Source organism: Sorex fumeus, unplaced genomic scaffold, assembly GCF_029834395.1.
Source record: "Sorex fumeus unplaced genomic scaffold, SorFum_2.1 ptg000007l, whole genome shotgun sequence".
NCBI lineage: Eukaryota > Metazoa > Chordata > Mammalia > Eulipotyphla > Soricidae > Sorex > Sorex fumeus.
In genome coordinates this window covers 50,176,387-50,464,744 of record NW_026606064.1, presented here as the reverse complement: position 1 = coordinate 50,464,744, position 288,358 = coordinate 50,176,387, and the positions used below count along the sequence as shown (strand labels likewise).

General features: G+C 43.5%; 1 protein-coding gene across 1 annotated transcript; it reads left to right on the top strand.

Moving 5' to 3' along the window:
• The first annotated feature begins 89,738 nt into the window (after positions 1-89,738).
• CNIH3 (cornichon family AMPA receptor auxiliary protein 3) lies at positions 89,739-212,889 on the top strand. Its single transcript, XM_056107254.1, has 6 exons — positions 89,739-90,168; positions 150,454-150,522; positions 155,437-155,484; positions 199,650-199,762; positions 208,180-208,323; positions 212,756-212,889. The coding sequence occupies exons 1-6, from the start codon at positions 90,088-90,090 to the stop codon at positions 212,781-212,783; spliced, it is 483 nt and encodes a 160-aa protein (XP_055963229.1). The 5' UTR covers positions 89,739-90,087; the 3' UTR covers positions 212,784-212,889.
• The last annotated feature ends 75,469 nt before the right edge of the window (positions 212,890-288,358 follow it).

The window sequence follows — 288,358 nt, the reverse complement described above, 5'->3', positions numbered from 1 at the left end:
AAATAAACTTGACAAAAATTGGGCCCTGCTTGATAGCAAGTATGAAAAATCTTGACTAGCCATAAGGTTAGAAAGAATTGTGTGCTTGTGTGCTAAGGAAAAGGAGGCCAGGTGGATTCCCATTAGTGGTATAAAAGAGAGTGACACAGACAGACAGACAGACAGACACACACACACACTCACACAGAGGAGAGTGGAGAGTACAGAGTGAGAGCAAAATAGCACCTTCCTTACAGAGTGGTGGTGGGAAGCAAATGAATCACTGCAGGGGAAATGCTAATTAGCAACAAAGCATTATATACATATGTAATACACACCACAACCTATGACAGTAACTCTAATAACCATCAGCCATTCAGGGAGATCTACTAACATATTTTGTCTCACCTACTGATAGTGTTTGACCCTTTTTTGTCAGTATAATCCATAATAAACAAAAGGACTCCATTTTCCCAACTAATGGCAGTGCACCTGGGGTGTGAAATGGGCACATCTAAGAATAGAAATCAGGTCGGTTAATTGAGGAGGGGAGGAAGTTTGCAACGTATGCTTTGCACAGTTCCTGGATGCTTTTTCCTCCTGCTAAATTCATCCCACAAGACTCTCATGAACAATGCAGTTTTCTGCTCAGGGACTGATTGACTGATTCGCCAAGAAGAGATGCTTTTGAGTCTCTTATGAGAAGCTGTATGGTGGAGATATGGGCCCATAAATTCATAATGAGAGATGCTGTCTACTATTATTAGTAGTAGTATTTGTGTAGCTATAGTAAGAAAAAATTGTATCTATAAATACTTTCATTTGGGGAGTTTTTAAACCTATGTCCCGCTTTCCCACCCCTTCCTTCTGTTCTTTACTGCATTTTGAACAACGCCTTCCTTGTGATGCTTCCTGCTCCATCTCTACTTGATCTTTGAATGTAGCTTTCCACTAAGTCTGATCTTCCATGTGGTTCTTGTATTTCTCACGTTGGTTCAAACTCACCTCTCCATGTACATAACTTGAAGGCGGTTTTTGGAATTATTTCCTTCTTTGTTCTTTTGCAGTCTTTTTATCTTCTCTGCCATTGTAATATTTCTGTCTCCCCTACTCCCTTGGCTTATATTGTAATGAGTTGCCTTTCTTCTAGGCCATGGGCTCCTTAAGGGCAGCCACATTTATTTCATCCACTTCTGTATCTCAGTGGCTTCACTACCCAGAACTTTTCACATAGTTGGCTCTTGATTGGTGTTTATGAATGATGACTACTCAGATCCTTCAATGAGGCTAATTGGGTGACTGGTCTTGAAGTATATGTTATTGTTTCAGCAGTTCTGATTTTTCTTCATGATAGTTAAAAAGCTCAATTGAAAATGGAGGGGGGGGGTGCAGAGGATAGTACAGTAGGTAAGCTGTTTGCCTTGCTCACAGTCAACATGGGTTTGATCCCAGAACCCTTTATAGTCCCCTGAACCCTGCCAAGAGTCAACCCTGAGCACCACCGGGTATGGCCGAAAATAAAAGAAAAATGTTCTAGTAACTAGAGAAGTAGTGCAAAGTCTGGAGTAGAAATACAGCTATTGGCATTCCATCTTGCTCCTATGGTGTTTTTGTCTTCTGGCGTTGACTTGAAATTTCACTTGGAAACTTGAAATGCATACAAAATAGTTTCTTCTGTGTTCACCCAATAATAATACTTTCTAAACCCCTCATTTTCACTCAAATATTTCTCTTGAAAAATCATCTTGGGTACAGAGTGGGCTAATTCAACTGCAACCCATACAAATGTAGTTGTGAGAATATTTTTAGACTCTTCAATATGTCAACAAGTTAAGAGTTTCATTCATTTAAAAAATGTAAATAAATGAAGCTGCATCTGGCTATACGGACAATAGAAGGGAGATCGTGGTGTTAAATCAAGTGAGAAGAGTGTTCTAAATGAATATAAAGACATGGGCTGTGAGGATAATTTAAGGAGTATTAATAAATATATTTAGAAAATTCACACGGCACAGCTCATACCTTTAGCTTGTCTTTTTTTTTTTTAATTCTGTGAGCTAGCAGAATTCATAATGACAGCTTATGAACAACAGATAAAAAACTGGCTGCTTACCAAAGCCAATTAAATGGTGATAAAAGATAGTCACATGCATTAAACATGTATGTTGAAATTCTCTTTTACTATATTGCAATAATTACACAATGCCATATTTCTCATTAGAATATTTTTAATGGTTATGCAGTGCTCAACTTTAAAAAATTTCCAGAAATAAGCCTGAAAATTTATTGTTGAGACTTTGATTTATGAATGCTGACTTGGAGACTCTTTCAGGGTCAGGGGAATGAGACCTGTTGTCGTTACTGTATTTGGCATATCAAATACGCCATGGGGAGCTTGCCAGGCTCTGCCTGTGTGGGCGGGATACTCTCGGTAGCTTGCCAGGCTCTCTGAGGGGCATATATTTATTTTTCTCTGTGATTTGTTGCCTACTGTCTGAACCCCATCAGATATGGTATAGTAATAGTGGAAACTAGGTAGGAAGTGTCTTATAATGTGTCTGGAAAGTGTCCAGAAAGCGGCCTGGAGCGTGGCGGTGGTTGGGTAGTGGAGGTCAGCAGCTGGGGCTGGGTCCCTTGAGGCAGGGAGGGCTCTCACCCACCCCACAGTCTGGCGCGGAGTCTGGTGGCATGGTTCTGGGAGCCTCATTTTATACTACTGTCTGGGAGGAGCATCCTGAGTTCTGGAGGGTGGCTGGTGAGGAAATTATCTGGTTTCGGCAGGGTGTGGCTTATGGGTGTGATCCCTGAGTCACCAGAGACTGGGGGAAGCAGGCAGAGGATCTTTGTTCCTGGATCCTGTTGAGTCCAGAGTCCAAGGTCACGAAGTTCTGCGTTATCTGGCTTCTGTGGGACTTCATTCATGCAAAATGAAAAAATTAGTAAAAAGAAAACATTTCCACTGCAAGATTAACATTTATGTAAGCAATTTAATCTCTCACTCCTGAAAGGTTTCCTTTCTTTTATTTTATTTTTCATTAAGTGATGACACCTGTGGAACAACAGATTTAATTAAAGGATGAAAATATAAAGCAATGCTGGAGTGGAGAATCTGAAGAAAAATTCAGGCCTTTCCCAGGATTTTGCATCTGATTTTTTTCTTTATGAACTGAGCCTCATTAAATGGATAGTATTTCTGTTTTTCAACTGTGGTTGAATCACTGATACTGTTTTTAATTGGCCTGTTTGTTTGGGTGGTGCATTGGGGACCTGGTTGTGCTCTGAGGACCATGCAGTGCTGGGCATCAAACCCAGGACTCTGGATGCAGTGCATGCACTCTAGCCCATAGAATGATCTCCACAACTTGTGGAAGCTACTTGAAAATTATTCCTGATCAGGGGCATTTTTAATGGTTTCTCAAATGGCTGCAAAGGGAGGGCTAATTTCATGAGGTCACTGAGTAAAAGTTACATGAAAGTGGGAGTGGCATGTGAGCCTACAAAAAAGAAAGTTCCAGGGCTGGAGTGATGCTAGCCTTTCCTACCCCTCACATGCACAATAGCAGCTCCATTTCAAAGCCTTGATCATATGTTCCTTCTGCTTGGAATGCCTGTCTTGCAGATCTTTCGGACGTTCCTGAAGCAGGAGTGCATTTGGCCTTGCTCACCTCTGTACTCAAAACCTAGAAGAATAACTTGATTGATTCATCAATAATAGACTGATGGATCACATAAGAAACCTACTTAGTCTATTCATTATAATTCTGCAACCTACACAATCAAATTCTAGCTCTTTGTCTCTAGATTGGCTTAGTGTGTACGAGAGTTTTTCTTTCTTTGGTCTAGAAACTTTATGGTTTTCTGACCTTGACATTACCGAGGTAGTAAAGCCCTGAGTTTGCCTCTTTATTATCTTCTTGTGAACTCAGCAGTGCTTTGAGAAGTCGCTAGCCCATCCTTTCTATTCAGCCTTTATGTTCATTATTACCAGGAAAATGGTCAATGGCAGCTCCCACTGGGTCTCCTTAAGCCTTGCCTTCCACAAACGTTTCCATAGGCCAGGGTGATGATTGATGTAACCTATTTCCCATTGGCATTGACAGAATCTCTGTCTCCAAGCCAAGTAAGCGCTAATAACCAATCCAGGCTTCCAGCTTTGAGTCAGTTTCTGGGGGCTGTTTTAGGAGCTAAATCTTGGTTTAATCTGGAAACAAACACTGATCCATGGTTTTTGAAAGGAGGAAACTTTATATAGGAAATGGTAATGAAGGTCTTGGAATAGTAGTAGAGCAAAAAGGGGGAAAAGGCAGTTACTCAAAGCTTGGTAATTTAAAAAATATTGAATATACTTGACAATAATATTGTGCACCTTCAAGTTGTTGAGAATGTTTGAAGATTTGATATAGTATAATACAATCACTCTTGTTGCTATCATTAGTATATCTATTATGCAGTCATTTTTAGTGGCTATAAGTTCTTTTCTCTTATTAAGTTGTATGATTATGGTCCAGTACTATTGTCTATAAAAACTTTAATCATAGAAATGTAATGAAGAGGGAATGTCTAGATCATCCTTGACCCCAGAGTGTATGGAGTAGGACAGAGAAGGAAATAAACAGAGGGAGTAAAGAAGACAATGAGAAAGGGAAGTAATGGGGGAATAGGGGTCAGAGGCGTCGGTTATATGGGTGATGTGGGAGAATGGTTTAGTTATATATCCAAAGCACAGATTCAATAGCACTAAAAAATGAGATCTATAAACATATAACTTTGATATATGCCTATTAAGCTTTTGGGGGTGGGAGTTGGGGACTGGGGAAAGGGGAGGGAGCATGGGAGCACTGGTGGAAGTGGATACTGGTGTTGGAATATTATATGACTAAGACTTTTATTAATAGCTCTGCAAATAAATGATTTTTAATTTAATTAAAATTAAATTAAAAGAAAATCAAAACTTTAGAATTTTTTAATTCAGTGATACATAAAATGTGAAGACATGTTAATAATTATTTTATGAATAATTACTTTTATGTATTAGCAAATATTTTTCAACTTGTGAACTCCATATTATATTATGTGGCATACAAACCCAGTGTATAATTTTTATTACAAGATGCATACGGTAAAATGATGGTGTCATAGAAATTACTTTTATTGCAGTTTTTTTAATAATTTTATTTATTGAATCACTGTGATAGCAATTACAAAGCTTTTGGGTTTAAGTATCAGTAGTACAATAAAACACCCGTACCTTCACCAGTGCCCATTCTCCACCCCCCAAAACCCCTGTGTACTCTCATCCCACACCCTCCCCCTACCTGTGGAGCAGATGATGTCCACATTACTCTTTCTCTACTTTGATTACATTCAACATTTTGACACCGGACCCACCATTATTATTTGGGATTTTACCCCAACACTCAGATCTGCTGAAAAGGCAACAGCAGACAATTTGTTTTCTATTGCTGGTTATGAATAACATATGATGTCGCATGGCTGCAGTAGTGGCCACGCGATTTTGAAATTCTGAAAATTTAACAATTAGATCTGAAGGGATTTCTGCCAAAACCTGCTGGGTTCCAAGATTTGTTACTGAGTCTCTTGGATCATGGCCATTAAGCAGCTTGATCAGGAGCCAGAAAGGCCATTCGTGGGCGGCAACTTGGGGTCTCATTGGGATGGGGAGGAAAAGGCCGGCTCCATCCCCATCCCGTGAGGCCCCGCGTGTCTCATCACTGAGGGCCCAAGCCTGACTGTCCAATGGCCTCTGGAGGGTGGCAGCCACCGAGCCGCCTAGGGGGAGCAGGTGGAGGGACAGCACCCTTTCCCCCCTAAGGTGGCCCGGTGACAGTAACCTACTGCAGAATCCAGACGCATTTCTGCCAAAAGCCACTGGGTTCCGAGATTTGTTTCTGAGTCTCTTGGATCATGGCCATTAAGTAGCTTGATCAGGAGCCAGAGAGGCCATTTGTGGGCAATGACTTGGGGTCTCATTGGGACGGGGAGGAAAGGGCCAGCTCCACCGCCATCCTGTGAGGCCCCGAGTGTCTATCACTGTGGGCCCAAACCTGACTGTCCAGTGGCCTCTGGAGGATGGTGACCACTGAGCCACTAGGGGGAACAGGCCAAGGCACGAAACCTATTCCCACCTGGGGTGGCCCAGTGCTAGTAACCTACTGCAGGGACTGGACGCATTTCTGCAAAAAGCTGCTGGGTTCTGCAACTTGTTTCTGAGTCTCTGGGATCATGACCATTAAACAGCTTGATCAGGAGCCAGTGTCACATGGTTCATCAGATTTATAATTACAGATCTCTGTTCTAAGAAGTGATGCAGATTCCTCATTTAAGTTAATGTTGCAGAAGGCACTTAATCTCCATGTCCTCTAGGAGATTGTCACAGGGATGGTGACTACTGAACAATGTGGGTATTAGGGGCACCAATTCCTCTGCCTACAGTCAAAAATCTTAACCAAAACATAGCCTGTCGTGGGACCAATAATATAAAGAGTGAATTAAGAAAACTTTATATTGTATTAGATTCTTTATTCTTAGGTAAGCTAGAGGAAAGTGCTAGGAGAATCATAAGGGAAATAGATTTTCATATACTTGTTGGAAAAAGTTTGTGTAGAAGTGGACCCATACAGTACAGATTCCTACTGTGTAAGGGTCAGCTGTATATCTTCTAATTTTCAAGAAACTCTAAGAGCAACAGAAACCTGAACTCCGACAAATAAAGTTGTTTCAGTCTATAACACTGTGTCATTATTCTCTGGTGATCCTCATGGAGCATCTCCCCTGAAATGATGGTGATAGAGTATATTTGACATAGGACACAGCAGGGCTCTGGATGGAGAGTATATTTTTAGCTGCAAAGCCTGTAATAATCACAGGCTAAAAATATGACATTCATCCACTGCTTTGGACTTCTAGAGTAGTAACTGATAGTTTGAGATGGGTGAGGGCTGGGCTCGGGAAATAGCTCAAAGGGGTGGAGTACATGCCTTACATACTTGAAGCTTTGTGTAGAACCCCCAAGCACCTCTGGGTATCACTCTGGTGAGCCCCATCACCTATGGGTGTGGGCATCAAATTGTCCAGTTCAGTTAGGTTGACTAAGTATCACTTGTGCGTGGTTCTTGTGGCCTCTTAGATTTTCTTGAGGCCATCCTGCCTCCATCCCCCAAAACTGGCTGAATATCTAATGGGGCTCTCTGTGTTCATACCTGTAAGGTTGTCTTCATGTTGGAAGCTGAATGAATAAAAAGTCTCTGGGATTGCAAGTTTTCCTAATAACTGTATGTATTCTACGGTCTCTTAGAATTTGACAAATGATTGGGAAGAGTAGAAAGGACTCTGGAACCCTGAGTTGATCTTAAAACAATGTCAAATATTTTTGATGCTAAGAAATTATACCTTTTTCTTTCTCTTACCTAGCCTTTGGCTGGTCATTGTAGCAAAACTCATCCCTCAATATTTCCTAAAGAAAGTTGTGTTTAGAGTGACAACAGTTCCTATTGTCCACTGGGTTCCAGTGAGGAATCTGGGTAAGGTAGACCTCAGATCTGAGGAAAAAGGGTCTCCTTTTACCCCTCAGACTGGATGTGAACTTTATTAGAACTTAGATTCATGTTTCATATCTGGTTAGTGATTGGTATCTCAGTTGTGATTTAATGGAGATATTTTTGATGACTAAGAATGCAGTAGTGGTTAAGAATTGATTTTTCTATCACAGTTGATGCATCATGCTAATTAAAGAAAAATCTTTGAATAAGGATTGATCAGGAAATGCTAGTGTTTTTTGACTATTTTTTAGGCTTACTTTGAGGGGTTCAATTGAACTCCATCTGTTCACTCATTTATTCATTTGTACAAACTACCATATATCATGTGAACCATCAAGTCACAAACCTACATGGATCAAAGTCCAGCCAATGTTTACATCACTGAGTGGTGAAGAAGGGCACAAACTTCCCTTGATGTGCTGTGATAGTATAATCATCAAAACTTTGGGGGTGAACTGGAATGAATTATCAGTGGAAGTGAATGCATTTGCCAGGGCATTATGTCGGACATTTGCTATGTCAAAGGGATGTAGTAATTTAAAAAACGAACATTGAATTGGATGATTGTAGATAGGGGCAATCAATGCACTGAAGAAAAACAATGAAGGCTAATAGTGATTAATCACTAATTAAAGGTTAAGTGTGACAGCTACAGCCAGAAGACAGGGAAAAAAACCTGGGAATCAGGCCCAGAGTTTAATTATAATAGTATCAATGTTGCAGAGGTAGCTGAATTCCCAATTTTGTCATGACTAATCCAAGGTCAGGCTTTGAGTGAGATGGAGTGGAATCCTGAGACATGCATTGGGGACACCTGGATCAATAAAATATAAATCTCAAGATACATCAGAACTATTTAGACCTATGTAAGTAATACATTCTTGTTAAAATCTCATGTTCCCTCTTACATGAGACAGTTTGAAATCCAAAATTGACTGAAGAATACACTAAAGCTTTCAAGATCTCTGCCATAGAAGGACCCTGGAAGAGTATATGGTAATTAGCTTTCCTAATCCTTGCCCGAAATGTATTTTTCAATGAAATTTTTTTAGTTGAATCACTATGAGACCCAAATATTCTTTATGTACAAGGATAACTGTTGGGAAACATTTAGGGGAATAGTGAGGGGAACACCATTTTAATGAATGCTCTATATAGGGACAGAGTTAAAATGAATTATTTAGAACTCAGCGCTAGCTAGTTTGTTTTGTTAGGATTAGGGAGCAAATAGAAACTAGGAAATCAGTGTAGTTCTGGTTCAGTCTGCTTCAGACATCTACAATAGACGAGGTACTAATTATCATTTTGAATGATTTGACCAGTTGCCGTCAGCTAGCTTTTAATAGTGCAATGCCAGCCCGAATGAGTGTAACCTGGCAAGTAGAATGTAGACTACATCATGTATTGTAAGTTCACATAGAGTGGGGGTCCACTACATGTACATTTGGTGGTTGAGAGTTGCCTCCCTCTCCTCCCCAGGCCTCCCCAGCAGAGGAACAAAGAGACGAGGGACCACGGACTGATGGTAAAAGTGAAAAAATGACCCGTTTAATGCAGAGCTGCTAGCATATTTATAGGACATCTGAGGGGGTTTGAGGCAGAGGATGGCACAGAGCTGCAATTGATCATTTACAGAGGTAAAACATATTGGTGGAGGCAATTCTCTGCGGGGGGGTGAGGTGGGGGTGGGGTTAACTCAAGGAAATGCTTTGTCTCCCAGGATATCTATATTGCTTTTCTCTTTCCCAATAGTTGCGCATATTAAACAATTAAGTTTACTTATTAATACTTGCAGGATAAACACAGTAAAAGATATAGATTCCAAAACTTATTTTTCTGGGTTCCAAGCAAAGGCAAACAAGACTTTTACTATAAATCCCAGACTAAGTCCTCAGGCTGCTTCAGCTTGTCCTTCCCCATGGGGATCCTGTCTCTTACTTCAACAGCTTGCATCAAGACTGTGCTTTTATGCTTTCTAGACTGTCCCATTTCAATGCCAGGGAACCCAGGGTATTCACCCTGGGTCCATCCCAGTCCCATGGTGGGACGTTCCTTTTGGGGTATTAGGAACTACAGCAACTAAAGCCTGAGTTGAGAAATTATGACAGATGCCCAGCAATAGATATATCTCAGAGTCAATCAACTCCCAAATATTAGGAGTACAGCACTAATGGTCTTTCTGTGTTTGAGTAAAGAACATTGCTCTATAGTAAAATATAAAAATACTATAGAGGAAATAGGAAAGCAGGTAATTCACTACAAATACAAAATCCATGGTCACGGTCACGGTCCTCCCTTTGTTCATCGATTTTCTCGAGTGGGCCCAGTAACGTCTCCATTGTGAGACTTGTTACTGTGTTTGGCATATCGAATACATCACGGGTAGCTTGCCAGGCTTTGCTGTGCGGGCGAGATACTCTCAGTAGCTTGCTAGGCTCTCTGAGAGGGGTGGAGAAATCCAACCGGGTTCGCCATGTTGGCCGCGTGCAAGGCAAACGCCCTACCCGCTGTGCTATCGCTCCATCCCACAAAATCCATAGTTACCAGAAAATTTTGGCCTATAAGTAACCAAGATTACTTGGGAAATTGTGACATTGAGAGGTAAAACACAAATGGAAGATTAAAGATAAACTCATGAGATTAGGGGCACTCACAAGAGTATGTAAATTTCTCTGGGAGGAGGAAAAGGGGCAATTGACGAATGAATCCTAAGATATCAACAACCTATGAACACATCAATCATGGACTTTTACTCACGAAGACTGAAAAAGATGCTGAAGTCCTACAGGAATAGAGATCAATAATATTCTCCTGATATGTAGAAAAGCACAGCCAGCTCCTTGGTTTAAAGTTGATTATATTAGACACCTTCAATATTAGAATGAGAGCAATTCTTATCTACCTTGTCACAATTCAGGCCTAGGTAGGTCTTAGCCTACTATCCAAAGGGCTTAGTGTTTGATTCACCAGCACGTGATCCCACATAATATACCAATGAACCAAGCACCCAAACAATAGCAAAGTGGAGATGCCATAGTGAGTACGAGACTGTGGAATATACTGGTGCCACACATAACACATTATTCAGAACCTGCCAGTTAGCAAGAGTAGTGAAATCATCTTTTGAAAGTGCAATTGAGGCATCAAATTGTAGATGGCACACCCTACTTCAGAAAGCAGAATATATTCTAAATGAATGACTTTTGTATGATGTGTATCTCCAAAAGATAGAAGATGGAGTTCTGAAAACCAAGAAGTGAAAGAGGGATGGACCTATTTCTATCGATTTCTAGAATGATCTTTTTAATTTTTTTCATATGTACTCTTAATACCTTTTGCTTTTAGTAGTAACAGTAAGCCTAAAAAATGGAGGTGTTACTGGGCCTACTTGAGCAAATTGATGAACAACAGGACAGTGACAGTTACAGTTGCTTTTAATAAGACTAGAGGAATGGTTGGGCTTAAATCTGTCTTCTTGCAGTTTTCTTTAGGTTGCACATGTCTTTTTGTTCCCCCATGCTATTTTTCTGCATTTTGGGGTGAATCAATTGCATATTTCTTTTGCGATGCCTTTCTAGTTTATGTTTGTTGTTGTTGTTGGATTATTAACTGTAACTCTAAGTTCTTTCAGTGTTTCCTTTAAGGTTTATAGCAAAATCCAAAAAGAAACAGGCATTTCAATTTTATTACCTTGATTTAAATTTGATGATACCATGAATAAAGGATTCATAAAACCTGTATCTAGACTCCTGACCTCTCGGAATTGTGAGATAATAAACGGATTTTTCTTTAAGTCACTAAATTTGTGGTAAATTGTTATGCAGTAATAGAAAAAAGAGTTCACTTACCTGAATAGTTACCATCTGGATGATTTTCATACTGTTGTAAAGATCTAGATCTCCATCTGTTACAATTTTCTTTCTGCCTGAAGGGCTTCCTTTAGCACGTGTTATCAGACAGAATTGGTAGTGATGAATCCCTGAAACAAAATTGAAGGGTCCAACTGTGGACTCTGGAGAGTCCTGTAGATAAATGACTTTGTTCAAATTCAAATATCTGCAAAATACCTTATTTTTCTTTCTTTTTTTTTTTTTTTGGCTTTTTGGGTCACACCCGGCAATACACAGGGGTTACTCCTGGCTAATGCACTCAAGAATTACTCCTAGCAGTGCTCGGGGTGCCATATGGGATGCTGGGAATCAAACCCGGGTGGCTATGTGCAAGGTAAATGCCCCACCTGCTGTGCTATCACTCCAGCCCCCCAAAATGCCTTCTTTAATTTTATTTAAATAATTTTTTTTGGGTATCAAAGTCAGTATCAATTTTTTTCAGTGCATAATTTTTTTTTTGTTTCACTGTTTTCTTTCCTCTGGTGTCTCTGAGAAATTGACAATTTCTAATCCAGTAAAAATTTTCTTTAGTGTGTTTTAAACCTTGGACACTGTAGTTTTCTTTTAAGCACATTCATTCAGTTTGAATCTTTAAATGTTTACCATGTCTGTACTTAATATGTCCAGTATTTACTCTTATTTTTTATCTTATGAAATACAGTTATAATAAGTGTTTTGGTATCCTTGTCTACAAGTGATTTTAGTCATGTCTAGATGTTTCATTTTATTAATTTTATCCTTGTTATGTATTTTTTTCTGCCTAGTAATCTTTTATTGGATACCAGTCACTGAATTTTGCCTTGGTAGGTCCTGCATTTCAGTTAGTCATTTGTGAGCTGTGTTCCAAGGTTAATCCACCCACCCACACACTCCACCCCAACAGCCTGATGCAAACTTCTTTTGTATTATAAAGTTTTTCACTTTTATTGGTAAGAAGATAAACTCTTTCTGTCATTTTGTGACTCCAGAGATTATTATTTATTTATTTATTTATTTGCTTTTTGGGTCACACCCAAGACTATAAAACCCAGCTCCTGGAAGAGAACAGCACAGAGTCTCCTGCCCCCACGCCTGGCTGCCCTCGCCGGGGCCCTTGGAGGGGAGCGGGTTGAGTTTCCCTCCCTGCCCTGACCAGGGCTCCAGCAGCCGAAGACCTCCAGAACCAGCCACCACCATGCTGAGACCACTCTTCACACTCATGAAGGTACCAGCAGAGGAACAAAGGCATGCGGGTCCCGGGACTGAGATCTCCAAGCCTACTCGGATCGTGGCTGAGCATCCTCCACCCAGATCCTCCAAATTCCAGTGATCCTCCAAATTCCAGTAGGCGGGGGTCACACCCACCAACTGGCCCCCTGGCGCCGTGTAATCCCATCAACCGCCAAGACTCAGAGACTATAAAACCCAGCTGCCGGAAGCGCGCGTGGCCGCGTGACATCTTATTATCTCATTCCTACTTTGGACAAACTGGAAGGCTACCGAATGTAAATTGCCCACACGGCAGAGTCTGGCAAACTCCCCGTGGCGTACCCAATATGCCAAATACCAGTAACAATGATAGGTCTCATTCTTCTAACCCTGAAAGAGCCTTGAATATGGCACTTTTTTAAAAATCTCAGGGCTAGGACGAAGGAGACGTTACTGGGGCCTGCTCGAGGCAATCGACGAATAACAGGATGGTCGTGATGGTGATCGTGGGTCACACCCGGTGATGCACAGGGATTACTCCTGGCCCATGCACTCAGAAATTACTCCTGGCAGTGCTCGGAGGACCGTATGGGGTGCTGGGAATTGAACTTGGGTCAGCCGCGTGCAAGGCAAACACCCTACCCGCTGTGCTATTGCTCCAGCCCCTATTTTTCTTTCTTTAATATTAAAGATTTTATTTTTTTAAAGTTGTTCATGATGATTCATTACATTCAGTATTCCAACACCCATTCCACCACCATTGCACCTTCCCACCACCATTATTTAAAATTTTCCCAACCAACCACCCAAGCCTGCCCAAATAGCAGGCCCTAAATAATTATTTTATATTGCTTGTTATAAATAATTTGCTAAAAGTGATCAAAAATATTTCCTTAAAAGGAAGTATGTGAAGATTGTTGTCTCTCACCTTGGAGCTATTAAGCCCTTTTAGAAGAGATTACTAACATGTTATTACAGGCTAAGCCTTGTGTATTTATATTTTCTTACTCGAGATTGGTTGCCTTCTACTTTATATCCTATCCAGTGTGGTGTGCAACTCCTGGTATATCAGTGTTATAGAGTTTGAAATGTTGGAATGCTTCAGGAATTCTAAAATTTTGAATGAGGGGTGATAGAGCTGGAGTTAAATTTTTGACTGAATGGTGACTGAGGTCTGGAAGCATCCAGAGATTATTCTTTTTTTTTTTTTTTTTTTGCTTTTTGGGTCACACCTGGTTATACATAGGGATTACTCCTGGCTCTGCACTAAGGAGTTAATCCTGTTGGTGCTCAGGGGACCACATGGGATCCTGGGGATCGAACCCAGTTTGGCTGCATGCAAGGCAAATGCCCTACCCACTGTGCTATTGCTCTGGCCCCCAGAGATTATTCTTGATAAGATTTTCTCGCCATTCTTTTCTCAGCCTTAGTTTTCTACACACACAGCTGATAAGTACTCTGCTTAAAACTGGAGGAGGTGCCTATATCTTGGACCTGTAAGCTACAACATAAGGACCTGTAAGACATCTCAACATAAGGAGGTATCAGATATCTCTCTATAAGATCTCTTGAGCTTGTGTATGTGTGTGTGTGTGTGTGTGTGTGTGTGACTGTCTCACCTTTGTACTGTATCTTGTGAAAAATACCCATATTAAAAAAAAAGAAAAATACCCACATTGACCTTTTTGTACTCTCATCTTTGTTTACTCAGTTTTGTGTACTCAGTTCCATGGTAAACCATGGAACTCAGTCTGGCTTTCCCTTCCTTCTTCTCTGTAGTAGCCTAGATTCTGTCATAACAGAGCAGGTGGCCAGGTGTAGGACTCATATTTGTTTTCTGTTTCTGATCTTAGTTGCTTTACTTCTAGGGTCTTGAAGATCATTTAAAAATATATTTAGTCTGTTTTCTAGTTGTTTCAAGCAGGAGGTAAAATCTTGTCCCTGTTTCTCCTTCTTTGCCTGAAGCAGACGTTAAATAACTTATAATTTCCATCTATCTTCAAATAACATTTGAATTTATATTTTCTAATCTGCCAAATTCATAAATGAAACAGTGTCTTAACTGTCCCTATGAAATACGAAAAAATTTGCACTTCTGTATTACCTCTCTTTCAAGTTCCAGTTTTGGACACACTCTGATATTTCCCCCTAATATATTACCATCACATTTTATTATTATTATTTTTAAATTATGTAATTATTATTTTGACATTTATAATCATCAAGAATTATAATATTCATCACAATTATTAAGATTTAGTTCTATTTCTGACTGAATTTAGATCATCTACCTCTAGTTTTTAAATTTTTTGACTTCTCTATGCATGAAGTCATTATTATGATTATTCTTTTGGTTGCATCATTCACTGGGCTGGAGCAATATCCCAGCAGCTAGGGCATTTGCTTTGCACAACCTGACCAACCTGGGTTTGATTCCTCCACCTCTCTCAGAGAGCCTGGCAAGCTACCAAGAGTATCTTGCCTGCACGGCAAAGCCTGGCAAGCTACCTGTGATGTATTCAATATGCCAAACACAACAAGTTACTACAACAAGTCTCACAATGGAGACATTACTGGTGCCTGCTCGAGCAAATTGATGAACAACAGGCGGACAGTGCTACAGTGCATCATTCGCTGTTGAAGGTGGAGTGCTTGTGTCATTTACCCTACTTTCACTGCCTTATATTCTTTTTCTCAGCCTAGCACACCAAGAATGGATCAGATTCATACTGTTCAATTTTATATGATGTTTATAAAGAAATAATATGTTATTTTGTTATTGTTAATTTATAATAAAAACAGTCCTTTTCAGATCAAGATACTTACATTCTCTGGTCAGCATATTGTGTCTCAAGAGAAAATGCACACAGCAAGCAAAACTTTAATTCAAAGCTTCTAGTTTGTGCAATCACAGCAAGATAGTTAAGGTATTTAATGCATTGGGTATTAAGATACTTCCTACATCGGATTCAGAGTATCCATTTTTGTGGTAGACATAGTCGTACAGAGTGTTCCCAGGGTTTGTATGCTGAGGCTTCTCTGGGCATCTTCGTCACTTTTGTTTGGTCTAATTCACTTGCTCACTTGATCTCTTCTATATTTATTTTGTCTGCTTCAACTTTGGACATGTAACAATGCAGCAAGAATTGGCTTATTTATCCAGTTATTTGTTTGTTCCCAGAATCTAGCAATATGTTATCATTTTATTTGTCTACATCCAGTGATACTATGGAACTATTCCTAAGTATGTTTGTTCCTGGTGATGCTCAGGGGATTATATATTTCCATGCATTGAAACTGGGCCTCCTGCATGCAAAGTGTGTGCTCAACTGATAGGGCTATCTTTCTGGCCCCTATAAATATGTAAATCTCATCAATTAAAAATTGAGTCTTTTAAATTAACAAAAATTTAGTTAGCTCATCCACAAATGCAGTGAGGAGATGAATACACATTTTCCCAAAGGAGACAGACAGATGGACGATAGATTTATAAAAAAAGAGCTGATCATCACTCATGATTGGGAAAATGCAAATTAAAGCAATGAGGTCTCATCTCACTCCCATGAGAATGGCATATATCAAAAAGTTTGCTAACAGTGTTGGCAGGGTTTTGGTGAGAAAGAAGTCCACATGCACAGTTGATGGGAATGTCATCTAGTTCTGCCTCTAAAAAGCGTGCAAAGAGATCTCTCTCTCAAAAAAAAAGGAAAAATACAACCAAACTAAGAATGCTATTTTAAAAGGAATATGCACAATTATGTTCATCACCACACTTAATACAATAACTGAGGTGTGGAAACAAGTCAAATGCCCAACTGCAGATGAATGGATCAAGAATGTTGTGGTATAGAAGACAGAGCAATAGTACAGCAGTCAGGGCTCTTGTCTTGTACACGGCCAACTCGGGTTCTGTCCCCAGTACCACATATGGTCCTCGAACACCTTCAGAAGTGATCCCTGAACCCAGAGCCGGGAAGTGGTTCCTGAGCATTATAGGATGTGGCCCTCAAACAACAACAACAACAACAACAACAACAACAACAACAATTTATGGTATTTATACATAATAGAATACTATGTACTTCTAAGAAAGAACAGAATCATGGCAGGAATTAGAGGATATCAAATGGGGTGAAGTCAGTCAGAAAGAAAGGAACAGATACAGAATGATCTTTCTCATCTGAGGAACTTAAAGATATACAGCATGGTAGCAAAAAAGGTCCAAAGAAACACAACAGGAGAACTGATCTGATCAGTTGAGTTGGGAGAGAGATGACTGAATTTGTGATATAGATACTCAATGAAACACCATTCTGTCATTAAAGAGGGGTCAAATTAGGGTCTGAAGTGATAGTACAGAGGTTAAGGTGCTTGCCTTGTTTATGGCCGATTGTAGTTGGATCCCTGGCACTTCCAGGAGTGTTCACTGAGCACATAGCCAGGAAGAAGGCTCGAAAATTTCTGTGGCTGGGTGTGATCTAATCCCTTGCCTCCAAATAAAAGGCAAGGTGGATTCATCTTGAAGTGATAATGCAAAGTGAAATAAGAAAGTGAAAGATAGTTACTGGATAGTTTTATTTATATGTGAAATATGAATTAATAAAGTAAATGAAGTGACAAGAAGCCACAATACTAATTCTTAGACATGGTGAAATTGGTGGTGGTTTCAGGAGGGAGGGGGAATGGGTGGAGGAATGAGGAGATAGATTTTTTTGGGTGATGAGATGATACTGGAACTTTTGTTTTTTTGCTGGGTGGGAAGACACTGAAACTTTGATGTTGTGGTGAGTCATACTCATAGAGAAGTATGAAACTAATTCCATGCTATTAGAAACTGCTGATAAATCAATGGGCTGGAGCGATATCACATCAGGTAAGGTGTTTGCCCTGCACGCAGCCAACATGGCCAACCCGAGTTCGAGAGAGCCCGGCAAGCTACCAAGAGTATCTTGCCCGCACGGCAAAGCCTGGCAAGCTACCCGTGACGTACTCAATATGCCAAACACAGTAACAAGTCTCACAATGTTCCTGGGCCTGCTCGAGCAAATCGATGAACAACGGGAGGACAGTGACAGTGATAAATCAATTAAAAATGGAGACTAAAGGGATTCTTAGTTTCATTTATTGTAGAAACTTACTTTTAGTATGGAAGCTTCACGCATAGCTAAAAGACTAAATATGATAATTTCCCAGAGAGTAAATAAGCATTATTACATTGCTTGCCTATTGTAAATTAAGTCTCTTTGACCATAGAACTAATGGCCTGAGTTGCAATTTCATGGCAAAGTAGACTTACAGACTTCTAATAGGGACTCATTTCTACTCACAGTCCAGTATGTGTCCAGATGAAACTCTAAAAATTTTGGTACCAAGAAACAGTGAGAGAAGGCCTAGTATTGTGAGTGAAAAAGTGAGTGTAGTCTCACTGGTGGTAAGGCAGGTATGGAGAATACTTTCAGTGGGGGGCAGGGTGGTGTAAATATTCATGCCTATTCATCCAGATCATTATTGGCCGCTCTCCTTATTTAATCTTTTTCAAGGCTTAATCTAAGGGTAATTACATTCTGACTTGCCTCTTCCACACTAGGCTAGGCCACTTGTCCTTGCTGTTCATTCCCACATGACCCCTTTCTTCCCAGAGTTGTAACCCTGAACCCACAGAACCATATCATCTATTCATTTCTTTGCTTCTCCCTGGTTGATTCCATTTTATTCATCTTTGAGGATAGTACTTAGGACACAGAGGTACTGAGTGAATGTTAAAGCATGTCTCTAAGAAATTCAAGAGGGTTAGTGGAGGAGCAGATGATTTTGAGACACTGGTTCACTTTACTGTACAGGAGGGATATCCTTGATGACTTTTTATTTTATTTTATTTTATTTTAATTTTTTTTTGGGGGGGCTTCACACTTCTGGGTCTGTGCTCAGGGATCACTCTTGGTGGTGCTCAGAACCATATATGGTGCCAGGGATTGAACCAGGTTGGCTGTGCAAGGCTAGCACCTTACCCCCTGATACCTCTCCAGCCCCTTGATAGCTATTAACCAGAAATTCAGGAGACAGTCCAAAGAAAAGTACATTTACTTGGGATATAAAAAAATTGCAATTTAATGAGCACAAATTCATCCTGGTAGAAAAATAAATAACATTCTGAGAAGTGTCACAGTTAGGTTTTTATTTTTGAAAGAAAAAGAATGAGAAAAAAAGGCAGGTTAAGGTGTCACAAGGTAAAAGTAGATAAAAGTTCACTTTTATCAGTTCTCTCAAATAGGATAGTCTCCTTCTCCTTTTGGCTGGATTCTCAAGCAATTGTTCTTGAGACAATTGGCATTTTGTCTGGTCTGGAGGTCTGGCCCAGTTTAAATGAGACAGCAAAGCAGTTTTCTGCAGCGACTGTTCTGGCCCCTTTGAAAAATGGCTCCACTAATGTCAACTTTTCACGACAAAGATGCTGACATTTTCTGTAGTGTACAAGTATTAAAACATCTGCAGTTCTGGGCACAGGTAACTTGTGTACTGCGAGTTAAATGTCCTAAGACTCAGTTGGAGAGTGATGTGAAGATGTGTTTGCTTTTCAGGGCACTCAAGGGAAGTCTATTTGATCTAGCCAGGTGGGCCTTGCCATCTTTGCCTGATACCACTACTTAGCATGGGAGGTGCATATTGAGGTACTTCTCCAACCCCAATAAGGATTCTTTGTTGTCCCTTTTTTAGGTCTGGTAGGGAGACTGCCCCTGGGTATGGCCATATTGTGAATGTAGCTGGACCTTTGGGAACCTAAATGTGACTATTTGAAGATTGAAAGCATCTCTCCAGACTGATGGTACCCTCTGTTCCCTATTGTCCTCCCAGCATAGCCCCCATGGAAACTCTGCTCTTTGTTAGAGGTGGCACTGTGAGCAAGTCGATGCATGCCCTCTCCGACTTTTTTTGTGTGTGTTTATACATGAGAAGAGTACAAAAGCCAAGTTTGTATTTCTTTCCCTTCTTACAAATGAGCTCACACTACAGATCCTTTGATTATGTGTTCTATTTACACGTCCCCCCCTCCTTCTCGTTTCCTCTTCCTCTGTCCCCAGCACTGTGGATGTTTATAAAGAATTTTCTTGATCATGGAAGGACCTGGAAAATGCTGAATTTGCTTTCAAACAATTGATACCTTTGTAGGAAGCATCTGTTTGCTGCAGATAAAAAGATGTTCAAGATTAATCATGTAGCTTTGGAAAAATTCTTCCTATTCTGTCCTCCCAAAGGCAAAAATAATCTACCACAAGGGATTTGGAAAAAATTTCAGAGCCAACATTGTGAGTATCATGTTTACTTCCTGGAATTCTAGGTCTCTGTTCAACTTTGTCCATCCCTGCGCCTTGAACCAGTGTTGTCCCCAAACATTGCATGCTGATCTTTTAGGGAAAAAAAAAAAAGTCTGCTTGTCTTTGTACATGCTCACTTTGGAAAGACATAAAAAATGATTAAACAATAAGATTGACGGAATTCTCTAAACAGATCCAAATTTCCACAAGCAACATTAATTTAATATTATGTGCTAGGTACAATTGAAGAACCCTTACTTTTATTTACCCAGTTAATTAACTCATTCCCCTATCCCCACCCCCTGCCCCAGTGCTAGGACTCAAAGAAGAGCTCTACACATAGGAAGCATGTGCTCTCCCACTGAGCCATATCCCTGGCCCAACTCCTAATTTTTGGGGTTGGTTTTTATTTTTTGAGGGGGCCACATCCCTTTAGTGTTTAGAGCTTACTCCTGGCAGTGCTCAGGGATCTTATGTGGTGCTAGGGATCAAATCCATCTCAGCTGTGTGCAAGGCAAGCATCTTACCACCTCTCTGGCCCCAAATTCTCCCAATTCTTTTGGAGTGGATTCTAGATGAGGCTCAAAAGTTTCTCATTTCTCATTTGAAAGACCAGGAAAATAAGACCCAGAAAAGTTGAGGGTCTGGCGATATAGTACATGGGTTAAGGCACTTATTTTGTATGAAACCCACCAGCCACCTCCTGCCTCCACTCTCTTCCCCTGACTCCCCTACCTAATATGTTTCACACTATTGTGCCCAAACTGCCCTCAAACCTTCCCTCCCCACCCCCAAAAGAAAGCTAGAACCACTTGCACTTGCCTCAGGACACACAGTGAAGTATGGAGAGATTTGAATGGGGCAGTCTGACTCTAAATCCTGTGCTGATTATCATAGGAAGTATTGTCTCCGAATGAAGGTAAGATTTAAGCAAGACCCCAGTTATCTCCCTTTGAGGGAGATAACCCAGATGGGAAATCACATGACTGGCAGGGGTGAGGCCCTGAGTTTAATCCTTATTACCATATGGTCCCCTGAAAACCACTGGGTAGAGGCTTAGTGACACCCAAGCACCACCTAATTTAGTCCTATGGTCCTGGGTACTTGCTGGGTCAAAAAAAGGACTTAATGAAGACTAACTACATTTCAGCCATTGTATAAGAATATATGACTTCAGTGACATTTCTTTGCAGATTCCTTCTGGTGAAGGTTGCTAACAGTTATAGACTCTTACTTTCAGATGTCTCATACTACATGGTCAAAAAATAAAATGCTATCTGTCACTGTCCACTGTCCTCCCGTTGTTTATCAAGTTGCTTGAGAGGACACCAGTAATGTCTCCATTGTGAGACTTGTTGTTACTGTTTTTGGCATATCCAATACATCATGGATTGGATATGTGGGCGTGTGGGCGGAATACTCTCGGTAGCTTGCTGGGCTCTCCAAGAGGGGCGGAGGAATCAAACTCGGGTCAGCTGGGTGCAAGGCAAATGCCCTACCCGCTATGCTATTGCTCCAGCCCAAAATGCTATTTAAAATTGTTATTTAGTATAAAATGTTTGATACTAACATGTTATTGTAAATATTTGGAAGACCTTTATTTGGAGGTGTTGGGGGCCATATCCAGTGATGCTCCAGAGTAACTCCTGGCTTTGCACTCAGGAAACACTCCTGGTGGTTCTTGAGGGACCATATGGAATGTTGGGGATCAAACCATGGTCAGCCATTGCAAAGCAAGTGCCCTACCCACTATATGATCTCTCCAGTCCCAGAAGACCTTTTTAATAATACTATTTTTGCCTTTGGAACTATCTGATCATGAACTTGAATGAATTCACAATTGGCTATATTTTCACGTTTTGAATTCTTGTGAGGTAGGAAAGTCTCATTTATAGGTTGTTATCAAATATAATTAAATTCTTATGAATATTAATTTAGCAAATGAAATTAAAATAGTATTATATTTTGTATTCGTTTAATTATAGACTTTTCAATTTTGTACTTTTCATGGTTGTAGATATGTTGGCTCAATCTTGGATTGAAATTATTTTCAGTTTTAGATTGAATTTTAATCTTTGATTGAAGTTCTTTTGCCATCAAATGAATTTGTAGGCCCAGCCCTGTGACCTTGCTGTCTCATGGATTAGTGGCCATGTTCCTTCCATACTTTATGTCTTCTTTATTCTTGCAGTCCACTCTAAGTAGACCTTATGGCCCAACACCCTTCTGCCACCACCAACACCCAACTGTCCCCTCTCCCCAAACTAGTCAACTAAAAACAACCCCAAACCAAGAATTGTCCTCAGGAGTCAGATTTTGTAGAGTTTTCCCATACCATATGACCTTGGGAAGGCCATTTAATTTTTCTGACAGCCTGTTTCTAATTTGTGGAATGACAGGATTATCTATTAGTGCATACTTCTTAGGCACTCTTCTGAACTGGCTGGCTTTCCAGTGCACTCAATGCTATTTAAACCTGACTTTTTCCTCATGAATTTCCTCAAACACTTCTACTGGACTCCTTGGTCAGCATTTTCCCCATGTGAAATTGCCCTCTTGATCTCTAGCTGCCTGTGCCCCCTCAGGTCCTTCTTCATCAGCATTTGTTTGACATACTCACTCCAAGTAGTCCTTCCAACTTTGGAGGGATCGTCCTGCTTGGAAATAAAAAAGACTTAAGGCAGTTGCCTTGCACTCTCCTTTCCCCTTTCAGTCTTCATATCCTTTTCACTGTGGTCAGCCTCATGTCCCAGATGCAGCCTTCCGTGTTGCCAGTTTTGCTTTTGCAGGCTTGAGTCGGAAGTGTTCCTTGGAGCACATTCAAGTTCCTTGAATAGCCTTGTTGAAGGCTCCGCCTCCAAAAAAGCTTGACAAGAACCCTCTAGATCTCTCCTCTCAAAGAACTCTTACAACATTACTTTCCCTAAACGAAGCCTCTTTACCAAATTGTCTGTTCAGCCTCTGGAGTGAAATTGAGGGGCCCAGAGTCCTAAATCTGTACTATTCTGTCTAGTTCGGGCATTCTTCTACAGGTTGTGTTCATACTCATTTTGGTCTCCTCTACCTCTGACATCTTTTTTGAAAAAAAAATTTGTTAGAGGTTGTTGCTCTTGCCAGATTTTGCTGTGTGGGTGAGATACTCTCAGTAGCTTGCTGGGCTCTCGGAGAGGGGCGGAGGAATTAAACTTGGGTCAACCATGTTGGCTGTGTGCAAGGCAAACGCCCTACCTGCTGTGCTATTCGATATGCCAAACACAGTAACAACAAAGTCTCACAATGGAGACGTTACTGGGCCCACTTGAGAAAATCGATGAACAATGAGAGGGCAGTGGCAGTTGTTGCTCTAAAGTTATTTATTTTTGTTTGGTTTTGTTTTTAAAGTAAAAAAAATAGAATTTTATTCACGTTATAATAAGCATTATTTTCAGTCACTATAGAAATAAACCAAAGCTATTTTTCATTTTAAATATGATTACATTATGTCACCTATTTTTAGAGCTAGTAATTGGGGCTATTTCAGACTTAATATTCTGGGGTGATTCCTGGTAGTAATCAAGAGATGATTTACTACCAGGAATTAGATCTGGGACTCTTACAGAAAAATATGTATTACAGTCCTTTGAGTTATCTTTCCAGCCAAGATCTTTTTTTGGTGGGGAAGGCAGGTTGGAGCTTAGTAACACTTGGCAGTGCTCAGGGGCTTAGAGATCACATTGATAGTCCTCCAGGGACCTTAAATACAAGATCATGCTATTTAATGACATCTTAGTATCGTCATCCTGGTACATAGACATAATTTTAGTCAGCATTTGCCACAATCATCTGTGGAAGATATTATCATCATTAGTTTATTGAGAAGGAAAATGACTTAGAGAAGGTTGGGGCTGGAGTGATAATACAGCAGGTAGGACATTTGCCTTGCACCCAGGTTAAAGCCTCAGCATCCCTTACAGTCCTCTGAATCCTGCCAAGAGTGACCTTGAGCACAGATCCAGAGTAATCCTGATCACAGAGCCATTAGTAAGCCCTGAATACAGACTAAACAAGTAAACCATGAATAAGTCTTGAGCACAGAGCCAAGAACATCCAAGGCTTACCTTAGGATGTGGCCTAAAAAACAAAACAAAACAAAACAAAGCAAAAAAGACTCATGACTGAACAGACCCAAGTAAATTGGAGGGGGCGGGTTGGCCTGTGCCCACCCAAGCAGAGTCCCCGGCAGCCACTTGCTTCCACATCCCAAAATCGCTGCCATACCCCCAGCCTGACTCCACCATCTCTAGGATGGATCTCGCCAAGATATAATCTGCTGACAATTTTGTAATGTGGATCTTATCACACCAAAATCCCTGACTCAGAGACACAGAGGCAAGTCTCAGAAGACACCACAGTGCTCCGGGCCCCATACGGAGTCATCTGGGGCACTCCAGATGGAGCAGGTGCAGTCTCCCCGCCTACTCCAGATGGAATTCCGGTGACCAAGAGCTTCCACAAGCAAGGCCCAGGTATGCGGGTTCAGGAATAAATCTCCAGGCCACATGGTGGCATAGGACCTGGGCTATGGGTCCCCACTCGCCCAGAAGACTGGCTGCCATGCCTACAATTTGCCTTCTGGTGCCATCTAAGCACTCCAACAGCCATGGGCCAGAGACACAGCAGCAAGTCCCGGAAGACACCACAGCACTGAAGATCTCTCCAGACCCCATACTGGGTCAATATCACTGGAGCACCTCGTATGGAGCAGGTGCAGTCTCCCTGCCTACTCCAGATGGAATCCCGGTGACCAAGAGCTTCCACAAGCAAGGTCCTCCGGTATGCGCGGTATATGGGTTCTAGGACTAAATCTCCAGGCCACATGGTGGCAGAGGACCTGGATTGTCCCTCCCCGCGTTCCTGCCCACCCAGAAGACTGGCTGTCACACCCACAACTTGCTTCTGGGCACCATCTTAGTGCACCAACAGCCCTGGCCCAGAGACTCCCAGTTGAATTCCCAAAATGGATTAGTGCCATACAGAGATATCTCTGGAATACAACCATTTACAATTTAGAAATTTACATTTACAATCACGGCTGCACGAGTTCTCATGATATTAAAAATGAGCAGTGGAAAATAAATTATCTAGGGTCTGCCCCTGGCAGGTAGGCTTGAACGGTGGTGGGAAAATTTGAGCAAAACATAATGCCCCAAATTAGAGAGAGAGTATTGGGGAGATTATCTGCCACAGAAGCAGGGTGAGATGTGTGTGTGTGAGGGGAGAGATACTGGGGACATTGGTGGTCAAGAGGGTGCACTGGTGGAGGGATGGGTGTTCCATCATTGTATGGCTGAATCTCAAACATGAAAGCTTTGTAACTCTATCTCACAGTGATACAATAAAATAAAAAAGTAATGTGGAGTTCATGCCTAATTCAATCAGCTTAAAATGGCTGAACAATTAGCAGTACTCCTACATTATTTAAAGAAAAAAAAGAAAAGAAAAAGGTAAGTGACTTGGCCTTGGACATATCATAAAGAGGTGGAGCTAAGACAGGAATTCAATGTAGTTTCTTTAACCATCCATTTGAAATCCATGAGTCCACCACTGGGGCTGCTCTTCATCTAGTCTCACCTGGGCTCGCTCACGTGGCTGCAGCTACCAGAGGGCTAACCTGAGTTCCCATGCCTGTTCAGCACCAGGTTTACCTCTTCTTCATTCTTCAAGGAGGCCAGATGAGGCTTCCCAACATGGGAGCCTCAGGGTTCCAGGGGAACCAGGACAAACTCTGCGAAGCCTCATGGAGTCTAGGCTTGGAGATCTGAAAAGATGATTTCTACCACATCCTGTTGGTTAAAATAAGTCACAAGGTGCACAAGCGTTTAAGGAGTAAAGGACAATGGCATCCGATGCTCATGGGAGCACATTTCTCTGTTCCAATTAGAACAATGCAGCAGTTTCTAGAAAGTATTGAAAACCAATAAAAAATGAAATAAAAACTGGTTTCTCTTGTATTATTACTGTGTGCTGACATTTCTAAACAAGGCAATTAAATGCTTTCTTACTTCTGGAGCAAATTGCTCCCACCTCTCTTTCCTCATTGCAAGCCCCTAATTGGGAGGGAGAGCCCTCTTTCCTGGCTCCTCTTGATAAGAATAGTGATGGAGTCACAGCACAAAGGAACATGGGCATAGCGTTGGAAAGAGCACAGGGGGAGACCTGGCAAGCAAGGCTGCAAAAGGAGGCTCGGGAGGGCCCAGGAGCAACCTTCCCTACTTCACATTCTCCACTCAACCAGTGCTATGATCTCCGGAAGATGGCAATCTCATTTTCAGCTCTTAAAGTCAGTTAATTATACTGCTGTGAGCTAGTAAAATAATTAATAAATGTTAACATTTGCATGTCGTTTTAATTAAGAAACAAATGTCTCTGAATGAAAAAGTGCCTGCCAGCTTACCCGTTAATTATCAGAGTACTGAAAGCACTGTCTGCAAGGTGGCACCCAAAGTACCTTGGTAAAATTAGCCATCAATTATCTTTTGCCTGTATGAGTCACAGCGCCATCTTTTCTTGCCATTCAAAGTGCCATCAGGTGAAGACCCAGGAGTCCTTGCCTGCTTGGAGTGGGGGAAAAGCCATCCTACTCTCTCCATACACTTGGGTGCTGGGCAGACACTTGGGATTCGACGCAGTTTTGCGTCAAAGGATGTTTCTATTAATATCACCTTATATTTTCTGCTAGTTTTGTTTAAAAAAGGCGATGAAACTGCTTTTTCACGCAATGAACTTATTTGTAATTGGCCCTCTGCTTCCTGCATTTTTGCTAGGGTTTTCACAAGTTCTTCATTAAAGATCTAAACTCTCAGGGATAGGATCTAGGTATATCTGTGTAGCTGGTCATTTAAAAATATTATTAGAAATAAGTGTATGTATATATATATATTTAAAGTTGTGAACGTTTAGATTCTGCCTTCTGGAACTGTGAGTTACCATGAATGGTCTTGGTCGACATGATGAACTCAGACAGTCTCTCACCCTGTTCGTTCCATTCTAGGCCATGGGTTCCGATGTGAAGTTCTTCAGCTGATCTTCTCGGTCCTATCTTGGCATTAAAATCACCCACAATGATCTTGTAGAAGGTGTGGTCTTCTTTATAGAACTTCTCTAGCTCCATGTAGAACTTCTCGATTTCTCTTTCATCATAATGAGATGTTGGTGCGTAGACAACGAAGATAGAAACTGCAGGCAGTGAGCCACATCTATTCAAATGTAAACGTCCGATTCGGGTTGTTAGGCATTCGAATGAATCAATGCTCTTGGCCAAGTTTGTGTTGACAAGGACACCGACGCCTCCAACACCTCTTTTATCGCATGTTCCGAGGAACAATTCTTCTCCGGTGTCGAAAACGGCATGGTGAGATTCGTGCCTTCTTGTCTCGGTCAGACCAATGATGTCGTACTTGATCATTCGAGCTTGTACCATCAGGTCCTCGATGGATGCATCTGATGCTAGCGTACGTGCATTGAAAGTACAGACGATCATTTTTGTCTTCCTTCGTTGTGGCAGCCTAGGTCGGCCTTGAGATTTTGTCGGCCTCTCCTTTCTCTAAACGATGGACATGGGAGTCTCCCGGTGGACGATTCCACAACGAAATAGACCACATCATATTCAATCGACGGTTTTGCCTGACTGATGTCGCTGTTGTCCCAAAATTTCGAACGGGATCGGACCACCGTCTCCTTCGTGCAAAATTCTACTTCACAGAGCGGGGAGAAAGGGCTGCAAAGTTCAAAAAGAGAACTCCCAGAACGACCACCAACTGGGAACTCTTTGGTACTATTGCGGCAACATGGGAAGATGCCATTGTTGACAACATTGACGAGGAATACGATCGACTGGTTCAGCACCTCCATGAATGTGCGAGGAATGCCAAGAGAGAGGTAGCCACAAAAAGTCGCCTATCTTCGAAAACTCTTGAGCTAATTCGCCAGCGTGGTTTGGCGCATGCCTCAGGCAACCGCAAGCTAACGTCCGAGCTTGCAAAGCAGTGCAGAGATGCGATCAAGGAAGACCTCAAAGAGAGAAGAGCAGAAGTACTGGTAGATGCGGCAGAAGCCGGGAAAAGTATTCGTAACGCCCGCCTGTCCTTCGCCAACTATAAGACCAAGATGACTGCCCTCCGACGTCCTGATGGATCCATCACATCCTCCAGAACGGCAATGGAGAAGATTATCCATGACTTCTACTCAAATCTCTTCGATAGCCATGTCCACTTGCCGACATACCAAATTCCACAGGATGGGTATGTCGTTCCCAACGTTCTCCCTTCCGAAATCCGACACGCCATTTCGTCAGTAAAGAAGCAAACAGCACCCGGCCCAGACAAGGTCAGACCTGAACACCTGAAGAACCTGCCGTCAGTACTCATCAATACACTGGCTCGGCTCTTCACTCGCTACCTGTCTGAATGCAAGGTTCCATCTCAATGGAAAACCAGCAGGACCGTACTACTGTTCAAGAAGGGAGACATCCATGACATTGGCAACTATCGCCCGATCTGCCTATTGTCTGTCATCTACAAGTTGTTCACTCGAGTCATCCTGAATAGGATTGGCAGAACACTAGATGAAGGACAACCATGTGAGCAAGCAGGGTTCCGCAAAGGATTCAGCACCATCGACCATATCCACACGATAACCAAGCTCATTGAGGTTTCTCGGGAGTTCAAGATGCCGCTCTGCTTAACGTTCATTGATTTAAAGAAGGCCTTTGATTCTGTTGAGACGGAAGCGGTCATTGAAGCCCTAGCCAATCAGGGCATTCAAGCCCAATACATCAGGATCCTCCGTGAGCTGTATTGCGGATTCACTACCAGGATCTCACCATTCTACAAAGAAGTGATCGTTGATGTCAAGAGAGGGGTGCGGCAGGGTGATACCATTTCACCAAAACTCTTCAGTGCCACCCTCGAGAACATCATGCGACGACTGGAATGGGAAGGAATGGGAGTGAAGATAGATGGTCGGCAACTACACCACCTCCGCTTTGCTGATGACATTGTTTTAATAACACCAAACATCAGCCAAGCGGCACAAATGCTGGCCGACTTTGACCGTGAGTGTGGAAAGGTAGGACTACAGCTGAATCTTACGAAGACAATGTTTATGAGAAACAGCCTTGTTCCTGACGCCCCATTCGCTCTCAATGGAACGACCATCTCCGAATGCAACAGCTATGTGTACCTAGGTCGAGAGGTCAACATGACAAATGACCTGGCACCCGAGCTGCGCAGGAGGAAGAGAGCGGCTTGGAACGCCTTCAAGAACGTCGAAGAAATAGCTAAGAGGACAAAGAACCTCCGGCTCCGGGCACATCTCTTTGATTCCACTGTTCTTCCTGCATTAACATATGCCTCAGAGACCTGGGCCCTACGCAAACAAGATGAGAACGCCATTCAGGTCTCCCAAAGAAGAATAGAAAGAGCTATGCTTGGAATATCACGTTTCACTCAAATGAGAGAACGAATCCGGAGTTCTGACATCCGTCGACGATCAAGGATCAGGGACGCTGTCTCATTTGCCAAGGTGTCGAAAATCAGATGGGCTGGTCACGTAATGAGATTTAAAGACGACCGTTGGACTAGAGCTGTTACTGATTGGATTCCACGGGATGTCAAGAGACCGCGTGGCCGCCCACCTACCAGATGGTCAGACTTCTTTGTCAAGGTCATGAACGATCGGTTTGAGGCCCTCCATGTTCCCGGAGCGAAGAGATGCCATTGGGCTACACTAGCACGCGACAGGGACAAATGGAGACGTTACTGGCGCCCGCTCGAGCAAATCGACGACTAACGGGAAGTTAAGTGATTAAGTGAAAGTTGTGAACCATAGAATAGCACAATTAAGGAAATTGCATAGAAGATAATGGTAAGGATTTTCAAATGTCTCTCATGCAAAAAGACGGAAAGGAGATTTTTATCAGCATTCTAGAAGCTGATGCCCTTCCTTTCCTGGCTCTACCTTTCCATTCTCCCCCAAACTATCTCTGGGTTTTATGGTTATTGTGTCTTTCCTCTCCCAATAGTTTTGCCACTGATGTATCAATCCCTAAAGATCTTGTTTTACTTTTTTTAGTTTTATTTTAGTTTTCCTTGTTTTTGAAACTTCTAAAATCATAGGGTATATCTCAGCACTGCACTTATGAAGTCATCCATATCATTAGGTGTAGAATTGATGCCTAATATTCACCATGGTGTGCCTTGAAGTGAATATACCAAAACTTAACTTACCCACTTTACTCTTGGTGGAAAATTGCCTCATACTAACGATGCTGTGATAAATGATCTTGTATGTTGCTTCTGTTGTGTAAATTTTATTTTATTTTTGGTTTTTGGGTCACATCTGGAAATGCTCAGGAGTTGGTTCTGGTTTATGGAGTTGCTTATGATGATTGTTATTTGACAGACATTCAATATTCTAGCACCAATCCCACCACTGTCACCTTCCCTCCACCATTGTCTCCATTTTCCCAACCACCCCTCGGGCTTGTCTCTGTAGCAAGCCTACAATAATTTTTTTATATTGCTTGTTACCACTAAGGGCTGGAGCGACAGCACAGCGGGTAGGGCATTTGCCTTGCACGCAGCCAACATGGCCGACCCGAGTTCGATTCCTCCGCCCCTCTCGGAGAGCCCGGCAAGCTACCGAGAGTATCTCGCTCACACAGCAAAGCCTGGCAAGTTACCCGTGATGTATTCAATATGCCAAACACAGTAACAACAAAGTCTCACGATGGAGATGTTACTGGCCCGCTCGAGAAAATTGATGAACAACGGGAGGACAGTAACAGTGACAGTTACCACTAAATGGCTAACAGAATGATCAAAAAATATTTCAGTAGAAGAAAATTTACAAAAATTCTTGTATCTTACCATGGGAACATTAAGTCCTCATCTGAGGGTTTAGTAAGCTTTTTTTTTCTTTTTCTTTTTGGGTCACATACAGCAATGCTTAGGGGTTACTCCTGGATCTGCACTCAGGAATTATTTCTGGTGGTGCTCAGGGGACCATATGAGATGCTAGGGATGCCAGGGATCAAACCTGGGTTGGCTGTGTACAAGGCAAATGCCCTACCTACTATCTCTCTGGCCCCAAGGGTTTACTAAGCTTTTAACAGGATTTTTGAAGGCGAACAGAAAGAGAACAGTTCCTAGGGTCCTATTTCTCTTTCCTTTCCTGTAGTCTTTGCTATCCATTATCCATCACTCCAGACGTTCTCCTTGCAATGATTGAAGATTCAAGTGGAAATATGAGTCAGATCAAGTCACCTCTAGTCAAGATAAAAGGCTTTGGTAGTATTAGCACATGGTGAGCCCATCGTGGTAATGTTAGGCTATACGATGACTGAAAAGGGTGGTTTATGTGAGGAAGTTTTGGGATATATGTTGATTTGGCTGGTTAGCAGCATGTTTCATACACATCAGGATGCTAACTTCCTTTAGAGGGTAAAATGTTGATTTTTAGGGGTAGCATATCACTCACAGAGAAAGGAAGCAAGAGATAGAAAGTTGAGAGGTGTATGTCAGTGGAAAGGCAAGACCATTATGAATTTCAGGAAGGAAATACATAAAATTTTTTTGTTAGGAGGATCTCTCTCTCTCTCTCTCTCTCTCGCTCGCTCTCTCTCTCCAGGTTTATATGTGCAAGTGTGTATGGTCTACTCTCAGCTAGGGTAACAACAAAGAAATATGGTCAAGAGTAAAAGATGTGTTGAAATCATGAAGAGTTCAAACAATTTTAACATCCTAAGACTGACAGTCATTAATACAGATTGAGTCAGCCAGTCCCTGTTAAATCTCTCCATGACTAGTAAGCTCTATTCATAGTACAGATGTGGCTGGGAAGGGAGTTAGACTTTGAGGTTGTTTTCCATTTTAGAATTGGACATTTAGGTATTGATTTGAAAGAACCAGATGGAAAGAGTGTCTAACTTTACCAGGTTTCCATCTAAATTTGAGTTCTGATCTCCAGTTCTCCTATTTGGTTTGAATTGAGAATAGCCTCTCATTTACCAACCATCTGGTACCTCTGATTCTCTTCTGCTGAGTGGCATCCCCAAATATCTTCCCACAAAGAACACAGAATCTTAAAATCTGTAGAGTGAATATATGTTTTCCATCAGGGCCTCTCCAGGTACACTCCTGGAGATAAATATGTTTTCATACTGAAAGGGGTTTTGTAAATGTGAGTCATAATTGTGTTTGATTTGATAGAGTAGGATTCCCAAAGTAACCACATATTGGGGTGTCTTATATGGGATAGTTCATGCCTATGATTCTAGATCACTGTTTTCTTAAAAGTTCCTCTGCTAAACAGGTTGCCTAAGAAGCTGATTATCTGTCATCATATATCACAAAGTATTAATGAATGTGTGCTATATGCAACACACTGTTAGTATGAAGTGACAGAGGAAAAAGTAATAGTGTGGAATGTATCTTCTTTGTCACTTTTTCTAAGAGGAGAGAGATCAGAAGTTGGGCAGAGGGACAGTAAAACATACACAGAGATTTAGGCCTACTATTACTTAGTTCTGAGGAAAATTTCATTATTATTTTCATTAAGACTATTTCTATCACCAGAGTTTGTGGCACCCAAGCATCCTCATCTCAAATCACAATGCAAACTTTCATTCCCTGGTTCCTGCTCTCATCCCGTGCTTCTAACAACCAGTATTTTCATCCTGGGAGATCAGGTCATAATGAATATCAAGGGAAAAGGGGAGAAGTCACAAAATGGACCAATGTGATCAGAGCACCTGAAAATAATGGAATGGAGGATTTACTATTATATGGTGTGCTTTGGGAATTGAGAGTTACTGGACTGGGGGTGGATATGTGGCCTAGGCCTAAGCACCAGATGGCAGAACCATTTCCTTGCACCCTGCCTAGTCCGTGCGTGTGGGTAGGATTGCCTTGTTCTGCTTTCAGCCAGGAGACCTCTGTCTAGCAGGAGGAATGATTATAGTTGAAATAAATGCATGATGATATCTGGATGGTTATAGTTCAATAGGCTCCTGACAGGTCTCTTGCTAGGCACGCCTGCCACAGCCATGCTGGATGGGCAGTGTGGGGTGATTTCGAACTAAAGCAGTTAGACAGGCATTATTTCTCACATCCTACTCCTTTGAGTCTCACCTGGAAATTCCTCGAAGGTATATGTGAACAGATTTGGAAATGAAAAGTCCGGTTGATACAATTTGTGAGCGGTTTTTCAATAACAGGTAGGGTGTAAATTGGTAGCCATTCCCAAATAGAGTTCCCAGTATCTGGAGGCTGCTTTTAATATATAATAGGTACATTTCTAGGAGTAGTAGGTGTGTGTGTGTGTGTGTGTGTGTGTGTGTGTGTGTGTGTGTGTGTGTGTGTTACTGCAGACTTTTTTTGGGAGGAAGTTGTAAAAAAGTCTTGTAAAGAGTATGCCTTTCTAAAACGTCTAGAACAGACTCTTTCCAATATATGTCTTCTCGTTAAGTGTAACTAAGTGTAGGTGCGGGGTCTTCAAGAGAAACTTACCATTAAGGAATGAAGCCGGGGGTGGGGGGGCAAAGAGATAGCACAGGCATTAAGGTGCTTGCTATGCATGCACCCAACCTAAGTTTGACCCCAGCACCACATATGGTCTCCGGAATACTACTAGGACTGATCCCTGAGCTACAGGGTGTGGGCCCCAAACCAACCCAACTGAACAAAGCTATTGGGTTTAGGGTCATCTTCAGAAGTGACCATTTTCATGGAGAAGTCTAGTTTGTGGCATTGCAAACAGTTGTAGCAGAGACATTCTCAAATTTACTTGACCTACTTTTCCCCTTTCGGGAAAAAAAAATGACTCAGTCCCCCACCCTCACTTCCTGGAAATCAGCTTTCTTTAAGTAAACAAATAGAAAGAGCTCCTCACCCCTAGTGGACACCCCCATCCCCACCACTCCCAGTGATGCTGTATCACCCACTTTGGGAAACACTGACACCTGGTTTTATTCTAAGTCACCCACCCTTTTCTTCACACTCCAGGCCTCTATCCCGTTGATTCAAATCAATCAATCAAATCATGGTCCTCCTGTTGTTCATCGATTTGCTCGAGCGGGCCCAGTAACATCTCCATCATGAGACTTGTTACTGTGTTTGGCATATCTAGTATGTCACGGGTAGTTTGCCAGGCTCTGCGGTGCGGGCGAGATTATTCCTCAGGAATTAAACCTCTCGGTCTCATTTACTCTGGAACTTAGAGCCAGGTAAATGCTGAATACTTAAATTACTGATGTAATTCTTGTTCTCCTATTAATATAAGATGTTAATTTGTTTGGCTAGCTTCAGAAGAAGAATCCCAACAAGGTAAAAGTCCCCCTGCATCCCTACCCTTATTGAAGGTTTTATTGTTCAACCTCCTCCATCGCTATCACATCCCAGCATATCTCCCAGTCTGTATCACACCTGGAACCAGGCCTCTTAACTATTACAAGAGTTCAGTGCACAGAGGAAAATGTCAGCCAGGTGCTTGAATCAGGAAACTCTGCTCTGAAGAGATAAGGTGGTCTGCATTCTGGGCCTGTGCAGTGGGCCTTCAATACTGAGCCCTGTCCACACTCTTGGCTCCAGGCTTCTGCCATTCTTCAGTTCCCTGTGCTTCCTTCAAGGCTTCCTCCTTGCCCTACCCAGCTATGCAGGCTGCTACCTTTCTCAGTGACCTTTGCAGAGCTGTTGCTTCCTGAGGCTGGTGCTTTGTGTTTCTGGCATAGCCCCTGCCTCTTCCTGTCAGAGTCACAGTTGTTTCTCTCTCTGTCCCTCTACTAAGCAGCATTCTGCCTGAGGCAGTTGCTATTTTGTTTTTCCTGCCCAGGGCCTCGCATACAGTAGTTCAGGGAACAAAGGAAGGGGACTGGATTGCCTTGCTGTTGGAGTCTCTCTTCACCCTGACGACTGACCAGCCTCTTTCTTTTCTTCTCTCCCTCCTCCAGAGAGTCCTGTGGCACATAGCCCTGACCTGGCCTGTTGCTTTTCCTCCCCCTCATTTTAATTAACTCAGAGATTCCATCGTTTGTCTCTCTAATATACCGGGATACCGCTTCTCTGGAGTCTGTTTGATGAAATAATAAAACCTGTATGTGGTTGTTTGTTCAGTGTTTTTTTTTTTTTCCTTCTCCAAGCTGCTGCATTCGGGTTATGGAAGGAATAAAGCCACACAGCAGAGAGAAGCAAAAAACCATCCACAGTCCCTGAAACTTGTTGTGCTGTGGGGTTATTTTGTGTGACAGATATTTCTAACATTTGGGCCAGAAAGCGATGTGGCCGACAGGCTCTGAGGAAGCTCTGCTATTTCCCTGTGTCCTGCCTCTTGGAGCTTTTGGGATCAAGACATGAGCCAGCTGGGGAGCATGCCTCCTGGGCCCTGAGTTTTATTTCTTTCTTCCACTGTGGAACTGTGACTTTTCTTATCATAGTTTTATGAATGGACATTGTTTAGATAGAGAGAACCCACCAAAGGTAAGTCACAGTCAGGGAATGGGTGAAATGCTTTGGGTGCTTGTTTTATTTTTTAAACTTTTAAAAATTTTTAGTAGTGATACACCATGAAGTAAAATTGTAGACTTACAAACTTTCATGCTTACTTTTCAGTTATGCAATGATCTGGTAACCATTCTTCCACCAGTGCCCATTCTCCACCACCAATGATCCCAATATCTCTCCCCAACCACCTCCACCCCATCTCCCCACCTCACCCCACCTCTGTGGCAGGGCATTCCCTTTTTTTTTTCTCTCTCTCTCTCTCTCGTTTTGGGTGTTGTGGTTTGCAATAGAGGTATTGAGTGATCATCGTGTTTGGTCTGTAGTCTACTTTCAGCACGCATCTCCCATCCCGAGCGGATCTTCCAAACTCCCTTTACTTGGTGTTCCCTTCTCTATCTGAGCTGCCTTTCCCCCCAGCATACGAGGCCAGTTTCCAAGCCATGGAGCAGACCTCCTGGTCCTTATCTCTACTACTCTTGGGTATTAGTCTCCCATTCTGTTACTTTATATTTCACAGATGAGTGCAATCTTTCTATGCCTGTCCCTCTCTTTCTGACTCATTTCACTTAATATGGTACTTTCTATGTTGATCCACTTATATGCAAATTTTATGACTTCATCTTTTCTAACAGCTGCATAGTGTTCCATAGGGTAGATGTACCAAAGTTTCTTCAACCAGTCATCTGTTCTTGGACATTTGGGTTTTTTTTCCAGATTTTGGCTTTTGTAAATAGTGCAACAATGAACATACAAGTGCAGATGTCATTTCGACTATACTTTTTTGCCTCTCCAGGATATATTCAAATGGGAGCTCAATTTCTAATTTTTTGAGAATCGTCCATACTGTTTTCCAAAAGGGTTGAACCAGTCGACATTCTCACCAGCAATGAAGGAGAGTTCCTTTCTCTCCGCATCCACGCCAACACTGGTTGCTTTTGTTCTTTTGGATATGGGCCAGTCTCTATGGTGTGAGATGATATCTCATTGTTGTTTTGGTCTGCATCTCCCTGATGATTAGTGATGTAGAGCATTTTCTCATGTGCCTTTTAGCCATTGGATTTCTTCTTTGAGAAAGTTTGTGTTCTTTTCATCACCTCATTTTTTGATGGGATTGGATGTTTTCTTCTTGTGGAGTGCTTGTTTTGAGAAAAATAAAAGGACATAGATGAGCAGGCTGGGATGCTGGCAGCCAAAGAACAGAAAGTGAGGTCTTGTTTGCCCTTGACTCTGAATAGTTCTGAAATCCAGTCCTGTGACATTCTTCCATCTACCACAAGAGGCAAAGACGTCAAAAGCCACTGTTTATTTATTTATTTATTTTGAGCCGTGGCCGGCACGATGGGCTCCTGGTGAGGTGCTTGGGTGCTGCTCCCAAGGATGTTCAGGGGAACCATTTGGTGACAAGGATTAAACCTGGGCCTCCAACATGCACAGCACATGCCCCAGCCATCTGAGTCACCTACCTGGTTCCTATGGCTCAGATTTTGCTCGAATTTGTTCTAAAATGTGGTGAAACAGGAATTAGAAGAGAGGGCGCCCAGCTTTATGCCAGCCATAGTGCTATGTGTATGTGTTTCTTAGTCATCATTTTTCATTAAATATTGAGCAGCTTCAAGAGACTCCCTAAAATACACGTGATGGTAAAGAACACTAAGGAAACACACACCTGTGCATCTGTGTTCAGTTTCATCTTGGAAAATGTCTGTGTGCGCCCCTGGAGAAACCTGCTTCCTCCTTCTAAACATGTTACCTTTCTCTCTGTTTTGTCTGCGTGTGTGTGTGTGTGTGTGTGTGTGTGTGTGTGTATGGGGAGCAGGAAGCGGAGTTTGAACATGGAGAGACTAAAAAGGAAAAAGCTGTGCTCAGGACTTTTTTCTGATTCTGAGCTCAAAGATCACTCCTGGTGCTGCTTAGGGACCCGTGTATAGTGCTGGAAATCGAACTGATGTTAGCTGCCCAGAAAGTGCCTTAATCCCTGTACCATGTCTCTGACCTTCCTCCAATTCTTTATAAAATATCATTTTCACTTTTTTTTTTTATATCTCTCATGTGTTTCGTAGCCTTGTGTCTCTTTTGGACTTTATAGAAAGAGAATCACATTGTCTATGTTTTCCGCACTCTTTATTTTTTATTGGTTTTGGGGCCACACCTGGAAAAGCTCAGGGTTTACTCCTAGGTCTGCACTCAGCAATTATTCCTGGTGGTGCTTGGGAGACCACATGAGAGGCCGGGGATCGAATCTGGTCAGCTGCATGAAAGGCAAATGCCCTGCCCACTGTACTATTATTCCAACTCCATCATAGTCTATGTTTTCTGTAATCAGTATATATTTACTTATAGGGGCCATACCTTATAGAATTCAGAGTCCATCAGGGTCATGCCTGATGGTGTCAAGAGGACCATGTAGTGCCAGAGATTGAACTCTGGATGTTGTGCATGTTGTACCACATGAGCTAGCTATCTTTCCAGCCCCTGTAACTCTTTTTTTTGGTGGGGGGTCACACCCAGCATTGCAGAGAGTTTACTCCTGGCTCATGCACTCAGGAATTACTCCTGGAAGTGCTCGGGGGACCATATGGGGTGTTGGGAATCAAATCCGGGTCAGCCACGTGCAAGGCAAACGCTCTACCTGCTGTGCTATAGCTCCAGCCCCTGTAACTATTTTTTTTAACTCAGGAATTGGTGGAATTTATCTATGGTGTTGGGTGTCACTATAATTGACACATTTTTTTTCTGTTTTGTCGTAGCACATTATATGAATATGCTGCAAAGTTGTTGTCTGTTCTGATGTGTATGGGCTTCCTTTTCTTTAATCATTCTGGTGTGTGTTCCCTGGTACATTCGTAGGAGTTCTGGGTATCATCTGTGTTGTAGATTACTATGTGTCAGAACATGTTCACCTTCACTCCCACTAGAGAAATCTGAGTGGTTCTCCAGGTGTCTGCACCAATTTAAACTTCCACCGGAAGTGTTCCAGGCTTACATAGCCAACACTTGTTTTTGTCAGACTTTTTTATTTGGCTGCAAAACTTAATGCTAATTTCAGGCCTCTCATGGGCAGAGCATATGCTCCAATGTTTTGAGTCCTCTTCTTTGCTATTTGTCAGACTTTCTAACCATTACAAATGGGTATGTGGGAAATAGTGTCTATAATATGTTTTTAATTTTGCTTTTCTTTTTAACAAATGGTGCTGGCAAAACTGGACAGCTACATGCAAAAAATGGGCTCAGATCTCTGCCTAACACCATCTACAAAAGTAAGATCAAAATGGATTAATGACCTCAACATCAGACCGGAATCCATGAGGTACATTGAAGACAAAGTCGGCAAAACCCTCCATGACATTGAAGCTAATGGTGTCTTCAAAGATGTCACGCCACTGGCTAAGCAAGTGAAAACAGAGATAGATAAATGGGACTATCTTAAACTAAGAAGCTTCTGCACCTCAAAAGAAACAGTGACCAAAATACAAAGACAATCCACAGAATGGGAAAGGATATTCACCAGATACACATCTGACAAGAGGTTGATATCAAGGATATACAAAGTACTGGTTCAACTCCACAAGAAGAAAACATCCAACCCTATCAGAAAATGGGGCGACGGAATGAACAGAAACTTCATCAAAGATGAAATCTGAATGGCTAAAAGACACATGAGAAAATGCTCTACATCATTAATCATCAGGGAGATGCAAATCAAAACAACAATGAGATATCATTTTTTATACCACAGAGACTGGCCCACTCCAAAAGAACAAAAGCAATCTGCTGGCACGGATGTGGCGAGAAAGGGACCCTCCTTCACTGCTGGTGGGAATGTGGACTGGTTCAGCCCTTCTGGAAAACAGTATGGACGATTCTCAAAAAGCTAGAAATTGAGCTCCCATTTGACCCAGCAATACCACTCCTGGGAATATACCCCAGAGAGGCAAAAAAGTATAGTCGAAGCGACATCTGCAATTGTCTGTTCATTGCAGCACTGTTTACAATAGCCAGAATCTGGAAAAAACCTGAGTGCCCAAGAACAGATGACTGGTTAAAGAAGTTTGGAACATCTACACAATGGAATACTATGTAGCGGTCAGAAAGGATGAATTCATGGAATTTACATACAAGTGGTACTACATGAAAAGTATCATGCTAAGTGAAATGAGTCAGAAAGAGAGGGATAGGCATAGAAAGATTGCATTCATCTGGGGAACATAAAGTAACAAAATAGGAGACTAACACCCAAGAATAGCCGAGATAAATACCAGGAGGATTACTCCATGGCCCTGAGGACAGCCACACACACTAGGGGAAAAGGAAGCTCAGATAGAGAAGGGAGCACCAAATAAAGGGTGTTGGGAGGTTCCTCTCAGGATGGGAAATGCGTAATGAGAGTAGACTATAGTCCAAACAAGATTGCCACTCAATGTCTTTTTTGCAAACCACAGCACTCAAAAGGAGAGAGATAATGGAGATAACCCTGCCACAGTGGTAGGGTGGGATGGGGGGATGGGGGTGGGAGGGATACTGGGACTGGTGGTGGTGGAGAATGGGCACTGGTGGAGGGATGGGTATTCGATCATTGTATAACTGAAACCCAAGTACAAAAATTTGTAAGTCTACAACTGTACCTCATGATGTTTCACTAATAAAAAAAATAAATAAAAATTTTGCTTTTCTCAGTGCAACCGGGCTGGAGCGATAGCACAGCGGGTAGGGCGTTTGTCTTGCACGCAGCCAACATGGCCGACCCAAGTTCGATTCCTCCACCCCTCTCAGAGAGCCCGGCAAGCTACCGAGAGTATCTCACCTGCACGGCAAAGCCTGGCAATCTACCCGTGACGTATTCAATATGCCAAACACAGTAACAACAAAGTCTCACGATGGAGATGTCACTGGGCCCACTCAAGCAAATCGATGAACAATGGGAGGACAGTGATTGCAGTGCAACTGAGCATATTTTCATATGCATATGAACTACAGTTCTGCAAAGACGTATTTTAAGCTTTCTGTTGACCCCTTTTCTATTGGGATTTATGTCTTTTTCTTATTCATTTATAGTAATTCTTTGTAATTTCAGTTCCTACACTTCAGGATGCCTATGTTAAAACCCAGCTCCCAAGGTTATAGGGATGCGAGGTGGAGAGGTGGGCGGCGATTAGGCCAGAAGGGTGGTACCATCATGCCAGGATTAATCATCTTTGGAAGAGGATCTGGTGAGTTTCCAAGTCCTTTCAAGGACTCAGGGAGAAGGATGTTTATGAATTGCAAGTAGACAACCTTTTCGTTCCTTGATTTGAACTTCCCAGTCACAATAATCTGGGCTATAAACTTTTTAAAATTTAATTTAGCTCTTCCTCTTTGTCCCCCAAGCTGTGCTGGTCATGGAGAGATGGGTATTTGATCATTGTATAATTGAAATCCAAGCACAAAAATTTGTAAGTCTACAATTGTACCTCATGGTGTTTCACTAATAAAAATTTTTAAAAAATAATTTTTATTAAGTTGTTCATAATAATTCATTAAATTTAATACCCCAACACCAATCCCACGACCATTACACCTTCCAACCACCATATTTCAAATGTTTCCATCCTGTCCCCCTAAAGCCTACCCCCAAAACAGACCCTAAATAATTTATTTTGTATTGCTTGTTATGAATAATTGACTAAAAATTATCCAAAAAAGTTTCCTTAGAGGAAAGTGTGTAAAGATTGTTGTATTTTACCCTGGAGCCATTAAGCCCTTCTATAAGAGATTAGTAACAGTTAGTAAAGGTTGAACCTTGTGTGCTTGATTCTGCTCTCAGGAATTACTCCCAGCGGTGCTTGGGGGACCATATGGGATGCCAGAGATCAGACCTGGGTCTGCAGTGCACAAGACAAATTTTGCTATAGCAGCCCACAGAACTGACCCCAGATATGTGTTGCAACAAATAATTTTTCTCTGATTCTAAGTGCCCCTTTCTTCTTTTTTGATGGTGTTTTTGGTTAACGAACATTTGAATTTTTTTGTAGGGGGAAGGAGGAACTCCCAAGAGGTGTTCTGGAGGCCTGGCACCCCTTCCAGGGATTATCAGCCAAAGACAATGAAAAGAGAAGGGCATGGGATGTGGTGCTACTGGAGCCCTGCTGACCTGGTGTCAGGGGTTACTTCGGGGGCCTCCAGGGTCACACCCAGCAGTATTTGGGCCTCCAGTACTGTACCCCAGTATGCTTGTGTGACCATGCGGTAATAGAGATTGAACTGGAGTTGACTACATGCAAGGCAAGCACCTTAACCCTTTTACTATTTATCTAGCTCTAAATATTTATTATTTATGTATTTATTTTATATTGGGAGTCACACTCAACTCAGGAGCTATATCTGGCACTGCTCAGGAGTGACCCCTTGCAGTACTCTGTGGACTATGTGTTGCCAGGGAATTGAACTATGGCCAGGGGGGTGGTAAGGCAAGCACTTTAATCCATGTACTTCTTGTCCAGCTCAGCCTATTTTTAGGTTAGGATTCAGGTGAATGGCACTGTAGTCCAAGCTCTGTATATATTGCATTGTGATGTCAGTGAATAATTAATTCCCTTTACTCAGTTCACCGCTGTGGTCCCCCTTTTTTCTCTTGTAATCACCATTCTTAATTTTAACTTAGTCCATTTTAGCAATCTGTTTCTTAAATTTGTGTGTAAGAGAGAGATTTTTTGCAATTGTTTGCAATTTTTCTTATGTAAAATTGTTTACATAAGATATGTTTCTACATAATTCCAACATTATCTTCTGAAAGTTTCATAATTTTCCCTTTCACATTTTGGGCTCCAGTCTACCTGGGATTGATTTTGTGTTTAGTGAGACATAAAACCTCTTTGTTTTTCTCCCCTGTGTGGCCACTCAGTAGTCCTAACAGCTTTCATTTCCTCACTGTTAGGCAACAGCTTAGTCATAAACTTCCATCAATGCATGGTTCTGTTTCCAGAAGGCCTGTTCTGTTTCATTGTTCAGTTCACATGCTCCAATCTGCCTCCCCTTTCTCATTCCTAGAGCTTTATAATCATTCTTGATACTTGATAGCTTTATAATCATTCTTGTCTTATTCTTTTTTTACAGTGCATCAAGGCTATTCCTGGTTCTTTGCACTTCTCTGGAAACTTTGGGATTAGCCTGTCAAGGCCACAAAAACCCTGGTCTAATTTTATCTTGATAACAACTCTGTGAGGGAAATATCTCTACTTTACAGAAAGGGATGCTGAAGATTTGGGAGGTTAAGCAGCTTGTCCAAGATCACTCAATAAGATACTAAAGAGAGATTGAAATCTTTTCTTGTTGGATATTCACTTACTCTTTTTTTTCATATAGAAACAAAAGTTTAACTCTTCCAAGTGTACTAACAGTCAATTTTCCATCTTAAACTGATCAATGTAAATTGACTTTATACAAACATTAATGGTATAGAGAAATAGGATTGCTAGGAGAATTTTTACTTTTTTTTAAATTGAATCACTGTGAGATAGACCCTTACAAAGCTATTCATGATTAGGTTTCCATCGTACAATGTTCCAACACCCATCCCTCCACCACTGTACATTTCCCAGCACCAGTGTCCCCAGGTTGCTTTCCATCACCACCCCTCTCCCCTGACTGCCTCTATGGCAGGCACTTTTCTTCCCTTTCCCCTTCTCTCTCTCTCTGCTTCTTTTTCCCTTTCTCTCTCTCCCTCCCTCCCTCCCTCCTTCTCTCTCTCTCTCTCTCTCTCTCTCTCTCTCTCTCTCACACTCCTCCCCTCTCTCTGTCTCTGCTGTCTCTAGGGGAAATTTTAATTTTAAAAAGGGCAACAACAAGAATAATCAGATTGACAATATTATTTCCTTTCCTCTCTCCATGCCTCTGCCTTCCCCTCCCTCCCTCCCTCTCTCCTCCTCTCTTATTGTGGGAAATTATTCAAACAGCAAAATATTACCATTTTAAACCTATCAAGTTATGCAATTTGGTAGCATAAAATATTTTTATAATGCTGTGCAACAAGCACCATAAGCTACATATAAAACCTTTTTTATGGTTCCAAATAGAATCTCTGTAGCTATTAAAAGTGACTGTTCACTCCCCACTGCCTTCCTCGCCCATATCCTCAGGCCCTGGAAGCATTATCCCATTTTCAGTCTCTATAAATTTTCCCATGTGAAGTACTGTGGACAAGTAGACTCCTACACCATTTGTACTGTTGCATCAGGCTTATTTCTCTTAGCATCGTGTTTTCAAGTTCACGCATGTAGCGCATATGAGAACTTCTGCAGTACAAATATATCACCTTTGTATATCATTCTATTGGTGGACATATGGGTTGTTTCCATCTTTTTGGGGGGGGTATTTAAGCCACATCAGGAAGGGCTCAGGACTTCTTCCTGGCTCCATGCTCAGAAATCACTTCAGGCTATGCTGGTGGGGGCAGAGCGGGGAGAGAAATTCTGTGCAATGCTGTGGATCAGATCAGGGTTCATATTGTGTGAAGGCAAGTGCCTAAACTCCTGTGTATCTCTCCTGCCCTATATTGGGGTTCCCGTTTTCAGTTCTTTGTGAGTATATTCTCAGAATTGGAATTGCTGGTTCATACGATAACTTTTCATTTACTCTTTTCATTTCAAAATTTTTACTGTATTAAAGCCCCGTGAATTACAAAGTTATTTATAGTTGGGTTTGGGCATAATGTTTACTCTTATGAGGAACTTCCAAACTGTTTCCTTCAGCAATTGCACCATTTTTCATTTTCATCAACTGTGCCTGAGGGTTTCTGTTCACATTCTAACCAGGATTTACTCATTTTTTATTTTTTGGGAGTACTGGTTATCCTGAAGGGTCTAAAGTGTTACCTTCTAATTTTGGTTTGCATTTTCCTAATGACTAGTGACAATGGGGTTGTTGATCATTTGTGTATTGTCTTTAGAGAAAATCCCGCTTAATCTTGAGCCAAGTTTTTATGTTGGTTTTATTTTTTCGTGGTGGGGATGGGGCAGCTGGACCACACCTGGCTATACTCAAGGGTTGCTTGTAGCTCTGTGCTCAGGGATTGCTCTTGGTGCTGAACAACTATTTGTGGTGCCAGGGATTGAACAGGAGTTGACTGTGTGCAAGGCAAAGTAAGCCTCTTGGTCTCTGTAATTAACTCTAAATGCTTTATTCTTGTGTTATTTTGTGGAGGGTATATTTAATTGGGCCAGGACAAAACTTTTGCACTGATAAGAACGTTGGCCCCAGACCAACAAATATAGTCAGTGAAAATTTTTTCAACCTCTACTAATCGCCTTCCATTTCATTACCACACTTTGTTTTCTCGTACATGCCATATAGGCCCAGTGTATGTTCCTCAGTTGCACATGCTCACTGTTTTCCCTCATAAATGTGTATGAGTTTCCTGAAAAACTAGTAGACTATGCTCTGCGGGGTATCAAACCAGACCCTCTCTTCCATCTCTCTGAAGCTTATCTCCAGCCTATGCTGATGGGCAACCCCCCAAGTTTAAATTGTTTTCATGCCTTTACCTCTTTTCTATGCAGTAGTTACTACACTTTTTTTGGCTGACAGTTCTTAAGTTTAGCTTCTCGATCACTTTAAGTTTGCTCTCATATATAATAGAAGGTAAGGGCCAAACTTCACGCTTTTGCATGTGGACAACCAGATTTTCCTATATCATTTGTTGAGAAATCTGTTCTTTCTGTATTCAGTGTTTTTGCTCAAAAGTCCAGCCACTTATAAATTTATTTCTGGACTTTTTATTCCTTTGGTTCCCATGTCATGTGTTGATATTACACTGTTTTGATTACTATAGCTTTGAAATGAGTTCTGAAGTATGAGTTTTCCAGTTGTGTTCTTCTTTCACAGGACTGATTTTACTATTTGGGATTCCTTGACATTTCATATACATTTTAAATCAGGTTTTTCTATTTCTTCCAGAAAAAAATTCCCATTGGAATTTTTATAAAAAGTTCGTTGAATCTATAGATTGCTTTGGGTACCAGTACAATCCTGACAGTATTAAATCTTCTGTTCTTGGGAGCAGGATATTTTTCTATTTGTTTATGCCTTCCAGAAATATTTATGTAGTTTTCAGAATATAAAGTCTGCCTATGTGTTAGTTTTATTCCTCTAGTTTTTTTGTAGGTTAACAGAACTTTTTTTGTTGTTGTTGAATTGTTTCTTTGTTAATGTATACAAGCCTGCAGCTTAATTTAACCCCTTTCATATCCTTTGGTTATTGTGCACCAGGGCTCACACATTTGTGGTTGTGTTGCAGAGGGGGCTCAGACCTGGTTTCAGTGTTGAGGCTGTAGTGATAGCCAGGGACTGCATTCAGCAGCAGTGTGTACGGTATCAAGTATCTAACCTGTGGACTTATATGAAAGGCAAGCTTCCTACCATATATGGGAGGCAATATGGGAGGCAAGCTTCCTACCACTGAGCCACCTTCCGAGCTCTACAAATGATTTTCTATCCCGTGTATAGATTTTATATCCTACAGCTTCGCTAAGTTCATTGTTTACACTAGCAGTTTTAACTAGAGCTGATTTAGTTACTCTATAGAATATATGTCCTCTATGAACAGAGACAATTGTATTTTTTCTTTTTCAATTTGGATTTCAAATTTGTCTTTATTTTCCCTGTCTAATTTTTCTGGCTTGAGTTTCTAGTACTATGTTCAAAGGAAGTGGTGAAAGTGAGCATCTTTACCTCATTCTTGATCTTGGGGGGAAAGCTTGAGGATAATATTAACTGTGGGTGTTTCATATATGATCATTCAAACCTTGAGGAAGTTTCCTTCTACACCTATTTTTAAGTGATTTATGGTGAAACGATGTTAAATTTTGTCAATTTTTTTTGCACTGAGATTGTTTTCACTCTCTTCATTTTGATAGTGTGTTATATTACACTGATAGATTTTCATGTGCTGAATGATCCTTGCTTTATGGGAATAATTCATCTTTGGTCATAATGATAATATTTTTTATATGCTTATAAATACAGTTTGACAATATTTTATTGAGAGGTTTGAACTGATATTCACAAGAGATATTGTTCTGTCATTTTCTTTAATTGTAATGTCTTTCTTGGGCTTTGGTGTTAAAATAATTTACAGAATGAGTTAGAAACCATTCCTTCTTCCTCAACGTTTTTGCAAAATTTGAGAGACATTAGTGTATTTATTTATATTTTTAAGTATCTGATAGAAATTACCAGTGACATGATCTAGTTTTGGGCCTTTCTTTGTTGAGAGGACTTTTTGGGTGGGGGGGGGGGGTCACACCTGGCAATGCTAAAGGGTTACTTCTGGCTCTGCACTCAGAATTTCTCCTGGCAGTGCTTGGGCAACCATATAAGATGCTGGGGATTGTTACCTGGTTTGGCTGCTTGCAGAGCAAATGCCCAACCTGTACTATCGTTCAGGCCCCCAGAAGATTTTTATTATTGATTCAGCTTATACTTTTTAAGTCTACTCAGTCTTTCTATTTCTTCATTAGTCATTTTTCATAAATTGTGTATTTTTAGAAATGTGTCATTTTCCGCTGGGTTATACAATATGTGTTGGTATACAATTGCATATAATGGTTTCATATAATTTTTTAAAAATAATTTGAATCTCCTTTATTCTCAGTCATTCTAGTTGAATCATTAATTTGTTGGTCTTTTTAAAGAACTAGTTTTTGGTTTTGTTGATTTTTTTAAAATGTTTTTTATCTCCATTTTATTTCTACTGAGATTTAATTTTAATTTTTTATTTTAAGACCAACTAGTTCCAGTGATGCCCATCCCAGCATCAAAGTCACTTACTAGGTAGGCATGAGGTCCACCTCTTAGTCTATTTCCCCTGCCCCTAGTCTTTCTTTCTTTTTTTTTTAAATACTGTTAACCACAAGGAAAATAATATTCAGGGCTTAAAGCAAACTGGAATGTGCAGTTTTGGAAGATTCACTTAATTGCAAAGACTGAAAGGTCTAAGCAGGAAGTTAAAGAGAGTTGCACACAATGTGTTGGAAAATTCTCTCTCTCTCTCTCTTTCTCTCTCTCTTTCTCTTTTTATGTAGGAGTACTGCTATTTATTCACTGATTAAGCTGACTGAAGCAGGCATGAATTCCACACTACTATTTTTTAAACTTAAAAAAAATTTAAATTTTTCATTAAGTTGCTCAACATGAATCCCACCACCATTACTTTGAATCTCCCCACCACCACCCCAGCTTGCCCTTTAGGCAGATGCTGAATAATTTATTTTGTATTGCTTGCCATGAATATTATGAGGTGTCACAAAAGTGGACGAGCTTCTGGAATTCTAAAATTTTTAAATATTTGGGGCCTGGAGGCATATCTGTGGTGTGCTGCTCTCTTCAGAGTTTCAGTTGTGAGTCTCTGAATCATGGGCATTAATGCACTTAAATGGCCTGCTTTTGATCTCTTTCGAGATTTATTTATGAGTCTCTGAAGCAAGGCTGAAAAAATGAGCTTGTTTAGCTGAGCCTGAGGGGGTTTGGGGGTGTGACTTCCACATACCTAACTTTGGCAGTTTAATTTCTCAGAAAACTTGGTCCCAAGTTGTTGGGCTCCAGCTAGATGCATAGCGGCAATTTTGGCATATCAGGAAGCCTGAAAGTAGCATCAGGCTGCTGATACACTCACCCCACAGGTAAAGGTTGACCTGCTGGGCGGCACAATACTCCAAGTTGGATAATTCTTCATAGGGCTGGAAGCTGTTGTCATTTGATTTATCAGTGTAAAAGAGCACATGTAAAATCCATTTCCTAGGACACAATAAAGAAAGCTAGAATGAGAATAAGTGGAAGTAGGTAATGGTTTAGCACTCTAATCCAGGATCGAGCAGTTCAGCAAGCCATTCTGTGTGAAAACATATATGATCATTTCAGATCAGAGCTCTTGCATGAGGTTCTAATTCTAGGGAAGATCATCATCATCATCATCATCTTCTTCTTCTTCTTCTTCTTCTTCTTCTTCTTCTTCTTCTTCTTCTTCTTCTTCTTCCTCTTCCTCTTCCTCTTCCTCTTCCTCTTCCTCTTCTTCTTCTTCTTCTTCTTCTTCTTCTTCTTCTTCTTCTTCTTCTTCTTCTTCCCCTTCCCCTTCCCCTTCCCCTCCCCCTCCCCTCTCCTCCCCCTCCCCCTCTCCCTCCCCCTCCTTCTCCTTCTCCTTCTCCTTCTCCTTCTCCTTCTCCTTCTCCTTCTCCTCAGTTTCCTTGTGGACTAAAATGGTCTCCTAGTCAATGAAAGAAATGTATGATGAAAACATAAAGGAAATGTAGCTAAGAGATCTTATACATTTATTAATTTTTTAATGGTAGTTCAGACAATATGTTTACAACAGTGTTAGAGTTTATGGTATTGATGTACAAAGTTACCACACACCACGAATACCAAATGGCTATGACTCTCTACCACTGTCCCCTGTCCCTATGTCAACTCTAGTTCAATCTTTATTCCTTCTTCCTCCCCATTCTTCATTTGTAAGTTTTGTATTCCAACACCAAGGGCTTGTTATTGTTCAGTACCACCTGGTTTCTTTTTTTGTCTTTCTCTATTCTTTTTTTTTCTTTTTGGGTCACATCTGGCAATGCACAGCGGTTATTCCTGGCTCTGCACTCAGGAATTACTCCTAACGGTGCTCAAGGGACCATATGGGATGCTGGGAATTGGACCCAGTTGGCCGCATGCAAGGCAAAAGCTTTACCTGCTGTTCTATCACTCCGGCCCCTATCTTTCACCATTCTACAAATGAGAGAGATTTTCTATTATTTGTTCTTTTCCCTCTAACTTATTTCACTTCATATTCCATTTGTGTTACAACAAACTGCATGATATCACATTTTATTATAACTGCATAATATTTCATTGTGTATGTATACCACAAATTCTATTTTCATTCACCTGTCATTGAATATTTGAATTGTTTTCATATCCTGACTATTTGATAAATGCTGGAATGAACATTGATATGCATATATCTTTTCAAATTAATGCTTTTGGGGTTAGGAGCCAAGAAGTGGAGTTGTTGGGTCAGATGGAAATTTTGTTTTTAATTTTTTTTCATAATTTTATTTATTTTTTTCTTCTTATATTTATTTATTGAATCACTGTGGGAAAAGTTACAAAGCTTTCAGGTTTAAGTCTCGGTCATACAATGAACAAACACCTTTCCCTTCACCAGTACTCATTTTTCACCACCAAGAACCCAAATATACCCCCCTCCTACCCATACCCCCCTCCTACCCCTCCCAATGCATGTGAGGCAGATGATTTCCACTTAACTCTTCTCTACATTGATTACGTTAATTATTTCAACAAAAGATGCACCATTATAGTTTAGAATTTCCCCCACAACAATCAGAATTGCTGAAAAGGCATTGTGAAATACTTTGTTTTCTATAACTGGTATGAGAATTATATAATGATTTTGGATTTCTGCAGAGCCAGATAATTACAAGATTGGTTTTTGTGTGTCTGTTATTATGGCTGTGCCAGAGAGCCGCCTGCGGGGGGCAACTTGTGACCTCGGTAGGGTGAGAAGGACGGGCCAGTACTGCCCCTCTTCCCATGAGACTGCAGTTGCCCCGTCACCACCGGCCCATACCTGGCTTTACCAATAAGTTCTGAGGTGGCGACCACCTTGCTGCTGTTGGGGGGGGGGGGAGAGGGAAGACAGAAGGGAGCAACACCCTTTTCCTTCCAGAAAGACATGGTGCCATAGTTTAACACATGGTCCATTCACATTTTTGCCAGAAGCTTCCGGGCTCTGGACTAAGTCCTTTTGCTTCTGGAGCCATGACTGAGCCGGAGAGCACTCGTGGGGGGCAACTCGTGACCTCGGTAGGGCATGAAGGATGAGCCGGTACTGCTCCCCCTTCCCATGAGACTGCAGTTGCCCGGTCACCACCGGCTTGTACCTGGATTTCCAATAAGCTCTGAGGCGGTGGCCACCGTGCTGCCAGGGTGGGGGGCAGGGAAAGGTGGAAGGGAGCAACACCCTTTCCCTCACGGGGAGGCATGGAGCCATAGTTTAATGCATGGTCCATTCACTTTTCTGCCACTAGCTGCTGGGCTCTGGATTAAGTCCTTTTGCCCCTGGAGCCATCGCCATGCTGGAAAGCCACTTGTGGGGGGCAACTCTGACCTCGGTAGGGTGTGAAGGACGAGCCAGTACCATCACCCTTCCCATAGATTACAGTTGCCCTGTCACCGCCAGCTCATACCTGGCTTTCCAATAAGCTCTGAGGCGGCAGCCACCTTGCTGCCATGGGGGAAAAAGGCAGAAGAGAGCAACACCTTTTCCCTCCCGGGGAGGCATGGAGCCATAGTTTAATGCATGATCCATTCACTTTTCTGCCACTAGCTTCCGGGCTCTGGATTAAGTCCTTTGCCTCTGGAGCCATGGCCTGCCAGAGAGCCACTCATAGGGGGCAACTCTCTGACCTCGGTAGGGCGTGAAGGACGAACCGGTACTGTCCTCCTTCCGATGAGACTGCAGTTGCCCCTTCACCGCTGGCTCATACCTGGATTTCCTATAAGCTCTGAGGTAGCAGCCACCTTGCTGCCCGGGGGTGTGGGGGGGGAGGCAGAAGGGAGCAACACCCTTTCCCTTCGGAGGAAACATGGCGCCATAGTTTAACGCATGGTCCATTCACTTTTCTGCCGCAAACTGCTGGGCTCTGGATTAAGTCCTTTTGCCTCTGGAGCCATGGCCGTGCCAGAGAGCCGCTTGTGGGGGGGCAATTCGCGACCTTGGTAGGGCGTGAAGGACGGGCCGGTACCCTCCCCCTCCCATGAGACTGCAGTTGCCCTGTCACCGCTGGCTCATACCTGGCTTTCTGATAAGCTCTGAGGCGGTGGCCACCTTATATGCAGTCCAGATACATTTCTGCCAAAAGCCACTGGGTTTCGAGACTTGTTTCTGATTCTCTGGGATCACAGCCGTTAATCAGCTTGATCAGGAGCCAGAGAGGCCATTTGTAGGCGGCAACTTGGGGTCTCATTGGGATGGGGAGGAAAGGGCTGGTTCCACCTCCATCTGGTGAGGCCCCCGGTTTGCAGGCCCAAATCTGATTGTCTAGTGACCTCTGGAGGATGGCAGTCACTGGGCCGCCAAGGGGAACAGGCCAAGGCATGAAACCTATTCCCACCTGAAGTGGCCCAGCCCCAGTAACCTACTGCAGGAACAGGACGCATTTCTGCCAACAGCCTTTGGGTTCCGAGATTCGTTTCTGAGTCTCTGGAATCTTGACCGTTAAGCAGTTCAATCAAGAACCAGAGAGGCCATGCCTCCAGTTATATAGCTGAGCTGGAGGTGGTTTGTTGGTGTGTCTCCCACATACCTAACTTTTGGCTATTTACTTTCTTGGTAAACTTTGCCACCAGTTTTTGGGGTCTGGCCAAAGGCACAGCAGCAATTTTGGGGTATCTGAAAGTCTGACGGTGCCATCAGGCTGCTGATGTACTTGCCTCACAGGTACAGATTGACCTACTGGCAGCACCATACCCCCATGTTTTTAATTTTTTTCAGGTATTTCCATACTGTTTTCCAGAAAGGTTGAATGAATGATATTCCAAATAACAGTAAATAAAGATTCTTTTATTTGTTTTATTTTTGAATCGCACCTGGCTGTGCTCCGGGTTTACTCCTGGTTATGTTCAGGGGTTTTCGTGGTTCTTGGGGGAGCATATGTGGAGTTAGGGATTAAACTAGGTTGGCTGCATACAGGGCAAGTACCTTACCCACAATATATGAAGTTTATAGCCCATGAAGTTTCCATTTTTACTACATCCCCACCACTCCATCTCCTGGAAATTTGATGTGTTCAGTCTTTTTAATATTTGGCATTCTTACTGGTGGAGATAATAGCTCAGTGTTATTTTGGTTTGCATTTCCCTAAAAATAAGTGACGATAAACGCTTTTCATATGTCTATTGGACATTTTATATCTTCTAAGAAATGTCATTCTATCATTTCCTAAACCCATTCAAATTATGCTCTAAAACTATAGTGATCAAAGCAGTGTGGTATTGAAATAAAGACAGAGTCTCAAACCAATGATCAACAGGACAAAATTGAGAGCCCAAATTTAAGCCCTTAGATTAAAGGACAATTGATCTATGACAAAAGAACTTGTATGAAGTGGACCAAGGAAAGGCTCTTACAATAAGAGAAGGTAGTGGTCTTGAAAGAATTGGATAGCAATATGAAAAAGGAAGAAAAAGAGAGAAAGAGAAAAAGGAATGAAGGAAGGAAGGGAGGAAGGAAGGAAGGAAGGGAGAAGGAAGGAAAAAAGGGAGGAAGGGAGGAAGAAAGAAAGAAACTGGAACCATATATCACATCATTCATAAAAGTTAATTCAAAGTGGATCGCAGACCTCCAATTTATTTTATTTACTTATTATTTTATTATTTTAATGAATTGTCATGAGATACATTTACATTTTAGACTTACAGGCTTTTATGATTGTGTTTCAGTCAAATAATGTTCAAATACCCATCCCTCCACCAGTGCCCATTCTCCACCACCAAGGTTCCCAGTATCCCTCCCCCAACCCCCACCCCTTCCTACCTCCTGCCTCTGTGGCAGGCACAGTCCCTCTTACTGTCTCCATCCTTTTGGGTGTTATGGTTTGCAATACAGGTAACAAGCAGCCATCATGTTTGGTCCATAGTCTACTTTCAATATACATTTACTATCCTGAGTGATCCCTGCAATCATCATTTATTTAGTGCTCCTCTCTCCATCCCAGCTACTTTTCCCCCCAGAACATGAGATCGGCTATCACGCTGTGGGGCAGTCCTCCTGATCCTTATTTCAACTGTCTTAGGTGTTAGTCTCCTATTATGTTACTTTATATTCCACAAATGAGTGCAATCCTTTTATGTCTGTTCCTCTCTTTCTGACTCATTTCACTTAGCATGATACTCTCCATGTTGATCCACTTATATGCAAATTTTATGACTTCATTTTTTTTCTAACAGCTGCATAGTATTCCATTACATAGATATACCAAAGTTTCTTTAACCAGTGGTCTGTTCTTGGGCACTTGGGTTTTTTCCAGACTTAGCTATTGCAAATAGTGTTGCAACAAACAAGTGCATATGTCATTGCAATATACAAGTGCATATGTCATTCCTATTGTACTTTTTTGCATCTCCTGGATATATACCCAGAAGTGGTATTGCTGGCAGACCTCCAATTTAGACCAGCATCCGTAAGTTACACTGAAGAAAACATAAGGATAACTCTGCAGGATATGACTGTAGAGGTATCTTCAATGATCTGATTCCACAGTAAAGATAGTAACAATAACAAAAAAAAAACCCAAAATGGTAGTACATCAAGTTTACATGTTTTATTGAATGCAAAAGAAACTTGAGCTAAAAAATAAGACATCCTACTGAATGGGGAAAGATATTTGTACACAATACTTCTAATAAAGGGCTGATATACAAGATATATAAAGCACTCACAAAACTTAAAAACAGGGATCTTACACAGTTTAAAATAATATCCTATCCACACAATTATTTTTTATGTAAAATTTTCGATTGGAAACAGTTTTTCTGAGTCCTTATCTCTAGTTTCCTGTGTTGAGGATTAGAAATCCATTGCCATTCTCATTTTCTACTTTTTTTTAAGAATACCCCTTCCCCTCTATTTTCCCTTTCCCTGAAAACTTACAGAATTTTCTCTTATCCACAGAGGTCTTATCTTCCACAGTGAATATCTCTATTATTCTTTTCATCTGTGATGGCGGGTACCCAGTGGGCACTTTCAGCCTGGAAACTCATGTACTTTTATCCTGGGAAATTTCACTTTTTTGTTTTTTAGCTATTTTTCTCTTTTCCCTGACAAGAAGAGAGCTCCGCAATTGGAATCTTTCATTCATATGGAGGACCTACTACACTGACCCTCTCTTTAGTTTCTAAGGTTTTTTTTTTTTCTTCTTCTCAAGTTTATCCTCTTTTTGCCATTGGATCTATTGCTGAAAGATTGCCACCATATGTTTTTGTTTGTTTTTGGTCTACACCCAGCAGTGCTTGGGGGATCATGTGGTGTCCGGGATAAGATCAGGATCTTCCACCTGCAAAGCACATTTGAGCTATCTCTTCAGCCCTTGTTATTTTTTTTTTATTAGTGAAACACCATGAGGTACAGTTATAGACTCACAAATTTCTGCGCTTGGGTGTCAGTTATACAATGATCAAGTACCCATCCCTCCACCAGTGCCCATCCTCCACCACCACGGGTCCCAGCATCCCTCCCACTCCCATCCTCCCCATCCCACCCTGCCTCTGTGGCAGGGCATTCCCCCTTGTTCTCTCTCTCTTCTTTTGGGTCCTGTGTTTTGCAAGAGAGGCATTGAGTGACAATCATGTTTGGTCTATAGTCTACTTTCAGCATGCTTCTCCCACCCTGGGAGGATCCTCACAACACCCTTTATTTGGTGCTCTCTTCTCTATCTGAGCATCCTTTTCCCCAGCACGTGTGGCTGGCCTCCAAGTCATGGAGCAAAATTCCTGGTACTAATCTCAGCCATTCCTGGGTGTTAGTCTCCTGTTTTGTTGCTTTATGTTCCCCAGATGAATGCAATCTTTCTGTGTCTATCCCGCTCTTTCTGACTCATTTCGCTTAACATGATACTTTCCATGTAGTACCACTTGTATGTAAATTTCATGACTTCATCTTTTCTAACAGCTACGTAGTACTCCATTGTGTAAATGTACCAAAGTTTCTTTAACCAGTCATCTGTTCTCGGACACTCAGGTTTTTTCCAGATTCTGGCTATTGTAAAGAGTGCTGCAATGAACAAACAATTGCAGATGTCACTTCGATTATACTTTTTGCATCTCTGGAATATATTCCCAGGAGTGCTATTGCTGGGTCAAAAGGGAGATCAAATTCTAATTTCAACAATGTTGACTTCTTTTTTTTTAAATTTTATTTTATTTTATTTTTTTTAATTAGTGAAACACCATGAGGTACAGTTGTAGATTTACTATTTTTTGTGCTTGGGTTTCGATTATACAATGATCAAATACCCATCCCTCCACCAGTGCCCATTTTCCACCACCATGGATAATATCCCCCCCACCCCCAACCCCCATCCCCCCCCTGCCTCTGTGGCAGGGCAATCCCCTGTGTTCTCTCTCTCGTTTTGGGTGTTGTGGTCTGCAAAAGAGGCATTGAGTGGCAAACATGTTCAGTCCATAGTCTACTTTCGACATGCATCTCCCCTCCTGGGAGGATCCTCCAAACACCCTTTATTTGGTGCTCCCTTCTCTACCTGAACTGCCCTTTCCCCTAGAATACCCGGCTGGCCTCTAAGTTATGGAGTAATCCTCCTGGTGCTGATCTAAGCTATTCTTGGGTATTAATCTCATATTTTGTTACTTTATATCCCCCAGATGAATGCAATCTTTCTATGTCTATCCCTCTTTTTCTGACTCATTTCGCTTAGCATGATACTTTCCATGTTGTACCACTTGCATGTAAATTTCATGACTTCATCTTTTCTAACAGCTACATAGTACTCCATTGTGTAGATGTACCAAAGTTTCTTTAACCAGTCATCTGTTCTTGTGAATGTTGACTTCTTATGCTTCTATGGAAACTTTAATCTTGGTTACATTTTTTATTTCTAAAAACTTGTGTGTGTGTTTTTTTAAACTTGCTTTTTCTCTTTTTTTATTACCTTAGTTTCTTCCATGTTGCTTCACACATACATGACCCACTTGCTTTTTTGGTCTCTCTTTCTTTTTTCTTTTTTCCTTTTTGAGTCACACCCGGCAATGCATAGGGGTTACTCCTGGCTCATGCACACAGGAATTACTTCTGGCAGTGCTTGGGGGACCATATGAGATCCTGGGAATCGAACCTGGGTCGGCCACATGCAAGGCAAATGCCCTACCCACTGTGCTATTGCTCCAGCCCTGGTCTCTCTTTCATCTTAAAGATTTTATTCCTTAAATATCCCCATAAGCCTAGGCCCTCTGTTTCTGTCAATGACTATGGCCTTCACAAAGCCCTTTGGAAACTATACATGTTGGTTGGGCCTGTCAAATGTAGGTTTTATTCAGATGATCGGGCGGCAGTACTTCTTTTCAATATCTTTAGGTCATATTTATTTTTATTAGGTCATTCTTTTTTTATGTAGGAGTACTCCTATTTATTCAGCCACTGATTAGGCTGATTGAATTGGACATGAACTCCACTTATTAGGTCATTCTTATTGTAAGTAGAGTCTAAGGGAAGATGCTGCCTGTCCCTTCAGAGTTAAAGTTTGGTGAACAGAATCTAAGAACTGTGTAGAAGTGGACCTGGGGATGGGGAAAAAGTGGGAGGATCTCAACGTCCAGTCAACTCCTCCTCCCTCCTGTGTTTAATATGCAGGCCTTATGCCCCACTGTGTCTTGTCCTTGCCTTTTTCTTCCTTCCAGAGTTGCCTTCTAGTCTTCAGCTGAGGCAATACTGAGACAGTGAGGGTTTGGGGTCTGACAGGATCTGAAACATACACCAGTCAGATATCTTTGAACCCCTCAACCCCCCAAACTACCTGGAGATGATTTTTCTAAGAGGAGTGTTCGTTTGGTTTTCTATGCCTATCACTGTTTCCCAGTTTTCATGGTTGTGCTTCTAGTGTCTTTATCCTCGTTTCTTTGGCTTGAGAGTTGAGCCTTAGCATAAGTCTCTTCACTGTTTTCAGAGTGTTGTAGTCTACCATCTTTAACCAGAAGCTTGCAATTTCTTGAAGTAAATGTAGGTGAGAAAATGTGCCATCTCACATTTTTTTTTTGGCATGAGGATGATTTTAGGTGGATTATTTTTAAGAATGGAAGACACATGAAGTATTTCTTCCTATGCTTCCTTTAACTGCCAACACGGATTTAGGCAGTGAGCTTGTAGTAGCTGGAACACTCTTCCAGGAAGCCCTACAAAGAATGTGAACAAGGACAGGAGTGAGGGGTAGGGGACAGTCCCAGAGCTCACAGCCTTTCTGCTCCCTTTTCCTCAGTACAGCAAGACAAATATTTATTTACCAAGAAGTGTCCCTTCCCATAATTCTGTGAATTGTCTTCTCTCCTTGAGTCTCCAGACCCTTTTCCCTAACTTAGTTTGGTATGCAGACCTCATTTGCTTGACTGTTGCTGTCTCGTGCCTTTATGGGATTCCTGTATATATAAAATTAAATTTGCTTATTTTTATCTGCAGGTTGGATCTTTATGTCTCTGCCAAGCACTGGGAAAGGTAGAAGAAATTTTTTCCCCTATCTGTGCCTCTGTCTAGATAGAAAAGGCAACATCAAAGGGGAAAGATGGTAAAAACATTGCTTCTATGTCTAACTTCCTTCTACTTGTGTTTCCAAGTCCTCAGTATAGTGCCCCACTTTTACAGATCTCTGTTGCCTGCTAGTGAAGCTGACCAGAAATTTTTATGAAGTGATGAAAATAATAATCAGACATGTAGCACAGAATACATTGGTTTTTGAGACTAGGCTATGAGGAGCCCAAAGCCTGGCTTCTGATTTGAAGCTTTAAGAGAAGCTACTTTTTTGTAAGCAGTGCCACTGAATATTATTGGCATCAACAGGGAGAAAAGGAACCTTATTTGGTTATTGGCTTTTTCCAGGGTGACAAGTATCATTTTTCTTTTCTTGGAAGTTGGTTTGTTAAGATCATATACAACTCATATGGTTTGCTGAGGATCTTTAGGGATATCATTTGAGTCACTAGTAAGCCTAGATGTTGAGAGACAGATTGTTCATATCCAAACTGCAATGGAATCAGGAGGACTCCTGGAAGCCCGGGGCAAGGTAGCTGGCACTGCAAGTCCTGGATGCCTTTTCATGTCTCTGATGCCAGACTTGATGAATGAGGCTATGACATTAGAGATCCCTATGGGTGATAGGGTGGAATTGCCTAAAATAGAAATGAAGATTGATAAAAGATATTGGCAGGAACATATGGGCAGGTGGGGAATCTGGTTCTTTTCCAGATGGTTTTTGCCTTTTCATTCATAAAGTTTGCATCTGTTTGGCTCTTAGGAATTGCAATGCTTAGGGTCTGGGGTTTTCTTTGCCCTATCTGTGCCTCTGTCTAGATATTTCTTCCTTCTTTCTTTCCTTTCTCTGCCATTTATAGTCTACCTATAGTTAGACAGCTAAAGATGACCAGCCTTAAAGTGTTTTTATGTATTCAAGTTTTTTTTTTAATATTTTCCTCTTGATGATATTTCAGACTATGGGGCTTTCAGGATCACCTCATAGCAAATGGCAACACTGACATTTGAACTCACACCCTGACACTTGTCAGGCAGATACTTTAAGCTATTCTGGGGCTGGAGAGATAGCACAGCAGGTAGGCGTTTGCCTTGCACGAGGCCAACCCGGGTTCAATTCCCAGCATCCCATATGGTTCCCTGAGCACCGTCAGGAGTAATTCCTGAGTTCAGAGGCAGGAGTAACCCGTATGCATCGCTAGATGTGGCCCAAAAAAGAAAAAAAAAAGCTATTCAACTATCTCTGGGACCTGAAATAAGGGGCAAATCTTTCTTATTATGGTTGAGCTATGTGATAGGCTTTCCTCCTATAGGACTTGGCTGTGGCAAACATGTTATATAAGGAACAGCCGTCATTTTACTTTCTCCCTGATGTAGCCACTGACTAGTTTTTCATCTAAAATAATGGGGCTGGAAATTGAAGGGCCTTGGGCAGCATCAGATGAATCACTGCAGAATTCTCTTATGTCTAAATGTAAGGAAATGAAAGAAACTTGATTCACCTAAATTCCTCTTGGAGAGAGGATTGTGTGTTTGGAGAAAATATTTTGAGAAGTTTGCTGAGGTTTGGGTAGGGTTCCAAAAGAAACACTTAGGAATCAGACTGTGCTGCTTTCTAAGGAGGGTGAATTCTACCTACCAGGAGATTTTATTTTTCTGAATATAGTCAGGCATAATTGAGCAATGTTTTAGTTAATAAACAGCTAGAAATTGTGGAACCACTAAGATATTTCATAGAGCCTTGGAGTGTAATAGGTAACACCACCTAGTTTGTGTAACTATACCCTATGAAGTTCGCACATGGGTGAAATCCACTAATAATACAATTCTCAAAGTATCCCTGTGGCTAAGTAACGATGGCCTATATTGAAGTGGTGAGGTCTAGAGACTAGGATCTGCTGTGAACCAAAGTTGCTCTTGCTGAGAGAGGGAAAAAGAATATGAGTTCTGGAACAAGCTGTGCCAAAGGGCTAGAACTCATGCCTAGTGTGTGGAAGCCCTGAGTTCAGTACCTACATCACCTGGTCCCCCAAACAAAGAGCTGAACAGCCTCTGAGTACTACCAGGTATGACCTAGAAACCAAAAAATCCAAAGAAACAAAGCAAAAAGAGAACTTGACTTTTTCCCCCATTATTTTAAACATTGTTCTTGAGTTCTTTTTTATGTTACTCAATCATGGGACTTCACTGATGCATTGCTTGGGTATACAGCCTGTGCCCAGTGTAACAAAAGCTTCAGAATAAATGTGGCACATCTTCCTTGGGGATAGCATTGGCGGTCTTCATAAATATATTATAGAGAATTCAAAACTTACAAAATGTTTAAAAAATGTTAAAATTTAAAGAAACTGATCTGGATCATCTAAGAATAGGTTCCCCTCAGTTGTGTTTTGTATTTTTCTTCCCCAGGTATACACAATACAAGAGAGGGATCTATCGGCTAGGATGGGTAACATGAGTCCCAGCTCAAGAGAGATGCCAACAAGAGAATGGACTAGTTTGGCCAGAGTGTGGGGGTGTGAGGGGAAATGTTTTAATTGAATATGGGATCAGTGGTAGGGAGCCTATGTGTCTACTATTCTTTTTTTTAAATACATTTCCCTTTACCAATACTTTTTTTTCACTACAAAGAACCCCAATAACCCCCCCCCCCTCCAACCCTCCCCAATGCCTGTGTGGCAGATGAATTCTAGTTAACACTCTATCTACTTTGATTAGATTCATTGTTTCGACAAAAGATGCACCATTATTATTTAGAGTTTACACCCCCAAACCAAACATGCTGAAAAGGCATTGTGAAATAATTTGTTTTCTACAGCTGATCACAAGAATCAAATGATGTCAAATGATTTTGGATTTCTGGTATTTTACTTATTAACCATGGAAGTATTTCTACTGAGAGTCAGATAATTATGAGATTGGTTTCTGTGCTCTGGAGCCATGGCCGTGCCGGAGAGCCACTCGTGGCGGGCAACCCGTAACCTCAGTAGGGCGTGAAGGATGAGCTGGGAATGCCCCCCTTCCCATGAGGTTTCAGTCGCCCCATCACGACCAGCTCATACCTGGCTTTCCATAAAGCTCCAAAGCGGCTGCCATCTTTCTTTCCAGAGGGAAAAAGCTGTGTCTACTATTCTGTTTCTTCTTGGGAATTTCACATGATTTTGGACATCATCAAAGAGATGCCTAAGGAAATGGTATGCAATGGTGAATGGTGAGCTGACAGATCAGATTAAACAGATGATTTCTATGTCGATCCCTTTCTTTTTGATTGCCACTCATTGCCTCTTTTGCAAACCACAACACCCAATAGGAGAGAGAACAAAAGGGAATGCCCTGTCACAGAGATAGGGTGGAATGGGGGGGATGGGGGATGGGAGGGATACTGGGATGCATGGTGGTGGGAAGTGGGCACTGGTGGAGGGATGGTATTTGATCATTGTATAACTGAAACCCAAGCACAAAAATTTGTAAGTCTACAACTGTACCTCATGGTGTCTCACTAATAAAAAATTTTAAAAAAAGATATAAATCTTAAAAGGTAAATAAAAAAGTAGTTTTAATAAAAAAACACAAAAGATTTCTAATCAGAGATGGATTTTAGAATCATTGTGTCTTCATGGACATCTGAGATGATCATGTCCTTTTCTTGCATCAAAGTAAAAAGCATCACATAGTCAACAAGGCCACAGAAAGGGAATAGTCCAAAGAAACCACAAAATGGTCATGAAATTGACCCCACCATTGGCGATTCTAATTCAGAAATTCTGGTGTAAAATGTTTGTATTTGTGAAAAATTCTTCAAAGAATTTTGTTGTATTCCTTACATCATCTATCTTGGCATGGGAGTAATTGCAATTGCTTACTTTTAGTGTGATGGAATTTGGATCTTGAGGGTGGAGATGGAAATGGAGAAGGCTTCAATTTGGAAAATTTTGTAAGTGAATGAGGAAAACTTAGATGACCATTAATATTATGATCTGTATCCTACTATCTCTGTATCTTACAGATCAACCCCTGCCAGGTACTCTAGTTCACTTGTGACTGTGTTAACCTCAGTTACAAGCCTTTCCTGAGATAATTTCACAGACACATAGTTCTTAGAGATTTTTCTGGACTATTTTTGTAATACTGTCATTATGCTGGCATTACTATCATTGTTGTTTTAAAAGCTATTTTATAATTTCCAAATTCATTTTGTCCAATTCTCTCCTTTTGAAGAGAACTATACAGAGAAAAGGTATTAGAATATAACCTTTTAAGATTCTGTAGCATCAAGGCATACAATCTCTTAAAATTCTACATGTCTAAATTTGTCCTTGAACATTCTCAGTGGAAGACTCAGAAACAATGTTATTCCTGGCAATATTTAATATAACAAGATACCTCTTGGTCTTGAGCAAACTGGAGTTAAGTCTTTGGGGACTAGAAAAAAATAACTGGTTCCATCATAAAAACTTCTTTTTTTTTTTGCCAGAGCAAACAATGTCTCATTAAAAGACACAGGAAAAGTGCTGATGGAGACTTTTTCTTTTTTGGGAAGCTGATACTTTTGTCATGAAACAAAGACTTGTAAAAATGTTCATCTTGCAGTCATCAGGATTGCCAATTTGATTCTGATGAGCAAATATAGTTGTCATTATCATTATTATATTATGTGCATGTTTTTGCTACACAATTCAGAATTTTCATTTGCCTTTGTTTTTTAAAAAAACCAACAAAGCATTTTGTGGTCATGAAATTGATTTCTTTGGACTATTTCCTTTCTGTGGACTAGTTGACTATGTGATGTTTTTTGCTTTGATGCAAGAAAAGGACATGGGCATCTGAGAAGTGTCAATGTGGATTGGCCAGAATCAAGTCTATGAGGAGGAGGATTAAAGAACATGTTTAGGGATGGGGGAAGATTCCTCTACATCTTCCGACATGAGTGTCAGAGGCTAGGGAAGAACTCTCATATATTTAAGTAGACTGCCCAGGAATCTTTCACAGACTACTCAGGTGTTAATTTGTACCAACAACCCTAGAAGCACTGCTTTGTCTCTCTCCATTTCCTTCCCATTAGATTTCTGACCCTGTGGTTTTTCACCAAGCCCTTCAGTGTTAGCTGAAATTTCCTTTCCTGCCTTACCACCCTCCTTCCACAATCAAGCTGGACTGCACCATTCTCTGAAAGCCCATGAGCATGTCTCCCTGCCTTGTTCTTTTGTCCTTTGTTTATAATGCCTTTCCTGCTCCTTTTTCTCCATCAAAATGCCACTCATGTATTTTCCTAGGTCTCATTCAGTGTCTACTCTTATAACAAAACTTTGCAGTTTCATGACCCTGGCAGGAGTGATCCCTGAACAGAGAGCCAGGAGTAGTCCCTGCTTGTCACTGGGGTAGCCAAACACACACACACACACAGTCACACCCCAAATTTTCTGTGTATAGAAGCCCCAAAGAATGAAACCTAAAGGCAATCAAGCAACTGTGGCTTCTCCTCAGCTATCTTGAGTTGTGGAGAAGGGGTGTAAAGAGATAGATCTATAAAGGTGAGAGACAATTCGCAGGAAAATGAGAAAAGCCAGTGTTTGGTAATAAATGTTTACTGCACCATGCTGATAAGTCATTCTGGAATAAAGTCATTTTTGACTTTATATAGCTCTCTCTGATATAAAACCCTGTATAAACTCTCTTGCTCAGTTTAAGGAAAGGTAAGAAGCTTTATCTGATCCTGTTGGTTCTTCACTGCCTTCAGCTCAACATAATTTACATCCCAAAGTGATAGCCTATTCTGAGACCTTGTGTTACAATATCATACAACCCGATTCCCCCACAGCACTGTGCCTGACTCATTGTACACCATTTGGTGTATATTTGGTGGGATGCAATATTTCCTCTGTCCCTCTCAGAGACCCTGCAAGCTACTGAGAGTATACCGCTCACATGGCAGAGCCTGGCAAGCTAACCGTGGCATATTCGATATGCCAAAAACAGTAACAATGATTGTCCTCATTCCCCTGACCCTGAAAGACCCTCCAATATGCCATCGGGCTACACTAGCACGTGACAGGGATGAATGGAGACATTACTGGTGCCCGCTCGAGCAAATTGATGAACAGCGGGATGACAGTGATGCAGTGTTATAGTGATACATTTGGTGATCAGAAGAGATAGCAGTACTGAGTTTTGTCTGTCGTATAAATGACACTGTTTTTTCTTGTCATAACCTTTTCAACTTTGCCCTTTCTTTCCTCCCATGAAAGTTTAGAAGGACTCTCTTGGGTTAGGGAAAACCAAAGTGCTACCTCTCTCTGGAAGACCCTGCCCTATTGTACTCTATTTGCTTTGGCTGGACCAAAGTGAAACCTTAACTCTCTTGCACTCATGAGGATTCTAGGCCCCTGGCCAAACAGGACTGGCCAGTGGAGACTGTGCAATGATCCTTTTATGGCCTCTAGCTAACTTGTTCTTCATTATCACACTGAAATACACCCCCACTGACATTTCTCTATAAATATTCATAGTATGTTACTCAATTGTGCATGGTTACCTGTCTCCCACATGAATATGAGCAAGTTTCCTCAAAACAATCAGAATATGTTTAAGTTATTAGGTCTACCTACCTACCTACCTTTCTACCTACCTACCTACCTACCTACCTACCTCTGCAGGGCTTTAAACAATACCTCCTAGACCCCTTCTGTGAATTGTATCTCCAGCCTGTGCAGCTGAACATCTTTCCCAACTGAAATTGTTCGATTGTCAGTAAAGACTCACTTTCCCTCCTTTTCTTTAAAAAAAAGAATTGAATCACTATGAATTACCAAGTTACAGAGATATTTTGACTGAGTTTCAGGAATGCAATGTTCCAGCACCAATCCTTTCACCAATGTCCACTTCCCTCCACCACTGTCCCCAGTTTTTCTCTTGCTCCCAGCCTGCCTCTGTGGAAGGTACATGGTAAGAGCTCTTTTCTCTATGCAATTGTTGCTATACTTTTTCTAGGATGACATACTTTGTGAATGAAGGATCTCTTTCTCCCATTAAGATAGGATACTTGGGATCAAAAATGATGACCTAGGGTTCAGCACCTTCTCAAAGGCCCAAGAACTTGAAGGCAAGCACTCTTGTTTTCTGAGAGACTGAACTCCTCTTTGAGGATGTCTGGACTTCGCATGACTCCTGGCACTACCTTGTGTGTGTAGGGGTTGAATATTAAGCTCCCTTTGACTCATGCTTACCTGAAACTGAAGAACATGGACTTCTTTGGTAAGAGGTCTTCGTAGAGGCCATTAGTCAAGATTCTGAGAAGACATCATCTTAGCTGTGGCTGGATCTCTCTCCAAAGACTGGTGACTTTTTAAGAAGATGAAAGGACTCAGAAACACAGGGAAGATACTGCAGGAAGATGGCGCAGAGAATGAAGACTTGCTTGTGCAAGCAAAGGGTCGCAGAAGCCACTCAAGATGGGAAGAGATGTGGAAGGATCCTCCTCAGAGACTTGAAATTAATTTTTAGTTTTGTTTGTTTGGGGTCACATCTGGTAGTGCATGGGGGCTCTCTAGCTCTGTGCTCAGGGAACCATCTGCAGTGCTGGGGATCAAACTGGGGTCAGTAGCATGTAAGGCAAATGGTTTTCTCTCCTGTTTATTTATCTCCTTGGCTCCTCTTCAGAGATTTTGGAGGAACCACCAGCCCTGCTGACACTTGGCTTTCAGATTTTTAGCTTCTAGAACTGTGAGAGAACAAATGTATCTTGTATCAGGTCCATGAGACTTTGAGGGTGCAGGGCTGGTGCTTTGGGTTGTGTCCTGGTTGATCCTGCCCTTGTGTACTGCTTGTGGGGATGGAAAGTGACATAAGCCAGAGTGGAGATGTGACCGTGCTTTAGGAGCTGGTGCTATAGGTCTCTGGAACCTGACAAGGGAGGCCAGGGAGGAGAGCCAGGCAAAGAACTTCAGTCCTGGGACAAACTCAGCACCCCAGAACATTGAGACAGGGCAACTCCACAGCAGTAGATACTTGAGTAGGACACCAGTTTCCAGATAAGCCCAGAAGCATCTCAGTAGATGCCAGGGGGACAGCATGTAACGTTGTTGGCTACCATCAGGAGAAGAAATGTTTGCCTGGACTTCAGCGCCATCTTGAGATGCGGGCAGAGTTCTTTGGGATGGGAGAAGCAGATTTGATAGAAAATTTCAACTTGGAAAATGAGTGAATGTTTGCCTGAAAGAATGTTTACCTGGAAGAAATATTTCTAAGCTAGAAAAATTCATTCTTTATGGAAAATTTAAGATTTATGTGTGTTGTCACTGAGGCTAGAATACAAGGTTGCACTAGTTATAGAGTCTAGTTTCTGTGTGAATGAGTTTTAGTAGTTAAATATTAACCTCAAACCCCTGTCTAAATGGTTACTGTTTCTGTGGTTTACCTTCTCTGAACCATGAACTCCTTGTGGATAGAGATGAAGACGTCTTTGACACAATGTCCTTAAGACCTAGTGGGATATTAAGCATTTGTTGAATGAATGAAAAATTCAAAATGTTTAATATTTCCTTTTATGTTCATATATATATGTATGTTTTTGGGCCACAGGGTCACACCTGATGGTACATAGGGCTTCTCCTGCCTCTGTCCTCAGGATTTACTCCTGACGGGGCTCAGGGGACCATAGGAGGTGCTGGGGGGATTAAATCTGGGTTGGCTGCATGCAAAGCTAGTGCCCTACATGTTGTATCATCACTCTGGCCCCTAAAAATAGTTTGCTTATCATTTTATTGAGTTAGAATTGACATATAATCTTATATTCAAGGGATACAAAATAATAATTTGTATATGCAGATATTGTCGATTGTTTATGTGCCAAAGGGTACCGGCGGCGAGGACAGTCAGGCGCAGGGGCAGGAGACTTGACGTATAATCTTATATTCAAGGGGTACAAAATAATAATTTGTATATGCAGATATTGTTGATTGTTTATGTGCCACACTATTATTTAACACCTGTCATCTCACCTCCTTAAACTATGTTTCTCTTGTCCTGAGAACTTTAAAAAAATTCATTGACTTTCCTTCTTTCCTTCCTTCCTTCCTTCCTTCCTTCCTTCCTTCCTTCCTTCCTTCCTCCTTATCCTCCTCCTCCTTCTTCTTCATCTTCTGCACGCCCAGCAGTGCTCGGGGATGTTACTCCTGGCACCAGGAATCACTCCTGGTGGTTCTTGGGGGATCATATGGGATGCCAGGGATTGTTCCTGGGTTGACCCCATTCAAAGTGAACTTCTTATCTGCTGTACGATCACTCTGGTCCTTGTTCTGAGAACTTTTAAGAACTTTCCAAGTGTATCCTATTGTTTTGTTAATTATAGTTACTATTTTATATTTTACATCTCAGGATTTGGTCTGAGTTCTACAGTTCACCAAGAAATCAGGTAGCAGGTATCATGTCCCTTGCCAAATAGAACAAGTGTGACTCAGTTGCAGTTTGATGACTGCTGTGTGGAGGTGGTGAGATGTGAGGTCTATATATACAGGTGCTTAAAGTAGATTTTCTTTAGCCGTAAGCTTCCTCAGCCACTTTCCGAGGTAGGTTGAGTGAAAATGGTAGATTTCCCACTCCAAACTGTTCCTTCTCCTCTACCTGAGTCATAAAGATCATCTGCAACATTGTCCTGACAACTTCTGGGGGAGGGTTTGGTCCACACAGGTAGTGCTCAGGGGCCATATACATTGCTGGGAATCAAACATGGATTGACATGGTTAAGGCCAAAGCTTTAACCCCTTCAGTATCTGTGTCTCTTGCACAAGAATTATATTCCTAACAACTTTTGAATATATATCTTATAGTCTTGTTGGCTATAGTCATCATGCTATATTCCACTTCTCCAGAATTTTCAAAACTTGTCATTTTTATTGATAACAGTCTTTTGACAATTTTCAGATTTTTTCAGTGTTAAGTGTCCAAATTTTGGACCACATGGCTGCATATGTGACCATATGACACTTCTAAATTCTACAGTATTGGCATTCCAGTGGGAGGACACCAAATTAGATGGGAAATAACATAGAAATTAACAAACAAAAATAGTAACATAGAAGGCTCAACTAGCAATGAAGAACTTAGTTAATCCTCTGGCAGAGACTGAACAACCTCATGGTGAGATACAACAATTTTTACAAATTTTCTTTACTGAAACATTTTCAATAATTTCCATAGCCATTTAATTGTATCAAGCAATGTAAAATAAGTTATTATTGGCTTCTAAGGGGACAGGATTGGAAGATGATTGGGAAAATGGGGACAATGGCGGAAGGAAGGCCACTTAGGTGGTGGAATTGGCACTGGAACATCAAAAGCATCAAATTGGCATGGGAACAACTATATTATGAACTTTGTAAATCACGGTGTTTAAATGAAGGGAAAAAATGAAGAACAAAAATGTAGAAAGTGTCTAGATCCTTTTAGGATGTCGACCTTGGACCTGCACATGTGAGATTGAGAAGTTTGACTTAGGGTGTGGGAGGAGTGGGGTGGCAGCATCTCTCTGTATAAAGCCTGAGGGAGCACTCCCTCCTAGGGTCACCCCAAATATAAACAACTATAAATCAATCTGTGAGGAAGAACAGGAATTTTTTTAAATTTTTAATTAGTGAATAACAGTGCAGAGTCTCCTGCCCCCGTGCCTGGCTGTCCTCACCGGGGCCCCTTGGAGGGGGGTGGGTTGAGTTTCCCTCTCCACCCTGAGCAGAGCCCCAGCAGCTGAAGACCTCTGGGACCCAGCCACAGCTATGCTGAGATCACTCTCCACATGCTAGGATGAGCCTCACACATGAAGGAACCGGCAAAGGAACTCAGGTGTGCGGGTCCCGGGGCTAAGATCCCCAAGCCTGGTTGGTTTGGTACTGGGCCTCTTCCACCCAGATCCCCCATCTTCCAGTAGCTAGACAGTTACACCCACCAACTGCTGTGTAATCCCATCAATGGCCAAGATCCAGAGACTATAAAACCAAGCTCCCAGAAGCACTTATTGTGTAGTTCTCACTCTCAGAGAATCCAGCAGTCTACTAAGAGTATCCTGCCTGCAAATATGCCTGACTGGGAACACCTGTAAAAGTGATTAGAGGCTGCCCCAAAAGCCTCTATCCCTCTTGAAGAGACCAGCAAGCTATCAATAGTATCCATCCTACACGGCAGAGCCTGGCAAGCTACCTGTGGCATACACGATATGTCAAAAACAGTAACAATGATTGTCCTCATTCCTCTGACCCTGAAAGACCCTCTAATATGTCATTGGGCTACACTAGCACGTGACAGGGATGAATGGAGATGTTACTGGTGCCCACTCGAGCAAATTGATGAACAACAGGGTGATTGTGATAGTGATCAGTGAATCACCATGCAGTACAGTTACAGACTTACAAACTTTCGTGCTTGCGTTTCAGTCATACAATAGTTGAGTACCCATCCCTTCATCAGTACCCATTATCCACCACCAATGGTCCCAGCATCCCTCCCACCATCCCCACCTCGGCTCTGGGGCAGGGCATTCCCTTTTAGAACAAGAATTTTTTTTTAAAAAAAAACAGTCTATCACTATTCGCAGACGATATGATACTATACCTAGAGAATCCTAAAACCTCTACCAAGAAACTTCTAGAAACAATAGGCTTGTATAGTAAAGTGGCAGGCTATAAAATCAATACCCAAAAGTCCATGGCTTTTCTATATGCAAATAGTGAAAGAGAAGAAAGTGACATGAAGAAAACAATCCCACTCACAATTGTGCCCCAGAAAATCAAGTACCTAGGAATCACCTTAACTAAGGAAGTAAAGGACCTATACAAAGAAAACCACAAAACGCTACTTCAGGAAATAAAAGAGGACACGAGGAAATGGAAAAATATCCCCTGTACATGGATCGGGAGAATTAACATTGTCAAAATGGCAATAATTCCCAAAGCACTGTGTAAATTCAACGCAATCCCTATTAGGATAACCATGACATTCTTCAAAGAAGTGGAGCAAACACTCCTGAAATTTATATGGAACAATAAGCCCCCACGAATACCTAAAGCAATTCTTGGGAAAAAGAAAATGGGAGGAATCAACCTCCCTAACTTCAAACTCTATTACAAGGCAGTAATAATTAAAACAGTGTGGTACTGGAACAAAGGCAGAGCTGTAGACCAATGGAACAGGGTTGAATATACTGATATCTCCCCCCAAGCATACGAGCATCTAATCTTCAATAAGGGGGCAAGAAAAGTGAAGTGGAGCAGGGAAAGCCTCTTTAACAGATTATACTGGCAAAACTGGATGGCTACATGCAAAAAAATGGGCTCAGATCTCTGCCTAACTCCATGTACAAAAGTAAGATCTAAGTGGATTAAAGACCTCAACATCAGACCGGAATCTATAAGGTACATTGAGGAAAAAGTTAGCAAAACCCTTCATGACATAGAAGCTAATGATGTCTTCAAAGATGTCACACCGCTGGCCAAGCAAGTGAAAACAGAGATAGACAAATGGGACTATCTTAAACTAAGAAGCTTCTGCACCTCAAAACAAACAGTGACCAAAATACAAAGACAGTCTACAGAATGGGAAAGGATATTCGCCAACTACACATCTTATAAGGGGTTAATTTCAAGGATATACAAAGTACTGGTTCAACTCCACAAAAAGAAAGCATTCAACCCCATCAAAAAATGGGGAGATGAAATGAATAGAAACTTTCACAAGGAAGAAATCCGAATGGCTAAAAGGCACATGAGAAAATGTTCCACATCATTAATCATTAGGGAGATAAAGATCAAAACCACAATGAGATATCACTTCACACCACAGAGACTGGCCCATATCCACAAGAACAAAAGCAACCGGTGCTGGCGAGGATGTGGTGAGAAAGGGACACTCCTTCACTGTTGGTGGGAATGCTGACTGGTTCAGCCCTTTTGGAAAACAGTATAGTTGATTCTCAAAAAATTAGAAATTGAGCTCCCATTTGATCCAGCAATACCACTCCTGGGAATATATCCCAGAGAGGCAAAAAGTATAGTCGAAGTGACATCTGCAATTGCCTGTTTATTGCAGCACTCTTTACAATAGCCAGAATCTGGAAAAAACCTGAGTGCCCGACAACAGATGACTGGTTAAAGAAACTTTGGTACATTTACACAATGGAGTACTATGTAGCTGTTAGAAAAGACGAAGTCACGAAATTCACATACAAGTGGTACTACATGGAAAATATCATGTTAAGCGAAATGAGTCAGAAAGAGCGGGATAGACACAGAAAGATTGCATTCATCTGGGGAACATAAAGTAACAAAATAGAAACAAACACCCAAGAATGGCTGAGATTAGTACCAGGAATTCTACTCCATGACTTGGAGGCCAACCACACATACAGGGAAAAGGGAGCTCAGATAAAGAGGGGAACACCAAATAAAGGTGTTGGGAGGACCCTCCCAGGATGGGAGAAGCATGCTGAAAGTAGACTATAGACTAAACATGATTGCCACTCAATGTTTCTTTTGCAAACCACAACACCCAAAAGGAGAGAGAGAATAGAGGGGAATGCCCTGCCACAGAGCCAGGGGGGGATGGGGGTAATGGGGGGTGGGAGGGATACTGGGATGCATGGTGGTGGGAAGTGGGCACTGGTGGAGGGATGGTATTTGATCATTATATAATTGAAACCCAAGCACAAAAATGTGTAAGTCTGCAACTGTACCTCATGATGTCTCACTATTAAAATTTTTTTTTTAATTAAAAAAAAAACAGTCTAGGGGCTGGAGAGATAGCACAGTGAATAGGGTGTTTGCCTTGCATGTGGCTGACCCAGGTTCGATTCCCAGAATCTCATATGGTCCCCTGAGCATCGCCAGGAGTAACTCCTGAGTGCAGAGCCAGGAGTGACCCCTGTGCATCTCTGGGTGTGACCCCAAAAGCTAAATAAATAAATAAATAAAAATTAAAAAAACAGTCTAGCTCCCAATAGGATTTTTGCTACTTAAGTGGGGGGAAGTATTTAAAAACTCCCACAGTGAAAATTAATTCAGATGTAAATAACCATTCAGACAACCAGGAATTTGACAAGCAGAGGTGTCTGCCAACATGTCCTAAGTAATTAACTAGATTTTTGCACTTTTTTTCTATGTTGCTGGCAGCACAAGGCAACACGCTTACTGAGTTCTTAGCTCTGATTTGATGGTGTTGAATCTAGTAGTTAAAAAAAGATTTTGGAGTTTGGTCGCTGGCTTTGGAACCTGCCGTGAGAAGTAAGGTTGGCCTTAAAAGTTTCTTCTCCCCTTTGGGAGTTGAGTCAGCATTAAACCTCAAAGTCAAGTAACTAGTGGCTCCTGCTCCTCCCCCCCGCTCCCCTCCAAATCTGTGTGTGGGGGGGAACTTTCTGGGCGAACACTAGTTATCAATTTTGAGATTTCAATGGACTCTGAAGATGAGAATCTAGTTCCTGTTGTTTAGTAAAATCCTCCAATGTCCTAATTCAAAATTCTTCCTCTAAGTTTGGATCTGTTTTTGCCTCCCCTTTGCCTGGTGCAAAGCCATGTGAGTAATCTCTAGCAGAAGCCTGGTACACACAGAGACTATTCAGTCCCCAGTCCACTGGGCACTCTCTTGGGAAAATGTGGGGCTTGAGGAGGGTTCGGAGTGGGGGGCAGAGGGCCCTTGCTGTTTTTCTTGGAAGTTTGAGAGCTACCCAAATATTAGGATATCATTTGGGGTTTTTATCATTTTATTTTATTATTACTTACAAATTCCCCTTCTCTCCCTATTGTTTGGGTTTGCGATGACCAGGATTAAGTGTGTGAGATGGTGCTCAAACACTTCATCACAGGGTACCAGAGATGCTACATGTTATCGTTGTGCTGGGAATCCCGAATAGCAGAGCTGCTGGAATTGACCCAGACATGGTGCTGGGACTCAGGGCCTCACCTGCTGGCAAGGCAGTTTCTGTGGGTAAGAGCTATCATTGGATCTTTGGAATATTTACCTTTTTTTTTTTGGTTAGTTTGGTTTGGGTTTCATCCAGCATTAGTCAGAGGTCTCTCTTGGTGGTATTTTGGGGACAATATGTGGTGCCGGGCATCAAATTGGGGTTGGCTGTATGCCAGGCAAATATTGTATACCTATCATATGATCTCTACAGCCTTGGAGTATTCATTTTTAAGTGCCAACTTGATACATTTACACAAATATGTGTTGAACAGGGGAATAACAACTAAAACCCCAATCCTGGTATATGCCCTTTTAAGGATTTAGGATTCTTGATTTCTTCAGGTTCTTCCACTCTACAGGGGTAGCATTGTAGCACTGTCCACCCATTGTTCGTTGATTTTCTTGAGCAGGCACCAGTAATATCTCCATTGTGAGACTTGTTGTTACTGTTTTTGGCATATTGAATACACCATGGGGAGCTTGCCAGGTTTTGCCATGTGGGCGGGATACGTTCAGTAGCTTGCTGAGCTCTCAGAGAGGGATAGAGGAATCGAACCTGGGTTGGCCGCATGCAAGGCAAATGCCCTACCTACTGTGCTATTGTTCCAGCCCATGCCTTGTTCCTCTGGGCTCTTCTTGGGCCAGTTGAGTACAAAAACTAACATCCAACAGACTCAAAGGAGGAAAAGTACAAACTGATATGGAAATGGAGGATTGATATGGCTGTACATGCTGGAGTAAATGAGACTGAGGATTTGATTCCCAAGCCAGGAATCAGGAGCTGGGGTAGCCAGGCAAGAGAGAAGCATCTCAGAACACAGCTAGATGCTCTAGAATGTTTGCCCTGACATCAGCTAGGTTTCCCTGATTAAAAGGTTCTTTCTGGAGATGATCTTAAATCTGGGTAGTCTTTATTCCTTAAGCAACAGTCTCTGGAAGCCTCTAGGGCTTGGATTCACTGGGCTTCATGTAGCAAGGAAACTTCTATGGAAGAATGACAGCTCTGGACTTTCGCAGGAGTCCTGACCTTGAGCAAAGATAATCTACCCTGGTGCTTTAACTGTTCTCCACCCTGACCTTGGATCTGGGGGGTGTATGTGTGCACTGGGGAAGGGCTGGGTGTCCCTGGCTTGAACCTATGACAGCTGTGTCTGTTATCTGCCTCACATTTTTGGGACAGATTTTTGGGGGCCTTGCCTCAGAAGCAGTCCCTTCTCTAAAGTTACATGTTCAGATACAGGGTCGGGGAGGCAGCTGGAGTAGGTGAACTCTAATTTTGCTTGAACTTGTTTTAATTTAACTCAGGTTGGCAGTCAGCTCATCCAAGTCTCCCTTTCTCTTTTTATTGCCCAGCTGTCCCTGCTAACCAGTCAGATCCATTCAGTGAATAATGCACTGTGCCAGTTCCCCACAACCCCTGGGAAATCCTCCCTGCACTTTCCCTTATGATGGGAAACTCAACCCCCCTTCCAGGTTCCTCTCTAGTCTAGCTTCCCCCCCTTTTCTTTTCACCCAGCAGTGATGTTATTTCTGGTTATCACTTTGCAGGGATCATTCCTTTAAGCCCTTGTGGGGAGTGCAGGCTTTGACAGCTAGCTCGGGAATCACATTGCCTGGGCTTGAATCCCAACCCCTGCCCTTCTAGCTGGCATCTGTGACAAAGTGACCTAACTTCTCTGTTCCTCTGGGCTTTTCAACCTGTACAAGGGATGTGGTCTTGAAAGCCCATTTCAAAGGCTCAGAAGAGACAATCAGGCCCAATGATCTTGACAACTCTTGCCTGACCAGGGCACCAGAGCTTAGGTCAGTGCAGTACCAGCTGGAGACCTTTGGTTTTTAAGTTCCAGATACCCAACTCTCAGCCAGCCCATTGTTACTTTCAGAGACTTAGCTGCCAGCTATCTACCTCTCTCGAGGAGTCCAGCATCCCTGAGCTTCACTTTGGGGAAATAATGAGGGTATGTTAAGAGCTCAGCCTTTGACTCAGATGGAAGTACGCCAGGAGTCTGCTATTTACTGGGTGACCTTCGGCCAAGGGCTGGATCTTACTGAGTCTCAGTTTTCAAACTGGTACAATGGGGCTGATAATCCTCACAGGGCTTAGATGGGGAGTGGGGGTTATGGGTTTAAAGAATCACTGGCAAGTGCTTGCCCAGGATCTGGGGTCCTGAACCGCTCTCCATCCTACCTTCAGGGTGCTCTCCCTAAACTGTTGCAGCTCTTTATCTGGTGGGGTGAGCAGAACATCAGCACTTGTCCAAATGCCACTGAAGGGACTTTTTTGTTCCAAGGGGAAAGCTGTTTTCATTTCAGGTTTGTGGTGTGTGTATGTACATGCCTGTCTGCATCCAGACCCTCTGATCTTTCTAACGGCTTCAGACATCCTTCACATGAATGGAGAACACAGGATAATTAAATGACTCACAGCTTTTAAAAACTGAAATCTGCAAGAGCGCAGGGGAGGGGCAGACAAGGAGTGCAGAACTGCAGGGGAAGAGGAAGGACTGTCGGTTGTGGGGGGTGCACAGAGAGGAAATCATGACAGTAAGAGTCAGACTCTGTAAAATTAGAGCAGCATTAATCTTGCAAGTTACAGACTCATTCTCTGTCGAGCTAAACTTAGTAGCCTCGGATTTTCTGCAAGAGGCTGGAGACTGGTATTAAGAACACGAGAGCACAAGTGCGCTTGGCACGTGGAAACTCTAGAAGCCTCTTCACGTCTGCTGAGAAAGCGCAGCTCCTTCCCATCTGAGTGTCCGAGCAGAATTGGTGAATAGAAGAAACCAGTGGCCTTGCCAAGGTTAATTAGCCCAGCTCTGTGTGATGAGGCAGCTGGGGGCGGGGGCAGGGGGGTCTTCAGGAGGATCAAGGGTCAACTGGATTAAATTAGTGTTGAAATAGTAAATGCCTGTAACAAATCATCATGAACAACTTTGTAAACCACAGCAGTTAAATAAAGTGTGGGGGAAAAAGAAAATTTTACATATGTAGACCTCACCTATTTCATGTAAACTCCAAAATATGTTAAAATAGACATTTTTTCAAGTTTTATTAATGACAGGTAAAACATGATTATTACCAGAATGGGATCCAAGTGCAAAATAGAACTTAATACAAGTATTTTTTAGATTCCAGAATTTAAAACTTACTTATGTGAATGAGAATAGGCATTTTATCAGATTGTATTAATTTTTTTATGAACGTTTCTTTAATTTGGTGTATTTTATTTATTTATTTATTTATTTATTTTCTTTTTGGTCACACAAGGTGATGCACAGGAGTTACTCCTGGCTCTGCACTCAGGAATTACTCCTGGGGATGCTCGGGGACCATATGGGATTCTGGGAATTGAACCTGGATTATCTGTGTGCAAGGGAAATGCCCTAGTACCCATTGTGTTATCACTCCAGTCCCCTTAAACGGTTTGATTTTCTTATTTACATAGATTAAAATCATGTAGCAACCACAAATTGGCTTTTACTGATTTATTTTCTATTCATTCTATTTGTCATTTCTTAAGTTTTGTTGGAGCAAGCAATATGAAGTAAATGTGTTATGTGCCTATGGGGGCAGGTTGGGGTTGGGAGGGAAATTGGGGACATTGATGGAGGGAAGGTCACACTGATAGTGTTGGAAAATTAAATGCCTGAGACAACTGTATTATGAACTACTTTGTAAATCACGGTGTTATAGTAAAAATAAATTTTATAAAAGGGTCAACTGGGGAGCTGGGCAGGGAGAGTAGGGTTTAGATTCCAGATGTCTGGTGTGCTGAAGCATTAAGCCCGACCCCTCCCCTCCAGCTCTGCTCTTTCTGAGTACGATGCTTCCCACCAGCAGGGTAGCTGCCTCTTAAGCGGTATTAGATGATGCATTTCCAGGTGTGGAAGGAGCCAGGGCGCAGAACTAAATGGGGTGTTTCTGACAAAGCCTCATTGTTTGTAATCTGTTTACAGTGCCTGTTTAAAGGTGCTAATAATAGGAAAATCACTTAATTTCCACAGAAGGCAGCATTCTCCGGAAGATGACATTTAGAGGCGTGTGGAGCACAAGTAGGAAGCTACAGCTGATTGTTCTGCTTCCCTAACCCCAGGACTCTCTGAAATGGTCCCTCACATCGCTTCTTCCTGTCACAGGTTTCGTGAAAACTTCTGCATCTGCCATCTTCAGCCCGGTGTTTGTGTCAGAACCCACACACATCTGAAAGGCAGGGGAGATGAAGTGATCCACCAGAATCACAAGGTTTCAAAGTGAGAATTTCAGTCTTAGCTTGCCCTCTGAGTCAATTCAGTGACAGGTCACGACCATCGACCATGCCTATGTCTGAGGTCAGGGCTAGGTGCTTCCATGGACATTCACTCTCCTCTGTAGCAGTTCTTAGCAGCATCACTGGACTCTGTGCATCGGTTAGAGTTCTGAGCTCCTTGCAGGACTGATGATGGCCTGTTTATTGTGCCTGAAGAAGCTTTTAGGACTCTTAGGTAAGTGAATGAAAGGTCACAGGGTCTCTGTTAGCACACTGTCATCTAGTGAAGCATACCTGATTAAAGAGGCCCATATGGGCTAGAGCAATAGCACAGCGGGTAGGGCGTTTGCCTTGCATGCAGCCAACATGGCTGACCCGGGTTCGATTCCCAGCATCTCATATGGTCTCCTGAGCACCGCCAGGAGTAATTCCTGAGTGCATGAGCCAGGAGTAACCCCTGAGCATTGCCGGGTGTCACCCAAAAAGCAATAAATAAATAAATAAATAAATAAAGAGGCCCATGAGACTATGATAATTGTATTCATCATTCTATCCATTCATCTGCTGTCCTTTTATGTAGCCATTATCCTTATCTCCCTCCCTCCCTCCCTCCCTCCCTTCCTTCCTTCCTTCCTTCCTTCCTTCCTTCCTTCCTTCCTTCCTTCCCTCCTTCCCTTTCTTCCTTCCTTCTTCCATTTGCAGGACATCTATCATATGCCAGACACTAGGAAGGATAATGGTGATTCAAAAACAAAATAAGACCCTCTAATATCAAGGCCCACTCAGTTCATAAAAGTAGATTGATATGTAAGGAGATGAATGTTAAGACACTTCCACAAAATAATGAGAATAGTGAAATTTATAGAGCCAGAAATTAAAATGGTGGTTGCCATGACCTGTGGTTAGGGGATGCTGGGGAGTTAGTGTTTTAGTCTGGGCAGAGTTTCCAGATGGGAAGATGAAAAAGTTCTGGCGTTGGATGATATGATAGTACAACATAAGAATATACTGAAGACCCAAACAAATAGGTAGTAGGTTTTCTTCAGTCTGAGGACAAGTAACTCCAAGATCACAAGCCTGGGGTGACTCCTGACCCTAGAACTTCTGTATCCCTGATGTCTGGAAGGAGTCTCAGTGGTTGTGTAAATAAGAGCAAATGGAAAGAGGGGTTGAACTCATCCCTTAGCTAAGCCCTAGAGGGGTTTGCTTTATTATATATTTTCCCTTCCCGGCACCAAGAGTTCAGCCCACAGTGGGTGCTTGGGATGCTGGGGATTGAACTGGGACTAGCAGAGTGTAAGGAAGGAGCTATCCTCTGTATAAACTCCAACTGAATTGCTTAAAACAATAGCCACCTTTTTTTCCCCCCATGACTTGGCTCCAGGCTGGACTCTCTACTCCAGGTTGTGTTTGCTGTGAGCACTGTGGGTTTGTACTTGGTTGTCCCCTGACCATGGAGGAAGAGCCAAGAGGCTTTCCCCAGTTCGTGGCTCAGTTGTCTGGCTGGGAGAGTGGGACTGGCGGAGCCTCTTGGTCCTTGTGAGACATCATACTTAATGAGTCAGATTGAGTTTTATTAATTTTTGATCACCTCCAATCCACAGAGCTTTGTAAACATCATTTGGCAAACTTGCAGCTTTAATAAATAGAAACAACTTAAAAATTCATTATGCTTCTTGCTTTTGTCATTAGTCATTGTACATAATTTACCAGTGTTCAAGGGCTTTCTTAGTATTTCTCATGTGTTAGAAGAGGTATAGCATATTTCTTTGTTTCTGTATAGTTGTTTTTTTTTATTATCCTTGCATGCTTAATTACTTTTATTGACTGTTGAATTAAATTGATCTGAAACACTTATTTCTCATAAGCCTCAAAAAGTATTGCTATCATTAGTAAAATATTGTTTATGAAGAGTAATGCTGAAAATTAAATTTTTGGGGTTCTTCTAAGCAGTGCTCAGGGATTCTGGGGGCCATTCCCAGCAATACTCAACCAGTTGGGCTAGAACTTTCAATGTGGGGACCCTGCCAGTTGTGGGCTAGCAGGTCTACACCTGACCATGCTTAGGAAGCTCTGTAGTGCCAGCTTCCAGAATGGGTCCCCGTGCATGCAAGATATGCGCACCCCTGGCCATGAACTGTCTCCCTGGCCCTAAAATAATTTTTCACTTAAAAAATGTTTACTTCCATGTTATGAGTTCTGCAGAGTGAATATACATTTTTCACATTCTGTTGTCTTTATAGCATTTACAGGTTGCTCTGATCACTGGACTTCAAATATTTTTTTTTTTAATTTTTGTTTCTTTGGGCCATAGTCAGGTGCTGCTGAGGGCTGACTCCTGGCTCTGTGCTCAGGGATCACTCCTAGTAGGGTTTGGGGGGGACCATATGGGATGCTTGGGGGTCGAACCTGGGTCAGCTGCATACAAGGTAAGTGCCCACCATCTTTTCAGCCCCAAGGTTCAATATTCTTTTAATCATTTTTATTTTAAAAATTATTTTGTGGGGCTGAACCTGTCCTATAGTGGGTAAGGATCTTATCTTGCATGAGGCTGATCCGGATCCCTGTCATTCCATTTGGTCCTGTGAGCCCTCCAGGAGTGATCCCTGAATGCAGAGCCAGGAGTAATCTCTGAGCATTGCTGGGTGTGACCCAAAACCAAAAAAAATTATTTTTCTTTACACCCAGAGTTTCTCAGGAGTTACTTCCAGATCATGAGTGGGGGGGTCATTTCCACATTGAGGGACCATGCAGGGCAGGGGATAGAACCAGGTCTTCTGTTTGCCAAGTACTAACTCCAACCCATTATGCTATCTCCCTGTCTCCTATTCTTTGCATTTTCCATCATAGTGCCCATCATTATTTAATGTTCATTGCTTATTTGATGATATAATCATTGCTGTGTATTGAATTATATCCCCTCAAAATTCATATGTGAAAGCCTGAATTGCCAATGGGATGGGATACATAGGGAGGTAACAAAGATAAAATGAGGTCCTAAGTGGGAAACCTTAATCTAAGAGAACTAGGGGTTTTATAAGCAAAGGAAGAGATGCCACTATCCTTTTTTCTGTCCTTAAGGGTATCCAGAAGTGAGACGGAGATAAGACAATCTGCTACAAGCCCAGAAGAGAGTTTTCCCCCCAAATCTGAGTTTTCTGGCTCTCTGACCTTGACCTTCTAGATTGTAGAATTGTGAGAGATTTATTTCTGCTGTTTAAATGACCAAAAGTATACGTTGTCATGCCAGGTCATACCATTCATGATAAATGAATATAATCACAAATACTTATATTTATGACTTAGTGAAGAAAGCATTTAAGGAAATATAGACAAGTTACATCTTTCATTGTATCAACTAGTGGTAATCAGACATAGTGATGTAATGCCAAGTTAGAAACCTTAGCAAAGTCTGGAGGTTTGGTGGTAAAGAACCTGCTTTTCATGAGTAAGTCTGTGAATTCAAGCTCCAGTGCTGCCCACATGCCATGTGTGATCTAGATCCACAACAAAGCATGTCATTGCTGATGCAAGGCAACCAAATGTGTGAGCAGCATTGGACCTGACACCCCCGTCCCCCTCCCCCCATTACTGCAACAGTGACCAAAGGAAGTGGGAAGGGTTATTTATTTTAAAATATCTGGGGCGGGGGTATGGTGCTGCCAGCAGGTCAATCTGTACCTGTGAGGCAAGTACATCAGCAGCCTGATGGCAACTTCAGACTTCCAGATTCCCCAAAATTGCTGCTATGCCTTTGGCCAGACCCCAAAAACTTGGGGCAAAGTTTACTAAGAAAGTAAACGGCCAAAAGTTAGGTATGTGGGAGACATACCACAAACCACCTCGGGCTCAGCTATACAATTGGAGGCATGACCTCTCTGGTTCCTGATCGAACTGCTTAACAGCCATGATTCCAGAGACTCAGACACAAATCTCGAAACCCAGCGGCTTTTGGCAGAAATGCGTTCTGTTCCTGCAGTAGGTTACCAGTGCTGGACCACCCCAGGTGGGAATGGGTTTCCTGCCTTGGCCTGTTCCCCTTGGCAGCCCGGTGGCCGCCATCCTCCAGAGGCCATTGGACAGTCAGGTTTGGGCCCTCAGTGATGAGACACGTGGGGCCTCATGGGATGGGGGTGGAGCCGGCCTTTCCTCCCCACCCCAACAAGACCCCGAGTCACCACCCACAAACGGCCTTTCTGGCTCCTGATCAAGCTGCTTAATGGCCATGTTCCCAGAGACTCAGGAACAAATCTTGGAACCCAGCAGGTTTTGGCAGAAATCCCTCTATATTTAAGTGTTAAAATTTTGGAATTTCAAAATCGCACGGCCACTACTGAAGCCACATCATATGTTATTCATAACCAGCAATAGAAAACAATTTTTTTTGCCTGTTCAGCAGATCTGAGTGTTGGGGTAAAATCCCCAAATAATAATGGTGGGTCTGGTGTCAAAATATTGAATGTGATCAAAGTAGAGAGAGAGTAATGTGGAAATCATCTGCCCCATCTGTAGGGGGAGGGTGTGGGATGGAGGTATACTGGGGGTTTTGATGGTGGAGAATGGGCACTGGTGAAGGTATGGGTGTTTCATTGTATGACCGAGTCTTAAACCCGAAAGCTTTGTAACTGCTCTCATGGTGATTCAATAAATAAAATTATAAAAAAATGAAAAAAAAAGTAAGGTGGAGTTCATGCCCAATTCAATCAGCTAATCAGTGGCTGAATAAATAGCAGTGCTCCTACATAAAAAAAAATATCTGGAGGGCTTGGAGAGGACTGAAAGGGCTAGAGTGGATGCTTTACATGCAGAAGGCCTGGGTTTGATCTCCTTCACTGGATCCCTGAGAACTCCCAACATGGAGCCAGAAGTAACCCATCCTCTGCTTAGTATGGCCCCAATCTCTTATCCCCAATTTAGAAATTTGTCTAAAATTTTGATTAAAATGCTCTGTTCTTTCTGCCATCTAGGATCTTGCACCAAAGGTCTGAACAAAAGTTTCCATGAAAATACTCATTACTGATATTATTTTGCCCAAGCATTGGCCATAAAGTTTGGCATATCATATCAAACTTTATTCCACATTATGCCACAAGGCTAGAGCGATAGCACAGTGGTAGGGCGTTTGCCTTGCACGCAGCCAACATGGCCGACCCGAGTTCGATTCCTCCGCCCCTCTCAGAGAGCCCGGCAAGCTACCGAGTGTATCTCGCCCGCACGGCAGAGCCTGGCAAGCTCCCCGTGACGTATTCGATATGCCAAACATAGTAACAACAAAGTCTCCAATGGAGACGTTACTGGGCCCGCTGGAGCAAATCGATGATCAACGGAAGGGCCTTTACTTTACTTTACTTTACTATTATGCCACAAGAGTAACAAAATTGTAAAATAAATTATTAAAAATGATTTATGAGACAGTTTGTTTCATAGATAAAGAATTTGTAAAGCTTTTGATAAATAACTTTTCCATTTGTTCTCATTTTGGTAGATTGATGTTTTCTAATGAGTGGGACCCTAAATTTAGAATGCAATGTATGCTTATATAGACTTTATTCTTTTAAAAAGTGACTTGAATAATTCATGTTTGGAAATGCTTGATTATGTTTAAGTACATGCTGACTAGTGTTAACATTTTTAAGGGTACTTTCCTAATGTTTAAATCATTTTATTGACATTTTCTTACACTGAGAAGATTTTGTTCTTTCAAGTACATTTATTTTTCTGTGAAAATTATCTTTTGTTTTTCTCATTGATCATTATAATTATTTTTACTAAACCATGAGCTCTGGCAGAATGTTATTGCCATTCTGATGAATATGTAAATTTTAGGATGAGCATTAACTCTTCTTAATAACTTTTATGTACGCCTACAATAACAGTGATTAATGTCATCATGTATGTTTCATTTTTTGCAGTGCAGGGGATTGAACCCAGGTCTTATGTATTATTTCCTAGTCCACCTTTATGCACATTAATTATTGTCTTTTTTTATTTGTTTCATTGTTTGTTTTGTTATCAGTGTTTTGGGCCACACCCAGTGATGCTCAAGGCTAACAATCTTGGCTCAGCATTCAGGAATTACTCCTGGGAGTGCTTGGGGACCATATGGGGTGCTGGGGACTGGATTTGAATTTGTTGCATGCAAGGCAAGCCCCTATTCACTGTACTATTACTCCAGCCCCAAGTTTATTTTGTATCTTTATTTGGAGACTACACCTGATAGTTTTCAGGGCTTACTCCTGGCTCTGTGCTCAGGAACCACTCCTGGCGGGTTTGGGGAACCCTATGGGGTGCCAGGGATAGTGACCAACTTGGCCATGTGCAAGGTCATGTGCCAACTTTCCCTGCTGTCTTATCAGTCTGTTCCTCATTATCTTATAACTGGAAGATTGTACTTTTTTTTTTTATCACTTTTGTACAATTCTCCTTGCCCTTAATCTTCACCTTCAGTAGCCAGCACATGTGATCTTTTCCTATGAGTTATTTTTAAAGATTCCATATATAAAAGTGGCCATACAGTATTTGTCCCTCTCTGGTTTATTTAACTTAGTTCAGGACCCTCTAATTCAGATTTCCTTCCCTCTTACTTTTCTTTCTTTTTTTTTATCTTGGCAACTTTTATTTTTTATTTTTTTGCCTTATTTTTATCCTTTTTTCCCTTTCACTTTTAAAAGTGCGAAATCATATATATATATATAGTTTTTATGTACATAACTTTTTATGTGTTCCTTTTATATGTATCACAATTTCTTTATCCATTCTATGTTGATGAACATAGGTTTTCTCTATGTTACCATGGCTATTGTGATCCATGCTGCTATTATGAGAGAAGTAGTACATATATGTTTGCAAGTTAGCTTTTCATCTCCTTTGAGCATACTTCCAGAAATGGAATTGTTGGATTATCTGGTGTTTCCATTAAAAAGTTTTTGAGGATTCACCATGGCATTTTATTTATTCACTGTGCAATATACAATCTGATCAACAGTAACTTCCTTATCTACACTGGCATTTATTATTCCTTTGTTAAGTTTGTTATGTCTTTTTGGTGATGGCCATCATACGAAGTGATATCTCATTGTGGTTTTATGTTGTATTTCTCTGATGATTGATAATGTAGAATGTTTTTTATGAATCTATTGGTCCATAGCATAGCTTTGAAAAAATTTGAGTCCTTCATCCATTTTCAAATCAAATAAAATTTTTCTCTTTGCTTTTTGGCTATTGAGCTGATGAGTTCTTGATGTAAAGGTAAAGGTAAAAGGTAAAGGCCCTCCCGTTGTTCATCAATTTGCTCGAGCGGGCCCAGTAACGTCTCCATTGGAGACTTTGTTGTTACTGTGTTTGGCATATCGAATATGTCACGGGGAACTTGTCAGGCTCTGCCGTGCGGGCGAGATACTCTCGGTAGCTTGCTGGGCTCTCCGAGAGGGGCAGAGGAATCGAACTCGGGTCGGCCATGCTGGCTGCGTGCAAGGCAAACGCCCTACCGCTGTGCTATCGCTCCAGCCCTTCTTGATGTATTTTGGATATTAATGCTTTATTAAATATATGGCTTAAAAATATTTCCACCCTCCTTTTGACTGTCTTTAATTTTGTTAATATTTTCATTTGCTGTGCAGAAGCTTATTTACATGCCGTCTCACTTGTTCATTTTTTATTTTAACATTTGTACTTTAGTTGCCATATTAATTTGTTAGGTTTTTATTGTAAATGAATATTTTTAATTTTTGTCAAATACATTTTCCACATCTATTGAGTTAATAGCATATGATTTTCCCCATAAATATGTGTATCTATGTAGTTTCTTCATATACTTATTTCATTTTCTCTTTTGGGGGGTGGAAAAAACCAGGCTGTGTTCTGGGTTTACTCCTGGATCTGTGATCAGAGATCATCCTTGGTGAGGCTCAGGGGACCATGCGGAGTGCCTGAGGTCAAACCTGGCTGTGTGCAAGACATCTCCTGTATAATAATACCCATCTCCTGTATAATCTCTTGGCCTTATTTTTTCAATATTTTGTTTGATATTGGGTCACACCCAGTGATGAGGTTGCTATTTGCTCTGCACTCAGGAATTATATTTTGCAGTGCTCTAGGGACCACAAGGGATGCCAGGGACCAAACCATGTTGGTTGTGTGCAAGGCAGGTGTCCTACTTGTTGTACATCTCCCCACACTCCTCTCCACCCCATGCCACCCTAAAGTATCTTTAAACTTAAATCTTGGGTTTAGTTGAAAAAAAAAGTTTCTAATAGTCAGCATGGAGCATCCTTTGCCTCTTCTATTTACTTCTCAAATACTAAAGAACCTTTATAATTTTGTTAAAATGATTCATTATTTTACATTGGAGAAATAAAAGTTCTGTTATTTTGTACTGATTCTCACATAGTATAAAAGACAGGTTGCTTGGCTTGGTGCCCAGTGACAAAAGTTACTGTACTTTATTCTCAATATCATTGCTTATTATCTGTGGATTCAGGAGATTGAGGTGAATGATATTTCAGTAGAACATTAATTAAAATAAAGTACCCACAATTGTTCGTCTTCCTCGGAGAGTTCTTTTTTTTTAATCATTTTATTTATAGGTTTCTACATTTATAAATGTTGAAACACTATATTAACCATTTATAAAAGAACTGGAGTGCACAAATACAATGAAAATAGCAACTTCTTAAAATCAGAGGTAACGACATGATTTCAGTATAGCGATAAACTATAATAGAAATAGCATGGTGTGGATTGTTCTGAATGAGCATTAGGAGGCCTGGTTTTTCAATGGACTTTGTGACATTCTATAATAATTAGCCTGAATGAATGAGTTTAATTTAGAATTTTAATTATTCATTAATTTTACTGGTTGCTGCCATAATCATCATACAATTTATTATTAATATAATATAATATTATCACAATCAGTGTGGTTATACTAATGAATATTGGTTGAATAAATTTGCAAGGTGGAAAGTTGGGGTGTGTGTGTATGCGTGTGTGTGTGTGTGTGTGTGTGTGTGTTCGCTCAGGGTTTCCTAGTTGTGTGGAGGGTCTGCCCATGAGGGTTACATTTGATGATACTTGGAGGGATTAAAATTGGGGTCTCAAACATGCAAGGAATGTGCCTCACTCATTTTAAACCTACTCCCAGACCCCAAAGAAGATATTGAGGTTAAAAAAGAAAGAGAATCAAAATATTTAAGGGACTGAAGAGACAGCACAATGGATAAGGCACATGCCTTGCATGTGACTGACCTAGGATCTGATCCCCAGCGCTCCCCATATGTCCCCCTGAGCCCCGCAGGAGTAACCCCTGAGCAAAAATCAGGAGTCATCCCTGAGCACTGCTGGGTTGGTCCCCACACAAACATATCCCCCAAAGAAACAAAAGTTTTAATTTTATTTGGGAGGTAAGATGGTTTGGGCCACTTCTAGAAAGCTGCTCCTGGTTCTGTGCTCAGGATTCACTCCTAGCAGTGCTCAGGGGACCATATCGGGTGCCAGGGATTGAATCAGTGTCGACTGCATGAAAGCCTTAACCCCTGAACTATTTCTCTCACTCCAGAAACAAGCAGGAGTTTTTTGTTGTTGTGTTTTTGGCTTTGGGGCCACATCCAGCAGTACTCAGGGCTTATCCCTGGCTCTGACTCAGGGATCATTTCTGGTGGGCTTGGGTGGCCATGTGGGTTCCCCTTGGGGTGCTGGGGATCAAACCTGGGTCAGCTGCATGCTGACCAATGGGTCACATTGTGCTTTGTGCAAGGAAAGCACCCTGCCAGCTGTACTATCTCTCTGGACCATCTTGTTTTTATAAGGGTTGGAATGAGAAAAGGCATCTCTCCAGATTCACTCCTGGCTAGGAGAGGTGACAAGTGTCAGAGTTCTGGCCAGTGAGATGTAGCAGTGAATGAAAGCAGTAATAGGAGCTTTTCATATTCAAATGTAAAAAGCTAAACGGCATAGAAAAATATCTTAAAAGCACCAAAGGCATAATAAGGATGTCGGAGCCCAGATCTGAGAGGAGCTCGAGATCCTTTACTGTCCTCCCCCCCACCGAAAGACACACTTCACAAGCAGAAACCTTGCCGTGTGTTCCCGTCTTCAGTCTGCAGCATGGATGTGATGCCCAAGGGAGGTACAGAGCCTTCTTGAGACCAGGAGGACAGAGTCAGGAAGATGCTGTGCTTTGTGCAAGGAAAGCACCCTGCCATAGTGTCTCAGAATTGCTAGGAAATTAGTTCTTCTGATTTCCTGTCATGAGAGAATCACAAGCTCCCCTAAGAAACCACGGTCCTGGGGGAGAATTGTGTTCCCTGGAACAGGAATCCCGACTTTTATGGCATTCATAAGATAGTGAGAAGTTTTATTTCCTCATTGGATAAAAATTTGGGGCATTAGGAGATTCAGGATTAGCAGGGAAGCATAATTATGTTATGGTGGTGGTGGTGGGTTGTCCTAATATTTTCTGAGTTTTCCCTCTATGTTTGTTAATTGCCTCAAGGCCACAGGATGGCTGCAGTTGTTCTGGACAAAAAAGTTTGCATTCCAGGCCAAATAAAGTGCCTATGTCATGGATTCAAGTCTCTCATTGTGTCAACCAGCCACTCCTGGATACATGATTCCTTGGGAAAATAAGCAACAAAGAATGGACTTTCCTCTGTCCCTGGGAAATGAAACAATGTAGGTTAGGTACTCACATTTACTCCCCCTTTCTCTTTGCTTCCTCATCTGCCACAGGCATGCTGTTTTAAAGATTCCCTTATGGGGGAGTTATTTATTTTCTTCCACAGTTAGACTGGAAAACTTGTGGGTCTCTGACAGCATCCAGCAATGTGGGACTAAATAACATTTGTTAATGCAATAAAAACTAATGGCTCGTGGCTCTTATTCTCTGAATGTCTACCACTGCAGTCACCTTTCCTGAGATGCCATTCTGTAATTGATAAAATAAGATCAAATAGAACTGGGGAAAGGGCAAGAAATACAAGGCAGTCTGGGAGGAGACTCCGGAGTTACAGGGGTAGTATAATGGGTTTATATGACATTTTCTTTTAATGTTGAGATTCCTGATTCTGGAAATGTGGGGCTAATGATTCAGACCAATCTTCCCACTGAACATAATTTTTTAAAGCTTCATGAAATAGACTTAAGACCTAAGCAGAGAGAAGGGACCAAGATCTGAGAGTAGCATGGAGTCCAGAGTGGTGGTCTAGCCCTGGTTGCGCATTTGGTCCAAGCGGCATTTGCTAATCTGGAGGGGCTGGGGCGGGCTGCAAGGCTGCCATGCTGATATTGCTTTGTAGGCTGGGTGCAGCTTGGAGAGTGGAAGGAGTGAGAGAGCTTAGAGAGTGGAAGGAGTCATGGACTGGAAGCCCGTAGACCTGATAGAAATTCTGCCACAAGTCAGTTCTGTGTGTGACTTGATGGAATTCATCCCTCCTCCCTAATCCCCTTCTCCTGGCCCCTCAAGTTTCTGGAATCACATCTGTGAGCGCTGTAGTGAACTGCACACCTGGGGTCAGAGTCAATCAACCTGGTTTAGTGTCTGCTCTGCACTTGGTGCTCTGAGGTTCACTCCAAAACGCATCAGGATCCAAATCTTCTATCCGGATTTGCCAATCATTTCCCAGGATATTTCACTGGCCAGCCCTATATGAGACCTACATTCTAGCAGAAAGACGGGAAGTGCTTCATTACTGGAAAATCCTTTACAAAGGAATCATTTCCAAGAGGGTGGCCAGTGAGGTCAAGCGTGCAGATTCGAGAATATCGAGCGTTTAATGAAGGCTGAATGTCTACTGGGGACCAGGCCCTGTGCTCTGCTTTTTGTTGTTTTAATCTCTGGTCCCATTAAACCTTTTCCAAATGGACTGGTGGTAGTTCTCATTTTTATTTTCCCAGATGAAACGTAGTTAAGGAGGTTAGGAACTTTCAGTTACAAAGGGGCCTCCAAAGGCGCACGCTATTGACACTTCAACCACGCCAAGACCCATCACACAAAGCCGCTGTCACTGTCTCTTTAGTGTAGAATAGTCCATACTCTAGTTTCCCCAGTCTCAAGGTCAGATGGCGGGGGAGGGTGGAGGAAGCGAGGGAGAAGGCCGCGATTGGAGAATTTTTTTACCATGGGGTGGGGGGTGCAGTCCGTGCCTTTCAGAGCTTCCTAGTTTAGCAAATTGCACCCGCCGCTGGCTAGACCCGAATACTCGGCCTCCCCACATTTCCCACTCGGACGGGAGAAATCGCGACTAGCACGAGGGGTCCCCACCCTACCCTTCCGCAGCTCTCCAGCTCCCCGAGACGCACGTGCTCAAAGAGTCCCCGCCCCGCCCCGCCCGCAAGTTTCCGCCGCGCGCCCCGCGCCCCCCGGCCACCCGCCCCGCGCCAGCCCCCGACGCCGCAGTCCCCGCCCGCTGGGCTAGCGCTGCCCAGGGACGGCGACCGAGCCGCGCCCGCGCCGCCGCCGGGGATCGCCCGGGCAGAGGCGGCGGCGGCAGCAGCAGGTGGAGGCAGCTCGGCGTCAGGAAACGGATCCGCCCCTCCGGCCGCGCGGGGCTGCAGCCGGGTGCCCATCCCGGAGTTTCTGGGGGTGGAATTTTGGTCCCCCGAGCCCGTGAGCCGCCACTGCCAGCGGGGGCCGGGGCCCGGGCGCACGACTCGGGGAACCTGACGCGCCCCCGCAGCTCCCCGCATCCTAAAGCTCTGCCCCCGGGAAGAGCTGCGTTGGGGAGGAGCCCGGAGTCCCCCACCCAGCTGTAGTCTCTCCTTGGCCTCCCATCCCTCCAGGGACGCGCTCGCCGCCAAGCTCCCCGGTAGCGTGGAAAGCGAAGGTCCTTCCCCGGGATCCCGGGTGGCACTGGCGCTTCCGACGCGCGGCTCCGCGGAACCCTCGCAGCCCGCGCCCTGTGGGTCTCGCCTGGCCGGCACTCATCGGTGGGACTTCGCCACCGATCTGGCGTTTCTTCTTTGATTTGGGGACAGTTCCCGCCAACGACGCCGGACGCACCTTAACAGCTGGCTCGGCGGGCGGGCGGGCGCCCCGTAGCCCTCCCCGCGCGTGCGGCTCTCGGCCCTGCCCTCCCCGACGGAGTGCGGCTCTCGAGGGGGCCCCTGACCGCCTAAAGCTTTCCTCGTGCGGCGGGATTGGGGTGTCCGCCGCCGGCATGGCCTTCACTTTCGCTGCTTTCTGCTACATGCTGTCCCTGGTGCTCTGCGCCGCGCTCATCTTCTTCGCCATCTGGCACGTGAGTAACCGGCAGCCGCTTCTAGCTTCTAACTCTTTCATTTCCTTTTCTTTTTTTCCTCTTCACACGCACCCCTGTCCACCTTCACCCCCAATTCCACTCAAGCGCCCTTCTCGTGCGCCGGACGCCTGCGGGCTCCGACTGGCCAGCGCCCGCGCACCTGCCGGGACCTTCGCGGCTCCAGCGTCCCGGCTCAGCCCGGGACACCTTTGGAGACCTGGGCTGAATGAAGGTCTGGGAAAGTGGTGACTATAGTCTTGTGCACCCCTCCTCCTTCCCCCTCTTCTTCTGCCGCCGGAGGCGAAGAAGCGCCGCCGTTGGGCCCGGCAATTAGTCAAGTAACTATAACAACTAAACATTTAAAATGTCAGCATCTGCGGTGGGTTGCATTTAGACATAACTGGAGACGGAGTGGAAACACAACGGCAGCACCAAGGAAGAGGAAGCAGGGAGGGGCCGGCAGGCGTGCAGGGCAGCAGGTGATGGGGTGGGCGGGGAAGGTGGGGACTCCTGGCCGGAGGGAGAGCCTAACGGAAGGAGAGGGCTGTATACCCCGAGAGCTCTCTCCTTTGCTCCCGAGGTAGCTGCGCTGTCCAGTTATTGAAAGGATGACTGCCCCTCCCCCCCTTCCTCAGCATCACCTTTCTGGTTCCCCGGGGTGGGGGTGGGGGGTGGGGCAGGGGCTTCTCCTAGCTTAGGAACCAGACTGTTGGAAAGTCTTGCAGGGGCCCCAGTTCTGCAGGTGGGACTAGGGGAGGAACAAGCCGACAGAGGGGCGCTGGACCCATCAGAAAGAAAGGGCAGCATTTGACGAGTGAGTGTGAGGGGGGAACTTTGAGACTGCTTATGCCCCGTGTTGGAGCCATATGGAGGACTTGGGTCCCATGCTCCGCAGGGCACAGGTGCCCAGAGAAACGAACTGTCTTGCTCTGCCTTGCTGGGGGACTCCAAGAAAGGAAGCTGAGACCAGTTCCTCCCAAGCCAGTTTCTGACCAGCCTCTGAGAATACCCTGCAGCAGTGGGAGGTGACCAGGTGTGGGGTGGGGGAACTGCAGGGTGGCTGAGGTGCTCGTGTTAGTGATTGCTGGAGTGAGTGACTTTACCTCCTAAAACTCAGCTGCCTTCATGACTCCTGTGCATAGAGAGGAGAGGGACCATGGGGAGACATCCTAGTCTGTCACCCCAAGCAAGTGCCCTTGGCATTTCCTTCCACATCTGGAAGTGGGTGTTCCCTGTGCTTCCCGCCCCCACCACCCCCCAAGGTGTGAGACTTGGAAGTTCAGGGCCTGCAAGAGAAGGAATTCTAGAAAATAAATTTGGGGCTGATGAAAAAAACGGGGTGCTGGGGCTCATATTCAGTACAAAAATTAAACCTTGACCATAGGCAGAAGTTAGTTGTGATGGGGGAAAATGGCATTTAGAAGGGGAAAAAAGGTACTAAATAGATCATACCCAAACTGTAGCAGACTCCAGCTAATGTGCTTTAATTTAGTTTTATTTATTTAGCTTTGGGGGCCACACCATGGTGCTCAGGGAGCCATGTGGTGCTGGGAATCTGACTCAGGCTTCCTGCATGTAAAGGATGCCCTTAGCCCATGGAGTTCTCTCTGGCCCTGCTACTAAGCTTTCTCTGCTTCTTTGGATTTGGGGGGTTGTGATTTTTTTGCAGACTTGAAGGCTAGCGACTCTCCCCTTTTCAGAAATTCTCTTTTTGCTGTTTATGTTTTTGCCGTGGCCACAGGGTGGCAGGAAGCAGAGAGCTCCATCAAACTGTCAGATTCAGAGTCCTCTGAACTAGCCCGGGAGTGGAGCAGGTAACCAGCAAGAATCATTCCTCTTACTCCAGGCAACACAATAAATAATTCAAGAGCAACTTAATTGAATGGCTATTGTGTGCCACTGGTTGATGCATCAGTGCTTGAATCACTGAGCCCCTGTCTTGGTCTCTGCTCTCCAGGTAGAGCCTGCAAGTGGCAAGGTGCCAAATCCTAATCATACACCAAATGAGAGTTTTTTGATTTGAATGACAAGAACAGTTTCCATGTCTCAGCTGCCCACTCTCCCCTTTTGTAGCATTTTCCACCTCTCTCCCACTTTGCAAATCTGGCAGCCCTGAGCCCCTCTATGTCACTTTGATTCCTGATCCCCGAAGGGAGAAAACGTGAGACATCAATTTCTGTGGGTTTTGGTTCAGCGGTAGTAATGGCTTTTTAAAACATTTTACTTTTGGCACCATGATGTATGATACTATTAATGGTAGGGTTTCATGCGAAAAACATTCTAGCACCTTCTACAGGGAGTCTGCTCCCCTCCACCACTGTCTCAATACCCCCCTCTCGTAGTCCTAACCCCCACCCCTACTCCAAGCCACCCATGGTAAGCTTCCCCCTGAAAACCAGTTTTCAGCATTTGTTGCCTTTGGGTATTTGGTTATTTCCTTACTATATTTCTTTATGTTGGTTTTGGTTGTAGGAGAATTAGTTCTGTGCTAGACTGGGTTCACTCTCCAGCGGCTTATATTCCTTATATATTTCTTGATCTGATGAACCCTACTGATTACTCAGCATATATTGACATTCCAGTTAATGAATTGCACACTTAACTACAGAGCAATTAAAAGGCTTGCCCCGCCATCATGCTTAGGCAGCTTCTGAGTATGTCACATTCTTTAAAATGTAATTTTACAGCCCTGCTCAGGAGCAAAGATGCTGCTACCACCTGTTGAGTATCTGTGATTTACTGACTCTAGACAGACGGAGAGATGCCTCCAGCTCTTTCCGCCTTCTCTTCCCATAGGCTGTCTGGGATTGAGAGTGGAGGGATGTGGCCAGACACAAGTGCCACGTTTAACTCTGATCCTTATTTATTTCCAAATGGAAATACTTCAGATCACCAGTTTATACCAACAGCTATCATTGAGTACACTTATCAAGATGCAGATAAAGGAAGCAATCATTGGACCAGAGCAATAATATAGGGGTAGAGCATCTGCCTTGCATGCAGCTGACCCAGGTTCAATCCCTGGTGTCCCATATGGTTCCCTGAGCACTGCCAGGAGTACTTTCTGAGTGCAGAGCCAGGGGTAACCCCTGAGCATTGCCAAGTGTGATTCAAAAAGAAAAAAAAAAGAATTAAAAAAAGGAAGCAATCATCTCCCCACCAACCCCCTCTCCAAACTTCCTTTGCATACTTTCTGGCATTTGGCCTCTTACTGCCCAGGTATCCCATCAGCTCAGCCAACTGACAATTTACAGTGGAGGAAACAGAATCGGAATCAGAAGTCTCCTGTAACTGGCCCCAGAAGGCTTGCTAGACAGATATTGGAACTGGCATTGGAGCTGAGCCCTGGTCTCTTAGGCCTATATTCTTTTTCTAATTCTAGTCACTGTCTCTGAACTCTAACTTAATAGTGAATAATACTTTTTATTCAGGTGATTGCCTTTCTGTGTGTCAATAAAATATTTTTGAGTTGGAGTTACTAATTAGAGTTATAAGAACAGCATCATCAGTAAGTGCCCCAAATATTACATGCCCTGCTTAAATTAAGAAAAGTCTGCGTGTGTGTGCGTGAGTGTGTGTGTGTGTGTATGTGTGTGTGTGTGTGTGTGTGTGTGTGTGTGTGTGTGTGTATCTTTCAGACAACACCCAGTGATTCTTTAGGATTACTCCTGGTGGTGCTTTAGGAACTTTACATGGTACCTGGGTCTGTCTCATGCACGGCAAGCACCTTAACCCCTGTGAATCTCTTTAGTATCTTTGTTTAGTATTTTCGAAAATCAGATTTGTTTTGGGGAAACTTCCAGACATTTCTCAGGGGCCTTGGAGTTCACTCCCCACCAGACCACTTGGTCAGTGCTTAGGGCATTTCAGGTACACCCATTGGTGCTTGGGGGACAGTATGTGACAGGGACCTAACCTGGGTCAACTACATGAAAGGCAAGCACCTTACATAAACCCTGTACTGTCTCTCTAGCCTCTATACCCATCCTCTTTTTAAAAAGAGGAAATGTACAGTTCCCCCCTCCCCACCTGCTTCTTTTAAAGCTTTTAAAATGATACAGGACTATTTTCACAAAATTTGAAAATGTCGACATATAATGGAACAAGATCACCTCTAATTGTATCATCCAGAGAAGATTTGGTTCTCTCTTCTTGTCATATATATATATATACACACACATATATATATATTAAATTGCTCTGGGATATTTCAAATAGGATAGGACAGGAAAGTATTGAAAAGGGTTTCAGAAGTGAGGCAGTATCTATTTCCAGCCAATATGAAACGAACAGTGTTGACTTGCAAGAACCCTTCTGCTCCAGCATGGGGGAGCCTGTGTGCTGATGATCTGTTAAATAAACACAGGGGATGTGTTCTTTGACAAAATCAAAGATTCATTGATTCATTGCCATTTATTTCAGGTTTTTAGTTTTTAAAGATTTTTTTTTTTAGAACCTAGAGTCACTTTTCAAACTTGAGTTTTGACAACCTATATATAATATTAATCCCCAGTCCTGTTTCTTTGGATTCATAGCAGCATTGGCTCTCAGTGAGTTTAAATGGAACCCGACAGATGAAAGCTAGTACATATTTACAGCGAGGCTGTTTTGCCTGGCACAGTGTCTTGGTGACGGAGCCTTTCAGCCAGTTCCAGCCTGTGACAGACTCAGCCACTGGGAACCGGGTGAACTTCTCAGTTTCTCAAATAATCCATCTGGAGACCAGTGCTGGGTTGATGCCACATGGTGGGGTGTCTGGGTTGACAGTACCTGTTCTCACACTTCCTTTGGCCTTGCAGCCACCCTTACTTGGCCCCTACCCTTTGAGGCATGCCTCTTACTTGGCTTCTCCCTTTCCAAGGCTAACCTGCCTCCCAGCCTCTCGGGTCCCTTTCCTCTCCCCTGCCTCGGACCTTGTGCTCCTCTGGCCTCAGTTGGTATGTGGGGAAACCCTGACTCTGTGTTTCTCCAGAGCCTGCAGTGGTACCTGGGATGTGGAGGGGACTCTTAGGTCCTCCCAAAATACATCAGTGCCTGACCGGGCCCTTATGACCCGTTTTTGACCCCCCACCCCCTTGCCACTGCTTTTGGAGTCCAGACTGTCTCATCCACTGATCTCAGCCCCTGCCCTCAATGAGTGCCCGCTGCCCTTGGCAGGTCCTCAGTGTTGCCCCTGACTCCTGGATGTGATCCCAGCCAGTTCCTGCCAGTCCCACTGAGCATTTCTGGATCTTTGGCATTTTCTCAGGGTCCCTGGACTCGCTCCTAAACCACAGTACTCCCACCCTTCAGCAGACCTTCACTTCCCACCTGCAGAGAAGAGCCAGGTTCTGAGACTTTGTCCCTAAGGATCGACTCCAGTGTAGCCCCCATGGTTTCTCCCTCCTCCCCATACTCAGATGCTGCAGAACCTCTCCTCCTGCCTTCTCATGCTCTCCCCACCATACACACACCCAGTTCCTTGGGGACATGCCTTCATTCATCCCCCTTTCTTTGTCCAGGCCCTTTACTATCCCCACTGCCCAGCTTGTGATTGAAGTGAAGATAAGCCCTTTGTTCCCAAGCCCTCCTGGGGCCCTCCAGCCATCCTGCCTTGGCAGAGAAGTTTGTCTCACCATATCCTGTCTCCCGCTCCTGCTTTTTATTCTTATAGGAAGTACAGCAAGGAACTCAGTCTGAAAAAGATGCTTCTTTGCATCCATCACCTGTAATTAGCAATGCTGTTGTCTTGCCTATTCTTTTTCTTTTACTCTCTTCCCATTCCTTAAATTTTTTTTTTAAAAAATTGAGATTCCGTGGTTTACAATATTATTCTTGATTTATCATGCACACAACCCTAACACCACATTCATTGTGTTTCTTTTAAGGCATCACATCCGTTTTGGCCCCCATCTCTCAGCTCTGCCTTCTGCAGGGGCATCGGGGGCAGAGTCTGTTGCCCATTAGTGCTTATGGAAGCTGCAGCAGAGACATCATTGTCCAGGCAATGACCCAGGCCCTGTGGGAAGCCACAATATCTCACAATCATTCTGCACCCAGCACATGTGCATGCGTATCTCATGACTTGCAGACCACTGGGAAACACCACCTTCACCCAAATTTGCTTTTCTATAGCCACCTGTGCCCCCACCCCCGCTCCTCCAAACCCTGTCTGTGACCCTGCCTCATCCATGTGCTGCTTCTTGCCAACTGACCTCCTTGGCAGAAACTCACCAGAACACCCCCCCATGTCCTGATCACTCCAGGGTGTGCGCACACGCACATCCAGCTGCAAAAGGTGATTCCATTCTCCCCCCTCCCTCCTCTCCCTTTCCCTCTGCTCTGTTTTCCATCCCCTCCCTAATTTCCTTCTTTATACCCATCAGTACTCAAAGGCTATTGCAGGATCAGCACTCTGGGATCAAACTTAGGCCTCTTGCCTGCAAAGCATGGTTTCTAGGAGCTGGAGAGATAGTCCAGGGATCACTTACCTTGCACACTGCCAACACAGGTTCAGTCCCTGGCACCTGTGATTTCTGAGCCAGAGCCAGGAATCTGAGCACACCCTGAGCACCAGCGGGTGTGGTCCCCATCCCCTTACCCCCCCACCCCCACTCCAAGCATGCTCTCAGACCCCAAAGGTGATTTTTCTAATCCCAGGAAGAGCTCTTCATATAATTTCTAACTAATCATTTGGCTTCTCACACCTACAAAAAAGTTTGGGTGGATGGAGAGAGGCAAGTAACTGTCTTCCTGAGTTGCTCCTTTCCTTCCCGTTTCTCCCCCAACTCTCTCCGTGCTAGCTGGGTCTACAGAAAATCCCTGCGCCCCTTGGATTCTCAGCCCTCCATTTTTGGTCTTGGCTCGGTCTGAGTCCTAGTGTCACACTGATTCTTGGGGTGGCATTTGTCTCTGTGTCTGAGTCCTCAGTGCCATGTTCAGAGGCAACCCAGTGGATGGAACCCATGGTCCAACATCCTTCCTTCTGGTGTGGGGGAGTTTATGCAGCCAGCCACACCTGACAAGTCTCTTGTGTGAGTACTCTCCCAGATCCATCTGGCAACCGCAGACTAGCCAGGGTCATGGTGGGGCAAGGGATGAAGGTTCAAAGTGACGAAATACCACTTGGGACAGAAGTACTTTAGTGGAGGGAGAGGAAGTCCCAGAAGGCAGTTCTGAACTGCAGGCACAGAAGAGCAAATACAGGCCTATGAGGTGCCCTGGCAGAAGACGAGTCTGGGCTGGTTGTATGTTTCCAAGTGCTATCCCATGATCATTTTTAATGATTCTCAGCATGGGGGTGCAAGTCTGGTGCTTTGATGTCCGGCTGGCGGTGGTGCAGTGTAGTCTAGGCCCGGGATGCTCAGCAGAGAACCCATGTGTAATTATGGGTGATGTGAAACACCCACTCTCGCATCCCTCGACTGCATGTAGAGAGGCCCCCATGGCTCAGGAAGGCAGACAGTCAGTTCCAGCTGATGTATTTGCCATTCAGATTTCTCTTTTTCTAGTAGCTGGAGGGAGCATTCTTAGGAAAAGAAAATGATCCATGATAGTTTAGAAAAAAGACATAAAGTCAGTGACACTTCTGTGGCATGGAGGGTGGTGGCGGTGGGGACTCTTGGCATCGCTCAGCTCCGGTGCCTGCTTCTTACCCGGACTCACTTGCCTCTCTTCTAATGGCAGTCAGAATGGAAACCCATTAATTCCTGTAAGGGTCACAGGGAATGCTTCCAGACACAATCAAATCCCAATGAATTGGTCTCAGTACCAACTCAGAACTTACTGATGAGACTGGCAAGTATTTTATATTTGTTATAGAAAAGAGAGGTACCCTGGACACAGAAAAATAGTCCTACACAAATGGACCTGAAATCAAACTATAAAATAGGTAAAAAGGCAGATGTACCGTGATCAAGCAGATAGATGAGCCACAGGCTTGCTTGCTCTCTCTCTCTCTCTCTCTCTCTCTCACACACACACACACACACACACACTTTCTTTCCTTCTTTCGTTCTTTCTTTTTTTCTCTCTTCCTCCCTCCCTCCCTCCCTCCCTCCCTCCCTCCCTCCCTCCCTCCCTCCCTCCTTCCCTCCCTCCCTCCCTCCCTCCCTCCCTCCCTCCCTTCTTTCCTTCCTTCCTTGGCTTTTTGGGTCACATATGGTCACATATGGCCTTCCTTCCTTGGCTTTTTGGGTCACACTCAGGGGCTACTCCTGGCTCTGTACTCAGGAATTACTCCTGGCTGTGCTGGGGAAACATATGAAATGCAGGGGATTGAAAGTCAGCCACGTGAAAACCCCTTACCCACCGTGGACATTTCTGGGTGTGCAATGTCCCTGGCATAGGCTGACTTCAGAATCTGGCTTTGTAGGGTCCCTAACATAGATCCTGGACTTGAGACCGGGAGTGGAACTAAGTGACCCCATGTATAATGTGAGCACATTATTTTGGCATTGGAAGCACATTGCAAAGTAGTGCTGACCTGGACTCTCCTTCTCATGACTTGACAGGCAGACATGCTGACCCCCTAAACACACATATACATATCCCCCTTCATGCAGGGAAACTCCGCAACCTCTCAGATCTATGTCCTGTTATCAACCTCTTCACTCCATCCTCTGACCCACTCCTGTGAAAGAACTTGAACCTGGTGATTGCTTGCACCGAACTTGTGCGGCTCTGGAGAAGCCCTCAGTGTGTTTGTGTGCATTTGCAGTGAGTCAAGAACCCTGCGCATAGGCAGGAGAAACGGAGCTGGCCAGAGAGAGTCATAAAAGTCACCTCCTTGGGCATGAAAGCCACCTCCTTGTGGCTTTTCCCTTTGAAGTAAGGGGGAGCAGTGTTTTGGGGCAGTGGTGGAGGAATGGTGCCAGGGGCGGACTAACTGGCATGGCTCCATAGGTGCTGAAACCATTGAGGGCTCTCGGGTACCAGAACTGCTCCTGCCATCTGTTCCTGAGTGACAGTGGGGCTCAGGGGGGTATTACTGGGGTGAAGGCTTAATGCTCCAGGGATGCCCCACCACCAGAGCCTTTGGCATCTGCCTGTAACAGGGACATGAGAATAGACCTTCAACCCATCTTCACCTTAAGGCCATTGTCTTTTTTTCCCCTTCTTTTACCCAAAAATTTAGAATATAGAAACTGATTTACAAAGTTGTTTATAAAATTTCCAGGCATAAAATGTGTCACTCCAGCACCCCACAACTGTGTCCCTCCATCAGTCACCGCAGGTTCCCTTTTACACGCCTCCACCCCCCCCCCCACACACACCCCACCCGACCACCTGCATCCAGACTTCTTGACAGATTCTTTTCAAAATTTAATTGCTGCAGTTTGGGTCCCAGACTTAGAGTCATGTTGGCTCTAGTTAGATACATACAGTTGAGCCCTAACATACAGTTAGATACATACATACAAAGACCCTGGCCTTTGCTTCTCTGTTTCTTCCAGACGCCTGTTCTTCCTTCCTCCCTTTTTCATTTCTCTCTGTTCTTTTAGACCATTGTCTTAAGTGAGCATTTAAGTGAATCTGGTCTGAGAATGTTTATGGGTCTCAGTCTCACTTAGAAGGCGGTCCGTTTTATTTTTAAAAAACTTAAATCTTGATCTAACTAGAATGCTATGGACATAGGTAACTGTGTTGAAGTTAACAAGGTGTTTCTGCTGAGTTTCTATCACTGAGTTAGTCTAACTTGAGTCCTAGACTCAGACCACCTTGTTAGGACAGCTCCTTGTTCCTATTGCTTTCTTGAACTCAATATTTTTCTGGGGTCCCCCCAGCCTCCATTTTGCTAAGTACTTTTGTCTTTTGCAGTTTGTCTTTTGTTTGTAAAACTGTTTCATTTGCCTCTCTTCTGTGTCACATGAATAATATTTGCCAGCCTCATTTGCAAGATCTGACTAGGTATTTGAAGACAAATTAGGATTAAAATGAAAAAAATATTTTCAATTGTATAAAATGAAATGTAAATATAAAATGAAAAAATTTTCATCATTTTTAGTATTTAGGTTAATGCATTTTGAGTATGTAGGTTTGCAGCCTGAGTCCAGTCTCCTTGGGCAGTCACCACCACCATCCTCAGTGCTTTCCTGTACTCCCAGACAATCCACACCACTGACTACTCACTCCTCTTTCCCTCTGCCCTCCATCTGCATTATTCTGTTTGCTCTCTGAGTTTGAGGACTCTAAGAACCTCCTATGGAATGATCGTGTTTGTGTTCTTCCACATGTCACTTCCTTCATGGAACACAATATTCTCAAGGGTCAGCCATGCCATGCATGTGCCAGAATTTCCTTCCTTTCTTTTTCTTGTTTTTGTTTTTGGGTCATACCCAGCAATGCTCAGGGATTACTCCTGGCTCTGCATCTGGGCTTTACTCAGGGGACCATATGTGGTGCTGGGAATAGACTCTGGGTTGACTTCGTGCAAAGCAAGTGCCTACCCACTGTATGATCTCTCCAGCCCACCTTCCTTTCATAAGGTTGAAGGTGATCCCTGGTGTGTGGACCCCACATCTTGTTGGTTCCACCTTTTGACTATTGTGAAAAATGTGGTTATAAAAGTTGATGTGTGGACCCTTCTCTAAGACCCTGCATTCTATGTGTCTGTGAACAGAAGATGAAATGCAGGGTCATATGGTAATCTCAGCGACTGTGAGGAGAGGGTGTGTACCACCCACACAGGAGCTGAAGCCTCTCCTGTTCAATGTAGACCCTCCACTGGGTACTGCTGAGGCTGGAGAGCGAAGCAAGCTCATAGATTGTAGGGGGGCAGTTTGAAGTTTTATTTTATAGTTTTTTAAAGATGCCTTGAGTCACTAAAGTGGTTTTAAAAGAAAAAATTGACAAAATGTAGCTTCAAGGGCTCGACTTACAGTTCAGGAGGTAAAGGTTGATCCTCAGCACTGCGTAGGATCCCCTGAGCACTGCAAGAAAAGACCCCTGAAGGCTGTTGGATGTGACTTTCCAAATGGAATATCATACACACACACACACACACACACACACACACACACACACACGCATGTGCATGCATATATATGCGCACAGAATTTCTACCACTTCAGCAAAAATTCCATGGCTAGGCAAACCCCACATATGGCTGAGAATAAAGTTTGGTCGGGTGGAATTTGCCTTTCTTCCTCCACTTGGCATTTGGGGTAGATGGCAGGGGTGAGAGTGGTGGTGGTGGGGGAAGAGATAGGGACAGCACGTATGTCTATTTGCAACCCACATGGTTTGGGCTGAAAGCCTTAAAACAAGCAGTTAACTACGCACATTTACCTAGTCATCATTTACTTCATACCCTCTAGAGGCCAGGAAGCCCTATTTGCATGTCAGGCCCTTCAGTATGACCCACAATCTGAGGTGTTGTGTTTTTCTAACACAATATCTGATTTTACAAGAGGGCTGGTTTTCTCAGATGCTGTCTGACCAGAATGGAGTTTTAACTTCCAGAATGGTAGAGACTATAAAAACAAGAGGTGTGCCTAGGACACACCTTTTTTCTTTTACATTTGTTTAGTTCTTTATTTATTAAAAAAAGTTCAAATCTCTTTATTTAGTTTTTAATGGAATCACCATGAAATACACAGTTACGGAGTTGTTCACCTTTGGGTTTCAGTCATACAATGTTCCAACACTTATACCACCATCAATGCAGGACAAGTTCTGAAGGAACACTGGGTTCCTTCTCTGGACCTGTTTCTTCCTGAGAGAGAGAAATCACCGACTGGCCTCCCTCAACCCCCAGATTCCTTCTCCTATTGGGTGCCTTTTCCATTCACAACGTTGCAGGGTTGGCTTCCGTTTCTCTTGCTTCCTTTCTCCATGGCTGAGGGGCTTCCAGGGCTCAGCTCTGACACACTCTTGGCTGGCCTGCTGGTTCCGATGCTTGTTGGGTTGGTGAGTCCTGGGTATAGGAGCCTTCTGGACCTGAATCCTCACTTCCCGTCCTTTCTTCTGCCCTCTCTCTGTTGCTTTTGACCTCTTTTTGTATTCCTTTTTCTTCGCATCTATCTATCTATCCTAGACCTGCCAGACCCTTCCCAGCACTGCTTGTTCCATCTGAAGGGTCCAGGGTTGGCAGTGAAGCAGCCATTCCCTCCCCTGGGCTTTCAGAGCCTAGTTGGCCTTCCCGGGCAGGTCTGAGCTAGCTGCTCTGTGTGTGTCTGCAGGGTCCATTCGACTCTGGGCTCCAGCTGTCCTGCTGGGGAAAATGCAGGGGAGGCAGCATGGGGCTGACTTCCTTCCCCCCCTCCTTTTTCCTTATTGGCATCTGATTCATGGACCCTAAAAAAAGAGTTGATAGCGACATAGTCAGCTAGCTGAAGCAGCCCAGATGGCCTCCTATATAATAGAGACATTTGTATCTTGGTTTTTTTTTTTAAAATGTATTTTTTAAATATGTTCTGTGAACCTTGTGAAGGGAAGGAATTAAACTGCACTGAAGGGTTGAGGGTGTGGACAGGTCCAAACAGTGAGCATTAGAAGCCCCTCCAGAAGGGAAAGATTGGGAGATAGAGGCGAGGGGGAGTCTCTGAGGGGAGAAGGATGCTCAGGGTAGCGGCCTGTGTGGGATGGAGTTGCGTTTCCGGCTCCTGAGTTGGCCGGAGGCTCCTCCAGCTGGGGAGTCAGCACGGCAGCTGTGGACACACAGGCGCCCCCGTTTTTTTGTGCTGAACTGAACAGACGCACAGAGGATCCTGTTTCCTTCCTCCTTGCTCATCAGGAAATGGCCAGGCTGGTAAATCCCCATGTGACTCTTAGAAATTTGAAGAACACTTTTTATCTTTTTTTTTTTTTAAAGCAGGGGTGGGTTGGGGCTGCTAAGCAAGGTTCAGGGACACCCAGGGTCACTTCCAGTGATACTCAGATGACCAGGCTAGATAGCGGTGCTACTGGCCTCTGCAGTGCCCAGACCACCAAGGCCATAAGAAACAGTGCTTTGGGGGGCTTCCAGGGCTGCACCTTTCGATACTGGAGTGGGGGTGTTTGTAGTGCTGGGCATCTAGCTGGGCCTCCTCCAAGGGTAAACCCTGGGCCGGGCTCATGTGCTACTTTTATTTTCCATCTTTTCTTACGACCTTGGCCACCGTGGAGTGGCTCTTAGAAGTGTTGATCTGATCTGAACTTCCTCGAGGGTCCCGCTACACGTCTGAGGATGGGGAAGCAAGTGAAGGGAGGGACTGGCCACCACTGTGAGCTGGACTGTGGGTACCTGGTCGTGGGAGGGAGAGCAGGGGACCTGGCCTGGCTGGGGCCTAGGAACCAGATGTGGGGACCTCTGAGCCGTGAGTTGGCCTGGGGTGATTTCCATGTTTTGAGGTTCTGGAGAGTGATGGAGGAACTGAGCTGAGGCAACAAAGAGCATGTGTTGGTGTTGGCTGAGAGAGATGTGCTCCATCTTGATTTTCTTTTCTCTCACTGGTGCTTGCAGAACCGAGTTGTGGCCTAGAGAGGAGCAGGTGGCTGTGAGTGACCCTCTGACAAAATACGTGGTAGCACTGAGCCGGACCTTGCTTTGCCTGGGCCCTTGTTTCCCATGTACCAGGTGAAGGAACTGAATTTCCATCTAACTCCAGAATTTTCTTTCTTGCCCTGCATGATGCTATCTGCTGCTGCTCCTTCCCCCTTTCTGCTGGCATTTTTCTTATTTTGGTTTGCTTTTTGGGTCACGCTGGTGGTGCACAGGGCTGCACTCAGGGATCACTCCTGGCATGGTTGGGGGACCATGTGGGGTGCCTGGGATTGAACCTAGGTCAGCTTAGGAAGTGCCCACCCACTGTATTATTGCTCCAACCCTGCTGGCAACTTTTTGATTTTTGTTTTGAGTTTTTTCTGGGTTCCCTGGGCATGTAATGTCAGATGTCTGGGTGAAGACTGTGTTTGTAGGTGTTCAGAGGTCCTTTCTGCACCTTTTCCTCAGAACAGGGTTTTGTGGAAATGAAGTTGCAGTACACCGAGAAGGGGATGGGAAATGTGACATGAAAGAACAACCACAGAATAACTGAGAGCCTTAAGGTGGCGGCTGCTCTGGCTTCTGTCCTGGACATTCCTTTGAAGGTGGAGCATAACAGAAACTGGGCCTAGACCCTACCCCCAGCTGGCCCCTCCAACAGGACCACAGGGAGGGGTGTAGGGCAAGGGTGGAGGAGTTGGGTGACCTGCTCAGGGCCTCATGCTGTCACCCAAATTCAGAGGGAACAAAGTTTTCTCTAATGAAGGGTTGGCTCTAGGACCCGAGAGATAGTCCAGTGGGTAGGGTGCTTTGCATTTGCATGCAGCTGACCTTGGTTTGATTCCTGGCATTGTGTATAGTCCCCTGAGCCCTCCAGGAGTGATTCCTGAGCACAGGGTCATGAGTTACCCCTGATCACCAGTGGGTGTTACCCCCTCCAACACCCCAAAAAGCAAATTAAGGTTTGGCTCAGAGCTGCAGATGCTGTAAGGCAGTAACCCATGGGTGTTGTAGAGAACCTTCTTTCTCTGCGTCCCTCTTTGTGTCGCCCAGGAGGCTGTCCTAGACGTTCCTTTGAAGGATGGAGCATTGCAGAAGCTGGGCCTGGGCGCCCCACCCCCAGCCCCATACTGCTGGTTCCTGTGGAGTGATGACCAACCCACCACCCATGTTCCATCGCCATTTTCCCATCATGAACTGAGGCAGTTGAGTGCCATGCTTCCCTGGCACCCTGGCACATGGTTTTCCTGCTGAGCCTGCTTGCCAGCCTCCACTGGCCAGAACTGAGCACAGCACATGCTCAGCTGGAAGGAGTGACAGCCTTACCGTGACCCTGGGATCCCTCATTTCATCGCATAACTGTTGCAGCTTTTATACCGAATTATATGTTTTCATTTGTTATTATTGTGATTTAGGTAACAAGTTTACCAGGTTAATGGTTATGGTTTTGGTGTGTTACAGTCATCACAACTCAGCTTCATCAAAGTGCCCCATTGTTAAGTGCCAGAGATCTCCGTGGAACCTCCAAATGTTAAGTGGCCACAAGCCAGAGTGCAGCCACTGACTGAGACACACAGAGACAAGACATATTTTTCAAGGTTTCATTCACACACCAAAACACATGCATACAAGGGATTCAACACTGAGGGTTCACAGGCCTAAGAGACTTGGCACCCAAATCGCCTTCTGGGAGAGGTTTTTAAGTCCTGTGCCCTCCAGCCTCCGTGCCTGGGTGCCTGCCTGTGTGCCTGGGTGCTCCCTGCCAGGGGAATCCTCATGGTTTTGAGCAAGCAAGTGGAGGGTACAGATGCAAAACGGAATGGATATGGTTGACATATCTTGTTACATTGACTTGAATCCTCCTCATCTGAAGTCAATTGTCTGGTCCTTTGTGTCCATGCCCTTGGGGTCTGGCAAGTTGTTCTTCCTAATTGTAAACTCATGACCCTGAGGCACAGAATGGAGCCTGGCTTTCCAGAATGGAGTTGCAGTGATTCTTTCACCATGACCTCTGTCGATTTTTAGGAGGGAGGGTTTGGGCTACACAGGGTGGTTCTCAGGGTTGACTCGGCTTGTGCTCAGGCATCACTCCTGGAGTGGCTCAGGGAGCCATATGAAGTGTCGGGGATCAAACTGGGGCCAGCCATGAGCAGTGCAAGTGCCTAAATCCCCACCCCCCCCAGATCTGCCCAGGCCTAATGTTACTTTAGTGCATCTTTACAGTCCCTCACCCTGATCCCTCCACTGCTTGGGAACCTCACATTTGTAATCCAGTATGTTAATTTGCGGGGGTGGTGGGGGGGGGAGGAAGCAGGGTATGATCATTTTTTTTTCTGTTTTTTTGCTTTTTGGATCACACCCGGCGATGCACAGAGGTTACTCCCTGCTCATGCACTCAGGAATTACTTATGGCGGTGCTCAGGGGACCTTATGGGATGCTGAGGACTGAACCCAGGCCGGCCACGTGCAAGGCAAATGCCCTACCTGTTATGCTATCTCTCCAGCCCCATGATCATTTTTTAAGAAAAAAGAAAAGTGTGGCAGTATCAAAACTAGGTGCAAAGATTATGTGTGGGGCAACAACTATTTGGTGAAGTAAGTAAAGTAAGTAAGTAAGTAAAGGCCCTCCCGTTGATCATCGATTTGCTCGAGCAGGCCCAGTAACGTCTCCATTGGAGACTTTGTTGTTACTGTGTTTGGCATATTGAATACGTCACGGGGAGCTTGCCAGGCTCTGCCGTGCGGGCGAGATACTCTCGGTAGCTTGCCGGGCTCTCCGAGAGGGGCGGAGGAATTGAACTCGGGTCGGCCATGTTGGCTGCGTGCAAGGCAAACGCCCTACCGCTGTGCTATCACTCCAGCCCTTGGTGGAGTAAGTTAAGGAAAAAAGCATCTGCAGGTTTTGGTGTCTCCTAAGCTGTGTGACTCAGATTCTAGAGGATGCAGGAGACCCAGGTCTTCCTTTACTTCCTGGGAAAGGAGGATTTACACCTGGTTCCCTCAATTTCTCTTTCCTGCTTTATACAGAGCTAGAGTTCAGGGGTCCCTTCACAAATCGTGTGTGAATCACTTACTAGGCTCGCCCCAAACCCCCATCCCCTCACCATCCCCAAATCCTAGCACATGCCACTCTCTTAAGGAGAAAAATCGGCAGTTTTCACCACTTGTGAGGAAATGATTTGCTCTGTCAGCCGGAGGTCGTGTCAGTGCCCTCCTGAGGGAACAGGTGATGGGGTGACTCAGCCACACCATGTGCTGGTCCCTTGGTTAAAATGAGTGTTTCCCTTCCAGGATTGTCATGAACATGCTAAGTCAGCGGTGTGGTAGTAGGATTATGAAAGGGCGCTGAGGAATGACTGTCGGCCTGGCCTGGCATTTCCAAGAGGCCGAGTCCCATTGAATCTCAGGAGCGGAGCTCTGGGGCTGAGACAAAAACCTTGGGAGATGCGGGGAGCTGACTGTATCACAGTCCGGTGCTCAGAGCTGCTGTTCAGTCTTTGTTCCACCCTTACAGTCTCGAAGGTCTCTTCTTAGCACAATGATTCCTTAGAGTAAAGCAGTAAGTGGAGGCAGCTGGGGAGATAGTACAGTGGGTAGGGCACTTGCCTTGCACATGGCTTACCTAGGTTCAATTCCTGGCAGCCCATATGGTTCTCCATGCCCCACTGGCAGTCATCTGTGAACAGCCAGGAGTAATCCCTGAGCACTGCTGGGTGTGGCCCCCAAACCAAACCAAACCAAACCAAACCAAACCGAAACAAACAAACAAACAAAAATAAACCCACAAAGCACCAGGTATTGATGAAAGAAAGAAATCAACGATACAATAAGAATCAGGCCAGGAAAGGATTCTGGGTGCTTACATGGGCTGAACAGAGCCGAGTGTATTTTAGAAATGCAGCCGAACTAAGTGAGTTTGGTTCCTGTTTGTTGAGTTTTTTTTTCCCCATATCTATATAAATATCTACCATGAGGAGGGCACTCCCAGCAGAGCTGGGTCCCTGAGGATGGTGTCACTGCTCAGGGGACTGTGTTAACCCTGCTGGTGCTCAAGGGCACCATGTCGGTCTGGGATCTGTCTCAGGGCCTTACACATGCTGGGCTTGCATGCTACCCCTTGGGCCATCTCCCTGGCCTGTTATTGATTCTTTCAGTTGGATCTACAATGACACATGAGGAGGTCACTGCTGAAGGTAGTGTCCTTGAGTTCTGGCACCGGGAGGGACCTTTGATCTCCCAGCCTGTCTTCTCTTTTGGAGCTGAGGATGCTTTATCCTGGGGAGGCCTGAGTGACCACTGCCTGGGCTGGCCAGTGCGGGGTTCTTCCTCCAGGCCTGGATGAATGTTCATCAAGCCCTTCCGTCCTCTCTGGCATGGAGACATGGCTACTCCGGTTCTGCAGTTGTGCGTACTCGGTGCTCCTGCTTCCGGCTCTGCTGCTCTCGGGGTTTGGGAGGCTTGTTCCCTCGAGGGGATCAGGAGATGGGAGTGGATGAAGCACACAGGTGCCTGTCCCCACCAGATGCCACATCATGCAGAGCTGGGGGAGACTGCAGCATCTCTGCCTGTCTCCCTGAGGGGCGTTCTCTTCCCCCGCTGGCCTCACACCCCAGCTCATGCTGGTTCAGAGAAGTGAGATGGAGCTGTGCTCCCTGATCCCTGTCCCCTCCCCCCACCTCTGACAGGGTTCTTCACTTCTCTTTGGGGTGCTGCTTCTAACTTGTCAGTTGAGGGGGGATCTTTTGTTTCTACCAATGTTCTCAATGAGGGCCCCCTGTCCACTGCCTCAACCCAGCTATGGTGTTGGACTTTTCCGGAGATTAAGCGCTGGCCCTGGAGGGTTTTTGTGTATCTCACTTGGTGAAGCCAGACTCTTGCTCCCATTGTCTCGGTCTGTCCCAGGCTATGGGTTAGCAGGTTGCCAGTGAGGCTTCTGTGGTTCACACTATCAGCCCCAACCTGTGCTCTTGGGGAGCACCCAAAACTTCCCTTTCATCATCTTTCAATTGATCCCTTTGGCCAGTTGACATCTTCTGTCTGCACCTGGGTCCTGCCTCTGCCCTATCTCTCCCGGCGGCTCCAGTACCTGCAGTGTCATATGTGGTCCCCTCTTTGCATGGGCCAGTTACATTTGCTTGAGGTGTCCATACTATCCCATGTGGGAAAGAAACGGGAATAAATGAAGCAAGTGCCACGTGCCATGTACAGTGTCTCTGGGATAGAAAGTGACACGTTTTTTATGCCTGAGCCGTGGAAGCATGCGCATGGGGAGACCGAGGACAGCTCCGCCCCGACCAGCTCGAGTGGGCAGGCAGGAACCCCTGTGCCATTCACTGCATGCCCCAGGTTTGTGACACTTTCTGAACTTCCTGGAAGGAGCTGGTGGGGACTATAGGCTGCAGGCAGAGTGTCGAGACTCTGGGAGCAAGGCATGGGGGCTCTATCTTCATGCCTGAAGGAGTCAGTCTTTTTCAGGAAATGCTGGGAGGCTACACACCCCTCCCTCTTTCCTGCCCATCAAGATGCCTCTCCTATGGTCAGTGGGTTTTCTTTTCCCATTGTGGACCCCTTTTTATGTTTTCCTCTGCCATGCAGGTCAGCCCTTCTGACACTGGGCTAAAACTCTTCTTCTAGAAACCACCTTCTGGATCATCTTTATTGATTTTGCTAGCTAGTTTTCTGCTCTGTGAAAGGCCGGTGCTTGGATTGGGTCAGTCATTCCCATGCCCTCTCCTGTTCCCTCCACCCCGCATCATGGCATGTCCCCACAGGGCTTGGGTTGGCCTGGGACTTAGAGCTTTTTAAAGCCTGTGTGAGTTCATTTCACAGGAGGCATTGGGCCCCAGAATCTGCCATCCCACTAGTCTCTTGAATCTGACCCCAGAATTGCATGGTCTGGTTACTCACCCAGCCTCACAACCGTGTCTCTGACATCTTTGCATCTGCAGTCCTATTTTCTACTTCTACTGGTCTAGAGTTCTGATTTCCTCCTCATCCTTCCTTTTCCTTCCTGTTCACTGACTTTCCCTTGACACAGGCTCTGTAACATTGTCTAAGAGAGCAAGCTATCACAAGTCTGTCCATCCATCCATTCATTCATCCATCCGTCACGTGTCATCCATCATCCATCTTTTTAATCTATCCATCATCATTCATCATCTTTCATCAACTTTTTAAATTATTTAAAATTAAAATTTTTTTTTTATTGAGTCACAGTGATGGGCTGGAGTGATAGCACAGCGGGTAGGGCGTTTGCCTTGCACACGGCTGACCCAGGTTCAATTCTTCCGCCCCTCTCGGAGAGCCTGGCAAGCTACTGAGAGTATCTCGCCTGTACGGCAAAGCCTGCAGTATTTGACATATTCAATAAGCCAAACACAGTAACAACAAGCCTCACAATGGAGACATTACTGGGCCCACTCGAGCAGATCGATGAACAACAGGAGGACAGATAGACAGACAGAGTCACAGTGATACACACATTTACAAAGTTGCTCATGATTGGATTTCAGTCATATTATGTTCCAACACCAGTCTATTCACCAGTGTACTATTCTCACTACCAGTGGTCCCTGTTTCCCTCCCGCCCCCTACCCTGCCCTGCCACTATGGCCGATACTTGATACCTCTCTCTCTCTCTCTCTCTCTCTCTCTCTCTCTCTCTCTCTCTCATTTAGGACCTTATGGTTTGAAATACAGATAGTGAAATGTTACTAGGTATATCCCATTTCCTACTTTTAACACTCAGTTTCCGTCCAAAGTGATCATTTCCAACTACTATTGTCGTATTTGTCATCCACTTTTAAATCTCTATCATCTATTATTTGTCATTTTACCATCCAATATCAATCATTTATCTGTCCATTTATCATTCATCATCCATTATCTATCTATTCATCCATATATATCTATTCATCCATTATCTATTTCTATTTCATTTATTCCATTATCTCTCCTTTCTCTATCATCCATTAATCATCTTGCTGTACCTTTCTGTCATCTGGCTCATCATCCATCACCTATGTATCTGTTATCTATGTATCTTTTTCAGTGGATGGGTGCAGAGGTTGACAGCCCTTTCTTAACAGAGCTGCCTTTGCAGTTTGGCTCAGGCAGTACCTTCTTTTGATTTCTCTGTCTGTGAATTTCCCCCAAACACACTCCCTTCCCAGCAAGGAACCCTGGGAATGGGGCAATTCTCTGAAGGCTTTGCTAACGACCTCCATCTTTGACCTCATGCAAAGTGAGAGTCACCATCTCACACAGACCCCCCTCCTCCTTCCCCCAAACTCAGCCCTGTCATCTAAGGATTCTATGATTCACACCTGGATGGGTTCCCCTCTGTCATGTTCAGAGCCTCCCTCCCTGGTGGGAACTGCAAAATTCCTGCAGAGACATCCAGACCAGCACACCATGCACCCAGCCTTCCCTGCTCCCCAGCCGCAGCCCACCTCTGGGGGTGCTGCTTCTCCTGTGTGTAAGGCAACCGTGGCAACAGCTGATGTTCCTCCTGCTCTTGTGCTGGAGAGAGGCCCGACACCCCCATAACATCTCCCGGCTCTGTACCCTCAAGCAACAGTTGCTGGTGAGGCTGTGTGTAGAGCCAGGAGGAACCTCAGACTTCTTCTCTACGTAGGATGTCCTCTGCCCCTTCTCCACACAGGAAGCGGCTGGCGGCTGCGAGAAGCCACGTGTGCAAGCTGGCTGATTCAGTCTCTTGCAGCCCTTTGTGTCTGTCTCCCGGGAGGCTCTGAATAATTTATGCAGCCCTCAGCCTCCACCCTGTCTTTGCCAGCTGGTTTCTGTTCCTTGGGGTCCAGGCTGGGCAGGGAGTGAGGAGCAAGTGACAGGAAAAACCTTGTCAGGCCCGGCCTACTGAGAAGGGTGGGTGATGGTGGGGCACTGCAGCCAGCATCTGCCAAGATGTCCTCTGTGGGTATTATTGGCCCAGGGCTGCCCGAGTCACTAGTCCTCCCTCACTAAGCAGCTGGGCCAAGCAAGGATCTGCAGCATCAGAGGGAGGATCTCATGATCACTTAACTTTGTCTGCGGTACACCCCCAACACCAGGTACACGGACGTTCATTCTTAGTGTTACTGGGATGGGAAGATGCTGGCTCAGAGAGTTGGGGTGCAAGGGGAGGGCTGGCCCATACCTTCTCACAGACCCTACAATTGCTGCACCCGCCTGTCACCTGAGGTTGAACCCACCTGCAGCACTGGCCTATGGGAAGGGGAAGGGATGGCCAAGAAGGTTCTCTTTTGGGTTTTATTTTTTTATTTTTTTATTTTTGAGCCACACCTGGTGGTGCACAGGGGTAACTCCTGGCTCTGCACTCAGGAATCTTTCCTGGCAGGCTCAGGGGACGATATGGGAAATGGGGATCAAACCTGGGTTGGCTGCATGCCAGGCAAGCTGCATTGTGCTCGGGCCCAAGAGGGCTCTCTTTCAATGCGCCATGCCTCCTTGCCACCCAGCAAAGTCTGATACAGCTCGTACCTCCAAATCTCTACTTTTACTCCGTGATGACCACCCCCTTCTCAGGTACTCTGAGGCATAGCCCTATGGACTCCCCAAAGAACTTACCTTGGATTCCGCCCGAGTCTCTCCCTACTCAGGAGAAATTGGCCCTTGTCTCTACCTTACAGCCCTGTGTCTCCTAGTGCTCCAGACCTCTCAGGCTCAGAAGGAACCCAGGACTCACCAGCCTTAGAATTTACCAGATTCCTGGTGTCTTAAAGTAAAAGTAAAGTAAAGGCCCTCCCGTTGATCATCGATTTGCTCGAGCGGGCCCAGTAACGTCTCCATTGGAGACTTTGTTGTTACTGTGTCTGGCATATCGAATACTCTCGGTAGCTTGCCGGGCTCTCCGAGAGGGGCGGAGGAATCGAACTCGGGTCAGCCATGTTGGCTGCATGCAAGGCAAACGCCCTACCCGCTGGGGCTGGAGCGATAGCACAGCGGGTAGGGCGTTCGCCTTACACGCGGCCAACATGGCCGACCTGGTGTCTTAAAGAAGGAAAATGTTGCTCAGAGTAGCGTTTCCACAGCTGTGGTTTCTGCTCCAGCCACGCTAGTGGGTTGTAGTCTATTCTGAGCACTGACATGGTCCTCAAAGAAAGACATATGGTGGGCGAGAGACCCCTAACACTCTCTCCTCTCCCCACAGACTTCATTTCCCTCCTCTGTGTTCCCCACAGTGTTCTCCAGATCATGCTCTGGTTCCTTAGTTTCTCTCCCCAAATGGGGATATTGGCCTGTCCCCACCTTCAAGTGGGCTGGAGCGATAGCCCAGCGGGTAGTACATTTGCCTTGTAGGAGGCAGACCTGGCCAACCCAGGTTCGATTTCTCCACCCCTCTCAGAGAGCCCGGCAAGCTACCAAGAGTAGCCAAGCTACCAAGTATCTCTCCCTCACAGCAAAGCCTGGCAAGCTACCTGTGACACATTCGATATGTCAAACACAGTAACAACAAGTCTCACAAATGAAGACATTACTGGGCCAGCTTGAGCAAATCAATGAACAATGGGAGTACAGTGCTACAGTGCCCCACCTTAAAGAATTCCTGCAGCCTCCAGACCCTCCACGTTCCCTTTGGGTTGTCTGTTTTTTTTGGGGGGGGGTCACACCTGGTGATGCACAGGGGTTACTCCTGGCTCATGCGCTCAGGAATTGCTCCTGGCAGTCCTCAGAGGGCCATATAGGATGCTGGGGATTGAACCTAGTCAGCCGTGTGTAAGGCAAACACCCTACCCGCTGTGCTATTGCTCCAGCCCCCTGGGTTGTCTGATTTGTGAAGAAAGTTGAAGGAGTGGTCATGACTCACCCACCTGCACATTGGCTGTGATCAGCACCCAGAGCCTTTCCATCCCGTCAGCTCGACGTCTCCTCCCTGCTCTGTCATCCTGGTGTAGAGACATAGATCGGAGACAGGTGGGGTGTTCACTGTCTTTGTGGAACTCCTGAAAGCTCTCGGGTTCATTCCTTCTATAACTTGCACTGAGACTGAGAATAGTTCCCCTGAACAGACTTCTTCTGGCAACTGGTAGATCAGTGGTTCTCAAATTTTTATGAACCAGGACCGCCAGGAAACTAAAAAAAAATCCACACTGACTGCAGTCCTTGGTGAAGGGTGCTTCCACTCAGCTTAGCTCCTTTGCTGATGGCATCAGGATACTTGTTAGATGTATTTTCCCTAATTCTCCTTGTGCCGGGACATGAGGGCAGGCACTGTGGCACTTATAGTAGCTGATGTTGGTCCCAGTGTCCCCTGGCACTGCACTTGCTGCAGCAGCTCATTGACTCTGCAGAGGCTGCAGACACTATTATTATCTCTATTTTCACAGGAGAAACCTTTCACATGGAAAGGTTGCCCAGGGCATAGTCATCATGGACAGCTGGTTTGTTGTACCTTTAACTACAGATGGGAACATGGGCCAGGGACTTCAGGAGTTCTTGGAGGTGAAGGCAGGCTAAGTATCACCACAGCAAGTGGCCAAGCTGGGGTTGGCTTGTAGGTGTTCTGGCCCCAGAGCCTATCTCCTTCATACTCTCCTTCTCTCTTATTGCTCTGTGATAACCCCTAGGCAACTTTTTCAGTCCCCCTGTGTTCTCAGGTAGAGATTTGGTTTTGGTGGTGGTGGTTTTGGGGTCTGTCAAGCAGTGCTTAGGAGGTCTGAGCCACTACTGGTGCTACCAGTCTAACCAGGCAGGCTGTTCAATGCAGGGATCCGAGGATAAAGAACTGCTTGTACCCTAAGCTGCTGGGGACCACCCTAGCATTGCTTGGGTTGTTTCCAGAGCAAGGCTTGGTTCATGCATGATTAAGAGCTACCTCCGTGGACCCCGATTTTTTTTGGAAGAGAGAGTGATTGCATTTCTGATTTCTCATCCTATAACAACCCCTTCACCAGAGTAGCACACAAAGGAAAAATCTCAAAAGATGGTTACATTCTTTCTCTCACGCTGCAAGGCTTGACCCAGCGAGTGAGAGGCTGAGGTCAGGCTGAAAACCGGGACACTGAATAAGACTGTGCAGTGTGATAAGATCTCCTAAGAGTGCTCAGAGATGATGCATTTGAATATGGCTGGACATGACAGTGAGCATGTGTGCCTCCCCCGAGATTCCTGAAGGATTCTCGATTTCTATCCTTGTTTCTCATCTGTGTTCCAGTCACTTTAACATATCTACAGACTTCCATGGTCTAGGCATGGTTGAGACTGCACCCATTGCGTTTAGCTCCTGTTTTCCTGGCCTCAGATACATTCATTCTTCATTGACCAAATACCCCTTAGGGATCCAGACCTCAGGCATGCAGGGTTTATGTACAGGAGACCTCAGATCACTGGAGAAAACCAACATAGTGGGAGCAGTTACGATTCGGCATGGTGGTTGCTGTGTTTGTCCATAGAGTATCTTCTCTCTGGTCTCTTTCAGACCTTGGCCCCAACCACATCTCTATGCAGGCTCCTAGAGAGAATGCAGTAGGATGTGACGTAGAGCCATCCTAGTTGGTTAGCTTTGGCCAGGTGGAAGCAGAATCAGGTGGGGAGTTTGGTGAATGAAGCCAGGCCTGCTATCCTAAAGACCAGTTGCCTCCTCACTGGGGTTTGGATGCTCAGAGCACCTGGGACCAGAGTCCAGTCCAGCCAGGGCAATTCCTACATGTCCAAACAGGCAGGTGAGTCTTGGGTGGCCCTTGAATTGTGGCCAGCTCTGAGTGGCCCCAAGCTTTTACTAGAGAGAAACCCCCCTGGTCCAGGTGTGGGCCCACCTAGTTTATAGCCACTGTCACGGTGTCTGTTCTGGACCTCGCACGTGGCAGTCAGTTCACATGTGTTTGATGACTGCATATGCGAAGAGACTGTGAATAACTCAGTGGGATAACTTCCCACCCAGGGTGGTAGCTATGGAGACAGACCACAGACGTGCAGGGTGGTAGGGGACTGGGCTCAATGATATTGAAGATCTTTTGTCCCAAACTTTCTGCCTGACATAGTAGGATGTCTTTGTTGAATGGAAACAAATCCTGAAATTCTAAGTAGGGTAAAAAACATTCTAATTATCTTTCATTTATCTTTGTTCTCATCCATTCAAAGATGTTTCTCCTGCCTGCTGCAAGTGACGATCAAGGAAACTACTGATCCTTCCAAGAGTTCTTAAAATATTATTTATTTTTATTAAAGAACTGTGATTTACAATGTTGTAGATAGTGGAGTTTTAAGCATATAATATCTCAACACCAATCCCACCACCAGTGTCAACCTCTCTGCATAGTGTTCCCAGATTGCCGCCCCACTCCAACCCCCAATCCATCCCACCTGTCACCTTGACAGGCACGTTACAAAGTTTCAGTGGTTGCAGCTTAGATCTCATGTTTTCATGTCTCTTGGAACTGTGTTTTGGATAAGTGGCTTTACCTCTCACCCATGTCACCAGTAAGCCCTGATCCCTGATGCCTGTTTATCCATTACTTCCCATTATTATTATTTTTTAAATTTTTACTAGTGAAACACCATGAGGTACAGTTGTAGACTTACAAATTTTTGTGCTTGGGTTTCAGTTATACAATGATCGAGTACCCATCCCTCCACCAGTGCCCATTCTCTATCACCACTAATCCCAGTATCCCTCCCACCCCCCAACCTCCCATCCCACCCCGCCTCTGTGGCAGGGCATTCCCTTTTGTTCTCTCTCTCCTTTTGGGTGCTGTGGTTTGCAAAAGAGCAATTGAGAGGCAATCATGTTCTGTCTATAGTCTACTTTCAGCGTGCATCTCCCATCCTGGGAGGATCTTCCCAACTTCCCCTGCCCACCTCTTGATTTCTTTCCTTCTCTGTCCTCTTCCTTCTCTCTCAACAGTTTGGAGCTTTGCCTTTTCAGAGATTCAACTTTTCCCTTTCCCTTGCGGTCATGCTCATCCGTGACCACTAGAGGGCCAAGGTTGTTGTGCAACAACTACGCCTCCAGCCCAGTCTCCGGGAACGGGAGCACTGACGAACTTCCGTGAAGAATACTAGCATAAGCCCTGGAACCACACACTGCCGGCGGCCAAGTGCTGGCACATCTAGGTGGGGCACAGGGAGTGGCAAGATAGATGCCCTGTGAGCAGTGACCAGGGCCTGTTTAGTCCCTGTGTTTTAGTTCCTTTGTGAGGAGGTCATGTCTCTCTCGTGGCGGAGAGGTAAAGTGGCTCTTTCTCTCTGAGGGTCGGGGTTGATGTTTTATTTTAAGAGAGCAGGGATACTCAGCAAGGAATGAACAAAAGGAAAACTGGTGTTGACTACATGTGTCTCCCTCTTTCTGCTCCTTTTCTTCTTTTCTTTTCTTTTCTTTTCTTTTCTTTTCTTTTCTTTTCTTTTCTTTTCTTTTCTTGTCATACCCAGCAATACTCAAGGGGTTACTCCTGGTTTATGCACTCAGGAATTACTCCTGGCGGTGCTAGGGGGACCATATGGGATGCTGGGAATCAAACCCGGGTTGGCCATATGCAAGGCAATCACCCTACCCGCTGGGCTATCGCTCCAGCCCCTCTTTTTTATTTTTTTTTAAATGTTAGAGCACTGCTATTTATTCAGCTATTGATTAAGCTGATTGAATTGGGCCTGAACTCCACATTACATTAAAAAATTTTTTTAAAAATATTATCAGTTAGTTCACAATGTTTGATTACATTCAATATTCAAACACCAATCCCACAACCATTAATTACACCTTCCTACCACCAAATTTGGGATGTTTTCATCCCAAACCCCAATCCCTGTTCCAAAACACAACCGAAATAATGTATTTTGTATAGTCTGTTATGAAGAACTGCTGAACATGCTTACAAAAAAGTGTTTATATAGGAAACAGTGTGAAGATTTTTCTATTTTGGCAGGAGCTATTAAGACATTCTATAGGATATCACTAACATATTGTTACAGTTTGGGTGATGTGAGCTTTGGTATATATATCTGAAAATATGTATATATGCATATATATATTTCCCTCTATGATTTGTTGTCTATTATCTGGTAAAAGGTAAAGGTAAAGGCCCTCCCGTTGATCGTCGATTTGCTCGAGCGGGCTCAGTAACGTCTCCATTGGAGACTATTGTTACTGTGTCTGGCATATCGAATACTCTCGGTAGCTTGCCGGGCTCTCCGAGAGGAGCGGAGGAATCGAACTCGGGTCGGCCATATTGGCCGCTTGTAAGGCGAACGCCCTACCCGCTGTGCTATCGCTCCAGTCTATTATCTGAACCCCATCAAATGTGGTGTGGTAGGTAATTATGGAGAATGGGTTTGGAGTGTTTTATGATGTGTCCAGAAATATGCTTATTCATATGTCAGGCTCAGCCTGAGTTTTCTGCTCCTTTTCTTCTTCACTCACTTGCTCTTCCTCTGCCCCACATCCCTGGCTTGCTTTGGCTCCCTCACCTCTTCTCTCCTGGGTCATTTTCTTGAGTTTTGTCTGGCTGGGTGTTGGGTAATGCAGGTCCTCGGGCCTCCACAGATGACTAACCCAGCCCAAAGAGGAAAATCCAAAAAGAAGGAGGAGACTTGGCCCTCACTTCTCTGCTTTTTGCTCAGCATTTGCTGGATTTTCCCATCTGATAGGGAACTTGCTGCAAAGGCAAAGCCAACAGTGGAAGCGTTCTCTGCCACTTGAAGTTTTTTTTTTTTTTTTATGTAGGAGTACTGCTATTTATTCCTCCACTGATTAGCTGATTGAATTGGGCATGAACTCCACCTTACTTTTTTTTTAAATTATTTTATTTATTTTTTCTTCTTATATTTATTTATTGAATCATTGTGGAAAAAGTTACAAAGCTTTCAGGTTTAAGTCTCAGTTATACAATGATCAAACACCTTTCCCTTCACCAGTACTCATTTTTCACCACCAAGAACCCGAATATACCCCCTTCCCCCTCCTCCCAATGCCTGTGAGGCAGATGATTTCTACTTAACTCTTCTCTACATTGATTACGCTCATTATTTTGACAAAAGATGCACCATTATTGTTTAGAATTCCCCCCCCCCCCAGCAATCAGAATTGCTGAAAAGGCATTGTGAAATACTTTGTCTTCTATAGCTGGTTATGAGAATCATATAATGTTGTGTGGCTACTATTGTGGCTGCGCGATTTTGGATTTCTGCAAAGAGCCAGATAATTGTGAGATTGGTTTCTGTGTGTCTGGTGTTATGGCTGTGCTGGAGAGATGCTCATGGGGGGCAACTTGTGACCTCGGTAGGGCGTGAAGGATGAGCCAGTAATGCCCCCCTTCCCATAAGACTGTAGTTGCCCCATTACCGCTGGCTCATACCTGGCTTTCCAATAAGCTCTAAGGCGGTGGCCACCTTGCTGCTGGGGGGTTGGGGGGGGGAATACCCCTTCCCTCCCAGGGAGGCATGGCGCCGTAGTTTAACACATGGTCCATTCACTTTTCTGCCACAAGCTGCCGGGATTTGGACTAAGTCCTTTTGCCTCTGGAGCCATGGCCGTGCTGGAGAGCCACTCATGGGGGGCAACTCATGACCTCAGTAGGGCGTAAAGGACGAGTTGGTACCATCCCCCTTCCCATGAGACTGCAGTTGCCCCATCACCGCCGGCTCATACCTGGCTTTCCAATAAGCTCTGAGGCTGCAGTCACCTTGCTGCCGGGGTTGGGGGCGGGGGAGGGAAGGTGGAAGGGAGCAACACTCTTTCCCTCCTGGGGAGGCATGGTGCCGTAGTTTAATTCATGGTCTCTATTCACTTTTTTGCCGTAAGTTGCTGGACTCTGGATTAAGTTCTTTTGCCTCTGGAGCCATGGCCATGCCGGAGTGCCGCTCGTGGGGGGCAACTCGTGACCTTGGTAGGGTGTGAAGGACAAGCCGGTAACGTCCCCCTTCCCATGAGACTGCAGTTGCCCTGTCACCGCCGGCCATACCTGGCTTTCCAATAAGCTCTGAGGAGGCGGCCACCTTGTATGTGGTCCAGATGCATTTCTGCCAAAAGCCACTGGGGTCTGAGATTCATTTGAGTCTCTGGGATCATGGCCATTAAGCAGTTTGATCAGGAACCAGAGAGGCCATGCCTCCAATCATATAGCTGAGCCGGAGGTGGTTTGTGGGTGTGTCTCCCACATACCTAAATTTTGGCTGTTTACTTTCTTGGTAAACTTTGCCCCAAGTTTTTGGGGTCTGGCCAAAGGTACAGCAGAAATTTTGAGGTATGTGAAAGTCTGACGGTGCCATCAGGCTGCTTATGAACTCGCCTCACAGGTACAGATTGACCTGCTGGCAGCACCATACCCCCATGCCACTTGAAGTTTGACTGGCATCTCACCCAGACACAGGGCACTGCACAGCTTTGCTCCTGATGTGCCCATTTCCAAAGTGCCAAGGCTCAGGAGGTAAATTTAGCCCCTGGTTCAATTTTAGTATGTAACTTCAGAACCATCCTATCCTGGAACACCATTAGGAGCACCCTTATGACCGGTGGAAGTTTATAACACTCCTAGTAGAACCATTTGGAGAGAAGCACATCCAAATTCCAGTTATTTCCACCCCTCCCCTAAATGGGGACATTTTCTCCATTATCTTTATCCAAAGCAGCTATAGTTAATAAGCACTGAATTGGCCAAGGGGCAGGAAGAAGTAGGGAGATGCAAAAGGGAAGCAGGGACCATGTTTAATTCATAAATCATACAATCTCTTGCCCTTGGCAATATACAGGATATTTTCAGCCCTATGCTGAGTAGCCCTTTAGAGAAACCAGTTGTATTCAGTTCTATTCATATTTATTAAGCACCTGCTTATCAAGCACTGTGTTTAGACTTACAGGGGGTTATTCAATCAAAGGATATAAAGGTCCAGTCTTCAGGGTCTTTTAGAACTGACAATCTAAAATAATAACTCTAACATAAGGTAGCAGAGGTCTATAATGGATCTTGAATGTTCCAATCACATCTGATTCGGCATCTTGGAGATGCAGCATTTATATTGGTCTGAGCATTTAGACATAGGGTGAGGAGGATAAATATGAAGGGATTAGGCAAATGATCAGGGTGTCTTTGTAAGATTATGCTTTTGGGTATTGAATCCAGGTTTTTATACATGCAAGGCATGTGCTCTACTATTGAACTTTATAACCAGTCCTGGGGAGAATTCTTAACTAGTCTGGTTTGACTTGTCTGTAGAGCATGAACTTTTGAGTTGAGAAGGTTGGGATGAGACAAGAGTATCTGATCACCCCCTGCCTGATACGGGGACTGGGTGAGTAGGAATAGCGAAGGAATAGCGAAGTTACAAAAATAGGGAAGAATTGAAATGAAATAAATTACCAAGTCATAGAAAGATTGAAGGAACATTAATTGCATATTACTGAATGAGAGAAACCAATTGGAAAAATTGCACATTGTATGATTCTAGCTATGTGACATTCCAGAAAAGGCACAACTATGGAGGCATAAAAGCATCCTTAATGCCCAGGTTTTTAGTGGGGAGGGAGAGATGAACAGGGGAAGTACAGGGAAATTTTAGGGAAGAGACACCATCATAGTAGCCATTATATCTTTGGCCAAATGTCATGTCCAAACACATCACTATCCATTTTTTAAAACCCTTTGTCAGAAATGAGCCACTCTGGGGAGGGATGTTGATAATGAGGGGAGGCTATGTACAAGTGTGGGCAAGAGGCTATGGAAATTTCTGTACCTGCCTCTCTATCTTATTGTGAACTCAAACTGCTCTAAAAAGTAAAATTTTGTTAACAAACCAACTTGGTTTTACCAAACCTTTAAAGAATAATTTAGTTCTGTTCTCAGACTCTTCCAAAAGAAGAGGAGAAGAAGAAAGATTTCCAAATATGTTTTAGGGGAACAACTTTAACCTGATTCCTAAAACAAGACAAGGACATCACACAAAAATAAAAATGACGTTTTCATCTCTCTAATGAACATATATGTAAAAATTCTCAATAAAATACTAGCAAATCAAATTAAGCAAGACATCAAAAAGATAATACATCATAACCAAATGGGGTGTTGTCCCAGTCTTACAGGGATGGTTCAGCCTATCAGCAATCAATATAATATACTATGTCAGTAACAGGAAGCAATGAAAAGCATATGATAATATCAGTGATGTTGAGAAAACATTTGTGGGATTAAGGAGAATTAAAATCTGTGTGACATGGGAATAGAAGGAACATATCTCAGCATTGTAAGGCCATATGCTATAAACCCTCTGCTTATATACTGAGTGAAGAAAACAAAAAAACTTTTTCTTTAAAATCTAAAACAAGATTGTCTACTATTGCCAGTTCCATATAAGTTAGTTTTAAAGATCTTAGTCAGAAATTAGACAATATGAACCAAAAGGAATTCATATGGAAAAGAAAGTGAAACTTGCACTATTTCGCAGGTGATATCATTCATTGTATAGAAAACCATAAAGAATCCATTAAGGATATATTAAAACAACCAGTATAGCAAAGTGGCTAGTTACAAAATTAATATACTAAAATCTGCTGCATTGTTTATGCAAATAATGAATATCAACAAGAATAAATTAAGAAAATACTTTCATTTACAATGCATCCAAAAGAATAAAATGCCCAGGAATATATTTAGCAAACGAGGTAAAAGGTATATGCAATGAAAATTATAAAACACAGCCAGAGACAGAGCAAGACACTAAGAGAAAGGAAAACTGGACTGCCACATACAAAAGAATTAAACTGGATGATTTTGTAATGCAGTTTACAAGAATTAATTCAGAATGAATTAAAGCCCTGGATGTAATACCTGAAATGGCATAAGTGAAACATTCCATGATACTGGCATTAGCAGTTTTGGGGAAATTTGACTCTCAGCTTCAGGGAAATTAAATGTTAAAGATAGGGACATCCAACTTGCTTTGGTGCAGAGAGTAGTTAGTCCCTGGCATTTCGAATTTACCCTTTTCTCCTTCTCTACTCGAGGCCTCTGCCTCAACCATGCTCTGTTCGATCCTCAGTCAGGCTAAGAAGCATCCAAGCTGGTTCCTTATTTTATTGATTTATTTGTCTTTGTATTGATTGGAGCTGGAGGTCTTGGAGGAGTGCTGTATGTCACCCACCTGACATTGTTCAATCCAGATGTCATTGGGACAGGAAAAATAACCCAGAACCCTGGAACAAATTGGGTCCAATGTAGTTTATTGCAGCTGATGTAGATTACAGCAAACTGAAAGAAGGTCCAGACTTTATAGCTTCACTGTAAAGTTGCTTAGAATGAAGATCTTCCAGAAGCCATCTGCACACTTCAACGGGAAATATTTCCCCCAAATGGTTAAAATTATGTCGATGTATTATATTGGGGTTTACAGTGATTAATAAAGAAATGAAACTTAAAATATGTAGTTTTATATATATATAACTATTATATAATTATATGAATGAAATGTTCTGAATAGAAGATATTTGCACAACACATAGAGGATAAGGAGACAATGTCTAAGTTATAGAAATAATTTGCATTAGTTAATAACATGGGCTGGAGCGATAGCACAGCGGTAGGGTGTTTGCCTTGCAAGCTGCCGGCCCGGCCAAGCTGGGTTCGATTCCTCCGCCCCTCTCAGAGGTCCTGGCAAGCTACCTAGAGTATCTCGCCTGCACAGCAAAGCCTGGCAATACCCGTGACGTATTCAATATGCCAAACAAAGTAACAACAATTCTCACAATAGAGATGTTACTGGGCCCGCTCGAGCAAATCGATGAACAACGGGAGGACAGTGCTACAGTGCTACAGTTAACAACAAAAACCAAATGATTCAATCAAATCTGGGCAGAAAATTTGACTATGTACTTTCCAAAGAGCAGACAGGTATATGGGAAAATGCTCCTCATTACTGATGATTAGAGAAATGCAAATTAAGATCACAAGGAGATGGCGGTTTACACCTGTGAGAATGGTTGCCTCAAAAAGAGCGATAACAAGTGTTGGAGAGGGAGTGAAGAAAAGGGAACCTTCTTGTTTTAGGAAAATGTAAATTTTGGAAAATGTTACAGAGCTTCCTTAAGTTTAAGCTGGATCTGTCATATTACCCAATAATTCTTTTACCAGAAGAATATGAAAACTTTAACACAAAAGGTTACATGTACTTCAGTACTAGTACTTAGCACATATTTTTTTTAAAAAATAATACATAACTATGGAAGTAATTGATGCTCCCATTGATAAATAACTGGGTAAAGAAGATACATTTATACAATGGAATATTATAAAGAGATGAAATGCTGCTGCTCATAGCAAAATTGAAGGAACTCAAGGGAATTTTGTGAAACACAAAAAGAGAAGGCAAGGATTGGGTGATTTCACCTATGTATGTCATATAATGATATAAAACTGATGAGCAGACAAAAAAAGGTAACCTAGGGGACACTGATAATGAAACTAAGTGCCCTAAGGAAGGGAAATGGGAGGAGAAAGTGTGAGGGGGGTGTCCTAGAAAAAGAAATCACTGGGAATTGTGAGAAAGATTTTTTTTTCCAAAAAAATTTACAAAAACACGTATAAACCCCATTTTTGGAAGGAAAAAATACTGGGATAGAGACTACGAGAGCCCGAACTTTGTAACTGGCTACAGAGTTCTAAGAGAAAGCTGATTGGACCTGGCAGCCTAGTTAGTGGTGGAAAGGAAGGAAGTGATATCTTTGCAGGGATGAGAGCACTCGTGGGAGCTCAGCGCAGTGTAATGAACTGCAGGTAAAGGCTGTGGGTGGATCTGGCTGGGAGGTGGAGGAGAAACTTGCTGAAACTAGCTGAAGTTTTGAACTCCACTTGAGGGATATACATTACAGAAATGGGCAGGGACTTTTGGAGAGACGTGTTGAACTTTTCCCTGGACTTGTTGAATTGGAGCTACTGGGGAAGAGATCTTTGGATCTGGAGTCAGGGAGAGTTTCTGATCTCGATATGGTGATAGAACCAGTGGGAGAGGAAAAAGAAAAGAAAAAGAAAAAGTGGGGGCGGGGTAGCAGGGAGCAGGAGAGAAAGTATTTCCCATTCACTTCCTCCTTCACTAAATGTTTTTATTTAGCCACAGGCACTGCCATAGGGGTCCCTCACTCTTCAGAGTTAATTAGGAGCTGAAGACACTCTCAGGACTTGAAGAATTTGTCTGTTGAGATGATGAGAGAGTTAGCAGCACAGGAATTATCTGAATTTTCCATGAAACCTTCTGGGAGTTTTCAATGGAGATGCAGATAAAGGGAACATAGCACAATGGAAGACAAAAGTTCACTGTGACTTAACATCAGTCCTTGGGACTCCCTGGGGCTGAGAGTTTTTGCAAAACTGCAATGGAAAGTTAAGACTGATGTTTAAGATCCAAAGTGGGATCCCAACCTCTGCTAAATTGCAACCCAAATTCTGTCACTAACTGACTTTCACTCCCAAAGGAGAGCTGAGCAAAAGGCAGTGTGTCTGGCTCAGGAGGAAGACCACCACCTACAGCCTTGCTGAGCTGTTAGTGCACTGTAAGCTTGGCAGAGCCAGATTCTGCAGTGTCATATGGAATCACAGCTTCCTGCGGATAGAACCTCGACCAGGCTGTTAGCTCTTCTTTGCATTTGAGTTCAGATTACCATGACCACAAGCCCGCTATTAGAGAAGAAAACCAGACACTGAAAAGTTTGGGTTTATCTGGAGTTGGGATGAGTTCACTCTGCCTTGTCCTGGGACCGTCTTTCTTCCTTGGTCACTGTAAGCAGCTGTGCTTTCCTTTCTTATCATACTCACCAATAGCTGAAAAATGGGCTCCCCAAAGATGTCTGTGTTATAGTAACTGGAAACTTGTGACTACCCCTTCACCCCCCCCCCCCTCAGCAAAAGAGGCATGACAGAGGTGATTAAAATAAGGATTCTGGGATGGAGCTGTGATCTGAAGGGTCACATTGTCTTTGTAAGAGGGAAGCAGGAGGGTCAAAGTTGGAGAAGCAACGACAGAAGCAGAGATTAGAGTGAGGCTCGCAAAGCTGAGGATCAAGTGGCCTTCCGAATTAGGGTAAGGTAAGCAACAGCTCCTCTCTTGAACCCCCATATGATCATAGCTGTACACATGCTTGCTTTTAGGCCTCAAGATCTGTTTTGACATTCTGAGCTCTAGGAGTGTCAAATAATAAACATGTATGGTCCTTAGCCACAAGCTGGCCATGATTTGATAGAGCAGTGAGAAGTGAATACACCATACATAGCCAATTTCCAGCAAGTGTCTTGCTACTTAATGGATGTTGATTTTAATTTCTGAACTGATCATTTCCTCTTAGATTTAATTCTAGGCCCCGTGGTAAGGTTCTTTGCAGTGCTTTTGTTGTTGTTGTTGTTGTTTTTTTAACAAACCATTGAGGATGTGTATCATTTATTTATTTAGGCACTGTAGTTTACAGTGTTGTTAATGATGGTTTCCTGTGTACAAATTCCAATACCACTTTAATCACCAGTGTGCTCATCTCTTTCCCCCAAGGATCATTCCTTTCAACCTTCCTCCCCCTACAAACTCAGTTTTGTGCATCATTTCTCTTTTTGTGTACCTTGCCCCTTGTTGCTACTTTGTTGTATATCTTTCAGTTACAGATATGAGAGAAAATATTCTGTATTTATTCCTTTCCTGCTGACTAACTTTACTCAGCATAATTCCATACATGTAACTGCAAATGGCATGATTTTGTTTTTCTTTAGAGCTGTATACTATTACATTGTGTATATGTTTATATCTATATCTGTATATCACAAGATTTTGATCTGTTCATCCATGGGCATTTGGGTTGTTTTCATATTTTGTCATTCTATTAAGCACATGAACATAGGTGTGCACAAATTGTTTTGAATTAATGTTTTTGTGTGTAGAGTATAGATGTCAACAAGTGATATCACTGAATCGTATGGGAGTTTCTCTTCCTATTTTTTTATATCTATATATTGCTTTCCATATAGGCTCAACTAGATGACATTCTTACCAGTGGATAGGAGTTCCTTTATCACCACAAATACACAAATGCAGGTTATTTTCAACTTTTTAATATATACCATTCTTGCTGGTTTGATATGATATCTCAGTGTTGTTTTAATTTGTATTTCCCTAATCGTGAATGATGAACACATCTCCCTCTGTCTCTTAGCCATCTCTCTGTCTTCTTCGGCAAAGTTTTCATCTCTCCCCATTTTTCGACGAGGTCATTTTATTTAATTGTCTGTTGTTGCATATTGTGAGTGTCCTATAGATCATGGATATTAGATCTTTATCTGTTGCATTGTGTTCTGTAGTGTTTTTTGAAATCTAACCTGATTTTTTTGGGGTTGGAAGAAACTTGGGGATTCATTGCAAAGCAAGGAACCTCCCAAGCCTCCTCCTATTAATTGCAGATGATGGAATCTCTAGTCCAGGTCACCAAATCCATCATCTCATGGGAGGTTGAATGAGGGTCGGGCTCCAGCCCTGCCCTCACCTCTGAGACCTCCTGTAACAGATCCAAATCAGGGAGATCCCATCCAGGTTTAAAGTCTCCAACAAGGGAAGGCACGGGGCAGAGAAGTAGCTCAGTGGCTAAGTGCGTGCTGGACTGCTTTGCATGTGGGAAACTCAGATTTGATCCCCCAGCACTGTATGATCCCCTGAGTACAGAACCAGAAGTAGCTCCCAAAGACAGAACCAGGTGTGCTGGCCACCAAAACTAACAAACAAAAAAGTGGCAAGTGAAATGGTAACTAAACATAAACATTGTCTATCCTTCATGGAACCTTCCAGACCTTTTAATCAGCAGAGATTTTGATAAGTTAGGTGAGGGTTCCCATATGGGCCAGTTGGTGTTATATATAAACTAGCAAAATGTTATTCTTGGGTGCAGAGTAGTATTTGGGGTGTCTTTACATACAATCAAAGTACATACAAATCAAATTAATTAAGAAATTAATTTCCAACGTTGGCCAAACTCTCAACAGTGGATCAGCTGTTCCAGGCTGAGGGGCCTCACCACTGTGAGGACATTAGGGATACAGGGGTGAGGGTGCTGGGGTGAGGGTGCTCTTTGGGTTCTGGTCCTGGAAGTTAACTGGATACCGGTTTTCAAAAAATTTCCCGGACTAACCCTTTGATTTTAAATGCTTGAAATTGGAGTTCTCTTGAGACGATATGTAAATGTATGCAAACCATATGCAAAAGAGCACAGATCTGCGTGGGCGGCCCTTCTTGATTCAGCATAGCAGCCCTTGAAATTGCCGTCCTTGAGACTAGTTCTGCTTTTGATGCTGGAATTCTGGGGTTGTTGTGTTGACAGAACGTGGGTAGGGTGGACAGTCGGAGGAAGGACTTCCGACTTGAACAGCCAGAGCAGCAGAATTTCACTGAACAAATTGGCATGCTGCTCATCACCAACTGCCCCCACACATGAAGTTTCCGAGGTCCTGTAAACTCCTTTTGGTGGTAAGAAGTTCTTAGAATTCAGCTAATAACTTGAGAAGGCTTCTTGGATGATTTCTGGGACCATCCTAGACAGGGAAAGTCCCCTGTGAGCCGATTTAAGATCTGGGCTCCTTGGCCAATTCCTGGAGGTTGGGAGGAAGCACCTCCATGTATATAGACACTGGCTTGATTAGTCAGATTTTAAAATGCAAAATATCTTTTTTTCTAGCATCTTTTTAATGAATTTTCTTTTACAGCGATGAGTTATTTCTGATAATAGTATAACATGATAATATAACATTAACTGTAAAGTATTTTACAAATACATTTCAGATTGTTGCTCTCTTCAGAGTGTTTGTAGCTTATGTGGTTAAGACCTGAGGAAAAATAGTAAATTTTTCAGGACAATTTCTGCAGATAATGGTAAGAATTGTTGATGAGAATCATCTGTCTTCAAAGTAGAGTCTCTGCTCCTGGTCCTTCGGTTTGCCTGGGAGGAGAAGAAGACTGGGAACAGCACTGGGGATGAACAGGAAGAGGCCTAAGATGCAGAATATCTTTAACTATGGGTCACAACCCCAAAAGGAATCATATCATTGAATGTGGGAATGGAGGAAAGTTTGGTAGCAATAAAAGGTTTCTGAAGGCATTGACCAAAAATTAATTCCAATCCAATTAGAAAACAAATTGAGGTGTTTCTGGCAGTGCTTGCCCTGTGGCATTACACCAAGTCAGGAGAAGTGTCTGTGAGTGGGGGAAAGCTTAATCTGTAGTTGATTATGTCCTTATCTGAATGGGGAGGCAGGAGTGAGAGGGAAGCAGAAGATACACACACAGTCAAAAAGAATGCATCACCACAGTGGCCAGCTGCCCCCAGGATGGGGTTCAGTAGAGGTAGGGCACTTTATGGCACTTGCCTTGCATGAATGAGGCTGACCCGGGTTCAATCCCAGGCACCCCAGCTGGTCCCCCAAGCCCTGCCAGGAGTGATCCCTGAGTGCAAAGCCAGGCACAACTTCTGAGCACTGCCAGCTGTGGCCCCAACACCTCTGCAAAATGCAAAAAGTATAGGTATGCTGCTGGGAGACCGCAGCGCAGTGCTCTTTGAGACTCCATGACTAGATTTCCATCTGTCCTGGGCATGCAGTTGTGTTACTCTGCAGCAGTGGAAATTGCCTCAGATATTCTTCATTTTTAAACACCATTTAAAAAGTTCAGGGTTCATTGGAATTCCCTCCACCCGTGCACTAACCTTCTCTTCTCTGCTGTCACCTCCCATAAACAGGGTCATTAGAGTTAGTGGCCTGGTGTAGCTCTCTCTGTATTTCTCCTTGCACATGCACTCATGTACAAACACAAATGCTTTTGCAGGATGTGTCTCAGTTTTAAATTTCCCTGCATCTTGCTTTTCTCATGAGAGACCCTGCCTATTCACTGCTCATACGTAGTACAGGGATGGTATGATGGGATGTGTGTGTGTGTGTGTGTGTGTGTGTGTGTGCGTGCGCGCGCGCGCACGCGCATTGCAGGGGTCACTCAAACCCATACTTGGCCAACCATGCAGGACGTTCAATGTCAGGACTGAGACTGTGGTGGTGTTTGGGCCCTGCAGTGGCAATATCAGGAAGCAGGCTCAGACATGTACAAAGCATGTGCCCCTAACTCCTGTACTCTGTCCTAGGTCCTACAGCTGTTCTCTTATTGATTGGCATTTCCTATGTTTCCAGTTGTTCTTAAGCATTTCAATTCATCTTTTCTGATTTAGCAGTATCTTTATTTCAAGGAACTAGAGCCCCAGGAGGGGGAATCTCTGGGTGAAGGATATGTACACCTTTATTAACAGCAGATATCATCAAATTGCTCTCTAAAGGTTGTTATTTTTTTTTCATTTTTCATTTCATCATCCTGTTATTCGTCGATTGCCTCGAGCAGGCCCCAGTAACGTCTCTTTCATCCTAGCCCTGAGGTTGTATTCAAGGCTCTTTAGGAGAATGAGACCCATCATTGTTACTGGTATTTGGCATATTTGGTACGCCACGGGGAGTTTGCGAGACTCTGCCCTGTGGGCAGGCTACATTCGATAGCCTGCAAGTTTGTCCAAAGTAGGAATGAGATAATAAGATGTCATAAAAAAAGATGTTCTGATAAGATGTCATGCGGCCGCAAATGCGGCCGCGCGGTTCTGGGAGCTGGATTTTATAGTCTCTGAGTCTTGGCCATTGATGGGATTACACGGCGCCAGGGGGCCAGGTGGTGGGTGTGACCCCCGCCTACTGGGATTTGGAGGATCTGGGTGGAAGATGCTCGACTCCAGTCCGAGTAGGCTTGGAGATCTCGGCCCCGGAACCCGCGTGGCTTTGTCCCTCTGCCAGTACCTTCATGTGTGCGGAGAGTGGTCTTAGCATGGTGGTGGCTGGTCCTGAAGGTCTTCGGCTGCTGAAGCCCTGGTCGGAGCGGGGAGGAAAGCTCAACCCGCTCCCCTCCAAGGGGCCCCAGCGAGGAACAGCCAGGAGTGGGGGCAGGAGACTGCACTGTTCTCGTCCAGGAGCTGGATTTTATAGTCTCTGAGTCTTGGCCACTGACGGGATTACATGGCGCCAGGGGTCAGGTGGTGGGTGTGACCCCCGCCTACTGGAATTTGGAGGATCTGGGTGGAGGATGCTCGACTCCAATCCAAGTAGGCTTGGAGATCTCGGTCCTGGAACCTGCGTGGATTTGTCCCTCTGCCAAAAGAGGATCCTTTTTGTCTTGGTTTCCCCCAAATAATTGATTTATCATAATTATGATTTCAATCTGGGTTATGGGAAAGGCTCAAAGGCTTGGCATGTGTGCACTGTCCTTTTAGTACTGTTGGGAGTGGCCTTACAATTTTTTTCCAGTCTGGTAGGTATCAAATGATATCTTCTTGGTCCTTTCTCCACTTGGTGAGGTTAAAGAAATTTTACAGTGTTGTTCACCTCTCAGGTATTCTTGAAGATCGGGAAGCTTAGATGGAAGTTTGACCCATGACTTCAGGATTTGGGGGGAAGAGCAGATTGTGAATTGACTGTGGTGGCACCCAAATATCCCTTGCCATGTGCAGCCTTAAAGCTGACAGGTTGGCTCAATAGGACCAAGTAGGTGCTTTCTGTCTTGAAGTGGGACCAGCATCCCCTTGACCTGCCTGGACTAAGACTGGTTGGAATGTGTCAGGATTGACTGACTGCAGTTCCAGAGGCTGTGCTAGGCTGTCTGTGCACAAGAGCCAGCAGGTTTGATGAGTTTAGCCGGCAGGACTCAGCAGGGGCGTGCTGCAGGGAAAGTGCACTTCTCCCAGTGTCCCTGCCAGGACCTGAGTTGTCAATCAGCTGTACTCAACCAGTCACACATTATAAAAGAAAAAGAGTGGAAGGGGAACAGACCCAAGGCTCCTAGGAGTGGAGAGGACAAGGGCTGGGCAGTGTCATGGTCTGCAACAAGTATCTTCTCTTAGAGCCAACAAGTTTTGTCTTGGATAAGGTGGCTGAGAAGATGCTCGGTGGCTGTACAAGCCACTTCCAACACAGAAGGATCAGGAAAGACTTCCAGAAACCAAACCCAAGAGAGCAAGATAAAATTCATCTGGTACCTGCTGGCTGGGGCTTGGGCTGTTGATGTTCAGTTCTGTCCCTGGTGCTGACTGCAAGTGCTTTTGGCTTCTCTGCTTCACTGCTGGTCTCAGGAGCTCTCTCAGCCCGAGGCTGGGAGAGTGAAGACCCTTTGCCAGAACTCTCCTTATTCAGTAATGAGGAGGCCAATTGCATTTAGAAAAGATGTGCCCCAGCCCCCTGGGAGTGACTAAGTAAGGTTGGGCAGACAACATAAATGCTTGGGTACATTTTTTTCTAAATCTTATTTTGGCTACTCATGTATCAAAGTTACTGTGGCTTGTTAGACACTTTATCTCCTATTTTTCTTCCTCAAATTGTGGGAGTGTGATTCTCTGACCAACGTTTTAATGCATGTTTGAGTTTTAGGTGTTTCTATTTTTTTGTTTGTTTTGGGAGCACACCCAGGGATGCTTGGGGAACCTTATAGTCCTGGGGTTCAAACTCAGGCCTTTTGTGTGTAAAGCATGTGTTCAGTCCATTGAGCTATCTCTCCAGTCTTATTTATACATTTTTACTGATTACTTTTATATACTTCTTTCATAAAGACATCTGTTAAAAATAGAAATTATGTGCAGTCTCATTAATTTTGACCATGTAAAAAGCGAAGCTGTAGGGCTCAATCTGAATTCTCATTTACTGTAGATTTTTTTGAAACATTATTGCAGGTCTCATGTATCTCAAAAACATGGTCTATAGACTGTTCCACTGGTCTCCTGGTAGACCAGATACCTAAGACTGGGTTTTGAACATAACTACCTTCGTCTTGTGTTTGTTGGGAGACCTCCTAAGTATATTCAGGAGACCCTGGAGTCATTTCCAGTAATTCTTTGCCAACTGAGCCAAACAGTGAGTTGCTTGGGCTCAAGGCTAGGTGCTCTGCAGGTGCTGCCCACCACCAAGGCCACAGTGCTTGGAGGACTCCAGGGCTAGACCCTGGAGTGCTGGGGAGTGATCTGGTGGATGAGCCCATAAACCTGGTCTCCTCTCCAGGCCTTGCTTTACTTTTGAACAAAGAAAGGCAGCTGTATTCTACCTCCTCTTCCTTTTATAACTCAAGTTTAATGATTTAAAGTTGCTTTTGGGTGGATAATCTTTTTACGCTTGCCCCACTTCCTAAGAGCTCTTTTTTGTTTTTTTAATCATGGGGATCTTCTATATACTGATGGTACAGGTTTTTTTCTTTCTTTTTCCTTTAGTCATAAACATTTACTTTGCTATTATCTGAAAGTTATTTCTGAAACCAGAATCAGCAGATGTCCTGCTGATTTTATGGGTCATCACCAATAACTCTACATTTAGGTTTGATTCTTTTATTTACAGTGCCTTGCTGAAGGCGGGGATGGAGGGGGATTTGATTGTCAATGACTGGAGTGGGATTTTCTCCAAATCAATGTTACAGGACTCATGTGTGAATTTGACTCCAAAGAAACAGACTAGGAGTAAGACAAGGACAGTGGTAGAGGGTTTTGGCCACTTTGGCAGTGATGGTGCAAAAACCATTAACATTATTGTAACCATGTTACCCAAACTATAAGATAGAAAGAAGGAAGGAAGGAAAGAAGAAGGAAAGAAGGGAAGAAAGGAAGGAAGGTAAGGAAGAATGAAAGAAGGAAGGGAGAGAGAGGAGAGAGGGAGGGAGGGAGGAGAGAGAGAGAGAGAGAGAGAGAGAGAGAGAGAGAGAGAGAGAGAGAGAGAGAACGAACAGGCAGGCAAGCTAACCTCTCCAAGGGGGAGGCCTTACAGAGAAGAGGCCTCAGGAACCCAACAGGTTTAGTAGGGTATGGATCATGGTCCTGGTTGAATAAACACATTTTACATCTGGTGACTTCCAGCCTCTCCAGCTCCAGCGGGCAGGCCCAGTGAATGGTGGCTGCTCACTAAGAGAATGAATGAGAGAATGGTAGATCTTCTAAAAAGACATCTTGGGGTGTGGGGTCTCCCAGGTGCAGACCAGACTCTCTACTGGGGAGCACAACCCCAGTACTTGGGCCAGCTGCAAACCTGGGAATTGGAGGAGGCGCATGCTTCCACTGGGGGACAGACGGAGAGAGGAGGAGCAATTTCAGGTGGCCTGGCTACTGGCTGGAGCCAGGCTGTGTGTGTGCAGGAGCAAGGCGGCTAGGTCTGCCCCATTGCCCCCACTTTTGGCTTCCATCCCGGAAGGGCATGGCTCTGGGGGATCTTTGTTTCCTGTAAAACGAGACTGAGACAAGGCAAGTCATGTCAGAACCAGCTGGTTCTGCAAATGCTAGCCCAGATTATGGTCAATAAGCCGTGTCCCGTGACCCCTAATTTGTACAGTGCTAAGGGCTGATGGGCAGCTGATGCCTCCCAGACTCACTGCTGATCCTGGCTGCCACCTCCTACCCGATACAGGGCTGACTGCCACTCTGTCTCCCAACTCTGCCCTCAGAGAAGTTCAGAGCATCTTCCTGCCTCTTGCCCCTTATGAGGCAGGTGCCTCTAGATTAAGCCTGTGTGACATGAAGCACAGTGCCACAGGAGAGAAAATGAACATTCCTGGTTGCACAATTCTGCACGACTTTGTGTTCGGTACTTCCTTCTGTCTGCAAAGTCACAGCAGGAGGTGGAAAGGTCCCCTGGGAGCCAATATGGAGGCTTGCGGACAGCCGGTGGTTTTCTTGTAGTCACTTGAGTAAGTGCATGTCTGACCTGCAGGGAAACACTGGGTTTCACAGATGTAGGCCGAGTGCCTTTCTGCTCATGGCAGTTTTCTCCTTTGCACTGAACATAACCTTTTTTTAAATTTTTGCTTCTTGGGTCACATCCTGCAGGTGTTATCTCCTGGCTCTGCACTCAGGAATTACTCCTGGCAGTACTCAGGGGATCATATGGGATGCTGGGAATCGAACCCAGGTTGGCTGAATTCAAGGAAAAATGCCCTACTCGCTGTACTATTGTCCCAGCCCTTCAACATCATCTTGATTCTCCAACTGGCTCGTGTTGAATAGTGCTCTATGCCTCCTCCTACCTGCAGGTCAGCTGCTCCAAGATGTGCCTTTGAGCCAGCTGGGGAGGGAGGGATGCTGTTATCCCCTTTTCTAGAAAAAGAAAACCACAACCAGGAGAATGGCCAGACACACTCAGAGCTCCCCAGCGAGTTGCTGCTAGTGTCCAGCCTCACCTGATGGTTCCCCCTTGGAACAAGATTACAGCCAATGGTGGTTGTTTGTGATGGTGTGGGGGGACATGCATTGATGGGAAAGGCCTAGGAGAGTATTCAGGGTGATGTGACATCAGACTCTCCCAGAATCTAGGGCTGGGGTCCAGGTGTTGGGGGGAAACCTGCATGAAGGCATATGCCCAGAGAGCTGTGTCTCATTTTCTTCTCCTTCTGCTGCCTCAGGGGCTCTGTGTTGCAATTGGTCCAGCCCCATCTTTGTGTGGCACCCCCTATTGGCATCCCACAGTGCTAGGCATCCCCACTTTGGAAGGGATGATCACTGTCCTAGTGAGAGTGATAAGTTCTCTGGCATATGTGTGTGTGTGTGGGGGGGGGGGGCGGGTAGGATGTGGCAAGTCAAGTTTCCTTTCTTCTCTGGTTCTGAGGCTCTTGGTCTTTCCTTGGAGAAGATTGCGGTGCTCGCTCCTTCCACTTTTTCAAAAAATTTTTTTCTTTTTGCTTTTTGGGTCACACCCAGTGATGCACAGGGCTTACTCCTGGTTTTGCACTCAGAAATTACTCCTGTAAGTGCTCGGAGGACTATATGGGATTCTGGGAATCGAACCTGGGTCAGCTGCTTGCAAGGCAAATGTCCTACCCGCTGTGCTACTTATACAGCCCCCTTCCACATTATTTTATGGCAACTTCCTTCATCAGCTGCACTCTTAGATAAAGGCCACTGTGTGCCTTGGTTTCTCATGTGAGAAAGGAACCTGTAGTCTGCTGTGCTCTAACTCTGTCTCTGTCCCATTGGCTGGGGCCCACTATGCCCATAACCAGTCCCTGGAATGGGGCGGGAGTGTGTGGGCCATAGTGCCCAGCTATGTGGGCAAATGTCACTCTGGATGCTTTTATGAAGGTGTGCTTTTTTGTTTTTTTTGGTTTTGTTTTTGGTGGAGGTGAACATTGGAATTGGTGGGCTAGAGTAAACCAGCTTGCCCTTCATGGTGTGGGTGGGCCTCAACCAATCAGTTGACACAGTGGGGTTGGCCTCATCCTATCAGTTTCTTTTAGGAGAAGAAAACTGCGCTAGAGATGGTCTTTCCACTGAGCATCAGTTTCAGCTTTTCCTGGATCTTTGCATTTGGCCCACTTTCAGATTTTGGACTTCTCAGCTTCCAACATTTTATGAATGAATTCCTTAAAATACATCATTTGCAGTGTATACTCATCCTATTGGTTCTGTTTCCTGGAGAAGCTTGAATAAGACAGGGGAAGTGGTTAGAATTAGGACCAGACTTAAAACTCCTGTACTGTTTTGAATTTTGCAGTATTTTGGGGATTTTTGGACCACACTGGCAGTGCTCAGGGCTTACTTCTGGCTCTGTGCTCAAAGATCACTTCTGGAGGATTTGGGGGACCATATGTGGTTTTGGGGATCAAACTGAGGTTGACTTCAGACAAGACAAGTACCTTAGTCCCTATACTATCATTCTAGACCTTTTTTGGGAGGGAGGGGCACTCCTGGTGGTGCTTAGGGTTTACTCTAGACTCTGCATTCAGGAATCACCCCTGGAGGGCTCAGGGGACCATATATGGTGCCAGGAATTTTTAACCCAGATTGGTCATATGCAAGGTAAGCTACCCACTGTACTTTCTCTCTGGCCCTTCAGCCCTATTTTGAAATCTATTTTCCTTTTCTAAGTTCCTGAACATACAGGGATATATGTTATATAATATATTATATGTATATTTTTGGTAGTCCTAGGGATCAAATCTAGGGCATCACCATGTAAGAAAAATGCTCTACCATTGAGCCAGACAAGTTGTTGCTTTGGATTCCTTAGAAGTCAGTGTTCTGGGTATCATAGCCAGTGCATTATCCCATACTATTGAGTGCTTTAAGAATACCTGTCATCGGGGCTGGAGAGATAGTACAGCTGGTAGGATGTTTGCTTTGCATGTGGCAGACCCGGGTTTGAACCCTGGCACCACATAATGGTCCCCTGAGCCAGGAGTGATTCCTGAGTGCAGAGCCAGGAGTAACCTCTGTCTCACCACCTATAAAAAGAGAGGGTCCTGTCTCATGGAACAAAAAGCACAAGGAAGAGAGAAGGAGACAGTGAATACTGGACTCAGTTCTACTCACCTTTGCTAGGTGGGCTTGGATATTACAAAGACTGCCCTCACTTTTCTGCAGCCACTTGGCAGTGAGTATTACACTTATCTGGGGTGTTGCTTGGAACAAACACAAAATAAAGCATAGATAATAAAATACTCAGGGGGAGTTTCAACCACCTTGTGACTTCGGGGCAGTGCACTTTTTTAAAGGGCAGATGGTTTCGTGTCAGGTTGGGTTTTTGTATTTATAGGAGGTCAACAAGAATCCAAGTACCGGGACCCAGGAGCATGGTGCTTTCTTGCTGGGGGCTCAGCGGTGGTTTAGCAAACACCTGCCTTCTGTGCACATAGAGACCTGAGGTCTCCCTGTGCCCCAGTGTCAGACATAAGACTAGGACCAAACACAAGCCATATGCCTGAGGCCCATAAAGTGATCTCCGTCCCCCATGTTTCTCTCATCTGCGGGGCTCTCAATGAGTTATAGCAGGACCTTTCAAAGGGACTTGCAGGTGCGGGCTGTGGTTTGAAGAAACTGCTTCTTGTTGGAACAAGGTGTAGAGAGGAAGTGAACATTGGACTGTTTTCTGAGTGAAAAGTATGGCTTCTGGGAGCTCCCAGGAAGGTTTGCCTATGTCAGAGCCTGCTTCCCTTAGGAGAGATTTATCTATGGTCTGAGTGCTCCTGTTTGCTTTTTTTCACTCTAACGTTCCCTGGCGGTGCCCCAAATCATTCCTTCCAGAGAGTAGCTCAGGTGGCAGCAGCACAGATGGCGCATACTGTGCAAACAGAGGCCAGCAGGGTTTTCGTTTCCCAGTGCTGCCTTAAGTGAGTTCCTACCAACTGGGAGACTGAAACTAGTAGGAATGTACACGTGCCTAGCTCTGGAAATCTGGAAGCTTCCTCAGCCAATGTGCTAGAGGAAGAGCTGAAAATGCATGCAAGAGTGCGAGTGAGGCGTTGTGTAGCTTCTGCTTCCTCTGCAAACTCCAGGGAAGATCCTACTGGGGCTACTGAGCTTCCGGGGCTCCTTGGATCTTCTGCAATGCTTGCTTTCTAGTTGTACCCCTACAAACTCTGGGCATCCTTTATTCTCTTCTAAGGACACTCGGGGATTTAGGGCTCTCTATCTTGGATAACCTGATCTCGTAGGAGCTCACCCCAGTGTTAGCTGTAAAGACCCAATTTCCATCATATTCTGAGGTTCTGCATGAATATGACTTGTTTTTTTGGGGGGTGGGGGCATTATCAACCCATAGTGGAAATATCTGCTCATGATTGTAGCTAGGAATCCAGACTGATAGGGGCTTGTCTCTATTGATAAAGGGGTCAGAGAGCAGGAATCCTCTTGGATTGACCTATGGACTTAGGTCAACTCTTGCATTTCCCTGTGTCTGCTTGCTCTCTGGGGTGAATTAATCCAAATTTGTTCCCTGTCTTCTGGCATCTTGCCAGAACTTGTAATCTCTGTGACCTCTTTGAATATTGCCTCTGAACACTGACTTTTCATCTGGGTGACAATAACCTTTACCCATAAACCAAGGGGAACCCTGCCCCTTTCCTGATGTGCCTGACGGCCCCTGGTTCCACTTAGATGGACCAGTTCATCATGTCCCCATCTTGGTCACATCCAGGCAACTCTGTTAGATTGAGGGCTATAAGCCACACACATACTGTGTTCGGCAGGCCACACAAGGCCACGTTGCCACTGGAATACAAAGATCAGATGGATAGAATCTGGAACACAGAGATCAGATGGATAGAATCTGGCCCCGCAGATGGGCCTGGTGGCACTATTGGTTAATGGGTCCCACAAAGTGGGGAGGTGGTTAGGCCTTGCTCTTAACAGCCTTCCCCATTGTTTCTCTATTACAGGGCTTCAGCTCTGGCATTTCTGTATTTCACCATGCTCTCCCCCCACCCCTTCTGATCGCTATCCCTGTTCACCTTTTAGATCCTTTGTGGCATAATATCTTGAACTTTCCCTTTCAGACCTTTCTAGGTCTCATGCCTGGTCCTTCAGTTCTCTTAGGTGAAATGACACCTCCTCAGAGAAGCCTTCCTTGACCACCACCCAATTCTATGTCTTCATCTCACTCTGCTATACCTCAGGAAGCCTAACATTTCTGTCTTGATTGTTGCTTATTCTCTCTTCTGCCTCGGTGATGGCCTCTGTCAGGACAGGAAGAGCTTCTTCTCACTCACTTCAGGGCTGGGTTTAGGGTGGGGACCTAACACAGGGTAGGCTTGTGCATCCTGAGCAATGATGTTGTATTTCTCCCTTTTCAGTTCATAGAGAGGCAGCACAGTATGCTGAATTGGGCACTAGGTGATTCAGGATTCCAGGCCCTGAGCCCTGGGTATTGTCATCCTTTGCTCCCAGTGCCACATGACTGTCATCTGAATGTCATCTGTACTCAGAAGTGCCACCTGTACTCTGTTTCCCAAACTGCATGCTAGCAGGAAATTTCTCTCCTGTACTCGGAATTCTTGTGCTTATCAAATATGGCAATACAATAAAGGGATATAACTGTAAGATGGTGCTTATGTCATTGAAGATCTTTCAGACCTGAAGATCTTTCAGAAACCAGCAAATGCTGTGGTGGGAACACAAGGAAGAGAAGTTTCCAGAGCAGCAGGGCACTCCAAAAGATGAACTCTCTGCTAGGGCCACCCTGGGATCTCATTCACTCTTGGAGAAGGCAGGAGTCCGGCTTTTGCTGGAATCCAACATGGCTGTTTTGAGCAAACAATTTCAGACAAGCTTTTTCTCTAGCTTTATTTTGTGTTTTGACACACCATGCAGTGTGCAGGGGCTACTCCTAGCTTGGTGCTTTGGGGTGGGAGCTGGAGATTAAGTCTGAGCCCCAAAGCATATACTCCAACCCAAGCTCTATGACTTTTTTTTATCTCTGATTGCAAAGACTGTGAGCCTAAAGAAGGAAGTCCTTGGAGGATTTCTATCATTTACATCAAAATGTTTTTCTATCCTTTCCATTGAAGTATTTCTCGAATTCCCATGCTTTGGAGTGGGTGCAGCCTGCCTCCCACTGTTGTTGAGGCCGTGGGATAAAGATGGTCTAGACTTATAGCAGACTCTGGGGTAGCTGACATCACTGAGGGCACCTGCTCCAGGGTGAGGACCCTCATAGGGCCCTTCACAATCCCATTGGGGTAGGAGACGGGGAGCAGCTGAAGGGCTTGTGCAGAACTTTTGAGAGCGAGTTAGGCTAAACCCGGTGGTGGCAGAGACTGTGTGCACTGTTTATAGACAGGCAGCATTCTCTGCCCAAGTTCCCTTTCTTTTTGGACTTCTCTGGGCCCATGAGTTCCATGTTCCTCTTCTCTTGCAGCCTCCAGCTGTAGCCCCTTTTATTGAGAAAGAATTGGCTCACGTCATGGCGTAAGTTTAAAGCACCGATGGCCTGATTTCCACAGATTGAGAAGTGGTTACCAAAATAGTCCCCTTAACACTCTTTGTCTCACACATATAGCATCCAAAGGAATGAAAATACTGTTCTCCTGGTGCTGAGAGCTCCAAGGCTCTGCTCTCGTGACTTCTCTCCAAAATCCCACACAGCATCTGAGCAGAGTGGGACCTTCTCCCTGGTGCTTACGGAGCCCACTCTGTGTGTGTGTGTGTGGGTGGGGGGTGGCTGTGCCACACATCCAGGTGCTTTCTGAGCCCATGCTCCTCTGTATATACTCTTTTTTTCCCTATAAGTTTGGGTACATATTCAGATGGCATATAAAGGTGATATCATTTAGTATTAGTGTTTCTGTGGTTGGCTTCTGTCACTTAGCACTATGCCCTCCTGCTTCACTTGTGATGTCTTAAATGGTAGGTTTTTCACATTTTTATGGATAAATTTTACTGAATCTGGATAGTACAGGAGCTAAGGCATTCACCTTGTACACAGTCCACCTGGGTTGATCCCTGACATATGGTCACCTGAGCACCATGAGGAGTGACCCCTGTGAACAGGCCAGAAACCCTAAGCACTGCATCATGTGATCCCCAAATCAAAAGAAAACAACACTCCCAAACACACAGTACCTCGATGAACCAGGCTTTTGTAAATAGTGCTATTGTGAACACAAGGTTGCAGATATCTCTTTAAGGTAGTGTTTTCTTTTCGTTTGGCTCAATACCCAGTAGTTGATATTGGTTGATCTTGTGGTAGTTTTATTTTTTTAATTTTTGAGGATCCTCCATCTTGTTTTTCATAGTGGGGGTGCCAATTCACATGCCCACCAACAGTGCCTGAGGCTCCCTCCTTCCCCCTTTTCCAACCTTGCTTCTCCTTGTCTCTTTTATGATGGTCTTTTCAACAGGTGGGGGTAATGCTTATTGTGACTTGGATTTGCATTTCCCTGATGATTATGGAGAACCTTTTCATGCACCAGTTGGTCTCATGAATATCTTCTTTGGAAAAATGTCTATTCAGATCCTTTGCTCATATTTAAATTGCATTGTTTTATTGTGCTATTGAGTCATATGAGTTCTTGAAATACTTAAGATGTCAACCCCTGAGCAGATATATGGTTTGCAAACATTTTTTCCATCTCACAGATTATTTTTCCATTTTGTGGATGGTTTCTATGCAGATGCCTTTTAGCTGGCTGATTTTTTACTTAATTTCTGCTACTGTTGCTTGTATGTTAGGTTTCAGATGCCCCACGTCCAGGCCTTTCCCAATCCCTGGCAGAGTTATGGCGCACCATTCAAGAATCTCAGCTATCCAGGAGTGGTTTCTCCTGCTTTGTGTCCATTGTTCTGCTGCTATCTTTTCTAGCCTTTTGTATGTTCACTCAAACCTCCATCTCATAAGCTTTTTTTTGAGAAAAGGAAAGGAATCTAGGAAGAAAGATGAAACAAGAAATCAGAGTGGATCTGAACAGAAATTCAACTGGAAAATCTGACAGTTTTGATAAAATGGACTAGTTCCTTGAAATAAAAAAAAATTTCAAAGCTCACATAATGAGAAATGGATAACTCAAATTGCCCTCAATCTTTTAAAGAAATAAAATTTGTTATTTGAACCTTCCCATAGAGAAAAATCCCCCCCCTTTTTTTTGTAGGAGGTGGGGTGGAATAGGTTAAAAAAAAAACCTTTGTGATCTTAGGAATTCTTCCATATGAAAGAGTTCTTAGATCCAACACCAAAAGTATGGTTAATAGAAGAAAAATGAATAAATTGGCTAAACTGGTGAGTATAAGAAAAAAGTTTGTGCTGAACAAAACACTGTTAAGAATGAAATGATAAGTCACAGACTAGAAGAAAAAACATGCAAAGTACATCTGACAAAGGAATTTTATTCAGAATCTAGAAAGAACTCTCAAAAATCATGTGTAAGAAAACAAACAGCTAAATTAACAATAACAAAAAAAAAAGATGGGTGACTGATTTAAACACACCCTTTACCAAGTAAGATATACAAATGGCAATTAGACCTGTGAAAAGATGCTCAACATCATTAGTCACTGTGAAATGCAAATGAAAGCTACAGTGAGATACATCTACACATCCATTCAAATGGTTAGGGCAGAAAAAAATCCAAGCCCAAGCAAATCAAATTGACAAGCCTGAGTGTTGGAGAGGAGTCAGGAGTGACTGGACAAAACTTGCATATTGCTTAAGGGCATGAAAACTGGCCCAGCCAATGTGCAAATCATTTCTGTATAAGTTCAACATCCACTTACCACAGGAGTCAGTGATTGCTTCCCTGCATACCAAAGAGAATGGAAACTTAAATTTAGACAAAATTGTTGTGCAAATGTTTATAACAGCTTTATTCATAACGATCACAAGCTGGAAACAACCACGCAAATATTCTTTAAGAGCTGAATGAATAAACAAACTGTGGTTCATCTAGGCAAAGGAATACTGTTCAGTAGCAAAAAGGATCAGACAAATACTGATTGCAAGGTGGCTGAATCTACAATGCCTTCTTTTTGTGGAAGAGACCACACTCAAAATCTGACCTGCTGCCTGATTCCATTCAAATGATTTTCTGGAAAAGGCAAAAACCACAGGAACTTATCTGTGGTTGCAGGGTTGGGGTGGGGGCTGAGGTTAGACAGGGTGTATTCTAAAGGGGCAGCTGGAGGAAATTTTTTGTGTCTTGATTTTGGAGGTGTTTATGTGCCTCAGCATTTGACACATCACAGAAATTTTGACCAAAGGGAGTGAATTTTACTGTATGCAAATTAAAAAATGAAAGTTCAAAACCACAGGTGGGACTGGAGGTGATCTTACTGAACCAGCAGTGAAAGTTTACCTCCAGCCATCAGATTTGGGTGCCTTGGAGAAATGAACTCCAGGAAGCAGGTCAGTGGCACGAAGTAGGTTCTCCTTCCCTGGTGGCTGGACACTGACACACAGAGTCCATCCCTGGTGCTTGTGATTAGGCTCCGATTGCAGCTGCTCTGACTGGCTTTGGATTCCTGGGGGTGGTGTTTGATACTAGCATGTGGACCACGAGATACCTTTAGTGTGATAGCTCTTTATTTTACAGTTTATATGGGTATACGTCTCTGCAGGCTGACTCTTTGATGTAATCAACAGCAGCCACAGAAACAGGAACCATCATCCAAGGAGCAGCCCAACTGCTATACCTCCTTCTACTCACAGTCTGAGTGTGTCCATCTACTTTTCATGATCTATGCACCTCTGTACTATGACCTGTGTGTGTGTGTGTGTGTGTGTGTGTGTGTGTGTGTGAAATTTCCCCACGCCCTTAGCTGTTTTTGCTATCTGATTGGCTATTTAAATGAGTTTTTTTGGTGACCAATCATATCATGTATGCCTTGTAAACTTGAGTTTTTATGGGATGACTAATTAAAGATTTTCTTTATCTGATTCCTGATTCTCACTTCCTTCATTGCCTTACTAAGTTGTACTGTCCATGTCTTCTCTGCTCAAAAAGGGGTCAAGAGGCTGTGACACTATGAATTCATTCTAAGAAATGCCCAACTGAATCCTCACCTCCTCTGGGAAGTTTTTCTTGTATTCTGCAGGGTAGATGCTCACTCTGTACATCCCTAAAATCCTCATTTCCTTCTCTCTGTAGGTATCAGGAGGCAGGATAATGTTCCGGTAATTGCTTTTGTGTCACTGTGGCCAAGTTTTGAATACTGAAAACCAGAGCAGTGATCTTGGGCAAGTAATTTAACCACTTTGAGTCTCACTTTCATCTAAGAAATGCAGAAAATAACAGTTCCCCCTCACAGTTGATGGAAGGGTTAAACAAGTGCTCAACATAACTAGCATGCAATGAATGGTAGCTATTATTGGAATTATCTTGATTATAGCACTTACCACTTTGCAATATAATGATCTGTTTAGAGGCTTGCCCTGCGGAGCAGAATTGGATGACAGGCACTGCTTCTTGTGGAGTTTTGGATCGCCAGGGCTTAGCCCCTAGCTGGATGCTCATTGCATGTCAAGTGACTGGATTGATTGGATAATGGTGTGGAAAGTCTGTATCCTCAGTGGCTGTGTAGTCATACCACCATCACTAACAAACACCTAGGAAGTACCTTTATCTGATGGCACTCAAAGGTGGTGTTGCCCCTCCAAGGCCTTCCTTCCCTCTCAGCATTCCTGTAGCTTAGGAAGTGACTGCATTGGAGCCAAAGGCCTCCACCCCTGTCCCTAGCCCCTGCCTCAAGAATTTGCTTCCTTGACTCCCTTCAGTCCAGACTCATTTCTTGCACGTATTCTGGGCCCTGGTAAGGTCAGGACTGGGAGGGAAGCTGTACAGGTGTGTGTCTTCTGTTGCCACCATCAGGTGGGGGCTGTCTTCATCCCTCCACAGGCTTCCCTGTGACTGATGAACAGAAGCAGAGGATATGGGGCCAGGAAGATGAGGAAAAGTTTTTACTTCCTGTGGTGACTTCAACTTGGTTATGAAATTGCTCACACTTGCAGGGTTCTAAAGTTATTGAGAGACTTGCAATTAATTTGATCTGAACAAAATGATTTATCTTTATCATTTGATAAATAATAGGCATGAGGATTGCTGGTGTTAGCCTCATGGGATTTAGGAGCAGTCATATTCTGGCTCTGTTCCTGGTCATACTTGGCTCTCATTTATATCCGGGTGAATGTGTGTGTGGATATTGAGGACATCAGATGCACCAGGACTTGTAGTTGGGGGATAGATCATATCTCAGTATCTCAGACTGATGAACCAAATGGAAAGGGGAGAACTCAAAGGGATAAAGGTGAGTTTGTGCTCTAAGACTCTCAATGTTTGTGCACAATAAGATAGACTAAGTTTAACTGAAGCTCAGGAAAAATATGCAAGGCTTTTAGGAAATGTCAGGTCAAAGTCAGGGGTGTGCTGTAGCTACCCCCCCAAAAACTAATACAGTAAGATTATATTAATAGAGGTGTAGGTTAGAGAATAGGGTTGGGGATACATACTTTTACTCCCCGTGCTGGTTGACCTCATCTTGAAGAAAGCATTAGGCTTTGGCTGTGACACTTCAGTATGGAAATTTACAACCTGTAATGTCAATGGAGAACAATCAGGATGATGAGGCAACATTTTTAACAGCTTATATAAATAATGGAGAGACTCAGTGTAAAGAAGAAAGATTTGCTGGAGTTCTGATAGCTGACAATTCTTTGAGGGGTTCCTTCTGGAAAAGTGATTTGATTCCTTCTCAGTGCCATCACAATACAAAAGGAAAAAACAGACTGAACAAAGAAACTTCCTGTGATGATGGAAAGGTTTTATAGCTGTGTAGTTTAATAGCTACTGCCAGAAAGAGACTTTCTTTTTAGCAATTAAAAAGTGATTACTTAATTTTAAGATTTAATTTTAACTAATGAAAATTTAAATAGTAAAATGTGGCTACTATATTGGACAGTGCAACTCAGGAGGGTAAGTAAAAACAAGAATAGATCGAGGTTCCTGATTTTTCTTATCAGGGATAAGATAACACTTTTGGGGCTTTGCAGGCTAAATGGTATCTGCTTCTGCAAGTGAACTCTGTCTCTGTAGTGTCTGAGTATAGACAACACTGCAAAAGGATGCGTGTGGGGCCCAAGACATAGCTTGCAAGATAAAAACTTACCTGAGGTTCCATCTCTAGCACTACAAGTTTTCCCTGCCCCCGCATTGCACGGGTGTAGCGTAGCCTTGGTCATCCAAAAGCACCAGTAGCTTGTGTGGGACCAAGAAGAGCCAGAAGTGGCTTGCCCCAGACCCCTAAGCACTGCGTGTGTGTGTGTGTGTGTGTGTGTTTGTATGTATGTATGTATGTATCTATCTCTCTCTCTCTCTCTCTCTCTATATATATATATATATATATCACTGTATAACTGTATCACTGTATCACTGTCGTCCCATTGTTCATTGATTTGCTTGAGTGGGTGCCAGTAATGTCTCCATTCATCCCAGTCCTGAGATTTTAGCATCCTCTCCTTACTTGTCCTTCTCAATGCTGCTGTATTGGAGTCTCTTTCAGGGTCAGGAGAATGAGGCCCGTTATTGTTACTGTTTTTGGCATATCGAATACGCCATGGGTAGCTTGCCAGGCTCTGCCATTATATATATATGTATATATGTATATATATGTATATATGTTATATATATACCTTTTTGTTGCTGTTTTTCGGGTCATACCCAGCAGTGCTCAGGGATTACTCCTGGCTCTGCACTCAAGAATCCCTCCTTGCAGTTCTCAGGACCCATATGGGATGCCAGAGATTGAACCCGAGTTGGCTGCATGCAAGGCAAACACTCAACCTGCTGTACTATCTGGTCCCTACATACGCAATTTTTGTTTCCCCAAAACTTTATGGGAAATTAAATTTGAGCATAATGTGATATTTACATGTTACACAATAGAATTTTGTAAAACCTATTCTTAGCTCTCAGATTATACACAGATGGACAGGCAGTTAGATTGGATCTGCAGGCTATGGTTTGCTGACCCTGGCTGGAGTGTGTTTTGACACCTTGGGAATGCATATAGAAGTACAGGGAAATGGTGATTACTAAGAGGTAGCTAGAAATGCAATGAGCATCTGTAGTAAGTAGGAAATTTCTTGTAATTAGAGGGCTTGAGTATGGGTCTGATAATTAACTCTCTGGCAAGGGCTGCTCTAAAACATGCATATTTAGTACAAATCATAGTAGAATTTCCCCCTAAGTCTATTGGGATGTTGAAATCTGGATGACATATGACTTCTTTAAAATTATAGCTGCTTTCTCTTTACAATAGCCAGAAACTGGAAGAAACCTGAATGCCCAAGAACAGATGACTGGTTAAAGAAACTTTGGTACATCTACACAATGGAGTACTATGTAGCTGTTAGAAAAGATGAAGTCATGAAATTTACATACAAGTGGTACAATATGGAAAGTATCATGCTAAGCGAAATGAGTCAGAAAGAGAGGGATAGACCTAAAAATATTGCATTCATCTGGGGGACATAATGTAAAAAAATAGGAGATTAATACCCAAGAAAAGCCGAGATCAGTACCAGGAGGTTCACTCCATGGCTTAGAGGCCAGCCGGGCATCCTAGGGGAAAGGGCAGCTCAGATAGAGAAGGGAGCACCAAATAAAGGGTGTTTGGAGGATCCTCCCAGGAGGGGAGATGCATGTCGAAAGTAGACTATGGACTGAACATGTTTGCCACTCAATGCCTCTTTTGCAGACCACAACACCCAAAAGGAGAGAGAGAACACAGGGGATTGTGCCCTGCCACAGAGGCAGGGGGGGGGAAAGGGGGATGGGGGTGGGGGGATATTATCCATGGTGGTGGAAAATGGGCACTGGTGGAGGGATAGGTATCTGATCATTGTATAATCGAAACCCAAGCACAAAAAATTGTAAATCTACAACTGTACCTCATGGTGTTTCACTAATAAAAAAAATTATAGCTGCTTTGTAGAGGGAGGAAGAATTGCTTTCCATTGTTCAGCACTTTATCCTCAGCCCCCTTATGGGTGGCGTACCATCTTCATTGCCTAAGCAATTTTGCCAAAAACTGGAGCATGAGAGACAGTACAGAGGGTAAGGTGTTTGCCTTGTGTGTGGCTGACCTCAGATTCAATTCCCAGTACCACATAAAGTCTCCTGAGCACCATGAGAAGTAATGCCTGAGCTCTGCCACACAGGTAACCCCAAAACAAACAAACAAAAAAAACAAAGAAATTTTGCTGAGGGTTCAGGGGAACCAGGGCTGTGAGTTTATGGGGTAGTCAGGTACATCTGGTTATGTACAGCTTTGGGGAGACAAAAGTGAGAGTATCTGAGGCCTCCATCCTCTGAGAGAGGACATGCCACTGGTCCAAACCCACCTTATTCTCTCATCAAGTCCCCCTTCTCTTCTAAGGACACAGTGGCCAGGTGGGGAAGCTTCCTCTCTGGTAAGTTCTTTCTGTAATTCTACCATGCCTCATTCCAGAGGTCAGCTCCAACATATTTCCCTCCAGACAAATGGGGGAACCATTGCTCAGATAGTTCTGAGTCTCTGGCATCAACATCAAATTCAAGTCTCGGGGGCTGAGATCTGAAGGCATGACTTCACAGGTGCTGAATGTCCAGCCTGTGACAGCTGGGTTTGAGTTATGATTGTCAACTGTGTGTGTGATTCTTTTTTTCTCTCTTGCCTGAAATCTGTCCATTTACATTTCAATCAGCCTCACTGCCAAAATAAACAAAAACAAAACAGCCCTTTCATATACAAGAGAAGCAGAGAGTTCTAGATAGAAGCAAAGTTTTCATGCCTTTATCCAAACCCCCCAACCTGCATTCTCCACAGTAAGTTTTCTTTGTATCTTTACAGAGCACAGAAGGCTGAAATGGCTTGGTTTGGGGAAATGAATATTTTTTATTGTTATTGAAGCAATGTGGTCACAAGATTGTTCATGTTTATGCTTGGGTGTACAAAATTACCGTACCTCTTCCAACACTAAATTGCCCAAGATCCTCTACCTCTGTCCTGATATCATTTCCAGTCTGCCTCTTTTGCTGCTTTCAAGTCCTCCTCCCCCCATTACTTGGTAAGCTCAGTTTTGTTGTCAAAGTCAAAGGACCTGTTTTCATCAGTGCTGTCCATTCTCATGCTTTGTTTCTCTACATACCACATATGAGTGAGGTCATTTGGCTTGTGTCCATCTCCTTCTGATTTATTTCACTTTACTTGACTCCATTTAGTTCCAAGGTGCAGCAAAAGGCATGAGTTCATCTTTATTTTATAAGAGTGATTTTCCATTCATTGTGGGCTTAGGCCACAATTTCTTTATCCACTGAACTGTTGTTGGGCATTTGTGCTATTTCCGGATTTTGGCTATTGTAAACAGTGCTTCCGTGAGCATAGGTGTGCACAATCTTTTTCAGTCAATGCTTCTGTGGTGTTGGGATTGATGTTTCACAGGAGAATTGTTGGGTCATATGGAAGCTCTGTTTTGAATTTTTGGAGAAATATCCATACAGTTTTCTGTCAAGGCCGAATAAGATACCACCAATAGATTTGCCGGGACATACATAGAAGTGGACATGGTGTAGTTAACGCTCAATTGCCCATCACTGGCTTTAACAGCAGCCACCTCTTGACCAGCCTTGTGTCATCTGTCCCCTCTTCATGCTTTAGTGATTTTTTTGTAGGAGTACTGCTATTTATTCAGCCACCGATTAGCTGATTGAATTGGGCATGAACTCCACCTTAATTTTTTAAATTTATTTTTATTTTCTTTTTATATTTATTTATTGAATCACTGTGTGAAAAGTTACTAAGCTTTCAGGTTTAAGTCTCAGTCATACAATGATCAAACACCTTTCCCTTCACCAGTACTCATTTTTCACCACCAAGAACCCCAGTATACCCCCACTCCCAACCCTCCCAATGCCTGTGAGGCAGATGATTTCTACTTAACTCTTCCCTACATTGATTACATTCATTATTTCGACAAAAGTGCACCATTATTGTTTAGGATTTTCCCCCAAACAATCAGAATTGCTGAAAAGACAATGTGAAATATTTTGTTTTCTATAGCTGGTTATGAGAATCATATAATGTCACGCGGCCACGATTTTGGATTTCTGCAAAGAGCCAGATAATTACAAGATTGGTTTCTGTGTGTCTAGTGTTATGACTGGAGAGCCGCTCGTGGGGGGTAACTCGTGACCTCGGTAGGGCATGAAGGACGAGCCGATACCGCCCCCCTTCCCATGAGACTGCAGTTGCCTCGTCACCACCGGCTCATACCTAGCTTTCCTATAAGCTCTGAGGTGGCGGCCACCTTGCTGCCAGGGGGAAAAAAGGCGGAAGGGAGCAACACCCTTTCCCTCTCGGGGAGGCATGGCGCCATCGTTTAATGTATGGTCCATTCACTTTTCTTCTGCAAGCTGCTGGGCTCTGGACTAAGTCCTTTTGCCTCTGGATCCATAGCCATGCCAGAGAGCTGCTTGTGGGGGGCAACTCATGACCTCAGTAGGGTGAGCTTTAGTGATTTTAAATCAATTCTATAGGAAACTTTGGACAAGGCCTATTGATTCTCCTTTGTACTCACATCATACTTTTGTTTTTTTCTCAGATCATTGCCTTTGATGAGTTAAGGACGGATTTCAAGAGCCCCATAGACCAGTGCAACCCTGTTCATGCGGTAAGTAGTGTCTGCTGGCTACAGCAAAGCTGTGTCACTCCAGGCCACCCAAAGTACACTGTGAGGAGGAGGAGGAGGAGGAGGAGGATGTGGCACATGACCAGTCCTGACTGTTTCCCCGATCCTGGTCCAGGTCTTTGAGCAGCTTTGGAGAACCCTTGCTCTCAACACTTTCTGAGGTCTCCATTTGTCTTCCAAGCCAGATGACTGTCTCAGATCCCCAGGGTGCAGGCTGTGTGCTACTTATTAATTCTTCAGGCTCTGTGCTAGCGAGCAAGGAGGCATGCTTCCTGCGGGCCTGGATTGAGAGCAGTGTCCTTGCATGGCAGCAAATTTTGGTATGCCTGCAGCGTCATTGGAAGACAAATCTCATCACCCCCCCATTCATCACCCACAAAGCTTCTTTGCAAGGGACTCTGTGGGCCTGATGGCAGCTGGCCTCCCACCCCACCCCCCGCCACCCCCGGGAACCTGTTGCTGCTGGTTTCTCAGGTTTGAGTGCTCACCAGAAAGACTGGCTCATCTAGTACCTGCTACTTCGAGTTCTGCTCCTGTTGGCTGGCGGGGCCACACATGCTGTCCCCCAGCCTTGGCCTGGGTATAGAAAGGGGCTCAGATGCAGGGACAGGAGGAGTTGCCTTTCTTTCCACTCCTGCAGTTAGTGGAGACCTTGTCTCCAAGTCAAGACCTTGTCTCTGACTTACTCCAGGCCAGCTCTGACCTTCAGGAAGGGTTTTCCCACAAGCCATTTGAGAGTTGTCTCCACCCAAATGCCTCTGTCCGGTGCTTGGTTGAAGCACCTTTCAGTCCATGGTTTCTAGTGCCAAGGTCTGCGATGCTTAGATTTTCACTTTATTATGTATTTATTTGTGTGGGAGGAGCCCGGGGGGTGGTGGAGGAGCGCAGGGATTCTCAAGCAGTTCTCAGGAGGCCCAGGACCTGATGGTGACTCTCAGTCAGCCAGTCCTGTAGGGCAGCGCAAGGCCCAAAGGTGCCATGTTTGCTCCAGTTCTTCAGTGCCAGGGGTACCCGGGCCACCCTGGCCGCCATGCTCCAGGGATGCACCTGGCAATGCTCAGGGAATCATTTGGTGCTGGGAATCGAACCCAGTTTGGGCACATGCTAGACACGCATACCTCTTCACTGCTGGACTGTGTCCTGGTCCCCACATTTGTGTTTCTCTGTGGCTGATTTTGGTCAGGAATTGGAGAGAGAATGGAGGAGTACCAGGAGTGACTGCAGGTGGCCCTGGAAAGCTGATGGTCTCATGCTTCAGTATGTGGATGAGGGTGCTTGTGCCCTCAGCTGCAGGAAGATCAGGTGCCGAGAGGCTGAGGGAAGTGCCACTCACCATTCAATGGCAGCGGATTTTCATGTCCCTTCCGAAGAGGCTTAGTTTTGGAGTTTTGGAGTTATAGTTCGTTGGTGGTTTTTTTTTTTTTTTAAGTTCCTGTATGCTAGGAACTTTGTATATTTAGCTTCTATAATTCTCACAAGCCTGCTGGGTGACAGGCACTATTTACCTAATTTATAGACTCTGATCTCAGGACTCAGAGCGTGTGAGAGGTGAGGTGAAGCTTGGAACCCAGCTCTGGCCACACCCAATCACAGCTTCGTTCACCAGAGCCTACTCTGGGTTGTCTCCAAGAGACGTGGTTTCCTGCTGCCTGATTTTTCTCATCCCTTTGGCATGGCACTCTCGGAGGCTGTGAGAAAGAGCCAGAACTCTCTCAAAGTCAGCTGTGTAAAGGAGAATTTCCTTGCAAGTTGGACACATTCCTCACTAAGCTTGAAGCCTATACTCAGGTTGGAGGAATGTTATTAAAAATCCTCTTATTTCTGCCTGTCAGCCTTGCCATATAATGGTGAAAACTTGATTCCACCAGGCCTGAAGAGTTTTCCCCCGGAATTTCTTTTTCACTTCTTTGTTTTCCTGGGAAGCCCAGGGGTCCCTATATGTTGCTGGGGATCGAACCCAGGTCAGCTGTGTGTGAGGCATCTTACCCACTGTTCTATCACCATAGACCCTCACAATCTCATTTCTTGCTGGATGCTTTGGCACTTGCCACCAATGACGCACACCAAGAGCGACAATGCACATTCAGTGCTCAACTTGGCTTTGCCCCAGGAGAACACTTGTGTCTTGGGATGCCAAGGGAGCTGAGCCTCCCATTTCCTTCCTCCTCGCTGTTTGGATTCAGCTCAGTATGAAGCACAGCAGGAGCACCCTGAGTCTTCTCGTGGGGTCCCAGGTGATGATGAGATTCCTGCTGCTGCCCAACTCCATTACAGACACTTGACAGTGGGCTGCAGGTGCTTCCTGAAACCCTGAGACATTTACTTGTGGATCAGTTTCCTACCTCGACACGGCAGATTCCTGAGTCTGCAAGCAAAGGAAATCGGTCCCGCACCAGCTCCACAGGCAACATTGGCAGCCGATCTGTGCACACAGCAGGCACTCAGGAACTACTTGATGATAAAAGAGAGAATGGATGCTACGGAAGGGGAGGTTGGGTAGCATCGAAGCTGGATCTCAACTCTATTCCTGTTGTTAAAGCTACATTTCTATTTAGTCTATGACGGAAAAAAGGAACCGGAAATCTTGTGGCTCAGTGGAGGTCCCCAGGGAAAGAGAACTCCTGCCTAGTTTTTTTTTAAAAAAAAAAAAACACTGCAAAAATGCTGCATGGGGGGAGTTGTGGATGTGTTTTCCTACTTTAAAAACATTTATTTTGGGCCACACCTGGCGATGCTCAGGGTTTATTCCTGGCTCTTCACTCAGGGATCACTCCTGGCGGTGCTCAGGGAACCGTATGGGGTGCTTGAGCTTTGAACCCAGGCTGGCCGTATGCAAGGCAAACACACTACCCACTCTGTACTATGGCTCCAGCCCCAACATTTTCCTATTATTTTAGGATATTACTTTCCTAGTTTTTGGATACCTCATTTGATTCATTTTCAAGCTCTTTTATCATCCATAATAGAGTCTCTGAGGCAGCAATTCAGGATCAGAGAATTGAAAAAGCTACTTCTCTGGCTGGTAACTCTGCCATGGAACAATTTTAAAATCATTGCTGCCTATCTGATGCATTTCTCAATGGTCTGGTGCATTTCTAAAGGCATGGGGCCCACTGGGTTTAAGATCTGTTCACTCCAAATACTGTGAGATTCTCTGAATGAATTCCTTTTCAGGAGGTGAAAAGGAAAAGGAATACCAGGTTTTTACATTATTTCTACTGTTGACATTTCTCTTCCTTTACCAGCTGGACATTCAACATCATCTTATTAGTTTTCAGCTTAATTTAATTTTTATTTTCTTTCTAGCACAGCGGGTAGGGCGTTTGCCTTACATGCCTACCCGGGTTTGATTCCTCTGTCCCTCTCGGAGAGCCCGGCAAGCTACCGAGAGTATCCCGCCCACATGGCAGAGCCTGGCAAGCTCCCTGTGGCATATTTGATATGCCAAAAACAGTAACAACAAGTTTCACAATGGAGATGTTATTAGTGCCCTCTCAAGCAAATCGATGAACAATGGGAGGACAGTGCTACAGTGCTTTTTTTTTTTTTTTGTGGGGAGGGCTTGGGACCACACCTAGTGCTCAGGAGTGCAGTTCCTGGCTCTGTTGTCAGGAGTGACCCCTGGCAGTGCGTGGCGGATTATACGGGGTGCTGAGGATTAAACAGGATTGCCCAAGAATAAGGCAAGCGGCTTAGTGCCTGTATTATCTATTCAGCCCACTTTAAGGCCATGAGACAGTTGTTCTTCAGAGCATGCGCTTGCTGGAAAGGCGGCTTGTGTATCCTGCACCATCCTCTTTCATGTCTGCCCCCTCTGTTTGCCTCTTTCGTTCCATTCAGACTCCTTGATGACCAGCTCAAATAAGCACGTGCATGTCTGTGAGAACGTGTGCACGTGTGCCTTGCAGGCTGTGGTTTTGTTTTCCCAGCCACCTGGACACTAATTTGTCCTGATGTGGGCTCTTTCCTCTGGGCAGAAAGGATGCAGAGGAATCACTGTACTTACAATGCAATTAGGGAAACTGAAGCATCCCCGCCACCTGTTTTCCTGGGCTCTCATTACCATCACGTCCACGGCAGCCCGACTGCCTGAATAATGAAGCTCAGGGAGGTGCCACAGCTGCGCTCAGAGCAGACACTGCTCGAAGGAGAGGCAGCACTCAGGGAGGGAAATGTTGTCACCTGCCCAATCACAGTCTTCTTCCCCCAGCTGAGATGCACACCCCAGCATGGCTCTTAGGTTAGGGCGAGTCTGAGAGCACTTTAGAAGAACACATCCAGGCAGAGAATGACCCATCTTTCACATGGACAGGACTCATGCTCTTTAGGACCCCAGTGAGAAGTGATGTGGCAGCTCAGAGACATTCAGGCTGTGGTGCTCATTCTGCGGTGTGATCCTGGGTCTTCCAGTACCCAGAAACTCAGAGAAGCTTTGCCTGCAGAAAAAAGAGCACAGAAATCTCTGTTGGGCAGAAAGGGACGCTGTGTTCATACCGTTTGCTTGGACAGTTCTGTTGAGAGCAAATGATCAGGGGCCTAGCAAGATGGTACTGTGGGTAGGGCACTAACCTAGTACACAGGCACGTAGCACCCCAGATAGTTTTCCCTGAGTGCAGAGTACAGAGCAAGGAAAAAGCCCCAAGTTACTGCCAAGTATGGTGCAAAAAAAATTTTTTTTTAAAAAGGAATAAATGATCAGGATAAGTCAGGGGGAAGTTGACCAGAAATCTTTGCTAGCTAGCAGGAGCCCCAGGGTCAGAGCATGGAAGCACGGCGCGGGGGTGGGGGGTGCGTAAGTGGGGGTAATCTTTGGTGGTTCAGGACTGAGTTTGGTGGCTTTTCAAATTCTCTCTGCAGTATCTCTGACTTCTCTTTCTTTCTTGTTTGTCCTGATAGAGGGAACGACTGAGGAACATTGAACGCATCTGCTTCCTACTGCGAAAGGTCAGTGCGTGAGCCCTGTACTGGAGCCGCTGGCCTCATGGTTCTGGTAGTCACCCAGTGTGCAGGACTGGCTGGAGGTGGAGGGACAGGCCTGTCAGTGGGGGAGGGAGGTGGGGACAGGCCATCAGTCCTGGGGAAACCTCCAGAGGCAAGAAGAGCTAATTAAAAGGGGTGGCCATCAATCAAAGTGTCAGGCCAGCACCTGTATTTGCAAGTGCCCTCTGGTTAGGTTTAGAGGTTCTTTATCTGTGCATGATGATGGATGACATTTACAGCCGATCTTGCCTCAGCGCCTTTGTTCCTCTCTGGGAATTGGGCTCAGAAATGGCCCCCGTCCAACTCAGGGGAAGTTTCTAACCGGAGGCCCGGTTTCTTTTGAGGCTTCAGCCTGCCACTCAGTTTTGCAAATTGATAGACAGCATCATTGAGAGTGTCAGGAGGGGTGGGACGGGTTGATGTTATTAAAGGGGGAGACTGGCATTCAGAAAGATACTCAAGATGGACAGGCAGTAGATCGCAGCTGCCCGAGTAGTGTTCAGACAGCCCTCACTTGCATACTTAAGCATGCATGTGCGTGGTATTTAGCATGCTTGGTGTTCAGTGCAACGTTGTGCCTGAGCTGGGGACCCAGAGAAAGCAAGCCTGCCACTCTCTGGTCAGGAAATGGTTGCGGCAAGGGGTAGAGAACAGAAGCTTGCTGGTAGAGTTAGTGCTGTCCATTGCTTTGAGCCAGAGGACTAACCCAACGTCTGTACAGGGCAGATGAACTCCAGAACAGATGAACAGAGGCCACTTGTCAACTCCAGAGGAGTTTTTGAGCCTTCTGTGAATAGCAGAGAAAACAAATGACATGCCCATATTGATAGAAGGTGCATGATTTTGCCAGGTTTAACATTTCCTGCCCCCACACCCTACTTTCCAGTAATGATACCTTTCACTTGGAAAGAGCTTCATCAAGAATTCAGTTATTTCCTTAGCTAATTTCTGTGATTTCATGTTTTCCAAGAAAATCGTATCTTATAGATCACATCAGGGAAGTATGCTCAGATAATGAAAACACTAGTGAACTGAGGAGTAAAGAGGAAAGGACTAAAGAATAAGATGCCAGGAATAATGATTGAGAAAATGATAAACATTTAGTAACTGGGACTCAGCAAGGAGTAGAAAACAGCTTGCAGGTGAAGTTAGTGGTGTCCACTGTCTTGAGCCAGAAGACGAGCCTGCAGATAGTTCATAAATCTGTAAATCCTTTCTGCAGATCATTTTGCAATAACCTGCCTCAGCTGACTTCCATAGTCTTCTGGCTTGTTATGGTTTGCTCCAAGCACTGGTAGAGAATGAAGACTAAATCAAAGATTGGCCTTTTAAATATTCAGTTACCTCTTCCCCACATTTTGAAAGTACCATCCCGAATTTTCTGGCAGTCATAATCTTACCCTGTTGCGTCTCTTACTTCCTCATAACTCTGTATTTCTTGACCATTGATGGGCCAGCAGGCAATATCGCATGTCTGCCTCTGTCAGGGTCTTATTCCCACAGCTGCAGACCTTCACAAGGTCAAAGTCAAGGATATGAAAGTACTGTAGGCTATGCAAGTCTTCCTATTATCATTTAAATATTTGCATATAGTTTGCATAAATTTCTATAAACAGTCAGGGGAGCCATTTTACTTCAGGAAACAGTGTATTCAAGTACCTTCTTTGTTTTGTTTCTTGCCCTTTTTATTTACCAGCCTTCTCTTCCCTGAAGTTCACTGCAATCACACTTCTTTGTGGTGGGAAATAGCTGAGAGGAAAGCTAAAGGGGAATAGCAGAGGGTCAGAAACACTGATTTCAAGACTTCAGGTGTTTGGTGGGGGACCTGGGAATTAGGTCACAGCCAGTAGTGCTCTGGCCTTACTCCTAGCTCTGTGCTCAGGGATCACTCCTGATGGGCTCAGGGGTCCGTATGAAGCGCTAGATATTAAACCTAGGTTAGCCACATGCAAAGCAAATGCTCTACTCTGTACTACCACTCCAGCCTCCAAGACTTTAAGTGTTTGGATTAACTGTGATTAACCACGTTTTGCAGTATTACCACTTTCTGTCTTCTGGGGATGAAGATGGGGGGGGGGGGGATTGGCAAGTATCCCTTGGTTGATTTGAAGCAGAAGCAAGCCCTGCATGCCTGTAGCTTAATCTCCTGTGACCTCCTCCCTCTCCACACCTTTGCCTACAAGCACATCCTTTCTTTCGAAGGATTCTGACTTCGAAGATTCTTTACCTGACTTCGAAGATTCTTTACCTGTGCATCTGTGTGCCCTGAATGCTTGAGGCTATTTCCGTTGCTGTCAGTATGATTTCTTCTGATGGTGATTTTTAAATTGTGGATGTTTCTGATTGTCTGATCTTTGATGAGGATCTTAACATGCTGACATTTTTTGTTTTAGTTTCATTTGTGGACTCTGGATAATATCACAGATAACATTTAGGGAAGTAGGTCTGTCTACCTTACTCAGATGAAGTTCTGAAAGGGCCACTTTGTTCTCTTCATGGAGGTTCTCAATAAACATTTATTCAGCATATTAACAAGTATTAATTTTCTGGCACTTCTGTGATCAAAATCCTTATTGGAAACATTGAGATAATCAATGTTCTTCATTTTTTCACTTTCATAATGCCTATGTTTTGTTATTAGAACAAAACATATATTCTACAACACTTAACTCCTTACATCACGTTTGTGTTTCATAATCAAATTATATTGTATTCAATTCAATCAAATTCACATATATTGTTGCAGGTGATGTACACAACATGGGGAAAAGGGAGATCATAGCTCTGTGCTTTCCTCTTGCCCATCTTGGTCACTTGGGGAAGTGCCTGGAATGGGGTCAGGCCTGATAGCATCTACCATGAGCACCTGTGCAGCATGTCCCTCCAGATTCACTTAGTAACTGTCAGATTGTGCCTGAGTCCCACTTGCTCTACACAATGTGGGAAATTATCTCCACCATTAGATTCCTCTCATACTCAGGCTGGTGTGAGGAATTGCTCTTTTCAGGGAAAGGAAAATAGTCCTAACCTCTGCCCAGGTACTTTACAGGCCTGTCACTTTTTCTCGGAGAAAAGGATTTCAGGATGAGATGAACAGTGAAGTAAACCAATTCTATTTAGAGATTATGAGGAAGGGAAGACAGAATAGTGCATTCAAGAAAGAACAGTGGCTGCTTCAGAGTGGAAAGACCCCTGAATGATTTTTGGGATGGGGTTATGTATGGATATTCTTTAGATTTCCTTGGCCTGGAGTTTTCTGTAGAATACGAGTTAATCAGGTATCATAGAGGAAGGGCTTTGAACTTTTAGGTGTCTACCTTCATGTTATTATAAGATCCTTTCTTTTATTTATTTTTTTTTTTTGCTTTTTTGGTCACACCCAGAAATACTCAGGGGTGACTTCTGGCTCTGCACTCAGGAATCACTCCTTGCAGTGATGGGGGGACCATATGGGGTGCTGGGAATCGAACCCAGGTTGGCTGCGTGCAAGGCAAACGGTCTACCTGCTGTGCTATCACTCCAGCCCTACATCCTTTTGTTCTTTCTGGAACTTCTACTAACTGGAGGGGGTACAGTCTTCTCTGTGTTGGTTCTGATACCAGTTGGAGTCTTTTTTTTTTCTTTTTTGCTTTTTGGGTCACACCTGGTGGTGCTAAGTGTTTACTCCCTGTTCTGCACTAAGAAATTACTCCTGGATGTGCTCAGAGCACCATATAGGATGCCAATGATCAAACCCTGATAGGCAAACACATGCAAGGCAAACACCCTACCCACTGTACTATTGCTCTGACAAGTTACAGTCTTGTCGGCTTCAATTCCCATATCCAAAAAATGGGGTCAACCTTCATGCTTTCCTGGCTACTTTAAGGGTGCTGGCTAGTGACAGAAACTAACTTCTTCGAAACACTTTTTGATTTTATTGCTTTCTCAGAACTCATTGCCTGCATTGCCTATCCCCATTGGCTGCCTGCATCAATATCATATTTTCATATGATGATGGAGTCAGAGGTGCTCTGACATTCACTTTCTCCTTCCACATCCTTCTATTCCTTTTCTGTATTATGCCATCTGTTCCCTTTGGAGTCAGTATTATACCTTCACCAATTCCTTCTCCCAGCCAATTCTGCTTCTTTCAACTGAGAGGCAGTGTAGGGGTGGTGGTGAAGTATGTAGGCATCTGGAACCTTCAATTTGTGGACCCCTCTCCAAGACTCTGAAGTGAGCCCTAATAACAGCACTTTCTCACTGAGTTGTGAGGATGAATTGAGAGAATGTCTCTCATGTAGAGGTAGAGATGACATTTTGATAGTCAACGTCAGTGCTAACATCCATCATGTGTAATTTAAATTTTTATCCTGATTCTTAGCTCATGACCCTTTTGACATCCCCAAGCACACACTTGGGGCTAAAGCAAAAATGAGGTGCTCCGGGGCTGGTGGCACCCTCTAGGTCACCCTTCTCCTCCCTACTTTCTTAGGAAAGTGCCCTTGACTAGAGCTACCACAAGGCCTGGTGACTTGAATCTCCTCTCTCCCATCTCCATCCTTCTCAATGGACTTTTGAGTTCATATTTCCAAGCTCTTGGTGATGGTGGGAGGGTTCATAGGGTCTCATTTTTATCAGCACCTTTGTGGGAACTGCACCTTCCAAGAAATTTCTTGGAATTCATCTCCTAAACACCCCAGAATGTGATGCATCTTAGCAGCTGATTGTTGTTAAACCACCTCCTCAACTCTCCTGGGAGAAAGAAGAAAGTGGATTCATTTTCAGCTCTGTAATTATTAGAAAATGCATTTTTTTGGTAATTGTCTGAACTGCAGAATTCTTATGTTGACATGTGCTTATGAGTCATTTTTCTTGACAAAAGCTACTTGCTTCCTGTTCTAGTCTTCTCTTTTCCCCTCCTTCACCCCCCACCCCCAGCATGCTGTGGGCTTTGTGGGTCACTGTAGAGTAGAATGGGGAGCAGGAAGCATCATAAGATGCTAAGGCTGGTTTCATGGTGGCCTTCAGGCATATCAGAAGTCCTCATTGAGGAAGATGGTCTCTAGAACATTGAGTTGTCCCTGCAGTCCAGGGAAAAGTTAGTGCAAATAAAGTCAAAAGAGAGCCCAAGATTGGTTAGAGAATAAAATTCTTCCTTAGTGTCCTTTATGAAATGTCCCCTGTGTTTCACAATCCTGGGGGCTGTCCTCCCTGTGACTGCACCAGACAACCAAATGCTATAGACAGTTAAGTTGGCTTGAGCCAGCCTAAGGGGGTCACTGAATGCTGGTCCCTTCTGAGTTGATTATTTTGTGGTTCTCCAGGGTCAGTTCTGGTTTTCCTGGGAATGTGTCCAGTTTCATCAGAATTTCTAGTATTTGCAGCATTTCTGACAGTCAGATACAAAGAAAAACTTTAGTGGACGGTCACTTTCTTCACTGAGCAGCCATCTGGGATGTGGAGGAGAAGGACAAGGGTGTGTCAAGGCTTTGGGTGGACCAGAGGTTCAAGTTCATTGGTAGAACCAGACTTAGGAAAGGGGGCAGGTGGTTTAATTCTAGAAATAGCATAGTAGGAATAAGGCCTCAATTGAGACCACTAAGGACCCTCAATGCCCTTTCCCCTCAGTTTTCTCAGAGCCAGGGTTGGAGGAGATGGAAGGTGGGTCTGATACGCTAAGTGTGGAGTCAGATTGTTAAGTGAGACAAAGGTGTCATAATTCTTTCCAGTTCTTCCCCTTCCCTGCACCCAGGAACAGCTGTGTAATTTGCTGTGAAAAATGAAAATGTTGGGGGCTGCATATCACACACACTCACACACAATTTTTTTAACTTTCCTGCACTAAAAGCAGAACCTTTAGCCAAAGGTGTGTGCATTATGATTATGGGGATGGGGGTGTGGGACTTTTAGCAACTATACAGTTGATGTGGTCCTGAGGTCTACACCCCACCCTCCTGTGTCTTCTGTTCATGAATTTTGCCATTTGAGTTTTCAGTTCCTCCTGCTAGGAGCAGGGTCTGCCCCCTACCTACTTTGGGCTCAGCCTTGTGCTAGAATATGTCCATAGAACATGTCTGGAATGTAGTGTGTACCAAGCTTTAGGTCATTGGGTATTTCTCTTCTTCCTGCTTTTGTACTTTTGGAATGACAACAGCCACCTCTTCCCTTCCCCTGGATACAAGGAGCACAGGAGATAGGGCACACAGAGCTGAACCTACAGGCAGCTCAGAACCAAGCTCGCTAGGGTCTGTTCTCCCTTTGCAAACCTTCAGAAGCATATGCCACATATAAATGACTATTGCTTTAATGTATTGCACTCTGGAGTCATTTGTTATACAACATAATTATGGAAGTAGCCAGCTGATACTGGGAAATGAGTGATTATATATATACAATATATATATGGGGAAATTTTTTAAGTAATTTTGTTCTCTACCTGTGAGCAGTCTTTTGCTGACTTCATGAATTTACAAATAGACTCTGAGTTCTGTCCCAATTTCCTTGACCTAGGAAGAGGCTGATAAGTGCATTAGAGTGCCCAAAAATGTCCCTGTCTCTTTGGAGTATTCTAGTTGTCATGTATTAGCTACCTGGAAGAATGACAAAGATGGGTCTTTTCCTCTAACTTACTTACAGTCCCTGTAATGAGGCAGTGAGTTGATTTCCAGTTTTTTTAGTCGTTAATGCTTCGGTTCTTTCTGTGGGCTCTGGGGAGTATGATGAATTTAAATTGAGAGACATAATGCAGCGAAAAGGAACACAAAGTCAGAGTCAGTTGTGTGGAATACCTTGGAGAGAGCAGCCCAGACTCAGAGTTTTCCAGATTGGAATATTTATAGTTTGGAGGATTTTTAAAGCATGACAAAAGGGATAATTGCTTATATTTCTTGAGTGTTTTCTATAGGCCTTTAAAAGCATTAACTCTTTATACTCTCTTAACAATGCTATAAAATTATTATTTTATTAATAACCCTATTTAACAGATGAGGTCATTGGGACTTAGGAAAGTTAGCTATATTTCATCAATGGAGGTTGAAGACAAGGGTATTCTAACTAAGTCCCTCTTTGAATCAACCCATTATAGGGGCAATTTTTGGTTTCCTTTGAAAGTTGCTCCTCAAGGACCACCTCTAAAGTCATATTGTTTAACTGTTTGAAAGGGGAGATACTGATTCTGATGCTGCATAGGGCTTTGGGGACCCAGTGATATGCCTGACTTAAGGTTGATGGGGCCACGTGGATTCCTTTAAGTCTCCTTTTTAATTCCATTTAACTTCCTGGTAGGATTGTTGCCCCCAGAGGGAAAGCTTGAAGAAAAGTAAAAATATCCTGGAACAAAACTTGCAACTGGTTCAGACACCATGTCTCATGTATAATTTATTTTCAGGCATTTTCTGTGGCAAATTCCTTGTTAGAGGGAAAGATGGAACATTTCACTCTCTGTGTAAATAGGGGTTGCTGAACCAGAAGCAGGGGTGGGATGGGAGAGGAGTTCTGTCCTCAGTTCACTCTGTTCCCCAGACTGCAACTAGGTGAAGCAGACGGTGATACAACTCCCTGATATAGGGCTCATGCTTCTCACTGCAATCTGGTCCCATCCTTATTTGCTTGTTCAGTTAGTCTATAAACACCATAATAGACTATCAACCTATTTTGCATTGACCACTATTTATACTTATCATAAATTCCTGGGTCCTTAATTCATTCTGCTGATATTGATGGGACTTGAGACTGACGACAATCCTCTTGGTCTTGAGTGGGATCCCTCACTAGGATGGCAAGAGTTGAGATGATTGGTTCTTTAGTAACTAACTAAGGCCTGTTATCTGGTACAGAGGAACAGGAAAAGAATGCAGAACTACAGGTGCATGCATTTGTGATCAAAGCAAACAAAATGGCTCACCCACAGTCATAGTGGGAAGGATGGCACCATGAATGCCATCAGGGGAAGGAAATTAAGATTCACGGGGTGGGAATTTTGTAGACTTTTCTCTAGGATGGAAACAGATTCTGAGATGAGGGGTGGCATCTCTATCGTAGCACATAGTAAACTGTGTTATTGCTACTTTGAAATTTGCCCTCTCCTGCTAGTTAATGCATTACATGAAGGAGGAGTACAATGTCTTATTCATCTTTGATCCCCAGAGATTATCCCCTTGTTAACAGTTGATGGTGAATAGCTGAATAATCAGAAGATGAGAATGTAGAACTGAAATTTGTCTTTGTAGTCAACTAGCTAGACCTTCATTTTCAGATGGGAAAGTTGAGAGCCAGCGGGCTCCATGGTGGGACACATTTGAACCAGTGAGTCCTGGGTTGCCTGTCACAATGCCTGTCTCAAAGTCTGAGGTCACCGTATCTGGACAGAGTTCCTCTTGATCCTAAGCTCTCTGGGGACAGGGCCCGTACCTACTTGCTCACTAATATGTCTGTAGGGACAAGCAGTGTTTCTGTATGAATAGGGAGCCTTTCTCTCATCCCTCCACACTATCAAAGACCATCTCACTAGCAGTGTTGGATATACTGGATATGACTTTTGTCTCCCCTCATCCTACCATGATATAATCTTTCACCAATTTGTTTTCTGATATATTGTGGAATTAAGCTGCAAGCTATTATATTTTGGAATTCCAGGAAAATTATGTGGACAAGACCCTTGGTCTCCAGTGAACAGTGGACTATTCCATGGGGGGTCATGGGAGGCATTGATTACCATTTAGGTGGTATCATATGCTATAGGATTGCAAGTGAGGGAAGGATTCCATACACAGTCTTCAGGTTTACAGACCTCTGTGTATTTTTTTCTGTTTTTATAACTATATAATATGATGATTTTTTTGGTCACTGTTGTGAGGGCCACAGCTGGCTATGATGATGTTCCACCAGGCCCCCATCCAAGCAGTGCTTCAGGGGGTCCAGGCAGTGCTGGGGATTGAACTGAGGACCTTGCACAAGCAAGAAATATGCTTTACCAATTGACCCCTAGTCTCCAGCATAATCTTTATTGCCATAATGGATAGTTTCATTAGTTCAAAATGTATTCAGGGTTTTCATTTTCCCACTTCTACTTGATAGCAGCCCTAAAGTTCGTCAGCATGTCTGTAAGTATATGCATGTGATGAATTCAGTTCCTGCATGTTTTGGGGAATGGTGCCATATATATGTTACTCAACCAAAGAGTGTACTAAGACAATGGCTCAACATCCTTATCTCAACAGGGCAGCATTGCTGTCACCCACTAATTAGTCTGTGCTGAGGAATCTCCTTAGTTGTTCAGAGAGAGCACTTAGAGTTATACTTTCCTTTATTGTGGCAGATCATGCTAATAAAGCATCAAGAAATCAAAAATAAGGAGGTATGGTGCCGCCAGCAGGTCAATCTGTACCTGTGAGGTGAGTGCATCAGCAGCCTGATGGCGCCTTCAGACTTCCAGATACCCCAAAATTGCTGCTGTGCCTTTGGCCAGACTCCAAACACTTGGGGCAAAGTTTACCAAGAAAATAAACGACCGAAAGTTAGGTATGTGGGAGACACACTCACAAGCCACTTCCAGCTCAGCTATATAATTGGAGGCATGGCCTCTCTGGTTCCTGATCGAACTCCTTAAGGGCCATATTCCCAGAGACTCAGAAACAAATCATAGAGCCCAGCGGCTTTTGGCAGAAATGTCCCCACAGTGTCACCAGGTCACCCCAGGGGGAAAAGGGTGCTGTCCCTCCACCTGCTCCCCCTTGGCAGCTCGATGGCCACCATTCTCCAGAGGCCATTGGGCAGTCAGGTTTGGGCCCGCAGTGACGAGATACGCGGGGCCTCATGGGATGGGGGTAGAGCCGGCTCTTTCCTCCCCACTCCAACAAGACCCCGAGACACCGCCCATGAACAGCCTCTCTGGCTCCTGATCAAGCTGCTTAATGGCCATGATCCCAAAGACTCAGAAACAAATCTCAAAACCCAGCAGCTTTCAGCAGAAACGTGTCCAGTCCCCACAGTAGGTTACCGGTGCTGGTCCACCCCAGGTGGGAATAGGTTTCATGCCTTGGCTTGTTCCCCCTGGTGGCTCGGTGGCTGCCATCCTCCAGAGGCCACTGGACAGCCAGGTTTGGGCCCGCAGTGATGAGACACTTGGGGCTTCACAGGACGGGGGGTGGAGCCAGCCCTTTCCTCCCCGCCCCAATGAGACCCTGAGTCACCTCCCACAAATGACCCCTCTGGCTCCTGATCAAGCAGCTTAATGGCCATGACCCCAGAGACTCAGGAACAAATCTCAGAACCCAGCAGGTTTTGGCAGAAATCCTTCCAGACTTAATTGTTAAAATTTCAGAATTCCAAAATCACATGTTATTTATAACCAGCAATAGAAAACAAATTGTCTACTGTTGCCTTTTCGGCAGATCTGAGGGTTGGGGTAAAATCCCAAATAATAATGGTGGGTCTGGTGTTGAAATATTGAATTTAATCAAAGTAGAGAGAGTAATGTGGAAATCGTCTGCCCACAGGCAGGGGGAGGGTGTGGAATGGGGGGTTTACTGGGGTTTTTGGTGGTGGAAAATAGGCACTGGTGAAGGGACGGGTGTTTCATTGTATGACCGAGACTTAAACCCGAAACCTTTGTAACTGCTCTCACGGTGATTCAATAAATGAAATTATAAAAAAAAAAGGAAAAAAAAAGTAAGGTGGAGCTCATGCCCATTTCAATCAGCCTAATCAATGGCTGAATAAACAGCAATACTCCTACAAAAAAAAAAAGAAGAAATCAAAAATATTAGAGTCCACTATTCTTCTGTGTTTGTCATTAGTGGAAGCAGTGGTTTCTAACCTCATTGCCTATGAAAATTCCCTCACGGGGATTTTTCACTATAAATCTGCTCTAATGACAACTTTTATTTTTTTTTTTGCTCTTTGGGCTACACCCGGCAATGCTCAGGGGTTTCTCCTGGCTCTGCACTCAGGAACTACTCCTGGTGGTGCTCAGGGGACCATATGGGATGCCAGAGATTGAACCCAGGTGGGCCGCATGCAAGGTTAATGTCCTACCCTACTATTTCTCTGGCCCCAGAAAAACTTTTTTTTTTAATGTAGGAGTACTGCTATTTATTCAGCCACTGATTAGCTGATTGAATTGTGCATGAACTCCACCTTACCTTTTTTTTTCATTTTTTATAATTTTATTTACTGAATCACCATGAGAGCAGTTACAAAGCTTTCGGGTTTAAGACTCGGTCATACAATGAAACACCCATACCTTCACCAGTGCCCATTCTCCACCCACAACAACCCCCATATACCCCCATCCCACACCCTCCCCCTACCTGTGGGGCAGATGATTTCCACATTACTCTCTCTCTACTTTGATCACATTCAATATTTTGACACCAGACCCACCATTATTATTTGGGATTTCACTCCAACACTAAGATCTGCTGAAAAGGCAACAGTAGACAATTTGTGTTCTATTGCTGGTTTTGAATAACATATGATGTCGTGTGGCTGCAGTAGTGGCTGCGCAATTTTGAAATTTCGGAATTTTAACACTTAAATCTGGAGGTATTTCTGCCAAAAGCCACTGGGTTTCGAGATTTGCTCCTGCGTCTCTGGGATCATGGCCATTAAGCAGCTTGATCAGGAGCCAGAAAGGCCGTTCGTGGGCGATGACTTGGGGTCTCGTTGGGGTGGGGAGGACAGGACCGGCTCCATCCCCATCCCATGAGACCCAAAATGTCTCGTTTCTGCGGGCCCAAATCTGACTGTCCAGTGACCTCTGGAGGATGATGGCCACCAAATCACCAGGGGGAAGCAGGTGGAGGGACAACACCCTTTTCCCCCTGGGGTGACCTGGCAATAGTAACCTACTGTGTGGTCTGGACGCATTTCTGCCAAAAGCCACTGGGTTTTGAGATTTGTTTCTGAGTCTCTGGGATGATGACCATTAAGCAGCTTGATCAGGAGCCAGAGTCAAAAAAACTTTTGGAAGTGATATTCTAATGCTAGTGTGTGGGTGTCTTTATAAATAGTGACCATGCTAGAAAAAATGTCCTGGGAAATACTTGGTGACTTGGATGATTGGTGGGTGTGCTAGAGATTCACACGCAGTTTCCAAAATGGCACCATGGCTCTGGAGAATTGGATTAGCTAAGGGAGAGGGGAAGGAAAATATCCTTCTCCCTAAAAGGCTGGAATTTAGCTGGAAAATGAGGATGAACTGAGCTTTGGGTCTGAGGAGCATCTCACCTGCTCTGTTTTGGCTGTGTCTGCAGGGAGCGTCTTAACCTATGCTGGAAGGTTAGTTCTGAGTTTACTGATTGGCACAACTATCATCACAAAGTGATGAAGGCCAAAAGCCCTCATAATGGCCATGGGGAGAGTCCAGAAACCATCAGTGACTTTGAGGTACATCACAGAGAGTGGATCCCAAATTGGGTTTGTCTGTAAATTGCACATTGAAAGGTTAAGAAAAGTGCCAGTTCCTATATGCCCATACTCTTTGATGTTTAATTTCTGTGTGTCAATTTGATTGGACCACACACATCATTAACCATATATGTCACATCTTATGTGGTCGGTCAGACATCATTTCTGTGAGAGTGCTATTTTTAGAGTTGGAATAAAGCAGCTTGCCTTCTATAAGCGGGTGGGTTCCATCTGCACCGATAAAGACTTGGATAGGACAGAGATTGACCTCCTCCAAGTAAAGAAGTAATTCTGTAGCAGATGATCTTCATCCTTTAGTTGCAGGATTGGTTCTTCCTGAGTCTTTAGCCTATGGCCGGTCAGCCATAAAAAATTTACATTTACCAAATAAAACCATAACAGTTTGATGAACTAGTTTTATAAAAGTCTCTTTCCCATGCTCCTAAAAGATATCTCTATTCATTTCTAAATTTTTGTCCATCCTGTTAGTTCTGTTTCCCTGGAGAACTCTAACCAGTATTCTATAACCTTTTTACATGTGCAGACCAGCACCAGTCCTGCCTATTGGTTGGCAGACTGGCAGTTATAACCAAGGCAGTAGGCCAGTAGTTTTCACCTTTCTCTACAATGACCCAGTGGTTGATGATCTGTGCTCTAATATGCCACCCTCGGCACTAGGAAGCTTTGTGCAGGTATCTCAGACCACTGTGTAACTGAATCTTCAGAGCAAACTTATGAGTTGGGTCTTATCTACTCTTATGAGATAGTGAATATGTAGCACACGGTTCCACTCTCACCATCATCAACACCTTGTGCATCTGCTTCCAGAGCCCCTGTCCATTGCCTTTCTCCCTTGCTACTTCCATGTGCCTCCGTCCATATGATCCAGTAACTTTCCATGCCATTTACAGCTCTGCTTGGCCCTACACTAGGGGCCCATCTCTGCAAGCCAATAACCAAGTCTGACGCTCACTCAATTTTCCCCCGCAGTCTCCACAGACTGTGTGGACCAGAAAAAGTAGGCCATTCAACTTATTGCCGTCATCGGCAAAGCTGATTCTCACAGCCTGACCTTCTAAGCAATAAAGATTTATAGAGTTTCGGCAGTTTTACTCTGCGAACTTGCCTGTGCACTGACCAGACAGCAAAAAATTTATTTCATTTTCCATAATACTCCTCCCTCATGAATAGAAAGAAACTGCAGGTATTATAGTGCGTGGGAGTGGCAGAAAGGCGCAGTTGAAGATAGGTTCTACTGTGAGTAAGAGATACAGAGAGAATAAACTGAACCCAGGAAGCTTGCTCTGTCTGGGGGTGACCTTGTCCTGGATGGTTGTGGTGTGCTACATCTCAGGGCCATCTTTGGACCAAGGTGCCTCCTGTGTTTGGAGCTCTGCCATTGTGAGGATTCTCCTGTTTACCTGGTCCACCAGGGGTGTTATCAGGTTTCTTTCAAGAAACAGGATGGAGAAGGGAAAAAGAAAAGGGCAGTTCCATAAAGGGCATGACCCTGAAGTTGTATTTTCACAGAACTAAGACTAGATCTTGGACAAATGGAAATATCTGGTCTTACTTTGAAGAACTGTATGCTTATTTTGGGGAACTCAGGATTTAAGTTGGGGAGATAGCTCAAGGGGTAGAGCACATATATAGCACCCACAAGACCTTGAGTTCTGACACTGGTTCTGCAGGGGACCCGGCATTAGAATTGGAGACAATGTTTAATGGTACCCGAAAGAGCTGAGCAATTTTGGGGATCAGAAAGCTAAGTAAAGAAGCCTCAGGTGTTAGTGTTGGTGGTTTTTGGTGGGCACCAGTTCAACTGCAATTCAGATAGCACCTATTAGATACTTAGTCCTGTTTAATGTGCTAAAGGGCTTAAGTTTCTCTCTCTCTCTCTCTTTCTCTCTCTCTCTCTCTCTCTCTCTCTCTCTCCCTCCCTCCCTCCCTCTGGTACACACTTTCTTTTGCTGTGTGTATGTGTGAGAAAGAGAAAGAGAGAGATGCATCATGTGAGTTGTGTGGATATGCTCAGTTACACATTTTTTGTTTGTTTTTGAGTCACACTGGTAGTGCTCAGGGCTTACTCCTGACTCTTCTGTTCTCAGGAGTCAATCTTGGTGGAGCTCAAGAAACATATGAGGTGCTGGGGAACCAGAATCAGCTTAGTGTAAGGCAAATCTTTTACCCACTGTACGATTGATGTGGTGCTGTGCAGTCCCACTTTAAAGATAGGAAATCTATTTTTTTAGCCTGAATTCTTGCCTGAGAATCCCTCAAAACTCTGATCACAAAATAACTTACATTGCTTTTGTCTGCACTCTTGCATATATAGTTCTATTCTTGAAGTCAAAGGTTATGTCCTCCTAACTTTGATATTTTCGGGTATTGCCTCATGTGATATCTGATACATGTTAATTAGCAGAATGGATTAGTGAACCTGAGCCTGGAGGCCACAGGATGGCTTGGATTCTTATTCATAATGTGTGAGGCAAAATATTCCCCACTGAGCAAGGAGTGGAGGCAGCTGGAGTAAGGCCCCAGGTGTGGCATGCTTTGTCTTCCCTGGTGCATCCCTCAATGCTGAGGTGGGAATGAGGGGAGATAGAAATGGATACAGTTAGCTCATTGATTCGACCTTGGCTGTACAATGGAATCTCTTGGGAATCCTGAAAAATACAGATTCCCCTTTCTGCCAACTCTCATATTAGTGATCTGGAATACAGCCTTGGTTGGAGGGAGGGGGGCTGTTGAAATGTCCCCTTGGTGATTTTAATGTGCAGTGAGGCTTCAGATTACTGAGCTGAGGATCAGCCATGCTTCAACAAGGCAGAGGCCATGAGGGACTCTTTCCTTGTTCTCAGTGCCCTAGGGTATGATTTAGACAGCCTTACTTCTCTAAATGGTACCAGAGTAAAAGCACTAATTTGCCAAAGAGTGCCCGAGTGGATGGAAGCAGTTTGCTTCCAACTTCCTGCCAGAGTGAACGCAGCAGAATGTGCCGAGTTGAGACACATAATCTGTGGACAACCTGGTTTTCTCAGTGGGATTTTTTTCTTCTAGAAGTATGCTTCCCCCCAAATGGATGAGAAGTCAAAATTCAGTTTTCTTGCACTTTCTCCCACAATGCCCAGTTTTCCAAAAACTCATTCTTGCCCTTTTCCTAAATTGCTGAAAAAGCAAGAAACATTTTTGGGTCATGTTTCTAGGCCACCAAATGTGCCAATATGACCAATTGCAATAGGCTTTAATTTCCCGAGTACCCCCAATCTCTGCCTCTTCCCAAAGGAGAAGGCACCAGCCTGTACCTATGTAGAGCTGACAGGGAGCCACTGACTCAGAGATCCCTGTGGGCCCCAGTTTGTGTGGAATTGATTCGCTGCTCCACATGCGTCTTCTCCCCATGGAATAGCTGTATCACTGCATTATCACGCTGGCTCTGCTTGCGACTTATCTGGGATTTGTTATTCTTTAAGCAATTTGGGGCATTGGTCTTCCTCCAGCGCAGAGTTTTGCTGGCTCTGATTCCTAAGCTGTCTCTATGGTACAGACAATTATAAAACACATGGAGTTTTGTTTCATGAGGCCAAGGCCAGGGAATAGACAAGAAAACGTACCGAATAAATGAAATGTTATAGAAATGCAAAGCACTCTTTTTCTAAAGGGAATAAAGCTATCCTGTTTCCCTTCTTAGTCTACCAAATAGGCAAAGTGATGATCGAATTCTGAAGGATGATGATCCCAGATTATAGCACAGGGAGGTGGGTGGAGAGCATCTAGCAATAACTTTTCTATTATAGCTTTTCAGCAACAAAATCATTGCTATTCTCCTATGCCATTGGCATCCTTGGGGAGAACTCCTAAGAAGTTGCTGAGGCAAGTCTTCTGCCCTTGGGGACTCTCTCTCTATATATATGTGAATATATATTTTCCATGTATTCATATATATTTACTATATATATATTTCATATGACATCAGCAGGATATGGTTATGAAAGGAACAACACTTCATTGTTCTGAGAAAGTCTATCTCATGCTGGACTTTAGCACATATCACTGTGGAACTTCAAATGTGCTTTAATGCAGATGAGGAAATCAAGATTGGTGGGTATTGGGTTGTTCCAGGTTATTCCTTAGCTGTTTCATGTGGGATTATCTTGGGCTCTTTAAGGAAGACAATGGTTTTTATTTATTTGTTTGTTTTGTTCTATTACTGTTATGGTGGTGGTGATTTTGTTTGTTTTTGGGCCACATCCAGCAATGCTCAGGGCTTACTCCTGGCTTTGTGCTAAGGTTCCCCTGGTGGGCTTGGGAGACCATATGGGATGCAGGGATTGAACTTGGATTGGCTGCAGGCAAGGCAAATGTCCTACCTGCTGTATTATAACTCTTACCCCAAGGAAGCCAGTATGGCAGGGGGAAAGGCAGATACATGATCCCGGGCAATCACGGTTTCATTCTATAGTCTTGGGGTTATTGACGATAGTGAGGGCTAGGGGAGAGGAGGGTAAGTGTCTTGCTCACTGCTTAGCACTTTCCCCAGAATGGTACACATTCCATAAAACCTGGTTGTTGGGTTGAATGAGCGATGACTTGCTTGATCCACTAATTCCACAACAACTCTGGGGTGAGGGGTGAGATTGAGGCTAGAAAGGTGCCATCACATGCCCAGATATAAAGGGAAATTTTCTATTCTTCCTCTTCTCTGTGAAAGCCTCCATTCTTCCCATCTCTGTCTCTTTCATAACTGACAGAGCAAACCTGGCTTCTGGTGTTTCTGGTTACCAAATATATGGTTTTCTTTCTCCACTTCAAGCAATTCGCTGAACTAGCGGGGTGTTTTACAATTTAATACAAACAGTATAGTGCACATGTGAAGAGCCCAATTCTACTAGACTGGTCTTATCCCCATGTTAGACACGGGAGACAACCCAGGCAAAGCGCCTGTGTTTGTGAGTAGCAGGTAGAGAGGCTCCAGTGACGCTCCATGGAATCATGCCTTTAATCTGTTGGCATGATTCACAGAACTCAGAAAAACACTTGGTTAACCTTAACACCCCAATTTCCAGAACTTACCAATATGATAAGAATATACAACATATGAATATTTTTGGTGGTGGTGGTGGTGGTGGTGGTGGGGTGGGGTAGGGACCCCATTCAAATCCTAATAGGATCCATGAAACAGAGTATTTTGATGGGAGGATGTGTGGAGATTGAACCAGAGCAGATGATTGAACCACATGAACAGGAGCTCAGTGGTTATTTGTGACTCTGTTCTGTGTACTCCAGCAACCATACACACTGTAGGGATTTGGACCAGGATTGGCTGCATGCAAGATAAGCATTTTCATTTTTTTTCAGAGGCAAGTTTCTTAACCCTGTGCTCTCTTTTTGGAATTTTACTAGAGAAGAGATTTTTTTGAGAGGGGGTTGTGTTACACCCAACAGTGCTCAGGATTTACTCCTGGCTCTGTGATCAGGCATTTCTCTTGTCAGGGATTGGGGATGCCAAACGGGAATCTGAGTACTGAACCCAGGTAGATTGCATACAAGGCAAGCACCCAACCTGCTGTACTATTGCGCCTGCCTGAGAAGAGATATTTGTATGAAAAGACATCCCTTTGGTTAGGAGAAGCAGTGGTTTTTACCTTCTTCTTCTTAGTGAATATCAAATAGAGTGAAGAGTGAGCCCTGGGTTTGAATTCTACTAGCATTTTCCCATTTTGCTCTGCTGTAATCCTATGACGAGAGGGTGGGAGTTGGATATTTTCCATTGAATTTTATAGACCATTTGTCAGGACGAAAAGCAAGCTGATTCTGACCAAAGCCTGTGAAGAGTGGTTCTAGGGGAGAGAGGGATCATACACCCAAAAGAGATGGGCCCCACCTCTCCCTGTTCCCACGCCCCTGGCAAGGAACTTTGTGGGAAACCAGCCTCCTGGTATAGGCACTTGACTCAGCACATATTGGAAGAGGTGTGGGTCATCCATCATTCTAATTGGTTCCAGTTTATTTCTCCCCAGAAAGTACAGGGTCAGGACCAAAGCCACATATGTGAAGGGAACAGTTGCTGAAGTGGGCTGAAATTATGTAATTATTGGTACTATTTTTATGTATAGGATACCTTCTCATGAAATCCCTCAAACTTCTTTGCCCCAAGTTGTCACTGGGTAACAGGATGGGACTGAGCCATTTGGGGAATGCAGGAAGTAAAGAGAGAGCACTGCCCATGCACAATGCACAACACTCAAAGGCAGCCATTATCCAGAGTGATTCATTTCCAGCTATTATTGTCATAGTGGCAGGCTGAGGGTTTGTGGGGTGGCAGGAGGAATACTGGGGATACTGGGGACATTGGAGGTGGGAAATACACACTGGTAGAGGGATGGGGATTGAAACATTGTATGACTGAAACCCAATCATAAACAGCTTTGTAACTGTGTATCTCACAGTGATTTAATAAAAATAAAGAAATATATATTTTTAAAGGCAGCCAATTCTTGCTCAGGTCACGAAAGGCTGGCTCAGGAAGCCTTTGGCTTGCAGCATGGAAAGTGCATTGGAGATCTTTATTGGAAGTTGTGAGCTTACCTGTGCTTAGGAGCTTTGTCCTTAGTATTTAAAAAAGGCTCCCCCTCCCCTTTGTACTTGTATTACTTTATCGTATTATGTTGTGATCCACAACAGATGACTGTTATAAGCTTGTTACTAGAGTTCCCTTTTTGATAAGGATCCCGAGGGCAGAAGGGGTGAGATGTGCACTCCATGGAGCTGCAGATCCAGGACTCTGAATCTAAGTACCCTTACCCCAGAACTTTCCCATTGGGTTTTTTGTTTGTTTGCTATTCAGCAGAGCCTAGCAAGTTCCCCATGGCATATTCATATGCCGAAAACAGTAACAAGTCTCACAATGGAGATGTTACTGGTGCCCGCTCCTGCAAATCGATGAACAACAGGACAGTGCTACAGTGCTACAGTGTTTGCTATTATTATTATTTTTTAAAGTAGCAGGTCCTCCCTGGGCTGTCCCTCCCTGGGTCCCTGCCCTCCCAGTAGACTGGCTATCACACCCTGAATTTGCCTCCAGGCTCTATCCATCTTAGGGCACCAATACCCCTGGCCCAGAGACTCCCAATTGAATCCCCAAATGGATTAGTGCCGTACAGAGATGTCTCTGGAACCCAACCATTTACACTCTAGAAGTTTACATTTACAATCACGGCTGTGCGAGCTCTCATGATATTCAAAATGAGCAATGGAAAATTAATAATAATCTAGCATCTGCCCCTGGCAGGTAGGCTTGAATGGTGGTGGAAAAATTGGAGCAAAACATAATGCCCAAAATTAGAGAGAGAGTATTGGGGAAATTGTCTGCCACAGAAGCAGGGTGAGGACTGGGATGTGGGTGATGGAAGGTGTGCACTGATGGAGGGATGGGTGTTCCATCATTGTGTGGCTGAATCTCAAACACAAAAGCTTTGTAACTCTATGTCATAGTGATAAAATTTTTAAAAAAAGTAATGTGGAGTTCATGCCCAATTCAATCAACTTAATCACTCAATGGCTGAACAAATAGCAGTACTCCTACATTATTAAAAAAAAAAGTAGCAGGTTTTCACTTTGAGTAGAAAATGATGCTAAGTTGATATGCATAGTCTGTAGATAAGTTCCAAGTCCCTAAGTATTTCTAACTTACTGCAGTTCTGCTTGCATTTTTAACCATGTGAGTTTTTGACTAGACATCTTTATACAACCCTGGGTAACAGGTATATAAAATAGGCATACAAATCAGTCAAACATTTTCTGGTAATACCAAAGAAATTAAAAAAAATTATTAAAGAGTTTTGTGACTCCCCCCACCCCATATTCAATTACAGCATCCTGTATGGGGTCATGACCCATAGTTTTAAGCAACTGAGTTCTAAACTAAAGAATGTTCAAGGCTTGGACATGTAGCCTTCTATTCTTATCTCCACACATTAACAGATCAATACATACATATGGGCTGGAGCGAGAGCACAGCGGGTAGGGCGTTTGCCTTGCACGCAGCTGACCTGGCCAACCAGTACGATTCCTCTGCCCCTCTTGGAGAGCTCAGCAAGCTACTGAGAGTATTTCGCCCGCACGGCAAAGCCTGGCAAGCTCCCTGTGACATATTCCATGTGCCAAACACAGTAACAACAAGTCTTACAATGGAGACGTTACTGGTGCCTGCTCGAACAAATCAATGAACAACAGGAGGACAGTGCTCCATACATATACATGAGTTCAGATATACACAAGAGTTGGCTTTTTCCCCAACAATGGAGCATATTACTCATTGTGACTTGTTCTTCCCCCACAGACCTGTGTGTCATGGATCTGCCTATGCAAATGCTGTAGACCTAGCTGGTTTGTTTTTAATTTTTTAACTTGAGACACTGTGATTTATAACACTGTTCATGATAGGGCTTCAATTATACAATGTTTCAACATCACCCTCTCTACCAGAGTATCTGCTTCCCTTTATCATTTTTTGACACCCCATCCCATCCACCTCCTCCCACCCAGTCCTCCACCCTTGGTAAGTCCAGTTCTATAGACCAGTTCTCAGATTCTGCAGACCTAGCTTTCTTAACAATAACTGCACAGCCTGTCATAGTATTCCATAGTTTTCATATATATATTGGGATACCGTCACATGCATATTTAGGGTCACTCTGTTTTCAGTTGATTTATTTAGTCCCTACCAATAACCCTGCAACAAATACTTTAATGTATCTATTTCTCAGGAGTGAGATCATTGAATTAAAGAATATATGAATTAAAACTTAAAAAAAAAGTTGCCAGATTGATTTCCCCCAAAGTTTGAAGCTATAAGTTTGTATGCCCCCAGGCTCTAATAGACATTATCATCTTTATGACTCAATTTTGGGGAGCCCAGGGTCTGGCCTGTGTCCTTAGTGCAGCCAGCAGTGAATGCTCAGCAAGTTATTCAAAAGGACCAGTTTCCCAGTCAGGGAAGCACCCTTGATTCCCCCAGGGGAACTTTCAGAAGGTGGGTGGGTGTATGGGGCCCTTCTGCTGGGGCAGTACTTTCAAAAGCTGCTAGGGGGGCTCCCAGGGGATACCAAAGGGGAGCTTTAGAGAGACACTCTGTAAACACATGACCCTAACTTCTCTCTCTGTTCCCTTTCTTTTTCTGGGGGAACCTTTCCTTGCTGGTCAGGTCAGCTGGCATAAGGCCAAGTTTATCCCTTGGAGGAAGTCCTCCTCAGGCTCTCAGATCCTTTAGGATCAAGCAGGGACGACCACACGGTCCTGAGGCTTTTTCCCCAACCCTCCTTCGCCATGGAACCTTGGGGACATGGGTGAACCTAGAGCCCTCTGATCACCAGAGTCACCTGGGGGAACGGTGTCAGTAGGGAGTAGTTAATGTCTTGGTCACATAAGCCAACATCCATTTTCCCCTGGGACTTCATCGCTGGCCACCTTGAGTGTCCACTGGAGTGACAAGCTTGGCTGCTCTAGCATAGCTGCCTAGGCCTCTCTTCCACTGAAAGCACATCCCTAAGATGGGTATAGACTGTTTGCAGAGTCCAGTACATAGGATCTCAGAGCCTCTCACAGCATAATTAGTAAAATGCTTTTCAGGCCCATCCAATCCTCTCCCTGAATTAAAGCAGCTGGAATACATCATGAGCTGCTCTGGGAAGCCTGCAGACCAGCAACCACTCAGGTGTGGTTATATACAATTCAGGGGCTGGGGTGGGGGAGGGGTATATTGGGTGCTTGATATGTTCTGCCCAAATGCTGCTGTATGCTGACCCAGGCAAGGCTTAGTTATAGGCCAGCAGAGGCCTGCAGAACTAGGGATGATTCAAGTGTTTGAAAATACCAGGAATGTTTGTGTTCCTTGAGAAAAAATGAGTTTCTGCTTTCAGGAAATACAGTGTCTCAGAAATTCTATCTTTTGTTTGTTTGGGGGCCACACTTGGCTGTGCTCAGGGCTTATTGCTGGCACTGTGTTCAGGGAAATAATTCGGTGTTTGTGCCAGAGATCAAAGCAGGATCAATCCTATGCAAGGCAAGAGCTTTAGCCCCTGTACTAGCTCTCTGGCCTAGAAATTCGATTAGCTCATTAACTGGTTAAGGACGCTTGAAAGAGCCAACCAGGCAGATGAAGCCACTGATGATGTGAGAACATCAGTTCATCAGTTGTTGGCCATCCCTGTTGATGGGACCACATAATTACTAACTGTGATATCTCACATCTGAAAAGTGCTGTTTAGGCCATTATTTTAAAAACTTGGCAGCTCATTTGATTTGCTTTGGGGAATTTCAAGAAGTACTGATACATAGACCTTATCCTCCAGCCAATTTTGAATTATTTGTCTTGGAATAAATCCTGGGCATCATTTATGAACATTATTTATTTAAGATGCCCACTGTCTGCTATGGCTCAGCTGGTCATTGGTGCTCCCCCTCCCTTAGTGCAGGGCCAGGTGTGGTGTGCAGGTACCTGGCCATTAGCCCCCCAATATCTCTTGGCACTTCCACTAGTTGAAAAAAATCTTTGACCAACTGGGCAGGATGGGTCTGTAGAGGTCAAAGATGTTTCCAGCTCGGACAAGAAATAGGATCAGGTTCTATTCCTACCTATGGTTCTATTCCTGCCTATGGTTTTATTCGTGCCTACACATTAGAGCTCTTGGCAGCATTTATAAAATTGCTGAGGCCTGTCTCCCTCTGAGTTCCCACTGCAATGATGATGCTACGGGACTCTGCTCAACCAGACTAGAAGAACCAAGTGATTACTCTGAAAGCTTTAGAAGAAGAATTTATTTATGCCAGTGGACCCAGTTGTGCTTGTACTCCAAGGACCAGCCCTAGAGTCAAGACAAAGAAGGGAATTTATACTTTATATGCTGTGACGGGCGAGATGTCTCACGGCAGAGCCTGGCAAGCCACCCGTGATGTATTCGATATGCCAACCACAGTAAAAAGTAAAGGTAAAGTAAGTAAGTAAAGGCCCTCCCATTGATCATCGATTTGCTCGAGCGGGCCCAATAACGTCTCCATTGGAGACTTTGTTGTTACGGTGTTTGGCATATCGAATACGTCACGGGGAGCTTGCCGGGCCCTGCTGTGCAGGCAAGATACTCTCGGTAGCTTGCCGGGCTCCCGGAGAGGGGCAGAGGAATCGAACTCGGGTCAGACATGTTGGCTGCGTGCAAGGCAAATGCCCTACCGCTGTGCTATCGCTCCAGCCCTGCCAACCACAGTAACAACAAAATCTCCAATGGAGATGTTACTGGGCCCACTCAAGCAAATCGATGAACAACGGGAGGGCCTTTACCTTACCTTTTACCTTATGCTGTGATGGGAAGTTCACTTTGAAATGAATACAAAGTGAAAAGCTGGAGATAAGTGGCCGGGGAGGAAGGGGCAAGAGAGTAAGAGCTGAAGGATTCAATGGGAAAGTTCTGATAAGGGAAACACATGCCTTGGAGAGTGCAGGAAGAAGGGAATCCCATGAAGAAGGCCTGGTGGGAGCTCTTGGCAGTATATCTCAGGTGGAATATCCTAGCCCTCAAACATCTCTGACCCTGTCACAGTGAGACTTAGATGTGGAATTGAAAAAAAAAAAGAAAAATTAAAAAAAATAAAAGAAACCACAACATTTTGCTTTGAAAAATGTCCAGCATCAGAGAGTGTTGAAGGAGTATATGATGACCCCTATGAAATCCTGCAGGAGTCTTCACCTCAAAATCTTCCTCACCTGTTGTCTCCTGTCGCCTGTGTCTGCAGAGTACACACTTCACTGTTTTGGACCCCAATGACTGCATTTTCCAATAAAATATTATACTGTGATCACACCAAGAACATTGAGGGCTGGAATGTTCCAACTGCGATATCCTGCCAAGAGCTCCCGCCAGGCCTTCTTCATGGGATTCCCTTCTTCCCGCACTCTCCAAGGCATGTGTTTCCCTTATCAGAACTTTCCCATTGAATCCTCCAGCTCTTACCCTCTTGCCCCTTCCTCCCCTGGCCACTTGTCTCCAGCTTTTCACTTTGTATTCATTTCAAAGTGAACTTCCCATAACAGCATATCAAGTATAAATCCCTTCTTTGTCTTGACTCCAGGGCCTGGTCTAAACACAGTTTAGACTTATGCAATGTTATTTACGTCTTCTACAAACACACACACACACAAACACACACACACAATGGCTCAGGATTGAGGATGGAGAATTGAAGAGTTAAAGTACTTGCCTTGCGTACTGCGGGCCTGGTTTAATTCCTGGCAGTGGCAGAGGTCAGTACTGAGCACAGAGCCAAGAACCCCCGCCCCCTCAGCACCACCACCCACCCACTGAATAAAAAGTAGTAAATTGAAGAAAATGAACAACCCCAGCATCTGTCAAGTATCAAACATGACATTTTAGCATTTATCTGTCACATTTCCTATAATCTGTCACCACCTCTGCACCCTTTTTTGTTCATGACATTGACCTTTTTGAAAAGTCCTTGATGTGGGCAGCTTCATAAAGTCCCTGAGTTATTTCTAAGGAGTAGCAGAAAGGAGCAGAAACACAGCCACAGAATATTTTGTGTTATCCATGTAAACATTTGTGCAGGAGAATAAGCAGGATGCTGACCAAGGCTGCCCACTTCCTACTGCTCTGGTCTGTGAGTGACATTACCATCATCAAGAGCAGCTATTAGTTGAAGTCTGCCTAGCCAAGACCTGGCCCTGGTCGTCTTTATTCTTAAAAAATTCAAGGCAGGTAATGTTGGTTTTCAACACTGTCTTGTTTTAGGAGAGCAGCTTCACAACTTTTTGAAAGTATGGAACCACATGGCACCCACCCACAGAGGTTCAGCCCATTGCCTCCTCTGCCTTTTCCTGCAGATACTACTCACCTTTGGTTTATTTGGAGAGGGGGCTATTGGGCTACACCTGGTGGTGCACAGGGCTTACTTCTAACTCTGAGCTCAGGGATCATTCTTGGTGGGGCTCAGGGGACCCCCGATATGGTGCCATGGATTGAACCTGGGCTGGTCTCATGCAAGGCAAGCACCTTAATTCTGTGTTATCTCTTGGACCTTATTTTAGTAATGCCTTATGGCTTTCAATATGGTAAGTCTTTTTTCACCTTTCAAAGGATTACTCTCCGGTATTTTATTCTTTTTTGGGGGGGGGTTGACTTTTTGGGTCATACCTAATACTCGGGGTTACTCCTGCCTCTGCACTCAGTAATTAGTCCTGGAAGTGCTCAGGGGACCTTATGGGATGCTGGAGATCAAACCCAGCTTGGCTGCATGCAAGGCAGTTAACCCGCTGTACTATCACTCTGGTCAGGTATTTTATTATTTTTTGGTGCATTTATAAATGGGATTGTTTGATTTATTTCCTTTTCTTCCAGCTCATTGTTTATATCACTTTTATTCCATTGGGTTAGTTACTCGTCTTAAAATTTCATAATCCACTGACTTTCCATCATTCACATGTGGATAATTCTTCAGTTGTTATCAGCTGCAATATCCAACCTCAGATATTGACTTTGAGAAGATAAGTTCATTTTAATAAAATACAAGCAAGATGTAAACAGGAGAGCATGTCTGTTGGAGGAAAACGAACACTGACAAAAGACCACTTCAAATACCATCTACAATCTTGAATAAGGGATGGATTCTGTGCCATTTTGGAACATCATAGGAACCTAAATTGATGTGGGCTATTGAGAGTTAAGCCTAAAGTTCATAAAAGCAAGTTCATTTTTCTGCTCTCTCCTTTACATGGAATTGGCAAATAAGTGATATGAGTCTGGGATGAGTTCTTGGAGTGAGTCCTGAATATTGCTGCTCAAATGATGTGTGGATCAGCAGCACCAAAGAGCTTATTATAAATTCAGATTTCAGGCCCAGCCAGCAATGATGGATCTTCATTCTAATCAGGTTTCTGGGAGACTTGAACACACATCATTTTAAGCAGTGTGCCAGGAGCCCTGACTGTCAGATATAGTACTGCCTTAGGCACACAGTGAGCATCTTTCTTTGGGCAGGAGGAAGTCTCTTGCCCTTTGATCTGACTTTCCATCTTGTCTGTTCCTCTATTTTCAGTGAAATCAGGCACTGCCGGAGACAGTCTAGATCCATGCAAATCCCTGCCCTTTCCTGCTGTGGAGTGGTAGCACAGCGGCAGGGCATTTGCCTTGCATGCAGCCAGTACAGCTGAGCTGGGTTCGATTCCTCTGCCCCTCTCGGAGAGCCCGGCAAGCTACCAAGAGTATCTCGCCCGCATGGCAAAGCCTGGAAAGCTCCCATGACATAGTTAATATGTCAAACAGAGTAACAAGTTTCAAAATGGAGACTTTACTGGGCCTGCTCGAGCAAATGGATGAATAACGGGAGGACAGTGACAGTGACCCTCCTGCTGTGACATCCCTCCTGCAGTAGTGCTGATCTATGCTTCCCGGGCAACTTTCCTATGACACTGTCTCACAGTTGTTCCTTATATTCTGGACTTTACTTGGATCCCAACTACCTCTTCTGATTCTCATGAAGTACTAGGGACTCTGATACTAGTTCCTTACATCTTGTCACCCTGCTTTACAATCTTTCTCTCCAATTCTTTCTTGTCTTGGGGTCCTCTTGAGGAAGAGGGTCCTGATTCAGTGATCTTTTCATTCATTCCCCTCCCAACTCATTCCTTCTCTTCTCTCTTTCATTATTACCAATTCTTTCCCCCATCTTCAAACCACTTAGTTTTCCTTATTCTGAAACATTTTATCAACCTTGGTAACCCTTCATGCTACCAACCCACACATTTCTTTTGTCTGCAGTTTCTCACTCCTACACTTCTCAGACTCCCTTGCAATAAGGCAGATGCTCCTTTTTGAAACTGGTATCTTGAAGCTCACCAGTGACATCCCAATTATAAAGTCCAATAGATCAATTTGTTCATTCTTATTCCTCTTGAACATTCTGTAGTGTTTTGCTACCTAATCCCCTCTTTCTTTTTTACTGCCTGGCACCTTCTGAGTTTTCTTTCTGTTTTGTACATACTCATCTCATCTTCTTTTTAACTCTTTCTTTCATACCCCAAGTGTCAGTGTTCATTTATGTTCTTCTCTTGGTCATATTTTCTTCTTGGTTTAAACTAAGAATCGCAACAGCAGCCTGTGTGTACCTCATATATGGCCTACAAATTAGTTTCCTCTGGCTCATTTAATATTTTAAGAATTCAAACATTTCACACAATCCAATTTATTTCAACTTCCTTCAAGAAAAATGCACAGGGTATGGCAGTATTGGAGCTATGCAAAAACATGCACCTCAACCCTTTGTGCCATTTCTCTGATTCACAGAACCATCTTAGGACAGCTATCAGCTGGAGTTGGATAGTGGATGACTACCCAATTTTAGATGAGATGTGTGTTCTTTGTGATTATCTTCTGCAGTCCTTCTGCTACTCATTCCACTCAATCTGTTTAGCACTGTGTGCGTTTTAGCATAAGATTCTGCTATCTGATGAGCTCCCTTCTCCAGTATGGAGTTTTTATCACTTTCTTTCAGAATCCCCCAAACCATCTATACCTTCTATTCAGCTTCTCTCTCTCTCTTTCTCTCTCTCTCTCTGCATGAATTTTAAACTGTCTATTGATTGTCTTTACCTGGTTTTGCTCCTTATATCTCAAACTCATTAAGTATTAGACTTAGGAGTGCTAATAAATCATAATTTACAATCGAATCATAAGTGCTAATAAATTCACCTCTCTGGGTTTGAACCAACTGAAGTGAAACACAAGAGTCTAGATGCAGGTTAAAATACAGTATGGAATCCTTCTGTGGCATATATGGTAAGGAAATAAAGCATAAGGAAAGCAGAAGGAAAGAAGGAAGGAAGGAAGGAAGGAAGGAAGGAAGGAAGGAAGGAAGGAAGGAAGAGAAAGTCAAGGAAGAAAGAAGAGAGGAGTGGAGTGTTGGGGGAGGGGATATGAAAGGGGAGAGAAGGGGAGGGGAGGCGAGGGACAGGCTTTGGGCCTTTACCATATAAATCTACCACATGCTTATTGGAGTGAAGAAAGTGAATGCATGCATGCAGGCTAGAAACAGGCAGATCCTAAGGAAGAGAATCAAGTTTCTCTTGTATTTCCCTAAGATATAGAAATGGTTGGTAGAGATTCCTATTTTATTGCTTGAAGTATCAATGCAGAAAAAAAGGGTGAAAGAATTGAGAGTTCCTCATTCATTCTACCTGTCATAAACTCATTATTGCTTTGCCTGTTTTTTTTCCCCCTTTCTTCTTCTTCTCCCAATGAGCCCATTCTGCTTAGTTGAAACACTATCTCCTTTGCCACTCTGGCCTAGCACCACATTTGTTGTTCATCTGTGGACTTTCTTCTGAAGTGTTTCATGAAAGTCCCAGGCAATTGCCTTAAGAACTCAGAATCTAGTGGGGGTGTGGAGTCTGGGGATGGGAGACCCAGAGACAATGGTGAAGGGATGGACGTTAACACTCTGGTGGCCACTGTGGTCTAAGAACTCTGTGTCTGAATGGCTGAAACATTACTATTAAGAGTATTATAAATATTGGTACCTAAAAGAATTAAGCAATAAATAAAACACAAGGCCTCGGAGTCCTATTTCTTTTTCCTAAACAATCAAAGTAGCTTCCTAGATACTACCCCAATCCCCATGAATATTTGGTCCTCTTCCATGATTCATGTTGTACATCAGTGTTGGAATGATCTAAGAAAACATGTGATTATACATACATGCCTTACCCAAAATCCTTTAAGACCCCAGTTTTGGAGAATCAATATCCAATGCTTAAAAGCTCATTGCAACACCTTATCTTTTAATCTTAATTAAACTTTACTTCCTTTGAAACTTTTATTTGCTCACCGGATATTTATTGAGAACGTAACATGTGACAGAGATTGTGTCCAGTTCTGTGGCTATAGAGATATATCTCTCTGCTGTGATTTTTTTTCTTTTGTGCCTTTTATTTTTAGCATCTGGAGTACTCTTTCCTGTTGACTAAACTGTTATCTTCCACTTCAACTCAAATGGTCTCTCTTCCACAAAACCTTTTCTAATTCACTAAACAAGAAATAGTATCTCCCCTCTCTAGTTGACAGGATTTTTTTTTTGTGTGGTCTTCCTGCATAACAATGCCTTGTCTGTGCATTTAATTCCTTTGCAGATGCACTTTCTGTGGATCAGTCCCTACATCTTATCCAGGCTGATGTCCTCCTGGTGCCTATGCAGTGATAACAGATGTGATGCCTCCATCGATGAGTGGATGAATGGATATCACAGTTTTGTTTGTTTATTTGTTTTGGGTCACACTGGTGGTGTTCAAGGGGCTAATCTGGGCTTGTTTCTTGGGTGTTGCTCCCAGTGGTGCTCTGTGATCAAATCGAGGCCTCCTGCATACAAAACATGTTTTCAACCTGTTAAGCCATCTCTCTGTCCCATATTTATAAAATTGAATTTTCTCCAGAACAGGATATGGAACAAACCTGAAGAAAAGTGTTTAAACACACAAATAAATAAACTCAGCCTGATTTTAGGTATTAATAAGTATAGCTTGTACAGAGACAAATATGTCTTGATTAATAACACATTGGTGAGCTAGTGGCAATCAATTTTGAAATAAAGCAGTATATATAAGTGCTAAATGTTAGCTGATAATTTTTTCATCTTTTGCTTTTCTTACCTCCAGAAACTTAGGTTTTTATCCCTTTACTTTAGAAACCAGAGGTTTCCTCATGACTTTCTCCACCAGTTACCCAAACGAGTTGTGATCAATTGGTCATTGTTCCACTAAATTATTTCTGCTAACATCATGGTGTTGGGAACTCTTGGATGACTCCTCATTTGTTGTTGAGTCCATTTCAACTCCTTCGTATCACATTTACTCCCCGCCTAGGAGCCTCTCCCAGACAAGAAGTTGTTCTGCTTCTTTCAAGCCAGGAAGCATCCTCTTTACTGGATGTAGTGTCTGCCCTAGAATATTAAACTAACCGGAAGACACCTATTTCTATGAAATCCTTAACCATCATTTCATCTGGAAGATCTTCCTCTGATTTTTAGCAGTTATTTCTACACATGCTTGCTCATCAGAATCATGCGTGAGGTATTTCAAATACAGATCCCTAGATTCTACCTCTGGAAATTCTAAAGTGAAGTCTTGAAACCTGCATTTATATAAAACACTACCTTGAATTTCGAATGTGCAACAATTTGGGGAACCAGTCACTTTGGGTACCCTACAATTAAATAATATAATATTATTTTGCCCCAAGATCTGCCCCAAAATTTGATGTACAATGATTTAGGGAACGAATAACTGAAAACCCTTCAGTCATATAACACAATCTTATTCTTGAGTTTTGGGTTTCTCCCAAGCTGATCTCTCCTAGTCTGTATCCTTCCTCAAGGCATGAAAAAGTGTATCTTTTGCCCTTGAATCTCTGGGCAGAATTTCTTGGTCACAGTAAATAATGAGTCACTCAACAAGTGTTTATTGAATGCATGTATACATGTATGAAAGGGTTCTTTGCAGAGCTGAGGCCTGAGGGTAGAAGGAATTCATAATCTGGATCTGAGAGGCAATTTAAGTAGAAAAGGGAGTCTTTAATTCCAGTATTTTGTGCAAAATGCAGTAAATAGACTTCTGGGAAAGCACTTAGAAATCTTTTTGTTTCCAGGGTCAAAATATTCCTCTTAGGTGGTGTGCTGTCACGTTCTGAGAAAATCCTCATATTTTAAAGATTTTTTCCCAATGTGTTTCATATTATTGGGTTGTTTCATTTCTGGATTTCTGATCAGCAACTGGGTGTTTCAAAAATAGAATATTTCAGCTTTTCCAGGATCTGGTGCCTGAGGTTGCTCTGGCAACCACCTTGAAAACTCCAGAAGGCTTTATGATAAGTTTCTAAACTTCTCAGATTTTCTGGCTGTCACACTGCTTGGTTCTTTTTAGAACTGCCCTGTCTAAAAGGTTAATAATAAATAATATTAATTAACATTTCCTAAAGCTTCTTAAAAAAACTTCCAGCCTTTTTAGCACCATGGTTATTGCATATCCCCTTGTCACTGGTATGGGATTTGCATCTTCATGGAGATAACATATTTTGTGGATTAACCATGGACATCAGAGACTATGAACCGGGGAGTCCAAGATATCAAACATGGATGGGAGATCATCTCCTGCAGCGTGGTATTCAAATGAAAATATTTAAATCATAATAATTAAACCTCAGACTTCCATACATTGTTTCTGGTTTTATCAACAGGATGATCTCTCTCATAAGTGGAACTTAAAGATACAGAGTGAGATAGCAACAGAAATCCAAAGGCAGCATAATGGGAGAACTGAGCCACACAGTTGTAGTTTCTTTTTGTTTTGCTTTTGAGCCACACCTGTCAGTCAGAAATGATTTTGATCATGGTGATTGCTATGTGGGGAAAAGATCAAAGCACCCATTTACTTATTTACTCACTCACTCAAAACAAAATGAAAGGGCCTGCAGTCATTGGTGATCACCATGAATGGGAAAAACAGTCTTCGTGGAGTGCTCAAGTGAAGAAACAGACAATAAATGATTGGATAAATGCATGAATGATATACTTTCAAAAAGGGATGGTAAGCGCCATGAAGAAAGGAAAGCAAATAAGTGGAAAGGTTTTAATGGAACTCTGACGATGAAACTGACAGCATTTGAGGTAGATGAGGGAGACAGCAACTTTTTTCTGCATGTGGACTCTACCTGACTATTGCCATGAGGGTGGAATCTCGAGCACAGTTCCCAAAATGTTTATTTACCGAAGAGGGGAATACTACAGAGAATCCAACATTCCATGGTTGGCACATTCCATTACAGGCCTTACAGTTTACTTAATGTTCCTGTAGCTTCTTAGTTCCTTTTCTTGTAACTTGATCTGATCCATTCTGTTCCTGTCATGATTTACAACCCATTCATCTCTTCAGTTCCTGGACCGATTTGCTCAGGGCTCATCTTCCTGATTCCCACTTCAGGGTAATTAATAGTGGATAAAGCCTGAAGGTTGTTCTGAGTTTAGAAGCCAGCTTCTGAGTGAGGAGGAGCCAACCAGGAGAGATGGGACTGTCTGAGGAGAGGCTTTCTATAGAGTACAAACAGCACATGCCAACGTGCTGTGGTGGGGCAACCATAAGGAAAAGCAAAGAGACATCAACATAGAGGCAAAGTCAGGAAAGAACCATTGGAAGGGGGGGATGGTGGGACATGGGGTCAGATCATTTGGGGTCTTACAGGCCATTTGAAGAAGCTTGGATTTCATCTAAGAGCAATGAGAAGACATTGGAAAGGTGAGTGAAGAAGTCATATGATCTAACTCATATTTCAAATGATCTCTTTGCCTCTTAGGTGAAAACCAGATAGGGAGTGGGATTAGAGGAGGCAGGAGGGAACCCAGTGAGGAAGAGACCATGGTTACCAGGGTAGTGGTGGAAATTGAAATGGCCTCTTGGAGATTCTGAGTTGCTCATGGCTTGCTGCTTGGTTGTGTGCCCTCTGGTTTCCCCACTGTCTGCAGTTTAGGCTTCCCCCGGCCCCTTTGCTGACCAGTTCACAATTCAGCCTGCAACACGTGAGCTGTTGTCTTGCCTACAGATACCTGAACCATCACAACAGTGCTCATCCAATTCATCCCTTCACTCCTGGTTTGTGTCATACTGTTTATACCTTACAGTAGGCTCTTAGCACAGTCATTGAATGTATAAGTGGTGAGTTTTCTGAACACTTACTATGGATAGGAATGGTGCTGATGAAACCTTTGTATGGAGACCCACAGATACCACAGACAGACATATAGGTACATATCATAGGTACAGGAGAGACTCCAGAGGAATAAAAGGAAATGATATTACTGTGGGTAAGATGCTTGCCTTGCATGTAGCTGAACTGGTGTGATCCCTGACACCACATATGGTTCTCCAAGCACAACCAGGACTGATCTCTGAACACAGAGACAGAAGAAAGCTCTGAGCACCTCCAGGTGTGGCTCCCAAATAAAACCAACCAAATAAGCAAACAAAAACTGAAGGATGAGAATATGTTCTTCAGAAGAGGGGAGCTTTAATAGGAGAGATTAATGTTGACATGTCCAATGATCAGATTCCTTAACACTCATGGTGTTTGGGGGGATAGGAATTAGTGGAGGATGAGGATTTAAAAAGAAAACTGCAAGTAGTGGAAATTGGAGAGGGAAAGAGAAGATACATGAGTTTAATTTTCATGGGAGGTTTAAGTATTGCTTTTTACAAAGTATAAGGGTTATTTGAGATGAAAATAGCTGTAGGGATAGTTCAGGTCAAATGTCTCCTTACAGATAATAGTAATTATTTATGGATTGTTTTGGGTACTGCTGCTATTTTAAGAGCTTTGCACATATTAACTCACTTAATACTCATAAGAGTCCTATGAAGTAGATATAATTATTATTTCCATTTTATCTGTGAAGAGACAGGGCCTTGGGATGAAGTGGCTGAGTCCTATGGCTGCTCAATTAGCACCTATAGAACACTGTTTCTCAGCTTTTACCAACCCTGCCCAGATTCCAACCTTGTTCCACATACCATTTGTTCCACAAGTCTTGTGCTGTGCCCTCTACTGTGCAGTTTTCACCTGTGTGCCCTTGGAATATCCAGGACTGGAAAATAATGCTCTAGAACACAAGTGCCTCATTCTGAAACAACCTAAGTGTCCAGGAACAGAAGAGTGGGTCAAGATACTGAAGGATATAAACACAATGGAATACTACCCAGCTGAAAGACAAGATGGAATCATTGTAATTTGCTGCTACATTGGTGGAACTAGAGAGTATTATGCTGAGTGAAGTTAGTCGTGAGGGGGACAGACACAGAATTACCTCTCTCAGATGTGGGATATAAAGAAGCATAGTAAGGGAATAACAAATTGTCATAGCAGCAGAATCTGAGAACTGGTAGAACTGAATTTACAGTGACAGGGAGATGGCTAAGATGATGGTTGGAGTGTTTCATTGGGGTGTGGTGGTGGGGAGGACCTTGAGAAAATGGTGGAAGGACGTGGACACTCATTGAGGGTATGAGTTTAGAACATTGTATGCATGGAACCCTATAATTAATGGTATTATAAATCATGGTGACTACAATTAAATTAAAAAATATATATTATTTTTACCAGTACACAGTCACTGGAGTTCTTGCTGGAGGAAAGAAAATGACAAAATGACAAACATATTATTTTGTCTTATTTTCAGAATGTTAATTTGTGGCATCAAGCTCAGAACAGAGCTTGGCTCAACCCAACCTGTCCTAACTCAACCCTGCTTCATAATTTGGCAGCCTCATTTGCATGAGCTCCCTTAGACCAGCGCCCCCACCCAGGAAGCCTGGAAAGGCTCTCTGCATTGGTCTTGCCTTTGCCCTGGTCCTAGATCCTGCTCACTTCCCTGTGGAGTAGCAGCAGGCACTCAGTCAGCATCAGGGTGGGAATGACCTCCTCTCCCAAATGCCAATACTGGCACTCTTGTTCAATTTACCCTCCTTTGCTTGCTGTGCAAAATCTCTCCAACCTGCTGAATGTTACCAGTAATTAACACCACTTAATAGCCAGCCTTGAAGTAGGATAATCATGTTTTTATCCTGGAAAAGGCTCTCTTTGTGTTTTGTTTTTGGCTTTTGGGCCACACCCAGCTGTGCTCAGGGCTTCCTCCTGGCTCTGAGGACCACATGGGACACCAGGGTCCGCATGTGTGAGGAAAGCACGCTAGCCACCACTGTGTTATTGCTCCAGCCCCAAGGCTCTCTTTTGGAGAGTGCTGCTCTCAGTCTAGGCTGTGACTCCCTCACTCCCTTAAAGGAGCCATCTGTACCCCAGAGAGAATAACTTCCTCTCTGAAAATACAGGTTGGTTTCCAGTTACATAAAAGATTCAGCAGTAGGGACCTCCATGTAAATTGCCACTCTTGGGACTGACTGTGAATTAGGCAGGATGGCCTTGGGATTCCTGTTCCCCTACTAAGAGTTGGGGTTCTTTCTTTTTTTCTGGGGACTGGGGCAGGGGCACAGGGGTGGCAGAAGTGGGAGAGGGGCAGAAAAGGCAAATCCAATGTGGAGATGAATTGCTTCCTCCACCTACCGAGCTTTCTGCTTGGACTGGGGGTATGACCAAAGGCAGACATAGACTTCTGCTCCGTTGGCCCCCTTGGGGCTGTGGTTTTCCCTGTTGGAGGACAATCACGGCCATTTCCTATTAAGAAGAGGATACCGAGGGGCTGGAGCGATAGCACAGCGGGTAGGGCATTTGCCTTGCATACGGCCGACCTGGGTTGGATTCCTCTGCCCCTCTCAGAGAGCCTGGCAAACTACCGATAGTATCTCGCCCGCATGGCAAAGCCTGGCAAGCTACCTGTGATGTATTTGATATGCCAAAAACAGTAACAACATGTCTCACAATTTGTTATGAGATGTTACTGGTACCCGCTCGAGCAAATCCATGAACAATGGGAGGACAGTGCTATAGTGCTACCGAAGGGCTGGAGCGATAGCACAGCGGGTAGGGTGTTTGCTTTACATGTGTCCAACCTGTGTTTGATTACCAGAATCCCATATGGTAATCCCCTGAGTAATTCTGAGTGAATGAGACAGGAGTAAACCCTGTGCAATGCCGGGTGTTACCACAAAAGCAAAAAAAAAAAAAAAAAAAAAAAAAAAAAAGGAGGATACTGAAAGATTTCCAGTCTCAGGGTCACCTTAAAGGGAGAGAAGGAGGTGATTCTACCCACAACAGAAGAACAGAATGACTCTCTGGTGCCCCTTGGAGCAGTGGGGGCCACCCTCCTTCTCCACGTCCTGACTTTCCTCATGCAAGGCCTCCTCTGAACCTCAGCTCCCAGGCATAGGTATAGGCTCCTGCTATGAGTCCACCTTTCCCGCCTTTCCTCATTCAGGATGAAAGGCTTTGCCCCTCTCCTACATCATTGCTCTGGGTGTTGCACCCACAGTGCAGTGCTGTAGTGCTGTGCTGTAGCATCCATTTGCTCCCCCCAGCCCCTTTCACCACTTAGTCCACTGGGTGACCACTCTATCTTCTTCACCTAGGAGGTGCTTATCCTAAATATTTGCACCATGTGGGGCTCTTAAGCACCAAAAGCCTTGTTGAAACTCCTAGTTCTACCCTTCTTATTCTCAAACATTCCTTTATTTATGTATTTATTTATTTTCTGGGCCAAGCCCTGTGGTGCTTAGGGCTTACCCCTGCTTTGCACTCAGGGATCACTCCTGGCAGGGCTCAGGGAACCATACTTAGTGCCAGCAGTCAAACTAGGATGGGCTTCGTGCAAGGGAAGCCCCCTTACCCGCTGTATTCTCTCTCTCTCTCTCTCTCTCTCTCTCTCTCTCTCTCTCTCTCTCTCTCATACCCTAGAACATTCCTTTCTGTGTCTCTTCTCTCACACAGTCTAAACTTTTGCCTAATCATTCCTTAGATTCTGAGCACGATTCCTACCCCCATCATTCCTGGCTGAAAGGAATGAAGAAAAGGAGTGGGATGATACAAATGCTGATAGGTATCGGAATTGCCAGGGAGTTGTAGGACAATCCCGTCCTTTAAAACTATGGCATTATTTCAGAGCTTGCTTTTTATTCTCCCCTCCTCCCGGAGTGGGCTTTCAGGTAGTTCAGTAATTTAACAAGTGTGCTAAGAAACCAGCAGAGAGGCTTTTGAAATTCAAGTGGATCTCGAAGCTGTATGAAAACAAGGGATAAAAGGCTGCCTGGGAGATGTGGGCAGGGCTGGAATTCAGAGCTTTGGTCCTTCCTGGATCAGGTCCATCTCCCAGGTCTATAAAGTGTCTTTGGAGATACCAAGAAAGCCAGAGACAGCTCACAGGAGCTGGTGAGGGTGAGGGGCACCGGTAGCCTGCAGACATCAGGGGAGGTAGTGCAGTTCAGAGCAAGAAGGATGCTGGAGGCTTGCCCTCTATCCCCAGAAGCTGCCGCAGCCAACCCTGTCAGATCAGAGACCATGGCCCCGGGCTTAAAGGAACACTGTAGGATTCTCCCATGGATATGGCTGGAGTTTGGGGAGGCCACATGCTGCTTCTATTGCAGATGCCACCTGCCAGGACTTGAGTCTGGGGCCGGCAGTCAGTGAGCAGGGCTTTATTGGAGGGTGGTCGCAGTGCTTTGGATGGGGGATGTAGGTGAGACTTAGATCCCAATGCTAGATGACCAATAATTCTATTTTTTGGTTTTGGGTCACACTTGTGTTGCTCAGGGCTTACTCCTAACCCTGCACTCAGGGATCACTCCTAATGGGGTTCAGAGGACCATAGTGCTGCCAGGGATTGGGCTTGGCTGCATTCAAGGTGAGCCCTACCCACTGTACTATCTGTCCAACCCCCAGTTCTGGTCTCAATGATCTGTGCTAAGTTGCTTTCATAAGGAGATTATTGGTTCGCCCCTTAAAAATATTGGGCAAGCATTGATGCAAAATCCAGGGGGGTCAAACCACTTAATATGTGGCACCCTGGAACAGGCAGCACTCAAGTTGACCCAGCCCCAAATTCTAGCAGTTGGAGATGTTCCTGCTTCCTGATACCATCAGAGGTTGGGGTATTAGTCAGAGGCATGTGGAAATAAGCAGTACCATCAGGAAGTTCTTGGGAAGGCAGATTGTGGGGCTGGGCTACCTGGCCCTTTTCCCCCAGGATGATGTAGGCTCTTTTTGACTCTGTCTATGTGTGGGGGAGGGGAGGACTGTCTCAAAGGGTACTTGTCCCCACTCCCACTTTCCTGAGAGTCCTTAAAGAGAAGGGGGTGGCCTTTCCAGAAAAAGGTTTAATGTGAGTTTCTTGACAGTTACGAGCTGGAAGTGTGTTCTTCAGTGTCTCTGTGTTCTTCCTGGTCAGCAAAACTGCAGGTTCCTTAGTGCCTCCCCACCTACCTTTCCTCCTGTTCCCTCCCGCCATGTGTCTCACCCAGGAACCACTGGGTGTGCAGTTGGTGATTCATTTGTGGACAAATAGAACTCCATGGCAGACCTTGCTGAGAACACTACCTTGGGTCTATTCTTTCTAGAAGATCTCCTTTATTGCTTATGGACAGGGAAGGCAAATCTAAGAGATGTGATCCTTTCCTTCTTTATACTCTTTGGCTCTCAAGGTGGGGGAGAGGCAACAAAACCTGAGAGCAGACACACAGGGGTGTAGAAATGGGAGGCCTGGGGTTCCAGTGGTTTGATTGGCATGCTTTTGCCCCTCTTTCCTCTTGGAGAAGCTGGAAGCTTGGTTTAATCAGAATGGTGGGTGTTAGGGGATGAGGGGAAGTTAAAGGAGATCACTGGAGAATTGGGAAACAGTATTTTGTCATGGGCCATTTCACTCCTTCCAGGGTCAGAAGGACAAGTTTGAGTGACCTGAGAATGGTCACTAGTCAGGATATGATGGTCTCCTCACCTCATTGATCACAGTCACGGCTGCTTCGTGTATGCTCCAACCCTGGCAAGCACTGCCAGCCTGGGCTGTCATTCTCTGCAGCCTGGTTGGTAGGTGTTCGACGTTGGCATTTCATAGATGAGGAAAATAAGGCTCAGCTGTGGTTAGCTGTTTTTCTCACTATCACACAGTTGATCGTTATGTAACTGGTAAGAATTTATATAACACTTCGAGATATTGGGCTAATATTTTTAGCCCAGTGTAATCACAGCGGAAAAGCTTGTTGTCTGAGTCGACAGGGCTCATTCAGATCTGATCAGAGACCAGTCTGCTAGTCTGCTAGTCTCTTTAAGCTACACTCAGCCTGGGACCTTTCTGTGACTTGTGGTTCTCAGTATATTCACTCCTAGGTAGGCTGATAACCAGTTTATACCAACTGCAGAGAAACCCGGACTCCTGGAGCATGGTGGAAGCCAGTAACCTCGACCCACTCTCCATCACCAGGGTACTAGCTGTCTCCATCGTCCCCCCTACTGCCTAGTCTAGGGAGTCCCCTTTCTTCCTGGGGAACTTATTCTTTGTTTCAAATTCCAATCCCCCCTCTCTCTTTGGGTCTTAGAAAAAGCTCCCCTTTCTCACCCTGGGAATGAGTTATCTCCACAGCAGCAGTGAAATAAGACAGACGTTTATCTGGCACCATATGATACTCCCATAGCATAGAAATATTTTTAGTCAGATGCACATCATCTGTGGGCTAAGTCAGCCACTAAATGAGATGCAAGCATGTAAATAAATTACTTTGATAATTTACTATTCCTGGGAAAACAAGGCTGCAAGTAAAGGTATAGGGCTGAGTTGGGTGTGTCATATCCAGACATATATGCTAGAAAGTTCTTGCCTCAGCCTGGGAATGATGGTGAGTGATGAAGACCAGTACGGGCAGAAAAGAAAAAGGAAAAGTGAATGAGGGTGTGTGTGAAGAAGAAATGGCAGGATTTGGAAAAAGACTTGATGTGGAGATGAATGAGACAGGGGTCAGAGATGGCTTTTTTTTTTTTAGCAGAAATTGGAAAATGAGGAAATGAGGAGTGTGAGTTTTCTGTGTGCAGTGGTGGTGCACTCTCTGGATAGACATGTCTGCCAGAAAATGGAAATGAAGGAGTAGATTCCCAGGGGGAAGTCAAGACAGCTAGGCCTTACCTGCATCCATCTTCTTAGAGTGAAAACGGGCCGTGGGGAGTGGGGGAAATCTTTGACAAGTGTGTGAGTTTTACTACGTTGCACCCAGAATGTCACCTGACCTCTGACCTTTGCGTGCATCAGAGTGAGGGGCTGGTGGGAGTGAGTTATTTCTTTCAACAACGGGTCATGGCAATTTAGTGTCTGATAGTGATGTGCAGTGCCACCACCTCTGGGTGAGGCAGAAGGTGGAGGTCATCAGAATCACTATTCACCTAGCCCATGACTCACATCAGGCCTGGTTTCACTGCCAAGAAAATGTGAATGAGGAGCTGCAGAGAGAGAGTACAGGCTTAGGTACTTGCCTTCTGCAACATGCCAACTCTGGTTCCATCCCAGCACCATATAGGGTTTCCCTGTGCATCACCAGAAGTGGTCTCTGAGCAAAACTAAGCCCAGAGCATGTAGGGTAAGGTCCAACACCCCAGCACCCCCCAGGAAAAAAAAATGAAGAAAGAAAGAAAGAAAGAAAGAAAGAAAGAAAGAAAGAAAGAAAGAGAAAAGGTGAATGAGTCACTGATGGGAGGCTGCTAGATCCCATGCCCCCCATTCTGCCTTGATCACGAAGAGCTTTCCTGATTGGAATTAATTGCAGCCTGTTAAAAAACAATCCCACAATACAGGGATCTGGTCCACTTGTTTAGTATTTGGAACTCTACAAAGCCAAGCTTAACACGACTTGGGAATTCAATAGCCTGAGGCCCACTTGAAATAGTTCCTGTTTGTTTTCTGAAAGGAGATTGGCACCTTTCAGCAGCTTTTTGGATAAAAAAGCCAATGTTTTCTGATGCAAAGGATGACTCAGGGTGTAGGGAGGGGTTGGCCAGTGCAGTAGTCAGCGCTTTGGCCTCAAGAGTCAGAGGTCCTTAGCAGGGAGATCAGTTCAGACAGAGGCAGTGGAGACACTTACTAGAGCTGCCCACACATACTAAGAATCATGGCCACGGGTGGCCACCAATCCTTTGCATGGGCATCCCACAAGCTGGGGAAGGGAAACTGGAAACACTGCAAGGGCAGCCAGGGGAGACACAAAGGAGGTAAACATAACTTTGCTTTTCCCACTGATTATTCATTCTGTCTGAGACAGATGAGCTAAAATGCACTGCAGTAAGGACCACTTCCTCATCAGAGGCATTTAAAACAGCCTTGCTTCTGAATTGCTAACTCTGAGCCCACCCCAGGATGCCCCAGGGCCTTTTGGTTTTGTGATGATGGAGTACCCCTGCCCCTCACCTCCCCCCCCCCCCCCCCCCCAGTACACACAGACACCTTGAAAACTCTTTTTGCTGTTATAGGGGACAGAAAGACTGCACTGCAGAGCATTTTGTCTGGGCTGTTAAATGCCTCTATCGTCCTCTGCATGTTGTTTCTGCTCAGAGCAGCTCATCCAAAGCCGAACCAATGCCTAGGAGCCCGGAAATGTGGGCTTACTTGGGCATCTTCCCCAAGGCAGATGTTGGCAGTGTGCAGCAGACAGGATTTTCTACAGTCTCCCCCATGGGGACCAGGACAAGGATGAGAGAATGCCATCCCTCACTGTGTCACTTGCAGGCATCTCTTCCCCTGGCCAAGTTGGTTCAGAGATGGTAAAAGGCAATTAGGAGAAGGCAGCCAGAGGGGCAGGATGAATCCTTCAGCTTCTCCTCCCACCCCTTTAAAGGACTGGGGGCCTCCTGAGCCAGCTGGCCCCCATTAAGCCACTTTGCTTAGCCTGGTGGCAGTGACAGATCCTCCCTGCTTGGAAGGTTGCAGCTTCCTCTATAAATCAAACCCAAAGAGGGAAGCAGCAGTGATGATTAATAGGGGGACCTGGGATCTAGACTGTAATCAGCCCAAGATTTGTCACCAGAGTTGGAGATGGGGATGGAGCTCTCAGGGATGATTCAGGCCCAGGGTTGCTGTCTCTAAACATGTTAATTATCTCAGCATGAGTGGCTGAGATAGATGATTAGAAATGTAGAGATAAGCTTGGGAAAAGTCACTACCATTGTTTCCAGGTCTACCCCACTCAGCTTTGAGAAGTAATTTTCTCTCCAAATGGGAAGGCGGGACTGGAGAGACAGGTACAGGGGTTAAAGCCTTGGTCCTGTCCACAGCCAGCCTCCCTTTGATCCCAGACCTCATCTGATTCACCAGGAGGCTGAAGTTCATAAGGGCTGGCTGCACCCCCTTCGCCCACTGAGGTCATTATCTCTTATATTTTGGTTCTAGGGCTGCTGAAAATTGAAGATTTAAAGGTGTGGGTTAATGTAGCTCATTTGTTCTTCAGGGGATTTGAGAATAAAGAAGTTACTTTAACGCCAAGTGGCGTTTCTTGTGTGGGTGCCTCCGCATGCACTTGTTCCCCCCACCCCCACCCCTTACACTTTATATAAACACTGTGGTTTACAGAGTTGTTCATGATGATCTGTTACAGTCAATATTCCAACACCAATCCCACCACTGTTATACCTTCCCATCACCACTATTTCCAATTTTCCCAATTACCCCTTAAGCCTGTCTCCATATCAGGCCCTCAGTAATTTATTTTATATTGCTTGTTATAAATAATTTTCTAAAAGAATAATCAAAAAATGTTTCCTTGGAAGAAAGTTAGTGAAGATTGTTATGTCTCACTATGGAGCTGTTGTATAAGGGATTGCTAAGATGTTGTTAGAGCTTAAGGCTTCTGTGTTTGTATTTTGTTAATTGAGATTATTTGCCTTTTACATTACCTCCCATCCAGTCTGGTGTGCTACTCCTGGTTTATCAGTGTGTAGACTTTGAGATGTTGTACAGAAGCTTCAGGAAATCAAAAAAAATTTTTTTTTCCTTTTGGGTCACACCCAGTGATGAACAGGGGTTACTCCTGGCTCATGCACTCAGGAATTACTCCTAGCGATGCTTGGGGGACCATATGCGATGCTGGGAATCAAACCCTGGTTGGCCACGTGCAAGGCAAACGCCCTACACGCTGTGCTGTTGCTCCAGCCCCAGGAAGTCCAAAATTGTTAACGGGTGATACAACTGGAGTTAAATTTTTAACTAGGTGGTGACTCTGGGGGGTGTACATGACTGCTGGGCCTTCTGGAAGCACAGATGGGGAGGAAGTAGCCTGTCCATGGAGTTTTCAATCATAAAACCCAAATACCTGAGTTTTTCAGCAGATGAATTTCTGGATGAGGTTCATCTGAGCAGTGGAGTTCGGCCAGGAGCATGGTGATGATTGTGGAGTGTGGAGGGTTTTGGATGCTGGGGCTGTGGGTGAGTGCAGGGCTCATTTCCCCACCCTCCTCACCAACATCCCTGCCTCCCCTCCCTGGGGTGCCCTGGACAACCTTGAGTGGGGTCTGGAACAATCTCTGCAGTTTGTTGATCTCTTTCGATATTTATTTATGAGTCTCTGGCTCATGGCGGGTGAATGAGCTTACTTAGCGTTGGAGGCAGTTCTGCATGCACGTGTACTTAATGGTGTCTCCCTCAGTATCTACCCCTCTGGACCACTTTGCACATCTGATTAAACTGAAAGAGGGAGCCCAAAGGTTGTTTATGTTCCATCAAAAGAAATACCAGTGTGTGAGTCCACTGCAGGCCGCTTTCCCGCCAGCCCTGCTGCAGACATAGACTCTGGGTCAGTTCATTTTGCTTTATCAAGGATTCTTTTCAGCCTAGGCACTATGCAGAATGCTTTGCCAGTAGAGATGTGCAAAAATGGAACAAGAAAGTTGCTAGAATAGTGAAAGGGATGCTTGTGGGGGGGGGGGGGGAGGGGAGGGAGAAGCTGGAAGGAGGGTGATCACACCATAAGGGATAGGTCATGAGAAGTACCCCCCAGAAGAGGGTCAGAGAGCATGGACCGGGGCAGAAGAGTATCTGAGTGGCCAAGTGCAGACCAGCTGGGTGGGCAGAGCATCCTTTGAAAAAGTCATCTTCTGTGTTGCTTCTGAGTGATGGCATGTGTCTCTTGAATGTGTTGGATGGAGGCAGTTTGGGGGTACAAGTAACTGCTGTAGAGTTTTTCCTGCTTCACCCTAGTTTGTGTCTCTTTCCCTCCTCAGCTGGTCCTGCCAGAATATTCCATCCACAGCCTCTTCTGCATCATGTTCCTGTGTGCGCAGGAGTGGCTCACCCTGGGGCTGAATGTCCCGCTGCTTTTCTACCACTTCTGGAGGTAAGTCTACCTGGGACTGGTCTGTTCTTTCTGCTTAGGCAAGGATATCACCCAAGTGGTTAGTGACTGAATGCCTTCCTCTTCTCCTGCTCTGGGGGAATATCTCCTTAGCATGTCCTTCCTAAGGTAGTTTTAGGCAGTGAGAGGATGCCTCTCTGTGGGTCCCATAAGCTATGGCCTCCACCCCATTAATGGCTGTTGGGAGTTATGAGAGCCCCCAAGTGGGAGCTACCCCAATGTCTATCAAGAGAGGAATGGAGAAATCAAAGGTGGTGTAGCCCTTACAATGGAATATTATTTAGCAATAAAAAGCAATGGGGTACTGGCACAGGCAAATCCAGGGATGGGTCTTGAAAAATAAAAAGATAAGTAGGAGAAGCCACTCATAAAAGACTCTTTATAACTAATGTCCTGAGTAGGGAACTCCATGGAAACAAACTGGTCTCTGCCAGATCCTGGATAGGAGGAAGAATGTGGAGAGATAGCTGATGGATTTAGGGTTTTTATTTCAAGGTGATGAAAATGTTCTGACATTAGATGCTGGCAATGGTTGTACAACTCAATGAATATCCTACCCCTACCCCCCAGTTGTATCCTTTTAAAAGGGTTGAGATTTTTTCATATGGATTGTTTTATTTAATTAAAATATTTGCGGCAACTTTTGAGCTGCACCCAGGAGTTGCTTAGGGCTTACTCCTGACTCTGTGCTCTGCTCAGGGATTACTTCTGGTGGGACTGGGGAACCATAACTGGGGATGAAACCCAGGTCTGCCACATGCAAGGCAAGCCCCCTAACTGATGTACCCTCTCTCTCAGCCTCTGAATTCTATTTTAATAAGAAGCAGGGACTGGAAAGACAGCACAAGGGTTAAGGTGGAGAGAGGTAACCCAAGCTCCACCAGAAGTGATCCTTGGGCACAGAGCCAGGAGGAAATCTTGTGCACAGTTCAGTGGCCCAAAGCCAACAGCAACAACAAAGTAATTAGAGTACCTACCAGATGGGTTGGATTTTTTCTATAATGGTATGATTTTATTTATTTATTTATTATTTTTATTTTTTTGCCCTTTTGGTCACACCCAGCGATTCTCAGGGGGTTACTCCTGGCTCTGCACTCAGGAATTACTCCTGGCGGTGCTCGGGGAACCATATGGCATGATGGGAACCGAACCTGGGTCAGCCGCATGCAAGGCAAATGCCCTACCTGCTGTGCTATCGCTCCAGCCCCTGTGATAGTTTTGATTTTAATGTTCTTTCCTTGGATCTGGGAGGTGGCTCTGTTGCTAGTGCACCCATCTTGCAAGCTCAATTCCAGTGTGGCCACCTGCACCAAGCACCAGCCTGTGTAATAGCTCCTCTACCTGTACTTGACAGCTCTGCCATCTGTAATTCCACACTGTAGGTCACTTCTACTCCCCTGCAGTCAGCTGTGTGTGAGCCCTGAAGCTCTTGGGCATGAGACTCTAGAGCACCACAGCTAAAAAGATGTGCTAGCACTGTGGCAGGGAATGCAAGTGAGCCCATGTTCGGGCACTGCAACTAAAAACTTGTGGTGAACACCACAACCAAGCATGTGTGTGACTGCCTGGTCTTTGTAGCAGCAACATAGAGGAATAGGAAGGAGAAAAGAAATGCATAAATAAATATTCTGTTCCTTGCTAAGATCATGCCTAGCTCATAGAACTTCTGTGTTGGGTATAATATAGTCACTGTACTGGTAGCAGGAGGATAATTACAGAGGTTGTAAAGCATGAAACTGTGCAGATGAAAAGTGCAGATGAAATTGTTACCTTCCACCCCCAGATTTCAGAGTTTTGTTTTCTGGAAGCATTTCCACAGTGTCATTTCACCATAAGACATGGCCTCTATTTCATTCCATCTAGAGCATGGTTCCCTCATTTGGCCAACACGGGAAAACATACAACGTGCCAGAAATTATGTGAGATAAAACTATCATTTTTAGGAGCTGGTGTGATAGTACAGTGTATAGGACATTTGCCTTGTATGCTACCAACCCAGGTTTGATCCCTGGCACCCCCTATGGTCCACAGAGCCCTTCCAGGAGTGATTCTTGAGTGCAGAACCAGGAATATGCCCTGAGCACTGCCAAGTATGGTCCAAAAACAAACAAAAACAAAAATATTATATTTACCATAAGGAATGGGGCTGGAGCGATAGCACAGCGGGTAGGGCGTTCGCCTTACAAGCGGCCAACATGGCCGACCCGAGTTCGATTCCTCCGCCCCTCTCGGAGAGCCCGGCAAGCTACCGAGAGTATTCGATATACCAGACACAGTAACAACAAAGTCTCCAATGGAGACGTTACTGGGCCCGCTCGAGCAAATCGACGATCAACGGGAGGGCCTTTACCTTTACCTTACCATAAGGAATAGAGGGAAATATATAAACATATACCTGAGGAGTATATGTAGAGTGCAAAAACATTTAAATTGAACTGGAAAAGTCACATTGGGACATCTGGAAACTCCCATTCCAATTGAAGAACTAGCATTTGCAAATGTCCAGAGTTGAACTCTGATTGTGTTTGGGAAACAGTCATTGTTCTAGTGTGACCAGATGTGGACTTCATGGAAGGAGTAATCAGAGATAGGCTGACAGCTGGAACTTAGACATTGGGACCTGAAATGATTTGAGGAGGAAGCCTGAATTGATTTGTTCTGTGGGGAATAGATAGTGACAAGAGCTTTGGAAGAGAAAATAAATGTGAATCTGACTAGGCCTGATTTTCAGAAAAGTAACCCTATTTTCAGTGTTGAGATGGGTTGGAGGTGATTTCTTTTCTCCCACTTTATTTAAACACGATGGTTTACAAAGTTGTTCATGATGATTTGTTATAGGCATTTCAATATTTCAGCACCAATTCCATCCACCGTTGTCTCCATTTTCCTAACCACCCCTCAAGCCTACCCCTGCAGCAGGCCAACAATAATTTATTTTATATTACTCGTTACCACTGAACAGCTAACAGGATGATAAAAAACATTTCTATAGAAGAAAATTTGTGAAAATTGTTGTATTTCACCCTGGGGACATTAAGTCCTCATCTGAGGGTTTACTAAGCTGTTGTTGCAAGTTAAACCTTCCGTGTTTATGTTTTTACTAGTCAAGATTGGTTGGCTTCTGTGTTACTTCCCCATCCAATCTGGTGTGCTGCAACTGAATTGTCTGTGCTGTAGACTTTGGAGATGTTGCACAGCCACAAATGTAACTGTGAGCTCCAGAAAATCCAGAATATTTAATTGGGCAGTTTGATCAGAGGCACGGGGGCTGCTTTTGGGTATGGGTGCAGCTGTCAGGACTTTGCTAGGGAGAGAGCTGACCTGTCCATCTCTGAAATCTCCCTGGAAGTCTCAGCCCAGAATGAGTGTCTGAGAAATTTTTGCAGCTAGTTGACGATTTCTCGAGATTTATTTATGAGTCTCTGGGACAGTCAGTAGATGAGCTTATGTGGTGGTGGCATGGAATGTGGGCATGGCTGCTAGTCTTCAGAAACTATGGAGAGGTAGAATGAGGTCGCCCATCCCAACAGAGGTGAAGCTTTGAAGATGAAATTAAACTTAGAAGGTCATGGAGGAGTTCCAGATGAAGAGAAGGTGAAGGCTTGACTTGGGTAAGGAAAACTGGGATGGAGAGAGAAAAAGATTTATGAAGGTGAACTCGACAAAACTTGGCCAAAACTTTGGTGCAGGAGGTGGGAGAGGGGAACATCTCAGCCACGTGGTTGAGAGAGTGTTGGTGCCATTGATTGAGGCAGGAGAACAAGAAATTTCAGCTTTGGAGAGAAAGGAAAAGGATTCAATTACATAAGAAAATGCTGTTTTAGGTAAGCTATTCAGATCTGAACTCTGAGAGAAGTCAAACAGAAGTGAACTGCGGCATAATATGTTCTGGGTGGGATTGGAGAGCTAGTCTAGGAGTTAAGGCACTCGCCTTACACACAACCAACCCAGGTTCAATCTCCAGCACCAACTATGATTCCCCAAGCCCTACTAGGTGTGACCCCCCAGCGCAGACTCACAAGTAAGCCCTGATCATGGCTGGGGACAGTCCCGAACCAAACCAAAACCCAAACAAAGATGCCCTGGGTGAGTTACTCCCTGTCTGATTTCTACACATGGAGTGACATTAACACAGTCCCAGCCAGTGCCCAGAGTGACCCAATGCAAGACATGGCAGGACCAGAATTAAGTCCTGCTCCCTCCATGGTGTGACTTAAACTCACTAGGCACATTGGTTCAGGGTGCTGCTCCGTGCCCTGGTTTCTCGTTCACTGCCCCGGTTGCTTCCACAAATCACAAGAACAGCTGAAAAGGCAAGAGGGGAATTTGGGGCAAGAAAGCAACTTATTGCAATTTGCTGCGTTATCATCAAAGAATTCCTCCGCCCCTCTCGGAGAGCCCGACAAGCTACCGAGAGTACCTCGCCCGCATGGCAGAGCCTGGCAAGCTACCCGTGATGTATTCAATATGCCAAACAAAGTAACCACAAAGTCTCCATTGGAGATGTTACTGGGCCTGCTAGAGCAACTCGATGAACAACGGGAGGACAATGACAGTGACATTATTTTTTTTTATTGGAGTAAAAAGCAGGATGTCACCATTATGTGAAGCTTTTTAAAATATGGTGACAGTATTACTTAAAAACAGGTATAGCAGTTATATAATGGTGACAATTAGATGGTGAAATCCAGTAAGTCGGGCAGGATGTTTAACTGGTAGGCTGGAGAGCAAGCTTCAAAAAGAGGCCATGAGTGGGGGGTGCTCTATGGAGGGCAATAGAGTTAGGTGACAGAATAAACTACACATATCTTGGGACTTTTCAGGAAAATTCACACTTAATTATGAGGGAGGCAGGTGCGGAAACAGTTGAAGACTATACTATGAACATTTTTTGAAATGGCAGAGCAAATGCTGGGTGGTTTGTCTGATCATGAGGAGATAGGCGCTGGACAGGAAGGCAGGCTCCAGTGCTCAGTGTCCACTGGCCAGTATCATCCTAATAGGAATTTGAAGCCACTATGGGTGCAAAAGTATCTGGGCCCAATCAAAACCTAAAGAATGGAACAAGATGCTGCTTCCAGAAAGGATCCAGAAAGGATCCTCACACTATAGGTTTCAGGCCCACCTATTCACACTTTCATTTATTTTGGTTTTGGGGCCACACCCAGCAGTGCTCAGAGTTTACTCCTGACTCTGTGCTCAGGGATCACTTTTGAAAGTGCTAGGGGCTTCATATGTAGTGCTGGGAATCCAGCCGGGGTCAGCTGCATGCAAGGCAAGCACCTTATCCCCTGTGCTATCTCTCTGGTCCCTGTTTGCACTTGCTTAATCCCAGGAAATTTGCCTGAGTTTGCATAGGCAGTGTGTGTGTGTGGGGGGGGGGGGGAGGGGGGATAGGAGGGAAAAGGATGGGCGAATTTTTTTATTATTATTATTGAATCACTGTGAGATATAGCTTTCATGTTTGAGTTTCAGTCATACAATGATCGAACACCCATCCCTCTACCAGTGCACATTTTCTACCACCAATGTCCCCAGTATCTCCCCTCCCCATCCCACCCCTCCCCTTGCCTCTATGGCAGACAATTTTTTGAGGGGAAGTTTTGATTATTTGATTCACAGGCGATTAACAATGTGGTCAGCCTGCAAATTGCTGACTGGTGCACTGTACTCCTGTCTTTCACTGCTCCACACAGTAGGGATGGGGGAGCTAGCGGAGACCCCTCTTCATGGAATCTCTCTTTTTAAAAGAATTACCTGTAATCACCTTGCCGGTGGAGATTGTGTCTTCTGTTTGTTAAATTCTGATGAGTTCTACCTTAGATCCGGGCCGTTTCGAAGTATTCAGAAAAGGCAATGAAGAGAACATTTCAAACCAGAGACCTGGGACTGGAGAGATGGTTCAGAGATTAAGGCTCTGCCTTGCATGAGGGTGTAGCTGCCACTCCAGTTCTAATACAGGTGCCCTGAGCACTGCCTGGTGTGGACCCCCACAAACAAATTAAAAAAACAAAGTGCTAGAACAGCCTCTTCCCGTGCCCCCAACAGTCCAATCTGGTGTTTCCATACAGAGTCTCCTGGTGTGGGTTATATACCTACAAAAAAGCAGAATTGCCACTATTTATTTGATGCCCATCTTGTGTGCATCATTTGTGTCCAGCACCTCCCATCATTCATAGCTAGCAGAGCCTGAAGTAGGCAGCACTTTTAGCCCCTTTGCTGATGAGAATGCCAAGGCTCAGAGAGGTGAGTGTCTAGGGTGGCAGAAAGCAGGGAGGGCACTTGCCTTGCATGCAGCCAACCTGGGTTCGATCCCTGGCTTTCCATATTGTCCCCCCAAGCATGGCCAGGAGTGATTTCTGAGTACAGTCAGGAGGAATCCCTGAGCATTATTGGGTATGGCCCCAACCCAAATAAATAAAAAAAGAGGTCAGTGGCTAGTGACCTGGACACCAGCAAAGAACACTCTAACTGAGTAATTTTTCACTGAGTCTCTCGGCCACTTAGTGAGGCCACTGGGGAACCAGGTCAGAGCACCAGCGAACAGAGTTTGCAATCAGCTCCTGAGGAGAAATGACTGGAGAGTCAAGATCTGGAAGAATCCATTTAATCTGATTGGGGGCTTCACTGGGGTGGGTGTGGATGACAGATAATGTCAGACCGAGGCTCTGAAGGGAATGGGGGACAGAAGTGTCAGCTCTCCCAGTGGCTGTATTCCATGGATGGTCTTCAAAGGCTGTGCTTGAGGCTCCTGGTCCCAGCCCAGCATCCTGGTCCCTGTGCAGCAGTGAGAGCCTCAGCCTGCCCTGGCCTCTAGGAAGCTGTTCACCTTCCCCCAGCCCCTCTTTTTGGAACAACGCCAGTTCCCATGGCACCACTGTGATATTGTGAAGTAAAGGTTGCTTTGGACCTGAGGTTCCCAAATTTATTTGGTCCATCACCCACCCCTTTTTCAGAAAAAGAAAAAAATGAGCCACTGTTCCCTTTAAAAGCTACCTTCTTTAGGGAGCACCAAATAAAGGGTTTTTGGAGGATCCTTCCAGGAGGGGAGACGCATGTTGAAAGTAGACTATGGACTGAACATGTTTGCCACTCAATGCCTCTTTTGCAGACCACAACACCCAAAAGGAGAGAGAGAACAAAAGGGAATGCCCTGCCACAGAGGCAGGGTGGGATGGGGGGGATGGGGGTGGGAGGGATATTATCCATGGTGGTGAAAAATGGGCACTGGTGGAGGGATGGATATTTGATCATTGTATAATAGAAACCCAAGCACAAAAATTTGTAAATCTACAACTGTACCTCATGGTGTTTCACTAATAAAAATTAAAAAAAAAAAACTACCTTCTTTGAGTGAATGAACAGAAAATGCCCCCTCCCCAACACACCCAAGGATACTGCCTTACCACAACTGTCTCCCTGGGTGGGGGGCCAGGACTCTCTGATCCCTCCACTCTTCCTGTCATGTCCTGTTACTTCCCCAGTCTCCCTGTGGAGCTGCTCATGCTCTGTGATGGCCAGTTTGCCACTCTGAATCTTTCTATCAAATACCTGTCAATTTTTTCACACGCCAGAGAAGATGAAGAAAAAAAAGTGGGGTATGATCATTACATGAAACCTAAAATAAAATTTACATGGGTTAGAGAAATAGTACAGAGGGTAGGGCACCTGCCTTGCACGAGGCTGACTCAGGTTCCCCAGCATCCCATATGGTCCCCTGAGCACAGAGCCAGGAGTATGCATTGAGCACTGCCATGTGTGGCCCCATAATAAAAAACAAATGAAAAATACCCACTGTACCTCCCCCCAAAACCAAATTTAGGCGGGAGCTGGAGAGATAGCACGGTGGACAGGGTACTTGCTTTGTACAGGGCTGGCTTGAGTTCGATCCTTGGCATGACATATGCTCCCCCCAACGCCTGCCAGAAGTGAGTTTTGAGCACTATTGGGTGTGGCTCAGAAATGAAAAGAAAAAAAAAACAGACAAAAACCTTATGCTTGTGTTCCTTCAAACAAGGATGTAACTGCTATGGTTTGCTGATGATTATGTGGTGAAATATGGTAATTCGTGATTCTACTAGAGGATGGGCAATGGCACCTGGGAGTAGCAATGGCCCCTCCAGGCCCCCACCTAATTCTGCTCTTATTGCAGTGTGGTCACAGGCTTTGAACCCCTCTACATCCTAGAAAGCAAGGCTCCTCCTGGACCTCCCAGGTGATACTAAGTGACGCATCTTTTCTTCCATTGGAGCATCCAGTCTGTAATTTGGGAAAGACATTCACTGCTCTTAGCAGTGAATCCCCCAGGGATGACCTGACTTAGGAGGGCATGGCTTGACCCCTTGAGATGTTCCTTCTGAGCCTCAGACATGGTGATGCTGTATCCTCTTCATCTACAGGTATTTCCACTGTCCAGCTGACAGCTCTGAACTAGCCTATGACCCTCCAGTAGTCATGAACGCCGATACCCTGAGTTACTGCCAGAAGGAGGCCTGGTGTAAGCTGGCCTTCTATCTCCTCTCCTTCTTCTACTACCTTTACTGGTAAGCTTATTGGGGCGTTGACTCCTGCAGCAAATGGAGAAAATTTGGGGGCCAGCAAAGACTGGGAAGTCTTTGCAAGGTGAAACAGCGGACACTGGGTTTGATCTCAGCTGTGTGGTTTAGGGGAAGGGCTTCTGGGTAAGGTTATGGAGCTTAAGCTCTGGTTCCGCCCCCAAGTGTGTACAGTGCCATGGATTAGAAGATACTCTAGCAATGTTTTAGGGCAGTCTCAGGAAGTACAGCTTTCCCCTCTGCTTCTAGCAGCCTCTGCCCTCCCCACCTTCCCTGACACCCCTTTTCCACTAAAATCCTCTGCTCCCCCTTTCCCACCCATTTGTTAGCTGCTGCATTCCTGAAAAAGACCCCCAAGAGGCTGCCCCACTCACTGCACAAAGTCATTAAACGCTTACCTTGGAATTCTCTCAATATTGCATAATACTATCCTATTTAGGTAGAACATGGTGACTTTGCCATCCAGTTTCCGAAATTTCCCCCTTCTTCACCTCTTTATGCAAAACTTCCTAGCTTCACTGACAGCTCAGAACAGATCATCTCATGGTTCGACGCCCTGGAGAGTGCCTTTTCTAAAAGCGCCGCTTCCTCTTTTCTTCCTGTTCCTCTTGAGTTCATCTCACCTGTCCCCTGGTTCCCCCCAGTGGCGGTGATCATTAGGGGAGGAAAAGGAGAGTGGAGATTAAGTTCCAAAGTCACCTTGGAGTTGAGGAGCTGGAGCAGGCTGGGAAGTGACTGCATTTGCTCAATGTTTAAAACCCAGCCGATTTAAGAAAAGACAAAATTGTGCAGTTTATCAATGGATTCGGAAAATATCATGCTGTGTGAAGTTGATCCAAAGGAGAGGGACAGATACAGAATGCTCCCCTCATATGGGGGGGGGAAGGGAAACAATTAAGGGTATAACAAATATCCAACAAAACATGGGAGCTGAGCTTATCATGGTGGGGAAGGTGTTTGTGAGAGGGTAGGGAGACAGAGACAAAGGTGGGAGAAGGGGACACTCTTGTGGAGAGCATGGTGTTGGAATATTCTAGGCATGAAATCCTTTCATTAACATTATTGTAAATCATAGTACCTAAAAGTGAAAAAATAAATTAGGAAAATAAAACTGAGCCTGGCTTTGCTAAGAACGTTCCATCTGTGGCTGGGCTTCTTAGTGGACTGCTATCATCACCTCTGTATTAACAATGAGGAAATGGATTCTGAGGCCTTAGATCATTTCCACATAGTCACAACCTTCAGCCCGGCTCAAGCCTGACCTCAAAGACTGCTACCCTCTAAAGCATCCTCTAAAAAAAGTCTTTATTGAAGTGTATTCTTCGGTCATCCCAGACTGGCATTGAGCATGTTGGAGGATGAAGAGGATATGTTTCTTCAAAAGGCAGATTCTTGGACTCTGAAGCTTTGCCTGTTTGGAGTTTCTGGGGTTAGGCATCTTGCCTCCTGGGGATGCCTCTCAGCCCCCTACCCCATCTGGGATCCTCAAGAGGTGAAAATGCAGAAGATTTGTCTATGCAATAACTCAGCCTTTGAGGGGATTCAGAGGGATTCACTGCGTTCTTCATTTCCAGGTTTGGTCCAGGGTCTGGGCCTCCTCCTGTGTAGAAGTTTCTGGAATGTAGGCTGCTACATCCTTCAGTTCTTGAGGAGATTTTTCAAAGATCTCGGGACTGACTTCAAGTCTCAATGATGACTGTCTTGGGAGAGGTGGGGAGTGGGCCCCCCCTATCACAGGCTTGACCCCGTCACCCCGTGGGCCAGTATGGCGACGAGGTTTCATCAGACCTTTCCTGGGTGAGGCTGTGGAGAGCAGCATTGAGCCGAGGGTCCAGAGGCAGTGCTACTCCTCCTCCAGGCAGCACCATGAGCAGGAGCTGGCTGGAGTCTGGAGTTAGGCTCCTCAGGCTCCCTCATTTGGCTTCTATTGCCATAACTGCTGGAGTCCACGGCCTAGAGGTGTGCCAACCCCACAGACAGGGAGCAAAATGGCTCAGTCTGCAGGCATGGAGGGGAGCTGGTGGCGACGTGGGGGCGGTGTTGGCAGCTTGAACTGCCAGTCAGATGGGTGTGATTGTTCTGTAACTGATTATGTTCCAGACATTCTGTTTGACGATCTGTCCTCGAGTCCTGTAGTTCATCTTGGCACTGTGCTAAAGTCGTTGATGACTCTGTTTCCACAACAACCTTCCTCTGCCTTTCTGGGGCCTTGGTGGGAGCAGGATTCCCCCAAACTCCATTGGTATATAGGTACACACACACATATATATATTTGGATTTGGATTTGGGATCACACCAGCCAGTACTCAGACTGACTTCTGGCTCTGCATGCTCAGGGATCACTCTTAGGGGTGCTCAGGGGACCATGGGTGCTGCTTGAAATGGAGCCCAGGTCAGCCACATGCAAGTAAAGTGCCTTTCTTTCTGGCTTGTCTCTATAGCCTTCTGTTTCATATTTTGAATAGAACCCATGGATCCTTTGAGCCCCCAGTCCCTGCTTCTCCTATCTCAGGAGTCCACCTGCCCCTTTTGCAGAACTAGTGGAGCTCACAGAACCATCACGTGGGGCCACTCTGCTGGGAAGGGAAGGGACCATGGGACTGTGTGCATGGAGAGTGTGTCAGAGCCGAGTGGAGCGATGGGATTGGGGATGTGCAGACAGCAGCCAGGAACCCTGCAAAGAGGGTCTGGTCTTTCAGTTTGAGCTTCCTGAGGTCCTCAGCGAGGCTAGGAAACGTGTTCAAGTTCCCAGCTGAAAGCCATTGCTCTGACAGTGCTCCCCTAGGGCACCCAGCACTGCCCCAACTAAGACCACCTGAGAGACCAGGGGACATCTGAAGGTTTCATAGGATGGAGGCTTGCTAATCCTGATGTGAATACAAGTGCAAGTGCTATGATTAAGACTAATACTGGTAACCACATCAAATGCATCAGTACTACTGGATAGTCTAATGGGAGGTTTGTCAACTCAGGAGAAAGGTAAATTTCAAGTCCAAGATTAAAGCAGGCTGTGGTTCTCCACATACCATAGTGTTCCCCCTTGCACCCCTTCTGCCTGATGACTCTGGATCATGCCTGCTTCCCCTCCACCACCCAGGGTTTACTTCTCTCTCTCTCTCTCTCTCTCTCTCTCTCTCTCTCTCTCTCATCATGTTCCTTCTTTGTGGTTTTCCTGGGCACCAGGGCGTCTTCTCTTTCATTTGCATCTGCTTCTAAGGACCTGGCACATAAGAGTGCGCCTCAAACCCTTAGCGTTGCTGACATTTGATTGTTTGATCCTGTGGGATGAACATTGGGGCTTTCCATGCTTTATTGTCTCCTCACCTGTGAATGGTGCCCACTAACACTGAGCAAGTGGTGAAAGATAGCGTGGGGGCGCGCCTAGGCATCCACAGGGAACTGCATTCCGACAGCAAGTGTGTGGCTCTGGGTTAGGCTCTGGCTGTTCTCCTCTGTCTCTAGCTGTGGGATCTTCAATAATCCGCTTATCCTGTTACTTAACTCCCCATTGTCAAGTAAGACCCTTTAGCTCCAGGTCCAATGAGTGAAGCTTGGTCACGCATTTGTGTCCGGCTCTCATAGCTGGAACTGCAACTTTCATAAGAGCCCATAAGGGCTTGGTAGCAGGAAGTGAAGTTAGAGTTAGACAGAAAACACTTCTGTTTCTTACTTTTGGGTCAACTTCGAGGGTTATATATTTTTTTTTACTTCCTGTTATTTGAAGAGATATTTTTTATTTTTTTCCCTTGAAAATGAACAACTTGCTATATTTTGGCACAGGATGTTCCTTGCAGTATTAGTCTTTGATGTTTTCTAAGAGCACAGAAATGCATGATGCACCCCCCCACCCCCTCTGATTAATGTCAGGGCACCCCCTTCTGGTACAAGTTCACAAGGCATGTGTTGAATAACGGATTTGTTCAAAGCAAGCAGGCTGGGGAGTTCCTGGATTGAGAATTCATTTTGTTTGTATGCCCAGAGGGTGTGTGTTCACACTCAGATACTTGTAATAGTGGTGATGAACATCTCCCCAGCACCAACACATGATCCTGCAGAATTTGGGATTCCCTAGACACAGCCTGGCAGGATCAGGAATCAGTAGCATGTCCATCCCTGGGGGCCCTGCCCCTCAATGGCAGGCAAGAGGAACAGCAGCGCTAATAAACCTTTTTGTGATGAGAATAAGCACGGACACTCAGAGCAATCACATCTTTCACCCAAGGGACACAGTCTGCTCATGGACTCAAAGCTCGGTCCTATATTGTGGGAAGCAGGAGGGAGTTGAGACAAGAGGCAGCCACAGACGGGGAAGAGAAGGGAGCCAAGAGTCTGGCTTCAGGAAGGTTCTTAAGGGCATCTGAATCCTTTGTGGGCCCCCCCCAACTAATGCCTCCTTTTCCTCTTCCTTTTGCATTTCTAGCATGATCTACACGTTGGTGAGCTCTTAACTCAAAGACCACACACGTCATCCAAGATTGGCAGCAGGGAGGCCCCAGACTGAGAAGTCCATTTCCGCTGGTGACTGGAGAAGGGCACAGAGAGGACAAGGGTGGGAAAGAACTGATGGACCCCGATGGAGTCCTATGGCAGCAGTGCTGAGCTGGCTGTGCTCCTGTGTTGTGACCTTGTGATTCATGGTCCTTGACATTTCCCATCCCACACTCGGGCTGTCAGTCCCTCTGGAGCAGTGACGCATGGGGGAAATCACTGATGGAACACCAACTCTCTCCCGAGTGATCCTTGAGGCTTCCTGCATCCACCTCTTCCGACAGCTCCCTACACACTCACCCCGAGCTCCTCGACAACCAGTGCAGACTAGAATCCACCTGCCCCTGAGGTCACCGCTGAGGACTGGGAAGACCCAAATCACAGCTGAGTCTGGGGAAATTCATTCAAGTCCTCCAGCATGTTTCAGGCACCCCAAAACTCATGGGGCATTTGCTCCAAGGCTGGGTCAGGCCCTGCACCTGCTCAGTGGGACTGAACGGGAAATACGCTGATTTGCCTTCAGCTGTAACCAGCCTTGAGTCTACTGAAGTGTCTATTTTCCTATTCTGCTTTGAGGCAGCCTGACTGTGTGATGTCATGAGCTGGGATTGGGGCAATAGGTGGGTAATGAGTTACGCGGAGGGGTGCAGAGCTGACCTGGGCACGGCACTCGTGGGAAAAAATGATTGGATAAAATATTTCCACCCATTCATCATGTTAGCTCCTCACCACCAAGAACTGTATTCTTCTTGCTACCCAAATGCATCCCAGAGTCATTGAATGCCAAACCCTCGGTCAACACTTGGCACAGTAACCTTACTTTGAGTAACCCCAAAAAGCTAAGAAAATGCCATGGGCATCTGCAGCCAAGAACAGAGGCAAAAAGATTATAACTTCCTTCTATGATGTGATGTTATTTATCCTGTTTAGTTGAAGGCAAAGTCATTAGCTTATTTAGAATTTTCCATTTGACATTCTCTCCTTTTTGGGGTAGGAGTTGTACTGGGGATTGTAAATAATGACAAAGTTGAGATTTTGATTGTGCTTCCATTGATCACAATTATTTTGACCTTATTCCTCAAAATTCCCTTCTTTTCTGCTGTTTGACACACACAGTCTATTTATTCATGTACCCAGTTTCTGTCTGAAACCTGTGACTCAAGTGTATGAATGGTGTTTTTGAAGCACATCGTGCTCTTTGTTTAAAATGCAGCAACCACTTGGGTGTCTCACTGATCTGACTGTCTCCTTTAGACCCCATTACTGTTCCATTTGTCTCCAGAGGGTTGGTAAACCAGCAGTTGGAGAAAAACAAGAACAATAAATTTTTTTGGTCATCTATTTTTTTTTAGAGCATTCCAAAACCGTTCATGATTGGATTTCTGTCACACAGTATTCCAACACCCATCCCTCCACCAGTGTACATTTCCCAGCACCAGTGTCCCTAGTTCCCTCCCATCACCCCCCACCCCCGGTGCCCCCAGGTTCTCTCCCATCACTCCCACCCCCTACCCCTTGCCTGCCTCTTTGGCAGGCACTTTTCCTCTCTCTCTCTCTCTCTCTCTCTCTCTCTGTCAAGAGAGAGACCATTCAAGAGTTCCAGACTGCATATACATATATATATATACATATATATATATCTGTATCTCCTTTTGGGCATTGTGATTTGCAATATTAATACTGAAAGAACAATTAATTTTAAAAAGGCATTTAGTTTCTAGAAATTTGACAAAATTCTGACTTCTGAGGCTGGATAACAGGGAAAGAAGGGAGAGAGAGGAGACAGAGAGAGAGCAAGAGAGAGAGAGAATAAAGTGAAAGTGGGGGGTCTGAGATATAGTATAAAGGCACTTGCCTTGATGTAGTCAATCCATATTTTATGCCTGGCACTGCCTATGATCCCCCAACCCCCTCCAGGAGTGAGCCGTGAACTCAAAACTAGAAGTAAACCCTGAGTAATGCCAGGTGTGGGTCCCAAAGAAAAACAACATCAAACACAAAAGGAGAACTTAATGTGATCTATCTGGGATCTGGCTCCCCTGAGGTCCCATACAGGGGTCTGTGACTGGGGAAGGCACATCTGGGGCTGGCTGAAAGTCGGTTCTGATGAGAGCAGTGACCTTATCCTGAGAAACAGGCTCTGGGCCTCTTCTCCCGCCACTGAAAGAGCAGCTGGGGCCTCTTCTGGGGCCTCTTCTCATCATGGAGCAGTGCTGTATGTTTTTAGACTTTGCCTCCCCCCTCCCCTGCCGCCCCTAAATTTGAAGTGGCTCATTATAGCAGATCCAAGTCCTCAAAACACAATAGATATGGAAGGAGGAAGTTTAGACTTATTCAGAAGGAGGTTCTGGAGTTCAGCTTCTGAGGTTATTTACTGAAACTGTTTTGATTCGATGATTTTTTTAGGAGTAATTAATATTCATCTCACATAGTGCTTTATGTTTTACAGATGTATGAATCTCATATGAATCACATTATAACATTCATAATATGCATCAACTCATTCTTATTTCCACAGTGTTTCACATGTTGCAGATACCTTCCATGGCTCTTCATTTGATCTTCCTCACAATCCTATGCCATTGAGAATTTTCCACTTGTCATTTTCCAGCTGAGGCACAGAAAGGGAAGCTGACTTACCTAGAGTCACACAGCAGCCAGAAACTTCCTTTGAACTCATGTGATCTGACTTTAAAATCCTATGTCCTTTCCATCACATCTGAAAGCTGCATGGCCTGGGCGCATGAAAGCTTAATGAACAGTAACTTTTTGAGAAAAGGGGATTTAAAAATCAAAATGTATAGAGGAAGTACCTGATTTTATTCTTCTGTGCTTGCTCAACCTTGTTCTGTGGCTTCAGGGTTTTGTCTAGGGGAGAGTCCTCTAAAAGTTTTAACACCCAAATATTTCTGGAGCAGTTATGTTTACAGAAGAGAAACAGCCACAAACTTTCTCCCACAAATTGTTTCTGGGAAATTATTCCCTGGGTCTGTGGAGACTTTGAACTGATTTTCAGTTCCTGGGAGAAGCTAATCATGATGATATGAAGAAAATAAATAGGGGCCATAGAGATAGTACAGGGGTTAAGGCACTTGCCTTGCACACAGTTGACACCTAGTTCAACCGCTGCACCACATATGGAATGCTGAGTACCGCCAGGAGTGATCCATGAGCACTGAGCAAAGAATAAGCCCTGAGCACAGCAGAGTGTGGTCTCAGACAAACAAAAGAATAAAGAATCAGGGGCTGGAGTGATTGTATAGTGGTAGGGTGCTTGCCTTGCACATGATCAACTAGGGTTTGATCTCCTGCACTCCTTCTGGTCCCCTGAGCATTGACAGGAGTGATCCTTGAGTGCTGAGCCAGCAGAAGACTGGGCACTGTTGGGTATGACCCCCAAACCAAAAATAAATAAATAAATAAATAAATAAAAAGGGCACAGTTGGAGGAGCCTGTATTGTGTGCCTGCTGCTGTTTTGGGAACTTTACGCCATCATCTCCTGCCCCCCACCATGATCTTGCAAGTCAAGTTGGAGAGTCTTACCCTAATTTACAGAGGAGGCTCAGAGAAGGTGAGTCTCCTGTCAGGGAACCAGCCATTCAAGAGTTCCAGACTGCTTGTAGATGGTCACATAATTGCAGTTGCTTATAAATCCCCCTGCTGGGTATTAGTCTTGGTGCTCAAGGCGTAGCCTCTTCACAGTGCCACAATGTCTATATTATGTTTATAAATGATGAAACTATCACCCCCCCCCCCACACACACACACAAGATGAGTCACTAGCAGAGACCCTCAGCTTCCCAGGGCTAGCTAGGTCTGGCTAGAATTTCAGCCTATATCTGCCTCTTCTCTCATAGTTTTGCCTTTAAGCATTTTTTGTCTCTCCTGGTTTCTCCTACAGAAATGGCCAATGGGAAGCAGGTGAGCAAAGTTGAAGAGCTAGCACTTGGATAAATCCCAGAGAGCATTTATTCCAGCAGGCGAGTCTGGGCACCTAGGAGAGTGCCTGCGTGAGTTATGGGGCTGGTAGGAACCCAGACCCAGTTCCCATGTCCTGTGACCTGAGGGTTGGAGTGGCAAGGAGGGGGATGCCCCACTTACTTTTCCTGCCACCAAGAGAAGCAAACACTCCCGCCCTCCTTGCCGGTGTGCTGCAGATGTCATGCGTTCATGTTTGCAAGGATTTCACACATAGGGAGCATGGCATAACTTTGTCGTAGGAGAGTTCCCTCACCAGCTTGTGCTCACTGAGGCCAAAGGGGAGAGATACCCAGATGTGTTCAGGCAGGGAGGATGGATACCTGGGCCCAGTTGGCTTCCTGTTACTTTGTTCCCATTTGTATAATCCTGGAGAGGTTGGGGGTGGGCAACTTTGAGCTAACACTTCTTTTCAATGACACTTGCTCTAATCAGTAAGGACTATGATTGATGTCAACTGTTTGCCCCAAGCAAACGCTGAGGCGTTTATGATCTCTTTTAGGAAATAGGAACAATGACTGCCCCATGTTAGCACTGGTGTATTAAGGGGAGGTCAAACTAACCAGCCAAGTTCCCAATTGCTAGTAACAATTAGTTACAAGATCTGGGGACCTGAAGACTTACCCAAGTCTTCTCACACAGAGGCCTTGACCAGTTGCTTGGAAGGCAGTGGAATATCAGCCACAGGTAGGCAAAACAAGCAGAGGGGGTGTCCCTGATGTGAGGCTTCACCCACTTCAAATTGTGCTCGGCATCCTTGGTCCTTACAACTCAGCAGGCAGGGGTGGTCATGAGAAGCATCTGAACCCTTCCCCTAGTTAGAAGGCAAACTTCGTAGCCTTCCTCAGACTCAGCCTTTCCTTGTGTCTAATAGGGGTGATAACCCCTTCATCTTTCTGAGTGTGTTTGCAACAGTCACACTGAATCAGAGATGGCACAGAAGCCTGTCTCATCACATGGGCACTTGATGAGCCTGTAGTTGGTTCCCCCACTTCAAACCAACCCCACCACAAGCTCCCTCCACTCCCTGAAGGGAGAATTACAGAAAATAAAGCTGAGAAATGCTGCTCATAGTAGCACATAGCAACATTCAGTGAGTCTCGGCTTCCTTCCTTTCCGCCCTCGAGCCTGGGGGTGGACTGTCGCCAGGCAGGCGACACGGATAACAGAGCTCAGTCCCCTCAAGAAAAACCTCCTCTCTGCTTCCTATTTTTAGTCTTGGTAATTGCACCAATGTTGAATAAAGTTGTCAACGTTATGACGATTTTGTTCTCCTACATAAGAGACGAATGCAGCCAGCAAAGTGCTTTGACAACAATTAATTGCACTCATGCTGTGTCAGTGCACAGATCCATTTCATAACCCTTTCTTTCCCCGGACTTAGGCTGTTCTATTCCGAGCTCTGTATTGGTACAGAAAGTCCAGGCCATAGAGCTGCTGATCCAGGTTGGACCCCTTGGGAATGTGTAGGCCCCAGGGGCTGAGGCAGAAGGCTTGCATCATTTTGGGTGTCAGAGTGGGCATCCTGGAACGTGCCTTGTGACCAGCCTCTACCCAGGGGCCAGGGAGTATCTTCAGTACACAGCTGGGCATTTCTAGGGAAAGACAGAGACGTATCTTAGCTTTGTCCTTGTTCAAAGTAGAGCGGGTTTCCCTTGTTGCCAGCTGCTCAGCCTGCAAGGGAGTGTTTTTCACAGCTGTCTTGTGGAGGGAGAAGCCTTTGGAACTGACACTTTGGATGGTATTTCAATTGCTGCTGGTGAACCAGAAATAGAAACAGGGTCAACACAACCCCAAAATAGTATCTTCCAGGCTTTCCCTTCCCACCTGTCCATTGCCCATTCAGTGATCATTTCTGCTCCTATTAAATCTGGCCCAGAGAGCTTTGAATGCCCCCAAGACATCTTCTTGGGCTGCAAGCTTGACATCTTAGAAAAAAAATTCTTATGATTTTTTTCTTTCCACCTAGAGGTGGCTTTTAGAGACTTCAAAAGCCACCATCAAATATTTTTAGGGGCCCTAATAAAGAGTTGTTGCATACAACCATTGGTAAAACCATTTATGCAGTTGTAATTCAATGAATTACATTGAAGATAAAGGGAATGTATAGTCAAAATGCATCCCCTCCTACTTATTTTATTCCATTTGCTTGTGCTCTTATGTCTCCTGTATTTTTGGTGCTATTTCTAGATAACGGTGAGCTTCTACATATCTTTTCTTATCTTCCTGTTCAGCCATGTTCCACAGGTAGCTTGGAATTGGCTGACATGTGAGCATTTACACCACAGACATCAACTAACGCTGTAGATCCCTCCCTCTTCCTCATGGTTCCCATTCTACCACCTACAGTGCCAGCGTTAACCATTACCTAGTGCTCCCTGGTCTTGTTTATTGATATGATGGTTTCCAGCTTTGGAACCCAGGATGGCTAAACTATGGGAATCAGTAACCAGACTGGTAACTAGGTGGCAAGTACCTATTGGACATGGACACTGAAACCCAATGTTTAAAACCCTGAAGTTGCCACTTCTTTCATGACCAGTTCTGTCATCTATCCCAAAGCAGGGACACCAGTGGTGTCACTGTTTATATTCTCTGCCCTCTAGAGATGATTGAAAAGTCCTCTTTTAAGTTTTGAGCACTGTGGGTCATCAGGCTTGAGCTGGCAGATGATCTAAATGCAATACACACGGATGAGCAAGACAATGATTCCACCCTGTAAACCTAGCCCCACTGCCTTTGAATCTGCTTGGGACCACCGTTCTTTCCATAGAATGAATTGTTCACAGGAAGCTTCTTTGTGCAGTGAGATCTGTGTCCCTACTTTGAATGGTGGGGTGCACTCTGCTCCCAGGAAGGGGTCTTAACAATAATGTTTGGAAAGGGTCCTGTGCTATGCTTTGCATACAATGAGAGCTCAGGAGCTTTTGCTTCTTTTCCTCTCTGCTTGGCTTTGCATCCACACAGTGGGTAGCCCCATTTTTAGCCAGTCTGGAGGTTACTATTCCTCTACTGAAGAAACTTCTTCAGGCAAACAAGTTTCCCCAACACACACTAGGGTGGCAAACCCACACCTTTTAATATAGAAAGGCAGGAGGTGGTTTTCTTCTTTCCTTCATTTCTTTGATTAAATTTTCTTTTCTTTTATTAAAAAATCATGGTTTTCTTCCCTGACATATGGCTCTCTTATCTGAAAGCCCAGAGGAGAGAGATGTAAATGCCATCATGGGGTGTATATTCTAACACTGAAACAGGTGACTGAGAGTTGAACCCTGTCCTTTTTAGGAGTACTTGGCACATCAGAAGAAGTATCAGCTTCTGAGTCAGAATCTATTTTCTTACTTCTAGGACTGGAGAAGTAGGAAAAGGAAAATATGGTAAAATGGAAATCCCCACAGGGGTTATAATGAGACAGTTAGTCTGGTCCCTAGGCCTGGGACTCTGGATTGAAGCAATGAGCACAGTAGGGCCCAGGGTGCAGTTCAGCAGCAATGCATCCATAGAGCTGGTCTTAGGTCACTGTTCTCATTTTCCCATGTCTAAAAGTTGAGAGAACTTTCCAAACTGTACAAAGTAAAGAGGCCTTCCAGGGATTTGGCGACCACAGAATCAAATACCTTGCACAGGGACTAGATCCCATTCCTCCTGGGTGTATAAAATCAGCAGTTCTTTGTGTCAAGTGATAGTTCATAATTATATCAGAATAACTGCTTCAAAATCTATCACCCTCCTTACAGGGATGCAAGTGTGAAAGAAGATTAGCACAAAGGGTCCAGAGAGAGTACAGTGGTTGGGGTGTATGCCTTGCATACTCTGGTTTGATCCCCAGCACCACTTGGTCTTCTAAACATCACTGAGTTTAGTCCTGGAAGCCTCTGAACACTGTTGGGTGGACCTAGTGGTCCTGATCACTGCGAGTTTCAACCAACCAGCATCACATCCTTGGGTCCTACCACTGAACTACCAGCCTCATTGGTTAAAAATTTTCAGGCCTCAGGATCTTTGAGCATGCTTGGTTGCTTTCCTGCCTACAGGCACAAGGAAAGGAGGAGGAATAAACATGAAGGACTCGGGAAGCTGTAGATCACACCTAGAGCAAAATAACATGACAGCAGATCATGGACTTCATTAAGACTGTGCCACCCTGATCTGTGGGATGGGAACCTCCTTCTGCAGGTTTGCAGACCTATGTGTTCAGTGTCATCAGGATGAGACTTTCTAGGGAAGTACCGTGAGGTGCTGGGTCATGGATTGGCCCCACCCTGGAAGGAGGAAGACTTTTCTAAATGGGGTGCTGCAAACTAACCTGCTCAACATTTATTACTGGCTTTCTTCTTCTGGGGTGATAGAAAGCTGAAGAGGAGTAAATCAAAACAGAAAGAGAGTTTAAAGAAACCGAAGCAGGCATCAATAGGTCTTGGAGAATGAGTTCAGAAGAGTCAGGAGCAAACATCTAGAAGGGGTGAGGAGAAAGGTAATGGCAAGAAGTGGGTTTCACTAACACTGGGATGATTATGGAGTCAACAGTGGGATTCAGCTGCTCCAAAGCTACTGCTGTATTTAGGCCTCATGTTAGAAAGTCACAACTGAGTGATTGAATAGCCCTACAGTATCTTGGCCCCAGCATTTTCTCGGAACTATTGTTCAGTTGGCAGCACCTGCTTTAAGGACATGGAACAATCAGAGTTCTCAGAACAGGGAACAGGGAGGCCAGTTCATGGAACTAGGTATGAAAGCTCCAAGAAAACTGTCTTTAGTGAATTAAAGTTTCCAAAGGAGCAGAGGGCAGGACTGGAAGAAAGCACTGTCCCCAGAGCCTGCTTCTTCTCTGTCACTCAGGGAGGGAGCTGGAGTGAATAGCAGGAGAGAGAGTTTGGTGACTGGATACTTGTGTCCCCGAGGCTGAACCTGCAGCAGGAGCCCCCAAATTGGCCTCAGCGGGACACTCTCACATGAGCATCACAGAAAGGATAGTGTTTATATGTGGGGGGTTGGGGGCCAGAGTGCAGGAGATGCTTTCTGAGAAATACAGCAGTGGGAACTCAGGGATGAGGAGGCCCAGGGCTAGACTCAGAGGTGGTGTGTATAATAGGATCAAATGCGTTCCACAAATGGAGCTAAGGATCAGAGATAATATGAAAAGGCAGGGCTGACTCCAAATTCAGTAACCGTACTACTGATCATGAATTCACAGAATGTGAACACAGAGGGAAAAAAAAAGGAAGGCCTGAATTCAGGATACCATAGCTGATGCTTTTTTTGAGACTAGTTTTCATTTTGATAGCTCTAGATGTGGACTTAGTCAAACATGTTGAATAAAATTTTCTTTTCTTTTTGAGGGGAGGTTGGGCCACATTCACTGGTTCGTTGTTTTGGGACTACACCTAGTGGTACTCAGACTTTCTCCTGTTTTTTGTGCTCAGGGATCCATATGTGGTGCTAAGGATCAAATCCAGTTCAACTGTGCACAAAACAAGAGCCTTGCCCACTGTCCTCTTAGTCTGACCCTTGTGACTACTTTATTTATTTATTTATTTATTTATTTTTGCTTTTTGGGTCACACCCGGCGATGCACAGGGGTTACTCCTGGCTCTGCGCTCAGGAATTACTCCTGGATGTGCTCAGGGGACCATATGGGATGTTGGGAATCGAACCTGGGTCAGCTGCGTGCAAGGCAAATGCCCTATCCACTGTGCTAACACTCCATTCCCTTGTGACTACTTCTTACATGGCACTTACAAGCATTATTTTATGCATTTTCTGAATTCTCTTTAATTTATTCTCACAACTGTAACTGCATGGAGTACTTGAAGTTTCAAAAAGAAAAGTAGAAATGACATCTGCTCCTGTGTGTTCATTGAAACACTGTTCACAATAGCCAGAATCTGGAAACAACCCGAGTGCCCAAAAAACAGACAACTGGTTAAAGAAACTTTGGTACATCTGCACAATGGAATACTACGCAGCTGTTAGGAAAGATGAAGTCATGAAATTTGCTTATAAGTGGATGGTCATGGAGAGTATCATGCTAAATGAAATGAGTCAGAAAGAGTGGGACAGACAGAATGATTGCACTCATTTGTGCAATATAAAATAACAACATGAGACTGACACCGAAGGACAGTAGACACAAAGGTCAAGGATATTGCACCAGTGTTGGGAGCCTGTCTCATGAGCTGGGGGAGAAGGCAGCTAGAATAGAGAAGGGTTCACTAAGTCAATGATGGTTGGAGGAATCGTTCGGGATGGGAGATGTGTGCTGGAAGTAGATAAAGGACCAAACGTGATAGCCTCTCAGTATCTACATTGCAAACCATAATGCCCAAAAGTAGAGAAAGAGTATGTTGAAAATTGTCTGCCATAGAGGCAGGGGAAGGGTTGGAAAGCAGGGGAGTATACTGGGGACATTGGTGGTGGAAAATGTGCACTGGTGGAAGAATGAATGTTTGATCGTTGTGTGACTGAAACTCAAACATGAACGCTTTGCAACTGTATCTCATAGTGATTAAAAAAACCTGTATGGGCTACTTACCTATTATCAAATCCACGTTTCAAAGAGAACCTAGAACTACAACTAGATTCAATAAATTATCCAAGAAACAAATACAGAAGGGGTGGCCATGGGTTGAAGATGCAAATCTATGTAGCATGGCTTTGGGGTCTGAGCTGGTTGGCTCTCTGATCACTCCCTGATGTGAGGAAGGAGGGGCTGCAAAGAAGGAAATCCTCAATTTTTTATTATTTTTATCTATTTTTGTTGAGATATGGGATTACAGTACTGTAAATCACACTTTTCATGGATGCATCATTCCAACACCACACCTACCATCAGAGAGCTCCCTTCCCTCCACCAGTGCCCCAAAGACCCCTCTCATTTCCCTCCCCCATGTAAACTCATTTCTATAGACAAAATCTTCAGTTTTGATGATTTTAACCATGGTTGTTCCTTACTGTGCTTCTTGTTTTATCTCGCACATGGTAGATATCTCTCTTTTGTTGTTTATTGTGGAGGTGGTGACACCTTACACATATGGTGAATAAAGCTGATCTCCTAAAACTCCGCAAGATTGTAAATCAATGATAAATTGATAAAAATTAAATTTTTATCAAAACCTACATTTTTTAACAGGGAAAAAATATATAGGTTTCTTTTATATAAATTAAAAATTAATATTATGACTAGTTCTATGCTAATATATTAGAAATTTACATAAAATCAATAAATCCTACAAAAGTAAAATTTAGTAAAATTTAGTCAAAGTTGGCTGGAGCGATAGCACAGCGGGTAGGGCGTTCGCCTTACAAGCGGCCAACATGGCCGACCCGAGTTCGATTCCTCCGCCCCTCTCGGAGAGCCCGGCAAGCTACCGAGAGTATTGGATATGCCAGACACAGTAACAAAGTCTCCAATGGAGACGTTACTGGGCCCGCTCGAGCAAATCGATGATCAACGGGAGGGCCTTTACCTTACCTTAGTCAAAGTTAAAAGAAAAGAAAAATTTATTTATTTATTATTATTTTTTCTTTTTTGGTCACACCCAGTAATGCACAGGGGTTACTCTTGCCACATGCACTCAGGAATTACTTCTGGCAGTGCTCGGGGGACCATATGGGATGCTGGAAATCGAACCCGGGTCGCTAACGTCCTACCCACTGTTCTATCACTCTAGCCCCCAAAAAAGACAAGAAAAATTTAGATGGAAAATCTGAATAGGTTTATCAAAGTACAAAGGTGTGTTTTATCCCAAGAAAGAAAATACTGGCTTTATGTTAGAAAACATTGTAAATACTGCTACTGTGTCTGCATTAATCAGGAAAATATTATAATACAAAACTCTATGGATAAAACAAGAGCCTACTTGAACAAATAGAGACCCTTCAATATAAATGAAACATTAAGAAGGAAAATTTTTTCAAAAGATTCTGAGAAGGCAGAATTAATGAGGTTTTTTGAAAAGGGAAAGCTGCTTACACTTCTGGCCTTTGTGTCTATTAAAAGGTGGGGTAAGAAGGGGAAACTCAAGAAAAGTTCTTTGGGGACAGATGAGGTGTTCAGTGAGGGTGGTTATGGCAATGAGTGGTGACTGGTGTAATGGAATCTGATTCTATTGTCAAAGCCGCCCCTGCTTTCAAGATTCATCATTCCCCTTCTCCACATCTAATAAGAAATGCTGCGGGTGCTCTCTCTCACACCAATGGGAAGTTCAACCCACAGAGCCCAGCTTGTATGGGGGGGGCCCTAACTCACTCTCCAGCTACATTTACAGCCAAGGTTAGTCACCTCTTCTTTCTTTCACAAGCTGTTACGGGGCCTACTTGAGAGCCTGCCCCATCACTCATGAAAGACTCATGCGAGTAAGAAATCTCTTCTTAAGTCTTCATGTGGCAACACCAATTTCATCATTTAAGCCAAGGCTAGAGAGGAACTTTAGGGATAAATGCAGGTTTTGAAGCCCCAGTTTGAGCCCTCATACCCTCTAAGCACTGCCAGGAGTGACCCTTGAGCACAGACCAGGAGCAGTGCCTGAGCATGCTTTGGTGTGACTCCCAAACAAAACAAAACAAAAATCAGTGTTCAAAACAAATTTGGGGTAGAGGATTGGCTTGGCCTTCACCCAGAGGGCATCCCCAAACTTGTGGTAACGGATATACCTGATGCATACAAACACTTATGGCGGTTCATGTTGTGGTTCAGCAGGCAGCCTCACAGATGCAGGCACCTTCCAGATGTAGCTTCCAACTGTCCCCAGGCTGTTAGGATCCTTATTCATTCTGCCACCAGGTGGGAAAAGAGTGAGCAGGAAAGAACGCAGAATGGGATCAGGCTTGGAACTGGCCCATATTGCTACCGTTCGCTTTCCTTTTAGAACTCATATAGACACAAACACCCATACATAGAAAAAGAAAAATGCTTAAAACAAAGTTTTATTTTATTTTTTTAAATTTTTTTTAAATTTCTTTATTGAATCACCGTGGGAAAGGTTACAAAGCTTTCAGGTTTAGGTCTCATTTCATTTCATTTCATCATCCTGTTAATCGTCGATTGCCTCGAGCAGGCCCCAGTAACATCTCTTTCATCCTAGCCCTGACATTATATTCACGGCTCTTTAGGAGAATGAGACCCATCATTGTTACTGGTATTTGGCATATTTGGTACTCCACGGGGAGTTTGCCAGACTCTGCCCTGTGGGCAGGCTACATTCGATAGCCTGCAAGTTTGTTAGGTCTCAGTCATGCAAATATCAAACACATTTCCCTTTACCAATACTTATTGTTTACCATGAAGAACCCCAATAAGACCCCACCCCCCACCCCTCCCAGTCCCTGTGGGGCAGATGAATTCTAGTTAACACTCTATCTGCTTTGATTAGATTCATTGTTTCAATAAAAGATTCCCCACTATTATTTAGAGTTTACCCCCCCCCCCCCAAATCAGACATGCTGAAAAAGCATTGTGAAGTGATTTGCTTTCTACAGCTGGGTTCAAAAATTAAATGTTGGTTTTGGATTTGTGCTATTTTACTTGTTGACCCTGGAAGTATTTCTACTGAAAGTCAGATAGTTAAGAAATTGGTTTCTGTGCACTGGAGACGTGGCCGTGCTGGAGAGCCGCTAGTGGGAGGCAACTGGTGGCCTCAGTAGGGCGTGAAGGGCGGACCGAAACGCCCCCCTTCCCATGAGGTTTTAGTCGCCCCCACTACCCCGGCTCATACCTGCTGTCCACAAGGCTCCCATGCGGCTGCCATCTTTCTTTCCAGAGAGGAGAAGGCGACTGGGGCAACACCCTTTCCCCTCTGGACAGACCTGATGGCCTGGATTAACGCATAGTCCATTCACTTTTCTGCTCCAAGCTGCCGGGTTCTGCATTAAGTCCTTGTGCTTCTGGGGCCGTGGCCGTGCTGGAGAGCCGCTCGCGGGGGGCAACTGGTGACCTCGGTAGGGCGTGAAGGACGGACCGGAACGCCCCCCTTCCCATGAGGTTTTAGTCGCCCCCACATCCCCGGCTCATACCTGCTGTCTACAAGGCTCCCATGTGGCCGCCATCTTTCTTTCCAGAGGGAGGAGGGCGGAAGGGACCAACACCCTTTCCCCTCTGGGCAGACATGATGGCCTGGATTAACGCATAGTCCTTTCACTTTTCTGCTCCAAGCTGCTGGGTTCTGCATTAAGTCCTTGTGCTTCTGGGGCTGTGGCCGTGCTGTAGAGCCGCTCATAGGGGGGCAACTGGTGACCTCGGTCGGGCGTGAAGGGCGGTAAAACAAAGTTTTAAATCTCTCTTTGGGGGAAGAGTTGATAGTACAATGGGTAGGACATATGCCTTGCATGTAGCCAATGTGGGTTTGATTCCCGACATCCCAGATGGTCTCCCGAGTACCACCAAGAGTGATTCCTGAATGCAGAGCCAGGAGTAACCTTGGATCACCCCTGTGTGTGACCCAAGAAGCCAAAACAAAAAAGAGCCCTTCCACCAAAATAAACACTCCCACGAAAACCGTTTGCTAGGGCATTCTAGGAACACTGGGAAGACTGGCTGTTAGGGCTATTCTTCTCTGTCCCTGAGTCATGGTGTGCTGGTGGTCTGTGGGGATCGGATTCTCCCTTCCTCCTGGGGTACCCCTTTCTGGCCCTGGCCTGGAGACTTCGATAGCACAGCGGGTAAGGTGTTTGCTTTGCACTCGGCCGACATGGCCGACCAGGGTTCGATTCCTCCGCCTCTCTCAGAGAGCCCAGCAAGCTACTGAGGGTATCTTGTTCGCACGGCAAAGCCTGGCAAGCTACCTGTGACATATTCAATATGCCAAAAACAGTAACAACAAGTTTCAAAATTTGTTGTGAGACATTACTGGTGACCGCTTGAGCAAATCTATGAGCAACGGGAGGACAGTGCTACTGTGCTACCCATACAGAAGGTTTGGGTGAGTAGACAGAAAACTCCACCACGGTTTTCCCTTGAGTTTGACTTCCACTTGGTCACAGAGGTGAGATATTTGGGTGGTAATAGGCTAGAGGGTCTGAGGATAAAGTTTTGGACTAGAGCCACACATTTACATATCACTTCAAGGCATTGAAAGAGAAGAAAAGGAAGAAGAATGGAAAATAGACTAGAATAATTACATCCCTAAATTCCTTTTCTTTTGATTTTCACTTTTGTGAATAACCCTCTAGCACCTCAATAGCAGTAGTGGGGTGTTGTGTATGCAGGGAGGGGGAACAGTTAGCAGGAAGGTGAATATCATTCTCCTTTAATTAGAATCAGCAGGTCCTCTACACACAGGCGCGCGTGCGCACACACACACACACACACACACACACACACACACTTTTTATGATCTGGATATCTTGGTCTCCTGCCCTTTCAGGCCTCTGATGAGAAGGAAAAGGATGTGTTAGGCTAATTGGAGAGAAAAGTGGAGGAATGGCAGAGAGGAACTGGAGTAAAGAAGCGAGGAAACCAATCTAGTATTTGAAGAATAGAAAAGTCTTCCCAGGGCCCATCTAGTCTCCTTGCCAGTTAATTTCATTTTGAGTTGAAAGGTAACCTGATAGGTTTCATTACCTCTGCAAATAATTCATAAATTCAGATGAACTCAGAACTATGACATAGCATGTAGGAGGATTTTGAGGACTGACAAAGTGATAATTACCAGCACAGTGCTGAAGCTGGCAGTTGGTATTAGAATGATCTCCTTTTGATTGAAATTCACTGTGTGATTAGGAAGAAAGACAGCTAAATTGAGTTAATCTGCAGCAGCTGGCGGAGCCATATCACTCTGGTGCAGACCAATAGAGCTGTCGTGTGGATGTGTGTAGAAAAGGCAGAGTCTTTGTGGCTGATTTAGAACTTCATAGGCAGAGGACTCCCACATCTAGCCAATGATAAGGGTAGTTGAGATATGCCGAGAAGAATGGCATGTTCATTCCAGAATCCCAGAGAAAAACTAAGAAAGGGAATAAGAATCCATTTATCAGCACAAGCCAGCTAATTTGTAGCAGCTCCTGCTTCGCTCAGACTGGAGATGAATTGCTGCATTAGTTACCCATCCAGTCTACAATCTCCTCTCTCCTGCCACCAGTCCCATATCCTGTCTACCCTGACAGGATAAACACAAATATGCTTATTACAGGAAGACCGAAGGAAATAACTTTTTCTTGTCAGCAATGGAGTAGTACTTTATGGTAAATATACTTAATGTGATGGAATAGCTTTGACATGTGGAGACTTATGAAATGAACTCACATGTTTTAGAATGACCGTAGCAACAGTGATTGGAAAGATAGAGTACATCTTTGAAAGATTAGAAAGATTAGTCTTTGAACGTTCATTCATCTAATTATTTATTTATATGTCATTTATTGACTCATTCATTTGTGCCATAAAAGTTGATGAAATTCTGCCATGTGTAACATTAAATGTGCAAAGATGAACAAGAGGACGCTCCTCTTGGTCCTCAGTGAATTAATGTCTGACTGTCTTTATAGCTGACTCCATCCATGTGTCCATTCATTCATCAACATTCCTTCAGGGACCTTAGTGGCTTGGAGAGATGCAACTGAGATTCAACCACTCCTAAATGATAGCTCTTTGAAACTCTAAAACATATTCCCATTCCAGTGTTTCTCCATTGTGTCCGATGCTTACGCCTTATCCCTTTCTCTGTGCTTTTGAGCTGCCTGGCCAGTCCTTAGTCCAATACATCAGGATGATCCCAGAGCCTTGCCTTATCACTGTTTCTGCCTCTCCAGTCGATTCATGTCCTTCCAGTTGTTTCACGAGTTTAGTAATTTTACATACAATTGGAGTGGAGCAAAGGGAAAAGTTCTATTATGGGAATTTCACCTTTAACACATCCTTTTCCCTTTTTCACCTTCTTCAAGTATACACAAATTAAAAAAATACACAAATAAATGTGACCTCCCTACCCCAAACACACATATCTTAAAATATCAAGCTAAATAAATAATACCCACATGACTAGGGCTCAAATTTTATACCAAGTCAGTTGGTCAAATAACAGTTGTCTAAAGAAATCTTCCCAAAAGGAATTTTAGGAAGAAGACTTAAGTTCACTTATATAATGCATTATTTATCTTCATATTTCTTTCTTACGACTTTAATTTTAAGGCATAAATAAAATGAAATAAAGGCCCTCCCATTGTTCATCTATTTGCTTGAGCGGGCCCTGTAACATCTTCATTGGAGATTTTGTTGTTACTGTGTTTGGCATATCGAATACATCACGGGTGGCTTGCCAGGCTCTGCTGTGTGGGCGAGATACTCTCGGTAGCTTGCCGGGCTCTCCGAGAGGGGTAGAGGAATCAAACTCGGGTCGGCCATGTTGGCTGCGTGCAAGGCAAACGCCCTACTGCTGTGCTATCGCTGGCATGGAAGGGGTAAATGAACGTGTAGTGGGAGATGATTAACAGCTGAATAGGTAGGTAAGTAGAAAACTTAACTGAAAACTAGATTCAGCTTCTATGTACCTCAGAAAGAAAATGAAAAAGCAAACAATTACAGATCTATATTTCTATTTCTTAAGCAAATTTTTTAAGAATAAATATCTTGACCTGGGTTAATGTACTGAAAGCTACAAAAATATAATCTATTAAGCAAAAAAAAATATGTTACTTGTCTACTGCTGTGTAACAAAGTACTCTAAAATTTAGCTGCATAAAACAGCAGTTATTCATTATCTCACAGTTTCAGCAAAGTAGGAATCTGGGGGCAGCCTAGCTGAGTTGTTCTGGCCCAGGGTGCTTCTTAAGGTTGTGGTACAGCTATTGGTGGAGAGTTGAGCTGTAGCCAACCAAAGTCTTGACTGGGATAGAAGATCTAGTTCTAGGTCATTCTTCACATGTCTGTTAGTTGGAGGTCTCCATTCCACAGAAGGTGAACCTCTTCTTACAACCTGAAACATACTTCCATCAGAATGATCCAGAGCAATATTTCTTAACCTGTTTTTGACTATGGTCCCCTTTAGACCTTCTTTCCTTCCTTCCTCTGTGCCCTCCTCCTACCAGTTTCACGCTATGGACCCTCTACAAAGGGTGGCACTTTTAGAATATCCTGGAGTGAGGCACATGGGCCTTAGTGGAGAAATAATGAGCTAGAGGAGAGGGGAAAACCCCAGTGTGTTTTATGACTAGAGTCTTGGAGGTAGAAGGAAGGACACGTGGGATGACTGGGGTGCAGATCACCAGAGCCTCTGGGTTGCTGTTCAACACAGGACACGTACCAGAGTTAATTTTAAGAACAAGAAACCTGTGAGAGCAGAATTGGGATAATAGCACAATTCCTTTCCTTCATATGGAGTTTATGACTTAAGATGGTTACGTTAGCTCCAGATTCACATACTTTTCCGTTCATCCTTTATGACAACAGCAACAAAGAACAACAAAGCATTTTACAATAGTACAGTTTACAGAGCTGGAGAAATAGTACAAGGGATATGGCCTTGCATGCAACTGACTTCAGTTTGATCCCCAGAACTACCATTAGTGATCTCCAAGCTCAGAACACTACTAGGTGTGGCCCACTTCTGCCACCCCAAACCCCAAAATGATAATATACTTTACTATTATCACTATTACAATAGCAAACATTTCTGGAGTAGTTACATTCTTGGTATAGCAGGTGCTTGAATAATATTATTTTGTTCAATGTTGTTTCTTTAAAATGTTGATGAAAGAGAAAATAATTTCAGCTAACATTGAGCTAATTGGCGATATCTGAAGATCTGATTTTGTGATACATCAACACATGGTTAAAGTTTTCAAGAACCAATGAACAATATTAAGTGAGGATTTTCTGTACTACATTAAGTGCATTGCATAAGTCATTACATTAACTCCAAAAAATATGCTTGTTTCACAAATAAGGACGCTGAGAACAGTGATGTTGAAGGTCATACCACTAGAGTTTCTTAAACTTTATTTCACTTTTCTTTTAACAGAAGCTCCCTGGTCACTGTAAGTCAGCATTTCATAGGTGATCAGAAGGTGGATGCTAAGGTACAGGACCTACATCTTTGGAAGCTGTAGGAGCAACATGCTTAATGCGATGGAAAAATTAAGCAGGGCAGGAACATTGATTAGCATATCTAATCAAGTGTGAGCAATCACTTAGTTAAGCCCAGGACCTTGCTTTAACTGCCACCATTAGCAAATAGAAATCTACTGGTTCAGTGTTCAGATAGTAACGGAAAACATTAAACATGCTATAAAAGATTTTCTCTCCGAAGATCAGCAGTTTAAATGTATGCTATTGTTTCTCCATATTGAATTTTACCATCTTGTGGTTTGCCTTACAGCGATTGAAGAGGCAGGGAGGTTTTGTGAGGCGACACAAATAAAACTCCTGGAGAAAAGGCCGATGGTGCATGTGTATTTCAAAGACATATCCAGCTCCCTCTGGCAGTAAGTGAGAAGAGAAAGCCAGAATTCCCCTATAAAAAGCAGAGAACTCTGAAATACCAAACTCTTCATCCCACTCTATGATATTTTTGTCTCAATACATCTTTTTATATTTTTATTCTGTTTCTGGTGAATAAGAGGAATGTGGTTAAATGGAGTTCATTTCTGAGACCAGGGCATGAATCATTTATTCATTCAACAAACATCCGTTGAGCTTCGGTGTATAAGGTATTGTACTGGGGGAGGGTGTTCATTCATCATCCTCATTAGATTCTTTGAGCTGCCTGATTCAGAGATATGTGGAGGTTAAAAAAAAAAGTAAATGAGGGGCCAGAGAGATAGCTTAACAGAGTGAGTATATGCTTTGCATACAGGAGACTTGGGTTTGATCCCCAGCCCCACATGAACCTCAGGTTATTACTAGGAATGACCCACTTCACACAGAACCAGGAGCAGCCCTTGAACACTGCTGCTTGGGGTCCCCAAACAACAACAAAAAATGGGTTTAAAAAAGAAAAAAGGTCCGCTTTCTTCCCCCCCGGCAGCAAGGTGGTCGCCACCTCAGAGCTTATTGGAAAGCCAGGTATGAGCTGGCAGTGACAGGGCAACTGCAACCTCATGGGAAGGGGGCATTACCGGCTCGTCCTTCACGCCCTACTGAGGTCACGAGTTTCCCCCCACAAACGGCTCTCCAGCATGGCCATGGCTCCAGAGCCACAAAAACCAACCTCGTAATTATCTGGCTCTTGGAAGAAATCCCTTCAGACTTAATAAGTAAAATATTAGAAATCTAAAATTGCGTGGCTGCTATTGCGGCCACGCGACATCATAGTTCTTATAACCAGCTATAGAAAACAAATTATTTCACAATGCCTTTTCAGCAGTTCTGATTGTTGGGTGGAAACTCTAAACAATAGTGGTGCATCTTTTGTCAAAATAATGAATATAAGCAAAATAGAGAGTTAAGTAGAAATCATCTGCCTCACAGACATTGGGAGGGGTGGGAGGGAGGTATATTGGGGTTCTTGGTGGTGAAAAGTAAGTAATGGTGAATGGAAAAGTGTTTGATCATTGTATGACCGAGACTTAAACCTGAAAGTTTTGTAACTTTTCCCACAGTGATTCAATAAATAAATAAATAAATAAAAAGAAAAGAAAAAAGGGACAGAGACCAGCTCTCACTTTTAAATATTTTAAAATATCATTTAGATAAATAAAACTAACATGAGATTATCAAGGACTAAAACAAGAAAGGCATGAAGTGGTATTTGGGAATACAATCTGGGAGCATCAGGAGTTTTGGATGGCTGACAGGATTGGAGAGACCTGACCCATGGAAAGGGAGTGAGCAGTACATGCACAGGAGGCTGCTTCAAAGGCGTGTCCTGGATTCTATAGACAAGAACTTCAGCCAGGGAGAGGTATGCTCCCAATGTCTTCAGTCAACGTTGGTTCCAGACCAAAGGGTGTGGGGCATCATGGTGGTTGTAGGAGAACAACCTAGGTTTGAGGCATGAAGGCACAGTGGGAGGGGGCTAAAGTCACCAACTCAGAGGAAATGCAGAGTGAGTCACAAGAACCCTCAAGTACATAGAAGGTCTTATCAGTGATATCACTGAGAGGCTGGGGGCCAGTGCTGAGTTCCCTGAAGGCACTAAAGGAACCAAAGGGCTAGGACTGTCCTCTGAGGAGACATGATATCAGTGCTTCCGGCTGCTGCCCACTCTTGAGGTAAACACACACCTCAGCTAAAGCACCACTCTCCAGGGTCTCCTGGGGGATCCTCAGAAGGTGAGAACAGGTTGCTCAGGGCTCTCAGTGTGAAGTGCAGGTGGTCGTGAAAGCCCAGGCCACCACTTCTCCATGCTGCCATTTTGATTTTGCTGTTGTCACCCCAAGTCAAGCTTAGGTATGTCCTCTTTCAACACTGCTTTTAGGAGGGGCTATAATCTCAGAGTTAACCACATGATGCTGAGAATGAGCTGGATTGGGTGAGACCTTACTCACATGGTCTGGTTAGAGAATCTTGAAAATACTGTCTGGAGGGGCTCATAGGAGACAAAAATGGGGGTATGATTGAGGCCATAAGAGGGAATGTTGAGTCCAGGGAAAGAAGACAGTGCAACAAATGGATAAATTCTTCTGTCTAGTCTTCCAATTAGAAACAACAACCTTGAGAAAACAGGTAAGACCCTGACATTACTGTCTGCCTCACATTCCCACAAAGTCACCTTGTTTACACTCTCTTGGCTTCTGGGACACCGTCAGGCATAACTTCTGATGGTATACAAGACTGTATTTGTGCTGACTAGGCTCCCTTATAAATCCTTCTGGAATAATTTAATTTGATATCAAGCAGGAATGACTTTAAAAAATGGGAATAAGCTTCATTACATTTAAACATTTCTACATGCTTTTTACCAGGCTCAGTACTACACTGAGATTATTTTACTAAGCTCCCCAAATAATCCTATAGGTGAGGGATCATCACATTCCCCATGTTATCAGATGAAGAAATTGAGGTCAGGGAAGTGAGGTAATGCGAGGGAACGTGGGGACCCTGCTAGTGAGTGTATTTTCAGAGTCCTGGTTTAATCACATCATGTACCTAGACTAACTTTCAGCTGGAAACAAGTTTTAGAGATAGAATTTTATTAGGGGTGTCCAGGAAATACCATTCTTTGTTGACTGAAGGAATGAAATGACTTACCAATCACACTTTTCTTTAATATGCTAGTTTCATCGGAAACTATGGAGAGATCTTAAAATAGTGTCTGTTGGTGGTGATGTTGCCACTCATTTGTAAAGGTAAAGAACGGTGTCAAAGAGCAGTGAGTGTAGGATTCTATTTAAAGGATCGTTACTCTGGTTTTGAATAATGTAAGACTATATGAAAATGAGGATTTACTACTTTAAATGCTATTTTCATGCGCATCATTGAAAGGAATTAAGCTGGGACTGTCAGAGGAGTTGCTGAGTTGCTCACTTCAGGGAACTCATAGTTCTGTTCCTTGTTGAGACTTCAACTCCCAGATGGGATGGAGAGAGAATGAGTTTGACCTTTTACAGCACTTCTAACTTGGACATAGGTAAGAGGTTTGAATAAATCGAGCACCTCGGTTACTACTCATAACGACTCAGGTGGCTCTAATGAAACACCACTGACCTGGTAGTTTAGAAATATTCAGGCAATTAGTCCTCAGAGGTCTGGAAGCAGGGTGTCAGCTTTTGTAGGAATCTGAAGGTGGTCCTTTTCCAGATGTCAGACTGCCCCCTCTTGCCTTCTCATGTAGCAGAAAGCAAAAATCAAGTTATTATGAGAGCACTAATCCCACACTGGTGACCCCATCTAATCCTAATGACCTCTCAAAGATCTCATCTCCTTAGAGTATCACATTTCCACATATGATTCTCCACATTATATTCATCCTGCATCATAATGGATCAAACTTAACAATGAGACTGAAAACATTGTGTGAGGCAGATGCTAGCTGTCAAACCATCAATTCCTAGTTGAGAGGGCTGAGCAACTCTATTGACACCTTTGCAGGCATGAGAAGATCTCCCCAGTGGGTGCATGTGGCTTCATGAAAATGAAGTTAAGGTTCCATGGTAGATTCCACCTGCCTTTCAGATGGATGCCACTCATGGTCTTACAAGCATCCCCCATAACAGAGATAGTCACAAACTCTTGAGGGTCAGTACCGCCATAGATTCTATATAAGACACAAGGAAATGAAAATGAGTATGAGCATAGTCCATGCTTGCAGGGGGCCCCCATAACCACTCTCCGGTCCGCGGAGGTGGCCCGAGGATTGATCCGATGACGCAAGGAGGGACCAACCGAATGAACACGAGACACAAGAGACAGAGTACAGTTTAGAAATAGAAAAAGAGAGAAAAAGGGACAGGCTTTATTGAGGGATACAGGCTGTTTATATAGGGTCTGGGCAGCTCAGTCAGGAGCAGAAGCAGTATAACCATATATGGTAAGGTCAGCAACAAGAGCTTTGCCTAACATTCAAGGTAGATATTTGCACATCAAAGGGTCTTGTGGCAGTAGGTGCATCCTGAGCTTTACATTTGTATATCAAAGGGTCTTAGGGAGTAGATGCATCCTGGAGGTTACTATAGATAAGGCCAGATAAGCTGTCAGCCTGATGTGTGGCTATAGATCAGGTATCTGCTGAGATCAGGAAGTCCTGGGAGACTGTCACCAATGTCTGTCCCAAGCAGTTCCTAACATGGGAACCATGGCCAGGGTCTATGAGAGGGCTCTTGGCTTCTCACACATGCTCTCAAGAACTTTATCAGGTTTTTACTTTGCTAAGAGAAGCAGGCAACTCTACAATAAAATAATGCAATCACCTGCATGTGGTCTGGAAACAGCAGACCTGGTGATGGGATGGGAGTGTTTCGTGAGTGAGGCACCGGAGTGGAAGGCAGTGATGGGCTCTCCTTGCTGAGGAGCAGCTGAAGCTACACAAAACTAAGTAGGGTAAAGCTCATGGGATCTTCTAGACCTGAGGCTGTGATCTAGCTCAGCCACCTGCCAGCCATACCTTCTAGTCATACCTACTGGCCTGTTACTCCTCTGCTCTGAGTTTTGATTTTCATACTTGACAAATGGGAAAGTTATAATGCATCCTTTTATAGGAGTGTTGTGAGGATGAAACAAAATAACGTGTGAGAAGCTCTGAACTTTGCATTACACAAGTGACAGCATTGCTGACATAGGCAGTTTGTACACGGGACACCATCAGATGCTTATAGAAAGGGATGGGTGGGTAGGGGAGAGCAAATAGGCAGCGGAAGGTCAGTGTCCTGCAAAAATGGCAGAAATTGAGATTTCATGAGGGGCTGGGTCCGCAGATCCCTCTGGAACTTCTGAGTTCTCCCTTTTTTACTCTGGATGTGGAAAACATTTCTGACAGGACAATCAGATGAGCAGTAAACCAGTCAAAAAGAGCGATTGCAGAGAAGAAATTTTGCTTCAACCTTTTTCCCCTCAGAAAAGTTTCTGTGGTAGAAGGTGGAGGTGAGGAGGAAGGAAGTTGGGGAACTGAGAACGAAGTCCTGCTTTCCTGGATTGGTCCACGTTATAAAACACTTCACAAGATGGCTTGGTGTATTAATCTTAAACACTAAGTCAACCCTGTATCCAGGCCATCTGCCATCCCCAACAGCAAAATCATATTCAACTGTTTCTTAGGAGGTTCTCTTGCCTGTCTTGGTCTCGTGACTAGAGACCAAGTTTCACCAAAGCTGAAGCCCAGGTATGTGGGGACACTCTGAATCAGAGAGCAGATTGTCCAGCAAATATTCTGTTGCCAGTAGACAGGATATGCCACAGAAGGATATGATGCCAGAGGAGATGTGAGTCTTACTGGATGGTGACCTTGAATATCTTTTTAGATAATTCCTTTTATATTTTCTGTTATCCCCATTTCCTCTTGCAATACAACATTTCCATAAATTATTTACTTTGCTTCCTTACAATGGACTCCCAGGAAATGACTCAGGAATTGTAGCAGAGTAAGAAGAGAGCTTCCATATGACCCAGTGATTCCACGTCTCTATATCTTTCCTAACAACACAAGCGCATTTATTCATAAAGAAATATGAACACCTACATTCATTGCTGCACTTAAAATAACAGGGATAAAAACAAGACAAATGTTCTGAGGCAGATGAATGTAAAGCACCTTAGTTTTAGTGTAGAACATGTAAAACATGAAAAGCAAAATGTCAGACAGAGAAGGGCAGATGATTTCACTCACCAGTGATATCTAGAGAAACGAGATAAGGGAATTGACAGTGTAGAATGAGGACAAACTCTCGGCCTTGGATTACGAAAGTAAGTTGCCAGGTGTTGGCAGGAGAGGGAAACTTTGTGGGGAAGGAAGAGATGGAAGAGAAGTGGCACAAGGGCAGTGATGGCAGGTCTTGGTGGCGAAGAAATATCAAAACCATAAACATTAACTCCATTTAACCATCTTACCCAAATTACACTAAAACTAAGTTGAACAATTAAACTTGAATTTTTTTTTAAACTAGCATCAACTGAATCAAGGGCCCTTCATTTACAGGATGGTCTGTCCCAAGATGGCCGTCTGTCAGTCCTGCCCATGTTTCCATCTCTATCCATCCCCAACCCCGGGTCTTTTGGCCTCTCACATTACTCTTTAACACACCCCTCCGTTGGGTTAGAGCTGATTGCTTTCTGTCCTTTGAGGCCAACTGGTGTTACGTAACTCACCCTTCACAGGTAAGCCGGGATATCACGTTACTGGAAGGCCTGACCTGTATCAAAATAGGAACAACTAAAATGCAGAAGTGGTGGATAAAAATAAACTATGCTCATTAGATGACTCCCTGCCCTATATAGCTGCCCCAAAGCTTATGTCTTGTTCTACCCAAGTGTAAATAGTCTCCCTATTTAGAAATGGCACGGTGGGAGGTAAATGGATTGGCTAGGAGAAGCCTGTCATAACTCATCACATGGAGAAACTAAAAACCTCTTTATGTGAAAAAATACTAAATCCTATCGGTTATTGAAAGCCAGGCTCTGTGCTAGAGGCTTTACATATATTATCTTATTTAATCCTCTCACCAACTCTGCAAGGTTCTTCTCATTTTATTTTTTTCATGAGGAAGGTAGGCTCAGCCAAGCTAAGCAACTTGTTTAAGGCCATGAAGATAGTGATAGGGAACTGGAACAAAGACACAAGGCATTCTTATCCAAGTGCTTCTTTCAACTAGACCCCAATTGCTAAAAACTGGCCAGAACAGTGAGATTGTCAGGTACATTTAAAAATCTTATCTCTCACTGTCTCAGGAAACTCTTGACTAAAAAATTATGCTCTACAGTGAGCTTGCTGTGAAGGATAAGACCTAAAATTAAATTCCTCTTCCTGTGATTGAGGCCTCCTCTGGGTTCTTAGGTTCTTGTGCTGGAAAGGAGGCTCCACCCAGCAGTGATACTCTCCAGGTTCTGCCAGCCCCTTGCTGCACTGACCTGGATTTGCTAACAATAATTATTAGCAAATAATTATTATTATTATAATTGGGATATTGAAGCAGACCTGTAGGTAGTGCCACTGTTCCCTGTTTAGACTCAGTGTCAGAAGCATGGTGAGCACTGTCTTTGTTATGGGAAAGGGTAAGATTGGAGAATGCTGTTCAGTGATAGAAAACCATCTCCTACTAGTCTCTGGAGGACCCTTTCTTCCTCCCTTGCAGCAGGAAACACCATCACTTCCTTTCAGAGATGCAAGTCATGTTGATTTCTGGGTTTGGTGATGCATGGATTCTCTTATGCATGGCCTCACCTCATGAAAATCAGGGCTCAGAGTGTAATTTTTCACACTCATTTTATGTGTTGGACTTTCAAAAGAGGAGGAAGTGTGTGAAAATGAAGCCCATTCCCCCTTTTATTGGTACCTGGAAGTGTTTGGGGGACCATAAGGGAAAAAAAAGGATTGAGAGAAAAATCACCTTTATTTATGTGGTATTTGTGTAAAAGCGTCTAATAATGCAGTGGCTTGGGACTCAATGCCTAACCTCTACCCTCAACAGAGTTAAAATCTCTGCTGTTTGGACATATGGGGAAGGTGTCGGTTTTTGGACATAAACTGGGAGACAGAATCTTAGTAACAGAAAAAGTTGGGTTTCTACTTGATTGTTTTGCTCATTCCATTTTTGGGTGGGAGAAGGCTTTTCTTTTAAACTATTTAATTATTTTATTAAGGTGCTAAAGTTTACAGAGTTATGCATGATTGAGTTTCAGACATACAGTGTTCTGGAGACTTTCATGCTGAATGAAGTTAGTCAGAAGGAGAGGGACAGACTCAGAATGGTTCCTCTCATATGTGAGATACAAAGAAATATAGTAGGGGAATAACAAATGCCCCACAGCAACAGAAACAAGAGATAGGGTCTACAGGAAGGAGTTTTCCATTCAGGGAGAGGGGATGACACTGGTTCAATGGTGGACAGAAGTGGTCACTCTGGTGGAAGTGTGGTGGAGGAATGTGTTATACATGAAACCCTATCAGCAAGGGTGTTGCTTATGTCTTTTGGAAATGGGGCTTTGTCTCTTGCCTTTCTGACACTACAACAAAGGAAATTTCAAATCAGGTGACTCTGTAACCGCCAAGGTTTGGTTTCACCTGCCACCTGATGGCTTGAGGGAACCAATCAGTGCCAAGAAGTGGTGACAGATTGAGAAAGAGCTTTCGTAGTAACCGGCTAGGATGGATAATGGTGACTCACATCCTAGAGAACCATCTCCCGAGCTTGGGCATGAGAATAAACTTCTATAGGTAAAGAATTTGGAATTATATTTTGTGAAAGGGCTGTTTGCAGACTTGTGTGCCAGGGTACTCAATTAAATCCCTAAAGGGATGGTCCTCTGAGACATATGATAATCCAAAGATTTTAAACTCAGGGTTCAGCTAGTACTCTATCTTTCTTATAAAAAGCATCTTGCCAGTGGAAAGGCAAGTTTAAGGGAAATATTCTTTTTTTTTAAATTTATTTATTTATTTCTTGAATCACCATGGGAAAGGTTACAAAGCTTTCAGGTTTAGGTCTCAGTCATGCAAATATCAAGCACATTTCCCTTTACCAAAACTTATTTTTTACCATGAAGAACCCCAATAAAACCCCACCCCCACCCCTCCCAGTCCCTGTGGGGCAGATGAATTCTAGTTAACACTCTATCTGCTTTGATTAGATTCATTGTTTCAATAAAAGATTCACCACTATTATTTAGAGTTTACCCCCCCCCCCAAATCAGACATGCTGACAAAGCATTGTGAAGTGATTTGCTTTCTACAGCTGGGTTCAAGAATTATATGTTGGTTTTGGATTTCTGCTATTTTACTTATTGACCCTGGAAGTATTTCTACTGAAAGTCAGATAGTTAAGAAATTGGTTTCTGTGCTCTGGAGTCGTGGCCGTGCTGGAGAGCCGCTAGTGGGGGGCAACTGGTGGCCTCGGTAGGGCGTGAAGGGCGGACCGAAACGCCCCCCTTCCCATGAGGTTTTAGTCGCCCCCAGTCCCCCGGCTCATACCTGCTGTCCACAAGGCTCCCATGCGGCCGCCATCTTTCTTTCTGGAGAGGAGAAGGCGACTGGGGCAACACCCTTTCCCCTCCGGACAGACCTGATGTCCTGGATTAACGCATAGTCCGTTCACTTTTCTGCTCCAAGCTGCCAGGTTCTGCATTAAGTCCTTGTGCTTCTGGGGCCGTGGCCGTGCTGGAGAGCCGCTCGTGGGGGGCAACTGGTGACCTCGGTAGGGCGTGAAGGACGGACCGGAACGCCCCCCTTCCCATGAGGTTTTAGTCGCCCCCACGCCCCCGGCTCATACCTGCTGTCCACAAGGCTCCCATGTGGCCGCCATCTTTCTTTCCAGAGAGGAGAGGGCGAATGGGGCAACACCCTTTCCCCTCCGGACAGTCATGATGGCCTGGATTAATGCATAGCCCATTCACTTTTCTGCTCCAAGCTGCTGGGTTATGCATTAAGTCCTTGTGTTTCTGGGGCTGTGGCCATGCTCCAAACTTAACTATGATTTTCAGAGAGAAACGTTGGGTGGTTTACTTCCCATGGATCACTTTGTATATAGAGAGATGTCGCGTGGCCGCTCATGCGGCTGCACAGTTTTGAGGAAAAGTCCAAGTTCCCGCATACTCGAGCTGTGGTTGTAGAGGCTTCTGGTCACCGGGGTTCCATCTGAGGGAGGTGGGATGCGGTACCTACCCCATCTGGGGCTTCCCGATGATCTCGGCTCTTTTTGGAACCTGTTTTTTTTTTCCCCCTTCGGGATCTGTAGATCCCACCCTCCATGTTGTCCTTCTCTTCGGCTGAATGTTGTAAATATGGCGCGGGGGGGCGGGCTGTGGGCGTGACTTCCGGAATCTGAGGTTACCTGGGAGTTGTAGACCCGGCAGATTTGAGGAAAAGTCCAAGTTCTCACATACTCGAGCTGTGGTTGTAGAGGCTTCTGGTCACCGGGGTTCCATCTGGGGGAGGCGGGATGCGGTACCTACCCCATCTGGGGCTTCCCGATGATCTCGGCTCTTTTTGGAACCTGTGTTTTATTTTTTTTTTTCCTTCGGGATCTGTGGATCCTGCCCTCCATGTTGTCCTTCTCTTCGGCTGAATGCTGTAAATTGGGAAATATTCTTTACCTCCTTAACATTCCCTGTCCAGAAGGATTCAGTGGTTTTTAATTTTAATTTTATTTTATTATTTATGTATTTTTTCCTTTTTTGGGTCACATACAGCGATGCACACGGGTAACCTCTGGATTTGCACTCAGAAATTACTCCTGGCGGTGCTCGGGGAACCATATGGGATGCTGAGAATTGAACCTGGGTTGGTTGCGTGCAAGGCAAATGCCCTACCTGCTGTACTATTGATCCAGGTCCTGGTTTTTAATTTTTAAACCCAACTCTTAATTGCTTTTGGATCAATCTCAGCATTTGTTGTGTCTAGGGCATCGGGAAGTTCTGAAGCTAAAATATAAAGTATACAGTTGGTACTGCCTATTGTCCTTTCTGTCATCTCTGGGCACTTTCTTGTACCCCCTAGATTCTAGGGTGTGTTCAGCGTCTCAGTTCTGGGATGATCCTGTGTCAGTCCACCTTTCCTTTCCTGTTCTCAGTAAAATTGCTCCCTGCTTTTCTTAGATTCCCCAATCTCCACTTTGTCAGGAGCATTATATTTATTTTAAACTATTTTTGTAGTTGTTGTTTAGGTAAAATGGTAACAATAGTGTTAACTTGCATGGTTTTAATGAACAGTAACTGCATTTTAACCACCAACGAATTGATCAAGACTCTCCACCACTGTCTCTTTGTCATCCTTGGTCTTCCTCTTTTCTCCTCCTCCCAGTGAGAGTCTCAGTTTTACATTTCCCCTGGGTGCCTGTGGTAGTCTAGAGGTGATTCTTTCCAATATACTATCAGTGTTCCCTGCTCACTGCCAGGGGTAACTCTGGGAAAACTCGGTGGGGGCTGGTCTCTTTTCCAGGTAAGGACACTCCCTTCCAACTTGGTGTTGCATGTAATTGTGTGGAGTTTCTTGCACGGATTCAGGGAATGTGCTCTTTGGACTGAACATCCTGTCCACTTGATCACTTGACTTCCCTTTAATCATCAATTTGCTTGAGCGGGAGCCAGTAACGTCTCCATTTGTCCCTGTCGTGTGCTAGTGTAGCCCAGTGGCATCTGTTCATTCTAAGAACACGAAGTGCCTCAAACCGATCGTTCAGGGTCTTGACAAAGAAGTCTGACCATCTTGTAGGTGGGTGGCCATGCGGTCTTTTGACGTCCTGTGGAATTCAGTCAGTAACAGCTCTAGTCCAGCGGTTGTATTCAAATCTCATTACGTGTCCAGCCCATCTGATTTTCGACACCTTGGCAAACAAGACAGTGTCCCTGATTCTTGACTGTCAACGGAGTTTGGAACTCCCAATTCTTTCTCTCATTTGAGTGAAGTGTGATACTCAAAGTATAGCTCTTTTGAGTCCTCTTTGGGAGACCTGAATAGAGTTCTCATCCTGTTTTCGTAGGGCCCAGGTCTCTGAGGCATATGTTAATGCAGGAAGAACAGTGGAATTGAAGAGATGTGCCCGGAGCCAGAGATTCTTTGTCCTCTTAGCTATTTCTTCGACACTCTTGAAGGCATTCCAAACCCCTCTCTTCCTCCTGCACAACTCAGGTACCAGGTCATTTGTCATGTTGACTTCTCGAGCTAGGTACACACAACTGTTGCATTCGAAGATGGTCGTTCCATTGAGAGCAAATGGAACGTCAGGAACGAGACTGTTTCTTATAAACATTGTCTTCATGAGATTCAACTGTAATCCGACCTTTTCACACTCACGGTTGAAGTTGGCCAGCATTTGTGCTGCTTGGCTAATGTTTGGTGTTATTAGAACGATGTCATCAGCAAAGCGGAGGTGGTGTAGTTGCCGAACGTCTATCTTCACTCCCTTTCCTTCCCATTCCAGTTGTCGTATGATGTTCTCGAGGGTGGCACTGAGGAGTTTTGGTGAAATGGTATCACGCTGCCGAACCCCTCTCTTGACATCGATGATCACTTCTTTGTAGAATGGTGAGATCCTGGCAGTGAATCTGTAATACAGCTCACAGAGGATCCTGATGTATTGAGTTTGAATACCCTCATTGTCTAGGGCTTCGATGACTGCTTCTCTCTCAACAGAACAAAAGGCCTTCTTTAAATCAATGAACATTAGACAGAGCAGCATCTTGAACTCCCAAGAAACCTCAAAGAGCTTGTTTATCGTGTGGATATGGTCGATCATACTGAATCCTTTGCAGAACCAGGCTTGCTTGCATGTTTGTCCTTCATCTAGTGTTCTGCCAATCCTATTCAGGATGACTCGAGTGAACAGCTTGTAGATGACAGACAATAGGCAGATTGGGTGATAGTTGCCAATGTCGTGGATGTCTCCCTTCTTGTACAGTAATACAGTCCTGCTTGTTTTCCACTGGGACCTTCCCTTCAGATAGATATCATTCAGATAGATAGCATATGAAGAGCTGAGCCAGTGTATTGATGAGGACTGACGGCAGGTTCTTCAGGTGTTCAGGTCTGGCCTTGTCTGGGCCAGGTGCTGTTTGTTTCTTTACCAATGAAATGGTGTGTTGGATTTTCGAAGGGAGAACATTGAGAACAATATATCCATCCTGCGGAATTTGGTATGTGGGCAGGTAGACGTGGCTATCAAAGAGATCTGAGTAGAAGTCATGGATAATCTTCTCCATTGCCCTTCTGGAAGATGTGGTAGATCCATAAGGATATTGGAGGGCTGTCATCTTGGTCTTGTAGTTGGTGAAGGACAGGTGGGCATTACGAATGCTTTTCCTGGCTTCTGCTGCATCTACCAGCACTTCTGCTCTTCTTTCTTTGAGGTCTTCCTTTATCGTGTCTCTGCACTTCTTTGCGAGCTTGCAGTTGCCTGAGGCATGCGCCAAACCACGTTGGCGAATAAACTCAAGAGTTTTCGAAGACAGGCATTTTTTGTGGCTATCTCTTTCTTGGCATTCTTCGCACAATCATGGAGGTGCTGAAGCAGTCAATCGTATTCCTCGTCAATGTTGTCAATGACGGAATCTTCGCATGTTGCCGCAATAGTGCCAAAGAGCTCCAAGTTGGTGGTCGTTCTGGGAGTTCTCTTCTTGAACTTTGCAGCCCTTTCTCCCTACACTGTGAAGTAGAATTTTTGCATGAAGGAGACAGTGGTCCGATCCTGTTTGGAATTTTAGGACAACAGTGACATCGGTCAGGCAAAACTGTCGATTGAATATGTTGTGGTCAATTTTGTTGTGGAACCGTCCACCAAGAGACTCCCATGTCTAACGTTTAGATTTGGTCTTCTGGAACTGTGAGTTGCCATGGATGGTCTTGGTCGACATGATGAACTCAGACAGTCTCTCATCCTGTTCGTTCCATTCTAGGTCATGGGTCCTTATGTGGAGTTCTTCGGCTGATCTTCTCAGTCCTATCTTGGCATTAAAATCACCAACAATGATCTTGTAGAAGGTGTGGTCTTCTTTATAGAACTTCTCCAGCTCCATGTAGAACTTCTCAATTTCTCTTTCATCATAATTGGATGTTTGTGCCTAGACAAAAAATAACATCTTGTTATTTTTTGATTAGGGCTATATAGTTTCTTTTGGTCACCACTACTTTTGTGGGTTTTGGGGAATGTTGATTAGAATAAGGGCTGAGGACTATTGGCCTAATGTGGTTGGGGTAAATCTTTTCATCATATGCTTATGAGCAACCTGTATTGCCTCTTTAGGGAAGTGTCAGGAGCATTTTTTTTTAGATTTTTACAAAATTTATTTATTTTTTTATTAGTGAAACACCATGAGGTACAGTTATAGACTTAGAAAATTTTGTGCTTGGGTTTCAGTTATACAATGATCATGTACCCATCCCTCCACCAGCATCCATCCTCCACCACCACGGGTCCCAGCATCCCTCCCATCCCCCATCCCCTCCATCCCACCATGCCTCTGTGGCAGGGCATTCCCTTTTGTTCTCTCTCTCTCTCCTTTTGGGTCCTGTGGTTCACAAGAGAGGCATTGAGTGGCAATCATGTTTGGTCTGTAGTCTACTTTCAGCATGCTTCTCCCACCCTGGGAGGATCCACCCAACACCCTTTATTTGGTGCTTTCTTCTCTATCTGAGCTTCCTTTTCCCCTAGCATCTGTAGCTGGCCTCCAAGTCATGTAGCAAAATTCCTGGTACTAATCTCGGCCACTACTGGGTGTTAGTCTCCCATTTTGTTGCTTTATGTTCCCCAGATGAATGCAATCTTTCTGTGTCTATCCCGCTCTTTCTGACTCATTTTGCATAACATGATACTTTGTCAGGAGCATTTTAGGCCTGGTGGGGAATCAGGTATTATTAGTGTTCTTTGAACATTTAGTGTGTGTTGGAACACACACTCTATGGACTTATATGCCATATTGAGGGGCTAAGGCCATCAAAAAGAGATGAGGGGATTTCTTGTAACAGGAGGGAAGAATTCCTACAATAAATCATTGCCTCTACATATTTTTATTGATTTAAGATAGGTTTCTCTAAGCAAAATGTTGTTTCTGGAGATATTCCCAATCCAGGTCATCTGCATTGTTTAAATCAATGTAAATTTCTTTGAAGTTGCACAGGGCCTGGATTGACCTTTGTTCCATACCATACCTTCCCCATTGGGAAGGCCTACTTTGGACATCTTAGGAAAAAATTCCTGTTAGACCCTTACAGCTCATGCTGTTTGTTCTAACCCTTCCAAAGACAGTGGGTTTTAACTTAGACCCAAAGTCCCAACCAAAAGAAATATTCTTAAAGTAGAAATTTCAGTATTGAAGCTGGTGAGTTAGTGTGCATCAACTCTTGGGAGAAAGGTTTTTTTTTTTTTTCGGAGATCTTTCAGGTACCCCTCTGAAACCCTTGAAGTTTCATTTCTGCTACTTGTAAAATGGAGCAATTAAGTCATCTTACTGAATTGTTCTCAGATGAAAATGAGATGTGAAAGGTTGGGGTGATGGGGGGACCAAAAATGCATGTTTTTCTTACTGTGTATGAACCTTGGTGAATTGTGATATGCAGGGGAAGAAAGGGGAGTGTTGGGGGAGGAGAAAGGAAGTGGATATAGAGCCATCTGTACAGATAACAGGAAAGAGTAGGCGGCTTCTGGAAATCCTCACTCCACTTGTCTAATGGCAGTTTGAGATTTAATGCAGCCATAAAGGTTCTCCCCTACTGACCCCTCTTTCAGTTGTCCCCTGCTGTTCTAAAAGTTCGATATAAAAAGACTGTCTTTGCAAATGAGGAAGGTTTATTTTGATTCTATGTCTTTTATCATTATAAAAAGAAAAGATGAACTTTCGAAAATGTTATTTGATAGGAGAGGACTTAGTTCACCTACTGGCAAAGAGACAGGAAAGGAAGATGCCAGAGAGAAGAGAAAGAGAGAGCTCCAGGCCCATGGACAAGGAAATGGGCGGGGCTGCTGCTCTGAGGACCTTGCCTGATTGTCCCAATTGATCTGATCTTAATAAAGATTGGACAAGGTTGGTAATTATTCAGACTATTAAACACATATTGCTGTGGATTAATTGGTTTAGAAGAAAGAAGGAATTAAATAGCTCTTTAACATGATGGGAAGCTTTAAAATATTATAAATGACAGTTAATCTAGCCTCTCTGGCAAATTCATAAGCACACTTAGTAAATAATAGCATCTAATTATAATGCCAATCGTGGCGAGAGGTAGCTGCAAGAGGTCTTCACATAAACAAGCTGCAGTCCTAAAGATGAGTAATTCAGTCAACTCTACCTGACCTTTCTCAATATGTATGAAAAGGCAAGAGCAGGTTTCAAGAGAAAAAAGTATAGAATAGTAACGTTCCCAGTGGAAATTGAGTAGAGCCACTCAAAACACTGGAAACAGACTGACATGCTAAGCAGACAATAAAAATGTAAGCCCCCCCAAATTAGCAAGTCTACTAGCCATCTCAGTGAACACCATAAACCTATGATGGATTCAGAGTTCAGCTAAAAAGGCAATTGACTTCTACCAGGTCATTTACAAAAAGACACATATAGTTGAAATCATTTGGGGTGTATTGAACCCTAGCTTATTAGAAAACTTGTCCTTACTTCAAAGGAAAATTGTTTTACTGCTGACATTCAGAAGTGACGTGCTGATTAGGACGAGAGAGGAGATGACAGGAGAGAGGATCAGAGGGGAAGGGAAAGGAGAAAGGACAGCATACTTTCCCCCCTGGGGTGGCCTGGTGCTGTCCTTCTGCCTGCTCCCCTTTGGCTGTTCGGTGGCTGCCATCCTTCAGAGGCCACTGGACAGTCAGGTTTGGGCCCACAGTGACGCGGGGCCTCATGGGATGGGGGTGGAGCTGGCCCTTTCCTCCCCACCCTAGCGAGACCCCCGAGTCACCGCCCACAAACAGCCTCTCTGGCTCCTGATCAACCTGCTTAATGGCCATGATTCCAGAGACTCAGAACAAATCTCAGAACCCAGCAGGTTTTGGTAGAAATTCCTCCAGATTTAATCGTTAAAATTTTGGAATTTCAAAATCATGCGGCCACTACTGCAGCCGGGTGACATCATATGTTATTCATAACCAGAAATAGAAAAAAAAATTGTCTACTGTTGCCTTTTCGGCAGATCTGAGTGTTGGGATAAAATTCCAAATAATAATGGTGGGTCTGGTGTCAAAGTATTGAATGTAATCAAAATAGAGAGAGAGTAATGTGGAAATCATCTACCCCGCAGGTAGGGGGAGGGTGTGGGATGGGGGTAGACTGGGGTTTTTTGGTGGTGGAGAATGGGCACTGGTGAAGGTACGGGCGTTTCATTGTATGAACGAGACTTAAACCTGAAAGCTTTGTAACTACTCTCACGGTGATTCAATCAACAAATAAAATTATAAAAAAATGAAAAAAAGAGCAAGGTGGAGTTTATGCCCAATTCAATCAGCCTAATCAGTGGCTGAATAAATAGCAGTACTCCTACATTTAAAAAAAAGGAGAAAGGAGGGTCAAGAGGAGAGGAGAAGGAAGAGGAGAGAGAGAAGAAGAAAGAAGGAAAGGAGAGAACATCCTGAGAACTATAATCAGGTAATTATGTTAAAGGTCTTCCAAATAAGTAATCTCATTTAAGACTACATGAAACCCAAATGAAAGGACTGATAAAATTGGAAAGTACAGTCTTTTCATTGTTTCCAGCCTGGGGGAACAATATGACATATTAATTCCCTTAATTTATGACATCATTTCCTCTTAGAAGCGATGGTTTTTCACTATTAGAATTATCCAGAGTTTTTTTAAAAAATCCAAAATCCAAACGGTCATGACCCCATTCCTCAATGTATTTTATTTACTTGTTCTACCAATGGGCTGGAGTGATAGCACAGCGGGTAGGACGTTTGCCTTGCATGCAGCCAACATGGCTGACCTGAGTTGGAGTCCTCCGCCCCTCTCGGAGAGCCCAGCAAGCTACCAAGAGTATCTCGCCCAGACAGCAAAGCCTAGCAAGCTCCCCGTGGCATATTCAATATGCCAAACACAGTAACAAATGTCACAATGGAGATGTTATTGGGCCTGTTCGAGCAAATCAATGAACAATGGGAAAACAGTGACAATTCTACCAATGATTGTTTGGAGCTTTTATAATAGAGTTATGAAAGAGAAATGCTGATTTGTGATTTATAGAATTTATCTTTCTGCAAATGTTGGGGATCTCCCATAGAGTTTTATATTTCGTGCAGTTGGAGAGAAGGATCCTCTCCAATTCTAACATGTTCCCAGCTAGTATTACTGCCAGACCTCTGAAAACCACTGTTTCATGGTGGCATTGTTCAAGTGCACTTACCTTTTAACTTCATAGTCACTAAAACTTAGCCAATACTCAGGCCATATTCATGTTGACTGTGGCTCTTCCAGAATAATTTAGAAGAATCCTCCAATATCCTTGTTGATTTGCTCCAAATTGGCTTCTCTTCTACTCTGGATCCTCTGTTGTTCCTGATCATGGCTAGTTTTCTTGCTCACTAGAATTTGGATTTGGGTCTTGCTTGGCTCTGGCTTTTCTGACTCTGATGCTTGGCACGACTCTGGCTCTATCTCTATCTTTTTATCTCTGTGGTCTGGACAGCTCAGTATAAAGTTACCTCCCTGAATCCTGCTCTAGATTTCCCTGAGTTTCAGCTCTCCTGACATTAAGAGATAAATAGTTTCTACACTGACTCACTGTCACACCACATGTTCCCCTACAAGGGCTGGAAGTAAAGTAGAGACAATGGAAGCAGAACGGATGAGAATGCAGTTCCTAACATGTTTTTGTCATGATTCTTAGAATAATTTTATGTGAATAATCACAACCCCACCAATGCAAGCAACTAATGCTCCTTGAATACATACTGTGCTTATCATATGGCAGGTTAAACACTCGTGTGGACAACCTCTTGTGTTTATCTTGTCTTCGCATCTCCACTGTGTGTTTTCTGGAGCCATTGCTTACATTGGTTTATCAATTGCTCCTATAATGTATTGAAATTTGTGTGACTTTTAGTTAGCCTCATCGCTTTATAATATATAGCAGTTCTTGAATGGATTTGAGAAGATAAATGAGAGAGGAAAAACACACCTTTGTGAGGGGGCTGTTTCATTTTCACTGATTATTGCTGTGACTGTTCCTGTTGCCTTGGTCACGTAGGAGCTTTGTGTTAACCATCTATTCAGTTGGAGGGTTGATACACCACTGCGGTTGCTGGATTGAAGGCAGGGCTGTTTTCAGGGTAAGCTGCAGTATACACTGCAGAGGGATGCCCCACTGTTAGTAGCAAGCACCGGAAAAATGCATGGAAACAACATAATGACTATGTATCTCTTAATGCCAGGACAGCTGAAACCCAGGGAAAGCCCATTATGGATAGCAATGATGTGGTTTAGCTGAGCCACAGAGATTCTTTGGTACCAAAGGTTCAGATTCTTTCTTCTTTCAAGAAATCAAGCCTTGGTCAGGGACAACAGAGGATCCAGAGTAGAAAAGAAGTCAATTTGGAGCAAATCAACAAGGCTATTGGAGGGTTCTTTGAATAGTGCTCAGAATCTGAATTCTTTGACTCTGATTCTTTGGCACCAAGGGTTCCAGAAGGACTCCAATCAACTCTTTAGAAGAGTGGTGGCTTGTTCTCAGATACAGCATGAACCTCCAATCTGCATTCTAAAATCATGTTTACAGAGTTGACTCAAGACTCCCTCTTGAAATGTATTCAGGTTCATTCTGAGACAAAAAGCTTTTTAAAGGACTTCTTGTAGATTTAGTTTCTAAAAAATGGCTGAGATGATGTTATGTAGAATGTGTAAATCTCCTATTAGTTTCTTTTAATTCAAATAAAAAGATATGCGTGTTGGAGGACAATATTTAATTCTCTGGTAAACTAAAGTGGAAATGATATTTTAAGTAAAAATGACCTGTATGCTATAGACTGAATTCTAGTTCATTTAGTTTTGGCCTTTAGGCCACACCCAGCAGTGCTCAGGGGTTACTCCTGACTCTGCACTCAGAAATTATTCCTGGTGGTGCTCAGTGAACTGTATGGGATGCTGAGATTGAACACAGGTTGACTGTGTGCAAAGCACACATCCTACCTGTCATACTATCTCTTCAGCCTCTGATGTGGACTGAATTCTGTCCCCAGGGTCATTAGTTGAATTTCTAATCTCCAGTGTGAGGAAGTGGGACTTTGAGAGATGATTAGATTTAAATGAGGCTGAAGTTCTCATGGTGGGAAACTTAGAAAAAGATACCCTAATGCTTCCCCTCCCTTTCTCCCTGAGAAATAAATAAATAAAACACAATCAACTAGAATGCAATGCAACTACAACAATGCAAAAGATTTTTCAGGTCTGAGCAAATGCATTGATCTGATAAATTCCTTAGAGATACTGAGGGATGGATGGGAAGATTGTGAGCAGAGTGCAATGAGGTGGTGTATAGTTGGCAGGGATCACTTTGTGTGGAGAAGAGATGGAAGTGAGAGAAGGGTAGGCGCTCAGAGGGCTGAAGTGCACTGGCAACTAGCCAGGATTATCCAGATCAGAACAATGTCATCTCTTGGGCTCTTATTAGTGAAAAAGGAGAGGTGAAAAAGTGAGCAAGTGATGCAGCCTGTGAAAAAAAAAACAGAAGCCAAGCCACGCAGGAAGCCCACAGAAGCTGCCAGGGGCCAGAGCCCAGAGATCTCCTGGAGTCTCCAGAAGGGAATCTGCCTCTCTGACACCCAGGTGGAGTTGGTCTCTGGAGATCTGTTTTGGACTTCTGACTTTCAGAACTGTAGGAAATAAATGTGTGCTGGTTTAAACCATAGTTGTTGGAAATTCGTTATAGTGGCCATAGATCAGATTTGATACTGCAATAATTCTAGGGGAAGTTGGCAATAATCTGCATCAGTGTGGTGGTAGGGAAGATCAAGAAATGCTTTGATTCTGCTGCTATCTTGAAATAAAGTCAATAGGATTTGCACATAAACTGAATATAGCAGGATTCTAGAGAATAGGAAGTCAGGGGGATTTCCAGTGGAGAGAAAAGAATCTTATTGGATGGATAAGAATGACAAAGTCCATGGAAGGCTGGAAAGTCCATGGAAGGCTGGGAAGATAGCACATGGGTAAGGAACTTGCCTTACATACAGCTGACCTTAGTTCAGTTCCTAACACCACATATGGTCTTCCAAATTCTACCAGGAGCACACAGCCAGTAGGAATCTCGCAGGACAGCCTGATGTGGTCCCTCTTCTCAAAAAGACCCTTGAAAACTGACAGTTTTCCAAAAGCCTCTTCCCCCCTCTCATTCATCATGCTCAGGAATATGGTTGGGTATAACATCAAAAAAAATGGGTCTCATGAACCATTCCCCCCCCCCCCCAAAGGTCTCTACTCTACTGTTGGAGTACATGAATCTTAGGTTTACCAGTTTGCACCTATCACAGTGCTTTACGACTGCATTAATGACAAGTATGAGGAGAAAAATTAAATTATGGTATTTATTTTTCCCATCCCCCTGACTGTGAGGGGATACACTCTACTCTCTTTCCATGGAAGTTTTGTCAGCCTAGTGCCTAAGCTGTAGCCTCTAGTGGGGAGAGGTTAGGGTTAAGGAAGACTTTTATTAGTGAGGAAACCAATGTCTAGGCTTGAGAAATAACAGATTTAGGAAGATGTTGGGGGAAAAGAAAAAGTAGAGAGCCTTTGGGGTTGAGAGTCACTTGAACTAGTTATTAGGGCATCTTGGCAGTGAGCTGGAAATAAACTGAAGAGAGACTTTTATCAACAAGGTATATAAGCAAGATTGAGAATGGATAAAGAAAAAGGATTTTAAGGTGTGGAACTATACCTTCTCTGATAGTCTTTGAGAATGTCAGTAAGAATCAGAATTGCTTTTATAAGTATAGATGAAATGCATCTCATGCCCTGTAAATCCATTAGTTAATACTCTTAGTACCTTCTCCTTTCCAAACCATAAATTCTTCAATTTTCAGTCTGTTCTTTACTCCTATGTGCTTAAAAAAAAAGTAATGCTCTGCTTAGCCGTGAATAAAGCACCCTTCAAGTGCTGATGAAAATAATCTTAGCAAGACAAACAGTTCTCTGTTTTCTTGATTCTATTTAGCATCATAAAAAAAACAATCCTTAGCAAAGGGTTTCATGTAAGAGAAAAAAGTCTGCAATTCCTAATGCTTGTCTCAGTAATGGAAGAATGTTTTCTTTGATATATCTGTTTTTTGAAAGAGTTTAATGTGTGTGCTCATTTTCTTTGATAATTTTTTTAAAAAGAGTTATTGATGCTTTCTTCTTTCAAACTTTTTCTTCCACACTTCTGTTAGGGAAGAATTTCCCAGTTAGAGGTTTTTTTGTTTCAGATATGAAAAAAATTCATTTAATAGAAATGAACTCTGAAAGTTAGTTTTATATAAGTAACTATGGAAAAGCCCATACTGTTGCTCCAAAGGCACTTTTGATCCTGTGGGATGAGCAAAGGAGAACAAATAGGGTTTGAAAACTTAAAATTTATTCTCTCTACCTCTGTGCAGGGTTAGGGAGTGAAGCTTCAAGAATTCCTTATGGGGTCTTTCTTTTCTAAATGTGTGGAAAACATTTAATTTAAATGTGTGGGGTTGGCAACAAGACACAGTGAAAGTGGTGCTTCTGTCAAAAAGAACTATTGGTACCAACCCTTGAAAAATTAGAAGGGATATAAAAATATATTAACATCAATAACATAATTAATACAATAAACTGATAATAACACAAACACATAGATATAAGAATAAGTAAAACCTGGGGTCAGAGTGATAGCACAGTGGGTAGGGCATTTGCCTTACACGTGGCCAACCCAGGTTTCATCCCGGGCATCCCATATGGTCCTCTCATGCACTGCCAGGAGTAATTCCTGAGTGCAGAGCCAGGAGTAACCCCCGAGCATCTCCAATTATGACACTCCCAAAAAAGTAAAAAAAAAAAAAGAATTATAAAAACCTGGGGTAGGGGAGATGGCTCAAAGGGCTAGAGTACATGCTTTGAGTATGGGAGCCATGAGTTAGATTCCTGAGTTCTCTAAGTATGGCCAATGTGTCCCCTAAAGGAAAAAATCAAATACAAACAATAAATAAAATGTAATCACTTGTTAGATTTCTGGGTTTGGCCATCTAGGGATCGTTTTTCACTTTAAAAACGCCTATACTTATGAGCTGTGTTTCCTTGAGTTATATGCTCAACTTCTGTGGTCAACTGGCAAATTCAAAACAAGAATGATTTCCTGTAAGAACTGAAAGAGTCTGGTTCTAGCTGACCTCCTCACTTATCCTGGGGAGATAAGGAGACCATCCGAGTAGTAGTTTCCTACCTCCTTCCTGCTCTCCAAGCCACCCGGTAGAATTGAACTGGAGAGGGTCCTAGGCATTGGGAAGGAGCACTTGTGCTGAGTCCTCAGCCTGGTCCTTGGCATCCTCTTTATCTCGCATCCTCTTTGTCTGTGATCCATCTGAAGGCACAGGAGGGGAAGTTCTTCCTTCCCTCGAAGGTGAAAGAGCTGGGGAAATTCTTAGCTTTCATTTTTTGTGTTTTATTTTTTTGTTCTTGTGTCATACCTAGAAGTTCTTTGGACAGTATTCAGGGCTTATTCCTGGATCTGTGCTTTGGGATCACTCCTGGCAGTGCTCGGGGGACTATTCATAGTGCTGAGGATTAAACTAGGTAGACTAAGTGTTTGGTTGTGTGCAAACCAAAAATCTTAACCATAGTACTATCTCTCTGGCCCACCTGCTTCTGCTCACTGTTTTGCTGAGGCCTTCACAGCCTGCTCCACTGCTGTCCTGCTCAAGAGACAGAACTGGAGCATGAGGATGTGCTCCAGGCATCCCCGGGAACTTCTTTCTCTGATTCTTCCCTTGGTTGTTAAGTCAGTCTCTTACTGACAACTCTCTGCATGGATCAGATCTCGGTTGTCTCTGGTTTCTTATGCTTATATTTGGAGGCCTTCTGGATCCCCGAGAGGTACCTCCTTCCAGGGCAAGTTTCCAGAGCCAGCAAAGAGTTCACTTTGCATTGTGTGACATTAAACCAATCCAAAGCCCATCACGTTGCGACCTGGGCTCTCAAAGGTCTTTTATTTTCCAGGTTTCTCACGCCCTATCCTGATCACTGCAGGGGGAGATTGTTTACAACTAAGCATAGCTGAAATGATTCAAGCTGATGGAGGTCTGTTTCCCAAGCCTTACCAGTTTTGTTCCAAAAAGGCACAATGGAGGTTCTTGATGGGATTTCCACCTCTTTTCTGCTAGCACACGGCTGCTTGCTTCCTGTATGTCCTTGTGTCTTGTGCACAGCCCCTACACCCCTGCCCGCCTCAAGGGACTCTGAGGAATAGATATATTTAGATGGTAGTCATCTTCTCACCTGCTAGCCTACCCATTCTTAAATAAAATAAAGTCTACCTTTTTTTTCTTGTTCACATTTTTTTTTTACAGTTATAGACTTACAAATTTTTGCGCTTGGGTTTCAGTTATACAATGATCAAGTACCCATCCCTCCACCAGTGCCCATTTTCCAACACCATGGGTCCCAGTATCCCTCCCACCCCCCATGCCCCCCATCCCACCCTGCCTCTGTGGCAGGGCATTGCCTTTTGTTCTCTCTCTCCTTTTGGGTATTGTGGTTTGCAAAAGAGGCATTGAGTGGCAGTCATGTTTGGTCTATAGTCTACTTTCAGCATGCTTCTCCCACCCTGGGAGGATTCTCACAACACCCTTTATTTGGTGCTCCCTTCTCTATCTGAGCTCACTTTTCCCCTAGCATGTGCGGCTGGCCTCCAAGTCATGGAGCAAAATTCCTGGTACTAATCTCAGCCACTTTTGGGTGTTAGTCTCCTATTTTGTTACTTTATGTTCCCCAGATGAATGCAATCTTTCTGTGTCTATCCCGCTCTTTCTGACTCATTTCGCTTAACATGATACTTTCCATGTAGTACCACTTGTATGTAAATTTCATGACTTCATCTTTTCTAACAGCTGCATAGTACTCCATTGTGTAAATGTACCAAAGTTTCTTTAACCAGTCATCTGTTCTCGGGCACTCAGGTTTTTTCCAGATTCTGGCTATTGTAAAGAGTGCTGCAATGAATAAACAAGTGCAGATGTCATAAAACCTACCTTTGAATGCATGTAAGAGGAGCTCCTGAATTGAACAGATGATCAGTGAAGTTGACAACTCAGCCACTCAAGACTCTTAGATGTCATGGGGAGTAGACCAAAAAGGATCAAGCCATTATTTCAAATAGAGTCTGAGTTGGCTAAAGACCACTCCAAAGGCTATGGCTTTGACTGATTTTACATTTCAAATTCTCTCTTGTCATGTCCTCTACTTATGGTTACCAGATCAAGCCATAAAAAACTATCAAAAGGACCCAGTAATAGCACAGTGTACAGGAGGAAGACATGGCTCAAATTTATGGGCGCTCCTGCCATAACATTGGTATTGCCAAAGTTACTGCTGTTTCCGAATGTTGCAACTGTCTTGGCGGGGAAAGCACCAAATAGCGCCATTAAATTTGATCAAATGTAGCAGATAATAATCTAAAGAAATAATTATCTTACATTAGAGATCATTAGAAAAGATATTATTAAGGAATCACAAAAATAATAAAGTTGAACACCTGCTCTAGATAAAAGCACTTTTAAAACTCAAGAATAGATGAATACTTTCTTGATTCAATTAAATAATATGCTTAAGCATCAATCAGTATCATATAAAAGAGTGAAATAATGAATTTTCATCAAATTAGGAACAAAATAAAAAAGCTCAAATCATTTATTTATTTTTTTGACATTCTGACCTCTTTGAAAAAATTGAATAAAAACGATTAAAGATAAAAGGCCTAAATATTGTTAAGAGAAAAGAAATTTGCAATTAGAAATGCTTTAATAGAAAACTGAAAAAGATTAAAATTGGAAGAAGAGATGAGAATTAATGAGCTGAGCAGAATAGTGGAATATATAAAATATATAAAACCAACAGCTGGCTTTTATAACAGAAAACAAGATATAAGCTTAAATTTTTAAAAAAGAGATGTAATTTTAAAAAACCATATAATCCTAATTACCACAAAGTAGGAGTGGGGGGAAAGAAGAAGGAAGGAAGGAAGAAGGGAAGAAAGAAAGAAAGAAAGAAAGAAAGAAAGAAAGAAAGAAAGAAAGAAAAAAGAAAGAGAAACAGAGGGAGGGAGGGGGAGGGAGGGAGGGAGAGAGGGAGGGAGGGAGGGAAGGAAGGCAGGAAGGCAGGAAGGCAGGAAGGCAGGAAGGCAGGAAGGCAGGAAGGAAGGAAGGAAGGAAGGAAGGAAGGAAGGAAGGAAGGAAGGAAGGAAGGAAGAGAGAGAGAGGGAGAGGGAAGGAAGAGAGGAAGGAAGAAAGGAAGGAAGGAAGGAAGGAAGGAAGGAAGAAAGGAAGGAAAGAAGGAAGGAAAGAAGGAAGGAAAGAAGGAACTATAAATAGCATTGAGGAGAAAATTGAACAATGTATCTGGAGAAAATCTCACAAACATAATATGTTATAGAGAATTATAAAGAAAAATTGGGATTAAGTTAAGATATTAGTTCATTCCAATTTAATCACCCTAATGTTATTTAATTCAATAGCTCAACAGCTTTTTTTTCATAAACTGACTGAAAACATTCCAGTTTTCACCTGGCAGAAGATGCAAGCAAGAATAGTAATGAGATAGGAAGGGAACATTCTTAGAATTTAAAATTCAGAAAGATTAAATAATATAATTAAACTATAAGAATAGAAAAGAGAAAAGGGGAAAATATATTTATCAACTTAATAAGTTTAGAATAAAGAAAAAGAGTGATATTTGTCAATATAAACTTCCAAAACCACTCTAGGTCCAAACAACATAAACAGATCCATAAAGTAAAAGACTCCCACAGTGAGGAAAATACAATAGAAGCAATAGGACACAATGCTGTCAAAATTCTTTAAATTATTTACACTTTTTTATGTAACAAAAAACCAATAATGTTTAACAGATGAAAGAGATGTATTTTGAGCAATAGAATTTTGAAAAAATAAGTTTGTGTTTAATTACTACCTTACCTTTATATCTAAAAGGAGCTAATGCCTGAGATTCAGTTCTTTATTTGTAAGATGAAGATATTATAATTTACCTACATATAATTGTGAAAGGCAGCAATTCAAGTAAGTGCTCAGTAAGTAATCACTACTAGATAACAATAACATTTTGTATCTAAATATATATATACATATATTGTCTCAAAACTAACTATAAAATTATATTTTGCACAAATACATTGATATCAGTTATTTGTAGTAAAAATATTGTAAGTACCCTTCTAAGCTTCATCTTTCACATGGCAATAATAGGTGGTGATTAAAATTAATGTATATGAAGATCAATCATGTGAAAAGCTCATGGTAGGTGTTTAAGTAAATGACGTTTCTTTCTTATTGTGGAATAATAAACTATTTATAATGTCTAATACTATATATGAACATTATAGTGGCTTCCAATATTGTAAAAAAAAGTGCACATATATGAAAATGCTAAAATGTTAGCAAATCAATGTTTGTGAAGATTATAGATGGTTTGTTTTCTAGTATTACTTTCTGTATTTCTAAGTTTTGAGTATGGAATACTTTTGAAATAAAATCTGGATACTCTAAAACAGTTACTTTTGTAATTTTGATATGTAATTTTAATATGATTTAATGAGCTTGGAGAGCTATCACTAAGGCTCCTCATAAATTTTAAAACTGAAGCCTCTGTCCTATGAGAGAGAATTTGAACATCCTCTCCTCCTCCCTGGCACAACCCCTACATAGGGAGGAGCCAGAAGCACTTGTGAGATAATATTCTTTCCTTTGAATTTCAGGAATTCCAGGAAGTTTCAGGAACTTGAACAGGCACATCCACTAAGGTGAGATCAGGGAGGCATCAACTTCGAGGATTCCCAAATAGTAACTCAACAGTGCTAAGTGCTGCACATTTTGTATATACCTTCCTTCTCTTTCCTTCTTTCATCCCTTGCTCACCACCTTCCCTCAAAATTTTATTCAAAGTGTGACAAAACAGTCTTGTGGAGAAGGGAAAATATTGCAGTGTTTCTACAGAACACTTAGTAATAATGCTCAGACCTTTAGTCTAACAATCTTAAAATCAAGCAATCCCAATGAAATAAACAGAGCTGTGGGAAAAGATGTATATAGAAAGATGCAGCTCATGAAGAGCTTAAAGTCAGGAGCAATAGAAGGGAGCTGGTTTAATGATTAATGTTTATACGATGAACCAAAGTGTAGACATTAAAATTGATTTTGGTAGATATTATTATATATATATTGAGTGGAAAAAGTAGTAAACTAAACCAAACTAAACTCCCTAGACAATAGACTCAATTCAGTTAAAGACAAACAAAATACCCACAGATATATGAGTGTGTTAATACCAGTTCACCACAAGGAATAATCCAACAACTTAAAATAGGTTTATCTAGGTGACATCATGATGAAAGATTATTAAATATTTTGCATTTTTAAAACCTCTTTTCAAATGGTTTTAAAATGAGCATAGTAAAGTTTTTTCAGAGACAAAATATCTTCAAATACAACAAAAGTGAAATATTGTCTAACACAAAAACCCAACAATTATCAGCCAAGTAGGAGAATACTAGCTTCTAAGTTCATTTATCTATAAGGAGAAACTGTTTCCCATATTCTTGTCTTTAAAACATTGTTTCCTTTGCTCTATTACTTCTTTTTTTTTCTCTCTAACTTTATTTAAATGCGATAGCTTGCAAGGTTGTTCATGATCCAGCTTTTTTGGGCATTCAATGATCCAGCACCAATTCCACCACCAATGTGATCTCTCCACCATTGTTCCCACACCCCATATGCCCAAGCCTGCCCCCTTAGCAGGTACAAAATAATTTATTTTATATTGCTTGTTGCAACAAATTGGTAAGTGGAATTTTTTTAAAGTTCAGTAAAAAAATTGTGAAAATTATTATATTTTACAATGGGATTATTCAAGTCATTAAGTTACTGAACTGTTTGCTACTAGTTAAACATTGCATGTTGTTGTTTTTGCTCGTTGAGATTAGTAAGCTTCTATGCTATTACCCTTCTAGTTTGCTGTGCTCCTACTTGGATGTCAGTATTGTGGGATTCAAAGGTATTGTGTGGCTACATATGCGGCATTGTGCTCCAGAAGCTTCAGGATCTATAAAACTGGGACAATTTTTGGACAGATACCTCTGAGAATGACCCAGTTTTCAGCCAGAAGACCCGTGTTCCTGGGATTTTTGAAGCCTGACATCTCTTCTGATATTAGTTGTGAAGTAGTGAAACTGAACCATTTTTATGGGGGAGGCTGTGGGGTGTAGGTGCAGTTGCCTATAAAACTTTGAGAATAGGTGCAGTTGTAAGTGCAGTTGCCTATAAAACTTTGAGAATATCACATTTGGAGTTTTCTTAGACCCTAACTTGCAGTACAATTCCTTGCCTTGGTGAAGAGTCTATTAATTGTTTCCTTCAGTAGTTTAATGGTTGAACTCTGAAAAGATTTTGTGAATCTCTGGATAAAAATGTTTTATCTTTGCTCTCAAAGTGCATGCACCAAGATGACCAAATTTTCAGTCATCCCAGGTAACCTGAAATTGTCAGCTGAAACAGACAATTGCAGAAACAGATCTTGGGTCAAAATTAAAATGTTAGCTCCAGGACCATGTTTGTCGAACTTAGTCCTATTCTTAGCAACTAGCACATCTATCTGCCTGCTTACGTAAAAGTCAATGCTATGTGAATTAATTTTGAATGACTGTATAAATGAGTGGATATTTATTGAACGAATTAAGGTAAAACAAAAAGGTGATGTATTAACATCCCATGATTTAGGAGGGATGGGAGATATTTGTCTACAAAGTCCTTGCATGTATTCACATCTGGGCATTATCAGCTTAAGTTCCCTGATTTACTTATGTTCCAGGATGGTAAAGATAGTATGTTTCCCTTCCTAGGATGGGGCAGGAGAGTCAAGACAACCTGCCTTCTCTCCCTTCTCAGAGAAGAATTATTTATATTGTAGGAAATGAAGATGGTGCTTTTCTGAGGGGAAGATGAACAAGCCCATCTGTTGATTTATTCTCTGCTGCTGATGCCCATTGTGTGTGCAGTAATCATGATTCCCCTTCTGTGTCACCTTATAGGGCTTTGACAGTAAAGTACTTAATGAAAGAACGTAGCTTCTCCTCTCTGCTGGCTTGTGAAGGATTTGAATTCACATGGTATCCTTATCTTTTCACTGACCAACGTGAGAAGACACCATATCACACCATATGGGCTGTGAAAAGAGACCCCACGATTTCTATTGCATTGAAATCTAGTGATTTCTCGACCACTGGACATTCATATGCTTTCACTTCATATCCTGGGTTCAAGTGAGCAAGATTGATTTGGTGGAAGTAGCTTAAGCATGTGTGTTATGATTTTGCTGAATTAATCTTTACTCAATTAATCTCTACTCAAAATTAATGTTTGTCCAGTGGGGTGAAAGGTGCTAGATGGTGGGTCCTGGCTCAACAAAGGACCACAAGAAAAACCAGAACAGGGAAGTTTATTGCTTACAGAGAGAGTGATCAGCACCCTGTAAGGAGAATCATGGGTAGGCAGAAAGAGGCAGGGCCTAGGACAGATGCCTTCATTGGAGTATGTGGGTGGAGTGCTTTGAGGTTCCTAAACTAGGACTAGATTAATGCAAAACACTGCATAGATTTTAGCAGGGGCATAGAGATGACACAGGGATTAAGGAACTTGCCTTAAATATTGCTGACTCCTGGCACTCCTGTTTGATTCCTGACACTGTATACAGTTTCTGGAGCACTGCCAGGAATACTCCTTGAGCACAGAGTCAGGAGTAAATCTTGAGAACTTCTGGCTGTGACTCAAACAATCCCTTCCAATGCAAAAATCAAGAGTAGATTTTAGTTGGGGGCCGGTGAGGCCTGCTCTAGGGGGCATATTTGGCATACAGGCTCTGGGAAGGAGGGCAGGCTTTGATCTCTAGTGCTCTCTCTCTCTCTCTCTCTCTCTCTCTCTCTCTCTCTCTCTGTGTGCGCGCACACACGCATGGAGTGTTAGCATCAGCACAGGAAGAGGCTGGGAGCAGAAAATATAAGCATAATGTTTCTGAGCATGCATGAGCCTTCCCTGGAAGATGCAGAGAGACTGGGAATGTTTCCAAGAGTTGTCCTTTCTTTTTTTTCTGCAAAACCAGATGGGCAAAGGTACATGCTACTTTGGGACAGACGAGGACTGGACTGGGCTATTCAGATAACCTACAGATGAAGACTGGACTGGGCTACTCAGATAACCTATGCAATGAAGGGAGTATTTCTCAAAAATTCCAGTGGACAGTAGGGGATTGATGCAGTAGATTCATTTCACATTCCACCTCCAACACAGATAAAGTGACAGTGAGTCCATGTGTCCATGTTTGGACAGTGGACAACACAAAGCAACTATTTCCAGTGTTTGTAGAGCGATTGCCAACACACAAGGCTCTGTAAGGCAAAGGTCAAGACTTCTGTGGGGGAGCTGGGGATAGCTGCCGGTGATGTCTTACAAAACATTTGCTACCTTAGCAGTGCTAACATGGAATGGTAGAGTTTGGCTCTCTCTCTCTCTCTATTGGCTTCTTACACGTATTTGAAGCATTCAAGTTAGTAATTCTTCCTTTTGGCTGAGAAGACTGTGGTTGGAAACATAGTAGAATGGACATCTGTTTGTGTGGTTCTGGGGGGACACAGCATCCCTTATTTAAAATTTGCCTTTCCAAAGTCATATGGCTCTAATGCGGCTGCCAGTTTCAGTCCTCAGGCTCCTGACCACAAACATTGGCATGCAGCTGAGACAATTACAGTGCATGACTCCTGGAATCCATCTGGTACTGCACTCAAGGGCATTAGCCTAGAAGAGAGAGATGGGGGCTCTACCCACTGTGGTCCATTGTGCTGCTGTTTTGTCTCCTTTTCTGAAATACTTTGTGCAGCCTGTCCAGTGAAAATGTCCAATAGCTTCCATTTTTTATGTTGGTTTTTACTTTTGTTGCTCAAAATCAACCTAACAGATTAAAATGTATGTAGCGGAAGAAAGTCTTTTAGCTAAAATTATTTTAAAAGGTTTTTAAAAATATGATTTGAAGGGGAGTATGGTTTTGAAATGATAGTTGTAGTTTTTAGAGGGATAGGACGTTGGGGGCCACACCTAGAAGTGCTCAGGAAATATTCATGACTTTGTGCTTTGGAGTGACCCCAAAAGTGCATGGGGGATCATATACAATGCTGCAGACCAGACTAAAGTTGGTACCCTACTCTGGTCCTGGCACACTAAAACGTCCTTGGAATTTTCCTGGTGGTAGGAGAGTTGTTACTCTAATGAAGTGAATTAGGTAGGTTCCTAGATGGTAATTGGTACCAGAAAGATCAAACCATGTGGAGACACTTGAAGTTTTCACTTCCTCCTCCTGCCCCATCTCACCTCTAGGCTCATCTTCCAGACATGGAAGAGGAGCTGGAAATTAAGTTAATGGAAGATCATGAATATGTGAGAAAGTCTTCATAAAAAATTCCGAACAATATTGTCTTCAGAAAGTTTACAGGTTGGTGGAATTCAAGTTCTGGGACAGAAATGTACCCAACTCTTTAGGGACAAGCCCCTAGCTCAGAACTCTCTCAAATCTCTGCATCTCTCATCAGGTGGCTCATTTGTCTCCTTTGTTATAACATGTAAGTAGTTCTGCTTTTAATTCTATCAGTGGTTCTTGCAATTAATAGGAGTCAAGATGGAGCAGAAGGAAACCTCCAATCTGCGGCCAACATAGAAGAAAGGGCTAACCTGGGACCTACCTTTTTCAACTAGCATCTGAAGCTACTAAGTCCTTTACCTATGGGATTGGACACTTTCTCTGTAGAGATAGTATCAGAACTTGGTGCAATTGCAAGACCTGCCAGCCTAGGTTTCTGAATTAGTTTGTGTAAGTCACCACACATTGGGTGACCAGGTGTCTCAGAAGCTGTATGTACGATGTGGGTAGAAAAAAGAGGATGCCCAGCATCCTTTCTTCTTAGGAAGGAAAATGTAGAGATTACGACGAGCAATTTATGAGCCAAATACTGTTGCAATGTAAGGGATAGTCCACTCCCTGGAGAGACTGGGGAATGCACAAGTTTGCCTCTTCATGCTTATTTCAGAGAACAAGAACCTTGGCAAACATCTGGTTTTATGACTATATCATCTATCTATCCACAACACTGCATTTTGATACTACAAAGAAAAATCTGAATGATAAAACATGTAGGAATCTTGTTCCACTGAGGAATGTCAGTAAAGCTGTTGATGTAAACAGTTTTATTGCAGTACTTCCTTCCCACTTGTTTATAAATTTTCTGCTTCCATTTTCACCTGTAACAGCAAAATTGATTTGTCACAGAAAATATATGAATGGCAAAACCTAGAATACTTACTCTGTGGCCATTTAATGGGAAAATCTGGCTACTTCTAGTCTAGAGGTTTAAAAAATTCCTGCAAGTCATAGGTTTGCTCAAGGTTTAAAGAAGGGCTAAATATTTAACCCATAACTTTGAGGTTAATATATATATTATTTTAAGAGAATACAAGTAAAATCTGAACATAGTATAAGAATGTCAGATTTTTTAAACTTTTGTCAGAGAATTTTTAAATTTGATTATCTATTCTGTGCTAAAAGTGGTCTGACAAAGAGCATAGAGTATGGGTTTAGTTTCAATGGAGATAGAAGTGCAACCAGGCTCTTCCATGGACTGGTTATGTGGCCTTTAGCATGCTACTTGATTGTGAGATGTATCTGCTTTTTTGTATATAAAAATAGGTGGAAGATAGTTCATGTCATAGGGTAACTGTTAAAAGAGTATTTTGTTCAAGGGTGGGTAATATAAATATCACCCACCCTTACCTGCTCCACTCCTAAATTTTTGCTGTACTTTAGGCATGGGGCGCCATCTTACTTGTTGTAAAAGATAATTTTATTTTTTAAATTGAAGCTGAGTAGTATTCCACTGTGTATTTTTTTTAAATTTTATTGCATCACTGTGAGAAAGTTACAAGCTTTCATGTTTGGATTACAATCACACAACAATCAAACACCCATCCCTCCACCAGTGCACATTCCCCACCACCAATATACCCAGTATACCCCCCTCCCCAAACTCCCCCCACTTCCATGGCATATTTATACCCAAAATTCTTTATCCATGTATCTATTAGGGGATAATTGGCTTGTTTCCAAATATTGGGTATTGTAAATAACATTGCAAATTCAGTATCAGTAGACAACGACTTTTTTTTCTTGGTTTTGTTGGATTTGGGGCTACATCTGGCTCTGCACTCAGGAATTACTCCTGAGGATCTCAGCAGACCATCTGGGATGCTGAAATAAAACCCTGGTTACCACAAGCAAAGCAAATACCTTTCAGAATGAATGGATTTTTCAATTTTTGTTCTTGGAATATATTCGAAGGAGTAGAAATTATGAGTCTTATGGTAATTTTTTCATTTTTTAGGGATTGGGTTTGAGCCACACCCACGTGTGCTTTGGACTTACTCCTGGCTCTCTACTCAGGGATTACTCCTAGCATTCTCAAGGAACCATATATATATATCAAATATTGTACTTGGGGCAGCCTTATACTAGGAAAGTGCCTTAACCTCTGAACTATCTCTCAAGTTATTCTATTTTTAATTTTTTGAGGAATCTTCACTGTTTTCTATAGGGGCTGCACCAGATGACAATCACACCATAGTGGATGAGGGTTTTTTTTTTACCACATCCCCACCAGTTTGTTAAATTGTTGGGGATAATTAAAACCCTTAAAATGCTCTCTTATTAAAATTAAAAAAATTTTAATCCCTAAAAGAATTAGAAATCCTATTGCTAAGGAAGAGGGTGACAGACTTTGTACATTATCATATCAGAATCCAGGGGGACGGGGGACTTTTAAGCAACACTGATGCTGGCTAATTGCTGTAAATAACAATGTACTCAGTGTAAGCTTGAAAGTGGTAATTCTTCCCCCTTCCCCAAACTTCATTCCCCCTCTTGCTCTGCTGCTTTTGAACAGTTGTCAGTGATGCTAACAAGCTGGCAGGGGATGTCAAGAAAGGGATAATTTATTCCCTTACTCTAGCAGCTGAGGATATCACCTCCCTGATGACAGACATCTTCTTCCTACAGAGAGAAAAAAACCCCAAATCTGGCATCTTAATGAGTGGCCAGCTGGGGTTTCATGCCTAATGCTCCTGTGGTGGGAAGAGATGGGAAAAGTTTATTCCTGAAGACCTTTGTGTAATGTAAGAAAGATAAGGCCCAAAAGCTGACCCCAAGAGCCACTATAAGCACTCTTGCAACTGTCCTGATAGCTGGCACTGAAAAAGTCTCTGGATTCATCTTTGAAACCATCAGAAAGGGATTAGCTTAGTAAATCAGGTAGTTGGTAAAATTCTGCCACAGAGGCAGAGTGGGGTGGGGCGAATGGGGTATGGGAGGGATATTGGGATCAGTGGTGGTGGAAAATGGGCACTGGTGGAGGGATGGGTATTCGATTATTGTATCATTGAAACCCAAGCACAAAAATTGTAAATCTACAACTATACCTCATGGTGTTTCATTAATCACGGTCCTCCTGTTATTCATCGATTTGCTCGAGCGGGCCCAGTAACATCTCCATCGTGAGACTTGTTGTTACTGTGCTTAGCATGTTGAATACATCACGGGTAGCTTGTCAGGCTTTGCCATGCGTTTCATTAATAAAAAATTTTAAAAAATAATAAAAAATAAAAATTGAAAAAAATTGAAAAAAATAATTTTTTAAAAATTTAGTCTTGTTATTGTTATAGTAAAATATAGTAAAATTATTGTTATAGTAAAATTTGTTTCTTTGGTTAATGTAGTATTTTCTTCATTACCTATTGTCATCAGTCTTACCAAACCTGTGATGGTTCTGAAACCAATAGGTAGATTTTATTAGAATGGCAAAGTCTGATAATAAATCTTCAGTCCAGCTAAATTTTTCTATCTGGTTCCTAATAGACAGGAGGGGGCAAAATTAATTCCTTCGGAGAGGTGATATTATAACACAGGAAAAAGAATGCACTTGGTTTCATCTTTAGGGGGTGACTCATAGCTTCCAACACACTAGCACATAGCATGAGGAAGCCATAGTCTTATGAACTAAGTTCTTAACCTGTGAAATCTAACTATCTCACAGAGATCAGAGTTGAATTGAATTTGTAGAAAACATACCTAACGTTGGGGAATTGCTTTGTCTAAAGCACATCTTATAGTCAGTACCATTACAGAGTAATAGAACTTTTGGAACTGAGATCCTCAAGAATTTTATTTTGTGATTCTCTAAAAAGTGGTATCTGTAGTAGAGTGAGCAAGTGATTTGGTAATATGATATTCTCATGATTAAGGAGGTAGAGTTAGCAAATAAAGATACAGAATACAAGTTAAACTTTCAAGTCAGTATCAAGCAGTCTTTAGGCTATGTAATATTTGGGCTTCTCCCTATAATATTTGGGCTTTGACTTACATACAAACAATTTTTTGGTACATGATCTCATTTACTTTTGTAACTGAAGATTGAAAAAAATCAAATTCATGAAAGATAAGAGTGGAATGATGGTCATTGTTTGCAACTGTAGTAGAGGAAATGAGATGCTGTTCAAAGAGCATCCAGATAGGAAAGGAAGAAATCAAGCTCTCACTATTTGCAGATGATATAATACTATATTTAGAGAACCCCAAATCCTCTACCAAAAAACTAGAAACAATAGACTTGTATAGAAAGTTGCAGGCTATAAAATCAACACCCAAAAGTCCATAGATTTCCTATACGCAAATAATGAGAGAGAAGAAAGTGATATGAAGAAAGCAATTCTGTTCACAATCAAGCCTCAGGAAATCAAGTACCTTGGAATCAGCTTAATTAAGGAGGTAAAGGACCTGTACAGAGAAAATTATAAAACATTACTTCATGAAATAAAAGAGGACATGAGGAAATGAAAACTCATCTCCTGCTAATGGATTGGGAGAATTAACATTGTCAAAATAGCAATACTCCCCAAAGCATTATACAGATTCAATGCGACCCCTGTAAAAATACCCATGACATTCTTCAAGGAAGTGGACCCAAAACTTCTGAATTTCATATGAAACAACAAACGTCCATGAATAGCTAAAGCAATTCTCGGGAAAAAGAAGATGAGAGGCATCCTCCCCAACCTTAAACTCTACTATAAAGCGGTAATAATTAAAACAACATGGTCCTGGAACAAAGGCAGAACAGCAGACCAATGGAACAGGGTTGAATATCCTTACACACACCCTCAAATATATGATAATGTAATCTTTGATAAGGGAGCAAGAAATGTGAAGTGGAGCAAGAAAAGCCTCTTCAACAAATGCTGCTGGCAAAACTGGACAGCTACATGCAAAAAAAAATGGGCTCAGTCCTCTACCTAACACCATGCACAAAAGTCAGATCAAAATGGATTAAAGACCTCAACATCAGACCAGAATCCATAAGGTACATTGAATACAAGGTTGGCAAAATCCTCCATGACACTGAAGCTACAGGTATCTTCAAAGATGACTCGACACTGACCAGGCAAGTGGAAACAGAGATAAACAAATGGGACTATCTTAAAATAAGAAATTTCTGTACTTCTAAAGAAACAGTGACCAGAATACAAAGACAATCCACAGAATGGGAAAGGATATTCACCCAATACCCATCCGATAAAGGGCTGATATCAAGGATATACAAGGCACTGGTTGAACTCCACTGGTTGAACTCCCCAAGAAGAAAACATCCAACCCCATCAGAAAATAGGGCAATGAAATGAACAGAAACTTTCTCAAAGAAGAAATCAGAATGGCTAAAAGGTACATGAGACAATGCTCTACATCACAAATCATCAGGTAGGTCAAAACAACAATGAGATAACATCTCACACCACAGAGGCTGGCCCACATCCAAAAGAACAAAAGCAACCAGTTTTGGTGCAGAAGTGGGGAGAAAGGGACTCTCCTTCTCTACTGGTGAGAATGCCAACTAGTTCAGCCCTTTTGGAAAACAGTATGGATGATTCTTAAAAAGTTAGAAATTGAGCTCCCATTTGACCCAGCAATACCACTTCTGGGAATATACCCCAGAGAGGCAAAAAAAGTATAGTAGAAATGACATCTGCACTTGTATGTTCATTGCTGCACTGTTTACAATAGCCAAAATCTGGGGAAAAAAACGAGTGTCCAAGTACAGATGACTGGTTGAGGAAACTCTGGTACATCAACACAGTAGAATACTACATAGCTGTTAGAAAAGATGAAGTCATGAAATTTGCATATATGTGGTTCAACATGGAAAGTATTATGTTAAGTGAAATGAGTCAGAAAGAGAGGGACAGACATAGAGAGATTGCATTCATCTGTGGAATATAAAGAAACAAAATAGGAGACTAACACCCAAGAATAGTAGAGATAAGATCCAGGAGGTTTGCCCTATGGTTTGGAAGCCGGCCCCACATGCTGGAGGAAAAGGCAGCTCAGACAGAGAAGGGAACACCAAGTCAAGGGTGCTGGGAGGACCTGCTTGGGTTGGGAGCTGCCGAAAATATACTATAGACTGAACAGGATGGCCTCTCAATAACTCTATTGCAAACCACAATATCCAAAAGGAGAGAGAGAACAAAAGGGAATGCCATTTCAGGTAGGAAAGGAAGAAATCAAGCTCTCACTATTCGCAGATGATATGATACTATACTTAGAGAACCCAATAACCTCCACCAAAAAACTCCTAGAAATAATAGACTTGTATAGTAAAGTTGCAGGCTATAAAATCAATACCCAAAAGTCCATGGCTTTCCTATACGTAAACAGTGAGAGAGAAGAAAGCTACATGAAAAAAATGATCCCGTTCACAATTGTTCCCCAGAAAATCAAGTACCTAGGAATCAGCTTAACTAAGGAAGTAAAGGACCTGTACAAAGAAAACTACAAAACGCTACTTCAGGAAATAAAAGAGGACATGAGGAAATGGAAAGATATCCCCTGCTCATGGGTCAGGAGACTTAACATTGTCAAAATGGCAACACTACCGAAAGCATTGTATAAATTCAATGCAATCCCTATAAGGATACCCATGACATTCTTCAAAGAAATGGAGCAAACACTCCTGAAATTTATATGGAACAATAAGCCCCCACGAATAGCTAAAGCAATTCTTGGGAAAAAGAAAATGGGAAGGAATCAACCTCCCTAACTTCAAACTGTACTACAAAGAGTAATAATTAAAACAGCATGGTACTGGAACAAAGGCAGAACTTCAGATCAATGGAACAGGGTTGAATACACTGACATCTCCCCTCAATCATATGATCATCTAGTCTTTGATAAAGGTGCAAGTAATGTGAAGTGGAGTAAGGAAAGTGTCTTTAACAAATTGTGCTGGCATCACTGGACGGCTACATGCAAAAAAGTGGGCTCAGAACTCTGCCTAACACCATGTACAAAAGTAAGATCAAAATGGATTAAAGACCTCAACATCAGACCAGAAACCATAAGGTACATTGAAGACAAAGTTGGCAAAACCCTCCATGACATTGAAGCTAATGGTATCTCCAAGGATGCCACGCCACTGGCCGAGCAAGTGAAAACAGAGATAGATAAATGGGACTATCTTAAACTAAGAAGCTTCTGCACCTCCAAAGAAACAGTGACCAAAATACAAAGACAGTCTACAGAATGGGAAAGGATATTCGCTGAACACACATCTGACAAGGGGTTGATATCCAGGATATAAAAAATACTGGTTGAACTCCACAAGAAGAAAACATCCAACCCCATCAAAAAATGGGGCAATGAAATGAACAGAAACTTTCTCAAAGAAGAAATCCAAATGGCAAAAAAGCACATGAGAAAATGTTCTACATCATTAATTATCAGGGAGATGCAGATCAAAACCACAGTGAGATACCATCTCACACCTCAGAGACTTGCCCACATCCAAAAGAACAAAAGCAACCGATGCTGGCGCGGATGTGGCGAGAAAGGGACACTCCTTCACTGTTGGTGGGAATGTCGACTGGTTCAGCCTTTCTGGAAAACAGTATGGACGATTCTCAAAAAATTAGAAATTGAGCTCCCATTTGACCCAGCAATACCACTCCTGGGAATATATCCCAGAGAGGCAAAAATGTATAGTCGAAGTGATATCTGCACTTGTTTGTTCATTGCAGCACTCTTTACAATAGCCAGAACCTGGAAGAAACCTGAATGCCCAAGAACAGATGACTGGTTAAAGAAACTTGGTACATCTACACAATGGAGTACTATGTAGCTGTTAGAAAAGATGAAGTCATGAAATTTATATACAAGTGGTACAACATGGAAAGTATCATGCTAAGCGAAATGAGTCAGAAAGAGAGGGATAGACATAGAAAGATTGCATTCATCTGGGGAATATAAAGAAACAAAATATGAGATTAATACCCAAGAATAGCTGAGATCAACACCAGGAGGATTACTCCATAGTTTAGAGGCCAGTCAGGCATTCTAGGGAAAAGGGCAGCTCAGATAGAGAAGGGAGCACCAAATAAAGGGTGTTTGGAGGATCCTCCCAGGAGGGGAGACGCATGTTGAAAGTAGACTATGGACTGAACATGTTTGCCACTCAATGCCTCTTTTGCAGACCACAACACTCAAAAGGAGAGAGAGAACACAAGGGATTGTCCTGCCACAGAAGCAGGGTGAGATGGGAGGGATGGGGGTGGGAGGGATATTATCCATGGTGGTGGAAAATGGGCACTAGTGGAGGGATGGGTATTTGACCATTGTATAATCGAAACCCAAGCACAAAAAATTCTAAATCTACAACTGTACCTCATGGTGTTTCACTAAAAATAAAAAAATTAAAAAAAAAAGGGAATGCCATGCCACAGAGGCAGAGGGAGGGGAAGAGGGTGAGGGCGTGAGATCATTGGTGTCGTAGAATGGGCACTGGTGGAGGGATTGGTAACTGATCATTGTATGACTGAAACACAACAGGAATGTTTGTATGTATGTATCAGTACCTCACAGTGATTCACTGTAGCACTGTCCTCCCATTGTTCATCAGTTCGCTCAAGCGGGCACCAGTAACTGTCTCACAGCTGTTACTGTTTTTGGCATATCGGATATGCCACGGGGAGCTTGCCAGGCTTTGCCGTGCAAAAAAATGAATTAATTAAAAAAAAGAGTACCAAGTTTTAGTGATACTGAATTGTAAGTTCAGGAGATATAAGTTTTGGTGTGGGGACTACGGTTAATAATGTTAAGAACAGGAAGATGGGAGGAGGTCGATCATTCCCAACTCTGTGAGAGCCTGAAGATTTTCATCACAAATCTCACATACCTGGATTTTTTCAGCAGGTTCATTCTCATATATGAGGCTTGTGGTTATCATTTTAGAATCTACACATATACCAAAACATTACTTAACTGAAATCTTTGTTGCCAAAGAATTTTAAATAATTTTCTCTGTAATTCAGTTTAGCTAGGATTTTCATCTAGCCATCTGATGTGATACATATCGCATTGAGAGGCATAAAACTGCTTTGATTTTGTTTGTTTGTTTAACATTTTATTTTTAACCAAGTTATATAAGCACTAAGTTCAGAAAGTCAAATGGTTCCACTAGATTCTCTGTAAAAAACATGGCTCTTACACTCTAACTTCCCTTAGTGTTTCACAGTCTAAAAGCAGCTATTTTCAACTATCCTAATGAGCAATTTTTTCTGGTGAGGGAGATTTAGCTCTTATGTGCAAATCATTGCATCTTTATTCCGCAGGCTCTGACACTATTGACTTGCTTCTGTAGAAGATGAGAATTCAAGATTTCTTTTTTTCAGCCTTCCTTAAGCAGACTGCCTTCTCCACAAACATCTAATAGAGTTAAATGGTCGTTTTGATCCTATCAGTGGTTTGAGTTAGAACTATGTATATCCTGTTCAGCCTGAGTCACTGACATTTTCTTTCTGCATGACTTTTGGGAGTGTTTTTTTGCTGTTGTTCAGTTTTTTTAGTTAATAGTAACCTTTTCAGGTGGGGAGATAGTAGAGTGGTTAAGGCGCTTGCCTTACATGAGGTCATTCTAGGCTTAATTTCCAGTATCATCAATGGATTCCTGAGCAGCACCAGAGTAATCTCTGAGCACAGCAGATTGGCCCAGAACCTACAAAAAAATTAAATGGATTTTGCTTTATTTCTAAGGCACTTATCGATAACTTGTCCACAAACTTATTCTAGTTGTATACATCTCTTCATATATTCAAAATATATTAGGTAATCTCCCACCTCTTTTTTTCCCCCTCCCAATTCTTTCTCACCTTCCACAGTTTGAATTACTTTATTTCTTGTCCAGATGCACAGCTGAATTCTGGAATCTTTTCTATGCACAGCTGAATTCTGGAATCTTTTCTATTAACATTCAGGACATTCTCTTGGTCTACAGGATTACTTGTTGCCTAAAAGTCTAATTTCTTGGGTCACTCCTTCATCTTGGTGTACTATATCTTCCAACAAATTCTAAATACTGCTGTTAAATGAAGATTAGATTTTCTCATGAAGACCTGAGTGAAAGATAAAGATAGGGCCCTGAATTAGTGATTTTCAGCAACAAGTTCAAGAAATTTCCTTCTGTTCTATGAAAGAAGTTATTACCCTTTAATACCTCATCCACCTGGACTGCGTTCCAAAGTGGAGTGGGGCAGTACTACCTGTGCCCATAAGTAGAAGTGTAATGTGATACTATATGTGTTGTCTTCTTGCCTGTGGACAGTATGGCTTTGTCATGTCCCCTTCACTCAACAACCTGAGCTATACTTGTGCATATTGTTAGCTAATATTTTGTAGTGGTAGTTCAAAACACAATTATTTCTTCTACTACTGTACCATAGAATTCAAAACCCTACAAAATACTGTTCTACTCTGCCCACACACAAAAAATAGACAGCAAAACTTTCTCCTTCTTTATAATCAAAAATAATTATCATGTGAAAAGCAGTGATGACACCAAAAGTAAGGCAAGTACTAATGTCTTAAGTATAGAAAAAATAAGGAAAAAGAAATCTGTTGAACTTCAGGATATACAACAGAAACCAAAACCAGACAAGGACATGCTATTGGGTGGATAAAAAGGACTTAAATCTTACTGCCATTGTCAGCCCTGCTAGTGGATTTTGCTGTGAGCCTCATATCCCACCTTTCAAAATTCTGTGGAAAACCCTATGAAACGTTCCTAAGTTGCTTGTCATTTGCCCCGGAAGCATAGTCACCCTAAAAATTAACTGCCAGATTGTTTTGAAAGATTACATCAAATAATGAAAAGTCAAATACAGACAATGACTACTAGGACAAGTAGCTGCTTCAACATCTTAACTCCTCTTTGACTATCTAAAATGAAAGAAAAAAACCAATTTACTATTATTGAGTTAGTAAAGTCCTGCTTCTTAGAGAAATGTGGGTTCTCAGACTTCTCTAGAGGTTCCATAGCTTTTGAATACCACTATTCAGGGGGAAGAGCTGCCATACCCTCTGACATGGAAGAACAAGCTGTAGAGATAAAGATGGAGATGTTTGGTGATTTGGCTTGATAGATCAACTGACTTGGGTCACTGTGCTATTCTATTTGGCTGCATGAAATAGAGAGATGAGACAAAGGAAGAACATTTTTGTTGTTGTGTCTTATTGGCTGGTGAGAGCTATTTAGTGCTCTGGAAGGATAGCTTCAATTAGGGTTAGATGTGGGGGTAAGTGTGTCCCAATGTGTACAGGTTGTTCTGAGAGCAGACCTAGACCTCACTCAGGTGTAGCTGGAAGAGTAAAGGACATTGTTTACTCAGAAACTTCATCCACTCACCTTATAAATGCCAGATCATCGCAGATTTTTTTTTTCTGAACCAAACACTGATGAATGATAGTGAAGATCATAAAGGAAATTTGGAGTGGAGTTCTGAACTCCCCGCTCTTTGGAAATTGTGTGTGGTGAGGACTCACATTACCCACCTCTTCATTTTTGTGCAGAAGTGGGCTGGCTGTTTGGAGGAAGTTTCTTTCAAACCATGCGAAATAGATGGAAGAAGTAAAGCACTTTTCGGGAGACTAGAGCTCTGCCCCAGAGAAGTCGTTGCTGAAAGAAGAATGGGTGGTTAAGTTTGTGTATGTATGAAAATATTTAGTTTCTTAATGAGCTTAATATTTTCTGGTGGGGGATTGTCATAGGCATTTTTACACTGAGAAAATAGGAAGGATGTGTTCCCCCAAAAGCTTGTTCATTTGGAATTTCACATACAAAAGGAAAATAAAGAAATGCTTCCACTTTTGTCAAAAATTGTTAATGTTGCAGACATCAACTGGAAAGTTGTATTTGGTTTAATAATGCAACAGTTAAAGGCATTAGCTCAAAATTTTAATAACTGTTACCTGTAAAATGAGGATTCTCATAAAGGCAACCTCTGGATTAACAAATTCTTGTGTTTTTTTGAATAAAAAGAACATTTTCTTGTGTTTTTTTGAATAAAAAGAACATTTTTATTTTTATTTTTTGTTTTGTTATATTTATTTATTGAATCACTGTGGGAAAAATTTCAATGCTTTCAGGTTTAAGTCTTGGTCATACAATGATCAAACACCTTTCCTTTCGCCAGTACTTATTTTTCACCACCAAGAACCCCAATATACCCCACTTCCACCCCTGCCAATGCCTGTGAGGTAGATGATTTCTACTGAACTCTCTCTATACTTTGATTACATTCATTATTTCCACAAAAGATGCACCATTATTGTTTAGAGTTTCCACCCAACAATCAGAACTGCTGAAAAGGCATTGTGAAATAATTTGTTTTCTATAGCTGGTTAAATGTCGCATGGCCACGATAGCGGCCGCGTGATTTTGAATTTCTGATATTTTACTAATTAAGTCTGGAAGATTTTCTGCAAAGAGCCAGATAATTATGAGATTGGTTCCTCTTGAGTCATGGCCATGCTCGTGGGGGGCAACTCGTGACCTTGGTAGGGTGTGAGTGACCAACCGGTACCACCGCCCCTTCCCATGAGGCTGCAGTTGCCGCATCACCACCTGCTCATACCTGGCTTTTCGATAGCTCTGAGGCTGCAGCCACCTTGCTGCCAGGGGGGAAAAGGCGGAAGGGAGAGACACCCTTTTCCTCCTGGGGAGGCATGGCGCTGTAGTTTAATGCATAGTTCATTCACTTTTCTGCCACAAGCTGCCGGCTTCTGGATTAAGTCCTCTTGCCTCTGGGGGATTAATAAATTCTTAAAGTTAGATGTCTACTCAGTACATACTTAGTACCCATGAACAAAAAAATCTGATTGTTGTCTTCTGATGTTCCTCTGGAATTCAAACATAAAATGCCATCAATTGTGGCAGGTGAAATGGCTTAAAAGACTAGTTCATATGCCTTACATATGGGAGGCCCAGATCCCTGGCACTACAAAGTCCCTCAAGCAACATTATGAGAGACCCCTGAATACAGAGTCAGGAGTTGCCTCCTAGCACTGCTGGGTATGACCTAAAAACGAACAAGCAAACAAATTAAATTACTATCTCAATGTTGGTTGTCACTGAAAATAGAATCTCCATCTCTTGGTTACAGAGTTGGTAAATTGTTGAACATATTTTTGCTACCTATTTGTGTGAGAAGAATTTTCCAGTCCTGTCAGTGATCCAAATCCAATAGAGAAAGTAAATTGATGTCAGTGCAGCACTTGATCTGTCTGAAGGCTCGTGACAGCCATGGAGATCACATGTTCTAGCAGAGCAGCAGCAGCAGCAAATCTCACACAAAAGGTATTTGGATTAAATGTTGCTTTCCTCATAGTTCAAAACATTTTACTATTAGCTATTTAGCTTACTTCTTCTTTCCTGATTATTTTTAATTTAAATAAAGATAAAACTTTTACTTCAAACTAGATTTCAAAATGAATTCATAAGAATGGAAGCAGGAAGAGGCAATCTGAAAGAACACAGGCGCAACGGCCAACAGCTTTGCTCTCATCTGTGATGAAGTGGTGAGACATCTGTATGTATCTAAACCATGAGAGCCAACATGACGGTAAACCTAGAACCCAAACTATGATAAATAGCCTATCTCCTGGACACGCACATCTTTTAGTTTAGTTATTATAATTCAGGAACCAGGGTTACTGGTGAGAGGGATACAGTCACTGGTGGTCGGAACATTGTATACCTGAAACTCAATTGTCAACAATTTTATAAATCACAGTGCCTAAATAAATAAAATAAATTTGAAGATGAATGTTTTTATTTCTGCCTTAGTGGTTTACAAAATATTTCTATTTTCACTTGTCCACAGGTGTAAAACATTGAAGGCCACTCTTTTTATAGGATGCTTCAAGGACTCTTTATTTGGCTTTGCACAAATTGTGATGCCCGAGATGAAATTTGAGACTTGCCTTCCTAGAAGCTTTGTCATCTCCAGCACCTCACTCTATTCTCCTTCAGAAACAAGCATCGATTCAGGGTGATTTCATTTTTCATAAGAAATGTCAGGGCACACAGTGCTAATAAGTTCATTGATGAGAGACCCCCTGGATTGCAGGCAGGATGCTTGCATTTCCAGCAGGCTTGGACCCTGGGGAGAGATTTCTAGTTCCTCACTTCCTCCTGGGTCTAAGTGGAATCGCACCTCATTACTGAACCAGCATGTCTCAAGCTTGACTCTCTCCCACTGTTCTAACAAAACTGTCTGAGCAAAGAGCTATTAAAATGTCATTAGAAGCAGCAGGCACTAGGTGTTGGAATTTATGAAACTGCACAGAGCACAATGACTAATGGAAGTAATAGGACCCTAGACTTATTTATATTTTTCTTTTTTACTGGTGATTAATTAAAGTGCCTGGCAATTTACTGGTTTGGCTCTCTTCTAATTGGATGTGAATGGTTGTAAAGGGCATAGATTAATTTTCTATCTTCAAATTGTACTTTGACAGAGAATGCTTCTGTATTTTTCAGTCACATGCTCGTTTTTCACTTTCATTCATGTTTGTTTCTCACACAACGGACCGAACAGATCTAGGAAGGAAATCAAAAGTACATCCCTCTTTGGACACGTCAGATCTGTGACTCTGACATCACCTAGCTTGACCAAAAGTATAGGTTGCATATGTTTAGCCAATAATGTTTGTCTCCAAGCCAAAGGTATTTTATGGTACATGCCATTCATAGAGATCAAAAGACTCTTTTAAGAACAGAAGGAATGCTCTTACCTGGTGATGGTATGTGAGTCATAAAAGTTAGCAGAGATTCTAACTGTTCACTTATTTGCTACTCTCATAGTGAGTGCAAACTTGGGTCTGCTGGTTCTGTGGATGGAAAAACTGAGCAGAGAATTCACATTAGGCTGTTCTAGAGGAAATTCTAGGTTTCCTTTCAACATAGAGAATTTCCAGTGGAACAGCATAGTTGAAGTGAAAACTGAAAATCTTGCTCATGGCTAAGACTGAGCAATTCAGAAACCGTGTTTAATTAAGAGGGAAGTGAATACTGTGGATTTTTACCCATTCAAAAGAACAAGTAATTTTGTTTTTAGTGAGGTATCCTATTTCAGCAGTGCCAATATCAGTATTTTAGGCATATAATACTACTGTACCTACCACACCCACCAGAATCCTTGGCAATAGAGTGCCGACATCTCTCAGTACTGGCTCTGGGTCTCTTCTCATTGCTCACCCCCTCCCCCTTGCTCCCCACTTAGCAAACTCAGTTCAGTCTCAGGGTCTGAGTACATTGGGCATTGTATATTCCCTTTGTTTCTTTAAACGCTGCATATAACAGGATCATTCTTCATTGGACCTCCTTCTGACTCATTTCACATAGCAGGGCACTTACAGTACCATCAAAATCATCATGAAATATAAGATTTTGTCTTTTCTTATATGTGAGTAGCTTTCCATTGAGTGTATAGGCCACAATTTCTTATCCACTCACCTGACACAAGACATTTGAGTTGTTTTCAGATCTTGACTGTTGTAAATAGTATTTCAATGAATCTTGTTATGTATCTATTTTGGGGAGTTAATGCTTTTGTGTTCTGGGAATAGATGACAAAGAGTGGAATCGCTGGGTCACATGAAAGTTCCAGTTTTAAGTTTTTTTGAGAAATCTTCATACTGGTTCTCAAATTACACTCCACCAATTATGAATCAGAGTTTTTTTTTTAATTACAGAGTTTTTTAATCTGAGGGTTTTTTTTAAAAATATTTTCCTGATAACCAGTGGTTCTAAGCACTTTTTTCACATGTCTGTTGACCATCTGAATGTCTTCTTTGAGAAAGTGTTTAGCTCTTTTCCCCAATTTTCTGTGTTTTTTGTTATTGTTGAGTTTTATGAGCTCTTTGTATACCTAGTCTCTTGTCATATATATGGCATGCAAATATTTTCTTCCAACTAGTAAGGTGTTTTTAATTTTAGCTGTTGTTCCTTTTACAATGCTGATTTTTTTTGTATGGTGTAGTCCCTTTTGTTTGTTTTTGCTTTTCTTTTCTTTGCCAGTGGAATTGAAGACAACTGGAGGTCAATAGCTTAGCGATTTTTTTCTTATATTTTGATCAAAATATTTTATGAACTTGGGTCTAGCATCAAGGCCTTTAATACAGTTTTATTTAACTTTTGTGTATAATATGAGAGAGGCAGCAAGTTTCAGGATTTTTTTTTCTGTTTTTTTTTTTTCGGGGGTGGTTGCTTTTTTTTTTTTTTGCACGTGGTTAACCAGTTGGAAACAATAATCTCAAATTTATTTGCCTGGACAATATATTGTTCTTTCTTGCATGGAGGAAAATCTGTCACTCTCACTGTCATCCTGTTAATCATCAAATACTCAAGTGGGCTCCAGTAGTGTCTCCATTTGTTCCAGCCCTGAGATTTTAGCATCGGAAACTTTATGCTCTCTCTCCACAGAGGAAAATATCTAATGAAATTAATTTCATTTTAAATAAGAATAATTGGGTTTTTGCTATAATTGGCTACTATAATAAATTCCCAAACATGGACAAATCTCTGCCTGGCACAGGCTTGTCTTTACCTATGCTATTTTATGTCAGATACATTCTTCCACTACAGCTGGCAGGATGGCACCCACTATTGGATGCTTCTTTCAATGCCCTTTCTTCTGCAGAATCCTCCCAAGGCTCCTGCCTGTGTGTTCCTGAAACATCTGTACCCATTTCTGCTTTCCCTGTACCATAATTACTTGTTCACATGTCTGCTCCATGCTTGAAAGTAAAGAGGAGTAGAAGATACCTCTTCAGAATGTGTCATTTTCGCATGTGGATCATTTTGAGTTGAAGACAGTCCACATCCAACAAAATCAGGAGAAGCATTTTATTCCTCCTTCAATAGCCCAACTGGGGGAATCTATATAAGAAACAGAGCTAATGCTAGAGGTGTCATTTTCTTAATATGAAATACTTATCTGCATGTCAGGGTTAACATCTGATTACCAAACTTTTGCTCATCTCTATTTCTGTGAATTCCTCACTCCCCACTCTTAACCTAGCTCCTGTTCCTTTCCTTTGCTCAAGATAGAGGATAGACATTAATTGACTGTCTCTTGTCTTTGTGGGGATCCCATAACATTTAACTAAATATTTTTTGTTAATCTATTTTTAGTCAAATAAATTATTTAAAGAACCTAGGGAGTAAGTAGGAAGAAATTTTCTGAAAATTTTTTATACAAAAATGTATTATCTCTGAGACCATTTTATTCACTTTCACCATATAAGAAAATGCCAAGGTGCTTTAAAAAGTAAATACTTATAATAAAATAATTATCAAATTAGTCAATAAACAAGGTTTAGTTATTACTGAATATTAATAGTTATCTTGAATTATACTATATAATTATAATTATACTATATAATATTCACAATATATTCACATACATAATCTCATTTGCTTACTGCAGTCTACTATGAAGTAGGAAGTATGAGAGTTAGTATTAGATTGGACTTAGAAGGCAAAATTCAATTACTCTCTATTAAGCTTTGTAGAAGAAATGACATAACCAAATTATAGTGGTTAGTGAACAATGGGGGCAGGGGAAGAAAAGGAGGAAACATTGTGCATTTGATCAGAACCCTTACGTGGTATTCCAGGAAAAAATTCTAGATCACTTCTATATTCTTTTATAATAATCTTTAGTAATAAACATATCATGAAGGTTATAAATTGGGCCTCTTAGGCACACATTATACTAACATCGTTCTATTCTTTAGGTTATAAGACCACTAATAATGATTTTGGATGGAAACACAAATTTATACTCTTATTCATGATGTGAGCTATGGAGAGCATAATATTAGGCTCTCATTAAATCACTGATTCCCCTGAGATCCCAGGAATTGTGGCTAGAGAACTGTATTGGAGTGGAGAGATCTGAATGAATGTTGACCTTTAATGTAGCAGTCTAAGGTTCTAAGAAGAGACTAGAGGAGAAAGGAAATGTCAATTGAATGACTTTTTCTTCCTACTACTTATTCCTCCTCCCACAATAGCTTTGATTTTCCTTTGAAGAACCACTTTTCTCTGAATATGATTGTGGCAAAGCAAAAGGTCTTTGTGGGGGTGGGAGCAAAACTCATTAGTGTCTCAATGATCCAGCCCTAGGGACAAGCCCGTGACCTGGTCTGGTCAATGGCTGGCTTTGTCTTTCCTGAAGCACAGTGATTGTCTCAGTGAATCATGCAAGATTTAAGTTGTGTCTAAGAGACTCCATTTTGATGCTTTGTTGAAATTCCTGTAATGGAGAGGCTCTCCTGCTGGGTATGTGAGCTAAGAGGAAAAAATGAACCCGGAGCTGGGAGGGGTGCCTGTCTGATATGAATCCAACAAAGAGAAAAGAGATCATGACTTGGTCCAGATGACCTTCTTCAGTCCCAGGATATAGCCATATGCTGTACCATATGTGTGTACTGCAGTTCTACTTACTTTGGGCTTTTTAAAGAAAAGACTTAATATTTATGTCATTAGCTAATATTGCTCTAGCTCTCACTCCTTTCTGGTTTTTGTTTTTTGTTTGTTTTTATTAGTCAAGCGCTGGAGAGATAGCACAGCAGGTAGGGTATTTGCCTTGCATGCAGCTGACCAGGGTTCGATTCCTTCATTCCTCTCGGAGAGCCCAGCAAGCTACCGAGAGTATCCTGCCCACATGACAGAGCCTGGCAAGCTCCCTGTGGCGTATTCGATATGCCAAAAAACAGTAACAAGTCTCAAAATGGAGACGTTACTAGTGCCTGCTCGAGCAAATCAATGAACAATGGGAGGACACTGCTACAGTGCTACGGTACTTTTATTAGTCAAAATCCCAAAAGAAGCATAGAATTTTAGAGTACTATGATCAGATGACCGCATAAAACAGATCTGAAAAATCTTGACTAGGAAGTCTTTCATGTGAGACAGGTTTCAAATATCACAGCATGCAAGTAGAAAATAGGAAAGGGAAGAAAATTAGAATTCATATACATCGTAAGAAGACAGTGTAGGTGGGCATGAATGTGGAGGCAGTAAAAAGTGGTACAATCAAACAATCACAAGGAAATATTATTTGCTAGAAGGGTCAGGTGGGCGCTGTGCTAATGGGGATGTATAGGATTGCTGCGCAAAGATATGTGGTTGCTATAGTCTATAAGAAATGAGAGATAAATATAATTGCTATTGCCATGTTTGTATCCAAGAAACATGTGCGATTTTGTTGTGATTTTTCTTGTGCTATTTGTATTAATCACTCACTTCTCCCACTTAGGCAAGAGGAAAAGATGTGAATTAGAATAAACTCACTGCCTAAGAATTCTTCTCCTGGGATCCATGGATCTTGGTTATGTCTCAGAGGATATGTAAATGTCTTTAAATGATGTACATGGTGTGCAATTTTCTGAAAAGAGGATCTGATTCTCCACAAGATAGGCAAGCAAAAGAATTGACCACATTGGGAATAGACTATTGAGCCCTGTTTGTCTATCAGTGGCTATTTCCTGTACACCAATACTTGAGGACTACTCACTTCCTGTTAGTCTTTAGAGAACTTGAAACAGAAGAGAGTAAACTCAGGAACTGTGGGGCTGCCATAAGGAGGTAAAGTGGTACTGTATCTCTCTATGATGTTGGGGGGATTGAACAAATGTCACAGAGAATGAAGTCATGAAGACATGTGACCCTAGAGACAGATTGTGAGAGCTATGTTCATAGTCACGACAGCTTGCTGGTTCTGGTTCAGGTACCGTGAGGTGTCCCGAAGCCTGCCTGTGCCTCTGCCTGGCCATCTGTGAGATGCTCCCGTGCCTTTCCAGAACATTTGCTTTTTCCCCTTTGGTTAAGTTGCTTCCAGTTGGTTTCAGTTATTTTCCAAGGAAGAGTCTCAAATAAAACAAGGAATGATAGTAAAAAGGCTTAAGAATAGGAAGGGGAACAAGGGAGGTTTGCAAATACCATTCCCTCTTTACTTAGTTCTTGCCAATTTATAGCTGAGAACATGGAGGCTCCCTAGTCAGGAAGATGAGAAAGTGGATATTTTATTTATTGATTTTGGCTATACCTGGCAGTGCTCAGAACTTACTCCTGTCTCTGCACTCAGGGATCACTCCTGGAGGTGAGTGGGTGGGGGGCATATAGGGTGCTGGGGATAGAACCTAGGCTAGCTGGGTACAAGGCAAGCGCCCTATACACTGTACTACCTCTCCAGCCCCCAAAGTGGACATTTAAATTATTTCTGAATTTTACTGTTAGGCATTTTTTTTTCAATTAGAAATCAAGAAAGCTCGTTACTTTAAAAAAGGTAGTGCTGGACCAGAGAGATAGTACAGGGGTTAAAATGCTTGCCTTGCATGTAGCTGACACTGGTTTAATCTTTGGCACCACCACAAATACTGCCAGGAATGACCTCTGAGCACTGAATTGGGAAGTAAGCCCTGAGCATTGCCAAGTATAGCCCCAAAACAAACAAACCAAAAGATAAAGCAATGGTGAGCCCAGAAAATAATCAGGAGATAAAGCCTTATATGGGAAACTCAGAGTTTAATTCTTAGAGCCACATAATACCCTGAACTGTGCTGGGGTAGCCCTGGTGGTCCCGAGCAGTGCTGGAGATGAGAAGTGACTATCCCATCCAGTTGGCCAAGCATATCGCGAAAGTGGCATGTGGTCCCCCGGGCATTTCTCGGGAGTCCCCTCTGCTGTTATGTGCTTGTTATTTTTAATAAATAATTGCTCTCATTATTGAAGTAGATGTGTTTGATGGAAAAATATGAAAGTAAAGAAATATGTAAATAGTAAGAAAAACTCCAATTCCACCATTGCAGGTCAGTCATTTTTTGATGTTTTTTTTTCTAGTATAATTTATTTTACAGTTTAGCATATTTATCTTTCACAACTGAGATCATACTGCAATACAATTGTGTTTTACCAGTTTTCGATGTTGCCAGAAATTAAGCCTATAGGAAGCATTCATTATAATTTTTTTTTTTTTGCTTTTCATGTCACACCCAGTGATGCCCAGGGGTTACTCCTGGCTCTGCACTCAGGAATTACTCCTGGCAGTGCTCAGGGCACCAAAGGGGAGAGCAGGGATTGAACTCTGGTTGGCCGCATGCAAGGCAAATGCCCTACCAGCTGTGCTAATACTCCGGGCCCTCATTACAATTCTTGTTATTCGCCCCCCCCAGCATGGTTACTAATATTTCATAATGCTACTATCATTTAAATTTGTGATTTTAAATATGTGAATGCTTATATTATCACATATGAATTTTTAATAAAGCTTTTAATATAAGATCTCACCTTAAAATTAATTTTTTAGCTGTGCAATGCATTATTGCTGACTATAAGCAAAGTAAAGGCCCTCCCATTGATCATCGATTTGCTCGAGCGGGCCCAGTAACGTCTCCATTGGAGACTTTGTTGTTACTGTGTCTGGCATATTGAATACTCTCGGTAGCTTGCCGGGCTCTCCGAGAGGGGTGGAGGAATCGAACTCGGGTCGGCCATGTTGGCTGCGTGCAAGGCAGACGCCCTACCCACAAGGTTTTTTTAGCAGTTATTTTATTTTATTTTTTATTTTTGTTAGTGAGACACCATGAGATACAGTTGTAGACTTACAAATTTTGTGCTTGGGTTTCAATTATACAATGATCAAATACTCATCACTCCACCAGTGCCCATTTCCCACCACCACGGATCCCAGTATTCCTCCCACCCCCATCCCCCATCCCCCCTGCCTCTGTGGCAGGGCATTTTCCTTTGTTCTCTCTCTCCGACTATAGACAAGTTTTTTAGGATTTATTCATCTTGCTTAACTAAAATTTTGAGCTCTGAAATGACTAAATAATATTTAATAATAGTTGCTATTAATAATTCCCCATTTTCTTCCTGCCACTAGCAATCACAATTCCAACTTCTGATTCTATGATTTTGACTTTATTAAATACAGCATATATAAATGGAGTCAGTAGTGGTTTGTCTTTCTGTAACTGACTCATTTCACTTAGCATAAGACCTTCATTGTCACTAATTGGAGAACTTCCTTCTTGCTTAAGGCTAAACAATATTCTATTCTATGTGTGTATCACAGGTTTTCTTTCTTCATCTATGTCAATGGTAATTCAGGTTGTTTTCACATTTGACTATTGCAAACAGTGCTTTCAAGAACAAGGGGCATAGGAATAATTAAAATGCCGGGTTCAGTTCTTTTGAATAAAATACCCAGAGTGGGTTGCTGGATCATATAGTAGTTATCTTTTTAATTTCTAAAGGAATTTACACTGTTATCCATCACTTGACTTCCCGTTAATCGTTGATTTGCTCGAGAGGGCGCCAGTAATGTCTCCATTTGTCCCTGTTGCATGCTAGTGTAGCTCAATGGCGTCTGTTTGTTCTAGGAACACGAAGAGCCTCAAACCGATTGCTCATGATCTTGATGAAGAAGTCTGACCATCTGGTAGGTGGGCGGCCACACGGTCTTTTGACATCCTGTGGAATCCAGTCGGTGATGGCTCTAGTCCAGCAGTCGTCTCTAAATCTCATTATGTGACCAGCCCATCTGATTTTTGATGTCTTGGCAAACGAGACAGTGTACCTGATTCTTGATCCTCAAAGGAGGTCGAAACTCCGGATTCTTTCTCTCATTTGAGTGAAACGTGATACTCCAAGCATAGCTCTTTCATAGCGATTAGAGGCCACCCCCAAAGTCTCTATCCCTCTCTGAGAGCCTGGCAAGCTACTGAGAGTATTCCGCCCGCATGGCAGAGCCTTGCAAGCTATCTGTTGTGTATTTGATATGCTAAAACCAGTAATTACAATGGGTCTCATTCCCCTGACCCTGAAGGCATCACCGATGTGGCAGCATTGAGAAGGATGAGAACGGAGAGGCCAATAAAATCTCAAGGCCGAACTAGGCTGTCACAACAAAGGAAGACAAAAATGATTGTCTGTACTTTCAATGCACGTACGCTAGCATCAGATGCAACCATCGAGGACCTGATGGTACAAGCATGAAAGATCAAGTACGACATCATTGGTCTGACCGAGACAAGAAGGCACCAATCTCATCATGCCATTTTTGACACTGGAGAAGAGTTGTTCCTCAGAACATGCGATAAAAGAGATGTCGGAGGTGTCGGTGTCCTTGTCAACACAAACTTGGCCACGAGCCTTGATTCATTCGAATGCCTAACAACCCGAATCGGATGTTTACATTTGAATAGATGTGGCTCACTGCCGGCAGTTTCTGTCTTCGTTGTCTATGCACCAACATCCAATTATGATGAAGGAGAAATTGAGAAGTTCTACATGAAGCTGGAGAAATTCTATAAAGAAGACCACACCTTCTACAAGATCATTGTGGGTGATTTTAATGTCAAGATAGGACCGAGAAGATCAGCTGAAGAACTTCACATCGGGACCCATGGCCTAGAATGGAACCAACAGGGTGAGAGACTGTCTGAGTTCATCATGTCGACCAAGACCATCCATGGTAACTCAAGGTTCCAGAAGGCCAAATCTAAACATTGGACATGGGAGTCTCCCGGTGGACAATTCCACAATGAAAAAGACCACATCATATTTAATTGACAGTTTTGCCTGACCGATGTCACTGTTGTCCCAAAATTACAAATGGGACCACCATTACCACCATCTCCTTTGTGCAAAATTCTACTTCACAGAGCGGGGAGAAAGGGCTGCAAAGTTTAAGAAGAGAACTCCCAGAATGACCACCAACTGGGAGCTCTTTGGCACTATTGCGGCAACATGGGAAGATGCCATTGTTGACAACATTGACGAGGAATACGATTGACTGGTTCAGCACCTCCATGATTGTGCGAGGAACGCCAAGAGAGAGAGAGAGAGC

Excerpts from the sequence above, each read along its gene's own strand:
- CNIH3 (XM_056107254.1), top strand. The coding sequence starts at position 90,088 with ATGGCCTTCACTTTCGCTGCTTTCTGCTACATGCTGTCCCTGGTGCTC. Across the intron at positions 155,485-199,649 it reads TCTGCTTCCTACTGCGAAAG|CTGGTCCTGCCAGAATATTC; the intron begins GTCAGTGCGTGA and ends TTCCCTCCTCAG. Across the intron at positions 208,324-212,755 it reads TTCTTCTACTACCTTTACTG|CATGATCTACACGTTGGTGA; the intron begins GTAAGCTTATTG and ends TTGCATTTCTAG.